We start from the raw sequence: 243,793 nt of genomic DNA on the forward strand, positions 1-243,793 counted from the left end.
TACACTTCTCAAAAGAATTTTCTACATTCTTTTTTTCATTTTCCCACCCCTCATTCACTTATCTACTCATTCCAAACTGGCTTCAATTTCCATCGCTCCACAAAACCACACTAAGATCATCAATTATCTGCATCTGCAAGGGGCATTGTTTCTCTGAAAAATCTTGTACTGTTGACCACGTCTGTCCTCCAAAGCACTTTCTTCCCTTGCTTCTCTGACTCCTTCCTTTCTGGACATTCCTTTTCTAGCTCAGTTCCAGACTTCTCTTTTTCACCAGTCTTTAAATGTGGGAGTTTCCTTAAATTTCCATCATGAATCCACTTCTTCTCCCACCATCTAAACCCTGTGTAGTGATTGGACACCCAGATATCTGAAGGAGTGAAGTCACAGAAAAAGCCCCCCAGTGAAAGGAAAATGGGCCATGTAAAGCAAAACTAAGCTCCAGTTCATTATTGACATGCAGGACTATGAATAAAATGTGGTCAGATATTCTGGTTTTTCAGGAGTAGCTTGGCCCTGGACTATGTGGAATCTGTTCATTTTAAAATATCGCCAACTAATTCAATTTTTTTTTTAAATCGTTGTTCAGGCTAAAATTTGCTAACTAAACCAGACACTTGTCTACTAGAGTGGATTTTCTCTCTCCACTCTACTATCTCTTTATGTTTTATAGCTTCAATTACTATAGAAGCCCCAACTCTCAATTATTTATCTCTTATATAGACTTCTCTAAGCTCCAGACATACATATTCAAATTCCTACCAGCATTTTCACATGGATGTCTCAAAGGTGTTTGTCCATACTCAACATGTCTAAAACAGAATTTATGATCTCCCAACCTGGCCTATCTGGAGTGAAGACTCACTTTATTGTCTATAATAAATTACTTCATTTTGGTTCCTAAAAACTAGGCCTTAAGTACAGTTTAGTATCCTTCACTCAATTGTTAACTCGGAAGACTCTAAGTACCTGTTTAAAAATATATGTATCATGTATGTATATGAATATGTGTATAAATATATATTTTAGCTTTCTGTATATGATATATGCATCACCTGTCTGTCAATTTCTCATACTGTTGTGGCTTGTGTGTTGCTATGTTGCTAAAAGCTGTGCCACTGGTATTTCAAATACCAACAAGGTCACCCATGGTAGACAGATTTAAGCAAAGCTACCAGGCTAAGACAGGATAGAAAGAAAGTTCTGGTGATCTACTTGCAAAAATAAGCAAACGAAAATCTTATGGATCACAGCAGAATATTGTCTGATACAGTGCTAGAAGATGAATCCCCTGGGTTAGAAGCTACTGCACAAATAGCTGTAACAATGGACTCAAACATACCAATGATTATGAAGATGGGGCAGGACCAGGCAACATTTTGTTCTGTTATACATAAGGTCACCATGAGTCAGAGCCAACTCAGCAGTACCTAACAACAACAACAATATGATATTGTATTTTATATATGTATATATATGTCATATATATACAATTCATGTATATATGTTTATATATATTTATGTGTGTGAATAGGAGCTCTGGTGGTGCAGTGGTTAAGTGCTTGGCTGATAACGAAAAGGCTGGTGGTTTGAACCCACCAACCACTCCATGGTAGAAAGATGGGCATTTTGCTTCCATAAAAATTTACAGCTTTGGAAACTCTACGGGGCAGTTCTACACTGTTTTATAGGGTCTTTATGACTCGTAATCAACTTGATTTTTAATGTGTTTGGATCAGTACTATAGCAATCAAATAGCGCTGCCAAAATATGGTGAAGAATTATCTGTTAGAAAGTACTGATAATACTTGGTATTAACTCAGAAGAAAGTAGCATATATGACACTCACAGTGAGGAAGATTTCAACTCAATATCAGGCACAATGTCTTATCTGCAGGGCTTACTGTGGTGGATGTTGTGATGCCTAAATTCCCTTAAAGGAATGAAGGACTTAATCCACTAACTAATTGCAGGATAACTGCCTCAGCTTTTAACCGTCACTGGGGATCACCTCAGCTGAAGAAAATTGCCTTGCCCAAGATGATACCTTCTTCCAGGGGAAGGCAGCATCCAATAGCTGACCCTAGCCCAAACTCATGAGAACTCTGAAATGCCATTGCAGCCCCAAACTCCCCATAGGTTCAGCTGAAGCCTTTATTGAGACCACATTGCAGCTTGACTTCTCCCTCTACTCAATCTTAATTCCTTCTCCTCCTTTCCACAGGTGATGATTTCAAGGGCATCTGCTCATAAACATCTCACACACTAATTTCCATCTCTGAGTACATTTCCTGGAAAACCTAACCTGTAACACTTGCTGATTATGGAACTGTCTGCATTCTATATAGCATGTTCCCCACTGCTGGGATTGTCCAAGCAGAGATGGAACAGTTATTTTTTGGATGTTACACAAAAGATATATGTCTTGGATATCTTCTAAGGTTCATTTTAAATATAAGACTTTAGGATTCTGAGTTTTGAATATTGGAAATTATATAATTAGTATATTTTATTTGTAGAGCACTTTATAGATCACATATATTACCTTATTCAAATCTCACCAAAACCAGATGAGGTAGATGTTAGCCCACTCTGTAGAAGAGAAAACTAAGGTTCAGAAACATGATTTTGCCCAAGGTCACATCCTTAAATAAAGGATCTAGTGCTCGAACTGAGTTCTTCTCAGTTCTCACTCCAAAACTAAGGCCCCTTTCACTGTATCAGTTATGTAAAAGGACTGTGGGTTTCCACAAAATTACTGTATAACTAAAAAATGATATTAAAATTTTAATTTGTTTTACCATTGCCAATATTTTAATACGTAATTTTTTAATCATTGAAAATGAAGCTGTGTTTTCATTTTTCAAGCATACGTAATTCCATCCAAAAAAAATTTTTTTTTTTAGTACCACTTTTTTTTTTGATGACATTGTGTTTTTGTTGAAGGTTTACATACCAGTTTAGTTCCCCATTCAACAATTTCTACACAAATTATTCATTGACATTGGTTACATTCCTTTTTTTTTAATTTTTATTGAGCTTCAAGTGAACGTTTACAAATCAAGTCAGTCTGTCACATATAAGTTTATATACACCTTACTCCATACTCCCACTTTCTCTCCCCCTAATGAGTCAACCCTTCCAGTCTCTCCTTTCATGGCAATTTTGCCAGCTTCCAACCCTCTCTACCCTCCCATCCCCCCTCCAGACAGGAGATGCCAACACAGTCTCAAGTGTGCACCTGATACAAATAGCTCACTCTTCATCAGCATCTCTCTCCTACCCACTGTCCAGTCCCTTCCATGTCTGATGAGTTGTCTTCAGGAATGGTTCCTGTCCTGGGCCAACAGAAGGTTTGGGGACCATGGCCGCCAGGATTCCTCTAGTCTCAGTCAGACCATTAAGTATGGTCTTTTTGTGAGAATTTGGGGTCTGCATCCACTGATCTCCTGCTCCCTCAGGGGTTCTCTGTTGTGCTCCCTGTCAGGGCAGTCATCGGTTGTGGCCGGGCACCATCTAGTTCTTCTGGTCTCAGGATGATGTCTCCGGTTCATGTGGCCCTTTCTGTCCCTTGGGCTCATAGTTATCGTGTGACTTTGGTGTTCTTCATTCTCCTTTGATCCAGATGGGTTGAGACCAATTGATGCCTCTTAGATGGCCGCTTGTTAGCATTTAAGACCCCAGACACCACATTTCAAAGTGGGATGCAGAATGTTTTCATAATAGAATTATTTTGCCAATTGACTTAGAAGTCCCCTTAAACCATGGTCCCCAAACCCCCGCCCTTGCTCTGCTGACCTTTGAAGCATTCAGTTTATCCTGGAAACTTCTTTGCTTTTGGTCCAGTCCAGTTGAGCTGACCTTCCATGTATTGAGTATTGTCCTTCCCTTCACCTAAAGTAATTCTTATCTACTAACTAATCAGTAAAAAACCCTCTCCCTCCCTCCCTCCCTCCCCCCCTCGTAACCACAGAAGTATGTGTTCTTCTCAGTTTATACTATTTCTCAAGATCTTATAATAGTGGTCTTATACAATATTTGTCCTTTTGCCTCTGACTCATTTCGCTCAGCATAATGCCTTCCAGGTTCCTCCATCTTATGAAATGTTTCACAGATTCATCACTGTTCTTTATCAATGCGTAGTATTCCATTGTGTGAATATACCACAATTTATTTACCCATTCATCCGTTGATGGACACCTTGGTTGCTTCCAGCTTTTTGCTATTGTAAACAGAGCTGCAATAAACATGGGTGTGCATATATCTGTTTGTGTGAAGGCTCTTATTTCTCTAGGGTATATTCCGAGGAGTGGGATTTCTGGTTGTATGGTAGGTCTATTTCTAACTGTTTAAGATAACACCAGATAGATTTCCAAAGTGGTTGTACCATTGTACCTTCCCACCAGCAGTGCATAAGAGTTCCAATCTCTCCGCAGCCTCTCCAACATTTATTATTTTGTGTTTTTTGGATTAATGCCAGCCTTGTTGGAGTGAGATGGAATCTCATTGTAGTTTTAATTTGCATTTCTCTAATGGCTAATGATCGAGAGCATTTTCTCATGTATCTGTTAGCTGCCTGAATATCTTCTTTAGTGAAGTGTGTGTTCATATCCTTTGCCCACTTCTTGATTGGGTTGTTTGGCTTTTTGTGGTTGAGTTTTCACAGAATCATATAGATTTTAGAGATCAGGCGCTGGTCAGAGATGTCATAGCTGAAAATTCTTTCCCAGTTTGTAGGTGGTCTTTTTACTCTTTTGGTGAAGTCTTTAGATGAGCATAGGTGTTTGATTTTTAGGAGCTCCCAGTTATCTGGTTTCTCTTTGTCATTTTTAGTAATGTTTTGTATTCTGTTTATACCTTGTATTAGGGCTCCTAACATTGTCCCTATTTTTTTCTTCCATGATCTTTATCATTTTAGTCTTTATGTTTAGGTCTTTGATCCACTTGGAGTTAGTTTTTGTGCATGGTGTGAGGTATGGGTCCTTTTTCATTTTTTTGCAAATTGATATCCAGTTATGCCAGCACCATTTGTTAAAAAGACTATCTTTTCCCCAATTAACTGACACTGGGCCTTTGTCAAATATCAGCTGCTCATATGTGGATGGATTTATATCTGGGTTCTCAATTCTGTTCCATTGGTCTATGTGCCTGTTGTTGTACCAGTACCAGGCTGTTTTGACTACTGTGGCTGTATAATAGGTTCTGAAATCAGGTAGAGTGAGGCCTCCCACTTTCTTCTTCTTTTCCAGTATTGCTTTACTTATCCAAGGCTTCTTTCCCTTCCATATGAAGTTGGTGATTTGTTTCTCCATCACATTAAAAAATGACATTGGAATTTAGATCGGAAGTGCATTGTATGTATAGATGGCTTTTGGTAGAATAAACATTTTTACTATGTTAAGTCTTCCTATCCATGAGCAAGGTATGTTTTTCTACTTAAGTAGGTCCTTTTTAGTTTCTTGTAGTAGTACTTTGTGGTTTTCTTTGTATAGGTCTTTTACATCCTTGGTAAGATTTATTCCTAAGTGTTTTACCTTCTTGGGGGCTACTGTGAATGGTATTGATTTGGTTATTTCCTCTTCGATGTTAACTTTTTGTTGATGGAGAGGAATCCCAGTGATTTTTGTATGTTTATCCTATAACCTGAGACTCTGCCAAACTCTTCTATTAGTTTCAGTAGTTTTCTGGAGGATTGCTTAGGGTTTTCTGTGTATAAGATCATGTCATCTGCAAATAGAGATAATTTTCCTTCTTCCTTGCCAATCCAGATGCCCTTTATTTCTTCGTCTAGCCTAATTGCTCTGGCTAGGACCTCTAGCACAATGTTGAATAAGAGCAGTGATAAAGGGCATCCTTGTCTGGTTCCCATTCTTAAGGGAAATGCTTTCAGGCTCTCTCCATTTAGAGTGATGCTGGCTGTTGGCTTTGTATAGATGCCCTTTATTATGTTGAGAAATTTTCCTTCAATTCCTAATTTGCTGAGAGTTTTTATCATAAATGTGTGTTGGACTTTGTCAAATGCCTTTTCTGCATCAATTGATAAGATCATGTGGTTTTTGTCTTTAGTTTTATTTATATGGTGGATTATATTAATGCTTTTTCTAATATTAAACCAGCCTTGCATACCTGGTATAAATCCCACTTGGTCATGGTGGATTATTTTTTTTGATATGTTGTTGAATTCTATTGGCTAGAATTTTGTTGAAGATTTTTGCATCTATGTTCATGAGGGATATAGGTCTGTAATTTTCTTTTTTTGTGATGTTTTTACCTGATTTTGGTATCAGGGAAATGGTGGCTTCATAGAATGACTTAGGTAGTATTCCATCATTTTCTATGCTTTGAAATACCTTTAGTAGTAGTGGTGTTAACTCTTCTCTGAAAGTTTGGTAGAACTCTGCAGTGAAGCCGTCCGGGCCAGGGCTTTTTTTTGTTGGGAGTTTTTTGATTACTGTTTCAATCTCTTTTTTTGTTATGGGTCTATTTAGTTGTTCTACTTCTGAATGTGTTAGTTTAGGTAGGTAGTGTTTTTCCAGGAATTCATCCATTTCTTCTAGGTTTGCAAATTTGTTAGAGTACAATTTTTCGTAATAATCTGGTATGATTCTTTTAATTTCATTTGGGTCTGTTGTGATGTGGCCCATCTCGTTTCTTTTTCGGGTTATTTGTTTCCTTTCCTGTATTTCTTCAGTCAGTCTGGCCAATGGTTTAACAATTTTGTTAATTTTTTCAAAGAACCAGCTTTTGGCTTTGTTAATTCTTTCAATTGTTTTTCTGTTCTCTAATTCATTTAGTTCAGCTCTAATTTTTATTATTTGTTTTCTTCTGGTGCCTGATGGATTCTTTTGTTGCTCACTTTCTATTTGTTCACGTTGTAGGGACAGTTCTCTGATTTTGGCTCTTTCTTCTTTATGTATGTGTGCATTTATCAATATACTTTGGCCTCTGAGCACTGTTTTTTCTGTGTCCCAGAGGTTTTGATAGGAAGTATTTTCATTCTCGTTGCATTCTGTGAATTTCTTTATTCCTTCCTTAATGTCTTCTATAACCCAGTCTTTTTTGAGCAGGGTATTGTTCAGTTTCCAAGAATTTGATTTCTTTTCCCTAATTTTTCTGTTATTGATTGCCACTTTTATGGCCTTGTGGTCTGAGAAGATGATTTGTAATATTTTGATGTTTTGGACTCTGCAAAGGTTTGTTTTATGACCTAATACGTGGTCTATTCTAGAGAATGTTCCATGTGCACTAGAAAAAAAAGTATACGTTGCAGCAGTTGGGTGGAGAGTTCTGTATAAGTCAATGAGGTCAAGTTGGTTGATTGTAGTAATTAGGTCTTCCGTGTCTCTATTGAGCTTCTTACTGGATGTCCTGTCCTTCTCTGAAAGTGGTGTGTTGAAGTCTCCTACTATAATTGTAGAGGTGTCTATCTCACTCTTCAGTTCTGTTAAAATTTGTTGTATGTATCTTGCAGCCCTGCCATTGGGTGCATAAATAATTAATATGATTATATCTTCCCTGTCAATTGTCCCTTTTATCATTATGTAGTGTCCTTCTTTATCCTTTGTGGTGGATTTAACTTTAAAGTCTATTTTGTCAGAAATTAATATTGCTACTCCTCTTCTTTTTTGCTTATTGTTTGCTTGATATATTTTTTTCCATCCTTTGAGTTTTAGTTTGTTTGTGTCTCTACATCTAAGGTGTGTCTCTTGTAGGCAGCATATAGACAGATCGTGTTTCTTTATCCAGTCTGAGACTCTCTGTCTCTTTATTGGTGCGTTTAGTCCTTTTACATTCAGCGTAATTATAGATAAGTATGTGTTTAGTGCTGTCATTTTGATGCCTTTTTATGTGTGTTGTTGACAATTTCATTTTTCCACTTACTTTTTTGTGCTGAAACGTTTTTCTTTGTAAATTGTGTGTTCCTCATTTTCATAGTATTTGACTTTATGTTTGCTGAGTCGTTACGTTTTTCTTGGTTTTTATTTTGAGTCATGGAGTTGTTATGCCTCTTTGTGGTTACCTTAATATTTACCCCTATTTTTCTTAGTAAAAACCTAACTTGTATTGTCCTATATCGCCTTGTATCCCTCTCCATATGGCAGTTCTATGCCACCTGTATTTAGTCCCTCTTTTTGATTATTGTGACCTTTTACATATTGACTTCAATGATTCCCTGTTTTGAGCATTTTTTTTTAATTAATCTTAATTTGTTTTTGTGACTTCCCTATTTGAGTTGATATCAGGATGTTCTGTTGTGTGACCTTGTGTTGTGCTGGTATCTGATATTATTGGTTTTCTGACTGTGGATCACATATGTTTGGCTGGAGCTGGTTCTGTGTTTTTAGTCCAATTAGGGAAGGATTTTTGGTCCCTGGGTTTTTTGTGGTTGCTTCTCTCAGGCCAGAAGAATGGGTTAGGAAAAGACCAAAAAAAAAAAAGAGGAAAAGAAAAACTGCGGAGCTGTTCTCCCTCTGGCTCAGGAAATTCTCATATTAATGAAGCCTCCTGGGAAGGGGAGGGGAGGGTTCAGAAAAACAGGAGAGAGTAGCACCCCGGAATATGGACAAAGTTACTTATCTTGCTTGGGATGACTGTTTTATCTGAGACTCCCGAGGGGCGCGTCTCCTGTGTGCGCTGGCTGGGTAGAGACTGCCCCCAAGGGTCAGGCCTGCGTCCTGTGCTTGTGCTGTCTCAGAAGCCGGTCAGTTCCTCCGCTGCCAGTCCAAAGCCCAGCGTCAAGGTTCCTCAGCTGGGACGCTGCACTCCCGGCTCCAAAAACAGTAGCTGCCTCCCGGGGACTTCTCCTTCTGCCAGCCGCATCGCCAGGCCACCTGCACAGACTGGCTGGGCCCCCCCCCAGGTCAGTTCAGGGGGGTAGGGCTGCACCCCGTGTTTGTGCTGTCACAGGATGTCATGCTCAGCTCCCCTGCACCCAGTCCAAAGCCCGGCGCCAAGGTTTCCTGACTGGGATGCTGGCTCCAGGCTCCGAAAACAGTCGCTGCTTCCCTGTAGTTGTTCATTCTCAGTCTCTGTTACTCAGGTCAACTCTTTAAATCTGTGTTTTTTGGTCAGGGTTCGTAGATTGTCATGTGTGTGATCGATTCACTTGTTTTTCCTAGTCTTTGTTGCAAGAGGGATCTGAGGTAGTGTCTACCTGGTCAGCCATCTTGGCTCCCTCCTCCATCCAAAAATTTTGATGGTATATTTGAGACTTCAAAACTCCTTCATTATTTCATTTGGTCCACATGAGTGTCTGTCTTTCCACTCAATTGTATAGGTATGTATATGATATATACCTTGCAGTACCCATTTCACAGTCTCCAGTCTACTAGAACCAAAGCCAGAAGTCCCTGAATGAAATTCTGCATGTAAATAAGAATATTAAAATGGCAGATCAGGGAAGCTTTGTACAAAATGTTGCTGAAATGAAAAGTTAACAAGTAGACTCTACTCTAACAACCACCACACAAGACAAAGAAAAGACTAGCTGTTATATTTGTTGGAACATGAGATTTTCTGGTAGAACTTAAAGGCCAGTCAAATGTCCTGTCATCACCTTGAGAGGTACTTTAGATTTTCAGAATGGTTACAGTACTTAACTGTACTTCAAAGAAAGATAATAGCAACTTTATCTAACTCCAGATTATGCCCTGTGAAGCAATAAACCAAAACCAAACCCATTGCCATCAAGTCGATTCCAACTCAGCAACCCTATAGGACAGAGTAGAACTGCCCCATAGAACCTCCAAGGAGCACCTGCTAGATTTGAACTGCCAACCTTTTGGTTAGCAGCTATAGCACTTAACCACTACGCCACCAGGGTTTCCTTTGAAGCAATATTATAATCTAAATTAACCTTCCATAGCAAAATGAATGCAGAAGTTTTCATTGACTCTAACCAGGCCACATTTAACCAGGCCACATTAGCCTTTAAATCAATGAAGCCTGGGCATTCCAACAATAGGCTTTTTGGTCAGATAAAATGTTAATCTCAGCAGTGGAAATAGCAGTTTCAATTTTGATTATATGAAACTTCCTTGGCATGGGGGGGGGTGCCAGAAGAAGGAGAGGGAGCACCCATGTTAAGGGGGTTGCAAATTATACCCCAATCCTACTTCAATTTCATATTGCACTTACCTGTAAACTTTCCTTTTTTCACAAATTTATGGAAAAAGTTTGACATCCCCTCCACAAAATGATACAAAGCCATGTTTCAAGGACAACACTGCAAGCAGGAGAGCACCTTCACCACCACCTCCTTTCCAGGAGGCTTTGAGTCTGGGTCCTGCCACTCCCTAGCTGTGTGAGACCCAGGGCAAGTTACTTGAACCTTAGCTCTTGTCTTCTATGCATTGTGACTTGGTATTCAAGTTTCTGAGCCTCAGTGATGTCCTTTAAGAATGTGACTAATAAAACCCTCCTCACAATATTATTATAAAGACATAATAAAATATTACTTGCCAGACTCCATCACCCAGCTTCCTTTGCTTTGTGGCATCTTCTGATCCTGGAGCTCCGCAGCTGCCTGGTTCTCTGCTGCTTTCACCCATGTCACCACTGTGGCAACCTCTGCAACAGCATCAATCCATCTTACCCTCTTCAGTCCCCAGGGCCTCCTTATCCACCAGTTACACAGTTTCACCACACCCTGTCTCTGGCTTCACACTGACAAAGATTTTAACCATCTCCATAACCACCATCATTGTCATCCTCACACTGTCTTCCATTTTTATATAATAATATGCACAGTTATCTTTTTAGGAATGAAAAGTATGAAATCTGGAAGGCAATCCCACCCAGTGCCGTTGAGTCGACAATAGAGCATTAAATATGTGTCTTCTGGAGCCAGACTGATTTGATTTGAATCCTAACTCCACAACCTATTAGCTGTACAATTCAGGCAAGATTCTTAACATTTCTAAACTTCGTTTTTCTCATTTATATAATGGGCACAATAATAGCACCCACTCCATAGAGTCATTATGAAAAGTAAGGTAATCCATGTAAACTACATGGAACACAATAATTACTCAATGAATGCTAGTTATTATCATTATGAAGTCCCTAGGTGGTGTAAGTGGTTAACATGCTCTGTGGCTAACAAAAAGATTGGAGGGACAAAGCCAATATGGCACTACAGACAGAAGCACCATGACATCCCTCTGCAGCAAAGACCAAAAAAATTAAGTAAAACAGAAACAAACTTCAATCGTGGAACCCTAAGCATCAAATGAAGTGATAAAAAACTAGATCAAGCACTGAATAGAAGAAGAAACTGACAAAGAAGAGAATGAGGAAAGCTATGGAGTGGAGGGCCCCTGCCAGCTAATGTGGCATGGATTCACCATCTTGGAGCACAGTCACCAAAGATCCCAGACAGCTAACACAGGAAGGCAACAGGAGACAGCACTCAGTAACCAGAGATACACACTTTCCCATCCCTCACCCTTCCGCCCTGTAAGATGCCTCCATCACTTCCCAACAGACCACAGTCACTTGGCTGGAGAGACACTGGACAAGAGAAGAGATTGAAAAGGTAATTTAAAAAAAAAAAAACTCCCAAAGAAAAAAGTCCTGACCCAAATAGCTTCACTGAAGAATTCTATCCAACTTTCAGAGAAGAGCTCACAACAGTACTACGCAAACTATTTTAACCCACCCGGTGATTTTAGAACATAGAAAAGGAAAGGATACTTCTGAGTGCCTTCTATGAAGCCAGCATAACCCTGAGACCAAAACCAGGCAAAGACACCACAAAAAAAAAAAAAAGAAAATTACAGACCAATATCTCTCATGAATATAGAATTCTACTGGCTAGAATTTTATCGAGAATTTTGTCCAATAGAATTCAGCATCATATAAAATATAGACTTCAGCATCCCACTGGTCAGCTCCCTTAAGCCATATATTCACTTTTCTCTTTCTCCCTTTTCCCCCTGAGAATGGGAACAGGACAAGGATGCCCTTTATCACCACTCCTATTAAACATTGTGCTGGAACTCCTAGCTAGAGCAATAAGGCAAGAAAAAGAAATACAGGGTATCCAAATTGGTAAAGAAGAAGTAAAACTGTCCCTATTCATGGATATGATACTATACATAGAGAACCCTGAAGACTCCACAAGAAAACTACTGGAACTAATTCAAAGATTCAGAAGAGTACCAGAATACCAGATAAACATACAAAAATCAGTTGGATTTCTATATACCAACAAAGAGAACTACAAAAAAGAAATCAGGAAAGCAATACCATTTATAATACCTCCAAAAAAAAAAAAAAAAAACTTAGGAATAAATCAAATGAGGGACTTAAAAGAACTATACAAAGAAAACTAAAAACACTTCTTTAAGAAACCAAAAGAACCTGCATAAATGGAGAAACATACCATGCTCATGGGTAGGTAGACTCAACATTGTGAAGGTATCAACTCTACCCAAAGTAATCTACAAATACAATGCAACCCTCATCCAACAACCAACAGCAATCTTTGACGAGATGGAAAAACTAATCATTAACTTTATATGGAAAGGAAAGTGGTCCCAGATAAGTAAAGCATTATTGAAGAAGAACAGAGTAAGGGGCCTCGCACTACCTGACCTCATAACCAACTATACAGCTACAGTAGTCAAAACAGCCTGGCACTGGTACAATGACAGACACAGTCATCAGTGGAAGGGAATTGAGAACCCAGATGTAAATCCATTCACCTATGGTCATCTGATCTTTGACAAAGGACCAAAGTTCATTAAATGGGGAAAAGATGGTGTTTTTACCAAATGATGCTGGCAAAATTGGACGTCCATCTGTAAAAAAAAGAAACAGGACCCTTACCTCAAACTGTACACAAAAATTAATTTAAAATAGATCAAAGTCCTAAATATAAAACCAAAAACTATAAAGATCAAGGCAATAGGATCAATTCTGGGAGCCCTAATACATGGCACAAATAGGATACAAACCATAACTAACAAGACGGTGCATGGAGATTGCAACTCTTATGCACTGCTGGTGGGAATGCAACATGGTACAACCATTTTGGAAAATGATATGCCATTTTCTTAAAATTCTAGAAATAGAAATACCATACTATCCAGCAATCCCACTACTAGGAAAATATCCTAGAGAAATAAGAGCCATTACATGAATAGACATATGCACACCCATGCAGCATTCTTCATAATAGCAAAAAGATGGAAACAACCTAATGCCCATCAACAGACGAATGTATAAACAAACTATGGAACATACACACAATAAGTAGCGGTGTCGTTGTTGTTAGGTGCCATCGAGTAGGTTCCGACTCATAGCGACCCTATGTACCACAGAATGAAACACCGCTGGGTCCTTTGTCATGCCTACAATCATTGTTATGCTTAAGCTTGTGGTTGAACCCACTGTGTCAATCCATCTCATTGAGGGTCTTCCTCTTTTTCACTGACGCTGTACTCTACCAAGCATGAAGTTCTTCTCCAGGGACCGATCCCTCCTGGTAACATGCCCAAAGTATGTGAGGTGCAGTCTCGCAATCCTTGCTTTTAAGGAGCATTCTGGTTGCACTGCTTACAAGACAGATTTGTTCATTCTTTTGGCAATCCATGGTATATTTAATATTCTTCACCAACACCACAATTCAAAGACATCAATTCTTCTTTGGTCTTGCTTATTCATTGTCCAGCGTTTGCGTGCATAAGATGCGATTGAAAATACCATGGCTCAGATCAGGCGAACGTTAGTCTTTAAGGTGACATCTTTGCTTTTCAACACTTTATAAAGCTCTTTCACAACAGGTTTGGCCAACACAATGCGTCTCCTGATTTCTTAACTGCTCCTTCCGTGGGTATTGATTATGGACCCAAGTAAAATAAAATCCTTGACAACTTCAGTCCATTCTCTGTTTATCGTGATGTTGCTTATTGGTCCAGTTGTGAGATTTTTGTTTTCTTTATGTTAAAGTGTAATCCATTCTGAAGGCTGTGGTCTTTGCTCTTCACCAGTAAGTGCTTCAAGTCCTCTTCACTTTCAGCAAACAAGGTTGTGTCAACTGTATAATGCAGGTTGTTAATTAATCTCCCTGCAATCCTGATGTCCCATTCTTCTTCATAAAGTCCAGCTTCTCGGATTATCTGCTCAGCATACACATTGAACATGTACGGTGAAAGGATACAACTTGGACACACACCTTTCCTGACTTTAAACCACTCAGTATCCTCTTGTTCTGTTGGAACAACTCCCTCTTTATCTATGTACAGGTTCCTCATGAGCACAATTAAGTGTTCTGGAACTCCCATTCTTCGCAATGTTATCCATAATTTGTTATGATTCACACAGTCGAATGCCTTTGCATAGTCAATAAAACACAGGTAAACATTCTTCTGGTATTCTCTGCTTTCGGCCAGGATCCATCTGACATCAACAGTGACATCCCTGATTCCATGTCCTCTTCTAAATTCGGCCTGGATTTCTGGCAGTTCCCTGTCAATATACTGTTGCAGTTGCTTCTGAATGACATTCAGCAAAATTTTGCTTGCATGTGATATTAATGATGTTGTTTTATAATTTCCACATTCAGTTGGATCACCTTTCTTGGAAATAGGCATAAATATGGATCTCTTCCAGTCAGCTGGCCAGGTAGCTGTCTTCCAAATCTCCTGGCATAGATGAATGAGCACTTCCAGTACTGCATCTGTTTGTTGAAACATCTCAATTGGTATTCCATCAATCCCTGGAGCCTTGTTTTTCACCAATGCCTTCAGTGCAGCTTGAACCTCTTCCTTCAGTACCATCAGTTCCCAATCATATGCAATCTCTTGAAATGGTTTGAACATTGACCAGTTCTTTTTGGTGTAATGACTCTGTGTATTCTTTCCATCTTCTTTTGATGCTTTCTGCATTGTTTAATATTTTCCCCATGGAATCCTTCACTATTGCAACTCCAGCCTTGAATTTTTTCTTCATTTCTTTCAGGTTGAGAAATGCAGACCATGTTCTTCCCTTTTGGTTTTCTATCTACAGCTCTTTGCACCCAGACCAAAAACAGCTCTTTGCACATGTCATTATGATACTTGACTTTGTCTTTTCAAGCTGCCCTTTGAAATCTTTGGTTCAGTTCTTTTACTTCATCATTTCTTCCTTTTGCAATAGCTACTTAACGTTCAAGAGCAAGTTTCCGAGTCTCTTCTGACATTCATTTTGGTCTTTTCTTTCTATCTTGTGTTTTTAATGACTTTTGCTTTCTTCATTAATGATGTCCTCAATGTCATTCCACAACTCGTCTGGTCTTCAGTCAACAGTGTTCAATGCATCAAATATTCTTGAGATGGTTTCTAAATTCAGGTGGTATATACTCAAGGTCGTACTCTGGCTCTCATGGACTTGTTGTAATTTTCTTCAGTTTCAACTTGAACTTGCATATGAGCAATAGATGGTCTGTTACACAGTCGGCCCCTGGTCTTGTTCTGACTGACGATATGGAGCTGTTCCATCTTCTCTTCCCACAGATGTAGTCGATTTGATTCCTGTATATTCCATCTGACGAGGTCCACATGTACAGTCACCATTTATGTTGGTGAAAAAAGGTATTTGCTATGAAGAAGTCATTGGTCTTGAAAATTCTATCATGTGATCTCTGGCATCGTTTCTATCACCAAGGCCATGTTTTCCAACTATTGATCCTTTTTTCTTTGTTTCCAACGTTCACATTCCAATTGCCAGTAATTATCAATGCATACTGATTGGATGTGCGATCAATTTCAGACTGCAGCAGCTGATAAAAGTCTTCAGTTTCTTCATCTTTGGCCTCAGTGGTTGGTGTGTAAATTTGAATAATAGTTGTATTAACTGGTCTTCCTTGTAGGCATATGGATATTATCCTATCACTGACAGAATTGTACTTCAGAATAGATCTTGAAATGTTCTTTTTGATGATGAATGCAATGCCATTCCTCTTCAAGTTGTCATTCCTGGCATAGTATGATTGCCCGATTTGAAATGACCAATACCAGTCCATTTCAGCTCACTAATGCCTAGGATATTAATGTTTATGTGTTCCCTTTCCTTTTTGATCTTCTGGCACTATATCAGACAATGCTCTGCTGCTATTCATAAGGTTCTCACTGGCTAATTCTTTTCAGAACTAGACTGCCAGGTCCTTCTTCCTAGTCTGCCTTGTTCTGGAAGCTCAGATGAAACCTATCCACCTTGGATGACCCTGCTGGTAACTGAATACCAGTGGCATAGCTTCCAACATCACAGCAACATGCAGCCCTCACAGTACAACAAAGTGACAGACACATGAGGGAAATGGAATACTATGCAACCACAAAGAACAATGACGAGCCTTGAAAACATCTCACAACTTGGGTGAATCTGGAGGGTATTATTCTGAGTAAAATAAATCGATCACAAAAGGACAAATACTGTATGAGAGCATTGTTATAAAAACTCTTGTAAAGGTTTAAACAAAAAGAAACAATCTTTGGTGGTTACAAGGGAGGAAGGGGGAAGGAAAACCACTAAATAGATAGTAGGTAAGTGGTAAATTTGGTAAAGGGTAAGACGGTACACAGTACTGGGGAAATCAGCACAACTCGAACGAGGCAAAGTCATAGAAGCTTCATAGACACATCCAAACTCCCTAAAGGACTCAGTTACTGGGCTAAAGGCTAGGGCTCGTGGTATCAGGGGACATATAGCTCAATCGCCATAACATAAACAATAAAGAAAATGTTCTACGTCCTACTTTGGTGAGTTGCTTCTGGGGTCTTAAAAGGTTTTGAGTAGCCATCTAAGATACATTTACCAGTCCCACCCATATGGAGCAAAGGAGAATGAAGAAAACCAAAGATGCAGGGAAAGAGTAGTCCAAAGGACTAATGGAGCACAGCTACTACAGTCCCCACCAAACTGAGTCCAGAACAAATAGATGGCGCTCAGGTAGCACCACCAACTGTTCTGACAGGGATCACAATAAATGGTCCTGGACAGAGCTGGAGAAAAATGTAGAACAAAATTCAAACACTCAAAAAATACCAGACTTACTGATCTGACAGAGACTGGAGAAACCTCGAGAGTATGGCCTCTGGACACCCTTTTATTCACTACTGAAGTCACTCCTGAAGTTCACCCTTCAGCCAAAGCTCAGATAAGCCTATAAAAGAAACAATAACACATGTAGTTCAACCATGTATACGAGACTAACACATGTAGTTCAACCATGTACACCAGCCCAAGACAAGAAGGTAGGGAGGGACAGGAAAACTGGATGAATGGACTAGAGGAACCCATGGTTGAGAAGGGAGAATGCTGACCACCAATGTCACAAAACAGTTTGTGTATTAATTGTCTAATGAGAAACTACTTTGCTCTGTAAACTTTCACCTAAACCACAATTAAAAAAGAAAAATCAGCCATGAGGGGTGGGGGGAGAAGTCCATATGTGAGTCCCTAAAATCTGTGAATATGTTACCTTATGTGGCAAAAGGGACTTTGCATATGAACCAAGGTTACGGACAGTAAACTAAGGTGTTACTCAGAATCATCTGGGTGGGACCAATCTAATCACAGGAATCCTTAAAAGCGAGAACTTTCTCTGGTTGGAGGCGGAAGTGGTGAGGCAGAAGAAGTCAGACAGCTATGAAACATGAAGACTCAACACGCCGTCAATGGCTTTGAAGATGGAAAAAGCAACGTGATGAGGGATGCAGGTGGCTGTAGGGAGCTGAGAGAGATCTCCAGCCAATAGACAAAGAGGAAACAGGGACCTCAGCCCTACAGCCTCAAATAACTGTATTCTGCCAACAACCCGAATTAGCTTGGAAATGCATTCTTTCCCAGAACCTTCAGATAAGATCCCAAGCTGCCTAGCATGTTGATTTCAGCCTGTGAGACCTGGAAAAGAGAAACCAGCCAACTCACCCAGACTTCTGACCTACAGAACTCTGAGCCAATACATATGCAGTGTTTTAATAAATAAATAAATAAGACAAGAGAAAAAATGGAAAAAAAAAGGTTGGCGGTTTGAGCCCACCCAGAGGCAACTCAGAAGAAAGGCCTGGTGGTCTACTTCCAAAAAATCAGCCATTGAAAATCCTGTGAAGCACAGTTCTACTCTTACACACATGGGGTTGCCATGAGTTGGAGTCAACTCAACAGCAGCTGGTTTGCTTGGTTTTATTATCATTATAGTATCTCACTAGAGTAACTATATTTAAATAGCTTATTTCACGTGGTAGAGTTACATGAACTGATATAAATGGGTAAAAAATATTTAGAGGAAACGCTAAAATGTGCACACTATAGATCATTTGCATTTTTAAGAAGAGGGGCTTGATATAGATTATAGATGGAAGAAACAGGTGTCAGTGATTCCCTCTGAGCATGGGAATGAGGGGACCAAAGAAAAGGAGCCGTAAGGGACTCACTTTTTACTGTCTACTGATTTTACTCTTTGAGTTGTTTAATATGTGGAGGCATTACTGAGTCCAATAAATCAAACACTGAAATGAATATTTCCTTTTAGTTTAGAAGGTGTTGTCAAGATTCTGTTGCTTTCCATGGAGTATATTATAATAATCACAAAGGTGATTGATTGTAGGAGCTTTGACTGCAATGGTATCTCTCACTATTGTTTCACTTTATTGATTTTAACTAATTGTACCTGTGACCTCTTTGAGAAGGACTCTTATACTTTTCAGTTCAAACACCAGTAAATTAATAAATAAAAATTATGCTCTATTTTATTTAAGCAGCTTTAAGCAAAAATTTCAATGAGTGAGAACGAAGTAGTAAACTCTGCATCTGATATTCAGTAACACACAATATATTCATCACCACACCTTACTCCCCAATATTATTTGCAAAGTAATTTCAGAAAACTGAGTTAATGTACACTGGGGGAAAAAAACATTGCCATCAAGTCCATTCCAACTCATAGCTACCCTATAGGACAGAGTAGAATTGCCCCATAGGGTTTCCAAGGAGCTACTGGTGGATTCCAATGGCCAACCTTTTGGTTAGCAGCCAGCTCTTAACCATTGCACGAGCAGGGCTCCAATGTGCATTGAAGTCTTATTAAATACTGTCTTTTTTAGGTTGTTATTGTTTTTCCCTCCATAACAGCTTCCCCAACCCTCCAGTCCTCACAGATGGCTTTTTCTTCTACAGAAATGTTAACTACAATTTACTGATCGATTTCTATGTGACAAATGCTATTTTTAACACATTCTATGTACTATTTTTAACAGTTTCCAAGGGGGAAAAAATGACTCTTTTTAAAATGCAGTAATGAAGAATCAAGAAATTTAAATAATTTAGCCAAGGGCACACAGCAAATAAATGACTAAACATAAAATAAGACTATGCAGTTACAGCACCTATGCTTTTTGTTACTAAAACAATACTACCTGCACTGGTATTGGCCATTTTGAATCGGACAGTCATTTAGTCTACTATGCTGGGGATGACAACTCAAAGAGGAATGGTGTTGCATTCATCATCAAAAAGAATATTTCGAGATCTATCCTGAAGTACAACGCTGCCAGTGATAGGATAATATCCATACGCCTAAAAGGAAGACCAGTTAGTACGACTATTCTTCAAATTTACACACCAACCACTACGGCCAAAGATGAAGAAACAGAAGATTTTTATCAGCTGCTGCAGTCCGAAATTGATCGAACATGCAATCAAGATGCATTGACAATTACTTGCGATTGGAATGCAAAAGTTGGAAACAAAGAAGAAGGATCAGTAGTTGGAAAATATGGCCTTGGTGACAGAAACAATGCCAGAGATCGAATGATAGAATTTTGCAAGACCAATGACTTCTTCATTGCAAATACCTTCTTTCACCAACATAAACGGCAACTATACACATGGACCTCGCCAGATGGAACACACAAAAAATCACATTGACTACATCTTTGGAAAGAGATAATGGAAAAGCTCAATATCATCAGTCAGAACAAGGCCAGGTGCCGACTGGAACAGACCATCAATTGCTCATGTGCAAGTTCAAGCTAAAACTGAAGAAAATCAGAGCAAGTCCACAAGAGCCAAAATATGACCTTGAGTACATCCCACCTGAATTTAGAGACCATTTGAAGAATAGATTTGACGCATTGAACACTAGTGACCGAAGACCAGGACAAGTTGTGGAATGACATCAAGAACATTATACATGAAGAAACCAAGAGGTTATTGAAAAGGCAGGAAAGAAAGAAAAGACCAAGACGGATGTCAGAGGAGACTCTGAAACTTGCTCTCGAGCGTCGAGCAACTAAAGCAAAAGGAAGAATTGATGAAGTAAAAGAACTGAACAGAAGATTTCAAAGGGCATCTCGAGAAGGAAAAGTAAAGTATTATAATGACATGTGCAAAGAGCTGGAGGTGGAAAACCAAAGGGAAGAGCAAGCTCGGTGTTTCTCAAGCTGAAAGAAATGAAGAAAAAATTCAAGCCTCGAGTTGCAATAGTGAAGTATTCCATGGGGAAAACATTAAACGACGCAGGAAGCATCAAAAGAAGATGGAAGCAATACACAGAGTCATTACACCAAAAAGAATTAGTTGATGTTCAACCATTTCAAGAGGTGGCATATGATCAGGAACCAATGGTACTGAAGGAAGAATTCCAAGTTGCTCTGAAGGCATTGGTGAAAAACAAGGCTCCAGGAATTGATAGAATATCAATTGAGACGTTTCAACAAACAGACGCAGCCCTGGAGGTGCTCACTCGTCTATGCCAAGAAATATGGAAGACAGCTTCCTGGCCAACTGATTGAAAGAGATCCATATTTATGCCTATTTCCAAGAAAGGTGATCCAACCGAATGTGGAAATTATAGAACAATATCATTAATATCACACGCAAGCAAAATTTTGCTGAAGATCATTCAAAAATGGCTGCAGCAGTATATCAACAAGGAACTGCCAGAAATTCAGGCCAGTTTCAGAAGAGGGCATGGAACCAGGGATATCATTGCTGATGTCAGATGGATCCTGGCTGAAAGCAGAGAATACCAGAAGGATGTTTACCTGTGCTTCATTGACTATGCAAAGGCATTCGACTGTGTAGATGATAACAAATTATGGATAGCATTGCAAAGAATGGAAATTCCAGAACACTTAATTGTGCTCATGAGGAACCTTTACATAGATCAAGAGGCAGTTGTTCGGACAGAACAAGGGGATACTGATTGTTTTAAAGTCAGGAAAGGTGTGAGTCAGGGTTGTATTCCTTCACAATACCTATTCAATCTGTATGCTGAGCAAATGATACGAGAAGCTGGACTATATGAAGAAGACCGGAGCATCAGGATTGGAGGAGGACTCATTAACAACCTGCGTTACGCAGATGAAACGACCTTGGTTGCTGAAAGTGAAGAAGACTTGAAACACTTGCTAATGAAGATCAAAGACCACAGCCTTCGGTATGGATTGCACCTCAACATAAAGAAACAAAAATACAACCAGACCAATAAGCAACATCATGATAAGCGGAGAAAAGATTGAAGTTGTCAAGGATTTCATTTTCCTTGGATCCACAATCAACACCCACGGAAGCAGCAGTCAAGAAATCAAAAGACGCATTGCATTGGGTAAATCTGCTGAAAGGACCTCTTTAAAGTGTTGAAGGGCAAAGATGTCACCTTGAAGACTAAGGTGCACTTGACCCACGCCATGGTATTTTCGATTGCATCACATGCATGTGAAAGCTGGACAACGAATAAGGAAGACCAAAGGAGAATTGACGCCTTTAAATTGTGGTGTTGGAGAAGAATATTGAATATACCATGGACTGTCAAAGGAACGAACAAAAGCCAAAATGCTCCTTAGAGGCAAGGATGGCGAGGCTGCATCTTACATACTTTGGGTATGTTGTCAGAAGGGATCAGTCCCTGGAGAAGGACATCATGCTTGGCAGAGTACAGGGTCAGTGAAAAAGAGGAAGACCCTCAACGAGGTGGATTGACACAGTGGCTGCAACAATGAGCTCAAGCATAACAATGATTGTAAGGATGGCTCAGGACCGGACAGTGTTTTCTTCTGTTGTGCGTAGGGTCACTATGAGTCAGAACCGACTTGACGGTACCTCACAACAACAACCTGCAGTTATTGCCTATACCTCTCACTGAACACATAAAATGTGCTTCAAATTATTTTTTTGTTTTATATGTTTTCTTTTGAGATGATTTTTGCCCATGCCCAGCTGTTACAGATTAAATTGTGTCCCTCAAAATAAGTGTTAGAATTCTAACACCTATACTGTGGATGCAATCCTGCTTGGAAATAAGGCTTTCTTTATTATGTTAACTAGATCATACTCCAGTAGGGTGGGTTTTAAATCTAATCACATCCGAGTTATAAAAAGAGTGGATTAGGCACAGAGACACGGGTGCACACACGCAGGGGAAGACAGATGGTATGTGAGGGTTGTTTACAAGAGAGGAACCAAGGAATGACCAGGCTACCGACAAGGAAGAATTTGACCCAGCTGAGATCCTAATTTGAACTTCTAGCCTCCAGAACTGAGAAAAGGAATTTCTGTTCTTTGTAGTATTTGTTTCACAGGAGCACTAGGTCACTAAGACACCAGCAATTTTAACTTGATTATAAATCCCTCCAGGAAAGACCCGTGTATTCCCAGAACTTAACACTGTAACCCGATGAAGGTGAGTCTCAGGTGGGTCCTGCCCAGTGCCACCCTTCAAGTCAACTGTGAGACACCAGGCCTTTGAGAAAGTGTACTTTATGGCAAGCCGGTCAAGCAACAAGCTCGGAGACTAAGTTTCAAATCAAGCTCCTCCAGGTTGGGGATTCCAGGGTGGCTATAGGGCTCTGGATAGGGAAGTTAAGCATAATTCATGAAGTTTTTGAGAAGGGTAGGTGGGCAATTCCAGGAACCAATTAACATGTACAGGGGTGCAGTGTCATGGCGGCTTTGGGGAGTGTTTTCAGGGTATGATGCATGAAGTTCATCTAAGGACATCTTTGCGGCTTACTGCATGTTCCCCAGTGGAGGAGGATCAGTGAAGTGGACCCGGGTTGCTACACAGGATGTCTTTTCAGGAGCTAGTTGACCACAGACCTGGGCACGATGGGTGGAGGGGGGACAGTTTAACCCTGTTGGTTATAGCACTGGCTCCAAAGAATAACGATGGGGATTATGAGATGGCAAGGGCAGACTCTCCAGCAGGTAAGATATGCGCGGTCCTTACCTTGCTTACCAGATCATCTGCAGTGAAAAATTTCACGTATGTTCACCACATCAAAGATTCTGCTTCCAGGCATGACTGGTATCTCTCTCTCTCTCAACCCCACAGCACCTTCCTACAGAATCAAAGCCTCTTTTCAAATTTACAACACCTGATGGGGAAGGATTACCCAGTGAGCAAAGTAACCACAGGCTTACTAATCTACATTTTGGTGAAAAACGTGAAATTTTTCACTACAGATTAGAAAGTAAACACAAATAAGCCCTTGTTTACCTTGTTTGTTAGATAATCCACCCCTATGGGTTGAGATGATAGTGATGTTGGTTGTGATGGGTGCAATTACACAGCCCCCCAGGTAGGATTTTTGGCAGGCCCTCTTGCTGAAATGCTCTTATTTAACAAGTGCTATCTGAACATCCACTTTGTTCCAGGATGGTGTCATCTCTGGATTTACCTATGAAAAACAAGGCACTGTAAGTGCTGTGGTAAAAAACTTCAGGGAGTGTATTTGGGGTACAGAGGAAGGCTATGATATCCAGAGAGGAGGAAGAGGCTTTATAAAGTCCAAACATACATTGTTACCACTTTTATTCTTCTAGGAAACAATGAGAGCTTAGTGGGTACCAGGCAACAACCAAAGAGCTTTGCATACATTATTTCAATGAATCTTTGCTACAACTTGATGAATTTGGTATTATTATTATTACCTTCTTTATGCAAATAAAAACGGTGAAGCTCATTTTTCCTCAGATCACCTGGTTCATAAGTGATATAGTATTTGAGCTTCTAGCCCCAGAACCTGAGCTCTTAATGGCTCCACATTGCCTCTTCTAACCTCTTGGAAGTGAAAAAAACATTCCATTTGAAGCCATCTGAAAGTTCTACAAAATATTGAACAGAAGGCAATCTTTAAATTATGTGAGAACTGAGTAAAATTCACCCAGTTCATCAGGAAAAATTCTAGCTGAGCAAAACACTTGGGATCCTTACAACTCCAGGGCATACATGGTGACCTGGACTACAGAACGAATGGGAGGCATTGTCAGGAACACTGCCATCAGCAATGGGCTCAGCCCCTCACAGTCTATAAGGTCTCAAAGGCGATACTGTAATTAGCATGAATTTGAGTTGTCTAGGAAAGCAAAAAAAAAAAAACTACTGAAGATTTTAATACAAGTATTTAAGGTTGGTAAACAAGTTATGGAAATAATCAAAATGCAGTTTCTAGGATTCCAGACAAACCAGAGTCCAGATGCCTAGAAGAGAAGCAAGTCAGATATTAGTAACCTAAATTACTCTAAATTCACTTAATGCAAATGATTTGTTGAGTAAAGTAAAACTAGTCTGGATATGCATAGCTTACGGCCTCCTGAGGAAACCAGACAGAAAAAGGCAGGAAGACTTTCCCAGAAATAAATTAAAGCTTTGCCATAACTTTCACCACTGAAATGTGGGATGGAAGAATGAGGCCAAAGAAGAGTCTGAACAATAGAATCATTTCTCTCAGGAGGCAGAGTTATTGTAAATAGATTTGACATTGGGAATTTAAGGACAATTACAGAAACATGTGGCTTAAAATATTCCATCCCATTCAAAAGACTAAATTTTCAAATAAAGAAGTTAATTACTCTTTGCTACACTAAGTATTTCTGTAGGCGGTCTAAAATAACGAGGTATGATCACACTACTAATTCCTTCCAGTTCAACATGTCACCACACCACTGTTGCATACCATTTGCCAGAGGCTGCAATAATTGCAGACTAAATTCAGGGCAGCAGTTCTCTGTTATCTACCCACCCCGCAAGGCACTGAAAAGCATGACAAGATTATTAGAAACACAGGAAAGAACAGTACCGATGCTTATAACAGAAAACGTTATAAACAAAATACTAGCCCATGGGCCATATTATGGATTGAATTTGTCCCCCCAAAATATGTGTTGGATTTCTAACCCCGAGGATCCCTTTTGGGAATAGGATTGTCTGTGTTATGTTAATGAGACCAGATCACTGTAGGATCTCTTTTTTTTTGGTACTGTGTTTCTTAAACCTAACCACTATTGAGTTACAAAAAAAGTAGATGAGACACAGAAGAAAGCATAAACACGGGGAGATAGATCGCCAAGGAACCAAGGAACGCCGAGGCTACAGAAGCTAGAAAAGACAAGCACCTTCTCCCAGAACCATCAGAGAGCATTTCCCTGGAGCTGGTGCCTTAAATTCATACTTCTAGCCTCCTGAGTTGTAAGAAAATAAATTTCTGTTCTTTAAGGTCACCCACTTGTGGTATTTCTGTTATAGCAGCATGAGACTAAAACAGTTCACTTGGAGGACACTGGCACATCCATAGAGGTCCAGAGACAAAGTCTTAAAGAAATGGAGAATGAACAAACCAAACTCTGGTGGATGTAATCCCACTTGGAAATAGTACTTTCTTGGTTATGTTGATGAGGCCACATCAGTGTAGGATTTGTCTTAAACCAATCATCTCTGAGATATAAAAACAGATGAGGTACAGAGAAGCTAGCACAAACAGAGGGGAAGATACATACACATGAAGATCACCAAGGAACAAAGGAGCAGAAGCTAAAAGGAGACAAGGACCCTCCCCTAGAGCCTGCAAAGAGAAAAAGAAAATAAATGTTTGTTAAAGCCACCCACTTGTGGTATTTCTATTATAGCAGCAGTGGATAACTAAGACAGTGTTAGTAACACCCATTATTGAAAATTTTTAATTGCTAAGAATTATTGGTGTTTACCCTACAAAAGTTTAGTGTGTAATCACTTCCCTTTTGTAATAAAGATTAGCATTAAAAACAAAAACCAGTTGCCATCTAGTCAATTCCAACTCATTGTGACCCTATAGGACAGAGTAGAATTGCCCTGTAGAGTTTCCAAGAAACGCCTGATGGGTTCAAACTGCCAACCCTTTGGTTAGTAGCTGCAGCACTTAACTACTATGCCACCAAGTTTTCCAAAGAAATAAGCATTAACTTTAGCACTTATAGAAAAGGATTAAAGTTGTGTGATGGGTACATAAAGGATCAGTATACTATTATCTATTTTGTATTTGTTTTAAATTCTCCTTAATATAAAGGGTTTTTTTTTTTAGGCTCAACTAAAAAGTGGAAGTATATACTTCTTAATGTCGACTACTAGCCAAAAATTTGGCTCTTTGAATCCAACCAGAGGCACCTCAAAAGACAGGCCTGGCAATCTGCTTCTGAAAGGGCACCACCTTGAAAACCCCATGGAGCAGCTCTGTTCTGCATACATGGGTTAGAATCAACTGGATGGCAACTAACAAAAACAAAAGTACCACATGAAGTAATCTGATTGCTATCAGGTAGGGTTATTATAATCATAGAAAAATAATATCATGTATTATATGGCACAAATATCTGAAAATACAGCACAGTATTTAAGAATATGGGTTCAGGAACCAAACTGCCTCTAGTTGCATTGTACCACCTCTAGAAGGCCTTTGTAACCTTAAAAAAAACAAACCAAACCTGTTGCCGGTCCAGTCAACTCCAACTCACAGCGACCCTATAGGACGGAATAGAGCTTTCCAAGAAGCTGCTCCTGGATTCAAGCTGCTGACCCTTTGGTTAGCAGCCAAATGCTTAACCACTACACCACCAGGGCTCCTTTGTAACCTTAGAACTTACGAAAATAAAAGAAATGATAAAATCCTATCATGGCCTTTTAACTCGAACTAAACAATCTAAAACAATTTTTTCCATTGACCAATCAGCTTTAAGTCAGCCCTGGCTTTTATTTCCGGGGGGACCTCTGGCAACTCCTCTGAGCACATGCTAGGTCTCACGCTTAACCAGGGATGTGGAGGTTGTCTCCAATCTCTCCCATGTGGCTACGGGGAGAGCTTATGAAGGCCTTCTATGACTGTCTCATTTCCCTGGTCACCCTAGTAAATTTCAGGCTAGTCAGCTGGCGCGTTGTTTACCCCAATCGGGACTGCAACTTCAGCCAGCTGAGCCTCTGGGCTCCTGCATTCATTTACCACAGAGATAAGATGGCTACTTTGACAATACTGAGTGAGTTTCTCCCACGCTCTGCTCCAAGCCAGGTGAGCTTCCTCAGAAAGTGAAGCTACTGGGTCTGCAGAGCCCTAGAAGAATGACTGCACAGGCCCATCTTGGGGGATGGGGCGATGGACAAGAGAAGTCCTAGGCAAGAAGGCACAGATTCCTACTGTTCTTACCTGACATTCAGTATTTTTGAATGAATAATTTCTGTTCAATGTGTCGTGTACCTTTGGTCAATTTTGAGAGCCCTGAAATGGTTATTTTTGACAAGTTTGTCCAGTTTTATTATTGTATAACATTTTATCAAAAATCACATAACCAAAATGGTAATGGTTGGACAGCATGATGAACATGTTTAATGTCACTAAACTGTACTTGTAAAGATTGTTGAAATGGCAAATGCTTTGTTACCTATATATTTACCACAGTAAAAAAAAAAAAAAAAAATCATATAACCACAACCCATAACATTTTATCACAAAAGATCAAGAGTAGGGCATATTTCAAGTTCTATGACTGGTAGCATTTTTACTTTATTATTATCATTTTGTTTTATGGGTCGCAACAAATACATACAAAAGAAAATGTTTTCATTTAAGCTTAAAAAAATGACACTTTTCTATAAAATGTTTATATAGAGGGTTACGTTCTCTAATAGATTAAATTATTCAAGCTCCTCAAAAAACAAAGATTCCAAAAGGTAGTAATAAACCAGAATTCATTATTCAGAAATTCTCTTTTAGCTCTAAAATATGCCCTTTCTAAAGGATGATTAAAATCACTTAAAAATAAATAGACAGGATTTTAGACATGTGCTTTTAGCAAGAGTGAGTAACAGTAGAATGAGATTAAAAAGTCTCTGTGAACATAATTATAAGAAACCAGGTTGAGATCTCAAAAAAGATTGTGTCTAATCACAGAACCCTAAGTTATTAAAATACTTGCATTCTGCTGAAGCAGCTCTGTCCTAGAAAATAGTGTTCAAAAGGAGCTGGCCAGGATTAAGTGCAAACCTGTGTCTCCATACTCATGGTGCACTGACCTGCAGCAGCTCCGCTAATCCTCTTATCCTCTCTGCCGTTATCAGTCCTGACCACGGTCCAACGAATCACTAGGTGATCCCACAGAATAACCCAGGCAGCCTAAATTAATGGACTCAATGGACTTAAAGCCATTCTACTTTAAATCTCTGACATAATTATAACCCATAGCTTGTTTCCTTATATATAAATAACTGGGTTAGAACTTCAGCACAATTAGCTGAAAGGTAACTGGAGGAGCTAATAAGTGTGATATTACATTATAAACTGCTTCCATGTAATTTTTCTGATATTTGAATAAAGTAACATAATTTAAGTAAATGTGTTCTCATAATGATCTAACAATAAATTGTATGGCCTGAATAAGGCAAGTGACAACCGGCAAGGAAAAACACAAGAGATTATACAATTCCCTACCCACTGTGGAAGGAAGTGAAGAAAACTGTCAAAATTTCAAACCTCCAAAAAAAAAAAAAAAAAAGGGAGCCAAGAAAAAGGGTTCTTAAGGCCGATATTGCACTCTACATTCTCAATATAGTAAAATTGATGTTTAAAATAGATTTTTTTTAATGAACATATTTCAAGTTCCAGAATGACTGAACAGATGTAGAGCAATGGAGAGAAAATTTTCTCCTTTCATGAAGAAAGAAAAGTCAAGCATGCTGCAATGAGGCCCCCTGCTGCAGTTTCTCTATATTACACACCAAATAATCAGTGCTTCCCCAGAGCTTCAGGGAAAAATGACCTAAAGTCTTCAATGAAATTTAGTCACTTCCATGATTTTTTAAAATTGAAGTGGTTGATTCTGGTTAATATTATTCTTAATGTAGTATTTAAGCCATAGGAACCTCAGTGAATCCTTTGGTGATGGCATTATTCATTTAAGAATAGATTTTCATTATATATTTTGTTCTCTTTAAAAGAAAATTATATTCATGTCAAATTCTTTCTACAATGACAGTAGCCTACCCAATGCTATCACCAAATTTCTTTTTAATTCTTTTAACTTTTGTGTTTCAAAAGGCTATTCCTAATAAAGTACCTCCATTTCCTGAGAAAACAAATAAAGAAATCCAGACAATTAATTCAAAAGCTCCCATTAGACCAAAACTAAACCATTTGCCATCAAGTAGATTCTGACTCATGGTGGACCCCATGTGTGTCAGAGTAGAGCTGTGTTCCGTAGGATTTTCAATGGCTTATTTTTTCAGAAGTAGATCTCCAGGTCTTTCTTCTGAGGCATCTCTGTATGGATTCAAACCACAAACCTTTTCATTAGTAGCCGCATGCGTTAACCATGTGTATCACTGCGATGGGCTTACTGAGAAGGTAATGAAACCTTACGTGCAGGGACCCCTGTGAGTGCTGGGAGTGGTCAGGATGCATAAAGTATTCGAAGTAAGGAGAAGAAATCAAGTTGCAATGAGGAATCATTTCTGGTAAATTGCCTAAAAGCTTAGAGAAAAAAAAAAAAAAAGCTTAGAGCTTAGAGAAAAGGTTCCTAACTCTTCAATGCTCTAGTAAAGTGTCATGATTTCTTTTCCTATACTGAATACTTCACACTTACTGTTATTGTAATTTTTTTTTTTTTAAACAGCCACAAAAAAAAAAAATGGGTCAGCTAAGGACCTACAAACCTGAATCTGCCCCTGGACAGTACAATACTACCCAATACTGTCCTACCTGAAAAATATTAGGTACTCTTTACTTTTAATGGGGTTATCCTATATTAGGAGGCCTGGTAATGCAGTGGTTAAGAGCTCGGCTGCTAACCAAAAGGTCAGCAGTTGAAATCCACCAACTGCTCCTTGGAAATCCTATGGGGGCAGTTCTATTTTGCCCTACAGGGTCGCTATGAGTTGGAATTGACTCAGCAGCAAAGGGTTTGGTTTCGGTTTTGGGCTTTATCCTATAGTAATAGAAAAAAATATTTTAATGGCAATTTTGAAACCAAGACTAAACAATAGCTTAAAAAGGCATCAGTGACCCTGGACTATACATGTGAAGATCGTTGAAACAGCAAATGTTTTGTTACCTATATATTAATCATGATTTAAAAAAAAGAAGGCCCACCAATAGATGCTAAAATTAACAGGTGAAATTTTGGGGAGAAAAAGGTTATTTGCATAATGTCAAAGTATCTCTCCACAAGATATTTACACATCACAAAGTAAAGATATTTATTCTTTACAGTGAGAAACCCTCAGGCACAACCTTAACCAAGTGATCAAGGTTAACATCATCAGAAAAAAAGTATTGATATCATAAATCCTTTGACATGATGCACTGGGAAAGACAACATAATTTGATATTCTTGCCAAAAGTGAATAACTTCATTCTCATTGTGACAAAACACCAAATGAACCCACACTGAAGTGACCAGAACTCTTCAAAAGTGTCAAGGCCAGAGGGTGCCATCCCTCTGCAGCAAAGACCCAAAAAACTAAACAGATACAATCATCAATCCTGGAAAACTGAGCATCAAACAAAGGGATAAAAAACTAGATCAAACACAAAATGGAAGAAGAAACTGATGAAAAACAGAGAACAAGGAGAGATACGGAGTGGAGGTCCCCTGCCAACCAACAGGGTACAGTGTCGCCATCTTGTAATACAGCCAGCAACAACACAAACAGGCAGTACGGGAAGGCAACTTCATGGAGCTCCCAACAGGAGACAGAGCACCAGGTAATCAGGGAAACACACTTTCTTACCCCTCATGCCAACTCTACCCCTTCCCACTGGGCCATGTGGCACTGCTTGGCTAGAGAGTCATTATTTTATTTTCTTTATCTTTCTCCCTCCTGCCTAGCCCAGTATGTCATCTCTGCTCCCTTTCCACCAGCCTCCTGATCCATCCCACCTCCATTGGTCGGCCTTGACTGCACTGCTATTTTTTTCTTTTTTTTTTTCTCTTTCATCCTTTCCTATCTTCCTCCCACATAGCCCCATACACCACCTTTCCCCCTTCCTGGAAGCCCCCACTTCACTGCTGTGGCTAGAGAGCCACCAGCCTGCCATTGCCCTGCATCCACCCTGCCCTCATATGCCGGCTTCCACCACAGTGCCATTTATTTTTGCTTTCTTTTCTTCCTTTTTTTCTGCCTTCCACATAGCTCCATAAGCCACCTTCCCTTCCTTCCCACTGGAACCTGTGATCACTCCAGCCCCAATTCCTGGCCCCAGCTGTGCTGCCATTTGTTTTTCTTTTTTTCCCTTACTTATATTTCTTTCTTCCTCCCACCTGGCCCTGTAAGTCACCTCCCTCCCCCTCCTGCCAGCCCACACCATGCCGCCATTGATAGAGGGTCACCAGCATGCCACTGCCCCAGTTCTGACCCACCCCCGCCACATCACCATTTATTTTATTCTTTTATTATTTTTCTTCATATTTTTTCATTTTAACTCCCACCTACCCCATATGTCACCTCCACCCCATTCTCGCTGGTCCCCAGTTCAGCCTAGCCCCTCCCTGCCTGCTACTGTTTTTTCTTTATTTCTCTCTCTTTTCTGTCTCCACCCGATAGCCCCATAAGTCACCCCACTTTCCTATCAGCCCTCACCATGCTGCCTCACCTACAGCATCCCTGGTGCTCATGCCTGCCATCACATTGGGCTCACAACACCCCTCCTCCCCCATCACTTGACCAATAGCTGAACGGTGGGAAGTGAATCCCTACTCCTCCCTGTCCAACACCCCTGCCTATCTGGAAAGGATCTGTAAACACTCCACATTGCTAAACCAACATCAGGAGGCAGACAGAGCCCACCCCATCTGCCCTCAGCCACTTCACCAAACCAGTGTACAGTGAAGCAGAGTTGCCCAGCCTGCTACTGCCCTGCTCACCTGGACAGGTGAGCGCTATCGAGCAAATGAGCAAGAAACAAACCATGCCTAGCCCACCTCCCCGGCATATCAAAAACAAAACAAAAAAGCAGGGTGTAAAAAATGAATACACAATCAATAAAGAAAATAAAACCATGTCTCAGAGAAAGCAGACAGTCTCAAAATACATAAAAGAGCAGGATAAGTGGCAACAGCAAATGACCAAAATAAAGAATCAGACGACTGTCAAGCAGAAGAAAAGGCAGTAGAACTATTTGATATGAAATTCAAAAAAAGCAATATTTAGGGATCTCCAAGAATTGACTCAACTGCACTGGGGTGGGTGGTGGGAAGAGATTAGGAAAGACATCAAAGAAAACACAAATGAAACCAAAGAAAAAATAGGCAAAATCATGGAAAACATAGACAAAACGAATGAAAACATAACCAAAAACAAGGAAAACACAAGCAAAGCAATAGAATTCAAGAAAACCATACAAGAACAAAACATCAAAATAAATAATTAGAAATCATACAAAAACAGCAACAAGAATTCCAAAAGATAAACAACAAAATTTCAGAAACAGACAACTCAATAGAAGGTTTTAGGAACAAATTTGAAACCATGGAAGACAGAATTAATGACATTGAAGACAAATCCATGGATGCCACTTTGTAGGAAAAATCAGAGGAAAAAAAAGTAAAGAAAAATGAAGAAAACCTAAGAACTATGTGGAACACAATCAAGAATTCCACAACAGGGGGAGAAAATGGAAAACATAGAGAAGATTGTTGAAGATTTGCTGGCAGAAAACTTCCCAAATATCATGAAAGACAAATACCTGGCCACCCAAAGCTCAATGAACCCAAAGAGGATAGACTACAAAAGAAAGTCGCCAAGATATATCATAATCACACTTGTCAAAACCAAAGATGAAGAAAGAATCTTGAGAGCAGCTCAAGAAAAAAAAAAAAACGAGAAGTCAGACTAAGCTCTGATTACTCAACAAAAACTATGCAGGGAAGAAGGCAATGGGATGACATACATAAAACTTTGGGAATAAAAAAATTGCCAACCAAGAATAATATATCCTGCAAAACCCACTTTCAAATATGATGACAAAATTAGGACATTTCCAGATAAATAGAAATCAGTGGAATTTGTAAAAGCCAAACCAAACTTACAAGAAATATTAAAGAGTTCTTCAGTTAGAGAACCAACATCAGACAACAACCAGGATCTAGAACACAGGACAGCATCAGACAGATACCAACTAAGCTAAAGAACTCTCAATAATAAAACAAAGCTAAAAGACTTAAAACAGAGATATCAATCTTTAAATGACAACAGTGTCAAAACAATAAAAGGGGGAATAAATGGTGTAGGTATAGAACTTTGAAATGGAGAGAGAGTCGAGGAGATATCGAGTAATAAAAGATTGGCTGAAACTTAGGACAATAAAGATAAATGTCAAGGTAGCCACAAAGAAAGTTAACAAACCCACCAATCAGAATTAAAAAGAAGAAAAACATTAAGACTCAATAAACACAAAATCTATAATAATGAAAGAAAAGAAAATCCACAAACTAAAGGAACTCAGAACAGGGAAGTAAGAGGAACAGAGAAAAGGACCAAACCAAAAAAGTAATCCTAACCCATTGCCGTCAAGTCAATTCTGACTCATAGTGACCCTATAGGACAGAGTAGGGTTTCAAAGGGGTGGTTGGTGGATTCAAACTGCTCACCTTTTGGTTAGCAGCCATGCTCTTAAGCCACTGCTCCACCAGGGATCCAAAGAAAAGGACAGCAAAAAACAAACAAAAAAATCACGATAATATCACAGCAATAAACACGTATCTACAATAATCACACTGAATGAAAATGGCTTAAATGCATCTGTAAAGAGACAGAGTGGCAGAACAGATAAAAAAAAACACAACCCATCAATATGCTGTCTGCAAGAGACAAAATTTAGACAAATATAATAAAAATCAAAGGATGAAAAAATATATGAAGCAAACAGTAACCATAAAAGGGCAGGAGTGGCAATACTAATCTCACATAAAATAGATGTTAAGTCAAAATCAACCATAAAAGACAAGGAAAGACATGATATAATGATTAAAGGGGCAATCCTCCAAGAAGACATAACCTTAATAAATATATATGCACCCAACAACAGGGCTCCAAAATACATAAAACTCTAAAAGCACTGAAAATGAAATAAATATTTCCACAATAATGGTAGGAGGCTTCAACACACCACTTTTGGTAAAGGATAGAACATCTAGAAAGAAACTCAACAAAGATAAAGAAGATCTAAATGATACAATCAACCAACCTGATCTCATAGACACATAAAGAACATTCCACCCAACAGCAGCAAAGTAGACATTCTTTTCCAATGAACATGGAATGTTCTCCTAAACAGACCACATTTTAGGCCATAAAGCAACCCTCAATAAAATCTGAAACACCAAAATAATACAAAGCATTCTCTCTGATAACAACTCCATAAAAGTAGAAAACAATACCAGCAAGATCAAGGGAAAAAAATTAAATACATGGAAATTGAATAACAACTTGCTTAAAAACCAATGGGTAATAGAAGAAATCAAAGATGGAACCAAAAAAATTTCTAAAATCAAATAAGAATGAAAACACATCATACCAAAACCTTTAGGATACAGCAAAGGCAGTACTAAGAAGTCAATTTATAGCATAAACACAGACATCTAAAAAGAAGAACAGGCAAAAATCAAAACATTAACCCTACAACTCGAACAAATAGAAAACAGCAGAAGAAGCCCACAGCCACCAGAAGAAAGGGTATAATAAAGAGAGGGGAAGAAATAAAATAGAGAAGAGAAAAATAATAGAAAGAACCAACAGGACCAAAGTTGGTTCTTTGAAAGGATCAACAAAATCAACAAACTACTGGCCAAACTGACAGAAGAAAAACAGGAGAGGAAGCAAATAGCCCAAATAAGAAATGAGACAGGACACGTTATAACAGATCCAACTGAAATAAAAAGGATCATAACAGACTATTATGAAAAATTGTTCTCCAACAAATTTGAGAACCTAGAGGAAATAGACAAATTTCTAGAAACACAGTACCTACCTAAACTAACACAAACTGAGATAGAAAATGTGAACAGACCCGTAACAGGAGATTAAAAAGGTAATTAAAAAAAAAAAAAACACTCCCCCTCCAAAAAAAAAACCCTGGCCCAGATGGCTTCACTGGAGAAGTCTACCAAATATTCAGAGAAGAGATCACAGCAGTACTACTCAAACTATATCAGAGCACAGAAAAGGAATGAATGCTACCGAACTCATTCTGTGAATCCAGCATAGCCCTGATACCAAAACCCAGCAAAGATGCCAAAAAAAGAAAAAAAGAAAATTACAGACCGAGATCTTTCATGAATATAGATGCAAAATTTCTCAACAAAATTCTAGCCAGTAGAATTCAGCGTTGTATCAAAAAATTGGTACACCACATTCAAGTGAGATTCGTACCACAAACACAAGGTTAGTTCAGCAATAGAAATCAACCAACATAATCCACCACATAAATACAACAATAAAAAAAAGAATCACACGATCATCTCAACTGATGCAGAAAAGACATTTGATAAAGTCCAACAACAACTCCTGATTTTAAAAAAAAAAAAGTCTCAATAAAATAGGAATAGAAGGAAAATTTCTCAACATAAGGGGCATCTATACAACACGACAGCCAACATTATTCTCCGAAAGCATTCTGCTGAGAACAGGAACAAGACAAGGACACCCTTCATCACCACTCCTATTTAACAATGTGCTAGAAGTCTTAGCTAGAGAAATGAGGCAAGAAAAAAGAAAAAACGATCATCCAAATAGGGGAGGAAGAAGCAAAACTGTCTCTATTCGCAGATGATATGATCCTATACATACAGAACCGCAAAGATACCACAAAAAAACTACTGGAACGAATAGAAAGATTCAGTGGAATAACAGAATACAAGATAAACATACAAAAACTGGTTGGACACAATACAGGAGAGGTCAACACAACTGAACTAAACCAAAAGCAAAGCAGTTTCCCGAATAAACTGAATGCTTCGAAGGCCAGCAAAGCAGGGGCGGGGGTTTGGGGACCATGGCTTTAGGGGACATCTAAGTCAATTGGCATAATAAAATCTATTAAGAAAACATTCTGCATCCCACTTTAGAGAGTGGCATCTGGGGTCTTAAACACTGGCAAGCATCCATCTAAGATGCATCAATTGGCCTCAACACACTTGGAGCAAGGAAGAATGAAGAACACCAAAGAAACAAGGTAACCATGAGCCAAAGAGACAGAAAGAACCACATAAACCAGAGACTACATCAGCCTGAGACCAGAACTAGATGGTGCCTGGCCACAAATGATGACTGCCCTGACAGGCAACACAATAGAGAACCCCCAAGAGAATAGGAGAGCAGTGGGATGCAGACCCCAAATTCTCTTAAGAAGACCAGACTTAATGGTCAGACTGGGGCTAGAAGGACCCCAAAGGTCGTGGTCCCCAGACCTTCTGTTGGCCCAAGACAGGAACCATTCCCAAGGCCTACTCTTCAGACGGGGATTGGACTGGAATATGGGATGGAAAATGCTACTGGTGAAGAACGGACTTCTTGGATCAAGTAGACACATGAGACTGTGTTGGCATCTCCTGCCTGGAGGGGAGATGAGAGGGCAGAAGAAGCCAGGAGCTGCCCGAATGGACACGAGGAGAGACAGTTGAGAAGGCAGTGTGTTGTCTAATTAGGGGGAGAGCAATTAGGAGTGTATAGCAAGGTGTGTATAAATTTTTGTATGAGAGACTGACTTGATTTGTAAACTTTCACTTAAAGCACAATAAAAATTAATTAAAAAAAAGAAACAGGTTGGGTTCCTATACACCAACAAACAGAACTTTGAAAAGGAAATCAGGAAAACAATACCATTTATAATAGCCCCTAAAAAAATACAAAAACCAAACCTATTGCTGTCGAGTTGATTCTGATTCGTGAAGACACTATAGGACAGACTAAAACTACCCCATAGAGTTTCCAAGGAGCACCTGGTGGATTCAAACTGCCGACATTTTGGTCGACCTGTAGCTCTTAACCATTGTGCCACCAGGGTTTCCATAATAGCCCCTAAAAATATAAAATATTTAGGAATAAATCTAACCAGGGACAAAAAAAGACCTATACAAAGAAAATTGCAAAACAGTACTGCAAGAAACCGAAAGAGACCTACAAAAATGGAAAAACATAGCATGCTAATGGATAGGAAGACTCAACATTGTGAAAATGTCAATTATACCCAAAGCGACCTACAGATATAAAGCAATCTCTATCCAAATACCAACAGCATTCTCTAGTGAGATGGCAAAACTAATCACCAACTTTATATGGAAAGGAAAAAGGCCAGGATAAGCAATGCATTATTGAAGAAAAAGAACAAAGTAGAAAGCCTCACACTACCTGATCTCAGAGCCACGGTAGTCAAACCAACCTTACACCATTACAGTGATAGACACATAGACCAATGGAACAGAATCAAGAACCCAGGCGTAAATCCACCCACTTATGGTCAGCTGATCTTTGACAAAGGAACAAAGTACATTAAATGGGGAAAAGATACTCTGATTAACAAATGGTGCTGCCAAAACAGGACGTCCCTCTATAAAAAAATGAAACAGGACCCACACCTCACACCATACATAAAAACTAACTCAAAATGGATCAAAAACCTAAATATAAAACAAAAAACAATAAGGATCATGGAAGAAAAAACAGGGACAATGCTAGGGGCCCTAATACATGGCATAAGTACAAAACCATAACTAACAATGCACAAACACCAGAAGATAAACTAGATAACCGGGAGCTCCTAAAAATTAAACACTATGCTCATCAAAAGACTTCACCAAAAGAGTAAAAAGAGAAGTTACAAACTAGGAAAAAAAATTTCACTAGGACATATCCAACGAGAGTTTAATTTCTAAAAGCCATAAAATGCTTCAACACTTAATAACAAAAAGACAAATAATCCAATTAAAAAATGGTCAAATTATATGAACAGACACTTCACCAAAGAAGAAATTCAGGCAGCTAACAGACACATGAGGAAAAGCTCAGGATCACTAGTCACTGTAGTCATTATTGTTAGGTGTCATCAGATTGGTTCTAATTCATAACAACCCTATGTACAACAGAACAAAACACTGTCTGGTCCTGCCCAATCCTCGCAATCATTGTTATGCTTGAGCCCATTGTTGCAATCACTGTGTCAGTCCATCTCATCAAGAGTCTTCCTCTCCTTCATTGAACCTCTACTTTACCAAGCATTAAATCTTTCTCCAGGAACTGGTGCCTCCTGATAACATGTCCAAAGTATGTGAGATGAAGTTTCACCATCCCTGCCTCAAAGGAGGCTTTTGGCTCTACTTCTTCCAAGACAGATTTGTTCATTCTTCTGGGAGTCCATGGTATATTCAGTATTCTTGGCCAACAGCATAATTCAAAAGAATCGATTCTTCTTTGGTCTTCTTTATTGGTTCTACAGCTTTCCCATGCACGTGAGATGATACAAAACACCATGGCTTGGGTTAGGCACACCTTAGTCCTTAAAATGAACCCTTTGCTTTTGAACACTTTGAAGAGGTTTTTTTGCATCAGATTTGTCTAATGCAATACGTTGTTTGGTTTCTTGACTGCTGCTTCCATGGGCATTGATTGTGGATCTGTTACTGGAATAAGGTTCTTGCCTCTCACTGGTCAAGAATAAGCAGGTAAGGCACATAGTTTTCCTCACAAGCAAAGCTTTATTGAAGAGGCTTGCAAGCGGAGATGAGGAGGCGCTAGAGCAATGCATACCATCATCTCACAGAACAAAAGACAGGCCTGAGTTCTTAAAAGTTCTTGGGTGGGAAAAGATTCATGTTTATTCATAGACACAGGCTGGGATATGTTAACTAAGGTGCGTGTGCAGTAGCTTTCCAAGATGGCTCTTTTCCCGGAGGCCTCTGGGATTCGTAGCAGGACTTATTATGGGGTGTCACGCCTGCGCAGTCTCCCACTCCCTAGGTTCGATTCCCCGGCTGGGGCTGTAGCCCCTCACTGCCCATGGTGGGAGGTCACACAGAGGTCACAGGTGGCTGTTCTGCGCATATCCCTGGGCCTGGTTTTCCCCAGCTGTTTCTGAAAGGCAACTTTAAAGAAGTTTGCTGGCTATTTTTAGATACCCTGCCCTAGTGTTCTGGGGAATGGCTTTGTTTCTGTGCCCTGGTCCATTTCTTTTTACTTTGTTTGCAGATTTGGGGGCCCCTCTGTTCTCTGTCTTACTAAGTCTCTAGGTTCCACAATTAACCCCCTATCACCTCCCTTATAGTAAAGCCTATTTCTCTTTTACTTTCTTCTCCTCTAACCACACCAGTCTTTTTACTGTTTCTCAAACAGGCATCCTCTGATCTCAGGGCCTTTGCTCCTTGTCTTAGATCCAATTAAAATTAAATCATTGACATCTTCAACATTTTCTCTGTTTATCATGATGGAGCTTATTGGTCCAGTCCTGAGGATTTTTGTTTTTTTATGTTGAGAAGTAATCCATACCGAAGGCTGTAGTCCTTAATCTTCATCAGTAAGTGCTTTAGGTCCTCTTCAATTTCAGCAAGCAAGATGTTGTCATCTGCATAATACAGGTTGTTAATGAGTATTCCTCCAATCCTGATACCATGTTCTTCTTCATATAGTCCAGCTTCTCAGATAATTTGCTCAGCATGTAGCTTGAGTAAGTATGGTAAAAGGATACAACCCTGACACACACCTTTCCTGACTTTAAACTATGCAGTATCCCCTTTTTCTGTCTGCTCGACTGCCTGTTGGTCTATATACAGTTCCTCATTAGCACAATTAAGTGGTCTGGAATTCCCATTCTTCACAATGTTATCCATAATTTGTTATGATCCACAAAGTCAATTGCCTTTGCATGCTCAATGAAACCCAGATAAACATCTTCATCCAAGATACATCTGACATCAGCAATGATAACCCTCGTCCCATGTCCTCTTCTGAATCTGGCCTGAATTTATAACAGTACCCGGTCAATGTACTACTGCAAAGGGTTTTACATGATCTTCAGCAAAACTTTACTTGTGGGTGGTATTAACGATATTGTTATATAGTATCTGCATTCTATGGGATCACCTTTCTTTGGAATAGGCATAAATGTGGATCTCTTCCAGTCAGTTGGCCAGGTAGCTGTCTTCCAAATTTCACGGCATACATGACTGAACACCTCCAGCACTGCATCCGTTTGTTGAAACATCTCAATTGGTATTCTGTCAATTCTCTGAGCTTTGTTTTTCACCAACACCTTCAGTGCAGCTTGGACCTCTTCCTTCAGTACCATCGGTTCTTGATCATGTGTTACCTCCTGAATGATAGAATGTCGACCAATTCTTTTTTGGTACAGTGATTCTGTGTATTCCTTCCACCTTCTTTTGATATTTCCTGAGTCGTTCAGTATTTTCCCATGGAATCCTTCAATATTGTAATTCATGGTCTGAATTTTTTCTTCAGTTCTTTCAGCTTGAGAAATGCAGAATGTGTTCTTCCCTTTTGGTTTTCTAACTCCAGGTCTTTGCACATGTCATTATAATACTTCAGTTTGTCTTCTTGAGCTACCCTTTGAAATTTTCTGTTCAGTTCTTTTACTTCATCATTTATCCCATTCACTTTAGCTACTAGATGTTCAAGAACAAATTTTGGAGTCTTTTCTGACATCTGTTTTGGTCTTTTCTTTCTTTACTGTCTTTTTAATGACCTCTCGCTTTTTTCTTGTATGATGTCCTTGATGTCATTCCACAACTCATTTGGTCTTCAGTCATTAGTGTTCAACCCATCAAATCTATTCTTGAGGTGGTCTCTAAATTCAGGTGGGATATACTCAAGGTTGTACTTTGGCTCTTATGGACTTGTTCTAATTTTCTTCAGCTTCAACTTGAACTTGCACAAGAGTAATTGATGATTTTTTCCACACTTGGCCCCTTTGATGGATTGAATTGTGTCCCAAAAAAAAATACGTGTCAACTTGGTTAGGCCATGGTTCCCAGTATTGTGTGGTTGTCCTCCACTTTGTGATTGTAATTTTATGCTAAAGAGAATTAGGGTGGGATTATAACAACACCCTTACTCAGGTCACCTCCCTGATCCAATATAAAGGGAGTTTCCCTGGGATGGGGGCAAGCAGAGAGTTGGGGACCTCATACCACCAAGAAAGCAGCATCAGGAGCAGAGCATGTCCTGTGGACATGGGGTCCTGTGCCCGAGAAGCTCCTTACCCAGGGGAAGATTGAGGACAAGGACCTTCCTCCAAAGCTGACAAAGAGAGAAAGCTTTCCCTTGGAGACAACGCCCTGAATTTGGACTTGTAACCTACTAGACTGTGAGAAAATAAAGTTCTCTTTGTTAAAGCCATCCACTTGTGGTATTTCTGTTATGGCAGCACTAGATGACTACTACAGCCCCTGGCTTTGTGCGAGTAACGATATTGAGCTTTTGATGAACTCTTTCCACAGATACAGTTAATTTGATTCCTGTACGTTCCATCCGGCAAGGTCCACATTTATAGCCTCTGTTTATGTTGTTGAAAGGTATTTTCAACCAAGAAGTGGTTGTTCTTGCAAAATTCTATCATGCGGTCTCTGGCATGGTTTCTATCACCAAGGCCATATTTTCTAATTACCAGTCCTTATTCTCTGTTTCCAACTTCCACATTCCATCACCAGTAATTATCAAGGCATCTTGATTGCATGTTTGATCAATTTCAGACTGCAAATGTTGGTAAAAATCTTCAGTTTCTTCCTCTGTGGCCTTAGCAGTTGGTGCATAAATCTGAATAATAGCCATTGAAGAAATGCAAATCAAAACTACAATGAAACACCATCTCACACAGACATTACTGGCACTAATTTTAAAAAAAGAGAGAGAGAAAATAACAATGTTGGAGAGGTTATGGGAAGATTGAACTCTTATGCACTGCTGATGGGAATGTAAAATGGTACGACCACTTTGGAAATCGATTTGGCACTTCCTTAAAAACCTAGAAATAGAAGTACCAAAGATCCATCAATCCCACTCCTTGGAATATATCCTAGGAATATACATATCACACGAATAGATATATGAACACTCATGTTCATTGTGACGCTGTTCACAATAGCAAAAATATGGAAACAATGTAGGTGCCCATCAATGGATGAATGTATAAACAAATTATGGTATAGTCATACGATGGAATACTACAAAATGATAAAAAACAATGATGAATCCCTGAAACATCTCACAACATGGATGAATCTGGACAGCATTGTGCCGAGTGAAATAAGTCAACCACAAAAGGACAAATATTATACGAGACCACTACCATAAAAACCTAAGAAAAGGTTTACACACAGAAAGAAACAATCTTTAATGGTTACAAGAGAGGGGAGGGTTAAGAAGGGGAGAAATCCTGAACTAGATAGTAGACAAGTGTTAACTTTGGTGAAGGGAAAGACAACACACAATATAAGGGAAGTCAGCACAACTTGACCAAGACAAATTCATAGACGCTTCTAAGACACATCCAAATACCTTGAGAGACTGAGTTACTCTGGCTGAGGTCTGGGGACCATGGTCTCAAGGGACATCTAGGTCAACTGGCATAACATATTTTGTGAAGAAAATGTTCCACATCCTACTTTGGTAAATAGCATCTGGGGTCTTAAAAGCTATCTATTGGTCCCATCACACTCACAGCAAACGAGGATGAAGAAAACCATAAACTCAAGGAAAATACTTGTTCAAAGGACTAATGAACCACATCCTCCTCCAGCCTGAGCCCAGAAGAACTAGATGGTGCCCAGCAACCACCACCGACTGCTCTGATAGTATCCTGGATCAGAAAAAGGTCATCAGTAGAAAAACTGGTGAAATTCAAGCAAGGTCTATAGTTTATTTAACATCAATGTTAATTTCCCAGTTTAGAACACTGTTGTACATATGTCAACATTGAGGGAAACTGGGGGAGGGGTATACGGGAACTCTCTGTACTACTTTTGCAACTTTTCTGTAAGTCTTATATTAGTCCAAAATAAAAGGTTAAAAAAAAAAAGAAGAAAAAAAAGGTGCCAGTGAAATACGTATAATTTTTTAAGGGGAAGAAAGAGAGAGCTAATACCTGTCCTAAAATGAAGCCACCTAGCATTCAGGAACCTCTAGATTTTGAAATCTATATAGTGGATAAGAGTACTGGCCCTGGAGTCAGACAATCCTGGGTTTCAATACTGAATCCACCACTCTACATCTATGTCACTGTAATGGATTGAACTGTGTCCCCCAAAAACATGTGTCAACTTGGTTAGGCCATGATTCCCAGCACTGTGTAGTTGTCCTCCATTTTGTGATTTTCCTATGTGTTATAAATCATAATCTCTGCCTGGCCCTTGCTCAGGTCACATCCCTGATCCAATGTAAGTGGTGATTCCCTGGGGTGTGGCCTACACCATGTTTTATCTTACAAGAGATAAAAGGAAAGGGAAGCAAGCAGAAAGGTGGGGGACCTCATACCACCATGAAAGCAGTGCTGGGAGCAGAGCCCATCCTTTAGACCCATGATCCCTGTTCAGAGAAGCTCCTAGTCTGGGAGAAGATTGATGAGAAGGCCAACAGAGAGAGAAAGCCTTCCCCTGGAGCTGAGACCCTGAATTTGGACTTTTAGCCTACTTTACTGTGAAGGAATAAATTTCTTCTTGTTAAAGCCATCCACTTGTGGTATTTCTGTTATAGCAGCACTAGATGACTAAGATAGTCAGCTTTGGCAATTGGGCCCTGCAAATAGGAGACATTTGGTAACTTTTTGTTGAATGAATAAATAAAAAAATGAAAAAACCTCATGCACTATCCAGAAAACTTCCAATTTAGCAAATTTAATAGTTTATTTCAAATTTTAATTAAAAAACTATTTGTTGAATGTCCCATGTGTGAATGTATTGGGCAAGAGGGTAGGAGGAGATACAAGAGTTTAAGCAAAGTGTTATTTGGATTTAAAAAGAACACTTGCATTTAGCTGATGAAATCAGAAAAGGCTTCCTGGAGCAAAAAAAAAAAAAAAAGGAAAGAGCCCTGAGAGATTATTATGATTAGACTTGGCTGATCAGGAAGGTAGGGCAGGCCAGAAGCATCTCAGGGTGAGGGAACAATACACTATGCCGAGACCCAGAGACCACAAAGTGCAAAGAATAGTATTCTGGGAATAGCCAGCAGCCCTTTTGGCTTGAAGAATAGAGAATTTGTGAAGGCTGACCTGGAAACAATTCGGGGTCATACCACCACTTCAATTATTAATGATCTTTCCCATTCAGAGGAAGCTGAAAAATTCCTTATTAATGAAGGTTAATGAAATCACCACTATAAATTACATTTGACTTTCTTTTGTAGACAATGTCTTTGGTAGGTACAAAAAAAAATGACAGGACAAATGTTTATTAAACTGCAATTAAATTATTTTTTTCCCAGTGTTGAAAGGGATTTTTTTTTTTTTAATTTAAGCTTTCATCCAAAGGTGGACTATCTGTAAGATTTGAATACTGACTTCTCTCACAGACAGATTATTTGAATTTCAAATACAAAGTCAAGTAACTTACTGCCCTATACTCTTCACAAGTCTGTTATGAAAATTAAATGAAGAAATGTATTTTAAAGTTGTTTACAACCTTCTTTGCCCACCCATACCTCAAACTAGCTCTCTCTCCCATCCCAGATTGTTGCAGGTTGGAAAATCTGGGGACAGAACTAGTGATGTCAATGAGTAAGGAAGGGAGAATGGGAATGTCAGTTTTCAAAAATGCATCTCCCTCTCTTACCCCAAGTACTGTTCCCTCACCAGATTAAATGTTACTTCCCATTTAGCCATATACTCAGTTCCTATCCCACCTCCTCACATTATCTCATCAAAACAGTCCTGGGTTTGTTATTTGTGATGTGAATACCCATGAGAATATTGAAGGGAGAAATTTCTTAAAATAATACAGCTTTTCATACTAGTGCTCAAGAGGCTGAATATACAAATGAACAATGGCCAAATCACATATAGAAATAGAAATCTGTCAGGCCAGCTTTTAACAATGGATTATCTCATATAATAAAAAAGCTCAAACAGCAAAAGACAAAATAAATAAATGAGACTTCACAAAAACTAAAAACTTGTGCATCAAAAGACTTCGCCAGGGAGGAGGGGACAAGATGGCAGAATAGCCAGATGCTACCAACGATCCCTCTTGCAACAAAGACCTGAAAAATCAAGTGAAATGATTATATTTGTGACAAGCTAGGAGCCCTGAACATCAAAGGCAAAGTTAGAAAATGGACTAAGTGGCAGGGGGAGAGTGAGACCGTTCAAAAGTGGAGAGAAGTTGCCAGACCTGAATCGATGGGATCAGTCAGGTACCATTCCCTGAAGTGGCTGCAGTGGGCTAGTGGTAGCATTTGGCCACAGTTTTCTCAGGGAGAACCAGCCAGCTGCATAGCCTACTCACACCTCTGGAACCAGAGAAGAACGGCACTCTCAGCAAAAGCTAAGTACTTGCATATATTTTACTGTGCTCCCCACCCCTAACCTGGCTTCACTGGTTATTGATTTCCCTAGGCCTTGGAAACCCTGGTGCATAGTGGTTAAAGTGCTATGGCTGCTAACCAAAGGGTCAGCAGCTCAAATCCACCAGGCGCTCCTTGGAAACTCTATGGGGCAGTTCTACTCTGTCCTGCAGGGTCGCTATGAGTCAGAATCGACTCAATGGCACTGGGTTTGGTTTGGTTTTGGTTTTGATATAGGCCCATTTGGGCACCCTGAGCCATGCTCCCAGTCTTGGAGAAGGAATAAATGCATGACAGTGGGAAAAGATAATTTTCCAGCTCCACTAACTGGGGGCACTCAGGACAGAAGCAGCTTCCGTCCAGGCATAAACGGTCCATGGACTTTGAATACCTTTCCCTCGCATAGACCTGTGTGGGCCTATTCCAGGAGAATATCCCCTTGCTCGCAGACTGTGACTGTTTAAACTTTGTGGTGGAGAGGTGGGTGTTTGATATTTGACATGGCTTTGCCTATTAAACAGGGTCCTCACCTACCCACATCAGGGGCCTAAGGACTGGTGGCTCCTCTCAAGTCACCCAGCCCTTGCAACAGGGGTCCAAGGATAACTGGCACCTCTCAGTCCTTAGAATCAAAAGCATTGGGTGCCAATGGTCCCTATGCAGAACTCACTCACCTGAACGCTCCAGGGAACTGGGACACAATTTCCTCAGAGACACTCAGGGGATGGTTCTCAGACCCCTGCCTTGTTTAGAGCATGACCCCCTGCTGCAACCAGATATGGGTACCCACTCCAATCACCCCTGCCCCCCTAAGACTGTAGGACAGAGCCTGTACCACACACTTGATTATCAGCTACCTAGAAACCTGAGCTGAGCTCATACAAGAAAAGTGAATGGACTTCTAGACTGATATACCTGATAACAGCCCTAGCCATCTGGGGACAGGACTTCAGAGCCCCAATGGAGAAAATAATCAAAACAAAACAAAGTGAGAAACTAGGATACAGTATGCAAACATAAGATAAACTAATACAATAACTTATAGATGGCTCAGAGAAAACAGTCAATATCAAACCACGTAAAGAAACAGACCATGATTGCTTCAACAAGCTCTCAAAACACAAAATCAAAGGATCTTCTGGATGAAGATGACTTCCTGGAATTACCAGATGCAGAACTCAAAAGATTAATATACAGAACTCTTCAAGACATAAGGAAGGAGATCAGGCAATATGCAGAACAAGCCAATGAACACACAGATAAAACAGTTGAAGAAATCAAAAAGGTTCTACAAGAACATAATGAAAAATTTAATAAGCTGCAAGAATCCATAGAGAAACATCAATCAGAAATTAAGAAGATTAACAATAAAATTACGGAATTAGTACTCTCAATAGAAAGTCAGAGGAGCAGAATCAAGCAAGCAGAAGGCAGAATTGGGGACCTTGAAGATAAAGCACCTGGCACCAATACATTTGAAGAAAAATCAGATAAAAGAATTTTAAAAAATGGAGAAACCTTAAGAATCATGTGGGACTCCATCAAGAGAAATAACCTATGAGTGATTGGAGTACCAGAACAGGGAGAGAGGACAGAAAATACAGAGAGAATTGTTGAACCTTTGTTGGCAGAAAACTTTCCTGATATCATGAAAGATGAGACGATATCTATCCAAGATGCTCATCGAAATCCACATAAGGTAGATGTTAAAAGAAAGTCACCAAAAAATGTTATAATCAAACTTGCCAAAGCCAAAGATAAAGAGAGAATTTTAAGAGCAGCTAGGATAAAAGAAAAGTCACCTACAAAGGACAGTCAATAAGAGTAAACCTGGACTACTCAGCACAAACCATGCAGTCGAGAAGGCAATGGGATGACTTACATAAAGTTTTCATGGAAAAAAATTGCCAGCCAAGAATCATATATCCAGCAAAACTGTCTCTCAAATATGAAGGTGAAATTAGGACATTTCCAGATAAACAGAAGTTTAGAGATTTTGTAAAAACCAAACCAAAACTACAAGAAATACTAAAGGGAGTTCTTTGGTTAGAAAATCAATAATATCCGGTATCAACCCAAGACTAGAACACTGGACAGAGCAACCAGATGTTAACCCAGACAGGGAAATCACAAAAATAAATCAAGATAAAAAAACGCACAAAACGGGGACACAGCGATGTCATTATGTAAAAGAACAGCACATTAAAATAATAAAAAGGGACTCAGAAATGTAGACATAGATCTTTCATATAGAGAGGAAGAAAAGGTGATATAAAGAAATTAAAAAAAAAAAAAAACCCAGTGCTGTTGAATTGATTCCGACTCATAGCGACCCTATAGGACAGAGTAGAACTGCCTCATAGAGTTTCCAAGGAGTGCCTGGAGGATTCGAACTGCCAACCCTTTGGTTAGCAGCTGCAGCACTTAACTACTACGTCACCAGGGTTTCCAAAGAAATAAAAGTTAGGTTTAAACTTAGAAAAATAAGGGTAAAGATTAAGGTAACCACAAAGGAGGCTAACTATCTTACTTATCAAAATAAGATACAACTAAAAAATAGAGACTCAGCAGAAACAAAATCAACAACGAATAAAAGGAAAAGACAATATACAAAGATAAACTGCTCAGCACAAAAAATTAAGTGGGAAAAACAGAACTGTCAACAACACACACAAAAAGACCTCAAAGTGACAGCACTAAACTCATACCTATCCATAATTACGCTGAATGTTAATGGACTAAATGCACCGATAAAGAGAGAGTGGCAGAATGGGTAAAAAAAAAATGATCCATCTATATGCTGCCTACAAGAGACACATCTTAGACTTAGAGACACAAATAAACTAAAACTCAAGAAAAAAAAAAAGGATGGAAAAAATATATCAAGCAAACAACAAACAAAAAAGAGCAGGAATGGCAAGATTAATTTCTGACGAAATAGACTTTAAAGTTAAATCCACCACAAAGGATAAGAAAGGACAATACATAATGATTAAAGGGACAAAACACCAGGAGAATATAACCATATTAAATGTTTATGCACCAAATGACAGGGCTGCAAGATACATAAAACAAACTCTAACAGCATTGGAATATATCCTAGAGAAATAAGAGCCTTTACACGAACAGATATACACACACCCATGTTCATTGCACCACTGTTTACAATAGCAAAAAGTTGCAAGCAACCAAGGTGCCCATCAACGGATGAATGGATAAATAATGGTATATTCACACAATGGAATATTACACATCAATAAAGAACAATGATGAATCCGTGATATATTTAATAACATGGAGGAATCTGGAAGGCATTATGCTGATTGAAATTAGTCAGTTGTAAAAAGACAAATATTGTATAAGACCGCTATTATAAGAACTTGAGACATAGTTTAAACAGAGAAGAGAATATTCTTTAATGGTTACAAGAGTAGAGAAGGAGGGAGGGAGAGAGGGGGTATTCACTAATTAGGTAGTACACAAAAACTATTTTAGGTGAAGGGAAAGACAACACAATACAGGAGAGATCAGCACAACTGGACTAAACCAAAAGCAAACGAGTTTCCTGAATAAACTGAAAGCTTTGAAGGCTAGCATAGCAGGGACGGGGTTTCGGGATCATGGTTTCAGGGGACATCTAAGTCAACTGACATAATAAAATCTATTAAGAAAACACTGTGTATCCCACTTTGGAGAGTGGCATCTGGGGTCTTAAACACTAGCAAGCAGCCATCTGAGATGCATCAATGGGCCTCAATCCACCTGGAGCAAAGAAGAACGAAGAACACCAAAGAAACAGGGTAATTATGAGCTCAAGAAACACAAAGGGCCACATAAACCAGAGACTACATCAGCCTGAGACCAGAAGAACTAGATGGTGCCCAGCTACAACCGATGACTGCCCTGACAGGGAACACAACAGAGAACCCCTGAGGCAGCAGAAGAGCAGTGGGATGCAGACCTCAAATTCTCGTAAAAAGACCAGACTTAATGATCTGACTGATACTAGAAGGACCCTGGAGGTCATGGTCCCCAGACCTTCTGTTAACCCAAGACAGGAACCATTCCTAAAGCTAACTCTTCAGACAGGGATTGGACCAGACTATTGGACTAGACAATGACACTGGTGAAGAATGAACTTCTTGGATCAAGTAGACACATAAGACTATGTTGGCATCTCCTGTCTGAAGGGGCGATGACAGGGTAGAGAGGGTCAGAAGCTGGCCGAATGGACAGGAAAAGAAATATAGGAGGGAAGGAGTGAGCTGTCTCATTAGGGGGAGAGCAATTAGGACTATATAGCAAGGTATTTATAAATTTTTGTATGAGAGTCCAACTTGACTCGTAATCTTTCACTTAAAGCACAATAAAAATTAAAAAAAAAAGACTTTTGCCAAAAAAGTGAAAAGACGAGGTATCAACTGGGAGAATATCTTCAGAAACCACATATCTGATAATCCAATAGGCAAAGTATATATAAAACTTCAACAACTTAACGAAAAGGCAAATAACTCAATCATAAAATGGGCAAAAGATATGAATAGACATTTCACCAAAGAGGACATTCAAATTGCCACCAAACACATAAAAAGATGCTCAATGTCATTAGCCGTCAGAGAGATGCAAGTCAAAGCCACAATGAGACTTCATTTCACTCCCACTAGGATGGCTAAGACATAAAAGAAAATAACAAATGTTGGCGAAGAAGTGGGGAAATTGGAACGCTTATCCATTGCTGTTGGGAATGCCCAATGGTACAACCGCTGTGGAAAATATTGTGGAAGTTCCCCAAAAAAACAAAAATAGAACTACCATATGACCCAGCAATTCCACTGTTAGGTATATTCCCAAAAGACTTGAAAGCAGACACTCGAACAGATATTTGTACACCAGTGTTGACTGCAGCACTATTCACAATAGCCAAAAGGTACAAACAACCAAAATGCCTATCAAAAGACGAGTAGATAAACAAAATGTGATACATACGTACAGTGGAATACTACTCAGCTGGTAAGAGAAATGAAGTCTTGATACACGATGGATGGAGCCTGAAGACATTATGCTGAATGAAATACGTCAATCATAAAAGGACAATATTTTATGACCTCATTTAAACAAAAAGAACAGGCAAATGTATAGAGGCCAAAGTTTCTTAGTGGTTACAAGGGGCAGAAGGGAGGGGGAAAGAGGGGTTATTGTTTATGAAGTGCTGAGTTTCGGTTTATGGTGATGGAAAAATTGCATTGATTAACGGTAGGGTTGCGCAGCTGATTAATGTAATTGCTCTCAATAAGTCATACACCTGTAAAAAGTTGAAACGGCAAAAAAATAAAATAACAGAAACCTATTATCTCACATACACACAAAAATGGAACTCTGGCCCACAACCAGCAGCAATCAGCCCAGGAAGCCAAACAACTCCTGTACCAGTGATCCCCAGATGGGCAGGACTTAATCAATAACTGACAGTTTTTTAATTTTTGCCTCCCCTTCCAATTTAGGACCAACCAGAGAAGGCCAAATATGATCCCCTAAGCAATCATAAAGGCTACCTACCTCCCCTGTTTCTAGTTAGGCGGCCTCCAGCTTCCCCATGCCAACAGCCTCAAATCAAGGCACACCTGAGGCCTTCTTTTTTTTCCCTACTGTGAAGCTTTTCTGGGAAACCCTGGTGGTGTAGTGGTTAAGAGCTACAGCTGCTAACCAAAAGGTAGGCAGTTCGAATCCACCAGGTGCTCCTTGGAAACTCTATGGGGCCGTTCTACTCTGTTCTCTAGGGTTGCTGTGAGTCAGAATTGACTCGATGGCAGTGGTTTATGAAGCTTTTCTACTCCCCTGCCTGCCTTTGCTGTCTGCCAAACTAAAGTGAAAGTGGTTGATTCCATTGCAAACTCTGAATAAAGAATCTTTGTTCTCAACTTGGGTGGTCTTTGACTGCTTTCTTATACTCGTCCCAATTCTTCTGAGAAGATGCTGAGACCCAGCTAAGTCACACTGTCCTCCATATTTTGGCTAAATATTATTCAAATCCCTTGTTTAGCCAAAGGTTAACTAGACCTTCTATGTAGAATTCTGTTTGCCCTGAAAGGATCCCATGAAAAAAAATTTTTAAGGCCAGCTTTAAAAAAAGCCATTTCAATTTAACTAGCAGTGAAACAAAACAAAACAAAAAAAAACCTTGACTAAACTCAGTAAAGAAGTAATAGTAAAGATGGCAGTTTTAAAAGTCCAAGAGATGGCACCATGGTTCACAGTAAGCCAGGTAGACAAAGGTGATGGCTAGAGAAGCAGGTTGGCCAATGATTGGGCTAGAAAAAAATTCAAATCTGTCTTATAGGAGCCCCTGGGGGCTCCTATCCCTGCATAAGAAGTTGAAAGAACATGGGCTTCAGAGTAATACAATCCTCAAAAAAAAAAAAAAAAGTTACTGTTAAGTTGATTCCATGTGTGCTCCATAGAGTTTTCAATTGCTGACTTTTTGGAAGATGATTGCCAGCCCTGTCCTCCGAGGAGCCTCTGGATGGACTCAAACCTTCAACTTTTTGGTTACCTGCTGAGCACATGAACCATTTGCACCACCCAGGGACCATATAATCCTAAACCTCAAAACTCGTTACTGAGGAGTTGATTCCGACTCATAGCAACACTGTAGGACAAAGCAGAACTGCTGCATAGAGTTTCCTAGGCTGTAATCTTTACAGACCACCACTATTCTGTCAGTTTGTCATACTGAGGTGGCTTGCATGCTGTTGTGATGCTGGAAGTTATGCCACCAGTATTTTAAAAACCAGCAAGGTCACCCATGGTGGACAGATTTCAGTGGAGTCTCCAGACTAGGAAGAAGAACCTGGCGATCTACTTCTAAAAAAAGTGGCTGTGAAAATTTTGTGAATAACTGCAGGACATTGTCTGATATAGTTCTGGAAGGTGAGTCCCTTAGATTGGAAGGCACTCAAAATATGACTGGGGAAGAGCTGCTTCCTCATAGTAGTGTCAACCTTAAGGATATGGATGAACTAAACTTTCGGGACCCTCATTGCTAATGTGACACAACTGAAAATGAGGAGAAACAGCCACAAACATCCATTAATAATTGGAATTCAGAATGTACAAAGTATGAATATAGGAAAATTGGAAATTGTCAAAAATGAAATGGAATTCATAAAGATTGATATCCTAGGCATCCCCCCCTCCAAAAAAAAACCAACCAACTGCCACTGAGTCAATCCCAACTCATAGCAACGGTATAGCACAGAGTATAACTGCCCCATAAGATGTCGAAGGCTGTAAATTGTTACAGAACCAGACTGCCACATCTTTCTCCCACAGAGAATCTAGCAGAAGAAGAGTGGAAGAAAAAGGAGGAGGAAAAGAAAAAGGAATAGCAGACTGGGAAAGAATAAGGAGAAGAAGAAGAGGAAAAAGAGAAAGTCAAAGATGGTTTCTTGATGTCTGGGCTGTGTAACTAGAAGGAGGAAGGTACCATAAACTGAGATGGGGAAGACTGTGCCAGGGTCTGTTTGGGACATGGAAAGAAATGCAGTTCAGTTTTGCACGTATTAAGTCTGAGATACGTATGAAACATCTAAATGTAGATGGACCCATGGGGTTGCCATGAGTTGGAATCAACTTGAGGGCAACCGGTTTAATTGTCAGCAGAGGTTCTGTTAATTCCTCCACTATAGTTCTTTGTCTTTATCTACCCCTTTGGGGTCTTTTTACATCTTCCGTGGCCCTTCATCCCACCCTAAGTGGTACCCCTTTCTTCACTAGGGGATTGAGATAACACAGATACTTCCACTGCTGATTCCACCTACGGTCCATGATTTCTTCTATAAATGCCTTGTGCAAGCAGCTGTTCAGCAATACTCTGGAAGCTAAAGCACAAAATGGGGTGAGCAGAAAATTTTTAAACAGATTGAAGTATCCTAGAAATAATCTGGAATTTTAAAATCACTTGCAAGGAAGCCCTTGAAGAACATTGAAAAACCAGCTGTGACTGGAACATTTTCCACTATTAAGACCACTGTTAACCATGATTGGTACTTTCTAACATCAAATTCTTTCTTGTATTATTATTAAACAAATGCATTTAAGCTGATGTATATTGTGATTTGCAAATCATCAGTAACTTAGGACATTTGTGGTCCTGTCAAAAGCCAAAAAAGATGTCATTCTTGAAATTACAAGCTGACCTAAGTAGGAACAAACATAAAAATGAGGAGGAGGCAGGGAAGCTACCGTGGATCCCAATTCAACAAAGACTTAGAAAAACAAGTGAATTGATCACATACACAATAATCTATGAACGCTGACCATCAAACACGCAACTAAGGAGTTGACCTGAGTGACAGGGGAGTGAAAAGCCATGAGCTGAGGCAGCGACTGCTTCTGGAACTGGCGTCCCGTGCCACAGCCTTGAGCCCTCGTGTTTCCCTGGAGCCAGAGTGGTTGGGCTGATCGTGGCTTACTGAGACGGGGCAAGCATGGGACACAGGCCTAACCCCTAAACCCCTGAAGTAACCTTGGCAGAGACTCAGCCCATACAAACAGGCTGCACACTGACTTGGCTGACAGAAGAAGGAGAAACCACAGGGAAGCAGTGACTGGTTTTGGACCCTGGAACCAGCATCCCAGTCAGAAAACCTTGGTGCTGTATTTTGGACTAAGCGCAGAGGAGCAGATCATGGCTTCCTGAGATGAGGCAATCACAGGACACAGCCCTAACCCCCTGGAGTAACCTTGGCCAGAAACTCAGCCAGTGCACACAGGCTGCACACCGACACAGCTGACAGGAGGAGAAACCATGAGGTAGCAGTGGCTGGTTTTGGAGCCTGGAGCACAGCATCCTAGCCAGAAAACTTTGCAACTGGGCTTTGGACTAGGAGTGGAGGAGCTGATCACGGCTTCCTGAGACAGTGCAAGCACAGGACACAGGCCTGACCCTTGGGGGCAATCTCAACCCAGCCAGCATACACAGGCTACACACACTTCTGGAATCTCAGATAAAACAGTCTTCACAAAAAAAGATAAGTAACTTTGTCTATATTGCTGCATTACTCTCTCCTATCTATCTGATCCCTCCCCTCCCTGCCCCAGGCGGCTTCATTAACATTGGAATTTCCTGAGCCAGGGAGTGAAGTACTCTGCAGGGGTTTTTTTTTTTTTCCTAACCCATTCTCTTGGCCTGAGAGAAGCAGCAATTAACAATCGGGGCAGGGGCCGGAATCCTTCCCTGACTAAAAACATCCCTCCTAAAATGTAATAATAATACAGAACCAGCTCCAGCCAAACAAAAGAGACCCACAGTATTTGGCTTTCATCCCTACAGGGAACCAGGTAGCTATTATAATGCAAAGGCAATTCTGATAGAGATCTGACAGTAATTGTTTTAGTGAAGCAATGGAAAGACAAGTTTTGGAGGTCTGATACCTCTCTACCTATTAAAAAGAGCCCTCACTGATCCACAGCAGGAAACTGAGGACTGAAGCTCCACCCACACCACCTAGCCACCTACTGAAGGGGTCTAAGGATAGTGACACCTACCAATCTTTAGAGGTACAAGCATTTGGTGCCTAAGGTACAGCTGCAGAGCCCACCCACCAAAGTGCTCTAGGAATAGAGACACTTCTACTTCACTGGCAAATGGGGGAAGGCTGTCAGCATCCTGCCCTCCTTGGAGTGGGACCCACTGCCACTACTAGAATCTCGTGCATACAACCATCACCACTACTCCTTTAAGTTAATAAGTGACAGCCTAAACCACACACTAGGTGACCCACAATCAGAACACCAAAGCTGATTCTATTCAAGAATAGTGAATGGACTCATAGGCTCATATATCTGGTAACAACTCAAACCAGCTGCTAATAGGACGTAAGTGATTTGAAGGCTACGACAATCAAGACAGTGCAATCTAGTAGCCCATCTCGGTATACTGAAACAAAACAAAACAAGAAGATAAGACTCAGTGAGTAAATATAAAATAAATCATGACAATATCTTATAGATGGCTCGGAGACAGCAATCAATATGAAATCACATAAAGAAGCAGACCATGATTGCTTCTACAAATCCCAAAATTAAAGAATTAAAATCTTTCCCAAATGAAGATACAATCCTGGAATTGCCAGATATACAATATTAAAAAATAATACACAGAATGCTTCAAGACATTAGGGATGACCTCAGAAATGAAATAAGGCAATCAACACAAAAAGTCAAGGAACACACTGATAAAGCAGTTGAAGAAATCAAAAAGATTATTCAAGAGCATAGTGAAAAAATTAATAACCTGCAAGAATCCGTAGAGAGACAGCATTCAGAAATCCAAAAGATTAACAGTAAAATTACAGAATTAGACAACTCAATAGGAAGTCAGAGGAGCAGAACGGAGGAATTGGAATGCAGAGTGGGGGAGTTAGAGGATAAGGCAATCGACACCAATATAGTCGAAGAAAAATCCAATAAAAGAATTTTTTTAAATGAAGAAACCCTAAAAATCATATCGGACTCTATCAAGAAGAATAACTTGTGTGTGATTGGAGTTCCAGAACAGGGAGGGGTAACAGAAAATACAGAGAGAATAGTTGAAGATCTGTTGGCAGGAAATTTCCCTGGCATCGTGAAAGATGAAAGGATATATATCCAAGATGCTCATCGAACACCATACAAGATAGATCCCAAAAGAAAATCACCAAGGCATATTATCATCAAGCTTGACAAAACCAAAGATAAAAAGAAAATTTTAAAAGCAGCCAGGGATGAACAAAAAGTCACCTACAAAGGAGAATCAATAAGAATAAGTTGACTACTCAGCAGAAACCATGCAGGCAAGAAGGCAATGGGACGACACATACAGAGCACTGAAGGAGAAAAACTGCCAGCCAAGGATCATATATCCAGCAAAACACTCTCTCAAATATGAAGGTGAAATTAAGACATTTACAGATAAATGCAAGCTTAGACAAATTGCAAAAACCAAAAAAGCTACAAGAACTACTAAAGGAAATCCTTTGGTCAGAAAATCAATAATATCAGATACCAACACAAGGTCACAGAACAGAACATCCTGATATCAACTCAAATAGGAAAATAACAAAAACAAAAGAAGATTAATTTAAAAAAATGCTCAAAACAGGGAATCATTGAAGTCATTACGTAAAAGATTACAATAATCAAAAAAGAGGGACTAAATACAGGAGGCATAGATCTTCCATATGAGGAGGAAAACAAGGCGATATAGGATGATACAAGTTAGGTTTTTACTTAGAAAAATAGGGGTAAATATTAAGGTAACCACAAAGAGGTCTAACAATTCCATACTTCAAAATAAAAACGAAGATAAACATAACAACTCAGCAAAAATAAATTCAACTACGATGAAAATGAGGAACACACAATTTAAAAAGAAAACCTTCTCAGCACAAAAAAAGTGTGTGGAAAAATGAAATTGTCAACAGCACACAAAAAACACATCACACTGACAGCACTAAACTCATACTAATCTACAATTATGCTGAATGTAAATGGACCAAATGCACGAATAAAGAGACAGAGAGTGTCAGACTGGATAAAAAAGCACGATCTGTCTGTATGCTGCCTACAAGAGACACACCTTAGACTTAGATACACAAATAAACTAAACCTCAAAGGATGAAAAAAAAAATATCAAGCAAACAACAATCAAAAAAGAGCAAGAGTGGCAGGGCAATATTAACTTCTGACAAAATAGACTTTAAAGTTAAATCCACCACAAAGGATAAAGAAGGACACTACATGACGATTAAAGGGAAAATTTATCAGGAAGATATAACCATATTAAATATTTATGCACCCAATGACAGGGCTGCAAGATACATAAAATAAACATTAACAGAATAGAAAAGTGAGATAGACACCTCCACAATTATAGTAGGAGACTTCAAAACACCACTTTTGGTGAAGGTTGGGACTTCCAGTAAGAAGCTCAATAGAGACACGGAGGATCTAATTGCTACAAACAACCAACTTGACCTCATAGACACATATAGAACACTCCACCCAATAGCTGAAAAGTATACTTTTTTTCTAGTGCACATGGAACATTCTCTGGAATAGATCACATATTAGGTCATAAAACAAACCTCTGCAGAATCCAAAACATCAAAATATTACAAAGCATCTTCAAGACCATAAAGCCATAAAAGTGGAAATCTATAACAGAAAAAGCAGGGAAAAGAAATCAAACACATGGAAACTGAACAATACTCTGCTCATAAAAGACTGGGTTATAGAAGACATTAAGGAGGGAGTAAAGAAATTCATAGAATGCAACGAGACTGAAAACACTTCCTATCAAAACCTCTGGGACACAGCGAAAGCACTGCTCAGAGGTCAATTTATATCAATAAATGCACACTTACACAAAGAAGAAAGAGCCAAATCAGAGAACTGTCCCTACTACTTGAATAAATAGAAAGAGAGCAACAAAAGAATCCACCATGCACCAGAAGAAAACAAATAATAAACATTAGAGCAGAATTAAATGAATTAGAGAACAGAAAAACATTTGAAAGAATTAACAAACCGAAAAGCTGGTTCTTTGAAGAGATTAACAAAATTGGCAAACCATTTGCCAGAATGACTAAAGAAATACAGGAAAGGAAACAAATAACCTGAATAAAAAATAAGATGGGCCATATCAAAACAGACCCAACTGAAATTAAAAGAATCATATCAGATTACTATAAAAATTGTACTCTTAACAAATTTGAAAACCTAGAAGAAATGGATGAATTCCTTGAAGAACACTACCTACCTAAACTAACACAATCAGAAGTAGAACAACTAAATAAACCCATAACAGAAAAAGAGATTGAAAAGGCTATCAAAAAACTCCCAACAAAAAAAAAAGCCCTGGCCCGGACGGCTTCACTGCAGAGTTCTACCAAACTTTCAGAGAAAAGTTAACACCACTACTACTACTAAAGGTATTTCAAAGCATAGAAAAGGATGGAATACTACCTAACTCATTCTATGAAGACAGCATATCCCTGATACCAAGCATAGAAAAGGATGGAATACTACCTAACTCATTCTATGAAGGCAGCATATCCCTGATACCAAAACCAGCTAAGGACACCACAAAAAAAGAAAATTACAGACCTATATCCCTCATGAACATAGATGCAAAAATTCTCAACAAAATTCTAGCCAATAGAATTCAACAACATATCAAAAAAATAATCCACCATGACCAAGTGGGATTCATACCAGGTATGCAAGGTTGGCTTAATATTAGAAAAGCAATTAATGTAATCCACCATGTAAATAAAACTAAAGACAAAAACCACACGATCTTATCAATTGATGCGGAAAAGGCATTTGACAAAGTCCAACACCCATTCATGATAAAAACTCTCAGCAAAAGATGAATGGAAGGAAAATTTCCCAACTTAATAAAGGGCTTTTTTACAAAGCCAACAGCCAACATCATCCTAAACGGAGAGAGCCTGAAAGCATTTCCCTTGAGAACGGGAACCAGGCAAGGATGCCCTTTATCACCACTCTCGTTCACCATTGTGCTGGAAGTCCTAGCCAGAGCAATTAGGCTAGACAAAGAAATAAAGGGCATCCAGATTGGCAAGGAAGAAGTAAAATTATCTCTATTTGCAGACAACATGACCTTATGTGCAGTAAACCCTAAGGAATCCTCAAGAAAACTACTGAAACTAATAGAAGAGTTCAGCAGAGTTTCAGGTTACAAGATAAACATACAAAAATCACGTGGATTCCTCTACACCAACAAAAAGAACATCGAAAAGGAAATCACCAAATCAACACCATTCACAGCACACTCCAAGAAGATAAAACACTTAGGAATAAACCTTACCAAAGATGTAAAAACCTATACAAAGAAAACTACAAGGTACTACTGCAAGAAACTAAAAGGGACCTACATAAGTAAAAAAATATACGTTGCTCATGGATAGGAAGACTTAACATTGTAAAAATGCCTGTTCTACCAAAAGCCATCTATATATACAAAGCACTTTTGATCCAAATTCCAATGACATTTTTTAATGTGATGGAGAAACAAATCACCAACTTCATACGCAAGAGAATGAGGCCCTGGATAAGTAAAGCATTACTGAAAAAAAAAGAACGAAGTGGGACGCCTCACCCTACCTGATTTTAGAACATATTATACAGCCACAGTAGTCAAAATAGCCTGGTACCGGTACAATAACAGACACATAGACCAATGGAACAGAATTGAGAACCCAGATATAAATCTATCCACATATGAGCAGCTGATATTTGACAAAGGCACCGTGTCACTTAACTGGGGAAAAGATAGTCTTTTTAACAAATGGTGCTGGCATAACTGGATATCCACCTGCAAAAAAATGAGACAGGACCCATACCTCACACCATGCACAAAAACTAACTTCAAATGGATCAAAGACCTAAACATAAAGTCTAAAATGATAAAGATCATGGAAGAAAAAATAGGGACAACATTAGGGGCACTAACACAAGGCATAAACAGAATACAAAACATTACTAAAAATGACAAAGAGAAACCAGATAACTGGGAGCTCCTAAAAATCAAACACCTATACTCATCTAAAGACTTCACCAAAAGAGTAAAAAGATTACCTACAGACTGGGAAAGAATTTTCAGCTACGACATCTCCGACCAGCACCTGATCTCTAAAATCTACATGATTCTGCTAAAACTCAACCACAAAAAGAGAAATAACCCAATTAAAAACTGGACAAAGGATATGAACAGGCACTTCACTAAAGAAGACATTCAGGCGGCTAACAGATACATGAGGAAATGATCTCGATCATTAGCCATTAGAGAAATGCAAATTAAAACTACAGTGAGATTCCATCTGACTCCAACAAGGCTGGCATTAATCAAAAAAAAACAAAATAATAAATGTTGGAGAGGATGTGGAGAGACTGGAACACTTATACACTGCTGGTGGGGGTGTAAAATGGTACAACCACTTTGGAAATCAATTCAGCGTTTCCTTAAAAAGCTAGAAATAGAGCTACCATAGGACCCAGCAATCCCACTCCTCGGAATATATCCTAGAGAAATAAGAGCCTTCACTTGAACAGATATATGCACACCCATGTTTACTGCAGCGCTGTTTACAAAGCAAAAAGATGAAAGCAACCAAGGTGTCCATCAACAGATGAATGGATAAATAAATTATGGTATAGTCACACAATGGAATACTACGCATCGATAAAGAACAGTGTGAAACATTTCATGACATGGAGGAACATGGAAGGCATTATGCTGAGTGAAATTAGCCAGTTGCAAAAGGACAAATATTGTATAAGACCACTATTAAAAGATCTTGAGAAATAGTTTAAACTGAGAAGAACACATTCTTTTGTGGTTTCGAGACGGGGAAGAGAGGGAGGGTGGGAGAGGGCTATTTTCTGATTAGAAAGTAGATAAGAACTATTTTAGGTGAAGGGAAGGACAATACTCAATGCAGGGAATGGCAGCTCAACTGGACTAAACCAAAAGCAAAGAAGTTTCCTGAATAAACTGAATGCTTTGAAGGTCAGCAAAGCAAGGGCAGGGGTTTGGGGACTATGGCTTCAGGGGACATCTAAGTCAATTGGCATAATAAAATCTATTAAGAAAACATTCTGCATCCCACTTTGAAGTGTGGCGTCTGGGGCCTTAAACACTAGCAAGCGGCCATCTGAGATGCACCAATGAGCCTCAACCCACCTGGATCAAAGGAGAATGAAGAACATCAAGCTCACAAAGTAATTATGAGCCCAAGAGACAGAAAGCACTACATAAACTAGAGACTACATCATCCTGAGACCAGAACTAGATGGTGCTTGGCCACAACTGATGACTGCCCTGACAGGGAACACAACAGAGAATCCCTGAGAGAGCAGAAGAACAGTGGGATGCGGACCCCAAATTCTCATAAAAAGACCAGACTTAATGGCCTGACTGAGACTAGAAGGACCCTGGTGGTCATGGTCCCCAAACCTTCTGTTGGCCCAGGACAGGAAACATTCCCGAAGCCAACTCGTCAGACATGGATTGGACTGGACAGTTGGCTGGAGAGAGATGCTGATGAGGAGTGAGCTACTTGCATCAGGTGGACAGTTGAGACTATGTTGGCATTTCCTTTCTGGAGGGCAGATGGAAGGGTAGAGGGGGTTAGAAACTGGCAAAATGGTCACGAAAGTAGAGAGCGGAAGGAGGGAGCAGGCTGACTCATTAGGGGGAGAGTAAATGGGAGAATGTAGTAAGGCGTATATAAGTTTATACGTGAGAGACTGACTTGATTTGTAAACTTTCACTTAAAGCACAATAAAAATTATTTAAAAAAAAAAAATGAGGAGCAGAAATGCAAGTCACTAACCTAGCCTTGCCTGTAGATCAGTAAAGTTTCCACTAGGACCATATTCCAAAAAAAAGAGTAATGGAAGAACAGTCTGTTTTAAATTATATGACAATTGTAGTAATTGTGTGGGTAAGGATTTGTTCTAAAGTTCGGTATTTAAAGACACACAGTGTGGATCCCGCCTGCCAGTACTTTATGCTCTAAATTGTTGTTAAAAAAAAAAAAAAAAGTTGTTAGGTGCTGTCAAATCGGTTCCAACTCATAACGATCTTATGTACAACAGAACAAAACACTGCCTGGTCCTGTGCCATCCCCACAATCGTTGTTATGCTTGAGCCCAGTTGCAGCCACAGTGTCAATCCATCTTATTGAAGGTCTTCCTCTTTTTCACCGACCCTCTACTTTACTGAGCACGGTGTCCTTCTCCAGGGATTAATACCTCCTGATAACATGTCACCCAAAGTATGTGGGATGTAGTCTTGGCATCCTTGCTTCCAAGGAGCATTCTGGCTGTACTTCTTCCAAGACAGTTTAAATATCAGGAGAAAATTTTGTATATATTGAAAGAATTCTTTATTTTCATCTTATTTCAAGATAAGCGAGAAGCTAGCTTCATTGTATCTTATAACTTCATGATAAATAATGGTTTTAAGTTGATTTCTTGAACTTGTTTACGCCCTTCTTTGAGGAAATACCTGTCTAAGCAAGATTGCATACTCTTTCCATTGTGCAGGTACTCTACTACTTAAGGCAGAACTAATTACAGGAACATTTTTTGTCATTAGTCATGAGACTATGAGTCAAGTCTAAAAAGACAAATTTTTTAGTCTGAACTATTTTTCTGGATTCCTAGATGATCATTATTTCCAGACAACCTCACTATTTGTGTTTAATAAGCCCACGTTTTTTTCCCTTTAAAATAAATGAGAATCATGATTGCCATTTTAATAGCCCTATAGTAGGTAATGGAGTCCCTAGGTGGTACAAACAGTTAACCTGCTTGACTGCTAACTGAGAAATTGGAGGTTCAATCCACCCAGAAGTGCTTTGGAAGAAAGGCCTGGTGATCCACTTCCCAAAAAATCAGCCATTGAAAACCTTATGGAGCACAGTTCTACTCTGACACAGAGGGGATTGCCATGAGTCAGAATCAACTTGATGACAACTGGTTATTTATTGTAGGACACAGTACCTAAGAACTTGGGTACCTAAGAGTTTGGTCTCTGCAGCCAGGCTGCCATCCTCAGAGTATGTAATGGAAGTAAAACTGAAATAGTTAATAAGGCTATATCATATCAAGAAGTACATGCAAGAGAAAATATTCAGTAACCATATATCTACAACCTAACAATGGAGACTTAAACAGGCATTTTGCCAAAGAGAATATTCAAATGACCAACAAGCACATGAAAAGATGCTCACTGTCACTAGCCATTAGGAAAATGCAAATCAAAACCTCAGTGAGATATCACCTCACCCGCATAAGAATGGCAACAATCAAGAAAATGAAAAAAAAAAGCTGTTGGTGAGGATGTGGAGAAATTGGAACCCTCATTCATTGCTGTTGGGAATGTAAAATAGCACAGCTACTGTGGAAAACAGCTTGGCAGTACTTCGAAAAGTTGAACATAGAACTTACCATACAACTCAGGAATCCCAATCCTAGGTATATGCCCAGAAGAGGTGAAAGCAGGAATCTGTACACCAATGTTCATTGCAGCCATTTTCACAACAACCAAAAGGTGGAAGCATCCAAAATGTTCATCAACAGATGAACGGATAAACAAAATATGGTGTACATACAATGGAATATTACCAAGCCATAAAGAGAGATGAAGTCTCGATACATGCTACAACATGGATGTACCTTGAAAACATTATGTTGAGTGAAATAAGTCAGTCACAAAAGGACAAATACTATATGATTTCACTCATATAAGATAAGCAAATATACAGAAAACAAAGATTATTAGTGGTTACCAGGGGTGGGAAGGAGAAGAAAAGCTCCTTTTTAGAGGGCATTGAGTTTACATAAATCCTTACTAGCAAGTGATATGTTACAATGAAAGGAAGTCCCCAAGTGAATGTAATGTTTGTTGAAGTTCAATAGGACTAGTTAAACATACTCCTTCTCTTCAGATTCTGAGTCCATCGAAAAATTTAAAAATATTTAAAAAATGGAAATCAAAATATATATAGCCTTTATTGTTGCAAAAACTAGACTGGGACCTCATTTGGAACTATAAAAGAATGAATTTGGCGTTTTAATTAGCCTTCAAGAAGAAAAATCTAGACTAAGAGCCTGAGATAGTTTACTATCTAAGGATAATTTACGGAGGTTAAATACTAGTAAGGTCAATTTTAATTTAAGATCAATTGGGTCATCATCAGTGAGTTATTTATCACAAAGTTGGTGAGCAAAACTGGTGGCGCAGTGGTTAAGAGCTCAGCTGCTAACAAAAATGTTGGCAGTTCAAATCCAGCAGCTGCTCCTTGAAAACCCTATGGGGCAGTTCTACTCTGTCCTATGGTGTTGCTACGAGTCAGAATCAAATTGACTACAACGGTTTTTTAAATAGACAAATATAGTTTATAATTTAAGTGAGCAAACACAATTTTCTACAACAAACATATTTGAATAAGTGTTGAGGTTAATATAGTCAATATTAGAAGTTATAACATTGGGAGACTAAAAATAAAACTCCACCTTTCCTTAATCTTCCTCATCTCAAATGAAATGGTAAATACCATAGCGTTACACTCTGAATTCTTAAGGCACTTATGTCAACAATGTATATCCCATCTCATCATTTCTTTAATTTTAAACTAAGCTGAATTAAAATACGAGGAAATCTTTCATTTTTATCTCCACAGACCCAAGGCCAAATGGGCCTACCACTCCTTCCTCCAGAATTGAACTTACCTGTCCATTTCAGCCAAAACAGTTGGACAACTCCAGACTTTCCCAACAGGGATAGGGCTTGCCCAATGAGCTTAACTTTGAGAAGATAAGACTACAGAAGACATACAAACAGAAAGGTCAACATGGAGGAAACTGACATTGGAAAGTCTGGAATGGTGTTGGAAACTTTGGGATGTCAGTCATAAAATAATTTCCACAGTTTTCCCTCCTTCATTAGATTTAATGGAATGGGTGTTGTCATGTGGCAAAGGGGACAAATCTGGTAGGAGAATGGAGAAATATTGCAATAGCTGAGCTTATAATACATTTGTGAAGTTTTTCCATTTTATTTCAACACACACATCTCCTAACTTAGTATCAGGAGCCACCCATGATGTCTGTAGCGCCATGCTTACTCTCTGACTTCCCAAACCTATGTAGCACCTGTGTGATTCTGCAAGTCCTTTCCTCTCCCTCTGAAATGCAATATTTGTTTCTACTAAACTTACCTCATTTGCTGCATCACTGTTTTAGTTACCCTAGTGCTGCTGTAGCAAAAATACAACAAATAGGTGGCTGTAAATAACAGAAATTTATTTTCTCATAGTTTTGGAGGCAAGAAGTCCAAATAAGAGCATCAACTCCAGGAGAAGGTCCTTTCTTGCCAGTAGCCTCTGTCATTCTTTGGCATTCCTTGGCTTATAGATAGATCTTGACATGGTCTTTTCCCCTGTATATATATGTCTGTGTCTGCCCTGCTCTTTTTATAAGGCACCACTCAAAAGGAATTAGGTTTAGGACCCACCCTGCTCTGGTATGATCTCATTAACATAACAAAAGAAAAACACTATTTCCAAATGGGGTCATATTTACAGGTACAGGGGTTAAGACTTAACAAAATTTGGGGACACAATTCAATCCATAACAACTATTGCTTATTTGGACTCAAAGCTCTGTTCCATTCAACACAGAACTGACCTACTGCTACCCTCACATAAAAAAAAAAAAAATTTTTTTTTAGGAAAGACAAATCCCTACTCTTATGTTAACCAACCTTTTTTCTTGGAGAGTCAGGCCTAAGTCTTTTGGTCACAGGTCAAAACTATGAGTAATTTCGCAGCCATTCTGAACTGCTGATTTATCGATCGACTTATCCAGAGATCCCTTGGCATTGACCAGAGAAATTATCTTACTAGACTTCACCTGTCCGTAGGCTTTGGTGCAGTCCTTAATAATTCTGAGTTTTTCCCAAATCTCTCTCCATTTAATAAGTATAGATTAGGTTTCTCTCCTCCCTGTATCCCTCAATTAGTATTATTCTTCATATTTTTGCTTTTAACGTTTCTGTAATGCTGATAACTTTAATCCAGGCTGTGGTAGATTTCAGCCTCACATCCTTTCCTTTCAGATGTCGTACCTCCTCCATTCAGTGTGATTCCACTGAGGGCTGCCAATCATCAGACCACACCTCTCTCACCCCAGGAACAGGCACAAGGCACAAGAGCTAGGCTTGCCAATCAGAGGCAGGCTTCCATTCCTTAGGACTCAATGATCAGTTGGTTGGTTCAGAGGAAGCACTTACCCAAAGCAAGACCATGTAGAGCCTTTCTTGCTTTTTTAAGTGACTTGTCTGGATGTAGAAAGAAGAAAGAGTAGGGAGTATCCTAGAGTTATAAGGACCATTTAGACCTGGATATACTTGAGGCCATCTTTCTTACAATTTGAAAATAAACTTGGCAGAAAAATAAAGTTAACAGGAAGGAAAACAGAGCCAAGAGATAGACAAAAAGAAACAGATGCCTGACATCATTTGAGTACATAAAGATAGCCGTGCCATGCCTGAAGCAGTAATTCCTGGACTTTTAAGTTATGTGAACCAATGAATTCTCTTTTTTTGCCTAAGCTGATTCAAGGTATCTTTCTACTACTTGACCAGTTTGCCTCCATGCCACAGTCACTTTCAGGAAAGAGAAAATGTTTCACCACCATTATTTACTTAACTAAATGGGCCATTCAAGTGATCCTGGCAAGAGAATAAATGCCCTAGGATCTCATCCTTCTCCAGCTGTGTCTAAAAAAAAAAAAAAAAAAAATTGGTTATGGTGGAAATTCTTTTAATTTCAAGTTAATTTTTTAATTTAAATTTTAAATAAATAGCTGAAGCTCTTTTTGTTGATCTACTAAACCCTTTTGCTGGATTAACCAAAACTCTCTATTCTGTTAGTAAAATAGTGACTGATGCCTGTAGTGCATTGAACACTCTCTTGTAGCTGGTAAACTGTTCACTAGTAAGCCCTCGTAACTGGTAACTTTCTCTAATAAGCCCTTGTAACTAGTAATTTGGAAACCCTGGAGGCGTGATGGTTAAGTGGTTAAGTGCTTGAAGCTGCTAACCAAGAGGTCCGCAGTTCAAATCTGCCAGGCACTCCTTGGAAACTCTATGGGGCAGTTCTACTCTGTCCTATAGGGTCACTATGAGTCAGAATTGACTTGATGGCAGTGGGTTTGGGGTTTTTTTTTTTTTTTTTGGAACTGGTAATTGTTCTCTGGTAAGCTCTCATAACTGGTAACTGCTCTCTGGTAAGCCCTCGTAACTGGTAACTTCTCTGGTAAGCTCTCATAACTGGTAACTGTTCTCTGGTGAGCTCTCATAACTGGTAGCTGTTTTCTGGTAAGTCCTAGTAACTGGTAACTGTTCTCTGGTAAGCTCTTGTAACTGGTAACTGTTCTCTGGTAAGCTCTTGTAACTGGTAACTGTTCTCTGGTAAGCTCTTGTAACTGGTAACTGTTCTCTGGTAAGCTCTTGTAACTGGTAACTGTTCTCTAAGCTCTTGCAGACCTACTTACACCAGTTGCATGATGTGCTTACTAAGAATCAATTATGTTTGTTCCTATATTTGTTGTTGCCATTATATAATTTAATTAACTATTATATAAATGGATGAAATATGAATGGGTCAAGTTAATTTTTTGTGAAAACTAAGCTGATCTTTGGAAAGACATGATGAGGCAAATCTTTTTGAAAAGACGAGAGGGTAATGTTAACTTAAGTGTGAGTAGAACAACTATGTAAAATTTGGATTAAAAAAAAACATAAAAGTCCAGAAGAATTCTGTGTCATATTTCATGATAAATGTATTTAAATATTTGCACTATCTAAAAAAAATCTAAAAATGGAAATCAAAGAATTCACATTACAGAAATGGTCTTTTGTAAGTAAGATGACAAAGCATTTCAGTCAGTGTACTCATATTGAAAGATAAGGCATTGTCCCTACACTTACAAGTTTAAATTAATATAAAATATTTAAAGTGGATGTGAATAATTTTAAACATTTCCCTACTTTAACATTTTTTTTTTTCCTTTAACTAACCAATTGCTGGCCCTGATTACGTTTTGTAGCCCCTTGGTAGGCAAAAAAAAATTTTTTTTTTTCTTTTTGGTAGGCAATGAGTTCTTTGAGGCCACTGATATGTATTATTTATCTTTGTATTGCATTGTTCCTGATCCATGACATGCCCTGCTCCAATGCTCACAAAATAATGCTGAGAATAGGAATTTAGAGAATTTTTACTGTATGTAAGCGCACAAGAGCCGTGCTTATAGAAGAAAATTATCAGAGCTTTTAAAATTATGACCTGAGTTGGGATAGACTATAATATAAGAATAAAAACCAAACAAAACCCTTTGTTGTCGATTCCACTCTGAGATATTGAGTATGAACTGATGGAGACTTAGAACACTATGTTTGACCCCTAATAGTAGGGAATGAAAAGGCAATAATTTGAGGGTTTGAGATTAAGTATGTACACTCTGGCTCTATAGAAAACAATATTTCATTACCTTTTTTGAAGTTGGGAGTAAATACCATGCTATGTGAATAGATGCCTATGCCTCTAGAGCAGCAATATATGAACATTTACAAAGCTATAGGAAAAAAGCACAGAATTTGCAGTCAGAAGATCGGGTTTGCACTTTATCTTCAGTACTTGCTAGCTGTATGAATTTGCTTCCATCACTTTGCATTTTACTTTTGTTGTTTGTGAAAAAAATCATTGTCATTGTCATCATCATTTTCCTCAGAGAGTAGCCATGACAGGCAAATAAGATAATGTATGAGAAAGTGGTTTAGAAATAGCAAAGCACTAAGGTAATATGTTGGTGATGGTTGTTGTGGGCTCTAGAAGGAGTCCATCATTCTGAGAGCTCTTCTTCTGCACCCTAAGGGTAAGGAAGGCCTAAGATGGCTCTACCAGGGTCAGGAGATGGAGGGGTGGCTGCCACTAATCCTAGCAGGCAGAGTCCTAGGACCAAAGCCACCCACTGTACCAATCCCTAGGAAAATAATGAAATGAGCCCAAGGCAGGTATTCTGGAGACAATACAGAAGTTGTGAAAGCTGAGAAAAAAAAATAAAATTTCTGTAGTTTACATCTAAAGATAAGAAGGATTAGGCATGACAAAAGCTGTTCTGAGGCCCCTTTAAAAGTCTTGGTTCCTGTAACTAGAGGAACCTAAGTTGCTGAATCTCTTAATTTGGGATACGGTACTGGAAAAGTTGCCCTGCTTGACAATATTTTCCCCATGCTCCTTGGCATTTTCCCATTAGTGACAGATGATCCAACAGTTAGAAATTCGTTTAAAAACCATTTTGTTTTAAAATACAAATAGCTCCTAGAACATTTAAGATTGCGATATCAAATGGATACCTGAACGAGAACAAATTTGATGAGGTTTTTTTTTCTTTCTGCCCAGTTTCCAGTTCCCAAAAAGTAAAATTGAATTAATATTTTCTTTTTCAAGTAACTTTCTCTCAAAAAATGTAAAAAATTTACAGCTTATTTTATTGACTGTGAAATTGACAAGATTGCAAGTTTTTTGTCTTTTAATACTATAGGGTCACTATGAGTCAGAATCAACTTGACAGCAATGGGTTTGGTTTTCATTATGTACCAGAAAATGGTTTGTAGGTGTAAAAATGAAAGGCGGTGTTTCTATATTCAAGGATCAACTATGATACAATTCTATATCTGATAGAATGGATCTATGTATAAAGGCTAATGTGAAAAAGGAAAAAAACATTTACCTTGGAAAATATGGGGTGATCTTTGAGCACATCTAAATCAGGAATGTGATCACCCAAATAAAATTGGAGACTCATAGGGCACACATTAAAAAAAAAAGTCTGTTAATCAGAAGGTTGGAGGGGAGATTGCCTGTAAACAACATGGATACCTTTAAATTGAGATTAAAAGGGCAATGCATCATGAGGACATAACCATAATAAATATCTATGCACCCAATGACAGGGATCCAAAATACATAAATTCTAACAGCACTGAAAAGAGAAATTAACAGTTCCACAGTAATAATAGGAAAGAATTCAACATGCCATTCTTCGTAAGGGACAGAATATCTAGGAGGAAATTTAGCAAAGATACAGGAGATCTAACAGCCACAATCAACCATCTTGAACTCATAGACATATATGAAACACTACACCCAACAGCAGCAAAGTATACATTCTTTTCCAGTGCACATGGGACAGTCTCCAGAATAGACCACATCTTAGGCCACAAACCAACCTTCAGCAAAACACAAAATATTGAGGTAATACTAAACATCTTCTCTGATCACAACATCATAAAAGTAGAAATTAATGACAGGAAGAGCAAGGAAAAGTCAAAAATATAGAATCTGAATAACACTTTGCTTCAAAACCACTAAGTAGCACTGGTGGCACAGTGGTTAAAGCAATCAACCACTAGCCAAAAGGTCAGTGGTTAGACACCACCAGCAGCTCCACAGGAGAAAGATGTAGCAGTCTGCTTCCGTAGAAATGTACAGCCTTGGAAACCCTATGGGATTGCTATGAGTCAGAATCTACTCAGCAGCAGTGGGTTTTGCATAAATACTACTGGGTAATAGAAGAAATCAATGATGGAATCAAAAAATTCCTAGTATTAAATGATAGTGAAAACATATCATACCAAAACCTCTGTGACACAGCAAAGAGTGCTCAGAGGTCAAATTATAGGAATAGATGCACACAACAGCAAAGAAGAAGAGGTGCTTGGGAGGCCAACTTGACACTATAGACAGAAGCTCCATGCCGTCCTTCTGCAGCAAAGAGCCAAAAAACTAAGTAAAACAGATACAAACATCAATCCTGGAACACTAACCACCAGATGAAGGAATAAAGAACTTGATCAAGCACTGAATGGAATTAGGAACGGACAGAGTGGAGGTTCCGTACCAGATGACATGGCTGGATTCACCATCTTGGACTTCAGCCACCAGAGAACTCATACAAGGAGTAGGGGAGGAGCTCCCAGCAGGAGATAGAGCATCTGGTGACCAGGGATACGCGTTTTTCCACCCCATGCCCTTCTTCCGTTTACAAGACCCCCATTGCTTGCCAACGGGCAATTTTCACTTATCCAGAGAGACTAAATCAGTGCCACTGCGATTCGCCATAGTGGGCTACAGCTGCCAAAGAACTCCAGACAGAGAGTACAGGAAGGCAACTTCAAGGAGCTCCTAGTGGAAGACAGAACACCCAGTAACCAGGGACACACGCTTTCTCACTCCCCATCCTTCTTACCTCTATGAGGCCTCCACTTGCCAATGGGCCACAGTTGATCAGCTGGAGTTACACTAGCTCACTCTAACTGGGGTCCGCCCTGCCCTCACCAGCCGGCCCCTTCAGCCCCAATGTTTTGTTTGCTTGTTTTTTCTGTTTGTTTCTTTGAATTTTTATTTATTTATTTTTTGGGGGGGGGTTGCTGCTTCTCTATCCCCATGTGCCATCCCTCCGCTTCTTGACAGGCTGTGATTGTTTGGTTTGGTTGCTTCTTTCTTTTATTCTTTTTGTGTGTGTGTGTGATTTTTTTTTGTTTTTTGTTTTTTTTGGCTTTTTTGTAGCTTATCTCTCTCTCCCTTCCTTCCTTCTCTTTCTCCCACCCAGCTAGTCCTGTACGCCATCCCCTCCCCTTTCTTGACAGGCTGCAAATGTTTGGTTTGCTTGCTTTTTTTCTGTTTCTTCTCTCTCTCCTTTACTTTCTTTCCTTTCTCCCACCCACCCAGGCTTGTGCACCACTCTCACCTGTTCTGGAGAGGCCATGCTGCACAGCTTGGTTGGAGAGTCACTGAGTGTGGCCTCTCTGGGTCTGCTTTGCTGTCACCGACTGGCTCCCTCACTGCCATTTTATTTATTTACTTACTTTACTTATTGTTTGTTTTTGGTTGGTTTTGGGCCTTTTTTATTTTTTTCCTTGTTATTATTTCTTCTCTCTCTCTCTCCCTCTCCATTCCTTCCTCTCCTCTCTCCCATAACCCAGCCCTGTGCGCCATCTCCAAATTCTTGGTGTGCTGTGCTGTACCACTCAGCTGGAGAGCATCTGGCACATGGCCTCCCAGGGTCTGAGCCAACCCCATTGGCAAGCTCCCTCAGTGACATATTTTATATTTTTCTTTATCTTTTTTCCTCTCCTTTTCCTTCTCCCTCCCACCTAGGCTCTTTGCTGCCACTGCCCCTTCCTGTTAGGCCATGCCATGCAGCCCAGTGAGAGAGACATCAGCTCACCACCACCACATTCCACCCTGCCCCCAATGGCTGGCACACCCACTACCTTATTTTGTTCTAATTGTTTTTTTTTTTTTTTTTTTGCTTGTTGGTTTCTTCTATTTCCCTTGTTTTCTTTCTCTCGTCCTTCTGGCCCCGTATGCCACCCATGCTGCTTCTCGACAGGCCAAGCCACACTGCTCAGGTAGAGAGCCACCAGCACATGTTCTCATCAGATCTGCCCCACCCCACTGGTCGAATCCAATGTATCATCTTTTTTTTTATTTTCTTACTTTTTATTGTTTTTTACTTCATTTTTGTCTTTTTTTTTGCATATGTTTTCTGTCTTCTTTCTCTTCTTTCACTGACCCACTTAGCTCTGCACATCACATCATCTCTTTTCCCTCCTGTTTAACTGAACCGTGCACAAGTGCCACACCCTTGAGCTCTACCTGCATGGTCCCCTGGACCCGGCACTGCACTGCCCCCAGTTCCACCCAGTCACTCCCAGTTCATATCACAAAATACACATCACTGCCTCTCCACCCCTGCTGGACCTGCCCTGCTGCACCATAGCTAAGTGACTGGTCCTATGCACTTGGAAAAGGTGGTGAGAAGAATCATGCCCACAGGTAAACAAGCAACAAAACACACCAAGCCTGCCTGCCCCAGATATAACCAAATAAAACAAAAAAGCAGGATGAAACAATCAAATCTACAATCAATAAATGAAAAAAAATAATTTCTGAATGTCCCAGAGACAGCAGACAACATCAAAACATATTAAAAAAAAAAAAAAGACAGAATGGCTTCAGAAAGTGACCAAAACAAAACAACAGATGACCTTCCGCTAGAAGAAAATGCACTGAAACTGGCTGATAGAGAATTCAGAAAACTCTCATATTCAGGGTTCTCTAGCAGATGAAGGAAAATGCAAACAAAGACAAGGAAAAAAATGGGCAAAATAATGCAGAATACATCCAAAATCGGGGAAATGACAGACAAAACAACGGAAGAAATCAGGAAAATAACACAAGAGCAAAATGTCAAAATAAACAACTAGAAAAAAAAAAAAAAACAGCAATAAGAAATCCGAAAGATTAACAACAAGATTTCAGAAATGGATAGTGCAATAGAAGATTTTAGGAGCAAATTGGAAACAATGGAAGAAGAGATCAGCAAAATTGAAGACAAATCCCTGGAAACCACTTTGTTTGAGGAAAAACAAGAGAAAAAAATGAAGAAACACTGAGAATGACATGGGATACCATCAAAAGCAAAAATTTGTGTGTGATCGGAGTTCCAGAACACAGGGAGAAAATGGAAAACACTGAGATCATTGAAGATTTCCTGACACAAAGCTTCCCTAATATCATAAAAGACAAAAAGCCAACTATTGTAGAAGCTCAATGAACCCTGTATAAGATAGACCCCAAAAGAAAAACACCAAGATGTATCATAATCACACTCAATAAAACCAAAGACACAGAAAGAATCCTAAGAGCAGCTAAAGAAAAAAGAAAAGTCAGCAGAAACCATGCAGACAAGAAGGCAATGGGGTGATGTCATGGATTGAATTATGTCCTCCCAAAACTGTATACATAATTGGTTAGGCCATGATCCCCATTATTCTTTGGTTGTCTTCCATTTTGTGATTGTAATTTTATGTTAAAGAGGATTAGGATGGGATCACAACACCCCTACCAGGTCACATCCCTGATCCAATATAAAGGGAGATTCCCTGGGGTGTGGCCTGCACCACCTTTTATCTCTCAAGAGATAAAAGGAAAGGGAAGTAAGCAGAGAGTGGGGAACCTCCTACCACCAAGAAAGCAGTGCCAGGAGGAGAGCATGTCCTTTGGACCTGAGGTTCCTACCCTTAGATGCTCTCAGACCAAGGAAAGACTGATGATAAGGACCTTCCTCCAGAGCTGACAGAGAGAGAAAGCTTTCCCCTGGAGCTTGTTCACTGAATTCAGACTTCTAGACTACTGGACTGTGAGAGAATAAACTTCTCTTTGTTAAAGCTATCCACTTGTGGTATTTCTGTTGTAGCAGCACTAGATGACTAAGACAGATGACATATAGAAAATCTTGAAAGAAAAAAAACTGCCAACCAAGAATAATATAACCTACAAAACTCTCACTCAAATATGATGGCAAAATTAGGATATTTCTAGATAAATAGAAATTAAGGGAATATGTAAAAAACAAACAAAACTTAAAGGAATTATTTAAGGGAGTCCTTTGGTTAGAGAGCCAAAAATATCAGACAACAACCTGAATCTAGCACATAAGACAGCATCAGCCAGATACAAACCTAAATAATGAACTCTCAAGGATAAAACGAAACTAAAAAATATACACCAGGGAACCAAAGATGTCAATCTGTAAATCACAACGCCAGAACAATAAAAGAGGGACTAAAAGTATAGGTATATAGAATATTAAAATGGAGAGGAAGTCAAAGCGTTACTAAGTAATAAAAGACTGGTTAAACTTAGGAAGATAAGGGTAAATTTCAAGGTAACCACAAAGAAAGTTAACAAACCTACTCATCAAAATAAGGGGAAAAAAAAAATAAAGTCTCAATAAACACAAAATCTGTAATAAAAAAAGGGAATTCAGCAAAACAGAGTAAAAGGAACAAAGAAAATGTCAGCACCACCAAAAAGCACTACAAAATGACAGCAATAAACTCACACCTATCAATAATCTCACCAAATGTAAATGGATTAAATGCACCCATAAAGAGACAGAGAGTGACAGAATGGATCAAAAAAATAGGATCCTTCAATACGCTGTATACAAGAGGCACACCTTAGAAACAAAGACATCAATTTATAAAAATCAAAGGATGGAAAACATATCAAGCAAACAGCAACCAACGAAGAGCAAGAGTGGCAACACTAATCTTAGATAAAATAGACTTTAAAACAAAACTGACCATAAAAGACAAAGAAGGGCATTATATAATGATGAAACGGACAATCCACCATGAATACATAACTATAATAAATATCTACACACCCAAAGACAAGGATCAAATATACATAAACTCTAACAGCACTGAAAAGAGAAATGGATAGTTGCACATTCATAGTAAGAAACTTCAACTTATCACTCTCCGTAAAAGACAGAACATCTAGAAAGAAAGTCAACAAAGGTACAAAAGATCTAAAGGCCATGATCAACCAACATGACCTCACAGACATATACAGAACACTCCACCAAACAGCTGCAAAGTACTCATTCTTTTCCAATGCACACGGAATGGTTTCCAGAATACACCACATCTTAGGCCACAAAGCAACCCTCAACAAAATCCAAAACCTTGAGATAATACAAAAAAAATCTTCTCTGATCACGACACCATCAAAGTAGAAACTAACCCTCAGAAAGAGCAAGGAAAAAATACCAGTTACATGGAAACTGAATAATACCCTGCTTTAAAACCACTGGGTAACAGAAGAAATCAAGGATGGAATAAAAAAAAATTCCTAGAATCAAATGAGAATGAAAATACATCATACTAAAACCTTTGGGACAGAGCAAAATCAGTGCTCGGGGGCAATTTACAGCAATAGATGCACACATTAAAAAAAGAAAGGGACAAAAACAAAATATTAGCAATACTACTTGAACAAATAGAAAGAGAACAGCAAAAGAAGCACATAGGGGGTGGGACCCGGATGACAGACTAGTCAGGTGCTTCCAGTGATCCCACTTATAACAAAGACTTGAAAAAACAAGTGAAATGATGATATATACTACTAGCTAGGAGCCCTACACATCAATGGCAAAGTTAGGAAATCAGACAGAGCAGCCGGGGAGGGAGAAACAGTTGAGAAGTTGTGAGGAGTTGCTGGACCTTACTTGGCAGGAACCAGCACACCTCATGTGTAATCGCCAGGAGCAACCACACTGGAGGTGGCGGTAGTGCTCAGAATGTGGTTTTTTCAGGGAAAGACTGCGAGCCACACAGTCTATTCACATGTTTGGAGTCGGAAAAGATCAGCATTCTCAGCAAAAGCTAAGTACTTGCATTTATTTTACTGCACACCCAGCCACCAAGCCAGCTTCAGTAGCTGTCGACTTCCCTGGGCTGAGATAAGTCCCGCTGCATACCCTAAGCAATTCTCCCATCTTTGGAGACACAATAAATTAACAATTGGGGGGAAAGACAATCTGCCAGCTCCACTAAGCTGGTGAGCTCAGGACAGAAGTGGCTCCTGTCTAGGCATAAATGGTCCATGGACATTGAATACTTTTCACCCTACATGGACCTGTGTGGGCCCATTTCAGGAGAATAGGCCCTTGTAAGCAGACTGCAACTGTTTCAGTTGTGAGGAGGAGAGATGAGTGTTTGATGTTTGACACCGCTTTTCCTATTAAACAGTGTCCTCACCTACCCACGTCAGGGGCCTAAGGACTGGTGGCTCCTCTCACATCACCTAGCCACCCACAACAGGGGTACAAGGAAAAGTGGTACCTCCCATTCCTTACAACCAAAAGCATTGGGAGCCTGTGGTCTGTCTGCAGGGCCTGTGCACTCTAGGGAACAGGGATGCGCTTTCCTCACAGACACTTGGAGGATGGTTGTCAGACCCCTGCCTTGTTCAGAACATGACCCCCTGCTGCAACCAGATACCTGTATATACAACAATCACTCCTGCCCCTCTAAGACTGTAGGACAGAGCCTGTACCACACACTTGATGAGCAACTCTCTGGACACCTGAGCTGAATCCATACAAGAAAAGTGAATGGACTCCTAGGCTCATATGCCTGATAACACCTCTAGCCTTCTGGTGACAGGACGCTAGAGCTTCAAAGGCAAAAACAATCAAGCTAGCTCACTCAAGCAGCCTATCTGGGCATATCAGAACAAAACAAAGCAAGAAGCTAGGATACAGTAAGCAAACATAAAAAAAAAAACAAAAAAACTAAGACAACAACTTATAGATGGCTCGGGGAAAACAGTCAACACGAAATCACATAAAGCTCTCAAAACAAGGAATCAAGGAACCTTCTGGATTAAGGTGCCTTCCTGGAATTACCAGACGCAGAATACAAAAGATTAATATACAGGATTCTCCAAGACAAAAGAACGAGATCGGGAAGATCAGGCAAATCACAGAACAAGCCAAAGAATGCACAGATAAAGCAGTTGAAGAAATTAAAAGGTTATTCAAGAACATAATGAAAAATTTAATAAGCTAAAAGAATCCGTAGAGGGACAGCAATCAGAAATTTGGAAAATTAACAATAAAATTACAGAATTAGAAAACTCAACAGAAAGTCAAGGAGCAGAATTGAGGATGTGGAAGGCAGAATCAGTAAGATTGAAGATAAAACACTTGGCACCAATATATTTGAAGGAAAATCAGGTAAAAGATTTTTTAAAAATGAAGAAACCCTAAGAATCATGTGGGAACTTATCAAGATAAATAACCCACCAGTGACTGCAGTACCAGTACAGGGAGGCATAATAGAAAATAGAGAAAATTACTGAAGATTTGTTGGCAGAAAACTTCTCTGACATTGTGAAAGATGAAAAGATATCTGTGCAAGATGTTCACCAAACCCCACATAAGATAGATCTCAAAAGAAAGTCACCAAGACATATTATAATCAAACTTGTCAAAACCAAAGAGGAAGAGAGAATTTTAAGAGCAGCTAGGGATAAACAAAAAGTCATCTACAAAGGACAATCAATAAGAATAAGCTCGGACTAAAAAAAAAAAAAATTTATGCAGCACAAACCATGCAGGAAAGAAGGCAATGGGATAACTTATATAAAGCATTGAAGGAAAAAAATTTCCAGCCAAGAATCAAATATCCAGCAAAACTGTCACTTACTTATGAAGGCAAAATTAGGACATTTCCAGATACACAGAAGTTTAGGGAATTTGTAAAAACCAAACCAGAACTACAAGAAACACTAAAGGGAGTTCCCTGGTAAGAAAACAATATCAGATATCAACCCAAGAATAGAAAACAGGAGAGAGCAACCAGATAGGGAGATCACAAAAATAAGCCAAGATAAAAAAAAAAAAAAAAAACACTGGAAACAGGGAAACAGCGATGTTATTACATAAAAGAAGATGACATTAAAACAAGAAAGGACAAAGAAATGTAGTTACAGACGTTTCAAACGGAGAAGAAGTCAAGGCAACATAAAAAAATGAAAGTTAGGTTTAAACACAGAAAAATAGGGGTAAATATTAAGGTAACCATAAAAGGAGACTAACAATCCTACTCTTCAAAATAAAATACAAGAAAAAAATAAAGACTCAGCAGAAACAAAATCAACAACAACAAATAAACTACTCAGCACAAAAAATTAAGTGGGAAAAAGAAACTGTCAACAACACACACAAAAAGACACACACAAAATAGGCACTAAACTCATGCCTATCCATAATTACCCTGAATGTAAATGGATTAAATGCCCCCAATAAAGAGACAGAGAGTGGCAGAATGGCTTAAAAAACACCATCTGTCTATATGCTGCCTACAAGAGCCACACCTTAGACTTAGAGACACAAATAAACTAAAACTCAAAGGATGGAAAAAAACATCAAGCAAACAACAATCAAAAAAGAGCAGGAGTGGCAATATTAATTTCTGACAAAATAGGCTTCAAAGTTAAATCCACCACAAAGGATAAGGAAAGACACTCTATAACGATTAAAAGGACTATATACCAGGAGGTTATAACCATATTAAATATTTACACACTCAAGGACAGGGCTTCAAGACACATAAATCCGAACAACATTGAAAAGTGAGATAGACAGTTCCACAATAATAGTACAAGATTTCAACACATCACTTTCGGGGAAGGACAGAACATCGGGAAAGAAGCTCAATAAAGACACGAAAGATCTAGATGCCACAATCAGCCAATTTGACCTCACAGACATACAGAACACTCCACCCAACAGTAGCCAAGTATACTTTCTTTTCTAGTGCACATGGAATATTCTCTAGAATAGACCACATATTAGGTCATAAAGCAAGCCTTAGCAGAATCCAAAACATGGAAATATTACAAAGAATCTTCTCTGGCCATGAGGCCATAAAAGTAGAAATCAATAACAGGAAAAGCAGGGAAAGAAATCAAGCACTTGGAAACTGAACAATACCCTGCTCAAAACATACTGGGTTATAGAAGGCATTAAGGATGGAATAAAGAAATTCATAGAATCCAATGAGAATAAAAACACTTCCAATCAGAACCTTTGAGACACAGCTAAAGCAGTGCTCACAGGTCGAATTATAACAATAAATGCACACATCCAAAAAGAAGAAAAGACCAAAATCAAAGAATTATCCCTACAAGTTGAACAAATAGAAAGAGAGAAACAAAAGAAACCCTCAGGCACGAAAACAAAACAAATAATAAAAATTAGAGCAGAATTAAATGAAATAGAGAGCAGAAAAACAATTGAAAGAGTTAACAAGACCAAAAATTGATTCTTTGAAAAAAAATTAACAAAGTTGATAAACCATTGGCCAAGCTGACAAAAGAAAAACAGGAGAGGAAGCAAATACCCCAAATAAGAAATGAGATGGGCGATACCTAAACAGACCCAACTGAAATTAAAAGAATCGTATCAGACTACTACAAAAAAGTGTTCTAACAAATCTGAAAATCTAGAAGAAATGGATGAATTTCTAAAAACACACTACCTACATAAACTAACACAAACAGAGGTAGAACAACTAAACAAACCCATAACAGAAGAAGGGAATGAAAATGTAATTTAAAAACTGCCAATAACAACAACAAAAAAGTCCTGGCCTAGATGGCTTCACTGGAGAGTTCTGGCAATCTTTCAGAGAACAGTTAACACCACTACTACTAAGGTATTTCAGAGCACAGAAAATGACGGAATACTCCCAAACTCATTCTGTGAAGCCAGCATAACCCTGATACAAAAACCAGGTAAAGACATCACACACACAAAAAAAGAAAATACAGACCTACATCCCTCATGAACTTCGATGCAAAAATACTCAACAAAATTCTAGCCAATAGAATTCAAGAACATATCAAAAAAATAATTAACTGCGACCAAGTGGATTCATACCAGGTATGCAGGGATGGTTCAATGTTAGAAAAACAATTAATGTAATCCATCACATAAATAAAACAAAAGACAAGAACCACATGATCTTACCAATTGATGCAGAAAAGGTATTTGACAAAGTCCAATACCGATTCATGATAAAAACTCTCAGCAAAATAAGAACAGAAGGAAAATTTCTCAACATCTTAAAAGGCATTTATACAAAGCCAACAGCCAACATCATCCTAAATGGAGAGAGTCTGAAAGAACTCTGCTTTAGAACAGGAACCAGACAAGGATGTCCTTTATCACCACTCTTATTCAAATTTGTGCTGGAAGTCCTAGCCAGAGCAATTAGGCTACATGAAGAAAAAAAGGGTATCCCAAATGGCAAGGAAGAAATAAAAGTGTCTCTATTTGCAGATGACAAGATCTTATACACAGAAAACCCGAAGAATCCTCAAGAAAACTACTGAAACTAATAGAAGAGTTCAGCAGAGTATCAGGATACAAGATAAACATAAAAAAATCAGTTGGATCCCTCTACACCAACAAACAGAACATCGAAGAAGAAATCACCAAATCAATATCATTTACTGTAGTTCCTAAGAAGATAAAATACTTAGGAATAAGTCTTACCAGAGACGTAAAAGACCTATACAAGGAAAACTACAAGACACTACTGTGAGAAACCAAAACAGACCTACATAAGTGGAAAAACATAACTTGCTCATTGATAGGTAGACTTAACATTGTAAGTCTATTCTTCCAAAAGCAATCTATACATACAATGCAATTACAATCCAAATTCCAATGACATTTTTTAATGAGACGGGGAAACAAATCACCAACTTCATACAGAAGGGAAAGAGGCCCCAGATAAGTGAAGCATTACTGAAAAAGAAGAACAAAGTGGGAAGCCTCACTCTACCTGATTTTAGAACCTATTATAGGGCCACAGTAGTCAAAACAGCCTGGTACTGGTACAACAACAGATACATAGACCAAAGGAACAGAATTGAGAATCCAGACATAAATCCATCCACATGTGAGCAGCTGATATTTGACAAAGGCCCAAAGTCAGTTATATGGGGAAAAGACAGTCTCTTTAATGAATGGTGCTGGCATAACTGGATACCCATCAGCAAAAAAATGAAACAAGACCCATACCTCACACCATGCACAAAAACAAACTCAAAATTGATCAAAAACCTAAATATAAAATCTAAAATGATAAAGATCATGGAAGAAAAAATAGGGACAACACTAGAAGCACTAATATATGGCATAAACAGTATACAAAACATTACTAACAATGCACAAACATCAGAAAAGAAACTAGATAACTGGGAGCTCCTAAAAAACAAACACCTATGCTCATCCAAAGACTTCACCAAAAGAGTAAAAGATTACCTACGTACTTGGAAAAAGTTTTTAGCTGCGACATTTCCAATCAGCATCCAATCTCTAAAACCTATGTGATACTGCAAAACTCAAGAACAAAAAGACAAATAACCCACTTAAAAAATGGGCAAAGGATATGAACAGGCACTTCACTAAAGATGACATTCAGGTAGCTAACAGATGCATGAGGAAATGCTCACAATCGTTAGCCATTACAGAAATGCAGATCAAAACTACAATGAGATTCCATCTCACTCCAACAAGGCTGGCATTAATCCAAAAAACACAACATAATGAATTTTGGAGATGTTGTGGAGAGACTGGAAGACTTATACACTGCTGGTGGGAATGTAAAATGGTACAACCACTTTGGAAACTGATTTGGCACTTCCTTATAAAAAAAAAATGTTTTTTTTTAAAGCTAGAAATAAAACTACCATATGATCCAGCAATCCCACTCCTTGTAATATATCCTAGAGAAATAAGAGCCTTTGCACAAACAGATATATGCACACCCATGTTCATTGCAGCACTGTTTACAATAGCAAAAAATGGAAGCAAGCAAGGTGCCCATCGACGAATTAATGGATAAATCATGGTATATTCACACAATGGAATACTACGCATCGATAAAGAACAATGATGAATCTGTGAAACTTTTCATAACATGGAGGAATCTGGAAGGCATTATGCTGAGTGAAATTAGTCGGTTGCAAAAGGACAGATATTATATGAGACCACTATTATTAGAACTCAAGAAATAGTTTAAACAGAGAAGAAAATATACTTTGATGGCTATGAGAGCAGGGAGGGAAGGACAGAGGGAGAGGGGTATTCACTAATTAGATACTAGACAATCACTATTTTAAGTGAGTGGAAAGACAACACACAATACAGGTGAGGTCAGCACAACTGGACTAAACCAAAAGCAAAGAAGTTTCCTGAATAAACCGAACGTTTCAAAGGCCAGTGTAGCAAGGGCAGGGGTTTGGAGAACATGGTGTCAAGGGACATCTAGGTCAATTGGCACAATAAAATCTCTTAAGAAAGCATTCGGTGTCCCACTTTGGAGAGTGGCGTCTGGGGTGTTAAACACTAGCAAGTGGCCATCTAAGATATATCAATTGGTCTCAAACCACCTGGAGCAAAGGAGAATGAAGAACACCAAAAACACAAGGTAATTATGAGCCCAAAAGACAGAAAAAAATGAAAAACCCACTGCCGTCAAGTCAACTCCAACTCACAGCAACCCTATAGGACAGAGTAGAACTGCCCCATAGAGTTTCCAAGGAGTGCCTGGTGGATTTGACCTGCCCACCTCTCCTGACAGGGAACACAACATAGAATCCCTGATGGAGAAGGAGAGCAGTGGGAATGCAGACCTCAAAGTATCTTAAAAAAGACCGGGCTTAATGGTCTGACTGAGACTCAAAGAACCCCAGAGGTCATGTTCCCCAGACTTTCTGTTAGCCCAAGACGGGAACCATCCCCAAAGCCAACTCTTCAGACAGGGATTGGACTGGCCTATAAGTTAGAAAATGATATTGGTGAGGAGTGAGCTTCTTGGCTCAAGTAGACACATGAGACTATGTGGGCAGCTCTATTTGGAGGGGAGATGAGAAGGCAGAGGGGGACAGAAGCTGGCTGAATGAACATGGGTAATACATGGTGGAGAGAAGGAGTTTGCTGTCTCATTGGGGGAAAGCAACTAGGAGTACATAAGAAGGTGCACATAAGTTTTTGTAAGAGAGACTGACTTGATTTGTAAACTTTCACTTAAAGCACAATAAAAATAAAAAATAAAATAAAAAAGAAGCACATAGCCACCAGAAGACAGGAAATAACTAAGATCGAAGCAGAAATAAATGAAATAGAGAAAAGAAAGAATCAACAAGACCAAAATTTGGTTCTTTCAAAAGATCAACAAAATTGACAAACCACTGGCCAAACTGACAAAAGAAAAACAAGAGGGGACACAAATAACCCAAATAAGAAATGAAGTGGGGAGCATTACAAAAGGCCCAATGGCCCAACTGAAATAAGAAGGATCATAACAGAGAACTATGAAAAACTATCCTCTAACAAATTTGAAAACCTAGACAAAACAGACAAATTTCTAGAAACATACTGCCTACCCAAACTAACACAAAGTGAAGTTGAAAATCTGAACAGACCAATAACAAGAGAAGAGATTGAAAATGTAATTTAAAAAACTCCAAACAAAAAAAAGCCCTGACCCAGATGGCTTCACTGGAGAATTCTACCAAACATTCAGAGAAGAGCTCAACCAGTACTACTCAAATTATTTCAGAGCATAGAAAAGGAAGGGATACTTTCAAATTCATTCTATGAAGCCAGCATAACCCTTATATCAAAACCAGGCAAAGACACCACAAAAAAAAAAAGAAAGAAAATTAAAGACCAATATTTCTCATGAATATAGATGCAAAAATTCTCAAGAAAATTCTAGCCAATGGAATTATACTTCATATCAAAAAAATAACACACTACGAACAAAGGGGATTCATAACAGGTATTCAAGGATGATTCTACATTAGAAAATCAATCAACGTAAAGCACCACATAAATAAAAGAATCACATGATCATCTCAATTGATGCAGAAAAGGCATTCGACAGAGTCCAACACACATTCCTGATAAAAACTCTCAATAAAAGAGGTATAAAAGGGAAATTCCTCAACATAATAAAGGGCATCTGTATAAAAGCAACAGTCAACATCATTCTTAATGAACAGAAGCTGAAATCATTCCCCTTGAGAACAGGAACAAGACAAGGGTGCCCTTTATTACCATTCCCATTTAACAATGTGCTGGAAGTCCTAGCTAGAGCAATAAGGCAAGAAAAAGAAATAAAGGTGCATCCAAATGGATAAGGAAGAAGTAGAACTGTCTCTATCTGTGGATGATATGATACTGTACAACCCAACAGGCTGTACAAGAAAACTAATGGAACTAATAGAAAGATTCAGCAGATTAGCAGGATACAAGACAAACATACAAAAATCAGAAAGAGAATGACGAAAATGAAATCAGCAAAACAGTAGCATTTATAATAAAAATTTTTTTTTTTTTTTTTTTATAAATAGCCCCTAAAAAATAAAATATTTTGGAATAAATCTGACCAGGGATATAAAAGACCTACACAAAGAAAACTACAAAACACTACTGCAAGAAACCAAAAGAGATCTTCATAAATGGAAAAACATACCATATTCATGGATAGGTAGACTCAACATTGTGAAAATGACAATTCTACCCAAAGCAATATACAAATACAATTTAATTCTGATCCAAATACCAAAAACAGTCTTTAAAGAGGTGGAAAAACTAATCATTAACTTTACATGGAAAGGGAAGAAGCCCCAGATAAGTAAAACACTATTGAAGGAGAAGAATAAAGTAGGAGGACTTGCACTACCTAAACTCAGAACCTGCTATACAGCTATGGTAGTCAAAACAGCCTGGTACTGGTACAATGGCAGACACATTGATCAATGGAACAGGATTGAGAACCCAGATGCAAACCCATTCACCTACAGTTACCTGGTTTTCAACAAAGTCCATCGAATGGGAAAATGTAGGTCTTTTTAATAAATGCTGCTGGCAAAACTGGATGTTCATCCGCAAAAAAATGAAACAGGACCCATACCTCACACCATACACAAAAACTAATTCAAAATGGAACAAACACCTAAATATAAAACTAGTAACTATAAAGAAAAAATAGGGTGAATGCTAGAGGTCCTAATAACAGGATACAAGCCATAACTAACAATACACAAACATAAGAAGATATTCTAGATAACTGGGATCTTCTAAAAATTAAACACTTATCCTCATAAGAGTAAAAAGGGAACCTACAGACTGGGAAAAAATTATTGACTATGACAAATTCAACAAAGGCCCAATCTCTAAAATCTACAGGAAAATTCAACACCTCTACAACAAAAAAACAAATAATCGTATTAAAAACTGGCCAAAGGATATGAACAGACACTTTATCAAAGAAGACATTAAAAAGGGTAACACATATAGGAGGAAAAGCTTGCGGTCACTACCATTAGAGAAATGCAAATCAAAACTACAATGAGATACCATCTCACCCCCCAACCCCCCATTACTGGCACGAATCAAAAAAACAGAAAATAACAAATGTTGAAGAGACTGTAGGGGGACTGAACTTCTTATGCACTGCTGGTGGGAATGCAAAATGGTACAACGATTTTGGAAAACACTATGGCTCTTAAAAAGCTAGAAATAGAAATACCATACTACCGAGCAACCCCACTTCTAGGAATATATCCTAGAGAAATAAGAGCCATCACACAAATAGACATATGCACACCCATGTTCACTGCAGCATTGTTCACAATAGCAAAAATATGGAGACAACCTAGATGCCCTTCAACAGATGGATAGATAAAATATAGTGTATATACACAATGGAGTACTATGCAAAGATATAGAACAATGATGCATCTGCGAAGCATCTCACAGCATAGATGAATTTGGAGGGCATTATGCCGAGTGAAGGAAACTCTGGTGGTGTAGTGGTTAAGAGCTACAGCTGCTAACCAAAATGTCAGCAGTTCAAATCCACCAGGCACTCCTTGAAAACCCTTTGGGACAGTTCTACTCTGTCCAATAGGGTCTCTATGAGTTGGAATCGACTCAATGGCGGTGGGTTTTAGTGGGTTTATGCTGAGTGAAATAAGTCCATCAAAAAAGGACAAATATTGTATGAGACCACTGTTATAAAAACTCATGAAAAGGTTTACAAACAAAAAGAAAAAATCTTTGATGGTTAAGAGGGAGGGAAAGAGTGGGAGGGAAAAACACTGAATAGACAATAGATAAGTGGTAACTTTGGGGAAGGGTAAGACAGTACACAATACTGTGGAAGCCAGCACAACTTGTACAAGCCGAAGTCATGGAAGCTCCACAGACACATTCAAACTCCTCAGAGGACTGAATTACTGGGCTGAGGCTGTAGGGACCATGGTCTCAGGGAACATCTAGCTCAATTGCCATAACATAGTTTATAAAGAAAATGTTCTGAATTCTTACTTTAGTGAGTAGTGTCTGGAGTCTTAAAAGCTTGTGAGCAGACATCTAAGATACTCCACTGGTCTCACCCCGTCAGGAGCAAGGGAGAAAGAAGAAAACCAAATTCACAAGGGAAAGATTAGTTCAAAGGACTAATGGACCACAACTACCACAGCCTCCACCAGACTGAGTCCAGTACAACTATATGGTGCCACTGATTGATCTGCCAGGGATCACAATAGAGGGTTCCAGACAGAGCTGGAGAAAAATTCAGAACAAAATTCTAACTCAAAAAAAAAAAAAAAAAGACCAGAATTACTGATTTGACAGAGACCAGAGAAAACCCCAGAATATGGCCCCCCCAGACACCATTTTAGCTCAGTAATGAAGTTACTCCTGAGGTTCACCCTCCAGCCAAAGATTAGACAGGCCCATAAAACCAAACAAGACTAAATGGCACTCCAGTCCAGGGGCAAGGACTAGAAATCAAGAAGGGACAGAAAAACTGGTAATGGGTTGAGAAGGGGAGAGTGCTGACATGTCATGGGGTTGGCAACCAATGTCACAAAACAATGTGTGTATTAATTGCTTAATGAGAAACTCGTTTGCTCTGTAAACCTTCATCTAAAGTACAATTTTTAAAAATTTTTTGTTAAATAATTTTAAACCTGATTTTTAGCAAATTCCATAGTGTCATGGACTGAATCATGTCCCCCAAAAATTGTGTGTATTGATTTGCTGGGTCATGATTCCTGGTATTGTGTGATTTTCCTGAATTTAAATCCTACCTTTATGATGTTAGTGAGAGAGGATGGGTGGTAGTTGCGTTAGTGAGGCAGGACTCAATCTACAAGATTGGATTGTGTTTTGAGGCAATATTGAGACATAAAAGAGAGAAGCGAACAGGGAGACAGGGGACTTCATACCACCAAGAAAGCCATGCCGGGAACAGAGCACATCCTTTGGACCTGGGGTCCCTGAGTGAAGAAGCTCCTAGTCCGGGGGAAGATTGATGAGAAGGCCAACAAAGACAGAAAGCCTTCCCCTGGAGCTAACACCCTGAATTTGGGCTTTTAGCATACTTTACTGTGAAGAAATAAATTTCTCTTTGTTAAAGCCATCCACTCATGGTATTTCTGTTATAGCAGCACTAGATGACTAAAACACATATGTATTCTGTTACTTGAGACTTTAAGAAGGAAACATAAAGAAAAAAGAAGGTGGTAAAGTCAAAATGTTACCCCTACAACTCGAACAAACAGAAAGAGAACACCAAAAAAGCCAACAGTCACCAGAAAGGAAATAATAAAGATTAGAGCAGAAATAAATGAAATAGAGAAGAGAAAAACAATGGAAAGAATCAACAAAACCAAAAGTTGCTTCTTTGAAAGGATCAGCATTGACAAACTATTGGCCGAATTGACAAAAGAAAAACAGGCGAGGAAAGAAATAACCCAAATAAGAAATGATGTGGGGAACATTACAACAGACCCAGCTGAAATAAAAAGGATCATAACATAGTAGGAAAAACTATACTCCAACCATTTTGAAAAACTAGACGCAATGGAAAAATTTCTAGAAACACATTACCTACCTAAGCTAACACAACTGAGGTAGAAAATCTAAACAGACCTATAACAACAGAAGAGATTGAAAAGGTAATTAAAAAAAAAAAAAAAACTTCCAACAAAAAAAAAGTCCCGGTACAGGTGGCATGACTGGACAATTCTACCAAGCATTCAGAGAAGAGCTTAACTAGTACTACTCAAACTTTTTCAGAGAATAGAAAAAGAAAGGACACTTCCAAACTCATTCTATGAAGCTGGCATAACCCTGATACCAAAACAAGTGAAAAACACCACAAAAAAAAAAGAAGAAAATTACTGACCAATATCTCTCATGAATATAGATACAAAGATTCTTAACAAAATTCTAGCCAATAGAAATCAACATCACATAAAAATAATAACAATACATGACAACCAAGTGGAATTCATACCAGGTTTTATGCAAGAATGGTTCAACATTAGAAAACCAATCAAAGTAAAACACCACATATATAAAAGAATCACATGATTATCTCAATCAATGCAGAAAAGGCATCTGATAAAGTCCAACACCCATTCCTGACAAAAGGTGTCAATCTAATAGGGATAGAAGGGAAATTCATCAACATAATAAAGGACATTTATACAAAACTAACAGCCAACATCATTCTCAACAGAGAGAGGCTGGAAAACTTTTCCCCGAGAACAGGAACAAGACAAGGATGCCCTTTATCGCCACTCCTATTTAACATTGTGCTGCAAGTCCTAGCTAGAACAATAAGGCAAGAAAAAGAAATAAAGTGCATTCACATTCATAAGGAAGAAGTAAAACTATCCTATTCACAGATGATATGATACTATACATACAGAACCCTAAAGATTCCACAGGAAAACTACTGGGAATAATAGGAAGATTCAGCAGAGTAGCAGAACACAAGATGAACATAGAGAAATCAGTTGGATTCCTATACATCACAAAAGAGAACTATGAAAAGGAAAGCAATACCGTTTATTATCGCACCTAAAAAAAATAAAATACTTAGAAATAAATCTAACCAGGGGCACAAAGGACCTATATAAAGAAAATTACAAAACACTATTTCAAGAAACCAAAAGATACCTATCTAAGTGGGAAAACATACCATGCTCATGGATAGGTAGACTCAACATTGTGAAAATGTCAATTCTACCCAAAGCAATCTGCAAATACAGTGCTATCCCAATCCACATACCAACGACATTCTTTAATGAGGTGGAAAAACTAATCATTAACTTTACATGGAAAGGAAAGTGGACCCAGATAAGTAAAGCACTATTGAAAAAGAAGAACAAAGTTGGAGTCCCCAAACTATCTGACCTCAGTACCTACTATACAGCTACAGTAGTCAAAACAGCCTGGAACTGATACAATGACGGGAACATTGACCAATGAAATAGTGTCAAGAACCCAGATGTAAATCCATCCATCTACAGTTACCTGATCTTTGACAAAGACCCGAATCCATTAAATGGGGAAAAGACTGTCTTTTTACCAAATGGTTCTGGCAAAACTGGATGTCTACCTCTAAAAAAACGAAACAGAGCCCATACCTCATACCAAACACAAAAGCTATGTGAAAATGTATCAAAGACCTAAATATAAAACCAAAAAATATGGAAGAAAAAATAATTTCAATGCTAGAGGCCCTAATATATGGCATAAATAGGATCTGAACCATAATTAACAATACACAGACACCAGAAGATAAGGTAGATATATGGGATCTTCCAAAAAGTAAACCCTATACTCATCAAAAGATTAAAAAGAGGATCTACAGACTGGGGAAGAAAATTGGCTATGGCATATCTGACAAAGTTCTAATCTTTAAAATCTGTAGGAAGACCCAATACCTCTACAACGAAAAGACAAATAATTCAATTGAAAAACGAGCAAAGGATATGAACAGATACTTCACCAGAAAAGACATTCAGGCAGCTGACAGATGCATGAGGAAATGCTTGAGATCACTAGCCATTAAAACAAAACAAAACAAAACCCTTGCTGTCAAGTCGATTCCAACTCATAGCAACCCTATAGCCATTAGAGAAATGCATATCAAAACTACAGTGAGGTACCGTCTCACCCCAACATTACTGGCAGGAATCAAAAAACAGAAAATTGTTGGAGAGGTTGCAGGGAGATTGGAACGCTTATACATTTCTGGCAGGAATGCAAAATGTTACAACCAATTTGGAAAATGATATGGCTCTTCCTTAAGAAGCTAGAAATAGAAATATGAGGGATCCAGTAATCCCACTCCTACAAGCATATCCTTGAGAAATAAGAGCCATCACATGAATAGACATATGAACACCCATGTTCATTACAGTATTATTCACAATGGCAAAAAGATGGAAACAACCTAAGTAACCATCAACAGATGAGTGTATAAACAGAGTATGGTACATGCACATAATGAAATACCACTCAGTGATAAAGAACAATGATGAAGCTAGGAAACATCTCACAACGTAGATGAACCTGGAAGGTATTATGCTGAGTGAAACAAGGCAATCACAAAAAGACAAATACTATATGAGACTACTTGTATAAAAACACATGAAAATTTTTCCACACAGAAAGAAACAATCTTTGATGGTTATGAGGGAGGTGAGGGGTTGGGAGGAAAGAACACTAGCTAGACAATACATTAGTGGTAATTTTGGTGAAGGGTAAGACAGTACACAATCCTAGGGAAATTACAACTTGAACACGGCAGTCATAGAAGCTTCATGGGTACATCCAAATGCCCTGAGAGACTGAGCTTCTGTGCTGAGGACTGGGGACCATGGTCTTGGGGGACATCTAGTTCAATTGGCATAGCATAGTCTGTAAAGAAAATGTTTTACATCAGAGTGTAGTGAGTAGCATCTGGGGTCTTAAAAGCCTGTGAGTGGCCGTCTAAGATACATCTACTGATCCCTTCCTGGCTAGAGCAAAAGAGAATGAAGAACACCAATGACACAAGGGAAGGATTTGTCCACAGGACTAGTGGACCACAACTATGATAACCTCTACAAGACTGAGCCCAGAACAACTACCACTAGCTGCTCTAGCAGGGATCACATAAAGGGTCCCAGACAGAGTGGGAGAAAAATGTAGAAAATTCAAATTTGCAAAATAAAAGAGACCAGGTTTACTGGTTTTACAGATACTGGAGAAACCCTGAGAGTATGACACCCAGACACCTTTTTAACTCAGTACTGAAGTCACTCATGAGGTTAACCCTTCAGTTTCAGATTAGGCAGGTCTGTAGGGCCAATGGAGATCCTCTGGCATAGTGGGTAAGAGGTCAGCTACTAACCAAAGGTCAGCTGTTCCTTGGAAACCCTATGGGGCAGTTCTACTCTGCCCTATAGGTTCACTATGAGTTGGAATTGACTCAATGGGAGCAGGTATAGGGCCAACAATAGCCCACGTGAGGAATGTGGTTTGTGGTTCAATACATGTATAGGAGATCACTGGACACACAAGCCCAAAAGCAAAGATGAGAAGGCAGGAAGGAACAGAAAAACTGGACAAAAGGAAACAGGGAAACTGGGGTGGAGAAGGAGAGAGTGTTGATACATCATGGGGTTGGCAACCAATGTCACAAAACAATTTGTGTATTAACTGTTCAATGAGAAACTAATTTGCTCTGTAAACTTTCACCTAAAGCGCAATAAAAAAAGCCTGTTTTTAACTGAAACAAATTAGTAAGATTAGTACTTTGAGCCTAAAAGATTATGAAATCTAAATTTGTAAGTTCATAACTTGAATAAATTAAATATTGATTAAAACACTAGCGACTGTCAATATTTTTCTCAAGCCCAAAATCTTCCCTTCTCAAGACAAAAACCATTAGAAATGCAACTGACATTGCATTTCTCAGGGTTCTTTCCAAATTATCTTGCCTTTACAGCCCACATACACTTCTCCCTTTCCTTGGTTTCAACTATCATCTTGATGCTACTAATTCCCATATATTAATAAATTAATAATTTTGACTTAGGGAATCGCTTAAAACTTGGGCAAGATCCAGGTCTGATGGTGGATGTGATAATCCAGTCAGGATTGTCCCTGGGAGGCTCTACCAAGTGGACAAAAATCATCCTTAGGCAACACCTTTAGCCTGTTATCCTCTGATTGCAGCAATGCTTCTTTTAGGCACATGGTAAAGAAGACATTGGGGATTTGGACCTTTAATAAGAGTACTGTTTATTTGAGGAAAAATACTAATCCAGTACTAACTATTCCATTTGGTGCCACAGGATGTCATTTACCGCTTGGATTGAATTGTTTCTCCCCCAAAATGTGTGTCAACTTGGCTAGGCCATGATTCCCAGTACTGTGTGATTGTCCACCATTTTATCATCTGATATGTGTGTTGCAAATCCTGCATCTATAATGTTAATGAGGCAGGATTAGAGGCAGTTATGTTAATGAGGCAGGGCTCACTCTACAAGGTTAGGCTGTGTCTTGAGCCAATTTCTTTTGAGATATAAAAGTGAGAAGAGAGCAGAGAGACAGGGGGACCTCACACCACCAAGAATGCAGAACCAGGAGGGGAATCCTCCTTGGACCCAAGGTCCCTGCATAGAGAAGCTCCTAGGACAGGGGAAGATTGATGACAAAGACTTTCCCCTAGAGCCAACAGAGAGAGAAAGGAGCTGTCATCCTGAATTCAGACTACTAGCCTACTAGGCTGTGAAAGAATAAATTTCTCTTTGTTAAAGCCATCCACTTGTAGTATTTCTGTTACAGCAGCACTAGCTAACTAAGACAGAATTTAGTACCAAGAGTGGGACTGCTCTGACAGCAGCCTAAAATGTTGAAGAAATTTTGTAACTGTGAATGGATAGGGGCTAGAAGTTTTAAAGTGGTTGCTATGAGTTGGAATTGACTCGACAGCAATGGGTTTGTTTGTTCGTTTTAATAGTAAAAGCCTAGATTGCCCTGTTGGTGGAATTATGAACATCAAAGAAAATTCTGGTAAGGACTTAGAAGTAAGTGAGGGGAGCTCTTACACTGGAGACGGTGAGAAGCAGCTGCAGAACTAGGAGACCAGCGCCAGACAGCACTAGAACTGACCTATGGAGCAAGAGAGCTGAGTGCCTTCCAGCCTAAGCTTACTGGTGCAGTGGGGTGCCTCCAGGCTCTTATCTATGGAGCTAAAGAGTTTTGGAGCACTTGCCCAAGCAGGGCAGACAACTGGCCCAGCCCAAGGGCCTGAGGAGCAAGAGGCCAAGGAACCAGGAAGCAGAAGCTAAAGAGGCAAGGAACACAGGAAGCAGAATTGCTTCAAAGGGTAGGGCCATGACCTCTGGGTTCTCAAAGGGTGGAGCCATGGCCTCTGGGGCTTCAAAGAGTCAGATTTTCACTACTCAGTTCTGGAGTGTGGGGCTGCCTTTCACAAGTACTCACATGATAGGGCCAGATACGATGCCCAGAGCTGAGAGTGTGCGGCCGCCATGCCCAAGGGGCAGAACAACAGGACCTGCTGGCACCGAGGGGTAGAGTTACTACTCAGATAGAATAGGAGAATGGAGCCACCCAAATGCAAGGGAGCAGGGTTTCCCTCCCAGTGAACCTGTAAGGCTGAGCTGAAGCCCAGGGCCGAAGGGCCTCCACACAGAATCCAGGGAGTGTAGCCAACACTGACAGCCTGGAGGGCAGTGCCATAGTCTAAATGGTCTCAGAGAACAGAGGATTGTTTTCAAGCCTTGAGGGCTAATGTAATGTGTTCTGCTGACTTGCTTGGTGCCTATTACCTCTTCTTTCCCTCCAATTTCTCCCATTTGTGATGGAAATGCCTACCTTGTGCCTGTTTCATCGTTGTATTTTGGAAGCAGATAACTTGTATGCAGATTTCACAGATGAAGAATTTTTTTGGATTTGGACTTGGAGTTGATTTAAGACTTTTTCTATGTTATGATGCAGTAAATGTGTTTTATGTGGCTAGGACATGAACTTTGAGGGGCCAAAGGGTGGAATGTTATGGATAGAATTGTGTCCCCCCAAAAATGTGTGTCTACTTGGCTAGGCCATAATTCCCAGTATTGTATGATTATCCACAATTTTGTCATCTGATGTGATTTATGACTTCTAGCTTACGAGACTGTGAGAGAATAAATTTTTCTTTGTTACAGCTAATTTAGGAAATAATATTGGATTCATTATTTCCTGTCCTTGAGCATAGAGAATGTGACCCAGCTGGAGCTAGACTCACAAGGACTCACAAGAACACATCAACTGGGCCCTGAGATATAAAGACAATAGCTAGGACAATCTTGGAAAACATCTTTTAGGGAGCCTTTCACATATTTTCACATAAACCAATCAAACAGAACACAGGTTTTCCACTTTTATCTTTTTCTATTAGCATTTAGTGAATAGAAAATTTGCTGGACCAATGAAGACCCTCCTGACTGTTCTTCCTGAAACCTGAACCAATGATTGTTAAGAAAGATAATTCAAAATGCAGGATCACAGTTTCTAGCCAATATGCAAAAAGGTGAAGCTTTCAATATTTTTGCCCGTTTGTAGTGTTACTTACTACATACTGATGATTCTGTAATGTTCTTTGGACTTGGGCGGACATGGCTCTGACAGCATGCTTGTCCGTTTCCCACTTTTGCCTTTTTGAATATATGCCAAATAAAACTTTCTTTTTGCTTTACTAAACTTTGTGATGCTTTTACCCTATAACAAAGCTACCTACTTGTGGCATTTCTGTTATAGCAGCACTAAGACACTTACATACAAGAAAATTCTTAATGTATAATAGAAATAATTCCTTTTTTTTTTCAGAAAAAATTTTTTGATGACCTAATTTGTGAGGACACCAAGATATGCATTCTGGGTGACAAAAATATGAACACAAAATGGTTCCCAACTTCAAGAAACTTAAAATCTCACAGAGAAACAGATGAGTGCCCAAGTAGCTAAACATAATGTATGGTACAGCAGATGCAATGTCAGAAATACAAATAATGCATTTGAAATGATAAAAACTAATTGCAACTTGGGAAATCTCAGGAAGTCCCTCTGAGATGCTAACATTTGTATGGCCTAGTAGGCTGCAGTAGGTTTCAACAGAAGACTTATTGGGAAAGAAAACGTCAAGTAAGGTAATATCATGAATAAAAGATAGAGAAATGAAAGTCCATATGAGGTTGCAGGACGGTGCCCCGAATAAAATGCCAGATGTAAAAGCAGGGGTGGATTAACCAGTAAGCAAGGTATGCACGGGCTTAAGTAAACAATTTCACCTGTTAAATGTGGTGAAACCCATGTGAAAATGTGGAACTACAGATTAGTAAGTACAAGCACAAGTAAGCCCGTGCATACCTTGCTGATTGGGTAACCTGTCCCTGTAAAAGAGCTCTTGTGGAAGACTCAAGCCTGGAAACATGGATGAATCAGACCATGGAGGGCCTTAGAGGCATATTAAGGACTCCGACTTTATTTTGTACACACTAGAGACTCAATGAAAAATTTAACAGGTATGGTAAAACATGATCTAGGTACCGGAAGTATGGAAAGCAGCTGGGAGATAGGAAGAAACAGGCAGGACTGAGCAAGCACAGATGACAAAACCGCCTCGGGAATGTCTTTCTTGGGCCAGACCAATTGACTTTGCTCCTTCCTGCCGGGATCTTTCCCCTAATAAATACTGTTTCAAACATTATTCTGGGAGCCATCTTGGCTACGCAAAACCCAGTGTGCTCCTTTTCCTGGCCAACCAAATAAAGCTTCTTATTTCGCTTTCACCTGTCTTGTGTCCCTATAGCCACACTGAGCGAGGATCTGAGACCCCTGTAATGCTATGATGCTGAACAGGTTTCAGCAGAGCTTCTCGACAAAGATACACTAGGAAGAAAGGCCTGGAAATCTGCTCCTGAAAACCCTGTGGATCTTAATGGGTTCTACCCGCAATCCATCCGCATGCAAGACTGAACAGCATATCCTTGCTTTGAGTGTGCGGATGGGGTGGGAGTGGGGTGAGGCAGCTAACAACAACATGGTGCAGAGACTAAGAGCACAGCCTTTGGCTTCAGTGAGCCAAAGTTCACCGCCCTGCAGCACCCTATCAATTGTGTGATCCAGGGCAACTTACTTAAATCCTTTAATACTTCATCTCCTTCATCTGAAAACTGGGGACAATAATAGTACTTACCCCCTTAAGATTATTGTGAATATGAAGTATAAAGCCCTTAGAACAATGCATGTTAGGTATTTAATAACTCATAAGGTTGTGAGGATTAAACAAAAGAATACACATAAAGCACAGAGAATAGTGCTCGATAAACTTTTTCCTATGAGTAAAACCCAAAAACCCACTGCCGTAGAGTCGATTCCGACTCATAGCGACCCTACAAGGCAGAGTAGAACTGCCCCATAGAGTTTCCAGGGAGCGCCTGGCCGATTTGAACTGCCGACCTCTTGGTCAGCAGCCGTAGCACTTAACCACTACACCACCAGTGTTTCCTTTCTGTGAGTAGCAGTATAAGTTAAATGACTAAGAACATTATCCCCAAAGCCAAAATTCCTGTATTCAAAACCCAGATCCGCCAAGTACCAACCTCGGTTTCCTATATGTAAAATGGAAATAATAATAGTACCTACCTTGTAGAGTTCTTAAGTGGGTTAAATGAATTATTTTGTGTGAAGGTCTTAGGACAGTTTGAATACAACAGTAAACAATTATTAGCTATTATTTGTTGATGTTGAGGTTAGTGATAACATACCACACCGGTTGCCATCAAATTGACTCCAACTTTGGCTCATGGCGACCCCATGTGTGTCAGAGTAGAACTGTGCTCCATAGGGTTCTCAATGGCTGGTATTTTAGTGGTAGATTACCAGGCCTTCCCTCCTAGGTGCCTCTGGGTAGACTTGAGCCTCCAACTTTTCAGTTAGTAGCCAAACCTGTTAACTTATTGTACCACTGTAGAACAAAGAACTTGGTTTGGTCCTTTGACTCTGGTTTCTGAAAATAACTTGAGCAATCAAGATGCCTTTGTTTTCCAAAATAGCTAGAAAAGTAGTGACTACAAAGGTCCCATGCCTGGCCTGCTAACTTCAGTCATGCATATTCATTCATTGTATTGATCATAATTTTTTTTTTATGTACAAAGGTCCAAGTCATGCATATTCATTGAGCTCCCAATGACAGGAGGATCTGGGGCCAAAGAGCACTCTCTCTGGGGCCTCCTGGACCTGTGTGAACATCCATGTATTGGAAAAGGAGAGGCACGTACCTAGGGATAATAGATGCCCTTTGTCAGGAACTGTCTCTCCCAGACCTTGCTGATGAGTTTCTATGCTTGTACCCTTTCTGGTTGTAATAAATGGGTAACAGTAAGTATAGGGGAGCACTGGAGGAGCAGTGGTTAAGAGCTCAGCTGCTAACCAAAAGGCCTGCAGTTTGAATCCACCAGCTGCCTCTTGGACACCCTATGAGGCAGTCCTACTCTGTCCTATAGGGTCACTATGAGTTGGAATCGACTCGATGGCAACGGGTTTGGTAAGGATAGGTAATAATTTCTGTGAATTTTGTGAGCCATTGTTATGGATTGAATTGTGTCCCCCAAAAATATGTGTTGTAAATCCTGACCCCTAAAACCCTGGTGGCATAGTGTTTAAGGTCAGCAGTTTAAATCCACCAGGGTTTTTTTTTTTTTTTTTTTTTAATGCCTGTGGTTACAATCCCATTTAGGAACAGGTTCTCTTTGTTAGGTTAATAAGGCAGTATTAGTGTAGAAAAATCGAAACCAAACCTGCTGTCATCAAGTCGATTCAGACTCATAGCGACCCTATAGAACAGAGTAGAATTGCCCCATAGGCTTCCCAAGGAGCGCCTGGTGGATTTGAACTGCCGTCCTTTGGTTAGCAGCCGTAGCTCTTAACCACTACACCACCAGGTTTTCAATCAACCTCTTGAAATCTAAAAGGAGCAGATTAAGCAAGCAGGGATGGGGGAAAATAGAAGCCATGCCATATGAAGATCACCAACAAGCCAAGGAACAGAAGTTGAAGAGGCCTTCCCCCAGAGCCCACAGAGAAAGAAAGCCTCCCTCTAGAACCAGCGCCCTGAATATGGACTTCTAGCCTCCTAAACAGTGAGAAAATGAATTTTGTTTTGTTAAAGCCACCCATAAGTGGTATTTCTGTTATAACAGCATAGATAACTAAGGCAGCCATCAGAGAGAGTTAACAAAGCCACAGGGGCAATGAGCCAGAATAGGCGGGCAGTACAATTTGCATAGGCCCAGCTTTGGGTGGCTAGGTGGCAGGGAAAGACTGATGGGCAGTCAAGGAAGAAGGATAGACTCTTTCTAGTTTGTGAGTTAGTTCCAGGGAACTAGAGAGAGAGAGAGAGAGAAAAAGAAGCTAGTTAGCCTGAAGTGCAGGTTGTTTTGCAGACTTTTGAGCCTATGGCTGCTCCCTGATGACCTGGCCTCAGATGGCCAGGGATGTTTTGACCCTGCTCAAGATAGGCCAGGGTGAGGTCTGATCTAACTCTGGGTCAGAGGGAGGAATTGCCACGGTAGTGGCTGGCAATGAGGAAACGTGGGAAAGTCAGGCTTGAATCCACTTCCAGCTGGGAATTGGATTCATGCTGATCTTTTGCCACACAGTGATTAAGATGGAATTTGCCCATCTTGCCCTTTTTACAGTACAGTTGGTAGAGTTGCAGTCTGTGCAGCCACCCAGGAAGGAGGTACAGTTTATCAACCTTTTATTAGATCAATTTATGTTGGGCAGCTTCTCTGCACCAAAAAAACCTGCTAGATGCTAAATATGTTTTTGTTCTTAGCTGCTGTCTAACAAGCTCCAACTCATAGTGACCCTATGTACACTAGAACACTGCCTGGTCCTGTGCCATCCTCACAATCATTGCTATATTGAGCCCATCGTTGCAGCCACTATGTCAATCCATCTCATTGAACATCTTCCTCTTTTTCACTGACCCTCTACCTTGAGAAGCATGATGTCCTTCTCCAGGGGCTTGTTCCCCCTGATAGCAAGTCCAAAGTATGCAAGACAAATTCTCAGCATCCTCGCTTCGAAGGAGCACTCTGACTGTACTTCTTCCAAAACAGACTAGTTTCTTCTTCTGGCAGTCCATGGTATATTCAATATTCTTCACCAACACCATAATTTAAAGGCATCAGTTCTTCTTCAGTCTGTCTTATCGGTTGACCAGCTTTTGCATACATATGACACGACTGGAAATACCATGGCTTGGGTCAGGCACACCTTAGTCCTCAAAGTGACACCTCTGTTTTTCAACACTTAAAAGATTTAGGGCATTGGGCAAATTTGCTGCAAAAGGCCTCTTTAAAGTGTTGTTTAAATTGGTGCTGAAAATAGAGTTAAGAAATGCAGTCTTAACCTTAAAAAGCTCAACATCTAGCAAAGGAGAGAGACAATTACATTCCAGTGTAAGTGCTGATAGAAGGCAGCAGAGGAAGCCAAAGAGCCCAGAGTTGAAGCGCTTAACCCAGGCATAGTAGGACAGTAGGGAAAGAAGGGTCAGTGATTCTTGCCAGATATGACCCTTAAGCATAAACACATAAGGCAAAGTAACATGGCAGGGGCAGGATTATAAACCTATGAAAAGATGGTCACCTTCTCTTATAATTAAAGAAATGTGAATTAATACAAAAATAGACTGGCAAGATCAAGGCTTTAATAATACATAATCTTGATGACAGAACGAGGAAATAGGCACTCTTGGAAGTGTTTGTTGGTATAAATGCTTAAGGAATATTCAACAATACTACGATCTAACAAAATTTAAAATACATATTTTTTAAAATAATATTTTATTATGTTTATGGTGAAAGTTTAGATAGCAAGTAAGGTTTCCATTTGAATTTTTCCACACAAATTTTTCAGTGACATTAGTTACATTTTTCACAGAGTGTCAACATTCTCTTTAACTGTGTTCTTGTTGTTCTATTTTGCATACTCTAGTTTCTCTACCTCCTTATCTTCCCATTAAGAAAGGTGACCTAACCGAATAAAGAAATTATCAAATGATATCATTAATACTACTCGAAAGTAAAATTTTTCTGAAGATCATTCAAAAGTGGTTGCAGCAGTACATTGACAGGGAGCTTTCAGAAATTCAAGCCAGATTCAGAAGAGGACGTGGAGCCAGGACATCATTGCTGATGTCAGATGGATCCTGGCTGAAAGCAGAGAATACCAGAAAGATGTTTACCTATGCTTTATTGACTATGCAAAGGCATTTGACTGTGTGGATCATAATAAATTATGGACAACATTGAAAAGAATGGGAATTCCAGAACATCTAGTGACATAGTGGTTAAGAGTTTAGCTGCTTACCAAAAGGTCGGCAATTGGAATCTACCAGCTGCTCCTTGGAAACCCTACGGGGCAGTTCCAACCATGAGTCAGAATCAACTCAACGGCAATGGGTTTGGGTTTTGTTGTTGTTGTTAATTATGCTCATGAGGAACCTGTATATAGATCAAGAGGCAGTCGTTAGGACAGAACAAGGGGATACTGTGTGATTTAAAGTCAGGAAAGTTGTGCATCAGGGTTCTATCTTTTCACCATAGTTATTTAATCAATATGCTGACCAAATAATCGAAGAAGCTGGACTATATGAAGAAGAAGGGGCATCAGTATTGGGGAAAGACTCATTAACAACCTGTATTATCCTGAGTTATGCAAATGACACAACCTTGCTTACTTAAAGTGAAGAGGACTTGAAGCACTTCTGATGAAGATCAAAGACAATAGCATTCAGTATGGATTACACCTCAACGTAAAGAAAACAAAAGTCCTCACAAGTGGACCAATAAGCAACATCATGATAAACAGAGAAAAGACTGAAGTTGTTAAGGATTTCATTTTACTTGGATCCGTACCCATGGATCAAAAGACTCATTGCATTAGGCAAATCTGCTGCAAAAGACCTCTTTAAAGTGTTGAAAAGCAAAGACGTCATCTTGAAGACTAAGGTGTACCTGACCCAAGCCATGGTATTTTCAATTGCCTCATATGCATGTGAAAGCTGGACGATGAATAAGGAAGATGGAAGAAGAATTGATGCCTTTGAATTGTGGTATTGGTGAAGAATACAATGGACTGCCCAAAGAATGAACAAATCTGTCTTGGAAGAAGTACAACTAGAATGCTCCTTAAAAGCAAGGATGGAGGGACTACATCTCTCATACTTTGGACATGTTGTCTGGAGGGATCAGTCCCTGAAGAAGGACATCATGCTTGGTAAAGTAGAGCGCCAGCAAAAAAGAGGATGACCCTCAACAAGACAGATTCACACAGTGGCTGCAACAATGGGCTGAAGCACAATAATGATTGTGAGGATGGCGCAGGACCAGGCAGTGTTTTTTTTTTTCTGTTGTACATAGGACCGCTATGAGTCAGAAACAACTCCTTGGCACCTAACAACAACAGGGCAGTATTCTCATGGATTCCTCTGGTCTCAAGTGGCCCAGTTAGTCTGGCCTTTTCTAAGAATTTGAGTTTTATTCTATAGTTTTCTCCCATTCTATCCAGGACCATCTATTGCGACCCCAGTCAAAATGGTTAGTGGTGGTAGCCAGGCACCACCTAGTTCTTCTGGCCTCAGGGTAGATGAGGTCTTGCCTCATCTAGGCTATAAGCCTTGTGGACTTGTTTCTTCTCTGAGATTTTGGTTACCTTCTTACTCTTCTGCTTCTGATGAGTAGAGACCAATAGTTGTATCTTAGATGACTGCTCACAAACTTCTAAAACCTCAAGTGCTACTCACTTCACTAGGATTCAGAACATGAACTTCGTGAGCTATATTATGCCAGTTGACTGAGTTGTCCCATGAGACTATGGTCTTAAGCTTTCAGACCTAGAAAACCAACCTTGGAAGGTGTTTCATTATGTCTGAGGAATATCTGTAGTTGTGTCTTCAATGAATATATGTGCCTGCACATATCTGTATTTACGTGTACATATAGATACTTCTATCTATCTCACATGTGTGTATACCTGTACCTACTCATATACCTACATGTCTATAACCACCCATATGTGATCATACACTTGGTTTTTTATCTTTGTTGGAGTTGTTGCCATTTTATATACATCAGATTATTTAGTCTCTTGAGCACTTCTCAGCAACATCACTGACTTTCGTTATGCTGTGCTCACTACACCCTCATTCAGTGCCACTTTTCCCATCATCAAAAATAAAAAGTATCTATGACCTAAAGCATACTTCCTCCTCTCCACACTGCTCCCTGGTAACCACCAATGAACACTGGTCTCTTTAAGTTGTTGTTGTTGTTAGGTGCCGTCAAGTCCATTCTGACTTATAGCAACCCTGTGAAAAACAGAACCAAACACTGCCCAGTCCTCTACAATCTTCACAATCATTGCTATATTGCATCCCATTGTTGCAGTCACTGTATCAATTCATCTCGTCAAGGGTCTCCCTCTTTTTCACTGACCCTCTCTACTTCACAAGGCGTTATGTCCTTCTCCGGGAACTGGCCCCTCCTGATAACATGTCCAAAGGGCATGAGACAGAGTCTCACCATCCTTGCTTCTGAGGAGCATTCTGGCTGTACTTCTTCCAAAACAGATGTGTTTGTTCTTCTGGCAGTCCATAGTATCTGCAATATTCTTCACCAACACCATAATTCAAAGATATCAATTCTTCTTTGGTCTTCTTAACCCGTTGTCCATCTTTCACATGCACATGAGGCGTCTGAAAACACCATGGCTTGGGTCAGGTGCACTTTAGCCCTGAAAGTGACATCTTTGCTTTTGAACACTTTAAAGAGGTCTTTTGCAGCAGATTTGCCCTATGCAATACATTGTTTGATTTCTTTTTTTTTTTAATTGAACTTTAAATGAAGGTTTACAGAACAAACTAGTTTCCCATCAGTTAGGACACACATTGTTGTATGACATTGGTTAACAACCTCACGACATGTCAACACTCTCCCTTCTCAATCCTGGGTTCCCTGTTATCAGCCTTCCTGTTCCCTCCTACCTTCCAGGCCCTGCCCCAGGGCAGGTGAACCCCTTTAGTCTTGTTTTGTTCCATGGGCCAGTCCAATCTTCGGCTGAAGGGTGAACCTCAGGTATGGCCTCATTACTGAGCTGAAAGGCTGTCCAGGGGCCATACTCTCAGGGTTTCTCCAGCCTCTGTCAGGCCAGCAAGTCTGGTCTTTCTTTTTGAGTTAGAATTTTGCTCTACAGTTTTCTCCAGCGCTATCTGGAACCCTCTGCTGTGATCCCTGTCAGAGCAGTCAGTGGTGGTAGCCAGGAACCATCTGGTGGTACTGGACTCAGTCTGGTGGAAGCCATGGTAGATCCTTTGATTTTTTAACTGCTGCTTCCACGGACTTTGACTGTGAATGCAAGTAAAATGAGATTTTCTTTATCATGATGTTGCTTATTGATTCAGTTGTGAGGATTTTTGTTTTCCTTATGTTGTGGTGTAATCCACACTGAAGGCTGTAGTCTTTAATCTTCAACAGTAAGTGCCTCAAGTCCTCTTTGCTGTCAGCAAGGAATGTTGTGTCATCTGCATATTGCAGGTTGTTAATGAGTCTTCCTACAATCCCGATGCGACATTCTTCTTCGTATAGTCCAGTTTCTCAGATTATTTGTTCAGCATATTGATTGAACAAGTGTGGTGAAAGGAAACAACTCTGACACACACCTTTCCTGATTTTAAACAACACAGCCTCCCCTTGTTCTGTTCAAACAACTGCCTCTCGGTTTATATATAGGTTCCTCATGAGCACAATTAGTGTTCTTACATAAATATCTATTCTTGTCTTCTTATGAAAGAGATCACATAATATTTGTCCTTGCCTGCTTGACATATCGCTTAGCATTGTGCCCTGCGGGTCCACCCGTGTTATATGATTCTTGGACCCTCATTGTTGTTCTTTGTGGTTGCATAGTATTCCATTGTATGTATGTACCAAATTTTGCTTATTTATTTATCTGTTGATGGAGACTTTGGTTATTTGGTTGCTATTGTGAATACTGTTACAATGAACATAGGTGTGCATATGTGTGTTTGTGTCACTACTTTTAGGTCTGTAGGGTATATACCTAGGAGTGGGACTGCCAAATCATAGGGTAGTTCTATTTCTAGTGTTCTGAGGAAGGGCCATACTGATTTCCACAATAGTTGTATCACTTTACAGTCTCACCAGCAATGAATAAGAATTCCAATCTCCCTACTTCCTCGCCAACACTTGTTTTGTTTTGAATCAGTGCCATTTTAGCTGGGTTAAGACGGTATCTCATTGTTTTGATTTGCTTATCTCTAGTCTAATGGCTAATGGTGGGCTGGTGGTACAGTGGTTAAGCCCTTGGCTGCTAACAAAAAGGTCAGCAGTTTGAATTCAACAGGCAGTTCTTTAAAACTCTATAGGGCAGTTCTACCCTGTCCTATAGGGTCACTATGAGCTAGAATTGACTCCACGCAACAAGTTCGTTTTTTGTTTTGTTTTTTTTTTTAATGGCTAATGATTGTGAGCATCTTTTCATGTTTTTGCTGGCTGCTTGCATGTCCTCTTTGGTGTAGGTTCTGCTCATGTCCTTTGCCTATTTTATAACTGGGTTTTTCATCTTTTTGTTACTGAGTTGTTGATTTTTTTAATAAATTTTATAGATTAGACTCTTATCAAATCTACCATTTCTGAAGAATTTTTCCCAGTCTGTAGGTTCAGTTTTTACTCTCTTGATAGAGTCATTTGATGAGCATAAGTTTTTAAATTTTTATGAGGTTCCATTTATCTATTTTATCTTTTTCTATTCTTATATTTGTTATCCTATTTTCAGAAACGATTAAGTGCCGTAATTTTCTCCCTATGTTTTCTTCCAGGAATTTTATGTTTTTTGGTTTAACATTTAGGTCTTTCATCCATTTTAAGTTGGTTTGTGTATGATGTGAGATATGGGCCCTGTTTCGTTTTTCTGCAAGTGGATATCCAGTTTTGGCAGCACCATTTATTAAAGAGACTGTTTCTGCCCCCATTGAATGGACTTTGACCCCTTGTCAAAAAATCAGTTGTCTGTAGATTGCTGGATTTATTTCTGAGTTCTCAATTCTATTCTACTGGTCTATGTGCCTATTGTTGAACCAATACCAAGCTGTATTGATTACACTGGCTGTTCAATATTTTTTGATATCAGAGAGTGTGAGGCCTCCTGCTTTGTTCGTCTTCAATATAACTTTGACTACTCGGGGCTTCTTTCTTTTCCATATGAAGTTGGCCATTACTTTTTCCATTTCAGTAAAGAATGTTGTTGGAATTTTTATCCAGATTGCATTATATTTGTAGATCACTTTAGGTAGAATTGACATTTTCACTATATTAAGTCTTTTAATCCATAAACAGAGAATATCCTTCCATTTTTGTAGGTCTCTTTTAGTCTATTGTAGTAATGTTTTATAATTTCTGTTGTATAGGCCTTTCATGCCCTTGGTTAGGTTAATTTCTAGGTATTTTTCCTTTTGGGAGACTATCGTAAATGGTATTGCTTTCTTGATTTCTTTTTCAGAATAATCCAACTGATTTTTGTGTCTTTGTCTTGTAACCTGCAGCGTTGCTGAATTCTTCAATTAGTTCCAGCAGTTTTCTGGTGGAATCTTTAGGATCTTCCATGTAGAGGATCATGTCATCTGCAAATACAGATAGTTTTACTTCTTCCTTTCCAATTTGGATACTGTTTATTTATCTTCATTCCCTTACTCCTCTGGCTAGGCCTTCGAGTACAATGTTGAATAAGAGTGGTGATAATGGACATCCTTGTCTCGTTTGCATTCTCAGAGAGAAGGCTTTCAGTCTTTCTCCATTGAGTATAATGTTGGCTGTTGGTTTTGCATGTATTCCCTTGTTCATTTTGAGGAATTTCCCTTCTATTCCTATTTTGCTGAGGATTTTTATCAGGAAAGGTATTGAATTTTATCAAATGCATTTTCTGCATCAGTTGATATGATCATATGGTTCTTTTCCTTTGTTTTATTTATGTGGTGCATTACATTCATTGATTTTTCTAATGTTGAACCACACTTGTAGCCCGGGTACGAATCCTACTTTAACATGGTAAATGATTTTTTTTTTATGTTGCTGAATTCTGTTGGCTAGAATTTTGTTGATAATTTTTGCATCTATGTTCGTGAGGGATATTGGTCTGTAATTTTCTTTTTTTGTGATGTCTTTGCCTGGTTTAGGTATGTATCAGTTTTCCTTCCTCTTCTATGTTTTCGAAGAGTTTCAGTAGAATTGGTGTCAACTCTTCTCTGAATGTTTAGTAGAATTCCCCAGTGCAGATATCTGGTCCTGGGCTTTTTTGTTGTTGGCAGTTTTTTGTTTGTTTGTTTGTTTGTTTTTTGATGACATCTTCAATCTCTTCTTTTGTAATTGCTCTGTTTAGATTTGCTACCTCTGTTTGTGTTAGTTAGGTAACATGTTTCTCTAGAAATTTGTCCATTTCATCTAGGTTTTCAAATTTGTTGGAGTACAACTTTTCGTAGTAATCTGTTATGATCCTCTTTATCACAGTTCTGTCTATTGAAATGTCTCCAGTTTTATTTCTTAATTTGGTCATTTGCCTCTTCTTTTTTGTCTTTTATGTAGCCAGTTGGTTTGTCTATTTTATCAATTCTTTTAAAGAACCAACTTCTGGTTTTACTGATTCTTTCTATTGTTTTTCTATTTCATTTCTTTCTGCCCTGATGTTTATTATTTCCTTTTTTCTGTTAGTTTTAGGCTTCTTTTGCTCTTCCTTTTCTATTTGTTTGTGTTGTTTGATTTTAAGTTATTGATTGTGTATCTTCTCTGTTAATATAGGCATTTACTGCTATGAATTTCTGAGTATTGCTTTTTCTGTGTCTCAAAAGTTTTGTTATGTTGTGTTTTCATTTTCATTTAATTCTAAGAATTTTTAAATTTTACTTTTGATTTCTTCTATGATGCTATAGTATTTTAGTAGTGTATTATTTACTTTCCATGGTTTTTTTTTTTCTTATTTTTCCTGTTATTAATTTCTAGTTTCTTACCATTATGGTAAGAAAAAATGTTTCGTATGATTTTAATCTCTTTAAATTTGTTGAGGTTTGTTTTACATCATAGAATGTGGTCTATTCTGGAAAATGATTCATGTGTGCTGGAGAAAAATATATACTGTTCTGATGATGGGTGGAGTGTTCTCTATATGTCAGATAGGTCAAATTGGCTTATGGTTTTAAGATCTCAATGTCCTTGGTGATCTTTTTAGAAGTTCCATCTGGAGTTGAAAATGGTGTGTTGAACTCCCCAACTATAATTGCAGAGTTGTCTATTTCTCCTTTTATATTAGTCAGTATTTGTTTCATTTACGTTAGGTATATACTTATACATAATTGTTATGCCTTCTTGCTGGAGTGACCCTTTTATTATTATGCAATATCCCTCTTTATTCTCTTGTAATAGATTTTGATTTAAAGCCTATTTTTTCTGAACCAGTATGGCCACCCCTGCTCTTGTTTTGTTTACTTGTTGCATGGAATACTTTTTCCATCCTTTTGTTTTCAGTATCTTTGTGTCCTTGTGTCTAAGATGTGTTTCTTGTAGACAGCAAAGGGATGAACCATGGATTTTTATCCATTCTGCCGCTGTCTGCATTTTGCTTGGGAAATTTAGACCATTTACATTTAAGGTTATTACTAAAAACAAAGTGTCTACCTCATTCCTTTTGCTATTTGTTTTTTGAGTGTTTCATATCTTCTTTGTCTTTTTATTCTCATTTTTTTGTTGTTGTTATTATTTGTATTTGGGTGCTTTCTTGTGATTTCTTCCTTCTTTTCCTTTTTTTCTTTTGTGTATTTTTTCTAGATGATTTCATGTTACATCATATTACATCCTGCAGCTTGCAATTGCAACGATATTTAACATAAAAACAACAGGTAACATACAACATTAACATATTAAATCTATTACTGATTTGTTCCTCCCTCCCTCATTTCTGTTGGTGAGTCTCCACTAACATCACTGTACATCCTATATCAAATAGTTTTACTTTGTATTTACTTCTTGCAAACTCGATGTTATATTGCTTGTGGGATCAATTATTGAGTTTATTCCCTGAAAATATCTTATAACTGGTCCTTACGATTGCCTATGTTATTGTGTTTTTTGAAGATCTCTCTCTCTCTGTCTCATTTTTTTTTTTTCTCATGTAGGGCTCAGAGCTTCTGTTTATTTGGGAATGTCTTGATTCCCCCCCCCTTTTTTTTTAATGACAACTTCATTGGGTAAAAAATTCTTGTTTGGTAAGTGTTTTCATGCAATATTTTGTTTTATTTATTTATTTTTTAATTTTATTTTGTTGTTGAGAATATACACAGCAAAACATACATCAATTCAACTGTTTCTGCATGTACAATGCAGTGACATTGATTACATCCTTTGAGTAATGCAACCGTTCTCACTTTTTCTGAGTTGTTCTTCCCCCATTAACATAAACTTGTTGCTGCATAAGCTCCCTATCTATTCTTTCAAGTTGCTGTTGTCACTTTGATTCCATACATGTAGTTCTTAAAAGAGCATAATGCTCAAGGCAGACATTTTTTACTAGTTAATCTAAACTACTGTTTGGTTTAGAGGAGCCCTGGTGGTGCAGTGGTTAAAATGCTTGGCTGCTGACTGAAAGGTCAATGGTTTGAACCCCTGAACCACTTCACAGGAGAAAGATGTGGCAGTCCACTTCCATAAAGACTTACAGCTGCCTTGGAAACCCTATGGGGCAGTTCTACTCTGTCCTATAGGGTTGCTATGAGTTGAATTCAACTCTACGGCAGTGACTTGTGTGTGTGTGTGTGTGTGTGTGTGTGTGTGTGCACATGCACACATGCCTGTGCATGTTTGTTTGATTTTAAGAAGACTTCAGAGAATATTATTGGTTTAATTTTTAAAGATTATCTCAGGACAATAGTTTCTGGAGGTTCATCCAGCCCCTTTGGTTCCAGAAAGTTTGGAGTCCATGAGAATTTGAAATTCTGTTCTGCATTTCCCCCCTTTTGATCAGGATTCTTCTATAGAACCTTTGATTAAAATGCTCAGTAATCATAGCCGGGCACTACCCAGTTCTTCTGGTCTCATGGCAAAGCAGGCAGTTGTTAATGGAGACCATTAGCCACTTATTCCATATCTTCATTCTATTCCTGACTCTTCTTCCTCTCTTGCTCAAGGCAAATAGAGACCAACTGCTGTGCCTTGGATAGTCACTTGTAAGCTTTTAAGAACCCAAGCACTACACGATGAACTAGAAGGTAGAACAGGAGCATTAACATGTTATTGTGCCAATTAACCGGGATGGATGTCCCATGAAACCATGACCCTAAACCTCCAAAACAAGAAACCAAATCCCATGAGGTATTTGGTTGTACATAAGCAGCCTCAGCAGCTACTCTTTTTTTTTTTTTTGTCATTGTTGTAAATATATCTATCACACAACTTTTACCATTCAACTTTTTATAGGTGTACACCTTATTGACAGAAATTGCAATAACCAGCTACGCAAACCTATTCTCAACCAATGTGATTTTTCCATTACTGTTAACCTCCGTTTCCCCCTCCCTCCAATCCCTGTTAGCCACTAAGAAACTTTGGTCTCTATACATCTGCTTTTTCTTGTCTTTTTATATAAGCAAGGTCATACTATACTTGTCCTTTTGTGACTGACTTATTTTATTCAGCATGATGTCTTCAAGCTCCTTCTATATTGAAGCATGTATCAAGACTTTGTTTCTTCTACTGGCTGAGTAGTATTCCATTGTATGTATGTGCCACATTTTGTTTTGGTCATTTAGGTTGTTTCCACTTTTGTGTTATTGTGAATAGTGCTGCAATGAACATTGGTGTACAAGTCTCCGTCTGAGTCTGGTTTCAGGTCTTTTGGGTATATACCTAGGAGTGAAATTGCTGGGTCATGTGACAGTTCTATTTTAGTATTTAGAGGAACCATCACACGGTTTTCCACAATGGCTGTACAATTTTGCATTCCCACCAGTAATGAATAAGGATTCAAATTTCCCCACATCCTTGTCAACATTTTTTTTTTTATCTCAGCCGTTCTAGTGGGAGTGAAATGGTATCTCATGGTTTTGATTTGTGTCTCTCTGATGGCTAATGACTTTATCTTTTTTTTTTTTAATTTTTTTTATACTTTAAGTGAAAGTTTACAAATCAAGACAGTGTCTCACACAAAAACTTATATACACCTTGCTACATACTCCCAATTGCTCTCCCCCTAATGAGACAGCCCGTTCCCTCCCGCCACTCTCTCTTTTTGAGTCCATTTTACCAGCTTCTAACTCCCTCTACCCTCTCATCTCCCCTCCAGGCAGGAGATGCCAACAAAGGCTCGAGTGTCCACCTAATCCAAGGAGCGACTTTGAGCATCTTTTCATGTGTTTGGTAGCCATTTTAATGTCCTTTTTGGTGAAATGTCTATTCAAGCCCTTTACCTGTTTTATGATTGGGTTATTTGTCTTTTGATGCGCAAAAGTTTTTATTTTTTATGTGGTCCCATTTACTTTTTTTGTCTTTTGCTATTTGTGCTTTTGTTATTATATTAGATAATCCATTGTTAAAATCTAGGCCCAATGTCACTGACCCTGAATTTTCTTCTAAGAATTTTATGGTTTTAGTTTGCGGGTTTAGGACCTTAGTCTACTTTGAGTTTGTGTGTGTGCGTATGTGTGTGGTGTGAGGCATGGACACTGTTTCCTTTATCTGCATGTAGAAATCCAGTTTTCTCAACATCATTTATTGAAGAAACTCTTCTCTCCCCTATTGAATGGACTTAGCACCCTTGTGAAAATCAGTTGACCATAGAGGTGTGTGTTTATTTCTCAACTTGCAATTCTATTCCATTGTCTATTGTTATACCAGTCTCAGGCTGTTTTGATAAACGTAGCTGTATAATATGTTTTAAAATCAGGACGTGTAAATCCTCCTACTTTTGCTCTTCACTTTCAACATTGCTTCAGCTATTTGGGGCAACTTAACTTTCCACATAAAGTTGAGGATTGATTTTCCCATTTCTGTAAGAAGGCTGTTGGAATTTTGATCAGTATTGCTTTGAATCTATAGATAGCTTTGGGTAGTATTGACATCTTAGTAATATTAAGTCTTTCAACCCAAGAAAACAAATCATCTTTCCATTTAAGTTTTCTTTAATCTCTTTCAGTTGTTGTTGTTTTTGTTAGGTGCTTTTGAGTCGGTTCCAACCCATAGTGACCCTACGTACAACAGAACAAAACACTGCCCGGTCCTGAGCCATCCTTACAATCGTTGCTATGCTTGAGCTCATTGTTGCAGCCACTGTGTCAATCCACCTTATTGAGGGTCTTCCTCTTTTCTACCGACCCTGTACTCTGCCAAGCATGATGTCCCTCTCCAGGGACTGGTCCCTCCTGACAACATGTCTAAAGTATGTAAGACGCAGTCTCACCATCCTTGCTTCTAAGGAGCATTCTGGTTGTACTTCTTCCAAGGCAGATTTGTTCATTCTTTTGGCAGTCCATGGTATATTCAATATTCTTTGCCAACACCACAATTCAAAGGCGTCAATTCTTCTTCATTCTTCCTTATTCATTGTCCAGCTTTCACATAGATATGATGTGATTGAAAATACCATGGCTTGGGTCAGGCACACCTTAGTCTTCAAGGTGACATCTTTGCTCTTCAACACTTTAAAGAGGTCTTTCAGTAGTGTTTTGTAATTTTTCATTCAGTATTTTCTGTATGTTACTCCATTTTCTTTTGGCCTCTACAGTTTCTGGGGAGAAATCTGCATTGGTTCTTATGAAGGCCACTTGGTATATCATTTTTTTTCTCTTGCTGCTTTCATGGTTTTCTTCTTGTCTTTGGTTTTCATGTATTTTATTAGAATGTGGCACAGGGCTGATCTTTTTGTATTTTTTCTAATTGGAATTTGTATAGCTTCCTGTATTTGCAGGCTTGGTTCTCTGTGCATGTCAGGGAAATTCTTTATCATTATCTCTTGGAAAATTCTTTCTATGCCTTTATTATTTTTATGGTGCTCTAGTTTTTCTTTTTTCTAGAATTCCAATAATTCGAATGTTAGATTTCTTAATCGAATCCCATATTTTCATTTGGTTTTGTTCACTGTTCTTTGTTCTTTTCTCTTGTTTCTCTTAAGAGTCGATAAGTTCACTTACTCTGTCTTCTAGATCACTTATTCTATCTCCTGGCTGTTTGACTCTTGTTGAGTGTTTCTTTTGCATTTTCTAATTCAGTTGCTTTTTTCTTCAGTTCTAGTAATTCTCTCTCTTTTTCTTGGATGTTTTCAATTCCCTTATTGTGTTTCTTATTTTATTCCTTAATTTGTCTCCTGATCTGCATTAATTTATTTTCTGTGTACTTTTTGGTTTATTTTAAAAGTTTAGCACCTCTGTCTAGAAGTTTTCTATTTTTTCCAATAGCATTGTTTCCGTAGGATATATTTCCTCTTCTTCACATTTTCCTTTCGATTAGTCTTTACTCTCTTCTGATTTTGTGTGTTTTATTATTTTTCGTTGAGCATGGGATATTTTGATATCTTTTTTTAAAATAGTTTAAATTCTAAACTTACTGACTTTTGAGGGAATTATACTTGCTAGGTTTAGCTCCAGTATCTTCTCCGAAGGGAGCCGGTGGTGCAGTGGTTAAGAGCCACGGCTGCTAACCAAAAGGTTGGCAGTTTGAATCCACCAGGCACTGCTTGGAAACCCTGTGAGGTGGTACCACTCTGTCCTATAGGGCTGCTATGAGTCGGAATCGACTTGACAGCAACAGATTTGGATGGATTTGGATCTTCTCCTAAGATCCACTAGGGGGCACTCTTGTCTTTAGGTTTTTTCAGCATAGAATGGAAGTTTTGTGTGCTTCAGTCTGCGGGTATTATTCTGGCTGGTTCTTCCTGCAGTGGCTGGCTTTGCTGGTGTGTCAGCTTCTTCTGTCTACTGAGGTTTTGGTTGTGTCCCTAAGCATACTCTTAAAGTTGATTTCCTTTACCCCCTTACACAGATTTTGGGATGGCTTAGCCTCTGCAGTTTGCAGTGTAGAATTTTTTCACTGGCCACGGATGCAGTGGGGCTTGGCTTTCCCAAGGATGGAAGTAGGGAGCGCTTTATGTCTTCCTCATGGGTCCCTCTGTACAGGCTCTCCCACAGTGTCCCGCTGTGGGCAGGGAGTCAGTTGTTTCCTCTGTGTTGCCTGTCTGAAGTACTCCTACTCCTCACTTATCGACCATCTCATTATCTGACTTTTTGCATTTATGACAATAGTAAAAATCTACTATCTAACTATTTTGAGCACTAACAATGTATGCCTGGCATTAATGAACATCAAGGTGTGAGGTGAGAGTAATGCTGGCTGTGATGGCGAAGGTTATGTGCCTGTTTGGCTAGGCCATGATTCTCAGTGGTTTGGGAGTTATGTAATGATGTAATTTGGCAGTTATGTAATGATGTGGTCATCCTCCATTCTCATATAATGGTGATTTTCCCATAACAACCAAGTCTTTGGAACCTAACCATGTCAACAAGTGAGGAGTGGGTGTATTTTTCTCACCCTGGCTGAAGGCTGGGTTATGCAGATTATCAGTATGCCTAGGTCCTACAGCCTGTCCACCTTGGGTCTCAGCAAGATTCAACAGCACTCACTCACAGCATCTTTGTCTATCTTGATCCCTCCCAAGTGTGCAGCCCTCAAACTGCCACAGTCTGCGCCACCTTAAAAATAGGACTACAGCTTCCTCAGTCTAGCTCCTGTCCTAAGTCTTTGTTTGGGGTGTTACCCAACCTCATTCCAAAATGATTATGAGGAACTGAGTTCTCCAGGTGCTGGCAGCTAGGATCTCACAGCTTCTGTGCTGCCACTGCTCCTCCTCTCTCTTGTTTCCAGACTCACCTCGACTCTCCAGCACTTCAGCTGCAATTCCGAGTCCTAAGATCTCAGCCTGTGCTTGTTTTCATTTGTTGTTCAGCAGGTTAGTTGCTGGGGGATGAATGGGAGTGACAACTTACTAGGCCATCTTGCCTTACCTCCTAAAATGCCTCCAATACGCCTCCAAAATCTTTTGATGAAGCAGTTCTACTACAAGGAATTTATTCTACAGATAGAGTCTCAAAAGGGAGCAAGGATTTATGTATAAAGATATTCAACGTACTGCTGCTTGTAACAGCAAAACATGAGAAATCTAAATGTCCATAATAGAAGTCTAGCTTAAACAAATTAATGGAATTGTCTTCACATGTCAGAAAGATGTAGTATATCTATATGTGTTGATATGAAAAATTTACAAAATATATTGGTAAGAAGGAAAAACAGTACAGAATAGTAAGTATGTTATGGATTGTGTTATGTTCCCCCAAAATATGTGTTGTAAATCCTAACCCCATACCTGTGGCTATAATCTCATGTGGAAATGGACTGTCTTCGTTATGTTAATGAGGCAGTATTAGTGTTGAGCATGTTTTAAATCAATGTCTTTTTGCACATAAAAGAGCAGATTAAGCAAGGAAGCAGAGATGAGGGAAGATAGACGCCAGGCCACATGAAGATCATCAAGGAAATGAGGAGCAAAAGCTGAAAGGAGACAAGGACCTTCCCCTAGAGCCAACAGATAGAGAATACCTTCCCCTAGATGGTGCCCTGAATTTAGACTTCTAGCCTCCTGAACAGTGAGAAAATAAATTTCTGTTCGCTAAAGCCAGTCCCTTGTGGTATTTCTATTATAGCAGCACTAGATAATCAAGACAGTATGCTTCTTCTTATTTGTATGAAAAGGAAAAGGGTGTATATACAAAATATGCACACACATACACAAAGGCTTATATATGCATAGAAAACTAATGGAAAGTTAAATAAAAATAATTGTTAACAGTGGTTGACTTTGGGTAGGGAGTGGTTGATTCTAAGGTATCTGAAATGAAACTATAATAAGATTTTACGATGAAAAAAATCAAACTTATAGAAAAGCAGAAAGAAGTGTGTAATGACCTCTGACCACCAGCTTCAACAGTTATCAATTTATGGCCAATATTGATTCACCTAAAGCTACATCCATTTCCCTTACTTCTACCCCTATGGATTTTTTGTAATCAAATCTGAAACATATCATTTCATCTATAAACTTTTCAGTGTATATCTGCTCAGGATATGTTTTTAAAGAATAAGAACTCTTAAAAAAAATACTATTGTCACACTTACAATATAACAGTTCCTTAATATCATTAAATATATAGTCAATGCTCATGTTTACTAAATTGTCTCAAAGACTTTAACAAAGAGAAATTTATTCTTTCACAGTCTAGTAGGCTACAAGTCCATATTCAGGGTACCAGCTTTAGGGAAAGGCTTTCTCTCTCTGCCGGCTCTGGACGAAGGTCATTGTGATGCATCAGTCTTCCCTCAGTCTGGGAGCATCTCAGCACAGGAACTTCGAGTCCAAAGGACATGCTCTGCTCCCAGCGCTAGGATGATATGATAGAATTTTGCAAGACCAATGACTTCTTCATGGCAAGTACCATTTTTTTTTTCAACAAAATAAATGGCAACTATACACAGGGACCTTGCCAGATGGAATACACAGGAATCAAATTGACTACATCTGTGGAAAGAGATGATGGAAAAGCTCGATATTATCAGTCAGAACAAGGCCAGGGCCAACTGTGAAACAGACCATCAATTGCTCATATGCAAGCTGAAGTTGAACAAAATTAGAACAAGTCCACGAGAGCCAATGTACGACCTTAAACATATCCCACCTGAATTTAGAGACCATCTCAAGAATAGATTTGATGCATTGAACACAAATGACTGAAGACCAGATGAGTTGTGAAATGACATCAAGAACATCATACATGAAGAAAGCAAGAGGTCATTAAAAAGACAGGAAAGAAAGAAAAGATGAAAATGGATGTCAGAAGAGGCTCTGAAACTGGCTCTTGAACATTCAGTAGTTAAAGTAAAAGGAAGAAATGGTGCAGTAAAAGGGCTGATCAGAAGATTTCAAACAGAGGCTTTAGAAGACAAAGTAAAGTATTATAATGAAATGTGAAAAGACCTGGAGATAGAAAGCCAACAGGGAAGAACATGCTCAGCATTTCTGGAGTTGAAAGAACTGAAGAAGAAATTCAAGGCCTGAGTTGCAATAATGAAGGATTCTATGGGGGAAAATATTAGGCAACACAGGAAGCATCAAAAGTAGACGGAAAGAATACAGAGTTACAGTACCAAAAAGAATTGGTTGATGTTTGGCCATTTCAGGAGGTAGCATATGCCCAAGAACCAATATTATTGAAGGAAAAGGTCTGTCAACTTGGCTGGGCCATGATTCTCAGTGGTTTGGCAGTCGTACGACGTTTGGCAGTTATGATGTATTTTGGCACTCGTATGATGATGTGATCACTTCCATGACGAGATTTTATACCATGTGATCACCTCCATGATGGGATCTGCTGAGTAGCCAATACGGTGAAAGAGAGTTTCCTTTAGGGTGTGGCCTGCATCCAATACATAAGTGAACTCTCTGGCAAGACTTGTCAGTTTTTGCTCACTCTGGATCCTGCAGCTTGCTCCCGTGGGACTTGGGCTAGCAGCTTACCTGCCCTCTTGCCTGCCAGTCTTGAAATTCAACAATCTTCACAGTCTGTGAGCAAGAGTCCTGCTGTCTGACCTGCTGATCTTGGCTCCACCAGCCCCTGCAGCCACGGATATGGGATGTTCCAGACTCTACACCTGCATGAGCCATTTCCTTGACATAAATCTCTCTCTATATATATTTGGAAACCCTGGTGGTGTGGTGGTTAAGTGCTACAGCTGCTAACCAAAAGGTGGGCAGTTTGAATCTACCAGGTGCTCCTTAGAAACCCTATGGGGTGGTTCTACTCTGTCCTATAGGGTTGCTATGAGTCAGAATCAACTCAACAGCAACAGGTTTTATATATATATATTTATACGCTTTACCGGTTTTGCTTCTTTAGAGAACCTAGCCTAAGACAAGGTCCAAGCTGCAATGAAGGCACTGGCGAAAAACAAGGCTCCAGGAATTGAGGGAATACCAATGAAGATGTTTCAACAAACGGATGCAGTGCTGGAGGTGCTCACTCATCTATGCTAAGAAATTTGGAAAACACCTACCTGGCCAACCAATTGAAAGAGACCCATATTTGTAGCCATTCCAAAGAAAGTTGACCCAAAAGAATGTAAAAATTATTGAACAATATCATAAATATCACACACAAGTAAAATTTTGCTGACGATCCTTCAAAAGTGGTTGCAATAGTATACTGATAGGGAACTGCCATAAATTCAAGCCAGATTCAGAAGAGGACATGGAATGAGGGATATCATTGCTGATGTCAGATGGATCTTGGCTGAAAGGAGAGAATATCAGAAAGATGTTTACCTGTGTTTTATTGACTATGCAAAGGCATCAACTGTGAAGATCATAAAAATTACAGATAACATTGTGAAGAGTGGGAATTCCAGAACACCTAATTATGCTCATGAGGAATCTGTACTTAGACCAAGAGGCAGTCATTTGAACAGAACAAGGGGATACTGCAAGGTTTAAAGTCAAGAAAGGTGTGTGTCAGGGTTGTATCCTTTCACCATATTTATTCAATCTGTATGCTGAGCAAATAATCCGAGAAGCTGCACTATATGAAGAAGAACGAGGCATCAGGATTGCAGGAGTACTCATTAACGACCTGTGATATGCCGATGACACAACTTTGCTTCCTGAAAGTCAAGAAGACTTGAATCACTTGCTGACGAAGATCAAAGACTACAGCCTTCAGTTTGGATTACACCTCAACATAGAGAAAACAAAAACCCTCACAACCAGACCAATAAACAACATCATGATAAAGTGAGAAAAATACTGAAGTGGCCAAGGATTTCATATTACTTACATCCACAATCAACACCCATGGAAGCAGTAGTCAAGAAATCAAAGACACATTGCAGTGGGCAAATCTGCCCTGAAAGACCTCTTTAAAGTGTTAAAAAGCAAAGATGTCACTTTAAGGACTAAGGTGCGCATGACCGAAGCCATAGTATTTTTAATTACTTCATATGCGTGGGAAAGCTAGACAATGAATAAGGAAGAATGAAGAAGAACTGATGCCTTTGAGTTACAGTGTTGGCGAAGAATATGGAATACACCATGGACCGCCAGAAGAATGAACAAATCTGTCTTGGAAGAAGTACAGCCAGAATGCTCCTTAGAAGCAAGGATGTCGAGACTTCATATCACATACATGGACATGCCATCAGGAGGGACCAGTCCCTGGAGGACATCACGCTTTTAACATATACGGTCATCGAAAAAGAGGTAGACTCTCAACGACATGCATTGGCACAGTGGCTACAACAATGGACTCAAGCATAATAATGATTGTGATAATGGCACAGGACCTGACAGTGTTTTATTCTGTTGTACTTATGTCCCTAACAGTTGGAACCAACTCCAGGGCACCTAACAACAACAATCCTGACCTTGGCTCGGTTACTTCCCTCTCACTCTCTTCCTGAGGTTGCCTTCCTCCTCCTCACTGCTTCCTTCACTCCATAATAGACACATTCTTCTTCATTCCCACTACCGGAAAGGCACCACCAACACAATGCTGCTGTGAGTCACAGGTCTTTTAGGAAAGGTTTGAAGATAATGAAGATGGGATTACAATACAGAACATTAGGGCCCGTGAAGAGAGAACTATGGGTACCATGGGAGCTGTGGCAACGGAACCAGAGAGTGGGCAGGAGAGGAGGGCGTGGAGTGGGTGAAAAGACTCTGAGGCAAGCTCAGCTAGTTTGAGGACTAGCAGAGAGGCTGGGGGGGGCGGGGGGATCTATCAAAGCGGAAACCCTCGTGGCTAGTGGTTAAGTGCTAGGGCTGCTAACCAAAGGGTCAGCAGTTCGAATCCACCAGGCGCTCCTTGGAAACTCTAGGGGGCAGTTCTACTCTGTCCTGTAGGGTCGCTACGAGTTGAAATCAACTCGATGTTGCGGGTTTGGAATTTTTTTTGGTACACACTGCACTAGTACATGTAGGCATGGTGTCGCTCAGGTTCATTTTGGATGAGCTGGCCGAAAAGCAAAACAAACGCCAAGTTTCTTTCACTCTAAACTTAAAAAAGCCAAACCCAGTGCCGTCGAGTCGATTGCGACTCATAGCGACCCCAGAGAACAGGGTAGAACTGCCCCACAGTTTCCAAGGAACACCTAGGTGGATTCGAACTGCCAACCCTTATGATTAACAGACATAGGGCTTAACCACGACGCCACCAGGGCTTGCTCTTTCACAGGCGAATCAGAAGCTCAACAGAGCCACTCAACAAGGCCCCCAAATAACAGCTACATTCCGCGCCCCGCCCCCCATTTTATGGGGTCAGAGGCGGCACGGAACGCCGGGGGTGGGGCTCACGGGCCTCGCTGGAACCCCAAGGCCGTAGCCGCCCGGCTGCCGCAGGCCCTCCCAGCTCCACCCCTTCCGTCCGCGGCCGGGCCGCCCGCGCAGCCCGGCAGTCGGAAGTGCGGGTGCCGGAACAGCTGCCGGCCGGACTGCAGGGCCGCCCCACGAGGGGGCGGGAGGAGCGAGTGGCGGCGGCGGGCGGGCGCGCAGCCGGCTGCGCGGGGCCGAGCCCGGCACGTCGCTTTCCGGCCGAGCCCGCGGCGCCGTCATGAGGCCCAGCGCGGAGGCGGCGGACACAGGTGGGCGGCGGCGAAGGCGGCAGGGGGTGTGGCGGGTCCGCGGCGGGGCCGCGGACGCGCGAGATCTGGGTCGGGGTCAGAGGTGAGCGAGTGGTTCCCGGCGGCGCTCGGGAGTCTCGACTTCGCGGGGCGAGAACGGCAACTGCAGGGAGCCGGCGGGCCGGGCCGGAGGTCGAGCCAGCCCCTGTCGCGACGGAAGCCTCCTTGGCCTTTCGCGGTGCAGCGAAGCCGCACTTTAAATTTTTGTTGTGATTTTATGGCTCCAGTCAGAGGTATTTCCGGGAACTCGAAGAATTTTTGTAGCGCTTCTTTGGGGGCGGGTTTCTTGGTGTCCATATTGAATAAAGGCTGTTCGTTCCACGGTGGAGTTGCGGCGTTTTGCAGGTAAACCGTAAGTTGTTACAAAAGCTTGTGCCGTTGGAGGAGACTCAGATCGATCAGGGAAGTCGGTGCATCTGCAGATAGCGACCTCGGGAATTGGGCTCCTTGCTGGTCCTCGCCACGGTTACCGGGAGCTGTGAAGTGAACTTGGCGAGCCATGTCCCGTACCTGCCGCGTCGCGAGGGGCTGCTGTTCCTGAATATCGTGCGTCACAGTCCCTCCCTCGTAGGCTCCACAGTACGAAGCGGTCAGCCAGATTGTCGGAGCCGGGCTGTACGATGTAACGAGGCTTGGTAAAACATGTAAAGTTAGGTCGAAATTCAGGGAAAAAGTGTTTATATTAGACTGAGCAGAATTGGGTCTTTAAGTGGTTTGGTTTAAAAACCTAAAAACGGGTAACAGTATCAGTGATCTGGAGGTTATGTTAATAATATGCTAAGACTTAATATAAAGAATCTAAGATTAAGAAATTGAGAGGTCCGAATTTGTGTCTAATAGTGTGATCTTGGGAAAGTTATTCATTTTGAGCCTCTTCTGTAAAATAGAGATAATGGTAGTGACTGTGGCTTTCTCATAGGGTCCTGTTACGTTCTCTGTGCAGTCAGAGTGCTCGGCTTGTAAGTGGCATACGGAGTTGGTTACTGATTCTTCTTTGTAGTACTGCGGTAAATTTCCTAAGCTCCTCCCAACTTAGTGACTCCAAATCAAATTTTAAAGTCATCACATTTTCCTTGTACATGTTTTGTCTTCAACTTTAGATTTAGTGGTCAGAAATTTTTCTCATTACCTAAATTTAGCCTAAAGTCCTATGGGCTCTGCGAGGGTGGGGCTAATGTGTTAAAAAATTTTTTTTTTTTTATTCCCGGTACCTAGCACAGTGACTACCACGCATTAGGTGCTCAATCCATGTTGTTCTTTTTTTTTTTTTTAATTGTTTTCTTTTTTTGAACCTAAATTGACAAAGCCTAAGCTTTGGGTTCATCGAGAGCGAACAGTTTTACACAGAAAATCTTGTTTTCCGTCACCAGAAAATTGTGCTTTAGCTCAGCTATGTTGGAAACCCTGGTGGCGTAGTGATTAAGTGCTACAGCTGCTAACCAAAGGGTCGGCAGTTCGGATCCGCCAGGCGCTCTTTGGAAACTGTGGGGCAGTTCTAGTCTGTCCTATAGGGTCGCTTTGAGTCGGAATCGACGCGACGGCACTGGGTTTGGTTTGGGTTTTTTTTTAATGTAGTTACAAGGAGTTGGGTAAAGAATTAGATTGGAAATTAGCGATCACTCTCGGACCAAACATGTACCTTGTGAGGATACAACTAAAAGTGACAAGGTAACACTGATGTACCAGTTAAAAAACTGGTCTTTGACTTGGCAGTACATTTGATTAAATTGGGAAACTCTAAAGATGCTGATCTCTGGCCCCACCTCAGGCCAATTAATCAGGATCTCTGAGGGTGGAATGGAGCCTGGACTTTCCGCTTTCTAAAGCCCCCAGGTGGACTGTTGTGTGTGTAGCCAGAATGAGAATCCCTGTGTTAGAGGAAAGAGATTTTCCGGAAGTGTGTATCAGGTTGCTTGAGGAGGGAAAGGGTCAGAGAGACTGGAGCTTTATCTGGGAAATGTAGACTGTGTGTTTGGGGCATAGTATTGGAGGGCTTTTTATCAGCAGGCACGGTGACCCTGTGTCGTGAACGAGGCCAGTGAACAGCCTGTTGTAGTAGTCCAGAGGAAACATGATGAGCAGCAAGAGGAGTGATACAGAGAAGAGATTAAAAAAACAGTTTTGAGATGTGTCTTGATTACCAAGTGCTGCTGTTTCAGAAATACCAGAGTGGATGGCTTTAACAAACATTTATTTTCTCAAGTTCTGTTCCCTGCCTGTAGAATTCTAGGACACAGATAGCATTCTTTCCTTTCATTCTTTGTCTCTCTCCTTCAGGCTAAGCTGATGGATTTTTTTGCTGTGGTATTGGCTAAGCTGATGGATTTTTTTGCTGTGGTATTAATTTCTTTAATAAAAGATTGTGTAGCGATGTCCTTGGTGAGCATTCTAGGACATATGTTCTTAGTTTGTTCAACAGAATTTTCCAAATCTTTAATTTTTTTTTACATTTTGCCCAGTTCATTTTTAAGTCTGTCTCTTTCACATTTTAGTGTAAGCGTCAAGGAGAAGCCGTGTGGCTCCTTTAAGATCTTGCTTACAAATCTCATCAGCCAGATATCCAAGTCCATCACTTACAAGTTCTGCCTTCCACTAAATATTTGAACATAATGCAGACAAGCTTTGCCACTGCATAAAAAGCATTGATTGTTCAATCACGTTTGTCATTTTCTTCTAAAGCCTTACCAGAAGCACATTTAATGTCCACATTTCTAGCAGTATTCTCTTACTGGCGCCGTATGTATTCTCTAAGATGATAGAGACTTTGTAGCTCTCCTCACCTGCTTCTGAGCCCTCACCAGAATTGCCTTTGATGTCCATGATTCTACCAACAGTCTCTTCAAGGCAACCTACGGTTTTACTATTAAACACCTTCAAACTTTCAGCATCCACCCATTAAACCCAGTGCCATCAAGTCAATTCTGACTCATAGCGACCGTATAGGCAGAGTAGAACTGCTCCATAGTTTTCCAAGGAGCACCTGGTGGACTTGAACTGCCGACTTTCTGGTTAGCAGCCGTAGCACTTAACCACCATGCCACCAGGGTTTCCGCTACAGGCATAGAGGTTAGGATTTACAACACATTTTGAGGGGACATAATTCAATCCATGACAAGGTGCAATTTACAAATTTTTATGGCCAGTCAAAATAGTGGTTTACTCTTGAAGGATCTATAAACTGAAGTAATTTTCAGTTTTCTTTATCTGCGAAAGTAAACAGACAAGTCACTTTATAGTAGGATTACTTTACATAGGAGTTTTTGGGGAAAGATGTGCTTTTTCTCTAAAGGAACCTATATTGAGATATTCCCACTATTAAATATTTTTGAAGAAATTGATGCTTTTAATTTGCAAACTGTATCCTGCCCTGCCTAGCTCAAACTGTGCTTTTCAGAAATAAGCAGATAGATTTTGGTACATAAATTGTATTGGAACAGATATTTTTTTAAGTGTGTTAAAAATCTATGTGCCTCAAGTAATTTTCGTTGTTAATTACTAAGTAATCTCATTTCCTTCTTGGTTAGTCTTAATATGAGATTTTGTTGTTTTTGCTTTTACAGTACTGTAAGATTGATATTAAAGACATGATTTCCACCTCACTTCATCAACGCACATAACTTTTCTTTTTTGGACTCCTATTTTATACCACAATGGTAAGCTACAACTTAGTCGTTCCAGATTTGTGTTTTAGAAGAGTAATAGACTGACCTCTTCTTTCATCTCTATAGAAATATTTGTCTTGTAGATACAGAAATACGTTTGTAAATTGTACAAGTTACTCTAACAATCACATGCATAGTCTTCTCCACAGAATATGATTGTCTTGCAAATCAGTGTTGTAATTAAATTACATATAATTTACACACGTAATCCATCTATCTTTGTGAAATACTAAAAAAAATTTCAATCTGTGTACTTTACCGTAGTCCAAATCCTTGGCAAGGCAGATGGGTATAAATACAGATAGTTTTGGGGAGAACAGTTTTCTCATATTTTGAAATTTCTCTTTAATTTTTTTTTAATTTAAAGCAAACACAGGACCCATTTACCTGTTCATTCCGTAACACATACGTGTTCAGCTGCATCAGTGCTAGCCTTCTTCTCGTGGCAGGTTTCTGACTTTTAGTCACCAGATATACTTAAGGCCAGGCATTACCTTTTTTTTTTTTAAGCTTCAAGTGAACATTTACCATTCCAATCAGTCTGTCACATGTAGGTTTACATACATCTTACTCCCTTCTCCCACTTGCTCTCCCCCTATTGAGTCAGCCCTTACAGTAGGCATTACCTTTTGTCATTAAAAAATTAAAGGAAAAAATATTGTTTTAAAGAGGAAGGAGCATTCGACCATGAGAGAATAAACGAATGTTGACCAAACCTTGGAAAACACATATCCTTCTTCTCTTGGAATCTTGCATCTCTGCTCCTGCCCTGTTATAAAATAATGGAGCTATCAGAGTAGGACTCTGTCTGTCCTTATATTCTGCAATCTTTATTACCTTATCATTTCCCTCTTAAGTATTTGAAGGAGATTGTCAATGAATGATGCTTATGTTTACAAATGCATGTGTATCTAACTATATGTTTTGAAGTTTTGCTTTCAGAAGACTTGAGAGACTAGCTATTTAAAATTATCATATAGTGTACATTTAACTGTTTAATTCTTTGATACAAACTTGTTTTAAGACTTTATGGCCAAAATAATTAAAAGAACCTTACCTATTTGTCAAGAGTATAGATCCAGAATTGTATTTTTATGCTGGAAACTAGGTTATACTCAAAAATCTCATCTCAAATCCTGGGAACCAGTTTATTGGGAATCTATTCCTTATAAGATTTTAATGAACTCCACCAGGCGCTCCTTGGAAACTCTGTGGGGCAGTTCTGCTCTGTCCTATAGGGTCACTCTGAGTCGAAATGGACTTGACAGCATTGGGTTTTTTTTTTTTTTTTTAATTTTAACTGAGCCTTTTGACATGATGGTAAATTTCAGACTTTTCCCACTTATTACATTTAGATATTTGGGTTGTCTTTGATTACGCTCTTAAAAGGCCAGCTATTTTTAGAGACATGAATTCTCCATCCATAGTGGAGGTGTTAGGGTTACTTAAACCTTTCCATGCATTTCCAAAGGATGGGAATTTTTCTTTCCCCAACGATTGTGGGGTTTTGGTAGATGTCAAGAGTTTTTTACTCCATGTAACTTGGTAGGTTGAATTATGGAATTCTGCAAAATAAAAAAAGAGCCTGGGCCCTTGTAAATAAAAATGAAAGTTCTTTGCCTGTGAGTGGAATTAAAAAATAACTAGCATTCTGAATGAAAAATATTGTAACTGTGTGGTGCCCAAATCACAAAACTGGAAAGATAAGTTATTGGTGGTATGTTTGTTTAAACTTGTTTAGAACCTAATGCTTTTTATTCTTATGTGTTATTGTAAAAGAACTTCACAAATGAGAAAGACATCACTTACTTTTGTATTTCTCCCTTTTCCTTAAAGATCTCCAAGAAATGGATGCAGGATGGGGATCTACTAGTAGATCTCAACTCTGACGTATAGTAACAGTACTATATTTCATCAATTCTAAGAAGCATTTTTTTAATATCTTAAAGTCCCTGGATTCCAGATGAGTCTACAGTCAGTGACATCCCACAGTTGTAATTGGCAGCATTTTTTTCCTTTCTTTTCTTTCTTAATGTCATCTGAAATAATGATGCATGTAATCGATAGCATCTTAAATTCATTGTAATATGGTAATGATTACCATCATTTAATGCATTTCTTCTAGACACTGAGCTAGAAACCCTATATTATAGGTTCTTCACATATATTAGGAACTTCTAAGTTGATGTTAAGTACCAAACCCCACCCCGCTCCCAATTTTCAGGATTCGTATCAGATAGGAGAGTTGCCTTTGTTTCTATCCTTTATGGCCAGTAGATTTTCCTGGAAAACCCTGGTGGCGTAGTGGTTAAGGGCTACAGCTGCTAACCAAAGGGTTGGCACTTCAAATCCGCCAGGCGCTCCTTGGAAACTCTATGGGGCAGTTCTACTCTGGCCTGTAGGGTCGCTATGGGTCGGAATCGACTCGACGGCATTGGGTTTTGGCTTTTAGAATGTAGAAGAAATTGGGGTTTCTACGTTGTGGAGTTCAAGCCTGGCCATACACTTTGGCTTCTGCTTCCGATCACCCGTTACAGCCTTGACAATCCTGTGGAGCAGTTCTGCTCTGCACACATCGGTTTGCCGTGAGTGGGCATTGACCTGTAGGCAACAAACAACAAAAATAGTGGCAGCTACCTCATCCAACCCTGTGTATCAGCCTCACAAGCATAAACCACGGAAACAGCCTTAGCATTTCTTAACTAGTTTGTTGCCGTAATCAGGTGCCCAAGACTGCCACCTGTTTTTTCTTTTAACATACCTTCTTTAGCATACAGTGGGGTGGAGGAGAGAAATAAAATATATTAGACCCGTTTTAAAAAATAGAACAATTTTAAATACTTAATTAGAACTCTTGAATGTATATTCAATTATTTATTGTGAAAATAACTAATATTACCAAATACACTATTTACTTTTTACAGCAACAAGCTTTAGAACTAGCTTTGGATCGTGCAGAGGTGAGGCGTGACTAAGTTATATATTAAAACAGTCTTTAATTGGCAAAAACTCGATTTTAAGAGACTTGTGTACTATTTTAGGACGGGTATGCAAATACTTTTGTTATGTATATGTGAAAATTACAGGTTATCTTTGGATCATCTGTTACTTGGAATACTTAGATTATAACGCTGTGGAATAAAATGTATTTGAACAAGAACGTAGAACTTAAGCTTTCCTGTTAGACAGGTTTTCTAATTATTCAATTAAAGGAGGAAAATAGCTAAGAAATAGTCCTTGCAATTAGATATAGTATTTTAAATGTATATGTGTATTCTGAATAACCGTAAAACATTGAGAACATTTCTGACTTGCGAAATCACAGTTCTGAAGCTATAAGGTTTTGCTTGTAGCAATGATATACTATGCCACGTTTTAGTGGAGCTTAAATTTCACGTTTTGTAACATAGAAGTTAAGCGGTCCGGCAAGGTATAATTTAACATGAACCAGGGACTTGAATGACTAAGTAGCCATTTTAGCCTGATAGATGTTTTAGATATACGTAATATAGTTGTTCCTTCGTAAGTAAAAGGCAAGCTGTGTCAGTAAACTTTTCTTTTTTTAGTATGTCATTGAAAGTGCCCGACAGAGACCTCCTAAAAGGAAATACTTATCTAGTGGAAGGTATGAATACTTAATTGATGACATCTTAGATTCACTGAAATATGGTAATGATGGCCAACACCATTTATTGCATTCCTATTAGGTACTGAGCTAGAAAGTTAAATTAGTTGTTTGCATGTATTAGGAATTCCCAAGTTTATGTTAGCTCCTGTATCAGACCCCACCCCTGATTTTTGGGAAATTGGATATAATTAAGGATTTTTTAAAAATAATATCTATTTCATGATGCTTATGATTATTACATTGACATTATTTTGTATATTGTCTTTGTTAAAATTCTTTTAGAAGATCTGTATTTCAAAAACTTTATGACCTGTACATTGAAGAATGTGAAAAAGAGCCAGAGGTAAAGGTAAATATAAATTTTTCATGGTTATTATAGCTTTCAAAATACAGAGGAAGTGGGAAGTTTGGAGGACTAAATTTGTAGCAGTTAACGATTTATATTTTTGTGAGTGAACTAACATATTTTCCAGCCAAATTTGCCACTTATGCATCTGATCCAGAGTCCTGTCTAATCTGGCACCGGGTAGAAATCATCTGCTTGATTGAGTAGGAGAGTGGGAACAGTGTTTACGGAGCAGCTGAACGTCTTGTTGGGAAATCACAGGGAGCAAAGCCACAGTATTTGTTAATCTTTGCCTCCTCCTTCACCCTGGGAAGTAATTTCTAGGTTTTTGACAGGGAAAAAGTAACTTATTTCCTTAGGTGATTTGTGCTGGAAAATCAAAGCTATCATAGGACACGGAGGAAATTCACGTTACTAACATCAGGTTACCCTGACTGTCAATTTGTTTTTGTGACCAAATCCACCTTGATCCATGCAGTAGTGTAACAAAGGTGATTTTGGTCAGAAAAATGAATTGATAGAGTAACTTAATTCATTTTTATTTAGCATAAAGGTATGGGCAGTGAAAATGTAGTAGAAATTGATTTCTTGATATCGTATGGACATCTGTTTTGGAAGAGCCTAAAAGGCCCTTGTGAGCTTCTCTCGTCCTTATTTAATTAAAAAACGAACACCTTTTTCCCGTTTAGGCAAAAATAGTGGAATTCTAGTAGTGCCTAGCCTCATTATTTATCAGTGTTATGGAAACCCTGGTGGCGTAGTGGTTAAGTACTACGGCTGCTAACCAAAGGGTCAGCAGTTTGAATCCGCCAGGCACTTCTTGGAAACTCTATGGGGCAGTTCTACTCTGCCCTATAGGGTTGCTATGAGTCCGAATCGACTCGACGGCACTGGGTCTGGTTTCTTTTTATGGTATATTTAATCTATGTGTATATGTAAATATATGTATTTTTTTTTTTGAGATCCTACAAAAGTAAATATTGGCTCAGATTGCTTTCCTAAATAAGATTTAGTGAAAGGAATTCTTGTATGTATTAATAGGTTTCATTTCAAATCAATATGCATTTCTAAAATCATGGATTTTGACGAAAGTGCCTATGTGCCTGATGTTTCCCGTTAGGCTTTTTTTTTTACAATGAAAGTAATTTCTAAGGAACTGTTAAATTGAATTTAAAGAAAATTGTCTAAACTTCTTACTAGTAATTCTGGGTTTAACATTTTAACTAATTAGAAGCTGTTAAACTTATTTGGATTTAATTTAGGCCATAAAATATTTAAGAAGTGTGTACTTGTCACAGTAGAACCAAAGAGAATGTCCAAAATTCTTCATTTGTATAAGATTTAATATAAACAAATCATAGCGTATATGTTTTATATATTTAAATTTAATGATTTTATATTTTAATGTTTTCTGGTTATACGTTCAAAGTTAACATATTTTATATTTAGGTTTTCTTTGTGATTTGAGTTAATTTACATAAAATGTAGCAGTAGATAAAAATTGAGGTCACGTGGATGTCCTGTACATTGTGGCCGTAGCGTTTGTGCGTCTTACCCACATATACAGGATCATCCTGTAGAAGAACCAACCAAAGATTCATTCAGGTCTGATTTTGTTAAATCATAGCATTATTTGTTAAGGTTATACTGGATCATTTTTATGAGCTCTGTCTCTTTTTAAAGCAGAAATTAAGAAGAAATGTGAACTTGTTAGAGAAGCTTCTCATGCAGGAGACATTGTCATGTCTAGTGGTTAACCTCTACCCAGGAAATGAGGGATATTCTCTGATGCTAAGGGGGAAAAACGGATCCGGTAAGATGTTCCAGAAAGCAGTTGCCACAGGAATTCCTCTGCCAGGCAGACTGTGCTGTGTTATGTTTTTATCTTGATAGTATGAAAATGTTTTAAGGTATGTTTTCTTTCTGCATTTGAATATACTCTGAGTCTGAAACCTTCAGAATTACGCAGACTTACTGCCTATTTTTGTTAATGTGAATATGAAATTAAAGTTTTAAAATAATAATCTTAGATTTCACTGAGGCATCTAAAAGTTTGATACGGTCATGCTAATGTTATGGGTTCTACAAGGAACTCATCTGGTTAAGAATTTTTTCTTGTGTTGGTGATTAAAATGTAACACTGGAGGATTTTGTTCTGCAAGTGGCCATTTTTCAAATGAGGTACCAAATTATCACTCTGATTTCCAGACTAGAGTAAGCAGTCTTCAAGGAACTCTCAGTCACTCTGATGTTGGAGTCTCGTCTTTTTCTTCTGTGGTACTGCTGGCTGTGCTTTGAGCTGTGTTCTTAGGCCAGCTTTACTTTTCACATTGAAGTGAGCTTTGGCACCCAGTCATACGTGCTTTCATTTTGCTTTTTTCCCCTTTCCGGTCAGAAATTTATGGGGCAGTTCTCCTCTGTCCCATAGGGTCACTATGAGTTGGAATCGACTTGACGGCGCTGAGTTTGGTTTTTTTGGTGGTCAGAAATTGTATATAATTTAGTGAGTCTTTTTGTAATAAGACAAGTAATTGATACATAAGACTTAAATGAAGAAGAACTTTAGGAGAGCCCTTTGGTTTTATTCTCTTTATTTTTATTTTTTATGAAAACTCACTTGAATTATGCACCTGGGTTTTTCTGTGAACTTGATTACTTTAAGAAAATTTAATTTATGTTTTTAAATTAAGATTCTGAGACCATTCGATTGCCTTATGAAGAGGGGGAATTGCTTGAATATTTGGACGCAGAAGAATTACCTCCTATTTTGGTTGATCTCCTGGAAAAATCTCAGGTACAGTATTTTTCTCTTTAGAATGTCTTTACATGTGTCAGCTATAAAGTATTTTGTGATAAATCATTTTTGATCTTAACCAGCGTTCCCCACGGTGTTTAAAACATGAAACATACGTGAGTATGTGGAAATTTGCTTGTTGTGGAACATGGAGCTTGAGGCTGTATTGAAACACAGATTGAGTTAGTTCTTCTAAAACTGCTATAGCAATTAGCTCAACATTTTAATGTCTCCTAATAGCTATAATCAAGAAATTATGAAAGAAATTACTTTGAATATGCATGAAGACATAAGCGTTTCACTTGGGCACGAGAAACTGGCCTTTGTATCTGTATTTCCCTTCGTACCCAGCCTAGATAATCCCTTCTTTTTCCTGCTGTCCTTTCTTACTCCTTTGGTTAATTCTGACCCTCCTATATGCTTCACTGAGGAAAGAGAAGCAATCACAGGAGAACTTCTGTTCTCCCATAGTGCTGGTCGGCCAGTATCCGTACATCTCTCCACACTGTGCCCGCCTTCCTGTTAAAATGGTTGACGTGTGCCACTCTTAAAGCACCCCCAGAGAGTTGCATCCTGGGTCCTCTCCTTCTCCAGGACTTGCAGCAATTACCTGCCTCTCTTTCTACCATCTGTCTTTATTTTTCTCTCTCTACTGCATACAGAACACAAATATACTGTACTGTCAACCAAAAAAACTTCTTTGACTGCAAGTCCTGCTTCAGCTACCGCTTTCTATAACTCTCCTCTGGACAGCAGAACTATGCTCAGAAAGTCGTCTATGATCATCATCTTCTCTTCCTCACACCCTATTCTTTGGCCACCCACATCATTCAGCTCTATGGCATCATTCTACAGAGAATGTGTAACCAGTAATCGCCATGGCACCATGGTCCCTCAGCAACATTCAATGCAGATGACCACTTTCTCCTTGTAAAATCCTTCTCTTTTTTACTTTTTCTGAGATGTCACATATTTCTGGTTTCCCTCTTTCTTCACTGTTCTTCAGGCTTTGCTGTCTTCTGTGTTCTACCCATAAGAGTATGCAGGCTTTAGGGTTCAGTCCCAGGCCCTTTATTCTTTAGTAACACTCTTTCCCTGGATGGTCTCAGTCAGTTTCAGGGATTTAAAAATGCCATTTAGTATCTCTAGCCATGGCCAGTCCACCAAGCTCCAAACTCCCATATTTACTTGGATTAATAGGTTTCTCAAACTTAACATGACGAAAACAGAACTTTTTAATTTTATTTCCCAAACCAGTTCCACTCCCATTCTCTCCAGTCTAAAGAATGACACTACTCAGTTACTAGTATTAAAAACCTAGTAGTCATTCTTAATTTGTCTCATTCCCTCACCTTTCACATTCAGCCTATCAGTAAATGTCAGCTCTTGCGCACGTGTCTGTAAGTTTCTTGTCCTGTGGGGGCTTGCGTGTTGCTGTGATGCTGAAAGCTATGCTACTGGTACTCAGATAGCAGCAGGGTCACCCATGGAGGACAGGTTTCACCTGAGCTTCCAGGCTAAGACAGACTAGGAAGAAGGAAGGAACTGGCGGTCTGCTTCTGAAAAGAATTAGCCAGTGAAAACCTTCTGAATAGCAGTGGAACATTGTCTGATACAGTGCTGGAAGATAAGCCCTTCAGGTTGGAAGGCACTCCAGAGATGACTGGGGAAGAGCTGCCTCCTCAAAGTAGAGTTGACCTTAATGACGTGGATGGAGTAAAGCTTTCTGGACCTTCATTTGCTGATGTGGCATGACTCAAAATGAGAAGAAATAGCTGCAAACATCCATTAATCATGGGAACCTAGAATGTACGAAGTGTGAATCTAGGAAAATTGGAAATCATCAAAAATGAAACGCATAAACGTTGATATCCTAGGCATTAGTGAGCTGAAATGGACTGGTAGTGGCCATTTTGAATTGGACAGTCATATAGTCTACTGTGCTGGGAATGACAGCTTGAAGAGGAATGGTGTTGCACTCATCATCAAAAAGAACATTTCAAAATCTATCTGGCAGTACAACACTGTCAGTGACAGGATAATATCCATACACGTACAAGGAAGACCAATTAGATATGACTACTATTCAAATTTACACACCAACCATTAAGGCCAAAGATGAACAAATTGAAGATTTTTACCAGCTTCTGCAGTCTGAAATTGATCAAACATGCAATCAGGATGCATTCATAATTGCGAGTGATTGGAATGTGAAAGTTGGAAATGAAGAAAGATCAGTAATTGGAAAATATGGCCTTGGTGATAGAAACAGTACCAGAGATCGTATGATTGACTTTTGCAAGACTTCTTCATTGCAAGTATCTTATTTCACCAACATAAACAGCAACTGTACATATGGACCTACCAGATGGAATGCACAGGAATCAAATCGACTACATCTGTGGAAAGAAATTTTGGAAAAGCTCAATATCCTCAGTCAGAAAGTGGCCAGGGACCGACTGTGGAACAGACCATCTGTTGCTCATGTGCAAGTTCAAGTTGAAAGTGAAGAAAATCAGAGCAAGTCCACGAAAGCCAAAATAAGATCTTGAGTGTATCCCATCTGAATTTAGAGACCAACTAAAGAATAGATTTGACGTGTTGAACACTAACGACTGAACACCAGACGAGTTCCAGAATAACATCAAGGACATCATACGTGAAGAAAGCAAGAGGTCATTGAAAAGACAGGAAAGAAAGAAAGACCAAGGTGAATGTCAGAGGAGACTCTGAAACTTGCTCTCGAATGTCAAGCAGCTAAAGCAAAAAGGAAGAAATCATAAAAGAACTGAACAGAAGATTTCAAAGGGCAGCTTGAGAAGACTAAGTATTATAATGACATGTGCAAAGAGCTGGAGATAGAAAACCAAAAGGGAAGAACATGCTTGGCATTTCTCAAGCTGAAAGAACTGAAGAAAAAATTCAAGCCTCAAGTTGCGATAGTAAAGGATTCTATGGGGAAAATAAAAAATGACGCAGAAAGCTCAAAAGAAGATGAAAGGAATACAAAGTCATTATACCAAAAAGATTTAGTCAACTTCGACCATTGCAGGAGGTAGCATGTGATCAGGAACCGATGGTACTTAAGGAAAAAGTCCAAGCTTTACTGAAGGCATTGGCGTAAAACAAGGCTCCAGGAATTGATGGAGTATCAATTGAGGTGTTTCAACGAACAGATGCAGCACTGGAAGCGCTCATTCGTCTATGCCAAGAAATCTGGAAGACAGCTACCTGGCAAGCCAACTGGAAGAGATCCATATTTATGGCTATTGCCAAGAAAGGTGATCCGACCGAATGTGGAAGTTATAAAAGTATCGTTACCATCACACGCAAGCAAAATATTGCTGAAGATCATTGAAAAGCGGCTGCAGCAGTGTATTGACAGGGAACTGCCAGAAACTCAGGCTGGATTCAGAAGAGGATGTGGAACCAGGGATATCACTGCTGATGGCAGATGGATCCTGGCTGAAAGCAGGGAATATTAGAAGGATGTTTACCTGTGTTTTATTGACTGTGTGGATCATAACAAATTATGGATAGCATCGTGAAGAATGGGAATTCCAGAACACTTAATTTTGGTCATGAGGAACCTGTATGATCAAGGGGCAGTTCTTCGAACAGAACAAGGGGATGCTGTGCGGTTTCAGGTCAGGAAACTGTGCGTCAGGTTTGTATTCTTTAACCATACCTATTCAATCTGTATACTGAGCAAATAGTTGGAGAAGCTGGACTATATGAAGAAGAACGGGGCATCAGGATTGGAGGAAGACTCATTAACAATCTGCGTTATGCAGATGACACAACCTTGCTTGCTGAAAGTGAAGAGGACTCGAAGCACTTAGTGATGAAGATCAAAGACCACATCCTTCAGTATGGATTACACCTCAACGTAAAGAAAACCAAAATCCTCACAACTGGACCAATAAGCAACATCATGATAAACGGAGAAAAGATGAAGTTGTCAAGGATTTCATTTTATTTGGATCCACGATCAACACCCATTGGAAGCAGCAGTCAGGAAATCAAAAGATGCAAGGCATTGGGTAAATAATGCTGCAAAGGACCTCTTTAAAGTGTTGAAAAGCAAAGATGTCACCTGGAGGGCTAAGGTGCTCCACCGAAGCCATGGTGTTTCAGTTGCATCATATCAATGTGAAAGTTGGACAGGGAACGAAGCTTATTTCTTCCCTTTAGGCCTCACCTCCTATTCCTTCTGTATGAATTGATCTGTCCCAGGTGGCTGGCCCTTTCTTTTGATTTGGGTCTCAGCTGAAGTGTTACTTCCTTAGAGAGGTTCTTACCTGAGCATCCAGTCCAGATTTGACCCTCTGTTTTATTTTCTTTATAGCATTCATCACTATCTAAAAGTATTTTATTTGTTTACATATTCATTGCCTGTCTTCCCACAGTGAGAGCAAATATTGGCTCACCACTATATCCTGAAGCTTCTTGGATAGTGAACATTGCAGTTAGTCAATAAATGTTTGTTTAAAACAATGAGTATAAAAAATACAGAATATGTATTAGTATAAGAATAATAACACAAAGGTTACAGTACCCACTGAAAGTTCTGAATGGGTTAAAAAACAATATTGTGAGTGACTATGGCAAGTGATAATCGGTATGACTTAAGTAACGGGGGTTCTTAGTTTTGGACTTAGAAAAAGGACTTAATCCATGTTGCCGTTGAGTCAGCTCCAACTCATAGTGACCCTGTAGGACAGAGTAAAACTGCCCTGTAGGGTTTCCAAGGCTGTAATCTTTACAGAAGCAGACTGCCTTATCCTTCTCCCACTGAGCAGCTGGTGGGTTCTCACTGCTGACCTTTCATTTAGCAGCCAAGCACTTAACCACTGCACCACCAGGACTCCTTAGAAAAAGGACTAGAAAACAATATTTTTTTAAGTGGAAGGTTATTATTTGAATTTAGAGTTATCTTCCCTCCTCTTCTTAATAAAGTCTAAATCTTTATTTCTGGAAAATTTAGTAGGAGAAATACTGAAGTTATATCCAAAAGCCAAAATTCTGGTAAGGTTGATTGGCAGAATGTAACAGTGACAAGTTTTACAACACGGACAAAATTGGCAAAGTGCAACCAGGAACTAGTGAGCTTTAGCAGAACAGCAATGGCAGTGATATGTGACATTTAATAGTACATAACATTTTGTAACTAGAAATCATTCAACAATTTTAAATTTCTACTTCAGCCGTAGTAAAAACCATAAAACAGCTTTTCTTAGCTGGTTTATGCAGTAGTAAATCCACTAAGGAAATCAATTTCAGAGTATATGAATAGCCAGAAATCCTGCATTAGAGTTTAAAGAACCTGAACCACTTTACCCAAATCTTCTTACTTAGCTTTCAAAAAGTGGCATTCACTTAAATGTTTTCACTCAAAACAGGTTAATATTTTTCATTGTGGATGTGTCATAGCAGAAATACGTGATTACAGGCAATCCAGTAACATGAAATCTCCTGGTTACCAAAGTAGGCATATTCTTTTACGTCCAACAATGCAGGTAAGAAATGTTAAACTAAAAAGTATTATTTTATATTTTAGTTGTGGTTTTATTTACTAACTATTCATATGTTTGTGTCTATACATTAACGTGCTTTTAAATTTTTTATTTTTTCTAGACTTTAGTATGTGATGTACATTCAATAACAAGTGATAACCATAAATGGACACAGGTTAGTTGTTTTTGTTTTTTAATCCCAAACAGGCAAATACAGGATGAAGCAGTAATTATCATTATGTTAAGCAAAAGATTCTTTCCACTTATCTTTTTATTAACCAGTAAAGTTAGACACCTTTTGTGAAAAGTGATATGGAGTTCCTTCCTGAGCTTCAGAAGTCAAGGGCCTCTTTGTTCATGGCTTTAATCCCTCGAGGAACTCCAGTCCCAGTGAAGCAAAGTCAGGCTGACCTGATCCACCATATGTGAAAGTTAGTTTTTTATCACCTCCCAAACAGAGGAGAGATATTTTGTTTGTTGTACCGTGGATCCAAACAGATCATGATTTTCTGTCACCCAGGATTCTAACACAGGCCTAGTCTGTCTCATTGTCATTCATGCTGGTTGCCTGGTATGGGAAAACCTCTCTTTCCTGTAGAAATAGCCAGTTAACCCTTCAGTTCTGGCCAATATATATAATATGCCCACTCACGAGAGCATTGACTTCTGTATTTAGAGACTAATCATTACTAAACCAAAGAAAACATGAATAATGAAAATTATCTTCTCTGTCAAATACAAAGACTTAGTTCATTAATAAGTATCAAGTGTTCTGTTTTGGTTTTGACTATAAATGTTTTTTCCTGTAAAAGAAGGTTAAAAGCTTTTGGAAAAATATTAAACTAACTCATTGTTTACTATTGGAGTTGCACCAGTCCCTTCTGAAAGTCGATAAAGGGAGAGAACATGGCATTTATTTTACCTTTTCTATTTTATCATACTGTTTATATAATACTGTAAATATTTCCCATTTTATCATCTTGTAAAATACAGTATGACCTGTATTTTAGATAACCAAGTAGTAACTGAGGAAAAAGTCTTGAGAAAAATTCCTGCTAATGGCTACAAAAGAACTGATAGAATTAAAACAAAATTATCAATTTGGTGCTCTTAATAAAATACTGAGTCTAGATAGGAGTCATTCATAGACGTGAAAACCATTAGATGAAAGGCTCATGGGAAACCACCCTGCCGTGGGAAATTTTGTAGTACAGACATAAGGTAACTAAGCCTACTTATCCAAAAGTGGGATGGTCCATCACTGTGTGCCCCCCTGCAGTGATCCAGAAGAAAGCACACAACAGTACCTCTAAAGAATTCTTATCTTCAAATAATAAAACCTGAATTAAATCAAGCCTCTAGATCTCAATAAAAGCTTATAGGGAACTTAGGAAATAAAAGATCCAGTTAAATGACACCTTGAAGTACCACTTAGCCAAATCCAGCAAATCGTTGGCCTGAGAAAAGAAGTAACAGGGACAGGGGAAGAAGTGATTGTTTCAGAATAAAAAGATACTTAAGAGATACAATAACCGAATGTAATCTGTATGCCCTGTAAGGTCAGCAGTTCAAATATACCATCTGCACCTTAGAAGCCTTGTGGGGGCAGTTCTACTCTGTCCTGTAGGGCTGCTATGAGTCAGTACCTACTCGAAAATAACAGGTTTTTGTTTGAGTTTGAATTCAAACAACCAACTAGAAATATACTTTTGAGACATTGGGGGGGAATTTTATCTGGACTGGATGTTAGAGTTTCTTATCAGTTAGCAAGTCTTACTGAAACGTTTCCAGGCATAATATGTCTGGGATGTATTTTAGATGTACTCCAGCAAAATGAACAACCAAGAATTTTCTGGGAGCAGCAGTTAAATTAAATTGGATGTTGGGTACACGGAACCCTGGTAGCATGGTGGTTAAGAGCTTGGCTGCTAACCAAAAGGCCAGCAGTTCAAATCCACCAACCACTCCTTGGAAACCCTCTGGGGCAGTTTTACTCTGACCTGTAGGGTCTCTATGAGTTGGAGTCAACTTGACAGTGACGAGTTTTTTTTTTTTTTTATAAGTGGGTACATGGGGGTCATTACATTTTTCCTTCTACTTTTGTGTATATTTGAAATTTTCCATAATAGGAAGTTAAATAAAATTATTGAAAGAAACAGGTTGTTTTGCAAACATTCCAGTTCAGGAACACTATTAATTAACTCATTTGACCTTTAGGAAGTTTTAAGTGGAACAACCAGAAGGAAAATACTGAGAAAGTTCACACACTGTGAAGAATATAACCAATGTCACTGAATAATTTGTGTAGAAATTGTTGAACGGGAACCTGAACTGCTGTGTAAATCTTCACCAAAAACACAATAAAATATTATTTAGAAATACAGTTATAAGTATTAAAATATTTCAAGGGTTAAGCAAAATAACAAAATTCAGTAAAGTTATAGAATGCCAGTAAAAACCCTGTACACACTTTGGAATTCAGTATGTTAAATTTTGTAGTATTAGTGTAGTCTTTTTTAATCATGTAACATAGGTAAGCAGAGCATAGAATGTGACCATTATCTCTCAGTTACTGAGAAAAAGTGCTGTGATCCATCATGAGCCTCTAAGCTTTGTGGGGACAGAGGATTTTACCAGTTTTGCTCACTGTTTTATCTCTAACTCACAGTAGGTGCTTGGTAAATATTTATTTGATGAATAGGCAGTCTTACTGTTTGACCATTGAGCATACTATACAAATTACTGGGTTTTCATTAGAAGGTTCCGTATGCTATCCAGCTGCTTAAGTTTATGTACTAAAGTTAGAACTTGAGCTATAATGTTTTACTGTTGGCTTTAGCAAAGTTCTAAGGAATATTTTTCAGGTTAAGTTTTATGTATAGTTTCATATTTGAAGCCCTTAAATCTGCTGTTGATAACGCTCTTACACATTTCAGGAAGACAAACTGTTGCTTGAGAGCCAGCTGATCTTGGCTACAGCGGAACCACTGTGTCTTGACCCATCTGTAGCAGTAGCCTGCACTGCAAACAGACTGCTCTATAACAAGCAGAAGATGAACACACGCCCACTGAGACGGTAATTGCCTTTGACGATCAGGGAACAAAAAGATGTCCCTTTGACAAGTAGCTCTTAGTTTTTCTGTTCATTTTTTTTTCCTTCCAAAGTTTAATTGCCCTTTTTTGTTTGTTTGTTTATATATGTATTTTTCTTTTCTGTGAGTATTGTGATTTTTGAATACTCTCTGCTTAATGTTGAAGTGATGCCTACTCTGCAGTCTTTTACAGAGCAAACTTTCTGTAAGTTTATAATCTGTTCACCAAAAAGGCAGTGGCTAAGAAGAGGTAAAAAGTAGGAAGAGAAAGGATAATTTTTGGAAATGTTACTTTAATGGAGATCATAATAGTTTTTTAGATTTGGGAAAACACGATCCAGCTTTAGAAGTCAGGTTATAAATTATCTTTTTATAGTATGATAATTGTGTCTTAAATGTTTTAGCTACCTATGTCTTCTATATAATAAATGAAACAATACATATTAATTTGGATTGCAGTTGTAGTTAACTTATCATTAAGTAATCTTTAAATAATTATTTGGGTTGCCCATTCAGATCTTCGGATTTGAAGGAGCTCAGAAAACCTATCTATTTTCTAAATTTTATACTTTAGACTGTGCTGAGGAAAAGGTACAGTTTTGGAAAGAGTAAAAGAAGTCTATATAGGGTTCATCAGCAGTCCTATAAAGTCTCTCCATCCCCACTGCCAATACTTTAGTCCAAACCACCGCTACCTTCATCTTGACTTTTGTAAAAAACTCCTAACTGGTCTTCCTGCTTCTACCTTGGCTCCCTTCCAGTCTGTTTGCCACATAAGCAACCAGAGTAATTTTTTTTCAAAACTTTAAACCAGACAATACACCCAGAAGATATAACCCTATTAAATATTTATGCACCCAATGAGAGGGCTGCAAGATACATAAAAACTCTATCAGCATTGAAAAGTAAGATAGACAGCTCCACAATAGTAGTAGGAGACTTCAACATACCACTTTTCGTGAAGAGCAGGACATCCAGAAAGAAGCTCAGTAAAGACATGTAAGATGTAAATACCACAACCAACCAACTTGACCACATAGACATACACAGAACAATCCACCCAACAGCAACCAAGTATACTTTCTTTTCTAGTGCACAGGGAACATTCTCTAGAATAGACCACATATTAGGTCATAAAGCAAGCCTTAGCAGAATCCAAAACATTGAAATATTACAAAGCATCTTCTCTGACCATAAGGCCATAAAAGTGGAAATCAATAACAGGAAAAGCAGGGAAAAGAAATCAAACACTTGGAAACTGAACAACACCCTGCTCAAAGAAGACTGGATTATGGAAGACATTAATGATGGAATAAAAAAATTCAGAGAATCGAATGAGAATGGAAACACTTCCTATCAGAACCTTTGGGACACAGCAAAAGCAGTGCTCAGAGGCCAATTTATATCAATAAATGCACACATACAACAAGAAGAAAGGGCAAAATCAAAGAATTATCCCTACAACTTGAACAAATAGAGAGAGAGCAACAAAAGAAACCCACAGGCACCAGAAGAAAACAAGTAATAAAAATGAGAGCTGAACTAAATGAAATAGAAAACAAAAACAATTGAATTAATAAGACCAAAAGCTGGTTTTTTGAAAAAATCAACAAAATTGATAAACTACTGGCCAAACCGACAAAAGAAAAACAGGAGAGGAAGCAAATAACCTGAATAAGAAATGAGATGGGCGGTATTACAGCAGACCCAACTGAAATTAAAAGAATCCTGAGAGATTACTATGAAAAACTGTACTCAAACAAATTCGAAAACCTAGAAGAAATGGATGTATTCCTAGAAACACACTATATACCGAAACTAACACAAACAGAGGTAGAACAACTAAATAGACACCATAACAAAAGAAGAGATTGAAAAGGTAATCAAAAAATGCCCAACAAAAAAAAAGCCCTGGTCCAGGTGGCTTCACTGCAGAGTTCTACCAAACTTTCAGAGAAGAGTTAACACCACTACTACTAAAGGTATTTCAGAGCATAGAAAAGGACGGAATACCACCAAACTCATTCTCTGAAGCCACCATATCCCTGATACCAAAACCAGGTAGGGACACCACAAGAAAAGAAAATTATAGACCTATATTCCTCATGAATGTAGATGCAAAAATTCTCAACAAAATTCTAGCCAACAGAATGCAACAACATACCAAAAAAAAATAATTCATCATGACCACATGGGATTCATACCAGGGATGCAGGGATGCATGGTTCAACATTAGGAAAACAATTAATGTAATCCACCACATAAATAAAAGACAAGAAGCACATGGTTTTATGAATTGATGCAGAAAAGGTATTTGACAAAGTTCAACACTCATTCATGATAAAAACTCTCAGCAAAATAGGAATAGAAGGAGAATTCCTCAACATAATAAAGGGCATTTATACAAAGCCAACAGCCGACATCACCCTAAATGGAGAAAGCCTGAAAGCATTCCCACTGATATTGGGAACCAGACAAGGATGCCCTTTATCACCGCTCTTATTCAACATTGTACTGGAGGTCCTAGCCAGAGCAATTAGGCTAGATAAAGAAATAAAGGGCATCCAGGTTGGCAAGGAAGAAGTAAAAGTATCTTTTTGCAAATGACATGATCTTATACACAGAAAACCCCAAGGAATCCTCCAGAAAACTACTGAAACCAATAGAAGGGTTAAGCAGAGTATCAGGATACAAGATAAACATACAAAAATCAGTTGGATTACTCTACACCCACAAAAAAAAAACATTGAAGGGGAAATCACCAAATCAATGTCATTTACAATAGCCCCCAAGAAGATAAAATACTTAGGAATAAATCTTACCAGAGGTGTAAAAGACTTATACAAAGAAAGCTACACTACGCTTCTGCAGGAAACCAGAAGAGGCTTACAGAAGTGGAAAACATACCTTGCTCACGGATAGGAAGACTTAACGTTATAAAAATGTCTGTTCTACCAAAAGCAATCTATACTTAATGCAATTCCCATCCAAATCCCAATGACATTCTTTAATGAGATGGAGAAACAAACCACCAACTTCATGTGGGAGGGAAAGAGGCCCCAGATAAATAAGGCATTACTGAAAAAGAAGAACAAAGTGGGAGGCGTTACTTTACCTGATTTTAGAACCTATTATACCACCACAGTAGTCGAAAGAGTCTGGTACTGGTACAACAACAGATACATGGACCAGTATAGAGAATCCAGACATAAATCCATCCACATATGAGCAGTTGGTATTTGACAAAGGCCCCAAGACCGTTAAATGGGGAAAAGACAGTCTTTATAACAAATGGTGCTGGCATGACTGGATATCCATGTGCAAAAAAATGAAACCCATGTACAAAAACTAACTCAGAATGGATCAAAGACCTAAATATAAAATCTAAAACAATAAAGATCATGGCAGAAAAAATAGGGGCAACGTTAGGAGCCCTAATACATGGCATAAACAGTATACCCAAAACCAAACCCAGTGCCGTCGAGTCGATTCCGACCCATAGCAACCTTATAGGGCAGAGTAGAACTGCCCCATAGAGTTTCCGAGGAGCGCCTGGTGGATTCGAACTGCCACCCTTTTGGTTAGCAGCTGTAGCACTTAACCACTATGCCACCAGGATTTCCAGTATACAAAATATTATTAAGAATGCAGAAGAAAAGCGAGATAACTGGGAACTCCTAAAAATCAAACACTTATGCTCATCCAAAGACTTCACCAAAAGAGTAAAAAGACCACCTACAGACAGGGAAAAATTTTTAGCTATGACATTTCTGATCAGCGTCTGATCTCTAAAATCTACATGATACTGCAAAAACTCAACTACAGAAAGACAAATAATCCTATTAAAAAATGGGCAAAAGATATGAATAGACACTTCAGACATTCAGGTAGCTAACAGATACATGAGGAAATGTTCACGATCGTTAGACATTAGAGAAATTCAGATCAAAAGTACAATGAGATTTCATTTCACTCCAACAAGGCTGGCATTAATCCAAAAAACACAAAATAATCAATGTTGGAGAGGCTGTGGAGAGATTGAAACACTTCCACGCTGCTGGTGGGAATGTAAAATAGTACAACCACTTTGAAAATCGATTTGGTGCTTCCTTAAAAAGCTAGAAATAGAACAACCATAGGATCCAGCAATCCCACCCCTTGGGATATATCCTAGAGAAATAAGAGCCTTTACAAGAACACCTACGTTTATTGCAGCACTGTTTAGAATAGCAAAAAGGTGGAAGCAACCAAGGTGCCCATCAACGGATGAAGGATAAATAAATTATGGTATATTGACAGAATGGAATACTATGCATCGATAAAGAACAGTGAGGAACCTGTGAAACATTTCCTAAAATGGAGGAACCTGGAAGGCATTATGCTGAGTGAAATTAGTTGCAAAAGGACAAATATTGTATAAGACCGCTAGTATAAGAACTTGGGAAAGAGTTTAAATTGAGAAGAAAACGTTCTCTTGTGGTTACGAGAGGGGGGAGGGAGGAAGGGTGGGGGGGCGTAATCACTAATTAGATAGTAGATAAGAACTACTTGTAAAGGGAAAGACGCACACAATACAGGGGAGGTCAGCACCATTGGACTGAACCAAAAGCAAAGAAGTTTCCTGAATAAACTGAATGCTTCGAAGGCCATCGTAGCAGGGGCAGGGGTTTGGGAACCATGGTTTCGGGGGACATCGAAGTGAATCGGCGTAATAAAATCTGTTAACAAAACATTCTGCGTCCCTCTTCAAAGAGTGGCGTCTGGGGTCTTAAATGCTAGGAAGCCGCTGTCTAAGATGCATCAATGAGTCTCAACCCACCTGGATCAAAGGAGAATGAAGAACACCAAGGATACAAGGTGATTACGAGCCCAGGATACAGAAAGGGCCACATGAACCAGAGACTACACCATCCTGAGACCAGAAGAACTAGATGGTGCCCAGCTACAACTGTTGACTACCCAGACAGGGAACACAACAGAGAACCCCTGAGGGAACAGGAGAGCACCGGGATGCAGACCCCAAATTCTCATAAGACCAGACTTAATGGTCTGACTGAGACTAGAGGGACCCCAGTGGTCATGGCCCCCAGACTTTCTGTTGGCCCAGGACAGGAACCATTCCCGAAGCCAACTCTTCAGACATGGATTGGACTGGACAATGGGTTGGAGAGGGATGCTGGTGAGGAGTGAGCTTCTTGGATCAGGGGGACACTTGAGACTATGTTGGCATCGCCTGCCTGGAGGGGAGATGAGAGGGTAGAGGGGGTTAGAAGCTGGCAAAAAGGACAGGAAAAGAGAGAGTGGAGGGAGAGCAGGCTGTCTCATTAGGGGGAGAGTAATTGGGAGTGTGTAGGAAGGTATATATGGGTTTTTGTGTGAGAGACTGGCTTGGTTTATAAACTTGCACTTAAAGCACAATAAAAATTATTAAAAAAAAAAAAAAACTTCAAACCAGATCTTGCCACCCTGTTGCTCAAATTCCTCTGAAAGCATCCCACTGCCTTCAGTTTGAACTTAAGCACTCTGTCGTGACTTGGAAGGTTTCCTGCCTTGCTCTCTACCTCATCTCCTAGTGTATGGACTCTGGCACATGGATCGTACCTACACTTTTCTGTTTTTGAAAAAGAGTTCGTTCTTGCCTCAGCACTTTTTTAAATTCTTATTTACTTCACGCACTCATTCCCTGATTTTCCCATGGCTTCTTTGTTCTCATCATTTATGCTCAGCTCACATGTCATTTCTGCTCAGAGTCCTTTGTTTTCCTTTCCTCCCACCCTGCTTGCCTTCCTGAATGTTGCCATCCCTGTAATTTACTACAGTACCCTCTTTTTTTTCGGAAAAGCTTATTGCTATCTGAAATTACCTGTTTACTTGGGAATGTCTGTCTCTCCCCCAGCCCTGCCCCGAGTATCAGCTTCATTGCCCAAAGCTCAAATCCATTGCCGTTGAGTCAATTCCGACTCATAGTGACCCTACAGGACAGAGTAGAACTGCCCCATAGGGTTTTCAAGGAACCCCTGGTGGATTTGAACTGCTGACTATTTGGTTAGCAGCCGAGCTCTTAACCACTGTGCCAACAGGGTTCCAGCTCCATGGCAGCAGGGATTTTATGCCTGTTCATTGTTATTTCAACAGTGTCTAGGACCCTGCTTGTCATGTGGTAGTGTTCTATATATTTTTTGTAATTCCATTAAATATTCAGTGCTCACTGGTTAAACCAATACATATTATGAGTTTCTTTTAAAAGGTTTGTTTAGTTCAAATTTCTTAATATTACAGGTGTTTCAAGAGGTATTCTAGATCCTCTCTCAATCGGCAGCAGGATCTGTCTCATTGCCCACCTCCTCCACAGCTAAAATTACTTGATTTCTTACAAAAAAGAAAAGAAAGAAAAGCAGGTCAGCATTATGACCTCAAAATCTCTAAAGCAGGAAATGTAAGTATATATTTTTAAATGAAGCGTATTAATATAGCAAAAGCCTTGCGTCATCTTGAATTTTCAGAGCATTTATACTATTTTTCATCTTTCAGTGCGTAGATATGTGGAAGCGGAGTCCTTGTCATTTGGCCATACCTTCTGAAGTGGATGTGAGTCAATCCATGAATTGCTTTTTTTTATGTGAAGTTCCTGACTTTAATTAACGGTAGCTTATACTTTTTTTTTATACTTTGGGGGATAAATTTACTTCGTGAAAAAACAAAATAATTGGTTTTTAAAAAATTAACTGCTTATTTTTAGAAGCTGTGTATTTTTCTTTCACGTTAAGTTGGGTAATGAATTTAACTCCTAAATATGCTTCTGTGTTTAAAAAAAAAAAAAAAAACACAGAAGTAATCAAAATGGTTTTTTAAATGTGAAAAAATACGGTACTTATTGCATAGCACACATGAGATGCCTCTAGTTTTTTCATAGTAGTTCTTCATATTTCCTTAATATTTCTTTATTTACACTTAAAATATTTTTATATTATGTGAAAATTAATAGTACTTGAGCAGTGGGCAAGGTTTAGGAGAAGATTTAGGGAGATACTCTCTGCTGACCCATGATACGTATGAACTATCAATGATTGAAGATAGCAGAGGGATGTTTCAATGCGAAGTCCCATATTTCTTTTATTTTACTGTTTCTCCTGTGTTCCTTTTTTCTTATTCACTCCACTCTTTGCAATTGGTTAGTTATTTTGGTAGATGCTTGTTGTTGTTCTTTTGTTTTCTTACCAGACTAGCACAGGTACTATTATTCTCCGTATTAAAACCAAAAAGAACCAAACTCCTTGCTGTCAAGTTGATTCTGATTTATAGTGGCACTGTAGGACAGAGTAGAACTGCCTGCTCCTAGGCTGTAATCTTTACCGAAGCAGACTTGAACATCTTTCTCCTACAGAGCTGCTGGTGGTTCCAAACCACCAACCAAGTTTGGATTAGGGCCTGAGACGCTGCAATTCTGACAGGGTCCCGGGTGGCACAGATGTTGGGCTTACCCGACTATGAGCAGCATGGCCCTGATGCAGGGTTTCTCAGTCTCACTGGCTCAGAAGAATCATCAGGGTAACATACAGATTTCAAGCCTGACTTAAGACTTAATGAATCAGGGTCTCCAGGGGAGGGACAAGGGGATTTATATTTTTAATGAGTACTCAACATGAGTTTCACTTCCTCCAGACTCAGGAAGAGTCTCATAGCCCAGGTCTGACTAGAATATGGCAAAGTGTCACAACAGCTTTATCAGTTTTAACATCATATCTTCCCTAGTCCTCTTCCAGTTTTGTCCCAACTACTACATTACAACTCCTGTTCCATTAAAAACTAAGTCAAAGGGAGGAAATTCTGGTTTTTAATCTGCTCTTCAGCATCCCAGTTTTCCTGAAGGAAAGGTTATAAAAGACAAATGTGACCCCAGCTGAGAAACTAAAATGAAAAGGCACTATCCAGGAGAGCAGTCATATTTATTAGGTATATTTAATGGCAAAAGTGATTTTTTTTTTAAAGTCTTAAAGCCATTTATTTGTTTAAATTCTTAAAGCCTTGGTAGACAGGTTTCAGCTGAGCTTCCAGACTAAGACAGACTTGGAAGAAGGCCCTGGCAGTCTGCCTCTGAAAAAACTGGCTAGTGAAAACCTTACGAATAATAGTAGCAGAACATTGTCTGATACAGTGCCAGAAGATGAGCCCCCTGAGGTTGGAAGGCACTCAAAATACGATTGGGGGAGAGCTGCCTCCTCAAAGTAGAGTCAGCCTTAACGATGTGGATGGAGTCAAGCTTTCGGGACCTTCATTTGCTGATGTGGCAGGACTCAAAATAAGAAACAGCTGCAAACATCCATTACTAACTGAAATGTGGAATGTATGAAGTATGAATCTAGGAAAATTGAAAGTCATCAAAAATGAAATGGAACACATAAACATTGATATCCTGGGCATTAGTGAGCTGAAATGGACTGATAATTGGCCATTTTGAATCAGACAATCATATAGTCGACTATGCTAAGAATGACAAGTTGAAGAGGAATGACATTGCATTCATCATCAAAAAGAACATTTGAAGATCTATCCTGAAATACAGCTCTGTCGATGATTAATATCCATACATCTATATGGAAGACCACTTAATATGATTATTACTCAAATTTATGCACCAGCCACTAAGGCCAAAGATGGAGAAATTAAAGACTTTTACCAACTTTTGCAGTTTGAAGTTGATCAAGATGCATTGATAATTACTGACCACTGGAATGCAAAAGTTGGAAACAAAGGAGACAAATTGGTAGTTGGAAAATAGGATCTTGGTGGTAGAAACAACATCTGAGATTGCATGATAGGATTTGGCAAGACCAACAACTTCTTCGTTACAGATACCTTTTTCGACAACATAAACAACAAGTATACACATGACCTCACCAGATGTAATACACAGGAATCAGATTAACTTCATCTGTGGAAAGAGATGATGGGAAACCTCAATTTCGTCCTTCAAAACAAGGCCGGGGGCTGATTGAGGAACAGACCATCTATTGTTCACATGCAAGTCGAAGTTGAAGAAAATTAGAATAAGTCCACGAGGGCCAAAGTATGACCCTGAGTATATTCCACTTCAATTTAGAGACCACCTCAAGAATAGATATGACCCATTGAACACTAATGACTGCAGACCAGACGAGTTGTGGAATGACATCGAGGAAATCATACATGAAGAAAGCAAGAGGTCGAGCCCAAGAGACAGAAAGGACCACATAAACCCCAGACAACATAAGCCTGAGACCAGAAGAACTAGATGGTGCCTGGCTACAACTGATGACTGCCCTGACAGGGAACACAACAGAGAACCCCTGAGGGAGCAGAAGAGCAGTGGGATGCAGACCCCAAATTCTCGTAAAAAGACCAGAATTAATGGTCTGACTGAGAGTATAAGGACCCCCAAGGTCATGGTCCCCAGACCTTCTGTTAGCCCAAGACAGGAACCATTCCCAAAGCCAACTCTTCGGACAGGGATTAGACCGGACTATGGGATAGAGAATGATACTGGTGAAGAGTGAGCTTTTTGGATCAAGTAGGCACATGAGACTATGTGGGCAGCTTCTGTCTGAAGAGGAAATGAGAGGGCAGAGGGGGTTAGAAGCTGGCCAAATGGACATGAAAAGAGAGTGGAGGGAAGGAGTGTGCTGTCTCATTAGGGGGAGAGTATCTAGGATGTATAGCAAGGTGTATATAAATTTTTGTGTGAGAGACTGACTTGATTTGTAAACCTTCACTTAAAGCATGATGCAAAATAAAAAATAAAAAAGAGGTCATTAAAAAGACAGAAAAGAAAGAAAAGACCAAAATGGATGTCTGAAGAGATGCTGAAAGTTCCTCTTGAATGTAGAGTACCTAAAGCAAGCAGAAGAAAAGATAAAAAGAGCTGAACAAAAGATTTCAAAGCGTGGCTTAAGAAGACAAAGTATTGGAATGAAATATGCGAAGACTTGGAATTCAAAAACAAAAAAGAAAGAACACGCTTAGTATTTTTTAAGTTGAAAGAACTGAAGAAAAAATTCAAGCCTTGGTTGCAATATTAAAGGGTCCTACAGGGAAAATATTAAATGATGCAGGAAGCATGAAAAGAAGATGGAAGGAATACACAGAGTTACTGTACCAAAAAGATTGGTCGACGTTCAACCATTTCAGGAGGTGGCATATAATCAAGAACCGATCGTACTGGAGGAAGAGACCCAAGCTGCACTGAAGGCCTTGGTGAAAAACAAGGCTCCAGGAAATGATGGAATACCAGCTGAGATGTTCCAATGGATACAGGCCTGAAGTGCTCACTCTTCTGTGCCAAGAAATTTGGAAGACAGCTACCAGGCCAACTGACTGAAAGACATCCATATTTGTACTGATTCCAAAGAAAAGAGATAGAAAAGTATGGAAATTATAGAACAATATCATTAATATCACACACAAGTAAAATTTTGCTGAAGGTCTTTCAAAAGCGGGTACAGCAGTATATAAACGACTGGGAACTTCCAGAAATTCCAGCCGGATTCAGAAGAGGATGTGGAAGGAGGAGTATCATTGCTGATGTCAGATGGGTCCTGGCTGAAAGTAGAGAATACTAGAAAGATGTTTACCTGTGTTTTATTGACTGTGCTAAGGCATTCGACCATGTGGATCATAACAAATTATGGATAACATTGCCAAGAATGAGAATTCCAGAACACTTAATTGTGCTCATGAGGAACCTGTACTTAGACCAAGAGGCAGTTCTTCACATAGAACAAGGGGCTACTATGTGATTTTAAGTCAGGAAAGGTGTGCATCAGGGTTGTATCCTTTCACCATGTTTATTCAGTTTGCATGCTAAGCAAATAAGGTAAGAAGCTGGACTATATGAAGAAGAATGGGGCATCAGGATTAAAGGAAGACTCATTAACAACCTGGGATACACACATTACACAACCTTGCATGCTGAAAGTGAAGAGGACTTGAAGCACTCATTGATGAAGATCAAAGACCAGAGCCTTCGGTATGGATTTCACCTCAACATAAAGGAAAAATCCTCAGAACTGGACCAGTCAGCAGCAACATGATAAATGGAGGAAAGATGGAAGTTGTCAATGATTTCAGGTTACTCGAATCCACAGTCAGCGACCATGGAAGCGGCAGTCAAGAAATCAAAAGACGCATTGCATTGGCAAATCTGCTGCAGAAGATCTCTTTGAAGTCTTAAAAAGCAAAGATGTTATTTTAAGGACTAAGGGCACCTGACCCAAGCCGTGGTCTTCTCAGTTACATCATATGCATGTGAAAGCTGGACAATGAATAAGGAAGACCGAAGAATTGACACTTTGGAATTATGATGTTGGTGAAGAATATTGAGTATGCTGTGGACTACCAAAGGAGCAAACCTGTGTTCGAAGAAGTACAGTCAGAATGCTCCTTAGAAACAAGGATGGCAAGACTTTGTCACACATACTTTGAACATGTTATCAGGAGCACCAGTCCCTGGAGGAGAACATCATGCTTGGTAAAGTAGAGGGCCAGCGAAAAAGAGGAAGACCCTCAGCGAAGTGGATTGTTGCAGTGGCTGCAACAGGGAGCTCAAACATAGCAACAGTTGTGCGGATGGTGCAGGACTGGGCAGTATTTCGTTCTGTTGTACATAGGGCAGCGAGTCGGAATCAGGTGGACACACCTAACAACCGCACGAAGCCAGTTATTTTAATGGAATGTACCAGCTGAGTTTTAAACTTAAGTAGTTGATATTAGTGATTCTAGAATTATTCTCATAAAAATTACATTGTACTGTTGATTTTTTTACATTTTTATTTTTGGTCAGAATACTGATTCTGTTATATTTGTTGTCTCTTGATTGGATTGTTTAGGTAGAGAAATACGCTAAAGTAGAGAAGTCTATCAAATCTGATGATTCACAACCGACTGTATGGCCAGCCCATGTAAGTAATTATGGCCAGTCTCCCTTTCTAGTAGTGCTGTTTCTAATCTAGGATTCAAATTTATTAAATGTAACGTGCAGTTGCTTTTTAGTTTGGGACATTTTCTGGGGTTTAATGAATTACGAGAAGAAACATCTGTTTTTCATGTTTATAAAGCATGGTCTTCATTTTAAAGCATTTTTACTTTTGGTTGCACATTGGTAGTTCTGATTAGTTTCGTATTTCAAATTAGTAATTCATAATTTCTTGTAAGAATGCCTGTCTTTTAACAGAAGTAACCTCTCTAATTGCAGTAATCCTTTGTTAAAGTAGGTGTCCCTGTGTGGTGCAAATAATTAAGCGCTCAACCACTATCCAAAAAGTTGGCAATTTGAACCTACCCAGAAGCACCTTGGAAGAAAGGCCTGGCAGTCTGCTTCCAAAAAGATCATAGCCTTGACAACCTTATGGAGCAGTTCTACTTTGCACACATGGGTCACCATGCGTCGGAATTGACTCGATGGCAACTGGTTTGTTTTTTGAGAAATGATTAACCTATGTTTGTGTGACAACAGATGCATGACATATAGAAGCAGAACTGCTTTCAAAGGTTTTATTCCCCTGATATTATTTAATATTTGCAATTTACGTGTCCAGTATATTATAGTCTGCCAGAGTTCCTTAAACTTGGGTGACTGAATACCCCACTGGAATTCTCATTCCCCCTGGTGGGGGGGGGTGGGAAACCAATTGCTGTTGAGTCAGTTCCGACGCATAGTGACCCCGTGTGTGTCAGAGTAGAACTGTGCTACATGGGGTTTTCAGTGGCTGACTCTGGAAGTAGGTCATCAAGCCTTTCTTCTGAGGTGCTTCTGGGTGGTCTCAAACTGCTAGCCTTTCGGTTAGCAGCTGTCTTAGTCATCTATTGCTACCATAACAGTATACCACAGATGAATGGCTTTAACAAAGAGAAATTAGTTTTCTCACAGTCTAAACCAAAAAAAAAAACAACCCAGTGCCGTCGAGTCTATTCCGACTCATAGCAACCCTATAGGACAGAGTAGAACTGCTCCATAGAGTTTCCAAGGAGCACCTGGCAGATTTGAACTGCTGACCTTTTGGTTAGCAGCCGTAGCACTTAACCACTACGCCACCTGGGTTTCCTCTCACAGTCTGGTAGGTTACAAATCCAAATTCAGGGTGTCACCTCCAGGGGAAGGCTTTCTCTCTCTGTGTCAGCTCTGGAGGAAGGTCCTTGTCCTCAATCTTGCCCTGGTTGAGGAGTTTCTCAGACGCAGGGACCCTGTGTCCAAATGAGGTCCCCAACTCTCTGCTTTTTCCCTTTCCCTTTATCTCGAGAGATAAAAGGTGGTGCAGGCCACACCCCACGGAAACTGCCTTCACACTGGAACAGGGAGGCCACCTGAGTAAGGATAGTGTTACAACCCGACCCTAATTCTCTTAACATAAAATTACAATCACAAAACGGAGGACAACCACACAATACTGGGAATTATGGCCTAACCAAGTTGACACATACTTTTAGGGGGACACGGTTCAATCCATGACAGCAGCCAAGTGTGTTAACCGCTTGTGCCACCCAGGCACTCCTTCGTCCCCAGAGCACCACATATGAAAGACTCCTGTGCTTTATTCTATTCTGTTAAGCAGTCTAAACGGCTCTGTAGCTTACCTTCCGTGTTTCTTCCTGTTGCCAAACAGACGTGAAGTGTGTCATTTATTTCCTGATATTTGTCAATTCTGATGATTTACTTACTTGAGAGGGTATTTATTTTGGATATTCTGTTTTTCTCAGGAGGTAAAAGATGATTATGTATTTGAATGTGAAACTGGTAATCAGCATCAGAAAACAAAGTTGACCATTATGCAGTCACTTGGTGATCCACTTTACTATGGTAAAATACAGCCGTGTAAAGAAGAAGAGGAAAGCAGTAGCCAGATGTCTCCATCCCAGTAAGTTCTGTTGAATACAAAACTTAAATACAATTTGTTGTTGACAAAATTAGGCATCCAGCATTTATTTAGCCACTCCTGATGAAGCATTAACAAATGAATTTCTCTTTGGGAATTTGTTAAATACTTCAATTACCTTTGGCAGTGGACCTGTGTAAACTTAATAAATCATAGTTAATTTGTTCAAGAGCTATTTAAAATAATAGTTAAAAATAACTATTATATAGTTACTTTTATACTTTCTTTAAAAGATATGTCTGTGATATCCTTCTTCGTGTATTTATGGGTAGCCACTTAAGACTTTAGCCTCTCTGTAAATGTGGGGTGTTTCAGGGCAATAGTTTAAGTGGGAAGCAAATTTGCTAAATGTAAAGCCTATTGAAGATGCCTAGTATTACATTAGCATCCTGGTTGTGCAGTGGTTAAGAGCAGCTCGAACCCACCAGCGGCTCCTTGGACACCCTGTGGGGCAGTTCTGCTCTGTCCTATAGAGTCACTATGAGTTTTTTTTTTTTTTTTTTATGTGTTACCTCACTGCATATGTAAGAACAGAGAGTGCTAAATGTTGTTATTGGCTTTAGAAATATAGTTGATACTATCTTCCAATATTTAGTAGAGGATACTAGTTTTTAATTTTTGTTTCTTATTATTGGCTTTATTATTAGTTTTGTTTGTTTTATAACCAAGTTGATGCTACTTTGAAAAGAAGAAAACAGAGGAGCTCAGCAGAAAAGGGAGGGGCCAGGTGTATGTTAAATTGTTTATAAAGCCTTATACAAAAAAACTAATTGAAACTACAATCGAAAAGTAGTTTTTAAAGAGTAATTTTACCAATACCTAGGTAAAAGTTGATGTGAGGAGATAGCAACAGCAGAGAATTCTCAGCTAATTTTTTTTTTTTTAAACCGATTACCAGTTTCTATTGTTTCCAGAGTACGAAGGTCAGATGTTTTGATTACCTATGTTAAAAGAAATCTTGAAGGCATTCATTGGTCATTTTAAGTAAATGTATTAACTTTTCTAAAATTAAGGGTGTATATTCTCATTGAAGTAGAAAAACATCAGTCCAGCAAGCCAGCTGACTGCATTTGTTTTACAAGAAGAGAATTTAATGCTTTGCCTTATCTTAGAATCACTGCGAGAACACTGCATGATTATCTTCCTTTTTTCATATTCGTAAATTACATGGTTTAATAACTATGAAGTTGAAGTTGAGCTGCCTTAACCAAGTTTATTTTATTTTATATTTCAGCTCCTCCACAGATGAGCATTCAAATTGGTAATTCAAAAATAAACCCAACTGTTTTAGTTTAAGAACTCATATAAATGTCAAACTCTCCCAGAAGAACTTGCTAAAGGCATTTCATTTGAATTATCAATAAACTGTCTTTTTTAAACTTGTCTAAAATATATTCTAAGGCTCTGTTATGTAGATGCTAATAGTGACTGTGTGACCAAAGGTTAAAGTAAGAGGAAGGCCGAAGGCCCTGCGCTGTGTGTGTGGGATTTCGCGGTCGGGCAGGCACTTGAGGATGTTTGACCCTGGGTGACCTTCATCCCAGACTTCATTCTGATATTTAAGTTTTGTGCCAGAATAAATCTCCCTTTAAGTTAATAAATCAGCCATTCATATAATTATTTCTTAATGCATGTAAAACTTGGCCATTGTTTCATAGGTTTAAATGTATTTTTTAATTTTTTTCATGGTATCTTGTTATATTTAAAATTCATTTCTAAAATTACTATCTCTAAAATATAGTTGCCTTCAAAGTAATTCCAGGACTCTCATAACTCTTACCTAATAATTTTTTTTTTTTTTTTTTAATATTTGAGGTTCATTATTGGATCAAAAACTGATGCTCAGAGGTAAAATATTTGCATCTTTATTTTTGGCCTGGATGGGTATGAGAAACTTTTACTCTTTCAGGCTAGGGCGTACTCTATTAGGAATTAAAAACCTTGATTCTAGTTAGCTCATCAGCTGGTTAAACGTGCAGTTTAATATTTATGGGCCTCTGTTGTAAATTAGAGCCTTGCGCTGTAAAGTCTGTAAGAACCTTTCCAACTCTAAAATTTAGTGATTCTAGGAAAATGTTTGAAAGGGGGTGATACAGTAAACTGTTGGGAGTGATTATTTTTGTGGTATGAGATTTGGAGGGACTTAATTCCATTTCCCTAATTTTTAATACCTGGAATGTTTTTCATAGAATTAGGAAAAAATCAGTTAAAGGAATAAAGTTTAAAATACATTTTTTTTTTTTTTAGTAAGAAAACTTAGACATATTCACTGTAGCTAAGGAAGATGGTTTCTGGGTAGTAGTTTAATCAAAATCTAAGAGTCAATGAGTAATTTAGCTGCTTATTGGTTATATAATTCCTGCAACTTTTGTATTAAAAACAAGATACTGAAAATCTCTCTTTAGATGTCTTTTTGCAAAATGTTTTGAGCATTAGTTTGTCATTGAAAAGATTTAAGGAATGTACTTTTAGCACAAAGGTAAGTTGCCTAATTTTGATTTCTGAGTTAATTTTGATGGGATCATTTTTTTAATTATGGTACATTATTCCCTGTATGATAAATTTATGTTTAAAATAGTCTTAGTAATCTGTTATCTGTTTTTTCTCAAATATTTCAGGGTGGTCAATCAGTACCAGGAGTTGGTCCAGAATGAAGCCAAGTGTCCAATCAGGATGTCACACAGCTCCAGTGGCTCAGCCAGTCTGAGTCAGCACTCTCCAGGGAAAGAAACAGAAGTGGGTTTGATCACTGTTACTTTTTTGTGGCTAATTGTTTCTCAAGAAATCTGAGAAATTTTAGAAAATATTTGGAGCAGGGGTGGTGGGGAGTTGGGTTTTGTATTTACTTTAACTTTCTTTTTATATTATTTAACTTTTTATAATAGAAGTTTTCAAATATTCAGAAAAGTAGAATGAACACCTATGTACTAATCACCTATCTTTAACAGTTATTTTCCTGGAAGAGGAGTAGCAGAGTGGAAGCTTTGCTTTCATGTTACCCTTCTCCCTCAGACTCTTTCTCCCCACCCTGTTATTCCAGAAACATTCTTTCATCTTTTATGTACACTGTAATTTATTTCATGGATCTCATTGTGTGTAATAATGTTTCTCTGTAACATCTATAATATTGGTAGCAGAATTTTAAATTGTGTGTTTTCATATCAGAGTTGTTATAGTGATCTTAATTTATGAATTTCTGATGTAACGTTAGTTTTCACAAGTATGTGTACTGTCACTTTCCCTTAGCAGCCTGAGACCGTGTCAGTTCAGTCTTCAGTGCTGGGAAAGGGAGTAAAGCATCGGCCTCCACCCATCAAACTTCCCTCAGGCCCAGGAAACAGTTCCTCAGGTATTAAACATCTTACTTTTCTGTCATCAAGAAGAAGAAATGGCATACGACCACAGTCTCTTTTTAAAACTTTACCCGTTTGGATTTACACAGTTCACAGAATTTTTAGTTATAAATCCAGGAAATAACTTTTTTATTCCTCTTTTAGGTAACTATTTTACTCCACAGCAGGCAAGCAGCTTTCTTAAATCTCCAACTCCTCCTCCTGCTTCTAAGCCACCAAGTCTGTCTCGGAAGTCATCTGTGGATCTCAGCCAAGTTAGCATGCTTTCTCCAGCTGCGTTGTCACCTGCCAGCTCATCACAGAGTGAGTCATAACTTAAATTCTTCAGTAAATCTTCATAAGCTTTTGCATTAGTGTCTCTTAAGATGGCTTTTTTTTGCCAATGAAATCTAAATGTACTGTGTACCCAAAGTGTATAAGTTGTAAGAAGCTTCAGGCAGATCTCTTGTTAATTGTATGTATTGTGTGTTTATTGCTTTTCTGTATCTGTGTATGCACTCTGTGTATACCTTTCTTAAAAACTTGCAACCTACACGTCTCCGGAAAAAATAATCCGATAGCTAAATGTGACAGATTCCAAAATATTTTTTTGTTCTAGTGAACCCTAGGATCATTTTACATTTTATGTAATTTGTACAGCTGATATGAAAAAAAAAGTCATAAGAGTTGTCACTGCAGTCCTGTGTCTGTATGTGTAACAAGCCACCTAGTCAGAGGCAATGATACAGTAAACTAAAAGCTGGTTTTTCAGGAGCACTCCTACACTCTTATAAATTGTCAGTTTCTAAAATGTGATGATGATCATGAAGCATTCTGAAGATACTGTAATTTTTACTACTGATTTTTTTTTTTTTTTTAACATCAAGAAAAGTTATAAAAGAATTCTAGCACTAGTTTGGGAGAATTTCTTCCAATTAATAAATATCTGAGATACTTTAGGTACCAGTTTGTAAAAAGAAAAAGCATTCCAGTTTTTTAGATTTTTTATAGATAATTGACATGTGCTGGAAGTTTTAGTACACTGCACAGTGATAAAGTCGTCTTTGCATTAGATGTAAACATCATCTTGATAGCTCAAAAGGTGTAATTTTTCTGCCTTCTTGTTTTGCACAAAGAAAAACTTTTATAAATTTTCCGAAAGTCTTATTCACACTACTTATGTTGTGGGTATAGATTATGTTAATCGACTGCACACAGTTGTTACTTTAAGTAAGGGTTGAGTGACAGCTTCTGGACATTCACATTTCTTTCCTTTCTTTCTGCAGGACATGAAAGCTAAAAAAGAAAACACCTCAAGAGCTTTTGGTTTTACTTTTTTGGTTTTTATTTTTTGTTTTTTTTTTTTTTGTTTTTTAATTGATAAACTGTGCATACTTCATTCACAACGGAATTTCTGTACATTCTACATTTAAACAGAAGTACACAGTTACTGTTAAAGATGCAGTATTATCTATCAAATACTTGCTTTATTACAGCTTTTTGTAAATCTGTCAGGATACACTTGATACGTTAGGAATTAAACATGTATATTTAGGTGCCAAATATGATTGTTAACCATACATAATTTATTGAATATATTCAGAGTTTATCTGAGACTGTAACAGAAAATAAGCAGTATTTTTAAATGAAGCCCTCAAATAGTGACATCATAAATAACAAAAATTAATTCCATTTCCTTTAAACTTTTTAGGCCAAAGGCAGCATGCAGGAAACTAACTTGTAAGTGGGTATTGTGGTAGATTACAAATGTGTATTTTCACTGTTACTGTAATAGCTTCTCTGATGGGGTTTTTTTAGGTGATATACTGCATCCTTAATTGTAATGAGTATAGCAACACTCATGTATCATGTGTAGAGATTAACACTTGCAGTTTACTGCTTTAAAAAAAAAAAGAACTGGAACAAATTGTCAGTGCTAAGTAAGATTCCATTAACCTTATTTTTAAAGGACTGGCCATTTATAACAAACGAGCCATTTTTATTTTTCTCAGTGAGCAGGATCTGGAACTCCTAAACCATCTCCTCCTACACCAACCCCTTCATCGACCCCACACCCTCCTGATGTTCAGAGCTCAACTCCTTTTACCCTTTCTGCCACCCCTACTCCCCAAGACTCAGGCTTCACCCCTCAGCCCACTTTGTTAACTCAGTTTGCTCAGCAGCAAAGGTCTCTGAGCCAGGCGATGCCTGTAACAACCATTCCTCTTTCCACCATGGTAACATCTATAACTGCAGGAACCACAGCCACCCAAGTCATGGCAAACTCTGCTGGAGTTAACTTCATCAATGTGTTGGGCTCTGTTTGGTAAGTGTGCATCAATGCACTCATGTTTTTTAAAGGATATTCTCACCAGTCTACACGAATTCTTGCTTGTGAAATTAAAAACAAATTGCATATTGCTCAGACTGAAAGAAAATAGATACGGATAGAAGCTGCCTCAACATACATATTTTAAATTTTAGGTAACATCTGTTAACTACTAAGATGATGCTTCACATGGACAGCAACTTAGAGTTTCTTTTTGTCCTCTGTGTTCCCATCATTTAATCCCTTGAGAGTTTTACTCTTCCCAATGAATGTTAAACTTTGGTAAATACATAGTACTTAATTTAGCAAAATTTGCTATCACTTTCTAGTGTAAAAGTGAAACTCATCCTAAAATTGTTACTAAGACAGAGAAATACTGTCTAATTCTGGTTGTTTAGTAGTTGGTTGGTTTTTGTTTCCTGGTTTTTTCATGCAGGGAGTGATTATGTGGCTGATTTTATTTTGTAGTGCAAGTTTAATGCTTTGTCTTTATTCTCCTGCAGTGGAGCCCAGGCTTTGATGAGTGGTTCAAACCCCATGCTGGGCTATAACACTGGTGCCGTGACCCCTGCGGGGATCCAGCTGAGTGGACTTCTTCCCTCAGGAGGTCTGCTACCAAATGCACTGCCAGCTGCACTGCCAGCTTCTCAAGCAGGTCAGGATGTTGGGAATCATAAACATGTCATTTCAAGAGTATAATTAAAGGCATTTGACATCAGTATTTTATGAAGTATTATTTCTTAATTTCTAAAGTCTTTACTGATACATCACCTTGAAACTATCTAGTAACCAATCTCTGTGAAAAAAACTTGGTAAGCATGTGTCCTTGCAAATTATATCTTTTGCCTTCTAGACGTTATAATGAAATTAACTTTAGTAGCCTTACTGTTGTCAGTGTAATCATGTTCCAGGTAAAATCAGTGTATTTTGAAAAGGTACATTGTGCCTGAGAGGCAGCATAGCATGTCACTAAATCGCCTGGACTCGGGGGCCAGACTGCTGAAGTTTGAGTCCCAGTTGTGTGTGAGTTGCTAGCTACGTAATCTTGGGCAGGTTACTTTCTGCCACGTTTTCCTTATAAATAAAATGAGGATAGTAATACCTTACCTCCTATTATTGTGAGGATTAAATGAGTAAATACAGATGAAATGCTTAAACTGGGCCAGGGACATGATTAGCACTCAAAAATATATGCAGTTTTCATCATTAAAGGAGCCTTGGTGGCATAGTGGTTAAGCTGCTAACCAAAAGGTCAGTGGTTCAAACCCATCAGTTGGTCTGCATGAGAACTACATGGCAGCCTGCTTCTGTAAACGTTACATCCTTGAAACCCTATGGGGCAGTTCTGCTCTGTCCTATAGGTTCGCTGTAGGGTCTCTATGAGTCAGAATCTACTCAGCGGCAGTGAGTATGGGTATCATTATCGTTATTATTAGCTTTATTATAGTTATTTTTATCATCCTTATTATATATAGTGGGTCACGGTTACAACCACCTGTGCTTTTTTAATGCTTTTAAAAGAACGTATTATAATTTCTTGGAACAGTTCAATTTCTTCCTAATGAGGAAAAATTTAATAGGAAAAACAAACTTGACAAAATAGAATTTGTCAGAAACTTAATGAGTTGTGAGAAAGAGAACCCAAAGAACATAATGTTAAACATGTTAATATACTGCTGTGATTTCCTAATTCTAGTTTTCTTACTTTGAAGTGCATAAATGTGCTTAGTACTGGAGCCCTGGAAACAGAATCAAAGCCTGGATATGGGAGCCAGCTCTACCAGTTTCTTGTGGCTCCAGTTGCTAACTGTGGGCCTTAATTTTTGTCTCTTAGACTCAGTTTTATTTTCTCTAAAAGGAGAGTAAAAATACCTAACTTGAGTTGGAATTTACAAGAAATAAGTGAAGTGAAAGTGCCTCTGGTAAGCTATAAAGCATTATACAGACCTCAGATATTTTTAAAAGCAGTCAAGCCATCTTTGTTGATGACAGTGGTATTAATGTTTCAGTTTCTTAAACAAGGCTTTGATGTTTTCACATGTGAATTTCTCACTTTTTTTTTTTCTTTAAAATTATTTGACTAGAGGACTAGATGCTGTTTTAATTAATATACAAATTGTTATATTTGTGAAAATACACATTTTGAGTCTGGAGTCAGCAGTCTATAACCACAGTTTAAGTTGTTATTGTTAGGTGCCATCGAGTCGGTATCGACTCTTAATGACCCTAAGTACAACAGATTGAAATGCTTCCTGGTCCTGCACCATCCTCACAGTCATTGCTATCCTTGAGCCCATTGTTCCAGTCATTGTCAGTCCATCTGGTTGAGGGTCATCTTCTTTTTCACTGACCCTCTACCAAGCATGATGTCCTTTTCCAGGGAGTACGTGAGACAGAGACTCACCATCCTTCTAAGGAGCGCTGTGGCTGTATTTCTTCCAAGGCAAATTTGTTCTTTTTTTCTGGCATTCAGTATTCTTCACCAACACCATAATTCAAAGGCGTCAGTTCTTCTTTGATCTTCATTACTCCTTATCCAGCTTTCGGATGCACATGAAGCGATTGAAGACACCGTGGCCTGGGTCATAAATACGGTGAGAGGATACAGTGCCTTTGCTGACTTTAAACCGCACAGCGACCCCTTTGTCTGTTCCGACGACTGCCTCTTGGTCTGTGTACAGGTTCCTCATGAGTAAAATTAAGTGTTCTGGAATTCCCATTCCTCACAGTGTTATCCATAATTTGTAATGATCCACACAGTCAAATTCCTTTGTGTAGTCAGTAAAACACAGTTAAACACCTTTCCGGTATTCTTTGCTTTCAGCCTTGATCCACCTAACATCAGCAGTGATACCCCTTGTTCTTTTCAGTCTGGCTTGAACTTCTGGCAATTCTCTGTGTGCTGCCGCAACAGCTTTTGAATGGTGTTCGGCAAAATTGTACTTGCATATGGTATTAATGATATTGTTCGATAATATCCACGTTCTTTTGGATCACCTTTCTTTGGAATGGGCACAGATATGAATCTCTTCCAGTCAGTTGGCCAGGAACATGTCTTCCAAATTTCTTGACATAGACGAGTGAGCACCTCCAGTGCTGCATCTGTTTGTTGAAATATCCCATTTGGTATTCCATCCGTTCCTGGAGCCTTGTTTTTCTTGGGTTTCTTCCTTCAGTGCCATCGGTTCTTCATTATGTGCTACTTCCTGAAATGATTGAATGTCAACCAGTTCTCTTTGGTACGGTGACTGTCTGTATTCCTTCTATTTTCTTTTGATGCTTCTTGCCTTGTTCAGTATTTTCCCTGTAAAATCCTTCAGTATTGCAACTCGAGCCTTGAATTTTTCCATCAGTTCTTTCAACTTCAGAAATGCTGAACGTGTTTTTCCCTTTGTTTTCTAACTGCAGGTCCTCACACATGTCATTATAATACTTTGTCTTCTGAAGCCGCCCTTTGAAATCTTCGTGCAGCTCTTCTAGCTCATCATTTCTTCCTTTCACTTTACCTACTCCACATTCAAGAGCAAGAGTCAGAGTCTCTTTGACATCCATTTTGGTCTTTTCTTTCTTTCCTGTCTTTTTAACGACCTTTTGCTTTCTTCATATATGGTGTCCCTATTTTATAATGTCACTTGACAACTTCTCAGGTCTTTGGTCATTAGTGTTCAATGTGTCAAATCTGTTCTTGAGATGGTCTCTAAATTCAGGTGGGATACTCTCAAGGTAGCACTTTGGCTCTTGTGGACTTACTGTAATTTTCTTCATCTTCAACTTGAACTTGCATATAAGCAGTTGATGGTCTGTTCTACAGTCTGCCCCTGGCCTTGTTCTGACTGATATTGAGCTTCTCCGTCACCTCTTTCCACAGATATAGTCGGTTTGGTTTCTGTGTATTCCATCTGGTGAGATCCACATGATTAGTCGTCGTTTATGTTGTTGAAAAAAAGCATTTGCAATAAAGAAGTTGTTGGATTTAGTGGTTGGTGCATAAATTTGAATAATATTCATTAACTGATCTGCCTTGTAGGAATATGGATATCATCCTGTCACTGACAGCATTGTACTTGAGGCTAGCTCTTGAACTGATGTTTTTGACAATGAATACGACACCATTCCTCTTCAGTTTGTCATTCCTGGCATAGTAGACCATATGATTGGTCTGATTCAGAATGGCCAATATGAGTCCATTTCAGCTCACTTATGCCTAAGATACCGATTTTTATGCAGTCCATTTTATTTTTCCTAGATTCATACTTCATGCGTTCTGTGTTCTGATTACTAATGGATGTTTGCAGCTTTTTCCTTTCCTTTTGAGTCATGTCACCTCAGCAAATGAAGGTCCCAAAAGCTCGACTCCATTCAGATCATTAAGGTCAATTCTACTTTGAGGAGTCAGCTCTTCCCCAGTCATATTTTGAGGTCCTTCCAACCTGAGGGACTCGTTTTCCAACACTGCACCAGGCAGTGTTCCTCTTACATTCATAAGGTTTCTGGTGGCCAATTTTTTTAGTAGTAGACCACCAGGACCTTTTTCCTAGTCTGTGTTTGTCTGGAAGCACTGCTGAAACTTGTCCACCAAGGATGACTCTACTGGTATTTGAAATACTGGTGTCTAAGTTATGGATTGTTTAAAAAAAAAAAAGAATATGTGACAGAGACTATATGTGGCCCACAAACACTTAATAATTTACTTTCTGACTGTTTACAAAAAGAGTTTGCCAACCCCTACTTTGAGATATGCTCCATATTGAGTCATAAATTTTCAGGATTAAGTTCAGAGTTACCAAAGTGGCGTTGCCTGGTTTTCAGTTTTGATCCTTATACAAATAAAATTCAAAGTTCTTTAGTATCATTTAATAGTTGTACTGAAAAATACATCAGTTCTTAGAGATAAGTTATTTGAGGAATGCAGATAGATACCAGTGCCTGAAATACATTTGCACAGCAGTGATAATTTTATTACATTCATAGTGTCCACATACTTCCAGATTATTCTTTCTGCAGCTAGTAGAGTAGTGATGATGAAGTTCCAGGGTCTAAAATATAGAATATAATGTACACCTGGTGTTAAAGAACATTTATAAGTTCTCAGCATTGATAAGCATTGGAGAAAAAGAGTTTTCTGTTTTGAAGGTATTTTAAAAGTTTTTTAAAAATAAGTACATCTTTGCAGGGAGTACTTACAACATTCTGGTTATGCATGTTGTTGGGGTGCTGTCGAGTCAATTCCAATTCATAGCAGCCTCACATGACAGAGCAGAATTGCACCATGGGGTTTTCTAGGTTGTAATCTTTACGGGAGCAAATCTTCAGGTCTTTACTCCTGACGAGCTCCTGGGTGGGTTTCAACTGCTAACCTTTGGGTTAGCAGCCAAGTGCTTAACCATGTGACACCAGGATTCTTATAGTTATGCATACTAAGGTACATATTATTTCAATGTATGGTCAAGTTTTAATTCCTTGTGATAATTTTGAATTTTATTTAACAGGTGTTCCATTTGGTTTAAAAAATACTTCAAGTCTAAGGCCCTTAAATCTACTCCAGGTAAACCTGAAATCCTGCTTTTGGTCCAAGATTTTATACTTTGATTTTTTTTTTAAAACAGTGTTATTTGTATATATTCAACATTTGAAACTGAGATCTGTTCAGAATCTTCTAAGGGTGTGGTTATGAATGGTCAAGTGCATAAGGAGAAAGAATCAGTATCTCTTATTCTCATTAGGTCACGCTTCCTTGCCTGATCAAGAACTAGCTCTTCCAACAGAGAATGCTTGCTTGCAATAGCAGCAGTAGATACACTTCCCAAATAATTCCTCTTCAGCAGACATTTTGTGTTTGTTTATGATAGATTTTGTGCTTGAATAAAGATTTTTAAAAAAGGCATATGTTCTTTTTCTGAGGAGAGTTATTTCTTACACAGTGCCAAGCACATAGTAGTCATTTAGTGTTTGTAGGATCTGGAGAAAAAAAAAAAAAAAACATTTTTGTTGAGTGGATTCCCACTCATAGCAACTCTGTATGTGTCCCAGTAGAACTTTGTTCTGTAAGGTTTTCAATGGCTGATTTTTCTGAAATAGGTCACCAGGCCTTTCTTCTGAGGCATCTGTAGGTAGACTTAAACCACCAACCTTTCAGTTACCAGCACAGCATGTATCCAGTAATGAGGCTTTTATTAAACATGTAATTAGTATCAACATATTCTTAAAGAGGGATAGAAGATGGAGCATTTAGTACACATTGTGGATCTATAGTATTCCAGGTATTGTGCTAGGTCCTTTAATTTATAGGATGGAGTGAGGCATTAGATAGGATTATCTATAGGTAACTTAGAAAAAGTAGACATAAAATAAAGATCTGGAGACATGAAATGGCATGATCATGGAATGTTGGGAAATGACAATGACATCAACCTGGTTGGTGTTCAGGAATAACAAAACTGCATTTAGGGCAAAACTTAACTATCCAAGATGCAAACAGTATTAGTATTTGCAGACTGTAATTACAGAACAGTCTTCTTGTCTGTGAACAAGACTACAGATCATATTGGTTTATTTAGTCTACTTTCCTCCATATTGCTGTTGGAATTTTTCTCAGTGAGGATAGACTTCCTTTATAACTTTCTAATAAGGAATAAGGACAAAGCCATTGTATAAGTTAATTACATCTTGCTACATTTATCATTTAACTGATAAGGAAGGTTCTACCTGTGCTCGTGTCCAAATTTACCTAATAATGAACTGTACTGCTGCTGTTAGGTGCTGTTGATTTGATTTCTACTCATAGCAACCCCATGTGACAGAAAGAACTGCCCCATAGGGTTTCCTAAGCTGTAATCTTTGTGGGAGCAGACTGCCGGGTCTTTTTCCTGCGGAGCCACTGGGTAGGTGCGAACCACTCCTAGGACTCCTTTGTACTGCACTAGATGTAGATATTATGACCCACGAACACCTTTTTTGACCTTTATACAGACCTAAGAGTTCTGTACTTGACATTTGCTTGTACTTTCTCCTAAGGTCCTCAAAGTGCTTATAAGCTGAACCTGTACAAGTTAAAATGGATAAACCATTTGTTTTCTTTAATTTTCGTTGTTGAAAATATACACAGCAAAACATACACAAACTCAACAATTTCTACAGGTACAGTACAGTGACATTAATTACATTTTTCAAAGTGTGCAGTCATTTTCTCTCCTTTTCCAGTTTCTTTCCCTGTTGACATAACCTCACGTCCCCCTAAGCTTCCTGTCTGACCTTTTGAGTTGCTGTTAACAGTTCGATCCCACATAGTAAGTTCTTCAAAAGAGCACAGTCTCACCATAAAACCAAAAAAAAAAAAAAAAAACCCCAGTGCCGTCAAGTCTCACCGTAGACATTCTTTATTAGTTAAGCTAGACTGTTGTTTGGTTTAAAGAAGGCTTCAGAGGGTAGTTCTGGTTTAAAGCTTCAGGGTTAAAGATATCTCAGGACAGTAGTTTTAGGGATTCATCCAGCCACAGTGACTTCAGAAAGTCTGAATTCTGTGAGAATTAAAAGTCTGTTTTGCATTTTCTTTCTTTTGATTAGGATTTTTCTTTAGAATCTTTGATCAAAATGTTCAATAATGGTAGCTGGGCACCATCCATTCTGTCTGGTCTCATTGCAGAGAGGGCAGTTGTTTGTGGAGACAATTAGCCACACATTCCATTTCCTGCTATTCCTGGCTCTTCTGCCTTTGTTGCTCCAGGTACATAGAGACCAATTGTACCTTGGATGGCCGCTTGCAAGCTTTTAAGATCCCAGACCCTACACAACAAACTAGGAGGTAGAAAAGAAGTGCTAAAAATGATATTCCCAAAAAAAACCCAGTGCCGTCGAGTTGATTCTGACTCATAGTGACCCTGTAGGACAGAGTAGAACTGCCCCATAGGGTTTCCAAGAGGCGCCTGGCGGATTTGTCGCTATGAGTTGGAATTGACTCGACAGCACTGGGTTTTAAAAAATGATATTTGACCAGTTGAATGTCCCATGAGACTATGACCCTAAACCCCCCCAAATAATAAACTAAATTCCACGAAGTGTTTTGTTGTACCATTTTGTTTTCTTGATGCATTTGGAAAACAGTTTTAATTTTTAACCTGGAATCTTCTGGATGCTTCCTTTTTTTTTTTTTTTAATTTGAATTAGAAACACAATGACAGAGCAAGTAACTTTTTCCTAATAAATAATGGGCATCTAACACATTTTCTCTTCAGCTTTACATTTCCTCACTATGGTATATAAGAACCCATACATTTCTGTTTTATGGAAAATACAGAACAAATTTTGGGGATGAGTTTTCTAAATACATTCTTCTGATTATCATTAGCTCCTTGTTTATATGTTCTAATGTATTTAATGTGTTGATGCATAAGAAGAGTTAAATAAAAGCAGTACATAAATTTGGATAGGTGCGTATTAACTTGAAGCAACGAGATTTATGTTTGAGAGTCTTAAAATATTTAGAAGCCCCAAGTAATAGTACTTCAGCACTGTCTATAAATACTTTTTCTATTTTTTCTTTTAAGGACCCACCTATTGCTGTTGAGTTGATTCCGACTCATAGCAACCCTGTAAGACAGAGTAAAACTGCCCTTTAGGGTGTCCAAGGCTGTAATCTTTATGGGAGCAGACTGCCACATAGTTCTCCTGCAGAGCTGCTAGTGGATTTGAACCACTGACTTTTCCCTTAGCAGCCAGGCACTTAACCATTGTGCCACCAGGGCTGCTGCTTTTTTTTTTTCTTTTAAAGGACAGGGATCTTGGTTTTTGTTGTTTTTTTGTTTACCTCTATTTCCTAAGTGCCTAGAACAATGTCTAGCACATAGGCTCAAAACACCAAAAAACCAGTTGCCGTCAAGTAGATTGTACTCATGGAGACCCCATGTGTGTCAGGGTATGACTGTGCCCCATAGGGTTTTCAGTGGCTGGTTTTTCCAAAGTGGAGATCACCAGACCTTTCTTCCAGCATACCTCTGGATGAATTCAAACCACCAACCTTTTGATGAGTAGCCAAGCGCATTAACTGTTTGTACCACCCAGGGTCTGCCACACATAGGATAGACTCCAGAAATATTTGTGGGATCAAGAAATTTAATTTCATATAAAAATAATACGAAATTGGCTGATTAATTTTTGTTTAAATCCTTAATAGCTTTCCAGTGGCTCGCTCATTTTTAACACTCTGCAGCAGCAGCAGCTCTCTCAGTTTACTCCACAACCACAACCTCAGCAACCCACAGCTTCTAGTCCTCAGCAGCCAGGGGAACAGGTAGGCGTTTCTAGCTTTCATGTGTTTTTACCAGAATTTGCAACATTTTTTTTCATAACTTTCAAGCATATTCAAGTGCTTTTATTTAATGTGCTTAACAAACACTTCCTGTAAGGTTTTTTCTTATTAACAATAATAGCTGTGCATTCTTGGGTGCCTGTTTCTAACTCTCGAAACAGCCATGCTGAATAGATGGTGACCCCTCCATCTTGCATAGTAGGAAACAGGTGCAGACGAGTAGCTTGCTCCTGGCCACATAGTAGTAGCAGAGCAGGGATTCAAACCCAGGTCTTCCTGACACTGTACCCACGTATTTTCAATCCATCATTATCCCGTTGACAGCATTTTGTGCTGTATGAAGCCTTGTGCTAAGTATTATTGTTAAGAGATGTCTCCAGAGTCATGAAGCTTAGGTTAGAGGGAGACAGACAACAGCAGATACTTCCACCCTGCCCAGCAGAAGGGGATTGAGTAAGGACTGCATTAGAGATGGAGGTAAACGAACAGAAGGAACTCTAGTATTTCTGAACCGTTGCTACACTTTGGAATCACCTGGGAAGCTTTGAAAAATATTGCTGCCTGGGCCCTGACGCCAGAATTTCTCTCAGCTCACAGTTAAATATATAAAAAGTTTACCATCAATCGTTTTGCCAAAGTTTCTCCAGTCCGTTCTTGGTTAGATAAAGCTCATCCCTAATAGATTCCATAGGAAGGGCACATTCAAAATTGCCATGATCAAAACTGCTTTTGTCCTTAACACATAACACATATAAAATCCTGGTTTCCCATTTTTGTCTTTAAATTTATTCCAAGTGCTGCCACGTTGTCTTGCTTTGCATGTTTTTTGCAAAGCCTGATACCAGTCTAATTTTCTTGTTCATTTTGCCTGGGGGCTCTCAGGGTTTGTCTTAATATTTAAAAACTTAATATTTTTACTGGGATATGTCTCAGAATTGATCTTTCCAGATCTTTCCTTTAGGCCCTTTAAATTTGTAGATTTAGGTCTTCTTATTTCTGGAAAGTTTTTTTGGATTACAGTTTTCTCTTTTTTTTTCTAGTTTCTTAAGGTGGAAGCCTAGGTTATTGAGACCTTTTCTAAATTAAACATTTAGTGTTGTAAATTTCCCTCTAAGTACTACTTAAAGCGAATGTTCGTATGTTGTGCCTTCATTTTCATTCAGTTCAGAGGATTTTCTCATACCCCTTGCGAATTTCTCTTTAGATCTATGAGCTATTTAGAAGCATGTTGTTTAATTTCCAAATACTTCAGAATTTTCCAGGTATCTTTCTGTAATTTATTTCTAGTTCAATTCCATTGTGGCCTGAAAACGTATGTTTAAGTTTGTTCAGGTTTATTTTATGTTCCAGAATATGGTCTCAGTGAGTGTTCCATACGAACTTGGAAAGAATGTGTATTCTGCTGCCATTAGATGGAGTGTTTCTAAAAATGTCAGATCATGGGTTTGATGGCATTGTTCAGGACTTGTCTATTCTTACTGATTTTCTTTCTACATGTTTTATCGATTAACTGAGAAAAGTATTGAAATCTCCAGCTAAAATTGTGGAAATTTCAATTTCTCCTTTCTGTCAGTTTTTGCTTCATAAATTTGAGGCTCTGTTGTTAGGTACGAACAAATTTAGGGTTGTTGTGTCCTCTTGACTGAGTCCTTTATCATTATTAAATGACCCTTTTTATCTTTGGTAATATTTCCTTTCTTTCTTTTGATTAATGTTAGTTAGCATCGTATGCCTTCTTCCATCATTTTTTCATTTAACCTAAGACTTTTATATTTCTGTTTCTGAAGCAAAGTGTTTAGTCATATCCGTTGCTTGAGGATATTTAATTCCATTTGTGGTGGTGTCTTGCCGTTTTTTTTAGCTTTGTGGGTTTTTTAGGAGAATTTTTTTTAAGCTGAGTTTTTCTGTTGTTTTGCATTTTTGGTTTTTTGTTGTGTTTTATAATACTTCTGTTATGAAGAGTATGAAATCTGCTCTTTTCTATTCCTGCTCATTTTATGGACAGGGTTCTGAGTTTGCATGGTCTTGCCAGTCTGTCAGTTCTACCCTCTTGTGTGTAGTTTTATGGGTGCTGATGTTTGTGAGGAAAGTAAGAAATTGGTGTGTCTTGTTTTTCTTTGGTTTCTGCAAAATTTTTAATTTTCCTCCCTTATTTCCTTCTTTAGGCGCCCTTGGGTGGTGCATATAGTTAAGCGCTGGGTCACTAGCCAAAATGTTGGCAGTTCAAGTCCACTCGGTCACCTCGGAAGTAAGGCCTAGTGATCTGCTTCTGAAAGTTCACAGACTTGAAAACCCTATGGTATACAGCTCTACTCTGCACACATGGGGTCGCCATGAGTTGGAATCCACTCGTGGAACTAACAAAATTCCTTCTCTCCCTTCCTAGCCCTTCTCTGAGTATCTAAATCTCCCCTAGGAACGGTGCTCCTCCAAGGCTGCCACTCCAGTCCCACCTGCTTGCAAATCCCTACCTGCATTCCGTATTTGGCCTTTTGGAAGTAATTGTTTCTAATTTTTTGCCACTATAAACTGTGATCTACACTCTCTTACAGATATATTTTTACAGTCTGATGCTTTTATTTCTGTGGAATGGGTTCATAGACGTGGAATTACTGGACTTAAAGAGTTGCATATTTGTATGATTAGTAGCTGGTTCTGGATTCCTTCTAAGGAGGACATCATAATTTACATTTCCCCAGTAGTTTTCTCTTTCTTTTCCATTTTCCTAATAGGAGATTGGCATATACACGTATGTTTAAATCAGTTTCTAAGAGTTCTCTGTAGACCCTTTTTCTCTTTGGCATTATTGTTATAACCATCTATTAAAGTCATGATTTTGACTAAACCACCATTTATTGAGAGTAGAGGAGGGTTGACTTTGGTTTAAAGGAGGACCTTTTTTTTTTTTGTATCTAGGGAGGTACCCTCAAAATAAATGTACTTTAACATTTGAAATGTATGGCTTCTGTTATATACTGCTGGTGTTATTTCAGGCACTATTTTTAGTAATAAAGGATGTCTTTTGCAGAACGAAAGTTTTTAATTAGGTTACTTTTTTTTTTCTTACAGGCTGTGCTTTATTTATCATGTCTAAAAACTCTTCACCTAACTCTAGATCTCGAAGATTTTTTTCCTTTTTTCCGCTAAAAGTTTTGTAGTTGTACATTTAATTCTGTGATCCATTTTCAGTTAATTTTTGTATAAGGTGAAAGACTTAAATCAAGGTGTAAAATTTTTTTGTTTCTAAATGTTCACCTGTGTTCTCTGTTCTTTTCCATCGATCAGTGTGTCTACACCTGCACATAAACCAGTATCTGGATCACTGAACACTGTCTCACAATCAGGCAGAGTGATTCTTCCCACTTTGTTCTTCAGAATTGTTTTAGCTATTTTAGTCCCTTCTACATTTCTACATAAATTTTAGAATCATCTTGTCTGTATGTACAAAAACATTCTCAATTTTTATGCTTTTTTTAAAGGAACTCATTAAACCTATAGATCAGCTTGAGGGGTTGATATCTTTACTGTGTCAAGTCTTCCATTCTGTGAACACAGTATCTCTCCATGATTTCATCAGCATTTTTAGTTTTTAGCATATAAGTCTTTTGTGTTTGGGTAGATTTATGCCTGTTTTGTTGTTTTGTTTTGTTATAATAGCAGTTGTAAATGGTATTGTTTTCTACATGTTCATTGCTGGTATTAGGAATTGATTTTCACATGTTGATCTTGTATCCTACACTCTTGCTGAACTCATTTATTTGGAGTTTTTTTGTAGATTGCTTGGAATTTTTACCTAGACAGTCATGTGATTTGCTGTAAGGACAGTTCTCTTTTTTACTTTACAAACCATATGCCTTTTATTTCTTGCCTTATTATGCTGGCTAGAAGTCCCAAGTACTATGTGTAGCAAAGGGTGTTTTGAGGTTTGAAAAAATCAGTTTGATGAAGGCATAGAAAAGTTGGAAATTATCAATACAAAATCAGTACAGAATCAGTTCTGAAAAATTCATTTCTTGCTTTCAAAATACTGTAAATCTATCCTTGCTAATTTTAAGTACCTTCGAAGTCCTTATTTTATTCTCTTTGTAAGTCCAAAGGTCCCTGAGTGGTACAGATAGTTTGCAGTTGGCTGGTAAACAAAAAGGTTGGCAGTTTAAACCCATACAGAGGCACCATGGCAGAAGCCTGCTTCCATAAAAACTACAGCCAAGAAAACCCTATGGAGCAGTTCTACTCTGTAATACATGGGGTCTCCTAACTTACAAACCAGCAACAAAAACAACAGAGTAGAAGTGCACTTCTTACAAGTCCAAGCCTAATGTCAATGAAATCAGAAGAAATACTAATTTCTTTTCACCAACTCAGAATTGTCTTTCTTCTTGTATAAATCATTTGTATTTTTCTATTCAGTGTTCTGAACAAGGTTCAGCCAGTCAAGAGCAGGCCTTATCCGCTCAGCAAGCTGCTGTCGTTAACCTTACTGGAGTAGGGAGTTTTATGCAGTCCCAAGCAGCTGGTGAGTATCTTCCTGACTTCATATGTTAAGTTTACTTAAAAGTATCTAATCTATCTATGATCTCACCAATTATCTTTCCTTTCCATGTAAACAGTAGCTGTTTTTGGCAGTGGGTTCCCATGTAAACAGTAGCTATGGAAAAGCAGTCTTTAACTTACCAACTATTAAATTGATGGCCTTCTGAGGTTTTTTCATTAATTTCTTTGGCTGTTGATTAATTAAAAGAGCTTTGGCTTACACACATACTGACAGCCTTTCTTCATGTTACAATTCACTGGCAAAACTAGAAAATTACCCAACTTCTTAGGAAGCCACCAAAACCTGTTTCAGTATTTATTTGTTAGTGTAGTTATTTTAATAATAACTCTTTGGTTTTCCAGAGTTACCGAGACTTCATTTTTCTAGACTGCATAATCTTTTATTTCACTCTTACAGCCTGAGTTGCATGAAATACATCTTAATGGTTAATGGCCTAATTTCTGGCAGCCATTTTTATCATTTGCAAAAATGAAATTGAACTAAATGTGCATCACTCATGGCAGTAAATGGTGAAACAAAGGTTTCCCTTCAATGAATATTACCTTGTCAGTTAAAAGACAATAATTTTAACTTTACACTAATTAAAATCAGCAAGCTGACATGTATAAGAAGGCTAAGCTGTGGTGGAGTTTTGAGGATTGAATGAGTGTACATGTTGTCAGCGTTTTGAGTTATCACTGTGGGCTCAGTGAGGTACCTTTCACTAAGCCACTGCTCCACCAGGGCTCCTTTAAGATACCTTTAGATTCCTACAGTTCACAGTTTCTGAATTTATAAGTTCTTTAGGGCAGAATAATCAAAGTCTCTATTTTGGAAATAACTCTTACATTAAATCCTAATTTAGAGCTAGTGAGCTTCCAAGTGGAAACCTGTAATTATATACCTCTACCACAAATTGCCTAAAATAGGTGTAATTTAGCAGAAAGAACTCTTAACACTGGAAAATGACGAGAATGTTCCCAGCTCAAGACCTGGCACTAATTACCCGGATGACTACGTCACTCAGACCTAACTTAGGCCTTCAATGTCCTCATCTGTACAGTGAAGGGCTTGAGTTCATCAACATGGTCCCACCCAGATGGAAAAGTGTGCACTCTCGGTACACGACCTTTGTTAGTAGTGTTGTGTCATGTTCATTCCAGTATCCTCTGCTTGAAGCACTCATTTGTTCCCCAGTTTGTCATTATGGTAGTTTGGATGTCTCCACTCTCTTTTTTCCTATTTAATTGGTTATATTTAAAAATAATGTATCTTACACTGTGAAAGAAAACCTTCTCAACAGAACAGCACTAGTATCAAATTCCATTTACGCAAAAGAGAGAGGGGGATGCAGTGCTTTGGTTTGGTATGTGTGTGCTCTCTTCCCTTTCCCCATCCAGGAAGTTCCATGATCATGGTACCCTTCAACTAACAGGAGATGATACTAAATTTACTCTGTAATGTCTGATTTGATACTTAAGATTAATCATACTGATAACTTTTCTGTTATTTCATTTCCTGTGTTGTCCTTTTCTAACCCTTCAAACTTTTTGACTGGCCTGCTTTCCCCTTCTCCTCTGTAGCGTTGTCTCAGCTTGGCTCTGCCGAGAACAGACCTGAGCAAAGCCTTCCTCAGCAGAGATTCCAGCTCTCCTCTGCCTTTCAACAGCAGCAGCAACAGATACAAGTAATCAGCAACTTCACTCTAATACGCCTTTTTAAAATGAAATAGCTCCATAAGTACCTCAGTATACCTTCCTTTAGTTTTATTTTACTGACTTCTAAGACTAAACAGTAAATTGGTAACTAATTAAAAAAAAAATAATTTAGCAAATTTTATTTAAAAGTCTGGCATTTTAGCTAATCAGCTTGGAGCACTGAATACATTTTGTACATTTAAGCCATATTCTTTTTCTAGCATAAAATCTCTCATGAAGTACTGGTGGCACATTACTAAATACGTGTTTCTAGTTTCCAGCATATTTTGAAATAGAGACTCTAAGTGCCAGTAGTTAACTTTTTAGTATTGTACTGCAGAAAAAGGCAAGTATGCCAGTGTTCCTATTAGTAAATGTCATAGCTGTTTATTTAGAAAAATGTTACTCAGTTATTTTTGGAAGTAAAATCAGCATATCGTAGTTGACTCTCTTGGTGTTCAGAGTGGTGTTACGTTGCTATAAACTATCATCATACAACAGAACGGTAACTGAAGTTGCTGAGTTACTGCAGTGCAGACTGGCAGGGCAAAGTAACAGACATAATTTTTTAAAAAGGTTTACCAGGAATCATTTTTTAAGGCCCTCAGCAGGCTTCTTTGCCACTGGTGCTGTTTGACTGTTCATTGTCTCAGTGTGGTATATAATACCTTTTTGTTACCTTGGTGCCTTCTCCCTTTCAGTTTTGTTGTTTTCATCTCTCAGGAAAAGCACCTTGCCATACCTGCCTACATTTAACATAACTTTTTTTCCCTCCTTTTGGCAGCAGTTGCGATTCTTGCAGCACCAAATGGCCGTGGCGGCAGCAGCAGCACAAACAGCTCAGCTACGTCGTCATCGGCATACAGGCAGCCAGTCAAGAAGTAAGATGAAGAGAGGCACGCCAACCACTCCACAATTCTGAGTCTTGCATTATTTATTTTTTCTCCTCTTTGAAAAGACAAGAGCATCGAATCAAAAGGATTCTGAGTTTTTACTGCATTTTTGTTTTGTCAGTGTTTTACATTGATAGATGTACCAACTTTATACAGAAGGACAACCCTACAATTTTTAAGTAAAAACAGGGAAATGATTTAATGAGCTAGGGATGGTTTGCCTAAGTCATTGCTTTGTAAAAAAAAAAGGTTCCACCGTACATAATATGTACAGAAGTGGCCTAAGAAATTCTAGAAACACCTTTCAAAAGACTGTAGTTTGCTATTTATTTAGTATAAAAGGTTTGTGCACTGTGCTGACAAATACAGTTTTTACAGATCTGTTTGGAAAATGTGGTGGTGGTTTATTTGGGTTTCATACTCTGAATTACTTCATCCATCAGTTTTTTTACTTCTTTGTGTCTTGTAACTGCTCGGCTCATACAATCCTGAAGTTTAGCACCAGTCAGCCCACTTCCACCTGAAAAATTAATTATTGTACCATCACTTCTAACCTCTTAGTTATCTAACTTTGTAAAAAGATCAGTGTCGTGTGAAGTTATTTTTAAGAATGGACCATGTACAGCAGCGGTATGGTCTCAAGGCTAGCAGCATCAAAATTACCTGGAAATCTGTAGGAAATACAAGTTCTTATTTTAACAAGACTTGATTCTGATGCATACCAAAGTTTAAGAACTACTGATATACAACATAAAATAAGGAATATGAGGTGACAAGGAAACTATAGTAAATGTACTTCAGATAAACAATGAGACATCCCACATTCCATCTGGCCTTCTCTAACATAAAGAGGCTCATACAGAGTTTTAGTCACGTGTCTAGAACTGAGATGGAAGGAACGTGCCTGGTTTGTGAAGACAGCAGAGCCTGCCTCCCTCGTCCGTCACTACTGTGAGCGTACCAGTGGCCAGATGCTCTTCCTCTCCAGTAGGGTCCACTATGAGTAAAGTACTACTAAAAAAAAAACAAAAGTAAATTATCAATCCATGGAACAAATTTTATTTAAAAAAAAAAATAAATAAATTACTTGCATTTCAGCTTAGGTACTGATACGATAAAAGAGCTAGAACAGAACTGACAGGAAACCAGAAAAGTTAAAAACAACCTGAAGTTCTGCCACTTGTAAGAACGTTTGCCCTTCAGTTTGTGGATATATTAAAGTCATGGCAAATATCAAAGGTGGCCCCAGGTAAATCTTTAGTGAAATCACTGAAAATTAACATTCTACAGGAATAAGCAAACCCAGGAATAGGTAGGGTAAGCACAGAATTGATCCTCCAAATCAGGGTACTTTTGAAAATATAAAGATTGGCTAGTAATAACTGTGTAGGGAAACAGCTTTAAACTCAGGTGTCCACAGCAAACCGGAATATATATGGTTACCTTAGGTATTTCGTGAAAAGTTAGAAAGCTCAATAACAATCTATGACCTTAAATACAGAAATTTTTTTACACATTTGATCAACTTACTCATCAAATATGGCAAAGGAAGTTGCAACTGGATAATTTCTAATATTCAGATGAGTTTTCTTCTTTAAATTAACTTCTGCTAAAGCAGTTTCTTCATTTATATTAACTTCAGGCAGCTGTACTAGAAAAACGCAAATATGTAAATACAAAATATAAATATGTAAGTCTCCCACTCTAAGTAAAAGGCATGAATTTCTATGCTTTGTTAATTCATGTTTCCTTCTATTGAACTTGTCCAGAAGTATTCTTCTAAGAAAAAAATTATCTTGGAAAACAACCCCCCCCCCCGCCCCTCCATTGCCATTGAGTCAGTTCCGACTCAGGGCGACCCTGATGGACACAACAGAACTGCCCTGTAGGGTTTCTAAGACTGTGATCTCTAAAGATCTGCCACATCTTTTCTCTCACGGAGCGGCTGATGGGTTTGAACCGTTGACACTTTGGTTGGCAGCTGAGCGCTTTAACCACTGCATCACCAGGGCTCCTTATCTTATAACAACAAAGATATAAACATTGTTTATCAGAACATCTGACATTCTGGTATAAAGGCTGTTTTTTTTTTCCAGAAAGTTTAAGAAATTAAAATGAGCTATTAATAGATAACATGTTTAAACACTTTACATGCCAGGTACTTTTTAAAGCCTTTTCACATTTTCACTGGGTTAATACATGTGATCATGAACACTCCTATAAAGTAGGTACCCCCTTTACTGATGAGAAAACTTCAGCCAGAGGTGGTAGAGCCAAGATTCAACCCTGAGTCCTTGCTTTAGTCACTAATAAAACAAAACCCTTTGCCAGTACTAATGTTATAAATTCAAGCCCTTTGCCATCAAGTTGATTCCAACTCATGGCAGCCCCACTGTGTTACAGAATAAAACTGCTCCGTAAGGTTTTCTTGGCTGTAATCTTCACGGAAGGAGTTCGCCAGGCCTTTCCTCCACGGAGTGGCTGCATGGGTCTGAACTGCCAACCTTTAGGTTAGTGAACGGGTGCAAACCCCTTGCGCCACTCAGTACTATACTATAATGCTGCTATGTGTAACTACATTTTCTAACTTCCAAGAGATATAATCAGCTCAGCAATAAGGAACATGCATAAGTCATTGTCAGCCATGACCAATCAGTCTAATTGGACTCCTTACTAAGAAATTTTACTATTAAAGAGAAAACCTATGGCCTTACAGGGAAAACAACAGAACCCATTCTACTCTTTTTGGCCACATATAAAGCATTCAGATAACACTTGTAGAATCTTTCCCAACCACCCAGACTATAGTTACAACTCTCTCCCTCCTGTATTAACTACTCTGGGGAGGGCAAAATTCCTAACCCAATACATGGATATAGCAGTTGAGGCAACACTAAAAGGTATTCAGTTAAGGATGTAAAACTTCCAAGTACATTTGGAAAGTCACATGAGTATTATGTTCATTAATTTATAAACATACTTGAATGATAGCTAAATTTTAATAACTTTAGAAAGTTTAATTGAGCAAATGTACAGTTTCAGAAATGTAAAAAATTCTTATCCACTAGTAGAAAGACAGAGCCCTGGTGGCACAGTGGTTAAGAACTTGGCTGCTAACCAAAAGGTCAGCAGTTCGAATCTACCAGCTGCTCCTGGAAACCCTAGGGGGCAGTTGTACTCTACTGTAGGGTTGCTATGAGTCAGAATCGACTCGACAGCAATGCGTTTCTTTTGAGTAGGAAGACTGCCATATATTAAATTTGCTTACCATTTTTTAAAGCAGCTAACAAAGCAAACGTAGAGGCATCCAAAATGTTTCCATCGTAGTCAAGGCAAATGAGATCACAGTATAGAACCCAAGCAAGCTAAAATATAGTTTACACACAGACACAAAAATCAACATTTGGATGGGTAGAACATACTAGTTGCTTAGATACATGAACCACAGAACCTTTCATTAACAATCTTCAAAGCTAAAAAGCTTTAAAGAATGCTTCACCCTTATAAACCAGAAAACCAGAAAGTAGCAGACGGGCTTGGTGAAAGCTGGCGTTTGACTACCCAGCTAACAAGTAAATGGAACATCAATTTCCCTCAAGGGGGCCACAGATGTAGAGTGAATTTCCTTTCTGGTTCCTAGGTTAGCAGATAGGGAGAATGTTTTTTAAAGCCCCAGCTGACTCAAAATATATCTTCTCATAGAAACCTTAGTACGTGAAATATGGAGGTTTTACAGAGCTAATCAATCAGTATATAACCAAATAGGAAAACCCTCTCTAGGTTCTAATCCAGTTCTAAATTTTCAAGCTGACTTGGAATTTACCATGTAGATTCACCTTAAACATGCCAGCATAAGCAGAAATTAAGGAAAAAATTAATCACTTAAGCTTAAAACATAACACCTCAGTAAAGAAATAAATTAGTCAAAATTATGTTTTTTTATGAGCTACATAGTTTATTTAAATAATTAGAGTAAGACGTAGTTTTACTAATTTCCATCTAAAAATAGTAACATTCATATTTAAGGCCTTTGTGGTTTAAGTCTTTTCACTTCTCTCCCCTAAAAACACTTCAGAAATTAAAAAGCCCACTGCTTTGTTACTCCTCTTACCTTTCCTTGAGAAATGCATAAGTCCTCTTTCTGAATTATCTGTGAACTTGATTTAATGACAAAGAGCACAGTAAATGAAAGGTCAAAACTATCTGAAAATGAGTAAGTCAAATTTCATCATTATGATCTCACTTTTCAATGACATCTGCAATGAACTGGCTAGCCACTTGGGCCTCTTCCCCAGGAGGTCCAGAGCGAAATCTCGATGAACACAGGGGTGGAAGGTCCACATTAGGAACTGAAAGAGATATTCCATAGCTAGGAGCTAAACTACCTTGCGGTGTATTACCAAGTCCACTGCGAAGGCACTGTGACCAAGGACAGGCTTTCAAAGGTGGAATACGTTGCAACATTTCAATTACTTTGTTTTCCAATTTTTCTTTTCATAGAAGAAAATACAAAAAACGAAAGCATCTGCATTAGGCCTGTTCCTCCCAAACCTTCCCAGGTTTTCTAGATTTCATTCAAAATACCCCAAAGATAGCCCTTCTATTCACACCCAGCTGTTGGTATTTTTAAAATGTTTCCTACCATAAAGAACAAAAAGTCCAAGACCAGAAAAAAAAATTGCATAGTAGTATAAATGAACCTTTATGGAAACTGAAAAGTTTGCAATGCCTAAATAAATAAAAATTGATGGCTAACTTAAAAGCAATGCTTCTATAAGACAAAACGAATCGTTAAAATTACGTCCTAAATGGCTACTCTGCAAATGAAATTTTGCTCCTCTATTCCATAAGTAACAAGTTTGATAAAGGTTAAATGTATAAAATTGTCTTGCTATTATGCCATCTTTCTGCTAACACATGTACAGAAAACTTAGGAATAATTTTCTTGTTGAACACAATAACTAGGATTTAACTAGAATATTAGTATTAAACGTGTTAAAGTATTTGTATTAAAATTAGTAAACCATTTAACTTACCTATATACCCTTTATCAGGGGCATCTGTTGGCGGTGCTGCAAATTCCTAAGAAAGCAAAGGTGTTTCCTATTGAAAGCTGCTACGAAAGACTGTGAACAGTTCAGCAGTCAGTTACGGAAGGCGCTACCAAAGACCATCTCAGCTAGTAACCACCACATCCTTACTACCTAGTGTGCTTGGAGAGTCACGCCAGGGGCCTACGCACACTGGCTCAGATCCTCACAAGAGCTCTGCAAGGTCAGAAGGCAGCACAGTGTAGTGGACTGCACTCCAGTGCTGCTCATTAACATTACCTGGAGATTTTTTTTTAAGTGTTAATTTGTTGGCTGCCCCACCTTCTTCTACTGATTCAGTAGCCAAGAATCTGAATTTAATCCCCAGGTGATACGGGCACAGACAGATTTAGGAACTGCTGGTTGTGAATGGAAACCCCAGCGGCATGGTTAAGTGCTACAGCTGCGAACTAAAAGGTCGGCAGTTCAAATCCACCAGGCGCTCCTTGGAAACTCTATGGGGCAACTCTCTGTGTTTTAGGGTCACTATTTTTATGAGTCTGAATCAATCAACGGCAATGGGTTTGGTTTTGGTTTTTGGTGTGATGAAATCAACAGCAAAAGTAGAGAGAGCTTGATCAAGTTATTTAACCTCTAACCTCTAACTTCTTCATCTGAAAAATGGGACAAATAATAGTGCCTACTCCAACAGCCTGTTACGAGGGTCGAATGAGAATATGCACATTGTCCCTAACACAAAACCTGGCAAGAAGTAAAATGTTCAAACCATATTGCTAGTTATCATCCCAGTTTTACTGAGGAGGAATCTGAACTTAGGTTAAATAACCCTGAGAACAGTGTAGTAAAAAAGCACAGGCATTGGAGCCAGACGTATGTTTATCTGTGAACCTTGTGTACCTGGACAAGTTACTGAACCTCATCTGTAAAACAAAGGAGACAGAGAAATAATACCTCAAGTGATGTGTTTGGTGCCCCTCTTTGGAAACATGCTGCTAATTGAGAGTAAAGCCAAGAATTTAAGAGAGAGCCGAATTTATAGCAAAGAATCAAGTGTTGAGTGTGAGGCATTAAACTGGATAATTCTGTAAAGCACCCAGCAAGGAACCTGCAATACAGCAGGCACTCAGTAAATGGTAGCTATTATCGTGTCACACTTTTCCCTTCAACAATCTCTATGTTCTACACATTTCACACAGATTAAATGCCATCACTGGCTAAAAGAATGCTGCCAAAAATCTCTTAATTTGCAATGACAACCAGTTTCTAAAAATAAAGGGTGGTGAGATTAAAAATAATTTCATTTTGGTACATTTGACAAATGTTCCTAAATTATAACTGAGTCATTAAACTAGGGCTGTATTATGTAACACTCATAGATAGGTAGAAGCTCTTTGAAAATTAAAGTAAATATCAAACAACTGATACCTAGCTACCTAATCAAGAGTAGAATTAGAACAGTATATTACAATCTAATATATGGCACTACTTTGCTAATTCACATCAATAAGATACAGATTAAACCTACCGCTTTAATTCCACAAATTACTGTCGTATTTCCCAGCTTCACTAAAGCAGAACCATCTGCAGTACTAATTGAACCTGAAAAGATATTTAGGTAAAATGAAAAAGTTCATTAAAAAAAAAAAAAAAACAGCTACAGAATTATCTATATAATAACTAAAATGTTAACCTCAGTTTTCTAAATATAACATTAGCCATCTACACATCTGTAGTCTGTGGCTTATGAAAATTTATAGCTCAGGAGTCTGATTTTAAAATGCTATAACTATTTAAAATTACTCTTTTAAGAAATATTTGCCTGCCCTTGAATTTGAGTTAATCATTTTTCATGGACAGTCACAGGATCGTTGTGTACATAAATCTAATAGGAAGAAATCACTCCAATTCCATAGACATGGTAGGATTTGGCTGAAATATGTTTAAGTGGCTCACAGGCTAGAACTTGGGCATATCATACAGTTGGAAATGGAAAATACCATATTTGCATCAAGAAGACTGAATAAGTATTAGGCCCATAAGAAAGCCTTGTCTTTGTGGTTTTGAAGGAAGAAAGGGAAAAAAACACTTTATAGTTATTTTGAAATTTAAATGAATTTATCAGTTGAGAGGGTAGTAAACTTACAAATAATTCTCTACTAGTATACAAAAACTAAGAAAAATACTATTTTACAAACTGCTTAACATCAACATCCTATTTTAGAACTCAAAATATCCTCACCTATGTTGACAGTGGTGGTTCTGAATTCACCAAGTTCTCTTCCATCAGGACGGCAGTTCTCTTTCTGAATAAATGTAATGTTTATTTATATGAAAATGGAACATATACAGGTATATTTTACACACAATCAGGTAAAACACATTAAACCATGTTAATGCAAAATAAATTCAAATTCAAATTATTTAATTTGAATATCTGAAATTTGTCCTTAAAAGAAGCATATGATATTGTTATGAAAAAGACAGTGACATTACTGACCAAAAATCTCCTGTAATACTCCAGAGGTTCCACGGTTCTGAAATGCATGAGTTAAAAATTTATCAGGCAAATTAAAGAATCTTAACATAAATCCCAAAACTGGCAAGGCTCTTAAGGGTCTGGTGATCCAGCCAATCTCCAAAATTTGTAGCTAAGTTTCTTACATGAATTCTGATGTCTATGTTATCACCTATAAGTAATTATAAAAAACAGAGCCCTATCACAGTAGCAATTGCACTAAATCACTATTCTTCACTCTTCCTTAAACAATTACAGGGTTAGAGACCAAAGCCCTTGGACATCTTTAAAAGTGACTTAATCCAGGTGTTAAAATAATCATGCTATTCTTGCTCTAAAGCTGAGATTTTTAACCTAGTGAGCATGAAAAGTTACATTTTTATTTTCACTATCGTATAGGGTCGCTGGAAACCCTGGTGGCGTCGTGGTTAAGTGCTACCACTGCTAACCAAGAGGTCCACAGTTCGAATCCGCCAGGCGCTCCTCGGAAACTCTACGGGGCAGTTCTACTCCGTCCTAAAGGGTCGCTATGAGTCAGAATCCACTCGACGGCAATGGGTGTACAACGGAAACTTAGTATATCCTTCAATTATGACCACAGACAATAAACCAAAATAACATTAATAGCACCAGTGAGACCCACGGATACGTCCCTTTTACATTTTACTTGTCCAAGGTTTTTTTTTTTTAAGGTACCTTTAGGCTCATCATTACTCTGAAATTCCAGTAATTACTACATTCACCACTAGATCTTGTTTAAAAAACTTCACTTTAAAAAGTACTCATATTAACAGATACATAAATGTATTACAATATAATTGGCTTCCTTTCTTATTTTATCCTTTTAAAGACATTGTTGTCAGGCGACCAAGGGCTTCACCAGAGCGGCACAGAAAGGTTTAACTCAAACTTCCGAACAAGCAACAATCCTTTTAGAAATAAATAACAAGAAAGGAGAACGAGGCGCGTGTGATCACAACCGGTCTCCCGGGTCTGCACGTCCACCCAGCCAGCTGACGAGCGCTCGCAGGGGGTTCAAGGCTCCGCGCACCCAGACCCTTCCCTCTCCCGTCCCACTGGGGAAAAGTCCCTTTCCTTTCACCGCAACTGCTCTGGTCGCCTGCTTGGGCAGGGAAAGAAGTGTGACCCCGGCGGGGACCGCTTCCAGGTGAAGGAATCCTAGCTATAACGTTGAAGAGGCCGACACCCAAGCCTGCGGCTGCTGCCCCGCTGGACCCAAAACTCACGCCCGCGGGCCGCCAACACTCACTTGAAGCCGGCCGCCATCTTCCCGCCGGCGCGCATGTGCGGCGTTGGGTGCGCCTGCGCACTGTGCACACTGAGGCGCGCGCCCTTCGCCCGCCTCGGAGAAAGCGAAAGGCGGGGATGCGCTCGGGGCGGTGGCGGTCTGGGCTGTGCCGGGCCCGGCTTGGGCTCAACTGTCCCTGGCCAGGCTTCCGGTCGCCGTTCTTGCCTTTGATGTGTTTGGTGCCCCTCTTTGGAAGCATGCTGCTAGTTGAGAGTAAAGCCAAGAATTTAAGAGAGCCGAATTTATAACAGAATCGAGCGTTGAGTGTGGAGCATTATTTCAAAGTGGCTAAGTCCTTTCCCGTCTCCGTCGTGGCCAGGGCCTGCAGCGTGCGTCTCCCCAACACGGGAGAATTACCGAACTTTTTGTGCTGTCGCGGTCAGCACCAGGCTACACTTCAGCAGAGCTGGAGAAGGCTCCGAAGGAGCAGCTTGTGTTGTGTAGACTATGTCGTGGCTCAAGGCCTCCACCGCCCTCCTGGTTAGGATTGCTAGATGAAAAACAGGACAGGCCCACTGCTGTCAGTTCCGACTCAGCGACCCTGTAGGCCAGAGGAGAACTGCCCATCGGGTCTCCAAGGCCGCAGTGTTGACGGAAGCCGACTGCCACAGCTTTCTACCGTGGAGCGGCTGGTGGGTTCCCACCTCCGACCTTTAGGTTAGCTCCTAAGGTAGAGGACACCCAGTTCAATCAGATAAGCAATATTTTAGTATGAGTAGGCCCAAAATAGTCCCGTTGGCACAGTGGCTAAGAGCTCAGCAGCTAACTAAAAGGTGCGCAGTTCGAATCCACCAGCCTTCCTTGGAAACCTGTGGGGCAGTTCTACTGTGTCCTATAGGGTCGCTATGGGTTGGAATCGACCTCAGAGCAGTGGGTTTTGGTTTCTTAACGTTTTTACTTGGGAAATCTGGCAACCCTACCAAGAAAGGGCCAGCCTGCCCTGGGCGCTGTGGCCTGCCGTGGCCGCGCGGGGGCGCTGTGGCCGGCGGGCGCAGGCCGGCGTGGCCTCTCTGGTGGCGGGAGGCGGGGCGAACCCTGCTTCCGCGTGCGTGGAGGGGAGGGATAGGGTGGCTGCGGCGGCCCGCACGGCGGCTCTGGCATGGATGATGTCGCCTCTGCTGCTGCAGCTGGGGGTGCTCGGCGTGGCGCTGGCGGCCGCAGCGCTGATACTGGTGAGGACAGGGGTTAGGACCGACGTGGGCCTGGGCTCACCGCCCTGCTGGAGGCTCCGGCTCCCCCGACGTCTCATCCGCCGCATCGCCCTTCCTTCCAAGCCTTGGTCGTAGAATTCTTCTCGAACTTCACTCCTCCTCTCTCCGGGTCGTTATTTTTCTTTGCAGACTGCCTCTCTGATGCCCAGAGCCCGTGTCGGTTCTCACATTGGGACGCGCCCACCCAGCCTGCGGCTTCCACCTCACTCACCCCTGGCCCCCAGGGACCCTGCCCACCCGCTCTTTTAAGAGTCCCTCCAGGGCATTCAGCCTCTGCCGCCCTGGCCCCACCCAGGGTGGTCTTAGGCCCTGAGAATACGTGCCCTTCTGCTGATACGGTTAAGGAAATAAAAAGTGGTGACAGAGAACTGACAGCAGCCACCTGTTACAGGTTGGGACAAGTCAGTGGATCAAGAAGACCCACTAGGGACACAGGATGACCAGAAAAGATGAAGCCTAGGCTCATCACTTTACCATGTGTCTGTGGGGCTTTATGTCTCAGAATTAAATAGCCTACAATTTCTGCCTTTAAAAGGGGCAACACGGCAGAACTCAAACTCAGACTTTCTGTGTCATTTATTAAGGAAATACGAAAACATTTTTAAAACTTGCTGATCTGCTGATCTGTAAGTAATAGAAAAATTGCTGAGTGACCTCTTCCCATATAATTTGGAATGAGCCTACTGTCTAGTAAATGGAGAAAAGTTTGTCGCTCTTAACGTTAAGATTACCAGCCTACACAGTGCTGCCATGATGGAACCTCACTGTGTGAGTGCTGGTGATCAGAGTTGAAGGACACCTGAGAGCCGGCTGGATTTCCTGTAGTGGCTGTTCTCTATTAGATTTGAATGACAGAGGCCTAAGAGGCCTGGGGAATGGCAGGTGGGAAGAGAGAAAGAACCTTCTGAGGCATTAGTGTGTCAGCAACTAGCTGGGTGAAAAGGACAATCATTGGTTCATAAGTAGGCCACTGACTGTCTTCTAATTGTAGGGTCACTTCTAGACCATTTTTAAGGAACTAAAAACAGTGGTTATCAAAAACTAGTTGCTGTTGAGTTGATTCCAACTCATGGTGACCCCATGTGCGCCATGGAGTTTGCAGTGGCTGATTTTTCAGAGGTAGGGTGCCAGGCCTTTTTTCTGAGTCACCTCTGGGCAGACTCGATAACCACCGAGGGACTCCAGAAAGTGAGTATTCTGCTAAAAAAGAATTCCGCTGAAAAAGTCAATTTTTCAGACTTTTTCCATACATAAACTAGGTGTGCTGGGGCTTGTGATTAATTTTCAAAAGCAATTTTTAATGGGTTTTCTTTCAGTGCCTGTGATGATGGATGAAGCTCTGGTAGCTGATGTATTGTAACAAAATGAATGTAAAAAAAGGTCAGCAAAATGATTACTCTTTTGCCTGTCTGCTTTTAGATTTCCTTTGTTGCATTTATAACTGCTTTGAAAATGCCACACCTCCATCAACATGAAGATGAGAAGTCCTTCTTAAATGCCAGAGGCCAGAAGGAGCCTTTACCTAGCATAAGGGACTCACCTACCAAACAGCTTTCTGTTCTCGTGCCTGCATACAATGAAGAAAAACGATGTAAGCACTATTTGATTTTTTGGTAAGGAGTAATTTGGGGAGAAAAGAAAATTTAAGGTATTTGACTTTACTTTCTTTGTCAGAACAGTATTAGGCGTGGGCTGTGGTGAGTGGCAGAGTTGGCGATGGTTGTAGTTCAGAAGAGGGGAGAATGGGTATTAGCTGTAACGAACAGGAGCGAGAACATGAAGAAGTAGGACTGGATATGTTCTAGAAAAGTGAACACGACACAGGAAGACTTTCCAGATGGCAGTGACCATTGGGTCAAATCCCAGAGGGACTAGTTCGGTTTTTCAGACTTTTTCCATACATAAACTAGGTGTGCTGGGGCTTGTGATTAATTTTCAAAAGCAATTTTTAATGGGTTTTCTTTCAGTGCCTGTGATGATGGATGAAGCTCTGGACTATCTAGAGAAGAGACAGGTACTGTGTTTTCTCTTTTAATTTGATATCTCCACTGAAAACTAGACCAGGTCATCCAGGCTAGACCCAGTACGAGAGGCAGCACCAGCCATGCATGGGCAGTCCTGATTGCTGTGCTCTCCGGCCTGCTGGGTTCTAGCCTGCTCAGCTTGTAGCTGGCCGTCAGCCTTTTGCAGGCAAGCCCAGCCTGTAGCCCACAACGTCCAAAGGCAGGTGGGCACCCCCAGGACAAAGTAGAAAAGGAAGTTTCTCTCCCACACACTTTTTACTCTTTCTTTCCTGATGATATATTTAAGATTGAGTGACAGCATATAACTGCAGACCTTGTATGTTTCTTTATTATTCTCAAGAATCCCCCCTCAGATATTATTCTTATCTTTTCTCTACATAAAAGTAACATATGCCCCTCTTTTGTAGCATCAGCGGCCATTGGCGTCTCCTTGGGGAGTTTAACAATGAACCGAGCTTTATGGCTGGTTCTTATTAGAAAATTCCTTCTTTTGATTTACTTTAATTTGGGGTGTATTCATTGAAATAGGGACTGTGTTATATATGTAAAAACTCAAAGAAAAGATGAAGGGCATTGAGCTCTTTGTATATGTGAGGATTCTACTTTTTCTATTACACATGTTTTTAACGCCAGTCACGTGGACTAGGTTTTATTTCCCCTTTTTGAAAAATGAGAAAACCAGCTAAAAAAGTTAACTTGTCCAAGGTCAAGGCTAAGAAGTGATAGAGCCCGCATGGACTGTAGACTCTGTGACTTCAAATCTGTTCCAAATATGTCTTAGACTCCCAAGGCCCTGACTTCTTCCCTGTGACGCAGGGAGGTGAGGGGAAGAGCAGAGTGCACAGAGAGATTTAGCCAGTGTTTCCTTCTCTGTTCCTGTTCTTAGCCTTTTTGTTTTATGTATGTGTATTCTTATTTATGTGGATAGATACTAAAAGAGTGGTTTTTTAAATGCCTTAAAATTTTTGATTATGTCAGATTGTGGTATTTTATTTTTGTTTCTTGCAGAAACAAAATCCTGTGTTCACATACGAGGTGATAGTAATTGATGATGGCAGTGAAGACCAGACTTCAAAGGTAAATAAACTTGCTTTTAGAATTACCAGTAAGTAGAACATAAAGAATATTATAACAAATGTCAAATTTTATTTCTGCTCACCAGAGACCCCGTAAAGCTATGCCACATTTCCTCCATTGTTGTAGCATGGGTAGTAAAAACACAGAGATTTATGGAAAGCTGTCCCATTGCTCCATAAGGCCAAGGAAGCTTTGAAAATCACCAAACAGGGAAGGAACATACCCAACAACAGCTCTTAGGGAACCCTTTTTGCCTTCCAGCTTATGATTCCTGTCTTTAAGCATAATTCCTTTCTTTATGCTCCACCTTGCCTTACAGTTTCTAAAGCAGCCATGCACATAGGAAGATGCCTTCATATCTGCCACTGGGTAACAGGTATGTCCTTTGGCATGCCCCTGTCTAGATGCACCATAGGAGGCAACAGCATCTTCAGCTTTATTGCCTCTTGTTCCTACATTCATAGACCTATAATTGCCGTGTCGAGATGCATTGATCTTTGGAATAGGTCACATATTGAGTGTCCCTGATAAAGTACTCTCTAAATATCTAAATGTGTGTATTATGAAGGATGTGTCACGTTTTCTTCTTTGATATTCACATTTCTCTAATAAGTGATTTCATTTACGGTGCTACTAATGTTCTTGCTAAATGGCAACATAAGAAAAACCATGCCTGTTGCCATCAAGTTGACTTGACTCCAACTTGTGATGACACCATGTGTTAGAGAGCAGAACTGCTCCATAGGGCTTTCTTGGCTATAACCGTTATGGACACTAATCACCAAGCTTTTTTTCCATAGCTCTGGTTCTTTCCATAGCGCTTCTGATTGTCAACCTTTAGCTTAACAGTCAAGCATCACTTGTACCACCAAAACCAAAAAAAAAAAAAACCAAACCTGTTGCTATCGAGTTGATTCCAATATAGCAACCCTATAGGACAGTGTAGAACTGCCCCTATGCCTTGAAAACCCTATGGTTTTCAAGGAGTGCTTGGTGGGTTCGAACTGCTGACCTTTTGGTTAGCAGCCAATCTCTTAACCACTATGCCACCAGGGTTTCTTTGTACCACCTAGGGACCTATAAACCCCCAAAACCAGATACACTGCCATTGAGTGGATTCCAACTCAGCAGCCCTGCCCCGTAGGGTTTCCAAGGCTGTAATCTTTACGGAAGTAGGCTGCCATTTAGTTCTTCAGTGGAGCAGTTGATGAGTTCGAACCACCATCCTTTTCCTTTGCAGCTGTGTGCTTTAACCACTGTGCCACCAGGGCTCCTGCCAGGGATCTATAAAACCCAACCCATTGCTGTCGAGTCAATTCCGAGTGGACCTTAAAATAAATATACAGGGAAATGTCCATTCACTGGGTTAGTCATCAGAAGTCATTATTATGTGCAGCAGTGCACAAAGTGCTGGACACTATGGGTCATGGCCACGTCGCTTTGTGTAAAGACCCTCCAATGCAACGTAACATGCCTACAAACACTGTCATGCAAGTGAAAAGTGGGGCCCAAAATAAAATGGGAGAGAAAGGGAAGTGACTTTTGAAGTAAACCGTTTTAAGGATGGTTATGACTAGGAACATGGAGGGTAGCATGTTCAGATTGAACAAAATAGTATAAGCAAAGGGGTAGAGGCCAGGAAGCATTGGTGAGTCCTGTCTTAGGAAGGGTAAGTGCTGCACTTTGAAAGGCAAGTATGACGTATGAAAACTGTGAACACAGAATATTTTAGGAGTATTTTTAATGTATGGAGGGAACGGCCTAGGAAATACACATTGGGCACCTGCTGCTGAATTACAGAAGCAGCCTCAACCCAGCTGTGGAAAAGCAGCTTTTCCTGAAGAACACTTTTTCTTGGAGGCCCTTTGGCGCGTGAGAAGCAGCCTGCTTTCCTGGAAAGATCAGGTGCCCCTCTGCACCATGAGAAACGTCAGGGAGTGACAAGGGAGAGGCTGTCCCTACGGCTTCCAAGACTGGAAGAAACATAAAACTTGGAATTATATTTAGCATAAATTTTTATTTAAAGAAAAAAAAACAAACTGGCTTCCTCCTGAGTTGAATATTTATCGATTAGCTGTTACATGTCTTGCACTCTGAGGAGTAAGAGAAAAATTTTAGATACAGTTCTTGTTCCTGAGTTAACAGACTAAAGAGGCCAAATTTATGTATAAAGTACAGTACAAGAGAATATTAAAGTTACGCAGTGACATTTTTTACCTTCAATGTATCAGAAAGATAAGCGCTGACTAGGAACTAAATTCACACATGGTGGGGAATTGGCAGCTGCTGCAGTGTCCCAAGGGCATATTATAAAGCGCCAATGGCTGTGCATTCCAGTAGGTGTGGCTTCAACAACACTGGCTTTCTTTGAAGCTAGATGTCAGAATTTTTAGAAGGAGCCTTTCATCCTAACCTAATAAAGTTTCTTTTTGGTCAGTTAGCTAGTTGCACACAGACTTTGTCTTCCTGGTTTTGGAGTCTTGTGATGAATGTCAAGCTCTGTGCCGTTCCAGAACATGACATCTACAGCTCAAATTGGTATTCTTTGAATAGAATTTCTTGAGGTGTTTGCATGAGTCAGAGACTGACTGTTGCTGGAATACAAAGATGTAAGACCAGCTACTGCCTTCAAGAGATTCATGAGTAATACCAGCTGACATGCACTAGTGTGTTAGACACGTGTATCGGTTAGGAATGGCTCATGAAGAGTAGCTTAGGTAATAAAGACATTTAATTATCTCGTGTGCCAGGAAGTCCGAAGGTGGGTGTTTCTAGAGTTGGCTCAACATTTTAACAGGGTCGGGTTAAATCCACATGTTTTCAGTTCTTGTGTCATTCCCTCATCACAAAATGGACACAGCTCCAAGTATCACGTGTCATGAAACGATAACAGACAGCCACTGCTTTAAGAATTATCTTCCCGTGCCTCTTCCTTTCTACCTTGGAATAAACATCTTTACCACAGAGCCCTGTTCCCACCCTCTGTCAGACCTCTTATGTTTCATGAGCCGGAACTTGGTGACATGGCCACCCTTACCTGCAAGGGAGGCTGGAAAAGTATGTGACAGAGAGGATTTAGACCAGTCACACATCATCCCCTACTGCACACATTGTCACCACAGAATTAGGAGCACAAGAGCAAGTTGAGTAGGTAGCTAAAAGTGTCTACCACTATACTGTAAAAGGGGTGTGTGTAAAGGGTTATGGCTGCATTTGTTCATTGAGCATTTATCAACTTCAGACTATGTCTCAGACACTGGAAATACTAAGTTGCTCATAGCTACTTAAAGATAAAGCATTTCCAGTGTTTGATACAGACTTAAGTGGTGAGTGAGGTAACAGTGGAAAGGGACATACTGCTTTAGAAGTGCACGTTATCAGTGGAATTACACTTTCCTGTGGGAAGGGGGAGATAAGCATGAAACCTGGGGCAAATGGTGTATGAACTGTTCTAAGCTGTCCTGAAAGGTAAGAAAGCTGGGAAGCAATGTTTTGAGAAAAGGCATAGATGTGTGAGCACATTGTGCGTTCTGGATAGCTCACATATTGGTGATTTACAAGGTCCTAATGTGACCACATCCTCAGGAGCTGGGGCTAGAAAAGTTAGGTAACGGCCAGATCTATACCCTGGTAAGGAACTCATACTTTATTCTTAAAAGCAGCTGGTTGTCACTGAAAGAATTTAAATTAAACATATGGGACGTATGATCGGATTTGCGTATCAGAAGATTATTCATATAACTTTGGAGAAAGAACTGGGGAGTCAGGCTAGAGACATGTAGACCCCAGAGTCAGTAAGATGTGATGATGATGGCATAGAGTTGAGAAGCATTTTAGACGTGGATTTGACGAGTTGCAGTAGATGGCAAACTGTGAATGGAAGAATAGGAGATGATTCTCAGGCTTTTAGCTTGAGCAGCTTGGCAGGTAGTGATGCCATTCCCTACAATAAGGAATATAGAATGAGCAGAAGTGGGTGGAAGAGGTGAGTAAATTCTGCATTTTTTGTATTTGATACATATCTAGGTGACGTAGGAGAGAAGTCTGGGCTATAGATGGACAAGTAAGATTGAAAACATGTAATGAGTAGTAACTGAAGCCACACAATGGCTCCCACTGTGAGAGTATATAGAGCGTAGAGAAGGTGGCTAAAGGCTGCCCATAAACTGCTCAGGTTTTACAACTTAGGGTCGTTGTGGGGATATCAGCATTTAAGGGACAAACTGAGGAGAAGGAGTCAGTGACGAAAACTGAAAAGGAATAGCTAGAGAAGGAGGGCAAACACCGGACGAAAATAATTTCACAATTGCGTGTGGAGATGATTGTCAAAACAAGAGGTTAAGTGATGTGGGAAAGCAAAGGTATGAGCCACATGACAGTGAATCGAAGAACAGATAGGTGGAGAATGTAGGTAGCAAATATGAATGACATTGTACAACTTTGATTATAAATTAAAGAGTAGTGGCAGTTATTAAAATAACGAGGTCTGACGAAAGCTTTTCAGATGCTGGAGGCTCGATCAAGTTTGAGGTTGAGGAGCCAGCTGAGACAGAAAGATTGAAGATTGAGGAGAGAGGGACAAGTAATGGCATGGGTGGGTGGTCTCTGCTGAGAGAGAAGGGTTTGAATAAGAAGATCTGGGAGAAATGGCCCAGGATATGAGCAGCCTCTAGGGAAAAAGATAGGTTGCTGGCCAGAACAAGTAAACAAGTTGTGAAGTGTCAGGGGCCTGATCACAAGTTTGTATTGGACAGTTAGCACATGTATTTTATTTTTTTTAGCAGCTCAGTAGCTTAGGTAGAGAAGTCAAGGGAGAAAAATGGTCACTGTTTGTTTCGATGGTTTTTCTGTAGAAAATTGAACTGTGCTTCAACATAGTGAGTCACTGTTGAATCTTCACATCAGGAATTCTACAGTGCTGGGTCACAGATAACGTGCAGTGGGTATAAGCTAATCACAAGAAGGGGCAAACTGGAATAGCAGTTTTTGAGCCAGAATAAGAAACCTAGTTATACAGTTTATATACCTATCTTGGAATCCAATTGATTTTATTCTGACTTTAATTTGACAGGTAGCTTTTAAATATTGCCAGAAATATGGGAGTGACAAAGTACGAGTGATAACGCTGGTGAAGAATCGTGGGAAAGGAGGAGCTATTAGAATGGTAATATGTATTTTCATCATTTTTATCTAAAGTATAAAGGCAATTTGAATAATCTCTTTTTCAGAGTGTAGTACATGTATATCTGTAGGTTGGCTAGTTATGTACTAGCATTTCAAGTTATTGGAAACATTTTTTTATTTTAGATGAAGGTTTAGAGAACAAACTAGTTTCTCATTAAGCAGTTGGTACACATTATTTTATGACACTGGTTAACAACTCCACGACATGTCAACACTCTCCCTTCTCAGCCTCGGGTTTCCTGATACCAGCTTTCCTGTCCCCTCCTGCCTTCTAGCCCTTGCCCCTGGGCATTTGTGCCCCATTGGTCTCATTTTGTTTTATGGCCCTGTCTAATCTTTGGCTAAAGTGTGAACCTTAGGAATGACTTCATTACTGAGCTGAAAGGGTGTCCAGGGGCCATACTCTCGGGGTTTCTCCAGTCTCTGTCAGGCTAGTAAGTCTGGTCGTTTTTTGTGAGTTAGAATTTTTTTCTACATTTTTTTCCAGCTCTGTCCAGGACCATCTCTTGTGATCACTGTCAGAGCAGTCAGTGGTGGTAGCTGGGCACCGTCTAGCTGTACTGGACTCTGTCTGGTGGAGGCCGTGGTAGATGTGGTCCATTAGTCCCTTGAACTAATCTTTCCCTTGCGTCTTTAGTTTTCTTCATTCTTCCTTGCTCCCGAAGGGGTGAGACCAGTGAAGTATCTTAGATAGCCACTCACAGGCTTTTAAGACCCCAGAAGCAACTCACCAAATCAGACTGTAAAACATTTTCTTTATAAACTCTGTTATGCCAGTTGAGCTAGATATTCCCCAAGACCACGGTCCCCACAGTCCTCAGTCCAGCAGTTCGATTCCTCAAGGAGTTTAGATGTGTCTATGGAGCTTCCATGACCTTGCCTTGGACAAGTTGTGCTGGCTTTCCCAGTATTGTGTGCTGTCTTACCCTTCACCAGAGTTATCACTTACTTATTGTCTATTTAGTGTTTTTCCATCCCCACCCCTCCCCACCTTGTAACCATCAAAGATTGTTCTTTTTTGTTTGTAAACCTTTTCATGAGTTTTTATAGTAGTGGTCTCATATGATATTTTTCTTTTTGTGATTATTTCATTCAGCATAATGCCCTCCAGATTCATCCATGTTATGAGATGCTTCACAGATTCATCGTTGTTCTTTATCGTTGTATAATACTCCATTGTGTGTATGTACCACAGTTTGTTTATCCATTCATCTATTGATGGGGATCTAAGTTGTTTGCATCTTTTTGCTATTGTGAACAATACTGCAGTGAATATGGGTGTGCCTATGTCTGTCTGTGTGACAACTTTTATTTCTCTAGGATATATTCCTAGGAGTGGGAATGCCAGATCATATGGTATTTCTATTTCTAGCTTTCTAAGGAAGTGCCATATCATTTTCCAAAATGGTTGTATCATTTTGCATTCCCACCAGCAGTGCATAAGAGTTCTCATCTCCCCGCAGCTTCTCCAGCATTTATTTCCTGTTTTATTGATCCATGCCAGTAATGCTGGGAGATGGCATCTCCTTGTGGTTTTGATTTGCATTTCTCTAATAGCTAGAAATCATGAGCATTTCCTCCTGTGTCTGTTAGCCACTTGAATATCTTCTTTGGTGAAGTGTCTGTTCATTTCCTTTGCCCATTTTTTAGTTGGATTATTTGTCTTTTTGTTGTAGAGGTGTTGGGTTTTCTTGTAGATTTTAGAGATTAGACCTTTGTCTGATTTGTAATACCCCAAAATTTTTTCCCAGTCTCTAGGTTCTCTTTTTACTTCTTTGGTGAAGTCTTTTGATTATCATTGTTTAGTTTTTAGAAGATCCCAGTTGTCTAGCTTATCTTCTGAAGTTTGTGTGTTGTTGGTTATGGTTTATATTCTGTTAATGCTGTGTATTAGGGCCTTTAGCATTGATCCTGTTTTATCTTCTATGAACTTTATAGTTTTGGGCTTTATATTTAGGTCTTTGATCCATTTTGAATTAGTTTTTTTGTATGGCGTGAGGTATGGATCCTGTTCCATTTTTTTACAGATGGACATCCAGTTTTGCCAACCCCATTTGTTAAAAAGGCTCTTTTTTCCCCATTTGATGGACTTTGGGCCCTTGTCGAAGATCTGGTGACTGTAGGTGGATGGATTTACACCTGGATTCTCAATTTTGTTCCATTGGTCAACATATCTGTCGTTACACAAGTAACAGTCTGTTTTGACTACTGTAGCCATATAGTAGGTTCTGAGGTCAGGTGGTGTCAGTCCTCCTACTTTAGTCTTTTTCAGTAGTGATTTACTTACCCGGGGCTTCTTCCCTTTCTGGAAACATTTGTTTTTTCCAGATAATCATTTAATTCAGTTCCGTGGGCATTTTACACACGCACGCATGCACGCACGCGTGCACACACACACACTTAAAGAGAAAATGCAGTATTTTATCATCAAGTATGTGAAACATATTCAGTAGTGGGTAATATAAAGAATTAAGCCGCAACACTGGATCCTAATTGTCTGGGACTCTAACGTGGAATTGACTGCCTAGCCTCTAAAACTCTACCACTTGTTACCCTGAAACTCTGTCACATATAAATGTCAGGATGCATTAATTATATGCCTGTTTCTTTCTTCAGGTACTTTGATGAATGCCTTAATAGCATTTTTTTTTCCTTTTTTTATTGTCCTTTAAGTAAAAGTTTACAATTCAAGTTAGTTTTTCATACAAAAACTTACACATACATTGGTATGTGGCCCTAGTTGCCCTCCCCACAATGTGACAGTACACACCTGTTCTCCATGCTGTATTTCCCGTGTCCATTCAACCAGCTCCTGTCCTCCTCTGCATTCTCATCTCTCTTCTGGGCAGGAGCTGCCCATTTAGTTTCCTGTGCCTACTTGAGCTAAGAAGCACACTCCTCACCAGTATCATTTTGTGTCTCATAGTCCAGCCTAATCTTTGTCTGAAGAGTTGGCTTTGGGAATGGTTTTAGTTCTGGTCTAACAGAGTCTAGGGGCTGTGTCCTCTGGGGTCCCTCCAGTCATAGTCAGACCACTAAGTCTGGTCTTTTTTATTAGAGTTTAAGTTCTGCACCCCACTTTTCCCCCTCCGTTAGGGATTCTCTGTTGTGTTCCCTGTCAGCGCAGTCATTGGTGGAAGCCAGGCTCCATCTAGTTCTTCTGGTGTCAGGCTAATGGAGTCTCTGGTTTATGTGGCCCTTTCTGTCCCTCGTGCCCATATCTTCCTTGACTCTTTGGTGTTCTTCATTCTCCTTTCCTCCAGGTGGGTTGAGACCAATTGATGCATCTTAGATGCCGATTGCTAGCTTTGAAGACCCAGACGCCACTCACCAAAGTGAGATGCAGAACGTTTTCTAAGTACAGTTTGTTGTACCAGTTGACCTAGATGTCCCCTGAAACCGTGGTCCCCAGACTCCCGCCCCTGCCACTCTGTCCCTTGAAGTGTTTGGCTGCATTCAGTAAACTTCTTAGCTTTTGGTTTAGTCCAGTGGTGCTGACTTCCCCTGTATTATGTGTTGTCCTTCCCTTCACCTGAGATAATTCTTGTCTACTATCTAGTTAGTGAATGCCCCCCTCCCGCCTTCCGTACCTTTGTAACCATCAAAGAATGTTTTCTTCTGTGTGGAAACATTTTTAATAATAATTTTATATATAAACCAAACCCGTTGCCATTGAGTCAATTCCAACTCATAGCGACCCTGTAGGATAGAGTAGAACTGTCCCATAGAATTTCCAAGGAGCACTGGGTGAATTCGAACTGCCAGCCTTTTTGGTTAGCAGCTGTAGCACTTAACCACTATGCCACCAGGGTTTCCAATTATATATATATATCTTAAACCAGATCTAAAAGTACCATGCTGTATCTATAATGTACTGGGTGATTCATAAAAATATGTTTATCTTAATCATTTGTTCAAAATGTTACCGTCTACTTCTATGTGCCTTTGATTTAGACACCAAATAATATTATGTGATTTCTTGGCAGTTTACAGAATGCTTTTGTTTACCACGTGAAGACACTCTGTTGAGCATGGTGTTGTGAACTAAAATGAATCTGATATGGGTCAGCCCTGATGAAATTTACAGTCTAATGGAAAAAATAACCATGTTCATAAGTAAAGAATAAAGTGATTGTACTTATGAGAGAGGTACAGATAAAGTGCTATAAAAATCCAAGAAAGAAGAGATTCTTTTTAGGTGAGGCATATTGTGTAGGAATAAAGATTTGCTGCACGTGAAAGAAAGCCAAATAATAGAGCCTTAGATGACTTAGAGGTTTATTGACTTCTCTCCCCCTAAAAGTAGGCAGGCCAGGGCTTGTTCAGCAACTTATGGTATCAGCAAAGCCCCAGCTCCAAACTTGTCGTTCCTCTTTCTCATACGGGCAAGGTGACTCCTGGAGCACCGCATGCACATTCCGGACGGGAGGGAGAAGGGTAGAGGGCAAAAGACACATGCCAGCTGGTTTGCCCTCTTCTAAGGGATTTTCCCTGAAGTTTCACGCAATAACTTTTCCTTATGTCTCATTGGCCACAATGGTGTCACGTGGCCACCCCTACTTCCAAGGAAGAAGTGGAAAGTGTTACGTTAGGGTTATGTTAGTAGGAAGAAGGGAAAAATAGATACTGGGTAGGTGGCTAACGGTCTCAGCCACAGGAGGAGAATAGCAAAGACTTCACACAGGGTGTGTCATTGAAGCCACGCCTTCAACAATAGTCATCGCTGGCTTCCACAGGAGGAAAATAGCAAAGACTTTACACAGGGTGTGTCATTGAAACCAGGCCTTCAGCAATAGTCAGCACTGGCTTCCACATGAGGAAAATAGCAAAGACTTCACACAGGGTGTGTCATTGAAGCCAGGCCTTCAACAGTAGTCAACACTGACTTCCACAGGAGGAAAATAGCAAAGACTTCACACAGGGTGTGTCATTGTAGCCAGGCCTTCAACAATAGTCAGCACTGGCTTCCACAGGAGGAAAATAGCAGAGACTTCACACAGGGTGTGTCATTGAAGCCAGGCCTTCAACAATAGTCAGCACTGGCTTCCACAGGAGGAAAATAGCAAAGACTTCACACAGGGTGTGTCATTGAAGCCAGGCCTTCAACAATAGTCAGCACTGGCTTCCACAGGAGGAAAATAGCAAAGACTTCACACAGGGTGTGTCATTGAAGCCAGGCCTTCAACAATAGTCAGCACTGGCTTCCACAGGAGGAAAATAGCAAAGACTTCACACAGGGTGTGTCATTGAAGCCAGGCCTTCAACAATAGTCAGCACTGGCTTCCACAGGAGGAAAATAGCAAAGACTTCACACAGGGTGTGTCATTGAAGCCAGGCCTTCAACAGTAGTCAGCCCTGGCTTCCACAGGAGGAAAATAGCAGAGACTTCACACAGGGTGTGTCATTGAAGCCAGGCCTTCAACAGTAGTCAGCCCTGGCTTCCACAGGAGGAAAATAGCAGAGACTTCACACGGGGTGTGTCATTGAAGCCAGGCCTTCAACAATAGTCAGCCCTGGCTTCCACAGGAGGAAAATAGCAGAGACTTCACACGGGGTGTGTCCTTGAAGCCAGGCCTTCAACAGTAGTCAGCCCCGGCTTCCACAGGAGGAAAATAGCAGAGACTTCACACGGGGTGTGTCCTTGAAGCCAGGCCTTCAACAGTAGTCAGCCCCGGCTTCCACAGGAGGAAAATAGCAGAGACTTCACACAGGGTGTGTCAGTGAAGCCAGGCCTTCAACAATAGTCATCGCTGGCTTCCACTTACTGATTGGTAATTTTAAGCTGGACAGTAAATGAACCACTTCAACATAATTATCGCATTTAATCCTCCTCACAATCTCTCATGAGTTAGGTACTATTTTGGTTATAAAACCAAAACCAAACCCATTGTTTTTGAGTCAATTCTGACTCACAGCGACCCTACAGGACAAAATAGAACTGCCCCATAGGTTTCCAAAGAGCGCCTGGTGGATTTGAACTGCTGACCTTCTGGTTAGAGCTGCAGCTCTTAATCACTACACCATCAGGGTTTCCTGATTATAGAGATGAGGAAAATGAGGCATAGATAAGTAACTTACTTGGGGTAACGTATTAAGAGGTAGAGTGAAGATTTGGATTAGGCCAGTTTAACTCTATAATCCATTGAGAAAGATCTAAGAGAAGAGCATGCCAGTCATCAAACAGGAAAAGATAGATTGTCTGTATCTCAGGATATATGCTGGGAACAAAGAGTTTACTCTTACTGGGGTCACAGGATTTGTGAAAAGAAAATGGGATTGATACAAGATCACGGAGGGCCTTAAATCCATCCATTTGTTTTTTCACCCAGCATTGGAGTATCTGCTACACATGACACATACTTTATTAGAGATACTGAGATTAAAGACATACACCCTAAGTATAGTAGGATGTCACAGTTTAGTAGGAGAGACAGATTAGAAAACAAGTACTGTACAATGTTATCTGTGCTCTGCAAAAGTATATGTAAAATATTGGCACCACACTCAGCCTGGGAGGATCAGAGAAGACTTCCCACAGGAGGTAAATTCTGAACCGAGTGTTCAAAGAGAATTAAGAATTACTTAGGCAGAGTGTCCAGAATAGCTTGGGGGAGAGGATGTTAGTCAGTTTTTGAGTCCACATCATCAGATGAAGTTGAAGCCATAAAATTGGCAATAAAGAGAGTGTAGAGAAAGATGAGAGCCAGGCCTTGGTGAAATGAGGAGGAAGAAAAATCACAGAGTAGTCAGAGGGGATAGACTATGGTTGTGTAGACCAGAAACAGAAGCCACTCATGTAGACTACCATTCTAAGGAATTTGGCAGTGAAGTCAGGGTCATAGATGGTAACACAGGAGAGTAGCAGGCTCCAAAGAAGCCCTTTTTTTCCCCCAAGATGGTAGGCTTTAACAGATTTGAAGGCTAAGGGCAGTTTTCCAGTAATGCTAAATAATAACCTTATTCCAAACGAAAAACCAAACTCAGTGCCTTTGAGTCGATTGCGACTCATAGCGACCCTATAGGACAGAGTAGAACTGCCCCATAAAGTTTCCAAGGAGCGCCTGGCGGATTCAAACTGCCAACCCTTGATTAGCAGCCGTGGCACTTAACCACTACGCCACCAGGGTTTCTAGTAACCTTATTATGTGTCATTAAATGGTTAGACATTTATTGATTTTTTTTAATTTCAAACTAATAGCTCCAGATTTTGTACCTTGTAATGTTTTCACTTTTCTAGAACTCTGTATATATTGTTGAGATGTTTTGTTTGTTTGTGTTTCTACTTTATCCTCCATTTCCTAATGAGTGTTATAAAAACACATCACAGACACTAATTCTGGGCTCATTAGGCCACAGAATAGCTAATCAGATCTCTGTCTACACTGTACGTGTCTTACCTATGTTTACACTGTTACATGTTATCAAAGTTGTATTTCACTGTAAAATTAAAAAAATTTTTATTTTCACTGTACCAAACCATAAATATATTTATACTTAAGAAACTGTTCCCTCAACTACAGCACAGAAATCGAATTGATGTGTGGCATATTTCTGTATGAAATATGTACTCTATAGCCATAATTTGCATAAGAGACCAGTCAGTTCAGAATTGAATGGCATAATTTTGCTAAGCATCGGGGGCCTTGAATGAAAAAATAGATTTGGATGCGTCCATACTTCCGAAGTTTTAATGACAGCCCAGACTTCTTTATTCAGCATCAATTTAAAATACTTCAGGTCCCATTATAAAGAATGGAAATCCTGGTAGTGTAGTAGTTAAGTGCTACAGCTGCTAATCAAAAGGTCAGCAGTTCATATCCACCAGGCGCTCCTTGGAAACTCTATGGGGCAGTCCTACTCTGTCCTGTAGGGTTGCTATGAATTGGAATCAACTTGACGGCAACAGGTTTGGTTTTTTGCTATTTATAAAGAATATTAAAGATCTATAATCTTATGATGTTTTTCACAGTGATGGTGTGTGTGTGTGTGCATTTATTTGTAAGTTTGTTCAGTCTGTCCATAAACATGTTCTTTGTATGCTGCCCTAGGTAGACCCTGACGCCTTGTAAACACTGTATGTAATGCATATATAATAAAAATATATTACCAGTAAATATTTTACATTTTTTATGCTCATTGATGCAGAATATCTTTTTAAGTTGTCCAAGTCTATTTTATTATCTTGCTATTTTCCGAAATAGTAGTATGACTGCATAACATTTTTAAAATAATGAAGTAGGTGCATTTGGGAAGATCTTATCAATGCATTTTATTTTTAGTGAACCTTGGCTTCCTTTTGCCATTTCATACCTAATATTTTACTCTTTCGTATTTTAAGTAAAGCAGAACAGACTAAAATGTACTTGAATTTAGCCATAATTTTAAGCAAATTTCTTTTACTTATAATTTTTAAATATAGGGTGTATTCAGTTCTCGAGGAAAAAAGATCCTTATGGCAGATGCCGATGGAGCCACAAAATTTCCAGATATTGAGAAATTAGAAAAGGGATTGGATGATCTACAGCCTTGGCCTGTGAGTATAAAAGTATAATTAAAACAGCAATTCAAAATTCAGGAGCTCTAAACTTAAATAGAAGGAAATTTATCTAAAAGTTAAAAAATGATTTTTTTTTGTTGTAAAACCTCTGTATAAATGTAACAGGCCCACAGAAGAGCTAATCGGGTTGTTCTAAACATTTGACTCATTTTTTGAGATTCATTTGAGGATTACTTATTTAAAATTCTGGCCATTTCTCTTGATTGCTAATTCCTTACTGTCTATCAGAGTTTTAGTATTATGCATATTCAGTTAAAGCTTTTATTTACAAGCATAACCAGACACATCCAGGTAAAGATGGTGAAATGAAACTAGACCATAAAATCTTGTTTTTGGTGAAACAAATAAAAAATAGTTTAAAACAAAAAACCTAGGGCCCCCCCGCCAAAATCACAAGTAGCAACCACACAATTTCATGCCATAACTTCAAAAAGTAAAGGTTGAAAAAGAAAGAAATCCTGGTGTAATCCCATCTTTCAGATGTCATTGAGAGAAAGAAATTGAATTTACCAAGTCCTGAGCTTTTTTACCAGGCATCTCCCAGTTTGAATATAATCAGACTGAAAGAATGAATAAGTGTACTTAAAAAAAAAAAAAACCATTGCCATTGAGTCGATTTCGACTCACAGCGACCATATAGGACAGAGTAGAACTGCCCCATAGGGTTTCCAGTGAGCCCTGGTGGATTTGAACTGCTGACCTTTTGGTTAGCAGCCATAGCTCTTAACCACTATGTCACCAGGGTTTTTTTAAGTACCCTTACATAACATCAAAGAATACACCTATATCCCAGAATTTCAGCAGAAGCAGGAAAAATTGTTAGGCCTCACCATTTTCAAGGGTTTAAGCTATGCTGGGGCCACAGATCCATGGGATTTTGATCCATGCTTGTATTGTACAAGCATACCCTTGTACAATACACTTGACAGAATCTTTACAGCATCAAGAAACCCGAGTAACCCAACAAAGCTGCACAGCTCCGGGAAGGAGAGTTCCCCTCTCTCCAAGCAAAATAGTCTAGATCAGAGGGGAAAAATAAGTGTCCCAAAAGGTAGGGTACCAAGGAGAATTCACCTATACTGTGCGAGAGCTCCCTGTGTTAATTAAGCATGAGAAAATGAAAAGAAATAAATGGCAACTATACCAGTATATTACTGCAAAAAAAAGAAAGGTGCACACAAAAGAAAGATAAACCCCATCTGAATGACAGTAATCCAAAGAAAAGAGTAAGGACTGAGCCTATGTAAATATTTGGGCTAAAGAAATAGTACTTATTGAGAATTAAGAATTCAGCAGCGCAAGTGTTCAAAGGTGAAATGACAAAACAACAGAATGATATTAATGGGAAATTATAAAAACTAAAGAAACAAATTGAGAGGAGTACACCTAGAGAGGCAACCAGGGTGTTAACCATAGTTACTTCTGGGAAGTAGAATATGGGGTGAGTTTTTGTTGTTATCCTTCCAGTTTTCTGGGTTTTGGTTTATGAGTTTTGAGTATGTCTTTTGTTGTTTGTTTTTTGTTATAATGAATAGGGACTATTTTAATAAAATAATAGTGGCCATCTTCAAAATGGAGTCTGATGGCGTAATGGTTAAAGAGCTCGGCTGCTAATCAAAAGGTTGGCAGTTCATGGAAAAACAGTTTAAACAGAGAAGAAAATATTCTTCAGTGGTTACGAGAGGGGGAAGGGAGGAAGAGGAGTTTTCACTAATTAGATAGTAGATAAGTTTTATTTTAGGTGAAGGGAAAGACAACACAATACAGGAGAGGTCAGCACAACTGGACTAAACCAAAAGCAAAGAGGTTTCCTGAATAAACTGAATGCTTCAAAGGCCAGTGTAGCAGGGGCAGGGGTTTAGGGACCATGGTTTCAGGGGACATCTAAGTCAGTTGGCATAATAAAATCTATTAAGAAAACATTCTGCGTCCCACTTTGGAGAGTGGCATCTGGGGTCTAAAACTCTAGCAGGTGGCCATCTAAGATGCATCAATTGGTCTCAACCCACCTGGAGCAAGAAAGAATGAAGAACACCAAAGACACAAGGTAATTATAAGCCCAAGAGACAGAAAGGACCACATAAACCAGAGACTTTTATCAGCCTGAGACCAGAAGAACTAGATGGTGCCCGGCCACAACCTGACAGGGAACACAACAGAGAACCCCTGAGGGAGCAGGAGAGCAGTGGGATGCAGACCCCAAATTCTCTTAAAAAGACGAGACTTAATGGTCAGACTGAGACTAGAAGGACCCCGGTGGTCATGGCTCCCAGACCTTCTTTTAGGCCAAGACAGGAATCATTTCCAAAGCCAACTCTTCAGACAGGTTTTGAACTGGAATATGGGATGGAAAATAATACTGGTGAAGAACGAGCTTCTTGGATCAAGTAGACACATGAGATTATATTGGCATCTCCTGTCTGGAGGGGAGATGAGAGAGCAGAGGGGGCCAGAAGCTGCCTGAAAGGACACGACGAAAGACGGGAGGGAAGGACTGTGCTGTCTCATTAGGGAAAGAGCAACTAGGAGTGTATTGCAAGGTGTATGTAAATTTTTGTATGAGAGACTGACCTGATTTGTAAATTTTCACTTAAAGCACAATAAAAAATTAAAAAAAAAAAAAAGTCACTAACCAAAAAAAAAAAAAAAAATGGCAGTTCAAATCCACCAGCCACTCCCTGGAAACACTATGGGGCAGTTCCACTTGTCCTATAGGGTCGCTATGAGCCGGAACCAACTTGATAGCACCTAACAAGAACAACATTCTCAAGATATGTCTGAGTGTGTACACTCACAGTACTTTTTCTGATAACTTGTAAGTTTCTAATTCTTTGGTAGCATTTCCTGTGGTATTTTATATTTGTTTAATTTCATGGTTTGTGAATGGAATAATTCTATTCACTGTGTTGTTACTGTATATGTTAGGAATTTTAAGGAATTACCAGCATATGATTATGAGTAAGCTGTCAACCACAGCCTTGGTTTTTCAGCATCTGAAAAAACCCGTTGTCATCAAGTTGATTTCAACTCTTAACAACCACAAAGGACAGGGTAGAACTGCCCCGTGGGGTTTCCAGGGAGCGACTGGTAGATTCAAACTGCATGAATTTGAATTCAGTTTATTAAGCTTTATCAATATGCATCATATAACACTTTTTGGAGGAGATGGGAAGGGGACAGATAAATAAATGAGAGGGAATTAAAGTTCTAAAATTCATAGGTTTTGGATCAACCCAGTGAGAAATATTTTTGAATTGGGACTCCTACCTATTCCTGATTCTGACAAAGCTTATAAGCTATTGTGGTTATAGCTCTCTCAAAAGTCTGAAATAACATGCAAGGAGGTGTTGGAAGGAGTCTTCTAAATTACCTAATTCAGGGGTTGGCAGTCTTTTTGTTAAAGCTGTGCAGTCTCCATGGCAGTTACCCAGCTCTGCAGTCGTAACACGAAAGCAGCCATGGATGATATGGAAATGAATGACTATGCCTGTGTTCCAGTAAAGGTTGCATTTCAAACTAAGTGGACCATGGGCTATAGTCTGCTAACCCCTGATCTAACAAAGTTATCTATCCAGTGTTTGAAACTTTTCATACCTACCATTTTTCAGTCTCTGCTTATATAGCCCTGGTAATGGAAAGTGGCATTTTTATCTCAACTCACGTGTCAAGTTCCTCCTTACAGTGCAAGTCTGTCTCCTTTTGCTCACCCCCTCAGTTGGTTCTATCTTATTTTAGCCATACGAAACACTAATCCTACTTCTTCAGGACAGCTCTTTAGGGAGTCAAAGCTGGCTCCCATGTGTCTTTTCTGAGTTAAATGTCAATGATCCTTCCAGTTTTTAAACATAGCATATTTCTTTTACTTTTCTTACAATATTCCACTCTGAAGATGCTTCAGTTTGTGTGGGCTTGGTTCCCACATTACAGTATTGTCTCTTCATATGTGTGGCTGTTGAACCTTGTCTCCCTGTCCTTATACTGCTAGTTGTTTGTCTTTTTTTAAGAGGGTGTTGTTTCTGTGTTTCTTTTGCTTCGGATTGAAAGTGTGGCTCATGTTTGTTTATCCCTATTAAACATCAGCTTGTTAGATGGCAGTTTCTCAAGGCATAGGTTCTTATTCTGTATTTAATGCAGTTACTATGCCCTTCTCAAGTCTTGTAAGCACCGTTTGATAAGCATGTCTTACACATACTCCCCTAAGTCCTAATAAAAAGATTGGCTAGTTAGGAAAACAACGCAACTGAAACTTGGTTTCAAAGCAGTCGAGTCCTGTAATTACATGACTTGCTTACTAGATGGCACTAGTTGACTTAAACGTTTTTTACAGTATCGTTTAACTGGAGCTGTTTAAGTGGTTTCTGTAGTATATATTTCATTGCCCTCTCAGCTGATTTCGTTTTTGATTGCCACAGAAAGAAATTTGCTGCTGGTACTACTAATTTGTATTTCCTCCTAGACTAAATACCAGGTCACATATTCTAGTCTGATTATTCTTATAAAATGAGCTCAGAAAAGTTGCCTGCAATTCCTTCTCTGAGGATTATTGTTCTCTTAACTAAATGTACGTAATTTAAGTAGAGCTTTGTATGGCACACACAAGTAAAATAAGTTATTTATAATTCCAAATATTTTATTTGCATTATTTTTTTCCATATCTTTTCTTAATGCACAAAGCTTTTCTCCCAGCTTTTCAAGTTCCTAACCAGTGGTTATTCTGCCTCTTTTTAAAATATATGTTTGGTTTATAGTAATTTTCCTAAGCATCCTTATATGGCGATCATTTATTCAGTGGCTTAAAGTATTCAAAATAGAATCAAGAATCCCTGAAGAGAGATTTGTGAACAGGGGAAAGTCTACCCCATAATCATTGTGCAATTCCTCAGCCGTGACTTGGACCTTAAATATTCTTGTTTTAGACATAGATTCAGCAGCTTAGTTTTTAGGAATTTAAGCCCACAAATGGTTAGAAGAACAGATATGAAATAGATGTGGGATAGAATTACATTTTTAAAAACTATAGGAAACAGGCATTGACCACACACACATACAAAATTCATTCTGGAGCCGTTTCTTACTAATGACCCTGAATGTTCCTTTGTCTAATCCTCAGCCGGTTGCAGTTGTGGCACACCAGCATTTCAAATGCATGTGCGTGGTTTGGTTGTTTCCTTAACAAAGGAACATGCCATTTACTGCTTCCTTTTTTCTGTGGCCCCCTGGGCAGGTCTAAGAGACTAATAGGGAGAGAAGATAACCTCTGAATATGTGGGTAGAAGACCAGGCCTCCAAAAGAGACCCCTTAACTTATAGATCATTTGTGTTTTAGACCAGGCAGTTTGCTGAGATCTTTGTGAAAATTAAATAAGAATGAAAGACAGGGCTGACTTGAAAGTATTGAAAAGAGATGGAGTATATATAACAAAACTTTGAGGGCAGCCTGTCTCAGAAATCACAAAGCTTCTGCTGCATGTTTGTTCCCAGACGGCTGAGAAGGTGACTCAGGACTAGAGCTGCCTACCAGCGCAGGTGTTTAATGCCAGCAAATCTGGTTTGGAGGTGGATGTCTTCTAGAATAGGGGAACAGCAAACGTTTTGTAAAGGGTCAGAGAGTAAACGTTGTAGGCTTTGCAGCCCACTTATGGTGGTCTCTGTTGCAACCTTCTTTTTGATTTTTTCCTGTTTTTTTTTTAAATAGCCCTTTAAAAGTATAAAAACTGTTCTTATCTCACAGGCTGTTGAAAAACAGGCAGTAGACTGGATTTGCCTCATGGGCCGTAGTTTACCAACCGTTGTTCTAGAAGATTGCAGTCTTAATCGTAATTTATGCTAACCACAGGAATTTCCAGAAACTATGTGTCTCCCTGATTATCAAGAGGAGATACTCTTAATTTAAAAGGTAGAAAATATATAAGCTTTTAAAGTTATTTATATCTGAAAAGATTAAAATTCTGGCTCTTAAAGACATATCCTGTTACGCAGGAAACAGGCTCATGTGGAACTGTTTATCGCTAGTGATGAGACAGACTTAGGTAAGTATTGCTGAATTAGTCACCACTGTCTGTCTCCTTGGAATGTGAGCTTCACTAGAGGAAGGACCTTTCCACTGCATCTCAGGTGCCTAGAATCCAAAAAAAAAAAACCCTAGAACAGGCTCAGGTAAATAGCAGATGTGAACCAGGGCACATTGCTGTGAATCACTTCTATGGGAAAAGCCACGTATTACATGACAAATTATAGTCACAAAGGATACCCAAAAGATAAATTCTTACAAGGGGATATGTGGCTAAAACAAGCTAAATTTACATTACTTTTCATCTGAAATTTAGGAAAATACTATGAAGAGGTAGATGGTTACCCAGTTAAAAAACGCTGCCAATGTAGCATTCAAATATATGATAGGTTTTTGTTTTGCTTTTATTTTTCTTTAAAATGCTTTTTTTTTTTTTTATTGTAAAAGCAACTTAAAAGCGTTGTAGAAAGGTAGAAACAGCCTAAAGGGAGAGAATAATCAACCATATCTTATTACCCAGAAATAATTACTGTTAATACTTTTTTATGACCAATAACACCAAAAGCATAAAGACTCACAATGAAATAATTCGTACTAAATAAGAAAACTTGAGAAATTACTCAGATGATCATCCCCTTATCTTTAAACAGATGTCAGCATGTATGTCTATCCCATATAGATAAATTTGGCGTTTTTTTTTTACTGTGAATTTTAAGCATTCCCAAAAGTAGGGTGACTAGTTACTAAACTCCTGTGCACCCATCTTGAACAGTTAACAGCATTTGGACATAATTCATCACCAATTTTTTAAAGAAAATTTTCTTATAGTAAGACTTTTATTGTAAGTTGCTGTTGAGTTGATTACAACTCACAGCAGCCGCCCGTGTGCAGTGTCGAATGGCTCCAGAGGGTGTTCAAGGCTGTGACCTTCTGAAAGCAGGTACCTGGCCTGTCTCCCAAGGCATCTCTGGGTGGGTTAGAACTGCCAACCTTTCAGCTAGTAGTCAGTGCCTAACCATCTTATCTGTGCCACCCAGGGACATAGTAAGGCTACTTGGAGAAAACCTTTATAATTGCTGCAGTGCAAGCAAATTCAGGAGACTGGCCCTTCAGCTTTATAGCTCTAATTTGATTTCAAATTTAGTTGTGGCCACAACTTGAGAAGCTATTTTATACCAAGTGACATGTGAGCTCATTTTAACTATAACATCTTCATACAAATGAATGCTGCTTATAATAAAGCCTTTTTGTACTATAATAATGAACCTTTCATCAAATGGAAGAAAAAAAAAAAAGAATGTGTGTTGTCAAATTTATCTGTTTGGCCTGTGCAAACTGATAAATATTTTTATAGAACAAGTTGAAAATACAGATGAAAAGCTTTTAAATCGTTTATATCCATTGACCTAGCCTTCATTGTGGATTGCACCTCAACATAGAAATCCTCACAACTGGACCAGTAAGCCACATCATAGTAAATGGAGAAAAGATTGAAGTCATCAAGAATTTCATTTTACTTGAATCCACAGTCAATGCCCATGGAAGCAGCAGTCAAGAAATGAAACAACGTACTGCGTATTGCATTGAGCAAATCTGCTTCAAAAGACCCCTTTAAAGTGTTAAAAAGCAAAGATGTCACTTTAAGGACTAAGGTGCACCTGGCCCAAGCTATGATGTTTTCAGTTGCCTCATATGCATGTGAAAGTTGGACGATGAGTAAGGAAGACCAAAGAAGAGTCCATGTCTTTAAATTATGGTGTTGGCAAAGAATATTGAAGATACCATGGACTGCCAGCAAAACAAACAAATCTGTCTTGAAAGTATAGCCAGAATGCTCTTTAGAAGCAAAGATGATGCGACTTCGTCTCTTGTAGTTGGGACATGTTATCAGGCGGGACCAGTCCCTGGAGAAGGATGTCATGCTTGGTAAAGTAGAGGATCAGCGAAAAAGAGGAAGACCCTCAATGAGACGTATTGGCACAGTGGCTGCAACAATGGGCTCAAACGTAGCAACAGTTTTGAGGATGGTGCAGGACAGGGCAGTGTTTCATTCTGTTGTGGATAGGGTCACTGTGAGTAGGAGCTGACTCGATGGCACCTAACAGCAATAGCTTTGAGAAATTTATTTTAAGGAAATAATTAAGAATATGTATAAAGATAAATTTTCAAGGAATATTTCTAGTTTTTTATATAGAGGTGTTTTTTATAATTGAAAAATATTGGAAACAATTTGAAATCTTTAATATTAAGTAAAACTGATTTAATTCATTATTGTATAGGATGGCTGTTTTTGATACATGATTAAGTGAAAAAAGCAGTTTTTTTAAATAAGGGGTTATTGTCATTTGTCTCTGGATGGTAGGATTATGGATATTTGTTTTTAATTTTTTTCTAGATTAATTTTATTACTTTTGTTTTTTAAATAATGAACCTCTAGTTTAAAAAAAGCTTTTTATTAATAAAGCTTTTTATTAATGCAGTACTTTTGTCTCATATACCAAGTTTCCTGTGTCTGCCCATGTTGAATGAATATGATTGAATTTTATTATCTGACTCTTCCTAATTTCAAAATTGATTCAGCTTTGTTTCTATATTTTCACATCATTTGGAGTCAGTTTTGTTTTAGGGAGTGCTGTACCAATTTCTGTTCCCATTTCATACGTTTCTTAATTTTGGATGGATAGGCCAAGGTTCAAATCCCATGGGACACTGGGCAAGGTACTAATCAGTCAACCTCATTTTTCTCATCTGTGACGCGTGGGTAATGACCTCAACTTCACAATTCTGAGGTGATAATTAGAATAAAATGTATGTCAAATGCTTTGCAAATACTTAGCACTCAACCAGAAACTGTAACCATTAACATTAGTCTTTGTGAGTGTTTTTCTCCATCAGAGACACTTCTGATGTTACATTTTATGACTGTTAATCTAAATTGGGTCTACCTAGTTCTTCTAGTCTGTTTCTTCCCTTAAGTGAAAAGTACTAGGAAAGAGATTCTGATTAAGCTCTTCTTTGTAAAAAGTTACACAGTATATTCGTTTACTACTTTAAAAGCCAGCTTCATAGTAACTTACTCATTTAAAAAAGAAAAAAACCATAAGGAATTAAACTATATTCAGAAAGAGGTTTAAAAGAAAGAGACTTCCATTTCTACATATATTTTCTAATATGGGCTGTTTTTAAAACAAGGATATCCTTTATTCCTGATGAACAGCAAACTGACTTGAAAGCTATTTAGATTAATTCCACTTGATATTGAGATCACTATCAGGGATTTAGTTCTTACATCACAACTCTTCGATATACAAAGCTTAAAAGCTTCAGGGACTTATGCTGGGGGTGAGGAATGAGATTTTAAATGAAAGCTTTTGTTTTTTATTTGTGTTTGGTTTAGTTAAATGATGTTTAAATTCATGAATCTCTATGACTGGTGGAAGGATGTCTCTTTTTTTAATCTATTGCTGAGTAATGTTATACTGCTTTTTGGATTGAGAGTTAAGCTTGTTTGCCATATACTACCTGAATCTTTGATGTGTTTCTTTTTTAAGAAAACCATTGTCTACTTTTCTGTTGAAAGTATCTTTGCCAGAAATAAAAGGGAAAAATTATTCTTACTACTAAGTAGTAGGCAAACATGTAATAGATAATTTCTAAAAGAAAATGCAGCTAGCTAATAAACAGCCCCAGAAAGTTTTCCTTTTTATTAAAAAAAAAAAAAGATCATATGTGGTTATATTTTTCCCTTATCAAATTAACAAATTTAAAATGAGAAAATTTTATAGTGGCAAGGATTTGATGAAAGTCAGTCTAGTACCCACTTGGTGGGAATGTAGAGAGTCTTTTAAAGAATGATTTGGCTGTATGCATTAAAAACATTCATACTTTAGCAATTCTGCTTCTATGACTTTCCCTAAAGAAAGAAATCCAAAATACAGATAGAGTTTTGTATGCAAGGATTTTCTTGTAATAACATGAAATCAGCAATTGCATAGGGGCATGGTTAAAGGATGGTAAATCTATACAATGAAATATTATATTGCCTTTAAAATTGATACACAAAAGACGATTAGACGTTTTGTCCTTCCTGAAATTATGCAGTAGGAGTCTACAACACTGCTATGACAAGTTATTGACAAATAAACCTAAATCTTACCAAGTTTTTTAATCTAACCACCAGCTTACAGGAAATTCAGGGGACAGAGAATCCTGTTAAATGACACCAGGGAGATTCAGTCAACAAAATCTGAAAAACACTACAGGACAAATGACCTGGGTTCTTCTACAAACTGTAACAAAAAAATAGAAAAGATGTGAGAGGAACCCTCGGATAAAAGAGCTAATTTGTGTAGATTTTATTTGGCTCTTGATTCAAACAAATAAAAACATTCATGAGCTAATTGGGCAAGTTTGAACTCTGTATCTGATGTTATTAAGAATTATCTGTTATGTAAGATAAGTGGTATTGTGATTATGCCTTTTCAAAGTACTTCTATAATCATATCTTTTAGGGTTATATATCAAGGTTTAATATGCGATTTCTGGAATTTGTTTCACAGTAATCCCAGTTAGATTGGGTGGTGGTGAGGGGCTTTAGATGAAACCAGGTTAGCTTCTTGTTGAAAATTGTCGAAGCCAGGTGGTGGGTTTCATTTTCCTATTCTCTCTACTTTTATGCATGTTTGAAAATATCCATAATTAAAAAGTTTAGAAACAATGAACTTGAAGATGAGGAAAGTTTAGATTATTTAAAAGAAAAAGAGCATGATATTAATGAGTACCTTTTAGCTCTCATTTTTTTTTAAAAAGGGCAGAGGTAAAAAAGACTGCAAGGAAATACCGTTGATCCTGATTTATTCACTGATTTCCTGTTTGCAAATTCACCTACTCACTAAAACTTACATGTAACCCCAAAATCAATACTTGCCACCCTTTTGAGGTCATTCCTGGACATGTATACACAGAGCTATGAAAAATTTTAGTTGCCCAATGTGGATGTTCCCAGCTGAGGCTGAACAAGGTTGGTTCCGTATTCACTGTATAATGCGGGAACTGTACTGTGAATAACAAGAATCTGCCGTATTTACACAAAATGCTACCGGAACTGCTTCTCTGTAGGGAGATTATATATCACTTTTCTCTTTATAATGAAGATTTGCCAATTTCGGGGTTTGGTTTTTTAATAATGAGCACCTTTTAATTTTATTTGTTTTGGTGAATGGTTCAAAATTTAATTGGTATAAAAAGATATACTGTAAAACTAGCTGTACCTTTTGTTCCTCAGTTAGTGTCCAAAATGACTAGTGTTACTGGTTTCTTATCTATCCAGGTAGAAGATGTATGTGTATATTCCTGTTTTAAAAATGCGAATTGTAACATACTACACAGCGGTCTGTTCTTTCCACCTGTGTATCTTGGAAGCTGAGCCATGTTTATTTGTAAAAGTACCGCTTCGTTTTTTTCTCAGTCTCATAGCTAGTCCCCTTTAGACGGACATATAGGTTTCCTGCTACAAAAAATACTGAAGTGATTGTCCCTGGATGAAAGTCATTTTACAAATATGCAAGTACATTTACTGGAAGAATTAATAGTTGTGGGATTCCGGCATTAAATTATATAAACATATATAGTAATATATACATATTTGATGGATAACTTTTCAAATTATTCTCCATACAATATGCAAGTACAACATGGTAAAACCTAATTTGTTAAATTCTCCATTGCTCTCGGGATATGTGTGATTGAGGATCTTTTCATTTATATAATAGCTATTATCTTTTTTTTTTAAAACTGTTCCTTTGCCCCTTTTTCAACTAGAACGGTTCATGTGCTTTTCTTAATGATTTGCAGGACCACTTTATGCATTTTGGAAATTAATTCTTTTGTATATAAATGAATCGTAAATATTTTCACTGATTTTTTAACTTTAAGTATAATTGGATTTTTATTGTTGTTTTGCCACACAATTTTTTTTTAATTTTGTGCTCAGATCTACCTTCTGGGATTTGTGTACTTTGCGCCTTCCTTACTTTGAGATAATTTTAAAAGTGATTTGATACTTCATTGATGTATCTGGAATATATCACAGTATTCAGTATGAGGCTCAAGTTCAACTTAATTTGATTCTAAATGGCTACCAACTTGCCCTACACCATTTATCAGCTATTCATCTTTTTCCCCAATGATATAAAATGTCATCTTTATCATATTCTAAGTACCCGTATGTTTTTCTGTATATTCTTGGCCCATGGATTTGTCTGATCACATCCTAATTTCTTAGTTTCAGTTACCACAGTTTTATAATATATTTTTAAATCCTTTTGGGCTAGCTCTTCCTCATTCTTAGGATTTCCTTGCCTCTTCTTGGTGTGTCAGTTTGTAATACTGTGGGGGATTGCTTGTTGCTGTGATGCTGGAAGCTATGCCACCAGTATACAAATACCAGCGGGGTGACCCATGGCGGACAGGTTTCCGCTGAGTTTCCAGACTAAGACAGACTAGGAAGAAGGACCCAGCAGTCTACTTTTGAAAAGAATTAGCCAGTGAAAAACTTATGAATAGCTCCGGAATGTTGCCTGGTAGAGTGCCGAAAGGTGAGCCCCCCACCCCCGACCCCCCAGGTTGGAAGGCACTCAAAAGACGACTGGAGAAAAGCTGCCTTCTCAAAGTGGAGTCAACCATAATGACGTGGATGGAGTCAAGTTTTTAGGATCTTCATTTGCTGATGTGGCACGACTCAAAATGAGAAGAAACAGCTGCAAACATCCATTAATAATCGGAGCATGGAATGTACAAAGTATGAATCTAAGAAAATTGGAAATCATCAGAAATGAAATAGAATGCATAAACATTGATATCCTAGGCATCAGTGAGCTGAAATGGACTGGTATTGGCCATTTTGAATCGAACAATCATACAGTGTTTTATGCCAGGAATGACAAGTTGAAGAGCAATGGCGTTGCATTCATCATCAGAAAGAAAATTCAAGATCTATGCTGAAGTACAAAGCTGTCAGTGGTAAGATAATATTCGAACGCCTACAAGGAAGACCAGTTAGTATGACTGTTAATCAAATTTATGCACTAACCACTAAGGCTAAAGATAAAGGTATTGAAGATTTTTACCAGCTTCTACAATTTGAAATTGACCAAACATGCGATCAGGATGCGTTGATAATTACTGGTGATTGGAATTTGAAAGTTGGAAACAAAGAAGGATCAGTAGTTGGAAAATATGGCCTTGGTGATAGGAACGATGCTGGAGATTGCATAATAGATTTTAGCAAGACCGATGACTTCTTCATCGCAAATACTTTTTTTTCAACAACATAAATGGCAACTGCAGATGGACCTCACAGATGGAATACACAGGAATCAAATTGACTACATCTGTGGAAAGAGACGATGGAAAAGCTCAATATCATCAGTCAGAGCAAGGCCAGGAGCCAGCTGCAGAGCAGACCATCAATTGCTCATATGCAAGTTCAAGGTGAAATTGAAGAAAATTAGAACAAGTCCACGAGAGCCAGTACAACCTTGAGTATATACCACCTGAATTTAGAGACCGTCTCAAGAATAGATTAGACGCATTGAACACTAATGACTGAAGACCAGATGAGTTGTGGAATGACATCAAGGACATCATACATGAAGAAAGCAAGAGGTCATTAAAAAGGCAGGAAAGAGGAGGGGGCCGAGATGGCTGACTAGGTAGACGCTACCTCGGATCCCTCTTGTAACAAAAAAAAAAACTATTTTTGTAACAAAGACTCGGAAAAACAAGTGAATCGATGACATACGTGACAATCTACGAACCCTGACCAACAAACATAGATTTAAAGAGTTGACCTGAGTGACAGAGACTGAGAACGAACAACTACGGGGAAGCAGTGACTGTTTTCGGAGCCTGGAGCCAGAGTCCCAGTCAGGAAACCTTGGCGCTGGGCTTTGGACTGGGTTCAGGGGAGCTGAGCACGGCATCCTGTGATGGCGCAAACACGGGGTGCAGCCCTACCCCCTGAACTGACCTCAGGAGGGGGCCCAGCCGGTCCGTGCGGGCAGCGTGGCGATGCAGCTGGTGGGAGGAGAAGCCGCCGGGAGGCAGCGACTGGTTTTGGAGCCGGGAGTGCGGTGTCCCAGCCGGGGAACCTTGGCGCGGGGCTTTGGACTGGGCGCAGGGGAGCTGAGCATGGTATCCTGTGACAGTGCAAACATGGGGCGCAGCCCCAGCCCCCTGAACTGACCTCGGGGGAAGCCCAGCCAGTGCACACAGGTGGCGCAGCAACGCGGCTGACAGGAGGAGAAGTCACCGGGAGGCAGCGACTGTTTTTGGAGCCTGGAGTGCAGCGTCCCAGCCGGGGAACCTTGACGCTGGGCTTTGGACTGGCAGCGGAGGAACTGACCATGGCTTCTGAGACAGCGCAAGCATGGAATGCGGGCCTGACCCTCAGGGGCAATCTCTACCCAGCCAGCTTGCACACAGGCGATGCGCCCCTCGGGAATCTCAGATAAAACAGTCATCCAAAGCAAGGTAAGTAACTTTGTCTATATTCCGGGGTGCTACTCTCTCCTGTTTATCTGAACCCTCCCCTCCCCTTCCCAGGTGGCTTAATTAACATTGGAATTTCCTGAGCCAGAGGGAGAACTGCTCCGCGGTTTTTGTTTTCCCTTTTTTTTTTTTTGGTCTTTTCCTAACCCATTTTTCTGGCCTGAGAGGAGCAGCTACAAAAAACCCAGGGACCAAAAATCCTTCCCTAATTGGACTAAAAACACAGAACCAGCTCCAGCCAAGCATATGTGATCCACAGTCTCGGGCTTTCATCCCTACAGGGAACAAGGTGGCTATTATAATGCAAAGGCATTTCTGATAGGGATCTGACTGCAATTGTTTTAGCGGATTTACTGGAAAGACAAGTTTCCCAGGTCTGATAACTCTGCGTATTCAACAGAGCCCTCACTGACCCACAACAGGGAACTGAGGGCTGAAGCTCCCCCCAGACCACCTAGCCTCCTGCCTTAGGGGTCTAAGGAGGGTGACACCTACCAGTCTGTAGAGGCACTTGCATCGGGGGCCTAAGGTACAGCTGCTGAGCCCACCCACCAAGGTGCTTTAGGAATAGAGACATACCTACCTCACTGACGCTTGGGGGAAGCCTGTCAGCATCCTGCCGCCCCCAGAGTGTGAACCCCAGCTGCTACTAGAATCTGGTGCACACAACTAGCACCACTACTTCTCTAGGTGGATAGGTGACAGTCTGCATCACACACTTGATGACCCAAAATCAGATTCTACTCAAGAATAGTGAATGGACTCAGGCATATATACCTGGTAACAGCCCAAACCAGCTGGTAATAGGTCATAAGTGAGTCAAGGGCTACAACAATCAAGACAGCGCAATCTAGTAGCCCATCTACGTATACTGAAAGAAAACAAAACAAGATAAGACTCAGTGAGCAAATATAGAATAAATCACTACAATATCTTAGTGATGGCTTGGAGACAGCAGTCGATATTAAACCACATAAAGAAGCAGACCATGACTGCTTCTACAACTCCCCAAACTAAAGAATCAAAATCTTTCCCAAATGAAGATACAATCCTGGAATTGCCAGATACAGAATATAAAAAACTAATTTACAGAATGCTTCAAGACATCAGGGATGACCATAAGTTGCAAGAATCCATAGAGAGACAGCATTCAGAAATCCAAAAGATCAACAATAAAATTACAGAATTAGACAACACAATAGGAAGTCAGAGGAGCAGACTCGAGCAATTAGAATGCAGAGTGGGAAATCTGGAGGACCAGGGAATTAACACCAATACAGCTGGAAAAAAATCAGATAAAAGAATTAAAAAAAATGAAGAATCATGTGGGACTCTATCAAGAAGGATAACTTGCATGTGATTGGAGTCCCAGAACAGGGAGGGATGACAGAAAATACAGAGAGAATAGTTGAAGATCTGCTGACAGAAAACTTCCCTGACATTATGAAAGACGAAAGGATATCTATCCAAGATGCTCATCGAACCCCATTTAAGACTGATCCAAAGAGAAAAACACCAAGACATACTATCATCAAGCTTGCCAAAACCAAAGATAAAGAGAAAATTTTAAAAGCAGCCAGGGATAAAAGAAAGGTCTCCTACAGGGGAGAATCAGTAAGTTCAGACTACTGAGCAGAAACCATGCAGTCAAGAAGGCAATGGGATGACATATATAGAGCACTGAAGGAAAAAACTGCTAGCCAAGGATCATATATCCAGCAAAACTCTCTCTGAAATATGAAGGCGAAATTAAGATATTTACAGATAAACACAAGCTTAGAGAATTTGCAAAAACCAACCAAAGCTACAAGAAATACTAAAGGAAATTGTTTGGTCAGAAAACCAATAATATCAGATACCAGCACAACACAAGGTCACAGAACAGAGCATCCTGTTATCACCTCAAATAGGGAAATCACAAAAACAAATTAAGATTAATTAAAAAAAAAATGCTAAAAACAGGGAATCGTTGACGTCAATATGTAAAAGATCACACTATTCAAAAAGAGGGACTAAGTACAGGTGGCATAGAACTGCCATATGGGGAGGGATACAAGGCGATATAGGAGAATACAAGTTAGGTTTTTACTTAGAAAAATAGGAGTAAATATTAAGGTAACCAAGAGGTATAACAACTCCATAACTCAAAATAAAAACCAAGAAAAACGTAACGACTCAGCAAACATAAAGTCAAATACTATGAAAATGAGGAACACACAATTTACAAAGAAACATGTCTCAGCACAAAAAAGTAAGTGGAAAAATTGTCAACAACACACATAAAAGGCATCAAAATGACAGCACTAAACGCATACTTACCTATAATTATGCTGAATATAAGTGGACTAAATGCACCAATAAAGAGACAGAGAATCTCAGACTGGGTGAAGAAAGACGATCCGTCTGTATGCTGCCTACAAGAGACACACCTTAGACTTAGAGACACAAACTAAAACTCAAAGGATGGAAAAAAATATATCAAGCACACAATAAGCAAAAAAGAGCAGGAGTAGCAATATTAATTTATGACAAAATAGACTTTAAAGTTAAATCCACCACAAAGGAAAAAGAAGGACACTACATAATGATAAAAGGGACAATTGACCAGGAAGATATAACCATATTATTTATGCACCCAATGATAGGGCTGCAAGATACGTAAAACAAATTTTAACAGAACTGAAAAGTGAGACAGACACCTCCACAATTATAGTAGGAGACTTCAACACACCACTTTCAGAGAAGGACAGGACATCCAGTAAGAAGCTCAATAGAGACACGGAAGACCTAATTACTACAATCAACCAACTTGACCTCATTGACTTATACAGAACTCTCCACCCAACTGCTGCAAAGTATACTTTTTTTCTAGCATACATGGAACATTCTCTAGAATAGATCACATATTAGGTCATAAAACAAACCTTTGCAGAATCCAAAACATCGAAATATTACAAAGCATTTTCTCAGACCACAAGGCCATAAAAGTGGAAATCAATAACAGAAAAATTAGGCAAAAGAAATCAAATACTTGGAAACTGAATGATGCCCTGCTGAAAAAAGACAGGAAAGAAAGAAAAGACCAAAATGGATGTCAGAGGAGACTTTGAAACTTGCTCTTGAACGTCGAACAGTTAAAACAAAAGGAAGAAATGATGAACAGAACCAAACAGAAGATTCAAAGGGCAGCTCGAGAAGGAAAAGTAAAGTATTATAATATGTGCAAAGAGCTGGAGATTGAAAACCAAATGGGAAGAACACACTCGGCATTTCTCAAACTGAAAGAACTGAAGAAAAAAAATTCAAGCCTCGAGTTGCAGTAGTGAAGGATTCTATGGGGAAGATATTAAAGGATGCAGGAAGCATCAAAAGAAGATGGAACGAATATACAGAGTCATTATACCAAAAAGAATTGGTCGACGTTCGACCATTTCAAGAGGTAGCATATGATCAGGAACCAATGGTACTGAAGGAAGAAGTCCAGGTTGCGCTGAAGGGATTGGTGAAAATCAAGAATCCAGGAATTGATGGAATACTGATTGAGATGTTTCAACAAAGGAATGCAGCACTGGAAATGCTCACTCCTCTATGCCAAGAAATTTGGAAGACAGCTACCTGGCCAGTTGACTGGAAGAGATCCATATTTATGCCTATTTCCAAGAACAGTGATCCAGTGAAGTGTGGAAGTTATCGAACAATGTCATTAATATCGGAAACCCTGGTGGCGTAGTGGTTAAAAGCTACAGCTGGTAACTGAAAGGTCAGCAGTTTGAATCCACCAGGCGCTCCTTGGAAACCCTATGGGGCAGTTCTACTCTGTCCTTTAGGGTCACTATGAGTCGGAATTGACTCGATGGCAGTGGGTTTGGTTTTTTATCATTAATATCACACGAAAGTAAAATTTTGCTAAAGATCATTCAAAAGTGGCTGCAGCAGTATATTGACAGGGAAGTGCCAGAAATTTAGGCCGGATTCAGAAGAGGACATGGAATGAGGGATATCATTGCTGATGTCAGATGGATCCTGGCTGAAAGCAGAGAATACCAGGAAGATGTTTACCTGTGTTTTATTGACTATACAAAGGCATTCAGCTATGTGGATCGTAACAAATCATGGATAGCATTGCAAAGAATGGGAATTCCAAAACACTTAATTGTGCTCATGAGGAACCTGTACATAGATCAAAGAGGCAGTTGTTCAGACAGAACAAGACATACTGTGTGCTTTAAAGTCAGGAAAGGTGTGCTCAGGGTTATATCGTTTCACCATATCTATTCAGTCTGTATGCTGAGCAAATAATCCGGGAAGAACAGGGCATCAGGCTTGGAGGAAGACTCATTAACAACATGCGTTATGCAGGTGACACAACCGTGCTTGCTGAAAGTGAAGAGGACTTGAAGCACTTAGACATGAAGATCAAAGACCACAGCCTTCAGTATGGATTACACCTCAACATAAAGAAAGCAAAAATCCTCACAACTGGACCAGTAAGCAACATCTTGATAAACGGGGAAAAGATTGAAGTCAAGAATTTAATTTTACTTGGATCCACAATCAACACCCATGGAAGCAGCAGTCAGGAAATCAGAAGACACATTGCATTGGGCAAATCTACTGCAAAAGACCTCTTTAAAGTGCTGAAAAGCAAAGCTTTCATCTTGAAGACTAAGGTGCACCTGATTGAAGCCATGGTATTTTCAATCACATCATACGCATGCAAAAGCTGGACAATGAATAAGGAAGACCAAAGAAGAATTGATGCCTATGAACTGTGGTGTTGGCGAAGAATATTGAATTATTATGGTCTGCCAAAAGAATGAACAAATCTTTCTTGGAAGAAGTACAACCAGAATGCGCCTTAGAAGCAAGGATGGCGAGACTGCGTATTGCATACTTGGGACGTGTTGTTAGGAAGGATCAGTCCCTGGAGAAAGACCTCATGCTTGGTAAACTAAACGTTCAGCGAAAGAGAGGAAGACTCTCAACGAGATGGATTGACACAGTGGCTACAAGAGTGGGCTTAACCATAACAACGATTGTGAGGATGGTGCAGGACGGGGCAGTGTTTCGTTCTGTGGCATGTAGGGTCACTATGAGTCAGAACTGACTTGATGGCACCTAACAAGAATAATTTCTTGTTTTGTTTTTTTCCCCCATATTTATCTAAAATCAGATATTCTAGTTAAATTAAAAGCTCATTTAGTATTTCCATTGGTATGATTTATAGATTTATAGATTTGCATTTTTATCCTGTCCTTGCAGTTTCTCATCCATAAACATAGTATACCTATGCCTTTTATATATTGTTTTGTTTCTCTCTGTAGCATTTTAAATGCTTTATTTAAATCTTGCCACATTTCTTGTAAAGTTTATTTCTAGATTTTTCTTTCTTATTGAAGTTATACTTTTTTCTTCCATTATATCTTCTGTTTATTGTTTATACATATGAAGGCTGAAGTTTTATGTATATTTTGTGCCTACCCATCTTTTTAAATTTTTCTATTGTTGGTAGTGTTTTTCAGTTGATACTCCTGAATTTTCCAGGTATATAATATTATTATCCATAGAAAACCCTTTTCTTTCTAATATAACCAGTTTTTTTTTCTCTAATTCTATTGTATGTTTTTTTTTTAAACTAAAAAAAAAATCATTTAAAGCTTTGACTTTTGAAGTAACATATGCTCCTAAATTCAGCCCTAATTAGTGTCCTATTTAGGAAGTCAGATTAGAATTTCTGAGGCAGTCTATAGCCTGAACTCCTCAATAAACCTTTAAAAGATTTCTAATACTAGTTTTTAAAAAAAACAGATTCCTAAAATGAGACGTTCACGTTGAAAATAAATATTTTTGTTACGTGCCATCAAGTTGGTTCCGACTCATAGCGATCCTGTGTACAACAGAATGAAACACCACCCAGACCTGCACCATCCTCACAGTTATTGCTGTCTTTGAGCCCATTGGTGCAAGCCCTGTGTCAGTCCACCTCACTGAGGGTCTTCTCTTGCTGAGCCTTTGCTTTACCAAGCATGATGTCCTTCTACAGGGAATGGTCCCTCGTGATAACATGTCCAAAATACTTAAGATGAGATCTCACTGTCTTCCCTTCTAAGGAGCATTCTGGCTGTATTTCTTCCAAGACAGATTTGTTCATTCTTTTGGCAGTCCATAGTGTATTCAGTATTCTTCACCAACATCATAATTAAAATGCATCAGTTCTTCGGTCTTCCTTATTCATTGTTCAACTTTTGCATGCATATGAGACAATTGAAAATACATGGCGGCTTGGGTCAGCACACATTCGTCCTCAAATTGACAGCTTTGCTTTTGAACACTTTAAAGAAGTCTTGTACAGCAGATCTGCCCAATGCAATACGTCATTTGATTTCTTGACTGCTTCTTCCATGTGCATTGATTCTGGATCCAAGTAAAATGAAATCCTTGAGGACTTCAATCTTTTCTCCATTTATCATGATGTTGCCTTTTGGTTCAGTTGTGAAGATTTTTTGTTTTCTTTATGTTGAGGTGTAATCCACACTGAAGGCTGTATGTAGTCTTTGATCATCATCAGTCAGTGCTTCAAATCCTCTTCACTTTGAGCAAGTTGTGTCATCGTAAATTGCAGGTTTAGTCCTCCTCTGATCCCTATGCTGCGTTCTTTTTCATAGAGTCCAGCTTCTCAGATTATTTGCTCAGCATGCAGGTTCAATAAGTATGTTGAAAGGATACAGCCCTGAAGCACACCTTTCTTGACTTTAGACCACGCAATATCCTCTTGTTCTGTTTGAATGACTGCCTCTTGATCTATGTAAAGATTCCTCATGAGCACAATTAAGTGTTCTGGAATTCCCGTTCTTTGCAGTGTCATCCATAATTTGTTATGATGTATACTGTCAAATGCCTTTGCTTAGTCAGTAAAACACAGGTACATATCTTTCTGGTATTCCCTGCTTTCAGTCAAGATCCATCTGACATCAGCAATAATATCCCTCCTTCTACTTCCTTTTCTGAATCCATCTGAAATTTCTGGCAGTTGCCTGTCAATGTACTGCTGCGATCTTTTTTTTTTTTTTTTAATTATCTTCAGTAAAATCTTATTTGCATGTGATATTAATGATATTGTTCGATAATTTCCACATTCTGTTGTATCACCTTTCTTTGGAAGGGGCACAAATACGGCTCTTTTCTATCCATTGTCCAGGTAGCTATATTCTAGATCTCTTCAAATAGACAAGTGAGCACTTACAGCATTGCATCCATTTGTTGAAATATCTCAATTGATATTCTGTCAATTACTGGAGCCTTATTTTTCTCCGGCATCCTGGTAGCACAGTGGTTAAGTGACCAGCAGTTCGAATCCAGCCATTCCTTGGAAATCCTATGGGGCAATTCTGTTCTGTACAGGGTCGCTGTGAGTCAGAATTGACTCCACGGCAGCAGGTTTCTTGTTTTTCTCCAATGCCTTCAGTGCAGCTTGGATGTCTTCCTTTGGGACCATAGGTTCTTGATCATTTGCTACCTCCTGAAGTGGTTAAACATCGACCATTTATTTTTGGTATGGTGACTGTATTCCTTCCACCTTCTTTGATGTTTCCTGCATCATTCGGTATCTTGCCCGTGGAACCTTGCAGTGTTGCAACTCAAGACTTGAATTTTTTCTTCAGTTCTTTCAGCTTGAGAATTTCTGAGCATGTTCTTCCCTTTTGGTTTTCTAACTCCAGATCTTTGCACATTTCCTTATAATACTTTACTTTGTCTTCTTGAGCCACACTTTGAAATCTTCTGTTCAGCTCTTTTACTCCATCATTCTTTAGTTTCGCTTTAGGTATTATTGTTGAAGAGCGAGTTTCAGAGTCTCTTCTGACATCCATTTTGGTCTTTTCTTTCTTTCCCATCTCTTTAATGATGTCCTTGATGTCATCCCACAACTCACCTGGTCTTTAGTCATTAGTGTTCAGTGCATCAGATCTATTCTTTAGATGGTCTCCAAATTCAGTGGGATGTAGTCAGGGTCATACTTTGGCTCTCTGGATTTGTTCTAATTGTTTTCAGCTTCAACTTGGACTTGCATATGAGCAATTGATCTGTTCCGCATTCGGCCCCTAGCCTTTTTCTGACTGATGATATTGAGCTTCTCCGTCATCTTTTTCCACAGATGTAGTCAATTTGATTCCTGTGTATTCCATCTGGCAAGATCCACATGTATAGTCGCCATTTATGTTGTTGATAAAAGGTATTTCCAAGGAATAGGTCATTGGTCTTGCAAAATTCTGTCGTGTAATTGCCAGCATCATTTCTGTCACCAAGGCCATATTTCCCAACTACGGGTCCTTCTTTGTTTCCAGCCTTCACATTCCAATTACCAGTAATTATCAATGTATTTTGATTGCATATGAGATCAGTTTCAGACTGCAGAAGTTGGTGAAAATCTTCAGTTTCTTCATTTTTGGCATTAGTGATTTGTGCGTAAACTGAATAATTGTTGTATTAACTGGTCTTCCTTGCAGGTGTTTGGATATTATCCTGTCACTAATAGTGTTGTATTTGTATTAATGATTCTTATGTACTGAAAGATGTTTTTACTCCTTTTGTCCTCAGGATCATATGGCTATTGCCTGCGGATCTCGAGCTCATTTGGAAAAAGAATCAATTGCTCAGGTGAGGCTTTCATTAACTGGCACAGAACAGCAGTGCTTCCTTTTTTTACATAATACTTGGCGAGAAATAGACTTTCATGTTTAAGATCATAAAAATGAGTTTCCTTCCAAAAGAAAAGAAGTTTTTGTTTTGGGGAAGCTTATATAGGATTGGCACATCCAGAAATTGATTATTTTGAGAGTGTACAAGAAGGATATGGACTTTTCTTTGCCTTAGGATAAAGCAATTCTTTTTGATTTTTCTTTTTTCTTTTTAGTCATAGAGTTCCTTATTCTGTTATAGATCCTTTTTTCTAAACATTCATTTTTTTAATTAATCACATTGCCCTCTTTTGCATACATTGGCATATTTAAGTGGTATATTTTGAGTTTCATTTAAAGTTCAAATGTTTTTTAACTTTCCTCTTAGAAAAGCACCGTGCCTTAAAATTTGAAAAAAGGTAATAACTGCCTTTTTAGGGCATTAAAAAAACTCTGAAGATATTAGAATACTCATTTTGTAAATTGTAGACTATGCTAGGAAAGGTGAGATAACTTGAAGGAAAAAATAATTCTCTTCAGTGTTTTTACTTTAAAATGTAAGTCTAGTGCATCACACCCATTAATTGTCCATTGTATCCTCAGATCGAGTAGATAAGTGATGTATGGTCAAAATGATCTTGGTGTCTTAGTCATCTAGTGCTGCTATAACAGAAATACCACAAGTGGATGGCTTTAACAAACAGAAGTTTATTCTCTCAAGGCTAGAAGTCCAAATTCAGGGTGGCAGCTCTAGGCGAAGGCTTTCTCTCTCTGTCAGTTCTGGGGAACATTCCTTGTCTTTAGTTTTCCCAGCTTTAGGAGCTTGTCTACACACAGGGACCTTGGGTCCAAAAGACATACTCTCCTCCTGGTTTTTCATTCTTGGTGGCATGAGGTACCCCCTTCTCTCTGCTAATTTCTCTCTTTTATACCTCAAAGGAGATTAACTAAAATACAACCTAATCTTATAAATTGAGTCCTGCTTTATTAACGTAACTGCCTGTAATCCTGCCTCATTAGCATCATAGAGGTAGGATTTACAACACAGGAAAATCACATCAGATGACAAAATGGTAGATAGTCATGCAATACTGGGAATCATGGCCTAGCCAAGTTGACAAACATTTTGGGGGCACACAGTTCAATCCATAACACTGGGTTTTTTTTATTTTTGTTTTTAATGTGTATTACTAGGCCCATCACAAATTCTCTTGGAGTGGAACCAGGAGTCTTCATTTTTAACAATTTCTCAGCTCACCTTTATGCACACCATCATTTGAGAGTCAGTGAAATAAAAGGCTGAACCTTCCCTCAAATGAGTCTGAAATGCTATGAAGAAATTCTAAATATTTTTCAAGATATACTGATAGTAGGTTCACAAAATCTCTTAAGGATTATGCTCAAGTATGGAAACCTAGACTTCTTTTAGAGGAAAAAAAATTATTTTAACATCCTCAGCATCTATTCCAATATTCTGTATATTCTGTGGACTCTCATTGGTATTTGAAAAAGTCATAGAGAATATCATACTCCTGAAAACTTGAAAGAGAGCTTAGGAATTGACTAGTCCAACTTATCACTTTACTGATAGACTGGGGACAAAAAAAGTAAAAAGTGTATGTCAAGGATGTAGCACAATATAATTTATATTATAAAATGCTAAATGTCCAGGAATACAAAGTATAGTTATATCCTCTGTATGAAATATCTGCAGCCAGTAATATTGATGATAATGAAGACTATATAATAATATGCAAAAGTATCTAAGATAACAGATTATGTGAAAATATCAGAGTATAATGTTATAAATGCATACAGTATAATTAAACCAAAAAAAAAAAAAAAACAAACCCAGTGCTGTCGAGTCATTTCCAACTCATAGTGACCCTGTAGGACAGGGTAGAACTGCCCCATAGACTTTCCAAGGAGCACCTGGTGGATTCAAACTGCCGACCCTATGGTTAGCAGCCGTAGCACTTAAACACTACGCCACCAGGGTTTCCACAGTATAATTACCTATATAAAAATACCTAGGCCAACAAAAACAATGAAAATAGATATTAGTGTAATAGTTTTATGAGTAAATTTTCCTTTTTCTTCTTAATATGAGGGAACATGCCTACTCAATGAAAGGAAAAGTGAATAGGAAGGAAAGAGAGAGACCAATTAGAAAACTATTTTAATCTAGGCAAGAGAGATTTGCTACTTATTTTTATTGTTGGTGACATTAGAAAGGAACTATGTTGTTGTTCTTGTTTCCTTTATGGTGCAAATTCTTTTCACTTAGAATCTCCATTGGCTGAAAACTCTGAATTTTTTCCTAGAAGTCTTTTACCTAAAACTGTTTTTAGTCAAAGGATCTGTTATAGGATCTATGTAATTTATCTCGCTATCGTTATGGATTGAGTCATGTCCCCCAAAAATGTGTGTCAACTTAGCTAGTCCATGATTCCCAGTATTGTGTGATTATCTGCCATTTTGTCATCTGCTGTGATTTTCCTGTGTTGTAAATCCTACCTCTATGATGTTAATTAGGTGGGATTAGAGGCAGTTATGTTAATGAGGCAGGACTCAATCTACAGGATTAGGTTGTGTCTTAAATTAGGCTCTTTTGAGATATAAAAGAGAGAAGCAAGCAGAGAGAAAGGGGAACCTCATACCACCAAGAAAGCAGCACCAGGAGTAGAGCACATTCTTCGGACCCGAGGTTCCTATGCTGGAAAGGTCCTAGACCAGAGGTAGATTGATAACAAGGACCTTCCCCCAGAGCCGACAGATAGAGCCTTCCCCTGGAACTGGCATTCTGAATTTGGGCTTCTAGCCATCTAGACTGTGAGAGAATAAATTTCTCTTTGTTAAAGCTATCTGCTTGTGGTATTTCTCTTATAGCAGTACTAGAGAACTAAGATACCATCCGTTCATCTATTAATTCATTTCTAAACCCTAGTGATTGATTTTTGTGCTTTTGGTCCCCACCAAATTGGTAGTTCTATAGAATTAAAGGATAAAACGGACTAGAGATCAGCAATTATGTACTCCAGACGCTACGTATAGCTGCTGCTCAGTAGGCTCGTTGTTCACATTTAGTTGATTCTCATAGAGCTATTCCTGTCTTATAGAAAATCATCTCCAAGAAGCAAGACATGCATCTTCCACATGCCCAGGAAACAGCAGCATAGCCTTCAATTTCTGAGGCACTTTGGTGTTCTCTGTATGTGATATAAAACCTTGCATAATGATCTTTCTGTGGACAGTGAGAAAATTATTTAAAAATTAGCCAATCAAGGTGGTAAACAGCAACTTCAGTAGTATGTTGGATAGTGTTCAAATATATACTTCCTAAATACTTTTAAATATATCTTCAGTTAATCGTACTGATTTACCGCTTTCTTAGTAGGCAGAACATGATATATAGCACCAGTGGGGTCCTCTGGCATCCTTAATTGTGCTCATGTTCTCGTGTGTTCAGTATAATGATAATGTTTATGTTAACGTTATGTTAATATTCTTGGTTTTTTTCTTCACATTTTATTTTTTTATCATTGTTGAGAATGTACACAGCAAAACACACCAGTTCAACAGTTTCTACATGTATAATTTAGTGACTTCGATGACATTCTGCAAGTTGTGCAACCATCCTCACCCTTCTTTTCTGCGTTGTTCCTCCGTCATTAACATAAACTTATTACCCCCTACGGTTCCTTTGTAATCTTTTAAGTTGATGTTATCAATTTGATCGCATATAAATAGTTCCTAGAAGAGCATAATGGTTAAGGCAGACCTTTTTTACTAGTTAAGTTAAACCTGTTTGGTTGTAAGATGACTTCACCGGGTACTTTCGAGTTAAGGTTTAAATACTATCTCAGGGCAGTAGTTTCAGGGGTTCATCCACCCTCCGTGGCTCCAGAAAGTCTAGAGTCCATGAGAATTTGAAATTCTGTTCTGCATGTTCCCCCTTTTCATTAGGATTCTTCCTGGAATCTTTGATCAGAATGTTCAATAAGGTTGGCAGGGCACCATCAGTTCTGGCCTCATGGTGAAGGAGGCATTTGTTCATGGAGGCAGTTAGCCACAGATTCCATATATTCCTCCTGTTCCTGACTTTTCTTCCTCTGTTGCTCCAGGTGAATAGGGACCAGTTGTTGTGCCTTAGATGGCTACTTGCAAGCTTTTAAGACCCCAGGCACTATGCCCTGAAGTAGGAGGTAGAACAGAAGCACTAAATATGTTATTCAGCCAATTAACTGGAATGTCCCATGAAACCATGACCCCAAACCTCCAAACCAAGGAACCAAATTCCATGAGGTGTTTGGTTGTACATAAACAGCCTCAGAAACTACTCTTTTTTATTTTTGGTCATTGTTGTAAATATATCTATCACACAACTTCTGCGAATTCACCTTTTTACAGGTATACATCTTATTGACAGCAATTGCAATAATCGGCTATATGTTAATCAATGTGACTTTTCTGTCAGCGTTAACTCCGTTTCCCCCCTCCCTCCCATTCCTGGTGACTACATTTGTCTTTTCTTACCTTATTATATAAGTGAGGTCACAAAATATTTGTCCTTTTGTGACTGGCTTATTTTGCTCAGCATAACATCTTCAAGCTCCATCCATATTGTAGCATATATCAAGACTTCATTTCTCCTATATACCAAATTTTGTTTATCCATTCATCTGTTGGTGGGCATTTTGGTTGTTTCACCTTTTGGCTATTGTGAATAGTGCTGCAGTGAACATTGTGCAATTCTTTTTGAGTCTCTGCTTTCAAGTCTTTTGGGACTAGGAGTGGAATTGGTGAGTCATATGGTAGTTCTATTTTTAGTTTTTTGAGGAACCGCCACACAGTTTTCCACAATGGCTGTACGATTTTGCATTCCCACCAGCAATGGATGAGGGGTCTGGTATCCCTGCATCCTCACCAACATTTGTTACTTTCTACTTTTTGTAATCTTAGCCATCCTAGTGAGAGTGAAATGGTGTATCTCATTGTGGTTTTGATTTGCATCTCTCTGATGGCTAATGATGCTGAGCATTTTTTTGTGTGGCGTATGGCCATTCTACTGTCGTCTTTGGTGAAACATCTATTCAAGTCCTTTGCCATTTTATGACGGGGTTATTTGTATTTATGTTGCTAAGTTGTTGAAGTTTTATATATGTTTTGGTAATTAGATTGTCAGATATATGGTTTCTGAAGATACTTTTCCAGTTGGTAGCTTGTCTTTTCACTTTTTTTGTAAAATCTGTTGATAAAAGTTTTTATGAGGTCCCATTAATTTATTTTGTCTTTTGCTATTTGTGCTTTTGTTATATTAGATAATCCTTGTTGAAAGCTAGGTCTGACAGTGTTGCCCCTGCTTTTTCTTCTAAGAAATTAGTGGTTTTAATTTGCACATTTATGTCCTTAATCCATTTTGAATTTGTTTTTGTGTATGGTGTGAGGCATGAATCCTGATTTATTTTTCTGCATGTGGAAATCAATTTTCCCCAGCACCATTTATTGAAGAGACTCTTATTTCCCCATTAGCACCCTTTCAAAAATGAGTTGACTGTAGATGTGTGTGTTCATTTCTGGACTCTCAGCTCTAGTGCATTGGTTTATGTGTCTATTGTTACAACAGTACCAGGCTGTTTTGATTACTGTAGCTGTATAATATGTTTTAAAATATGGAAGTGTGGGCTGTCCGCTTTGTTCTTCCTTTTCAACATTGCTTTTAGTTATTTGGGGCCTCTTGCCATTCCATTAAAGTTGAGAAATGATTTTTCTATTTCTGCAGAAAAGGGTGTTAGAATTTTGATGAGGATTGTGTTTAACATATAGATTGCTTTGAATAGTATTGACATCTTAACAATATTAAGTCTTCCAATCCATGAACAAGGAACATCTCACCATTTATTTGAGTCTTCTTGATTCTCTTTCAGCAGTGTTTTATAGTTTTCATTGTATAAGCCCTTCACGTCCTTGGTTAGATTTATTCATAGGTAGTCTCTTGGATGCTATTGTAAATGAAATTGTTTCCCTAATTTCCCTTTCAGATTTCTCACTGCTGGTATATAGAAACCCAACTAGTTTTTGTTAACCTGGCAACATTGCTAAATTCCTCTATAAGCTCTAGAAATTTTTCTGAAGACTCCTTGAGATTTTCAATATATGGGATCATATCCACAAAGAGAGATAATTTTACTTCTTCTTTTCCAATCTGGATACGTTTTATTTCTTTTTCTTGTCTTATTGCTCTGGCAAGACTCCTAATACAATATTGAATAGCAGGGGTAATACTGGGCATCCTTGTCTTGTTCTTGATTTGAAGGGGAAAGCTCTCCGTCCTTCTCCATTAAGTATGTTGGCTGCTGGCTTTTCATATATGCCCTGAATTATATTGAGTAAGTTTCCTTCTATTCCGATCTTTTTTGGGGTTTTCATCAAGAAAGGGTGTTAGATTTTAAAACGTCTTTTTCTGCATCCATATAGATGATCATGTGGTTCTTTGTGGGTAAAACTTATCATTTTAAAAGCATTCATAAATAGCATCCTTAGTGTTTATTTGATGTCTTTAGTTTTTCTATAAGGGATCTTTCATCTGCTTATGTCTTGGAACTTCATTGAACTTAATATTTAAAGATAATTAAATTGCTACTCAGCTTTAAATTTCACCTGAATTCCTTGCCTGTATTTCATAAACATTAGAGAGATTATTGTTAATATTGCAGCAGTGAATTCTTTTTCTTCATGATTGTGAATGTTCATATAATGCTACTCTGTTACTTTGTTAGCTTCATTTAACTAAATAAGTGTATCCTACAATATAGTTTTGGATATCTTTTAAGATATTTAAGAGAATTTTAAGATATTTTGCCAAGATTTAAAATTAAATCAAGAATCTCTTGTTTGTGGTTTATGTTTTAGGCTTTCAAATATGTTAGAAATCAATTAAGTTAAGCTCTTTATGCCAACCCCAGGTATTTCTGCTTTTCTTAAAAAAGCCATTATCGTAGCAAACAAACAAAAAAATCTCCTATTAACATTCAAGAAAAAGCAGTCATGGATACTTTTATTTGGTACCCAATAAGCTCACCTAAATCACACTAAAGATTGTTCCAGGAGAATATTGTTTATAGATATTATTTTTATTTTTCTATCTTTCATAAATGCTAAGCATAAATGCTCTTTTGAAGGTTTAATCAGTCAACCAATATTTATTGGAAGTATTTTATATGGAAGGCACTGAGCAAGCTGTTGTGAGATTCCCTAAGTATTTTAAGATGAGGTTTCTGCCCTATCTACTTAGAGAGGTAAGACATATTTACATGAAAACATAAGTAACAAATGAGAAATGTTAGCTCATTTAAAAAGCAGGTTTGTTTTACATATTTCGTAGATGAGCATTTTATTTTCCCTCCCTGTTCTTTTTGGTACAGAAGTGAAATCATGGTCAGATGGTAAAATGAGCTTTTGAGCTTTCTTTCAAAATTTTTTAGAGTCATTTATTGAGTTCTGTTACTTCCTGTGCTAAACACTTTGTTACAGGTTTTAATATTGTCTCATTTAATCTTTACAGTAGCTTTATGAAGTAGGCATTATTATTCCTATTTTATAGATGAGGAAACTGAGAGTTCGAGAGTTGAAGTAACTTGCTGGCGGTCACCCTGCTAATTAGTTATGGAGCCGGAATTCAAATTTAGATCTGCTTAGTTCTGTGCTTTTATTACTATGTCATATTATCACACTATTCAGCACTAGTTCTGTTTGATGATGATAGAAAAAGTCATAGGAATAAAGGACAATTACTACAGATTGTAATTATAAAAGACAGAAGGAGGAAAGGACCTTTATTTTATCGTATAAGATATTAAATATTCTACATAGACCCATAGAAAGTTGCGTATGTACATATGTAATGCATCATTCTATGGGCCTATTACCTTTGTTACAGAAAATTTTAAGACATCCTATCTTTTTTATATAATTTTAAATATGAAAGTCTTGAATACTATGGCAATTAGTGATTTATTATTTTTATATTTTAAACATTTAGCAAATAATGGAATATTATTTACTCTGTTAATTACTAATAATAAAACTAATCACTAATAACAATAATGAGTCCTCATATGGGATTAAATATGAGACTACTTAAGTTTAATATCCAAAGTGTTAAGGAACTCAAGACATTAAAATCTGCTTAATCAGACATCTGTATATCAAATCGAAAGAGCAGATTTTAGTTTCACATGTCTTGGAGTGTACTATTTCTAGTCTTAACTTTTGTGATACTCTGCTCGGCCCCTTCTATTAGTATTTCCTTTAGCTAAGTATTGAACTTCAGGTTCAAATCTTAGGATTTTGTTTTTCTAATATATTCCGATAAACATCAATTTTTTTGAAACCAGAATTTATATGGGACACCAAGGCATAAAATATGTAGGTAAATGAAATGTTCTCCTTGTCCATGGCAGCTTAAAACCGTTCTTTCTGGTAGACTGAAGCCTGCCTCTCACAGGTACTTTGATTTTTCTTATCTGACTCCACCTCCAGGAAATCAGTAACTGCTTATCTAGTGCTTCTGCTCTGCATGTAAACTAGTCATTCTCACTTTTTCTTTAATACACTTTGCTAATGAAAGCTAATGGAACAGTGATGTTAATCTGTACGATCTGCCCAGTCAAGTAAATATTAAAATGCAGTTGTTTTATAGATAAAAGGAAAAGTCATTTATATTTTCTCTTTATTTTCAGCGTTCTTACTTCCGTACTCTTCTCATGTATGGGTTCCACTTTCTGGTGTGGTTCCTTTGTGTTAAAGGAATCAGGGACACACAGTGTGGGTTCAAATTATTCACTCGAGAAGCAGCTTCACGGACGTTTTCATCTCTACATATTGAGCGGTGGTAGGTTTCTAATTGGAATTTATCTGGTGTATTTTTTTATGTTATTACACACTGTTGGGGGAATGGTCTGCCTCTACACCTCTCATCCAGGCTGCCTGAGTAAAGGCCCTGGGCCCAGAGCATTCTGACAGAGGAGGCTGGAAATTGGGTCTACTCTTGTGCATCTGCTTACAAAGATCAGTTGTATCCTTGAAAATAGATGTCATATATCCCCCCAAAAAATTATTTTAAAGAAACAATAATTTCAGAACTAAAATTATCATTAGGAACATATTTTTAAATCTTTTTTTTTTCTACATTAAAAAATTTTAATTTAGAGCAGTGGGATGCAGACCCCAAATTCTCATAAAAAGACCAGACTTAATGGTCTGACTGAGACTAGAAGGATCCTGGTGGTCATGGTCCCCAGACCTTTTGTTAGCTCAAGACAGGAGCTATTCCCAAAGCCAACTTTTCAGACAGGGATTGGACTGCGCTATGGGATAGAGAATGATACTGGTGAAGAGTGAGCTTCTTGGATCAAGTAGACACATGAGACTATGTGGGCAGCTCCTATCTGGAGGGGAGATGAGAAGGCAGAGGGGGACAGAAGCTGGCCGGATGGACCCGAAAAGAGAGGGTGGAGAGAAGGAGTGGGCTGTCTCATTAGGGGGAGAGCAACTATGAGTATATAAAAAAAAATAGCAAGGTGTATATAAATGTTTGTATGAGAGACTGACTTGATTTATAAACTTTCACTTAAAACACAATAAAAATAAAACTTTTTTTAATTTAAATTTGATCTTGAAATTTAGGCTCATGTTTTTTCTTTTATGGAAGAATCACTGGTAGTTCTTTGTGGTGGTGTGCTCAAACCTTTGTAAGGAGTAGAAATTCTTTCTCACTGTGTTCAGACACATTGAATTGTCCATCAGTGTCATCTTTTTCTTGGAGATACCTCATACCTTTCTGCTTGTTCTCTGACCTGCACAGCTTCTATCCTCAGTCTCCTTTTCCTTGATTTGCACCCCTATTTTAGTAGAACAAATACTTCATTAACTTCCAAAAAAAATGAAAAACTTTTTGAGACTTTACATGCCAAAAAATATCTTTATTCCACTCGGACACTTGTTTAACAGTTAGCTGGGTAAAGAATTATAGGTTAGAAATAATTTTTTCTCAGAATTTTGGAAGTATTGTTTTATTGTCTTTGGCATCAGTGTTTCTCTGGAGAACTCCAGTTCTGTGAAGAACCTGAATCTTTATTCTTTGCATCCATCCCCTTCGGGAGAATTTTTCTTCATGGTGTTTTGATATATCATGATCCTGGGCCTTAATGTGGCTCTTTTTCGTGCATTTTGTTGAGTACTAAAGTTGTTGTTAGGTGTTGTCTAGTCAGTTCTGACTCACCAATCCTGTGCACAACCGAAGGAAACACTCCCTAGTCCTGTGCCATCCTCACAGTTATTGTTATGCTTGAGCCCATGAGTACTAAAGCAGTCCCTCTGAATATGGAAATCAGGTCCTTTAGTTGTGAGAAATGTTCTTGAATTGTTTATTTGACAATCTTCTCTTCTCATTGTCTCTGCCTGTTCTTATAAACAGGTGTGAGGCCTCCTTATTCATCGTATAATTTTAACTTCTCTTTTCTGTTTTTGTTCTTTTGAGATGATTTCCTCAACTTTATCTTCCAGCCGTCCTTTTGAATTTTTATTTCTCCTATGAAAACTTTAATTTCAAAAAAACTACTTTGTTTTCCAGTACTTGTTTTTTAAGAATCTCTCATTCTTGTTTCCTCACTATGGTATCTTCCACTAGGTCTCTGAATGTTTCATTTAAAACTTTGACAGTTTCTTCTTGCCCTGCATTGTTTCTGTTTCCTCCATTTTTATCATTAAAGGCTTTTCTTCAGATGTCTTTATTACAGTACTGGAAAGCTCCTTGGAGACTCCACTTGGACAGTGCCTCTGATTGACTGGTAGACTTCATTACAGGCTGACCTCACTGGCTCTTGTTTGGGAAACTCTCATCTTTTGGTCTTTCCTCTTGGGCTGGTCATTTTCACTAAAGTAGGATTCTCCAGTGAAAAACAGAGATGTGAGTCTGGCTGCCAGCATTCACAGAACTACCTGGGGGAAAGCGAGTGGGGTCTCACTCTTCACTCAGAAGACTTGGCCATGTAATTGTTCAGCATGGTGCCCTCCCACTCTAACTGTTTTTGGAGCCCTTCTATCCAAAGTTGCTCTGGTTCTTTGGTAAACCTCTTACTTTCTGAGAAGGATCCAGTTGTTTCTTATACAGATTTTCAGCGAGTTCTCCTGTTCAGACCTGCCTGCATCCACACATGCAGGGCTCTTTAGGGCCACTGATTCTGAGCCCTTGGAAGTTTCTCTGGTACCCATCAATCTGCTTTTAGGCTTCTCCTTCTGCTATTGCCCACTCTTTCAAGTTATCACTTGTCCAGCTACTTTCTAAGAAAAAGAAAATTTTACTATCATCCCACTTTTGTAGATGGTTCTATCATCTTAACTAAATATTTTATAAAGATAAGAAAAAGCATTGAGTCTTAAAAAAAAAAAAAAAAGTCTTCATATTGAATTATCCCAAAACAAAAGCTCCAAATTCAAATTGAGATCAGGGAAATTAAATGTGAGTGTTAGTCATTTTTCTTGTCTGTGCAAGTGTTTTAAAACCAAGCCCTAGAAGTTTAAACTTGTCTCCATGCAGCCTAGGAGGAAGGCAAAATGGTGAAGGAATTCAGAACTTTCAGAGACAGTTAAAAAAAAAAAAAAAATTGTAAACCATGAAGAAGGTTTAACAGGTAGTGGTGCTTCTTTTCCTGAGCTTAATGGTAGCAGAAGGAAGCAATTGGTCAGAGAAATTTTGTAAGGAGACTTCAGGGCAACTTCTGAGTCTGTCTTCAAAAACTCTAAGGAAAGTAGATTTGACCTAAGTTCAGAGATTGGCTAAAGAAAAGCTTTAAGAAAAAACTTTTCATAGATAGAAGGAAGGTTGAACTGGAAATTTGAACTAGAGATCATTTTAACAGTATATACCAGTAATAACAAACTTAATTACCTATATATGTATTTAGCTTTACCCAGAGAGCATTCCAGACCATTCTAAAGTAACTTTTCACTTTAAATAGCTGCTGGGTACTGTTTCGTCCAGGATAGCATGAAGACTGAAAAGGAAAAGACGGCCCCGGAGATACTGTATTAAGAAAAGAAACCTTCATCCTTTGGTGTTAGAAGAAAGTAATCAAGCAGCTCTAAAATGATCATAACATTCTCTCCTGGAGATTTTCAGAATTCTGTTTTATCTCTCTCTCAATCAGTTGAAAATGCTATCCACTGTACCTTGAGCTGGATAAGGCTGGGATTAAAAAGCATCAATCTTGAAAATTTCCAAGGTTAAATTTTCTCTTAGAGCCCAAGAGGCAGTTTTCACCTCCGAGAGTGTGATGATGTTGAGTTGTGATGGGGACACCATATTTGTCATTTAAATGTTATGCCGTAAGATACTAAATTATCTTCATTGCCTTGAACCTTCTGAACCACTCAGCTTTTTAATTTTTGACTGTACGTGATCTGACCTTCAGTTTTAAAGTATAAGCTTTACATCTGCCATGTAAGCTTCAAGTCATGCCAGGGTAGAGATTTAATTACATTCTACTTTTCTATTTAAAAATAAAAATGTATTTTCTATTCCAGGGCATTTGATGTAGAGCTGCTTTACATAGCACAGTTCTTTGAAATTCCAATAACAGAAGTTGCTGTCAACTGGACTGAAATCGAAGGTATGTTCTTTCTGTTACAGCTGATCTTAAAGCCAACAGGAAAAGGGACTTGAGACACTAGTTCTCCAGTGCAGTCAGCTGGCTTTAATCTCCTCCTGCCTCCCCCAACCTGCTGTCAGCTTCTCAGCTCTCTGAGAGTAAACCAAACGAAACCCACTGCTGTCGAGTCCATTCCGACTCATAGCGACCCTGTACAACAGAGTAGAATTGTCCCATAGGGTTCCCAAGGCTGTAAATGGCACAGGACAGGGCAGCGTTTCATTCTGTTGTGCATAGGGTCGCCGTGAGTTGGAACTGACTCAATGGCACCAAGCAACAACGACAGTCTTTACAGGAGCAGACTGCCACATCTTTCTCTCATGGAGCAGCTGGTAGGTTCAAACTGCTGATCTTTCAGTTAGCAGCTGAGCACTTAACCACTGTGCTACCAGGGCTCCTTTACTGCTCATTAATCCCCTCCATCTGGCTTGTTGCTGTCTGTACTTTCTCAGCCTCTTCTTGGGTTTTCTGTAGGCCTGCTACCCTGGCCTGAAACATCAGTAAAACCTGCTGCCATGGACAAGGTCATGGTGAGCAGAGGTTAGAAGGAGCCTGACAGTCTTTGTAGATAAACTTGTCTGTATCACCACTCATTAGCATTATACGATTTTACCACTCAGTGGATATTAATTGAATACCTACGAGTCATTCATGCAAAGCTAGATAAGGAGTTACAGTTGTTTTACCCCAAATGTCCACAGTCTATTCAGAGCTCTTGTTTAGCTGCTATCTGTATCTGTGTATACATCCAAAAACTTAGAGATCTATAATAATTTGAAATCTATCCTAATTTTTAATATTTCCTGTTCAGAAAAGCTTAGATAGCTCTGGTTGGATAGAATTTAAAATATTTCTTGGTTTTATCCTTTGCTTATGGTAGACTGAACCTAAATTGATTCAGGGCATGGGAGCAGTTAACATGATCAGCTGAGGCTTTTCTGCTCCTCTCCCCAAGGCCAGCATGGCCCTCTCTTTGAAAGTCATGGTTGCAGAAGCCACTGTTGGTCTGTGAGCTCAGATGCATAGGGACAGAAATTGGTTAAGAACTAGCCTGGAGATTATACAAGCTTTGTGATCCAGAAGGGGCTCAAACCTCTTGGAGCCTTGCTGAATCAAAACTGAGTATATAGAAATTGTACTGATCTTCAGAGGTTAGAGGGGATTGGGGAGAACGTAAAAGAATAGGTCAAAGTTGTAATGATCAACTATAACCTTCAGTTTATACCCAGCATAGATTCTATGGGAAGCTGAGGTGTGATACATAGAAAACTTTCAAGTTTATGACTTTTGCTTGTTTGCATTACAGAGATAGTTGTATAGTAATATGAATCGTAGGTACATCAGCTTCCTCACTTGTGAAATAAAGATAGGGTTTGCCCCTGATTAGTAATAAAAAATAAGGCTAATGTCTGCAAGGTGCTTTGGTGGCACTATTTTCCAAAGAAGAAACAAAAAAAAAAAAGAAGAAGAAACCAAACCCATTGCCATCGAGCCAAATCTGACTCATAGAGACCCTATAGGACAGAGTAGAACTGCCCCATAGGGTTTACAAGGCTGTAATCTTTACAAAAGCAGACTGCCTTATCTTTCTCCTGTGGAGCAGCTGGTGGGTTTGAACCATCAACCTTTCAATTAGCAGCTGAGCTCTTAACCACCATGCCAGCAGGGCTCTTCAAAAAGAAGCAGCTATTTAAATTCACAGCAGTGAAAAAGGTCTTTGAGGATAAAGCATAACTAAAATGGTCATGATGCTCTACACTTTCCTCCTGACAGATGGTTGTTTATCTGCAGGTATATGAGAAATAGCAGTTTGTGAGGATCCATTATGATACATGGATCAGGCATTTAATTACACTGGTGTACCTATGTCACCTTCCATGCATGAGACCCAATTCCTGGCCACTGCACCTCATGCACAGTCGCCATTCCTGTCAGTGGAGGTTTGCATGTTGCTAGGAAGAAAGGCCTGGCCATCTACTTCCCAAAAATCAGCCAGTGAAAGCATTATGGATAACAAAGGTCTGATCCTGTTGTGCATGGGAGCACCATGAGTCAGGGCCTGACTCAAGGACAGCTAACGAAAACATCGCCGTACCCGTGTGGCCTAGAACAGACAGTCCAGACAGAATTTTCCTTAGTCTGATTATAGGCCTTATTTTTTTTACCATTAAAAATGGAATTTATGTGTAGGAGTAATTGTATTTATCTGTGATGCTGTGTCTTTATTTGCTTTGTGTGCAATTAGTTTTTCCATCAACCAGCAGGTGATGAGTAGTTCTATTAGGCATTCCTAGAACCCTCAACCATATACAGGCCTTCCTTCCCTACATTACAGCTATTTGAAAATTTCACAGTTTAAATCCTCTAAGTTTTATTTCACTTCAAAATGTTTTAGAAAAAAACAAATCTCCACTTTAGCTTTGAAAATGTTTAGTTTTTATGTCGATGATTTAAATAGAATTAAGATGACCAGAGATTCACAAAGGTCATGTAGATTGACTTCTGAAATCTATTTTTAAATGGATACATTTTCCCTTAAGTTTTATTTAATTTATTTTTAAATCACAGGTTCTAAATTAGTTCCATTCTGGAGCTGGCTACAAATGGGCAAGGACCTACTTTTTATACGACTTCGCTACTTGACTGGTGCCTGGAGGCTTGAGCATGCCAGGAAAAAGAGCTAGGTTGTTTCCTGTCTTTGTGTTCTTGTACGTCACTGTGACATTATTTCATTTGAAATTAAAATTTTAGATAATGCTAGAATAAACCTATTACCATTGTCTGCCTTTTGACAGTTTTAAAGAATAAACGGCCATGAGTAAAAATTTTTACATCCTTTTTTGACAAAAATACTTTTGTTTTTTTAAAGGTGTTTTTCTACCAAAGGTCAATTTTCTTTTTAGCGATTTTGTGTATTTAATTATCATTATGATTCTGAGAAGTATAATTTTCACACAGAATCTGTTATTCTAACTTTAAAGTACCTCAGTAATTCTCATGAACTTAAATATAAACCATAATCATGTAACACTGTTCGGAGATTTAAAATTTTGCCCATAAGATAGAATCCATACAAATTTATCGATAGTAAAGAAACCCATATTTCATCCTATAAAACTGTAGGAAATTATATTAAAGGCAAGAATATCACAAGATATTGTATAGTCTTGTTTTCTTAGAAAGTGTTATTTCTCTCCTTCTTAATTTTATTTATGTATTTCTTAATTTTATCTATTTCCATACACAGTCTCTTACCTCCTGGGCAGCCCTTCCCTCCTGAGTTCATATTATTTGGAAATTCTTTATTAAAAAGACAAAGTTTTAGTTTACTTTTTAAGTAAAATGTAATTAATTATTAACAGACAGCAGCTAGTCTTTGAGGTACTGTAAGGGCTAATAGCAATTACCAAGCAATGAACCCTTAAAAGTCATAATTAGATTGTTTCTTATGTTTTAGGGAAACAAATGAATACTAATAATCATACAACCAAAAAAACCAAACCAGTTGGCCAGTTCCAGCTCATGGCGACCTCACGTATTACAGAATAGAACCCTGCTCAGTATATCACATCTGTATTAGACAGTAAGCCCATTAAAACAGAAGCCATTTCTCACTCAGGTTGATATCCCTAACACAGTGCTTGGCATGTCATAAACACTATTTACAAACTATTACAGTACCAGATTTTGAGAGATTTAAGTTGCTTAATAGAATAAGGTTTATGCAAGTAGAAATAATAGCAAATCATAGAAGAAAAGACCATGAACATTTATAAGATTTTAAAGTATAAGCCTTGAACCAAAAATGAAATCCTTAATGAAATGATAATGAAATAATTTATTCTTGGTCTTTTTTAAGCTATGTTGAAAACGCATATTTGAAGCATAATTAGTAGGAATTTTGACAGAGTGTCAATAATTGTTTTTCATCCATGGACACGCCTAAGAAAGATTTCTGATATTCTTGCCAGTTAAGCTTTGTAAACATACATTCACCTGAGCTAAGAGCTGAGGAAACCGATGAGAGAAAAGATAGTTTAACTTGTCGATGTTACAGAGCCTGCAAACAAAAAGCAGCAGCAATAGCAAAAGTGAAGATAGCAATTGTTATCCTTTGCTGTGTGCAAAGAACTGTGGTAAGCATTTTATATGCATTATTTATTTTATTCTCACAAACTATGATCCAGGTATAATTACCCCCATTTCACAAATACAAGTGTAAGCTTAGAGAGGTAAATAATTTGCCCAAGAAGACACAACTAGTCAGTTGTTATACTTCTGCTGAAATAAAAAGTAGCAAAAGTATAGGAGCATGTAGCATCATTAAAGTGAGCGTGTAATCTCATTACCATCAGACAACCATTTCTTTTCTATCTACCAACTTGTTCTTACAGAATATTTTTACATATGGAGAGTTTATTTAACTTGAGATCACATTTGGACAATAACATGTCTCTTGATAAAAAATTTGTAATTTTCCATCTCCATATAGTTACGTATTTCTACCATTCATAGTTGATTCTTCAGTTCTATTTTACACATGTGTTTATCGTATTTTCTTTGTTGAGTTATAATTAAGAGCGTCAGTCTTGCTTTTTATTTTCTTTGTGTATCTCCACAGCATCCTAAACTCTGATTGTTCAATGAAGTCTTCCCAGATAGTTAGACAATACTAATATTTCACTTAGTTTGTCAAAAAATTACATGAATGAAGTTATTCTTTTTATTGACAGCTAAATTTTAAGCAGTCTGGCAAGTTGCTTTGTATTTTATACCATGTCAAAAGAACCAGTCTACCAATTAATGATTTTTTTATGTTAATCGAATAAAGAACTCTAAGAAGCGATACATGTATTCCTGTAGATCAGAACAAGCTGCCCACAATACTTCCCCTATCTCATACTTGCATTCCACCTGGGCACTATCACAATACACCTCAAAAATACTAATAGCCTCTGGGTAAAGCATAAAATAAATCAAAACATGGCAAAATATTAGGGTGGAGGAAAAAAAAAATACTAATAGGGACCAAAAATACTAATAGGGACACCAAAAGCATGAGCAGTAAAAAAAAAAAAAAAAGATAAATTGAACTTCATCAAAATTCAAAACTTTCGTGCATCAAAAGGATTTAGAGACAACTTAGAGAATTACAGGAAATATTTGGAAACCATATATCTGATAAGGGGTTAATACCCAAATATAAAGAATTCTAACTCAACAACAAAGGATAAAAACAACTCAATATGGACAAAGAACTTGAATAAACATTTCTCCAAAAATACACAAATGGCCAATAACTACATGAAAAGATGCCCAATGTCATTAATC

The 243,793-nt window shown here is 38.9% G+C and overlaps 3 protein-coding genes and 1 long non-coding RNA gene across 41 annotated transcripts; 3 read left to right on the plus strand and 1 right to left on the minus strand.

Annotated features, from left to right (window-relative positions):
- Nucleotides 1–120,421: 120,421 nt before the first annotated feature.
- On the plus strand, nt 120,422–175,981 carry SUPT20H (SPT20 homolog, SAGA complex component). 35 transcript variants are annotated; one of them, XM_064270219.1, is made up of 27 exons: nt 120,422–120,519; nt 124,119–124,211; nt 126,057–126,110; nt 127,145–127,180; nt 127,787–127,845; nt 128,131–128,197; nt 129,878–130,007; nt 130,885–130,988; nt 136,391–136,507; nt 136,626–136,679; nt 139,441–139,580; nt 145,876–146,032; nt 146,128–146,184; nt 151,458–151,529; nt 153,325–153,482; nt 154,735–154,761; nt 155,316–155,348; nt 156,119–156,236; nt 156,747–156,849; nt 156,998–157,156; nt 159,089–159,158; nt 159,665–159,816; nt 164,651–164,706; nt 168,331–168,447; nt 172,876–172,981; nt 174,583–174,686; nt 175,481–175,981. In XM_064270219.1, exons 2-27 carry the CDS (start codon nt 124,209–124,211, stop codon nt 175,616–175,618), a joined length of 2,391 nt encoding a protein of 796 aa, XP_064126289.1. In that variant the 5' UTR covers nt 120,422–120,519; nt 124,119–124,208; the 3' UTR covers nt 175,619–175,981. The 35 variants fall into 35 exon arrangements, 34 of the variants coding, with proteins under 34 accessions (XP_064126289.1, XP_064126296.1, XP_064126301.1 ...); XM_064270218.1 differs by lacking the exon at nt 120,422–120,519 and adding an exon at nt 120,618–120,791; XM_064270223.1 differs by lacking the exon at nt 120,422–120,519 and adding an exon at nt 120,618–120,791 and having other exon boundaries at nt 128,134–128,197.
- Nucleotides 171,343–184,500, minus strand: EXOSC8 (exosome component 8). 4 transcript variants are annotated; one of them, XM_023551375.2, is made up of 11 exons: nt 184,426–184,500; nt 183,138–183,174; nt 182,880–182,943; nt 182,166–182,239; nt 180,626–180,671; nt 179,833–179,938; nt 179,701–179,746; nt 178,858–178,954; nt 177,120–177,240; nt 176,551–176,600; nt 171,343–176,109 (listed from the first exon to the last, which is right to left on the minus strand). In XM_023551375.2, exons 1-11 carry the CDS (start codon nt 184,458–184,460, stop codon nt 175,994–175,996), a joined length of 792 nt encoding a protein of 263 aa, XP_023407143.1. In that variant the 5' UTR covers nt 184,461–184,500; the 3' UTR covers nt 171,343–175,993. The 4 variants fall into 4 exon arrangements, with proteins under 4 accessions (XP_023407143.1, XP_003412693.1, XP_010590965.1 ...); XM_003412645.4 differs by having other exon boundaries at nt 176,494–176,600; nt 184,426–184,499; XM_010592663.3 differs by having other exon boundaries at nt 176,551–176,603; nt 184,426–184,499.
- Nucleotides 184,501–185,525: 1,025 nt separating this feature from the next.
- Nucleotides 185,526–243,550, plus strand: ALG5 (ALG5 dolichyl-phosphate beta-glucosyltransferase). The gene is made up of 10 exons (XM_003412646.4): nt 185,526–185,636; nt 187,095–187,266; nt 187,643–187,689; nt 188,708–188,776; nt 193,848–193,940; nt 202,380–202,493; nt 225,673–225,732; nt 234,494–234,645; nt 238,338–238,423; nt 241,031–243,550. The coding sequence occupies exons 1-10, from the start codon at nt 185,568–185,570 to the stop codon at nt 241,144–241,146; spliced, it is 978 nt and encodes a 325-aa protein (XP_003412694.2). The 5' UTR covers nt 185,526–185,567; the 3' UTR covers nt 241,147–243,550.
- LOC135227999 (uncharacterized) lies at nt 202,500–209,992 on the plus strand. The gene is made up of 3 exons (XR_010318227.1): nt 202,500–208,413; nt 208,497–208,546; nt 209,938–209,992. It is a non-coding gene; the product is annotated as an uncharacterized LOC135227999 (long non-coding RNA).
- Nucleotides 243,551–243,793: the final 243 nt, after the last annotated feature.

This window comes from Loxodonta africana, chromosome 17, assembly GCF_030014295.1.
Source record: "Loxodonta africana isolate mLoxAfr1 chromosome 17, mLoxAfr1.hap2, whole genome shotgun sequence".
Taxonomy (NCBI): Eukaryota; Metazoa; Chordata; class Mammalia; order Proboscidea; family Elephantidae; genus Loxodonta; species Loxodonta africana.

Bases quoted from the DNA above. Each gene is read 5' to 3' on its own strand.
- SUPT20H (XM_064270244.1), top strand. From the start codon at position 127,079: ATGTATATTCAATTATTTATTGTGAAAATAACTAATATTACCAAATAC. The intron at 127,181-127,786 runs GTGAGGCGTGAC...TTCTTTTTTTAG, and splicing joins TAGCTTTGGATCGTGCAGAG to TATGTCATTGAAAGTGCCCG. The intron at 172,982-175,480 runs GTGAGTATCTTC...TCCTTTTGGCAG, and splicing joins TATGCAGTCCCAAGCAGCTG to CAGTTGCGATTCTTGCAGCA.
- ALG5 (XM_003412646.4), top strand. From the start codon at position 185,568: ATGATGTCGCCTCTGCTGCTGCAGCTGGGGGTGCTCGGCGTGGCGCTG. The intron at 202,494-225,672 runs GTGAGTATAAAA...TTTTGTCCTCAG, and splicing joins ATGATCTACAGCCTTGGCCT to GATCATATGGCTATTGCCTG. The intron at 234,646-238,337 runs GTAGGTTTCTAA...TTTCTATTCCAG, and splicing joins TCTCTACATATTGAGCGGTG to GGCATTTGATGTAGAGCTGC.
- EXOSC8 (XM_010592662.3), bottom strand. From the start codon at position 184,460: ATGCGCGCCGGCGGGAAGATGGCGGCCGGCTTCAA. The intron at 183,175-184,425 runs GTGAGTGTTGGC...CATGCATTTCAG, and splicing joins AAGATGGCGGCCGGCTTCAA to AACCGTGGAACCTCTGGAGT. The intron at 177,241-178,857 runs GTAAGCAAATTT...GCGTTTTTCTAG, and splicing joins GTTAGCTGCTTTAAAAAATG to TACAGCTGCCTGAAGTTAAT.